This window comes from Mustela erminea, chromosome 10 (assembly GCF_009829155.1).
Source record: "Mustela erminea isolate mMusErm1 chromosome 10, mMusErm1.Pri, whole genome shotgun sequence".
Lineage (NCBI taxonomy): Eukaryota > Metazoa > Chordata > Mammalia > Carnivora > Mustelidae > Mustela > Mustela erminea.
The window spans coordinates 69,926,180-70,188,773 of NC_045623.1; the positions used below are offsets into that span (position 1 = coordinate 69,926,180).

Below are 262,594 nucleotides of genomic sequence, written 5' to 3' on the forward strand. Positions count from 1 at the left end.
ACCTTACAACCTATAGGAGCTCTATAACCTTACAACCTAGAGGATTCCAAAAGCTGCAAGAGTCATTTTCCCCTAAACTGGCCTCATCCTTTCTTGAATCCGTGTCTTCATAATGATCCTTCCTCTTCTCTCTGAGGGGTTGCATGATGAAGGTGACATTTAAGTTGGACTGTGAAAGATGAGGAGTTTTCCATGCACAAAAGAGGAGCACAGACATTTTAGATAGAATGAGCTGCCCAAACCCAAGCATGGGAGTGTGAAGTAGCGTTATGTGTTTGTGGAATGTGGAGAGTCAGGATCAACGATGAGGCTTGGAAGGTAGATAGAGGCTGTCAACTTGGCCTTCAATCGTTGGACAACGGGGAGTTGCTGAAGAAAATGGAATAGTGGAGTTACTTGGACATACTGGTGTTTTAGGCATACCATAGAGGGGAGTTTCCTAGGGAGGGAGTGGTGATGGGGCAGCCAGGAAGAAGGCTGAAGCCACAGTCATTGTATAATAATGACCTAAATTAAGATGCTGGGAAAGAGAATTGAGCAGCCAAGAAATACTTTTGAGGATTTAGAACTATTGATTGTGGGGTGAAGGCAGGGAGGAGTTGGGGCTGATATTCAGGATCCTGGTTTGGGTGACCGGGAGATGGTACCAAGAGGAAGAGTGCATTTGTGTGGAAGGTAGTGAGATCTGTTTCAGATTCTGATTCAGGTAGGGCCCACGTGTTGATGTGCCTTGGACCGTCGCCTATACAACTGAGCTCAGGAGTAGGCTCTGGTCTAGAGATAAAGATCCAGGGGTCCTCAGAGGAGGGAAGAACCTGAAGCCACAGGAGAGATTAAAATTCCCTAAGGAGAATGTGCTAGTGACACCAGAAAGTAGAAGCAGAGACTGGACCCTGAGGGAGGTCAGTAGTTCAGGGGCAGGCTGCACGTGGCTATCTTCAAACTATAAGGTATAATTCAGTCATTCAGCACACTGATCACTTCCTATCTGCCAGGCCTGTTTTTTATGCTATGAGTTCATCAGGGAACAAGACAGAAAACTGCTGCTTGGAGGTGCATTCTAGGGGGGAGAAGCCAACATAAACAAAAGAAAAGCATGGAGCAAGACAAGTGGTGGTAAATGCTCTGGAGACTAATTAAGCAAAAGGGGTAGGGAGAGTCGAGGTGGGGGGCTACAACTATAAATGGTAGGGAGCTCACTGAAAAGGTTATTTTTGAACCAAGGTTTGAAGGAGGTGAGTTCGGTGGATATCTGGGGGAAGACTGTTCTAGGAAGAAGAAACAGCACTATAAAGGCCCTGAGGCCCACATGTGCCTGGCATTTGAGAGGAATACATGGGAGGCCATGTGGTTATCACCAAAAAATTATAACTATTATTATTATATAATTATTTCTTAGGTTTTTTTTTTTTTTTGTATCTACCACTGCTCTGTACTGCTATGATTTTTATAGCAGTGATCTTGGGAAGATCTCTTAACCGCTTTGGACCTCAGTTTCCTTACCAGTAAAATGGGGATAATAATAGTATCTACTTGTTGGTAAAGTGCTTTGCATAGCACCTTCCACCGAGTATTTGCTGTTACTACTGGTATCATTATTATTATTTTTATAACTGTCATCTCCATCTCTCTAGACTGTAAGCCCTTTGAGGACCAGCCCAGGGCAAGACTTCACAGTATAGGCTTTATAAAGGGAGTTTTGGGATAGAACAGACGAAGAAGCAAAAGGTAGGACATGGAAGCAGCCAGGTCCCTGGTGGCCCCCGAACCTAGCTCCACAGGCCCCAAAGAACCAGCCAGGGCCTGAGAGGCTGGGGCTTAAGCAGACCCAGACTCAATGGCGCATGTGGAGCCTCCGGGCCTGACAATCTATTTGTTATTAGGGTAATAAATAAACAAGTTTCTTGTCAGCACGGGGACTGGCACGAGCGCCTTAGAAGATAAATGCTGCCTCTGAAATAGACAAATATTTACCATCCTCCAGACGAAGTTGTCAGCTCTGCTAAAGGCCTCCGGGGCTTGGAATTAAAGTGAACACCAAGACTTTTTTTTACCCTAATGGAGATGTATAGTCTACTTCCTCATAACAAAGATTGTGAAACTGCTTTTCCTTGAGCACCTACTATGTGCTGGGGCTTTCCATCATGCTCATCACAATTCTTTGGGGGTAGGGACTGTGATCATCATGTTTCAGATGAGCAAACTGAGACATGGATGAGTGAAGTGACTCACTAAAGACCACACAGCTGGTAGTGGTAGAGCTGGAGTTTGAATGTGAGCCCTAGCCCAGGCTCTGGGTTGAGGTTTCCTTTGGCCAGTATGTGAAGATCCTTAGCTTAATGGGAGGAGTGGAAAGCAAGCAGACAGGCTCCACTCCCCCTTATGATTCTGAGATCACTTTTGCTTCCTGGAATAGATAAATGGGGCACATAAGGGCGTATGTACCTGAATGAGGTTGTCACAGGAGAATGGCAAGGGTTGTTTGAGTTTTAAGACTGCAGAGCATTAGAAGTGGAAGAGACTATAGGGTTCCTTGTACAGCTGGAGACCAAGATCTAGCTCAGCACTGATATGTTAGCTTCTGCTGTGTGTGCAGGAATCAAGTGACATGATGCCCACTTCACAGACCAGGAAACCAAGGCTTTGAAGAGTAATGACTTGTTTAAGACCTATCACCATGAAATGGCAGCCCTAGGGTTCCAAAGTGGTGCATCTCCAGATTGTGCAGGTAGAGTGAGGGGGCCACCTACAAGCCACACCATCAAGTTTCAGTCCTTGTTATGTTAATTATTGGCTGCATGACTTTGGGCAAGTTACTTAGCTCTTGGTGTTTCTCTTTTTTTATTTGTAAAATGAACATGCTCATAACTTACCTTGTAGGGTTGTTGGTAGGTTGAAAAAGTGTATATTAACTACTTAGACTGTGCCTTACATACAGCAAAATGTTATTAATTATTAATTATTATAAATATTAGTATTATTGTCATTATTCATGTATTTGTGTGTCAGTCATTCATTCAACCAAATTTATAAGTGTCTGAAGCAGATGCTGTCAGTGCTCACACATATGCCCCCAGCATTTGCCATTTCTGAGCACAAGGGGCAGGCCAGAAGTACCAGGGTATTAGAGCAACTTTCAGCCAAAAAGTAATGGTAGCTGGTGGATAAATACCCCAGCTCCCTCACCTCTTGGGTGGGATATTCTGAGACAAGTTCTACATTGGTTCCTTCAGTTAGGTTCTACTTACTCATGGAGGTAGCTTGCTTACAAATGCCCCCTTTAGATACAAACATAGTGATTCAAAGGGGAATGTGTACACCAATGTTTATAGCAGCAATGCCCACAATAACCAAACTATGGAAAGAGCCCAGATGTCCATCAGCAGTTTAATGGATAAAAAAGAGGTGGTATACACACACACACACACACACACACACACACACACACACACACACACAGGAATATTATTCAGGCATCAAAAAGAATGAAATCATTCCATTTACAAGAATGTGTTTGGAGCTGGAGGGTATTATGCTAAGTGAAATAAGTCAGTCGGGGAAAGACAAATACTGTATGATTTCAGTCATATCCGGAATTTAAGAAACAAAACAGATGAGCACAGGGGAAGAGAAGGAAAAATAAAATAACGTGAAAATTGAGAGGGAGAAAAACCATAAAAGCCTTTTTAAAAAAATTTTTTTTAACTTTCCTCAAGTTATTTATTTATTTATATTGTGTTATGTTACTCACCATATAGTACATCATTAGTTTTAAATGAAGTGTTCCAAGATTCATTGTTTATGTATAATGCCCAGTGCTCCATGCAATACATGCCCTCCTTAGTACCCATCACCGGGCTCACCCATCCCCTCATCCCCTGCCCTCCAAAACCCTCAGTTTGTTTCTCAGAGTCCACAGACTCTCAGGCTTCATCATCCTCTCCTATTTCCTCTTCTTCACTTTTTCTTTTCATCTCCTAACGTCTTCCACGTTATTCCATATGTTCTACAAGTAAGTGAAACCATATGATAATTGACTTTCTCTGCTTGACTTATTTCACTCAGCATAATCTCCTCTGGTCCCATCCATGTTGATGCAATAGTTGGGTATTCATTTTTTCTGATGGCTGAGTAATATTCCATAGTATATGTGGACCACATCTTCTTTGTCCACTCATCTGTTGAAGGGCATCTAGGCTCTTTCCACAGTCTGGCTCTTGTGGACATTGCTGCTTTGAACACTGGGGTCCATATGGCCCTTCTTTTCACTACATCGGTATCCTTTTTATTTTATTTATTTTATTTTTAAATTAAATTTAGTTCTTTTCAGCATAACAGTATTCATTATTTTTGCACCACACCCAGTGCTCCATGCAATCCATGCCCTCTCTAATATCCACCACCTGGTACCCCAACCTCCCACCCCCCGCCACTTCAAACCCCTCAGATTGTTTTTCAGAGTCCATAGTCTCTCATGATTCACCTCCCCTTCCAATTTTGCCCAACTCCTTTCTCCTCTCTAACTCCCCTTGTCCTCCATGCTATTTGTTATGCTCCACAAATAAGTGAAACATATGATAATGGACTCTCTCTGCTTGACTTATTTCACTCAGCATAATCTCTTCCAGTCCCATCCATGTTGCTACAAAAGTTGGGAATTCATCCTTTCTGATGGAGGCATAATATTCCATAGTGTATATGGACCACATTTTCCTTATCCATTCGTCCGTTGAAGGGCATCTTGGTTCTTTCCACAGTTTGGTGACCGTGGCCATTGCTGCTATAAACATTGGGGTACAGATGGCTTTCTTTTCACTACATCTGTATCGTTGGGGTAAATACCCACGAGTGCAATGGCAGGGTCATAGGGAAGTTCTATTTTTAATTTCTTGAGGAATCTCCACACTGTTCTCCAAAGAGGCTGCACCAACTTGCATTCCCACCAACAGTGGAAGAGGGTTCCCCTTTCTCCACATCCCCTCCAACACATGTTGTTTCCTGTCTTGTTAATTTTGGCCATTCTAGCTGGTGTAAGGTGATATCTCAATGTGGTTTTAATTTGAATCTCCCTGATGGCTAGTGATGATGAACATTTTTTCATGTGTCTGATAGCCATTTGTATGTCTTCATTGGAGAAGTCTCTGTTCATATCTTCTGCCCATTTTTTAATATGATTGCCTGTTTTGTGTGTGTTGAGTTTGAGGAGTTCATTATAGATCCTGGATATCAACCTTTTGTCTGTATTGTCATTTGCAAATATCTTCTCCCATTCCGTGGGTTGCCTCTTTGTTTTTTTGACTGTTTCCTTTGCTGTGCAGAAGCTTGTTAAAATGTCTATATTGCCTAGAGCAATCTATACTTTTAATGCCATTCCGATCAAAATTCCACCAGTGTTCTTCAAAGAGCTGGAGCAAATAATCCAGAAATTTGTATGGAATCAGAAGAGACCCCGAATCGCTAAGGAAATGTTGAAAAACAAAAATAAAACTGGGGGCATCACGTTACCTGATTTCAAGCTTTATTACAAAGCTGTGGTCACCAAGACAGCATGGTACTGGCATAAAAACAGACACATAGACCAGTGGAACAGAGTAGAGAGCCCAGATATGGACCCTCAACTCTATGGTCAATTAATCTTCGACAAAACAGGAAAAAATATACAGTGGAAAAAAGACAGTGTCTTCAATAAATGGTGCTGGGAAAACTGGGCAGCAATATGTAGAAGAATGAAACTCGACCATTCTCTTACACCGTACACAAAGATAAACTCAAAATGGATAAAAGACCTCAACGTGAGACAGGAATCCATCAGAATCCTAGAGAGGGGCGCCTGGGTGGCTCAGTGGGTTAAGCCGCTGCCTTTGGCTCAGGTCATGATCTCAGGGTCCTGGGATCGAGTCCCGCATCGGGCTCTCTGCTCAGCGGGGAGCCTGTTTCCTCCTCTCTCTCTCTCTGCCTGCCTCTCTGCCTACTTGTGATCTCTCTCTGTCAAATAAATAAATAAAATCTTTAAAAAAAAAAAAAAAAGAATCCTAGAGGAGAACATAGGCAGTAATCTCTTCGATATTAGCCACAGCAACTTCTTTCAAGATATGTCTCCAAAGGCAAAGGAAACAAATGCGAAAATAAACTTTTGGGATTTCATCAAAATCAAAAGCTTCTGCACAGCAAAAAAAATTTAAATTTTTTTTAAAAGATTTTACTTATTTATTTGACAGACAGAGATTACAAGTAGGCAGACAGGCAGGCAGAGAGAGGCGGGAAGCAGGCTCCCGAGCAGAGAGCCCGATGCGGGGCTTGATCCCAGGACCCTGAGATCTCGACCTGAGCTGAAGGCAGAGGCTTAACCCACTGAGCCACCCAGGCGCCCCCAAATTTTAATTTTTTTATAAACATATAATGTATTTTTAGCCCCAGGGGTACAGGTCTGTGAATTGCCAGGTTTACACACTTCACAGCTCTCACCACAGCATATACCCTTCCCAATGTCTATAACACCGCCATCCTCTCCCGACCCCTCTCCCTCCAGCAACCCTCTGTTTTGTGAGATTAAGAGTCTCTTATGGTTTGTCTCCCTCCTGATCCCATCTTATTTCATTTATTCTCATAAGAGACTTTTAACTATAGGAAAAAAAATTGAGGATTGCTAGAAGGGATGTGGGTAGGGGATGGGGTAACTTGTTGAGGGGCATTAAAGAGGGCACTTGTAATGAACACTGAGTGTTATATGAAGCTGATGAATCACTGAATTCTACCTCTGAAACTAATAGAAAATGCACCCTTTATTGGTGCTTTCCCTTCCCTATCTCACTTCCCAGGAACCCTTCTAGTGATCCTTGAAACCATTTTCCAAATACCACTACCTGCACTTGAATCCTTGTTTTAGAATCTGTTTCTGGGGAAACCCAAACTGTGACAGTTTCTAATGTGTATCAGATCTTATGTTTGGAACTGATTAAGCAGATGAAGTGGAGTTTGGAGAAAGGGGAGAGAATTTCTGTCAGAGAAGACAGCATCTACAAAGGCATAGAGATATGAACTGTGTTTAGTGAAGGGTGAGGAGAGGAGTATGGCTGGGACAGAGGGCTTACCACCTTATAATCTGACTTTCAGTTTTGCCATGATATGGACTGGCTTGGGAAAGATGCCTCAGGTGGCCATAAGGAACACTCTGCCCAGATAGTAGTCTCAATTTAATATTTAAGGACCTCTCTGCAAAAGGTGGGGGTGTTCATCTGCATTTTTTGTACAAGTTTCCAAAGGTGTTCATCAGCTGAAGGTTTTTAAATAGTTGTATTTCATTAGAAAAACAGTAATTGCTGATGGACTCTGTTAGGGAAGGTTCAATCTAGAGGCTGTGAGGCAGATGAACATTCTTTGAATATTCTCTGATATAGGTAAGAGGCTCAGCTCAGTCCTAGAAATGACCTCTTCTTCCCTCAAAGGGCAGGGGCAGGGTCTGGCCTCTTCCTCTTCCTGAATCCCTGAACAAGGCTTTCCTTTCCTCTTTTTCCTCCTCCAGGAAGTACCGTTTCTACACATACATCACTACTCTTCTCATGTCCCTGTAGTTCTTTTTGAGTGTTCACTCTTTGTTATCAGGTTTAGGAAACAGTTTATGAGCTTATACTTGAGCAGGACTCCTTGCCAGGCTCTGAGGACAGAAGGATGCCTCAGATGTGGGTCTGTGCCTTCAGAGAATCTCTCTCTCTGGAAGAGGAGATGGACATGTAAACTGATAGTGGCTTATATGGTGAGGAAGATGTCACAATAGAAAGGCAGAGGGAAGGATTAATCAAATCTAGGGAACAGGTCATGGAAATCTCAAAGCAAATGAAATCTAAGCATGGTTTTGAAGGATGTGGAAGAGTTGGGTACTGTTCTTCCAATGATAAGTTACGTGCCCTCTTAAGAGGTTGAGCATCAGATTCTGCCAAACGTTCAGCTTCTTCTGCTAACTCAGACCCCTCAAAGATAGATACTCTCAGGTTCCACCCTGACCCTAGCCACACCTTGAGTCTCACCCCATCCTGGTAGGGAACAGGAAGTCACTGAGAGCCTGGGACCAGCACTGCCTCCCGTTCCCCACTTTGCTTTTGAATTCCTTAGCTGGAGCTCCTCTCCTGACCGTGTGTACCCTGGAGTTCTTTTAGTTTTCCCAAATGAGACCCTTGTATTCATTGTATGATATATTATATCCTTACAATACTGTATGGGCCCACAGAAGTAGAGCAAAAGCCTCATGGTCACAAAGCCAGACAATGTTTGAGTGGGTCCTCGGACACGGGACTAGCTGAGCCCATGCTGCCATTCTAATAAATCAACTTGTTAAAGCCTGGGAAATGCTGAAACATTCTGATAGAACATTCTAAAGTTGTGGAATATCCCCCAAATCACCCAGGCTCCAAGCTCATCTTCTTTCTACTAACAAACTCATAATTTGTGATAATTCAGAATTTATAAACTGGCCTGAAATTTACCTTTGCCTTTTCCATGAAAAGTCTTAGTAAATGTACATATTTTTTAAGAAAAAATTGCTATGTGGATATTTAATTGGCACTAAATATATCAACATGGTGTGCCCATGGCAAATATTTATATTCATTTATAAGAGTTAGCTATTCTAAGCATGACTTTGATGGGCAGTAGAATATGCCACTTGTAGAGGTGTGGGGAAGAACATATTTCCTAGTTTTCATCCCCTAATTCACATTTTTCTTTGTCAGAGACTCTGAGTCCCTGCCCCACAGCCAGTCTCACCAATTCTGATTAGTTATTTATCATTTTCAGGACAGTCCCCTGCTCCTGCCAATTGCTGTGCCATTACTTGTGTTGAAGACAAAGTAGTAAAGGGGAAGAGTCCTGGAGTCCAATCATAGATCCCCCACTGACTTTGTATGTCCTTGGATAAATTCTTTAACTTCTTGAATGGCATTAAGTCTCTATTTACTTTGGCCCAACTTCCTTTTATAGCTCTAGCTCCCACTTTTATTGCATATATTCCCTAAACCCTCCAGTCAGACATGCTTACTTCCCATTCCAGATACATGCTCCGTCATCCTCTATTTCCTTCTTTACTAGGAATATTCTTTCTTTTTTTGCCCTTAAAATCCTCAGATTCAGATGAAATGCCATTTTCGCCATAAAGCTTTCTTCCCAATTGGCTGTGAGCCTCCATATCATCTCTTTTGGAGCTTTTAATCTCATTCTGCCTGGCATTAGAATTCTTATAGATATGTCTTTTTTCTATAACTAGATTATAAGCTCCTTGAAGGCAAAGCTTATGTCTTCTATATCCTCGTAAATCCACACTGTAGACTTGGGATATATGGATGTAAGTGGAGAAGCTGGTATTAATACTTGGGGTTCTGACTGCAAAGCCCCTATTTCTGCATCCTTATGGAATGGATGAAAGAACTTCATTTTCCTTGGCTTTCAAATGCAGATAATATTTTGTGCTTTGTGTTACCTGTGAAGATGAATAATAAACTCTGAAGTTCTGTTAATCTCAGAAGATTATGGCTCTGGTTTTCTTGGATAAGCAGACTAGAAATTTAGGAGGAACTCAGTTACAGATCTATATCATGGAGCCCAAGTCTGGATTTGGGGAACATCCAGGCCTGAGACTGACCATCCCTCATTCCTGAGCTGTTGAGCTGGTGGGGCTCTGAGGCTGTGTGGGAATCTGAGCTGGTTCCTAGTCAACCTTCTTATACCTCAACACTCACTCTTTCAATTTTCCACTATCCAGTGTTTATTCAAGAAACATTGGTTTATTCATGAACCTCCTTCTATGTATCATGTATTGAACTAGGTCCTGAAAATATAAATATTAACCAGACATTATCTTTACCCTCTAGGGGGAGAAAAACATGCGGACAGACAATGACAACCTATGGAGAATATGGGGGGCCATGGACACTCTAGAGCAGAAGGCCCAGGGGATCTGAAAGATCACACTTCCTATCTTTTGCTCTTCCTGGACTGTGGAGTACGTGACTCACTTTGAGATCTTAGATCATGTTTACTTTCTGGCCTTGGTTTTCATTCTCTACACAGCATAGCATCTGGGCCCAATGATCCCTCCAGATCTTATCCCACAATACTTACCTCTTTATGACTCTGTACTCATGATGCTGGGCACCTTGCCAGTCATCATCATACCCTCCATGTTTCTCAAGAGGGTGGAAGCCTCCTCAGAACCCCAGGGCCCATCAGGTGGGAGCTCTGGCATTGATGGGTTGACTCAAGGACTTAACAGAGAGGTTCCAGGCTATCTGTTGGTGTCTTAGTCAGTGCTGGAATGGTCAGGTCTCCTCTGGGCACATTGCCTTCCCTCCTGCTATTTCCTGGGTGAAGTTGCTTTGCATAAACATCATGTCAGGACCTGGGAGTGCAGAGTTGAGCAAAAATAGATGCAGTTCCTAACCTCATGGAGTTTATAATCTAGTTGGGGAGTGAATATTAATAAAAAAGTCCAAAAATGAATGTATAACTACATCATAAATAAGTGTTTAAAAGTAAGAAGGGTGGTCCTAAGAGAGCAAGTATAGTAAGGATTGGAAGATGTCAGTGGGTTTAGCAGCATGAGGTCATTATTGAGAGATGTCTTGTCAGATGGGTCCAGAAGCCACACAGGAGTGGCCTGAGGAGAAAATTGGAGATAAGGAAGTGGCGATGGTCAGTGTAGGTAACTCTCAATCAGTGAGCACTGAATGACTTGGAAGGAACATCAGAGGTCTTTTATGGAAGGCACTTTAAGAAAAATGACAAAGAGATTCACAGACATATTTTTGAAATCCTTTGAACAATTTTTGAGATGGGAATGTCAAATTCCCATTTGACAGATGAGAAAAATGGAGACCCAGAAAGGTTTTGTGCCTTGAGCAGAGTATTCACAGTACAGCCAGGACTGGAACTTAACTTCCCAGAATCCCTGCCCCCCTTCTGCTATGCAAACATTGTTTAGAGGTTATCTGAACGAATGTGTATTGTTTTCACCACACTCGAGTTTCCTTTATTACGTCTTTCTTCTCTCCTCAGCGCTTAAGGATTCAGGACCACGGCCAGCATCCAAACAGCCTACAAACTCTGAAATAAGCGTAGAGTCTTAGCCAAAGAGATCAACACTGCCTTTGTAAGTTGGTTTTGTCAACAAACATCAGCCAAACATCTACTAAGTATCAGGAGCTGTGAGAGGTAACGAAGACACAGAACTAGAAAACTGCCTTTAGGGAACCTACCATCTAGGATGGAGAAGACATGGACACAGATAATCACAATAGAGTGTGAGAGGTGCACAAAGGTTGTGGGATCAAGGAAGTCTTCCTGGAGGAGGCCCAGCCTGAACTGAATCTTGGAGAGAGCAGAAAGATCCCTCTGGTGCAAGGTGAGAATAAAGGAGGGGGGTGAGAGGGAGAGGCAGGGGCTGACTCAGAAGACTGAATAAGAGAAAGGAGTCTCCCCAGGCTCATTCTAAAAGGCATAGTCAGGTTTTCATCTTGCAAAAGTTGATGGAAATATCCTGGGTTTTGCATGTTTCCTTTTGGCACTGAAAAGTTTACCACCTCGCTAGCTGAAGCTGACACTGTGAGAACAGTGTTGCTGGTGGATGGGAAATTGAAATTTGGGGATAGAGAGAGGGAGGAGAATTAGATTTGCTGAATAGTGAGTATGCATCAGCACCATGCTTGGTGCTTTTTACATATTCTCATTCAATTCTCCTGACAACCTGTAAAGTAATGGGGTCCCCATATAAGTTTCCATAAAGAGAAACTTTACAAAAGAGGATCAGAGATGTCAGTTAATTGTGGCTCATGGCCACACACCAAATAGAAGGGAGAGAGCTAGGATTTGAATTCAGATCTGCATGGCCCCAAACTCCTCACATTCCCTCCTCATGCACATGCTGCTTTGGTGGAGACCCAGCTGACAAAGGAGAAGAATAATGGCCCCTGGGCACCCACTCCTGCAACCTCCTGTTCACACATGAAGAGTAATCACATTAAGTATTGTTTCCTCAGCTCCTAAATCCCAGAGCTTTGGAAGGTCATAAATGGACTCAGAATTTGTGACGCGGCCCCTCCTGGGCTGGGTGTGTTTTTCTTGTTCCTTACCATTCCCCTGTCTACCGTCTTTCAGAAAAGAGTGCTTCTGTGTCCAGGAATGAGAAATTGAGGGGTTTCATATTGGTGCCAATTACCTGCTCTGACACCCCTGAGGTGCCCTTGGCCCCCAAGTTTTGGAGGCTGCACCATTCTCTCTGGGCTTTTTGCCACGGCTGTGGTGGTGTCTGCCGCAGAGCCCGAGGAAGCTTTATGGAGATGGTCACACTCCAGCGCCCAGCCTACTTGTTGGAACTTTCCAGAAATATTGCACTGCAGACATTTTCCACGCCGTTATGCTAATGGAATCAGGAAAAATCAATTGTCCTTAAGGAACAGGGGAATGAGACGTGCTGTAAATGCCACGGGATGAGTGATTGGTTGATTGCTTGCCGGCGATCGGAGTGCGTCTCATCCCTACATTATTCTGATGAATTTTTATGGCGTGCCTCCTCTCTTGCTTGCTCCCTCCCCCCACCCCACCCCCCTAGCTGGGGAAGAAGGTTTATGGCTTACAGCTTCTCAGTTGATTGAATGCAGCTGGCATTGTTGCAGCAGAGGACAAATAGGTACATTTGCTTTACAGGCTGAGAAAAGTGGGTTTGGAGAAATTGCACTACCACGTCCCTCTGCAACAAAGGCGCCCTTAAAAATGCAGATATTTTTTATGAAATGACTTTACTCTCCTTCCTGGCTGTCCGTAATCTTCCTATCAGAGGAAAGGGCAAAAAAAAAAAATGTTGGAGGAAAGAAATATATGGCTTGCAATTCTGCGGAAATCCGATTTTTCATTCTTATCACAAAGGAAGCTAACGAAGGCATTTCATTAGTATTCATTTTAGGCCGATGTGATTTTCTCCTCTTTGCTAACACAAAAATAAATAAATAAACAGTCGAGCCATGTCTGGGAAACTGCCGACAAGGCGGCCTGGAGCAGAGGTCAGCATTTTCTGGAATGAATGTACACCGCATTCATCAAGGTGGCCAAGAAAATGGATCCAGCTCAAGTAAGGATCATCTGGGACAGAGAAGAGATAAGGTCTAGGTGGAGACAGTTCCCTGGGGTCTCAAAACTGGTGTCCAACTTGGCTATGGCATTTTATGGACTGGGGAAAGCAAACGGGCTGTGACTATTGTTTTCCATGGGGAGTTTGCTGCTATTCTTTCTGCTGGTCTGGAGGTAGGGGATGTTTCACATCTGGTCAGGGCACTAGGGAGCTCCTTCTATTGTTTCTTCTTTCCTGTTTCTTTCTTAAGGGCAACTCAACCCTGTTGCGTGTTGGTAGATCATATTGTGAAAATCTGGGCATTTTTGGCTGGGAAGTAGAGATCTGGGGACACAGCTGTTATCCTCATCCATCCAAAGGGGCATTGTGGGCAGACTTATTGCACTGGGTGCCAGAGGGCTAAACTAGGACCTGTGGGTAGAAGAGACAGTAGGCAGAGGAATCTACCAGATATGAGATCAAATTTCAGATCAAGCATTTTCTGGGTATGTCCATAGGAAGGTTATTAATGCCCAAGCCTTGGCATCCACATTTGTATAATCAAGTAAGTTAGAATAAAATCTAATCTTTTTATTATTTTCAAATTATTATCAGGTACAGTAATGTGCAGTGCTGGGAAGTCAATATTAGTGGCTGGTTTGTAGAGAGGTTCCCCATCTGAGATTCAGAGAGGTGGTAGGTTGCACAGCCTCTGGAAAACAGGCTCCTGGTCTCTGAGGCCAAAGCTCTTACCCTAACCCAGTGCCCAGCCCTCTTCTTCAGCTGCTTTTAGGTCTACTGTAAGAAGAAGTTGAGACACAGAAGCAGAAATCTCTTTGTTCTTAGATAAAATTCTTACCCAGTTTGCCTCAAATGCTAAGTCATTTGACACATTTCCATCTCTCTCCTGGGTTGCACACCCACAGAGGGCAGAGTCCCTTTGTACTCTCTGTGCTCTATTCCAATGGCCCAGCAATTCCTGACTTGCCTTAATGTGCCATATCCTTTGATGGTTACTGGCCTGGCCTGTGCTCTTGCCTCCTCATGGGACTTTCTCCTCTGCCCTTTCCATCTTGACAAGGCTCGTTCATCCTTCAACTCAGATGCCACCACTTCTAGAAAACCCTCCTGGAGACCCACCTAGGCCCCTTTTCTCTCTGTGCTCTTGTGGGGTCATGGTGCACTTGTTTGTAGAACTGTAACTATAATGGTAACAAAAAAGCCACAAAAAGCAGGGATTCAGGTTGCCTTAGGTTCAGATTTTGTCACTGATGTATGATCATGAGTGAGTTACCCAAACTCCATGGGCCTCACTTTCCTAGTATTACCTACCTCCAAGACTGTTTGGAGGAGTCAGTGAGTACATTTTGTAAAGTACTTTGCTCAGGGCCTGGCACATAGGTGACTGTAAGCAATTCAAAGTGAAGGAAAGAAGGGAGGAAGGAAGGAAGGCAGAGGGAAGGAAGTTTGTTTCTTTTTGGTTGGTTAGAAATCTTGATCAAGAGGCCCGAGGATACATTTTCTTCAGTTCCTCACTCCTGTATTTCTCAGAATAATAATTAACCACACAACGTGTCAGGCAGTTAATGACAGGTCCAGGATAGAACTCTGAGTCTCTAGTACAGGCTCTTTCTCATGGCTCCCCTCCGAGTCAGGACTTCGGCTGGTCAAGGGCTCAGTCCCATCTTCTTCACCTGTCTCTGGGCAGTGCCTCAGGGCAGAACCCACTGTGGGTGTTCCATGACATGTTGTGATAGGAGGGTCATGGAGCTCAGGTGGGGAGATTGGAAGCCCAGTTCAACCCCACCTGCCTGTGACCCCGAAGCCATCAGCTTTCTCATCCATCATGGGGTGATAATACTCCCTGCCAGCCGTACTACGCCAGGCTATTGTTGAAGAGGGAGAGGAAGAGGAGGAAGAGGAGGAAGAGGAGGGGGCTTTCATCAGCTCTGTGTGCGCATTTAGGAGTTGAAAGGATTGCAGTAGTTGGTGTGTGGTTATTGTCATTGTCTCTCAAAAAGTCGCCACAGTCAGGGTCTTGGAGCCAGTCTCTTAGAGGAGATGGTTCTGCCCTTGAAAGCCACTCTCTCAGTCTGGCGTTTCCTGTGGGTAATTTGAAACTGGGGCTCAGAGAACTGAACTCCAGTTAATGGTTTTCAATAAAGAATTAAGTGCTGCTCGTCAGGCTGGCGCTGCAGCCGGCTTCCCGGAAGGGGGAGAGGGTTGGGGGGTTGGGCAGTTGCACGCGTTTAGGGATGCGTTTGCATTTTCCGGTCAGTTAGGCAGCCTGATGAAAAAGGGATAAGATCAGACCACAGCAGCCAGAGGGTGGAGTGGAGGGGGGAGCAAGAGAGAGCCAGACCTGCACTATGCAGGCTGCAGGGAGGGAGTAGTGGTCACTGCCATTGGAGTTGGATGACTTATTCCCACAGAGAGCACTTTTGTCAGGGACTTGGCTTGTGGCCCTTCCCCTCGGGGCAGCCCCTATAGGAAGGAATGCTGAATGAAGCCTTTTCAGCTAGGGCATCCTCCTACATCAGACATCACCTTTATAACCACCACAGCTTTCACTGTGCTTTCTGCACAAAACCACTCCTTAAAGCTTCATCTATAACCCAAAGGGGCTGCTATTATTTTCATAACTCTTGCTTTGCAGATGAGGACATTTAAGTACAGGGAGGTTAAGTGACTTGCCCAAGGTCACATAGCTTCTGAGTGGCAGTTCTGGACTTCAGAGCTGTGAAGTCTGGTATTAAAGGTCATGCTGAACAACCACGATGCTCTATATCCTGCTAATCTCTACTAGGGTCCCCAAATCATTTTACCTCCAGCTCATGAGGTTAGCAGGGGAGGGTCATTAGCTCCATCTTATGAATAAGGAAGGACTGAGGGTCAGGGAGGTGTTGTGTTTGGGAAAGGGGACATGAGAGAGAGGCAAAGAAGGGCATCCAGACGTGGGGAATAAAGTAGAAAGACCCCATGGAAAAGTTATTTACAGCAGATGCCAAAAGACTTAAAAACATTCAAATCCTCTGAACTGGTATTTCTGTTTCTGGGAGTCTGCCCTACAGAAAGAATACTGCTACTAGAAGACAATCTAAATAAAAGAAAAGATTGATTATAATATCAAGTGATTGGAAACAATTTAAGTACCCAACCACGGGAAGTGGTTAAATGAAATCTGGCGTTTGCACCTGACTTGACAGTTGGCAGCCATGAAAAATAGAGCTTCTGAAGGTGACATAGTAACCTGGAAAAATACTTATGTTGCAATGTTAAGTAAGGAAAGAAGTAACACAAAACTTTATGAATAATAAAATCTCCAGTATGTACCAAGTATACAGAGCTGTGGAAAATAATAATAGCTGTTTTGTTAGGATGATAAAGTTGTAAGTATTTTTCCTCTGTTTTTCCAACTTTCTGTAATGCTATTTAATTCTCTAATTATAGATAGGTTGATGGACTTGGTCCAGGATATTATTTGACGGCCTAAGAAAGATTACTTTCTCTCTCTATGCCTCAGTTTCCTAATCTGTAAAATGTCGAAAGAACTCCCTTTTTTTTTTTAAGAATGCTATATTTAACAAGATAAAAGGTATAAAGTTTCTTGCACAGTTGCCTGTGCATCATATGACCATGGGGTGTCAATTTCTTCCATTTCTCATAGGTTGTTTTCTGACTTATTAAGGTTTTCACAGTGAGGATGAGACAACCAAGTCTAAACCTGAATTCCAGAGATGGAGGCTCCTCAGGGTCAGGTGTAGACCTGTCACTCCTCCATCACTTGATACCAGACAAAAGAAGGAAAGCTAGAGAGGGTCAGCTGGACCTCAAGTCCCAAGGCAGCCCTGAAATTTTTCTTCTGCCCCTCCTCCACATACACACCTCCCTAAGCAACTCATAGCACTAAGCTAGCTTCTTGGATAGCACCTCCCCAGCACTTCTGGCAAGATCTAGAGACTTGTTTCATTCTGATGTTGCCTTCTGGGGGCCTACAGGTCACCAATTCCTCCCTCCATTTGTTCACTCATTACTCATTCATTTGAGTCATGTAGAGAGTCAGCTACAACAAATCCTCACTGAGTGTTGACTTCATGTCTACTGGGTGTGGGGGCGGGAGTGTGTGAACCAGAGGCTCTCACTTACCCTATCTTATTGAACACTCATATATGCCCAGCAGAAAGGGTTCACTTAGCAGAGCCTGGCAATTGAAAAGAACAAGATACAGGCTACCTGGGTGACTCAGTAGGTTAAGCATCTGACTCTTGATCTCAGCTCAGGTCTCAATCTCAGGGTCATGAGTTTAAGCCCTGTGGGGAGCCTACTTAAAAAAACCAATAAATAAATAAATAAATAAATAAATAAATAAATAAATAACAAGATACAAATGAATCTTTCCTTTTGCAGTCAATCATTCAGTCCCCTGGCCTTGCTGGTTCTGTCTCGGTACTGTCTTTTGGATCTGAACCTTCTCCTCCAGCCCTCAGCTTCAGCCACTCCCGTCTCCATCAGAGTCACCTTTATAAAACTCAAATCTGACCTAGAAGAGCGTCCCAACTCGTCAGCCTGGCCAAACCAGTTTCTCTTGGTCTGGCCAGGCAGCTCATCACATAGCCACCCCCTGCTTTCTTCCTGCTTCTCCCTGTTCCTCAATGCCCCTTTATGATTTTATGCTTTACACACTATTCCTGCTTCCTAGGATGCCCTTTCCTGCATGGAAAATACCTACCCATCCTCTAAAACCTACCTCAAATCCCCTGTCTTCTTTGGCTCCCATACAAGATTTGCTGTTCCCCCTCTGTGCCCATCTCCTACTGTACTGTGATAATTTCTCAGTCTGTTCCCCTCTGGCTCCTTTTCCCACAGGACCATGCATCCCTCAAGGGCAGGAACCATGTGTTTTTATTTCTGTGCCCCGGGAGCTTAGCTCAGAGTCTGGCATAGACAGGAGGCCCAGTGAGTGTTTGTTGACTGAATTATGGATGACAGTGTGATCTCAGGGCTTCCACTAGGGAGGAACAACAGGGCCTCTTGACCTCTTGGGAATGGGAAGTGTTTGCAGCTGAATTCTCCTGGCAGACACTTTTCAGCATCACCAGCTGCTCACTCCCCAGAGGCCCTGTCTCTGCTCAGCTCCCTGATGGGTATAAGAACATTTGGCCATAAACCCACCTAGCTGTGGGATTGCAGCCACCACCTCACAGGGGGCGCACTCTGACAAAGCCTTGACCTGTGCAGCTGGGCATATGGGGAGCCTCATGGTCTGACCCTGCTGAATCTCAGCCCCATGCCATGCCTCTCTGTACGCTCTTTGCTCCAAGCTACAGCCAGATTGAAACGTTTCCTGAAGACATCTTGTGACTTGTCTTTTTAAAAAATGGTTTCTTTCATGCTATTTGTTATGCTCCACAAATAAGTGAAACCATATGATAATTGACTCTCTCTGCTTGACTTATTTCACTCAGCATAATCTCTTCCAGTCCTGTCCATGTTGCTACAAAAGTTGGGTATTCATCCTTTCTGATGGAGGCATAATACTCTATCCCCAGGGGTACAGGTCTGTGAATCACCAGGTTTACACACTTCACAGCACTCACCAAAGCACATACCCTCCCCAATGTCCATAATCCCACCCCCTTCTCCCAAACCCCCTCCCCCCAGCAACCCTCAGTTTGTTTTGTGAGATTAAAAGTCACTTATGGTTTGTCTCCCTCCCAATCCCATCTTGTTTCCTTTATTCTTCTCCTACCCACTTAAGCCCCCATGTTGCGTCACCACTTCCTCATATCAAGGAGATCATATGATAGTTGTCTTTCTCTGCTTGACTTATTTCGCTAAGCATGATACGCTCTAGTTCCATCCATGTTGTCGCAAATGGCAAGATTTCATTTCTTTTGATGGCTGCATAGTATTCCATTGTGTATATATACCACATCTTCTTTATCCATTCATCTGTTGATGGACATCTAGGTTCTTTCCATTGTTTGGCTATTGTGGACATTGCTGCTATAAACATTCGGGTGCATGTGCCCCTTTGGATCACTACGTTTGTATCCTTAGGGTAAATACCCAATAGTGCAATTGCTGGGTCATAGGGCAGTTCTATTTTCAACATTTTGAGGAACCTCCATGCTGTTTTCCAGAGTGGCTGCACCAGCTTGCATTCCCACCAACAGTGTAGGAGGGTTCCCCTTTCTCCGCATCCTCGCCAGCATCTGTCATTTCCTGACTTGTTGATTTTAGCCATTCTGACTGGTGTGAGGTGATATCTCATTGTGGTTTTGATTTGTATTTCCCTGATGCCGAGTGATATGGAGCACTTTTTCATGTGTCTGTTGGCCATCTGGATGTCTTCTTTGCAGAAATGTCTGTTCATGTCCTCTGCGCATTTCTTGATTGGATTATTTGTTCTTTGGGTGTTGAGTTTGCTAAGTTCTTTATAGATTCTGGACACTAGTCCTTTATCTGATATGTCATTTGCAAATATGAACCATGAGAGACTATGGACTCTGAAAAACAATCTGAGGGTTTTGAAGGGACGGGGGGTGGGAGGTTGGGGTACCAGGTGGTGGGTATTATAGAGGGCACGGATTGCATGGAGCATGGGGTGTGGTGCAAAAATAATGAATACTGTTATGCTGGAAATAAATAAAAAAAATAATAAAATAAAAAAAAATGGTTTCTTTCGTCTGATATATTCTCCACCTGCCCACCCCTCCACCTTTTCCTGGTGAAGTCCTGCAGGCTCACTTGGCTGGTTCAGGTGTCCCCTCTCCTCTGGGTCAGGGGCCTGACCAGTGCACGTCCTGGCCTCTGCGGCAACTCCACATAGCACTGACATTACCTGTTTATTTTCTCAGCAAGCCTGTGGGCCCCCTGAGAACTGGGATTGGACTAATTCACTTTGGAGTCCCTAGTACCTGGAACAGGCACTTCCAAGTACCTATAGGCTGGCTGGTTGGTAGGATGGCTCGGTGGGTACCCGGTGTTAGGACCCCTTCCCCATCGCTTAGAGTCTAACTGCAGTGTGCACGAGGTGTAAGGGTGAGGGGTCCAGTCTATAGGAAGGGCCCACCCAACCCTCAGGCAGGGAAAATGAAACACACTATTAGTGAAATGGAGCTGAGAGCGCTCCCAGTACAGCCGTGGGTTAGTGAGACACCTGGGCTTTGGGAGCAATCCTGCTTCCCACTGGCTCTGAGCTTCCTCCTCATCTGTCCACACTTGTTTCCTGATCTCTGAAATGGGAACCACAAAGCTGGCTCAGCATACTTGACAGAGACATTGTGAGGACCAAGTGCGACAATGTCTCCGGACAGTACTGCTTCAACTGTGAAGTGTCCGGCCTGTTTTTTCACTCAGAGCGGGGAGAGCTCGGCACTGTGATGTGGCAATGCCCACTAGAGGGAGTAGCAGAGCAGGACAGGCCCTCCTTTTTGGAGCCATGTGGCTGGCCCAGAAAGGGAACACAGGATCCAAGACACATCACGATCAGGTCTCAGGCTCCCCTCACCTCAGGTTTCTCTCCAAATTCAAATGACATCTGGGAAGTCTCTGAAGTACTAGAAAACAAAGAAATAGAAAAGCCCAGTGATGGCACATGGGGAGCCCTAGCTCGCCATATTATTACAGGGGCTGGCTAGGAGCCGGGTGAAAGTATCGGACCTAGGGTTCTTTCTCTTGAGCATTGTTTTATCTGTTTCACTCAGAAACCTGGATTTCAGGGGTCTGAACCCATTATCTGGTTGGTATAGGGCACATCTACTCGGCTATGGAAAGCCACCTTAGTGGGACAGGGCTGAGGTCTTCACAGATCTCCCTCCATGGATGCCTGAAAACAACAGGCTTGGCCTCACAGCTGATTAGCTCCCTCTTTGCTGGGGCGAGTGGGACCAGACAAGGAGGCCAGCTGGAGGAGAGCTCTGTAACCCAATTTGCTGTGTAGAGAAGCCAGTCTGTCTGGCAAGAGCTAATTGGAAAGCTGCTTCCTCTAAGCCTGGACCCAGGAGGGCGCTAGGCCTGGCTGGGCGGGGGGGGGGGGGGGGCCCTCAGCTAGGCCCACATCACTTAGTGCTTTGTGGGAGCCGCTCCCAGCAGGAGAGCACTTAGCCCTGGTAATTGGCCAGGCAGGCTCATCATTAATTCATGCCAAATTGTATTTCTTCTTTTGAGGGAGAGAGAGAGAGAGACGAGTGGGGGTAGATGGGAATAAATGAGTTTCTGAAGGGAGGAGTCTGTTTTAGGGCTGGGTTAAAACAGCTTTGACTTGGGACGAAGGAAGCTGGTGATGCATTCACTAACTTGCTGTTGACCTGAGCAAGTTATTTTCCCAGAGGAGGTCTCAGTTTCCTAATCTGTGGTAAGAGACAATAACAGTGTTCTATTTACTTCAGAGATGGCTTCGAAGATTGAATCCAGATATGAGAGATAGTACTCTTCCAATGATCATGTCAGCAGGCCCAGGGAGGCAGAGAGCCATTTACATTTCATGTAATTATTGACGTGGAGCGGGGTTACATCTGTCATCTTTTGGATGGACACTACTTTTTCATGACTCCATCTTATCTTTTCTTTGGCTTATTAACTCTTTGGTATGTTAGTTTAGTGGTTGCTTTTGAGGTTTATAGTATATGTCTTTAACATTGTATTACCTTCAAGTGAGATTATAACACTTCAAATAGAGTATAAGACTCTTAAAATAGTGTATGCTTCCATTTCTCCTCTCCTGACATTTATGCTATACATTTGCCATACATTTGACTTGTAAATTCCACAATACAGTATTATTATTTTTGTTTAAACAATGATTTTTAAAAATGTCTTTTATCATGGTAAAATACACGTAACATAAAATTAGCCATCTTAACTATTTTTAAATGTACAGCTCAGTGGTATTAAGCATGTTCATAATACCATGCAACCATCCCCATCCCTCTCTATAACTCATTTCATCTTGTAAAACTGAAACTCTGTACCCACTAAAGTCAATTACTTTTTAAAGAGATTTAAACAATAATTTAAAAATCTGTGTACATTTACCTCACGTAGTTGCCGTTTCTGGTATTTTTTATTCCATTGTGAGGATTTCTATTGTCATCTGGTTTCATTTTCCTTCCGCCTAAAGTTCTTCCTGTAATATTTCTTTTTTTTTAAATAATTTTTTATTTTTTATAAACATATATTTTTATCCCCAGGGGTACAGGTCTGTGAATCGCCAGGTTTACATACTTCACAGCACTCACCAAAGCACATACCCTCCCGAATGTCCATAACCCCACCCCCCTTCTCTGAACCCCCCTCCCCCCAAGCAACCCTCAGTTTGTTTTGTGAGATTGAGTCACTTATGGTTTGTCTCCCTCCCAATCCTATCTTGTTTCATTTATTCTTCTCCTACCCACTTAAGCCCCCATGTTGCGTCACCACTTCCTCATATCAGGGAGATCATATGATAGTTGTCTTTTTCCACTTGACTTATTTCACTAAGCATGATACACTCTAGTACCATCCACGTCGTCACAAATGGCAAGATTTCATTTCTTTTGATGGCTGCATAGTATTCCATTGTGTATATATACCACATCTTCTTTATCCATTCATCTGTTGATGGACATCTAGGTTCTTTCCATAGTTTGGCTATTGTGGACATTGCTGCTATAAACATTCGGGTGCACGTGCCCCTTGGAACACTACGTTTGTATCTTTAGGGTAAATACCCAGTAGTGCAATGGCTGGGTCATAGGGCAGTTCTATTTTCAACATTTTGAGGAACCTCCATGCTGTTTTCCAGAGTGGCTGCACCACCTTGCATTCCCACCAACAGTGGAGGAGGGTTTCCCTTTCTCCGCATCCTCGCCAGCATCTGTCATTTCCTGACTTGTTGATTTTAGCCATTCTGACTGGTGTGAGGTGATATCTCATTGTGGTTTTGATTTGTATTTCCCTGATGCCGAGTGATATGGAGCACTTTTTCATGTGTCTGTTGGCCATCTGGATGTCTTCTTTGCAGAAATGTCTGTTCATGTCCTCTGCGCATTTCTTGATTGGATTATTTGTTCTTTGGGTGTTGAGTTTGCTAAGTTCTTTATAGATTCTGGACACTAGTCCTTTATCTGATATGTCGTTTGCAAATATCTTCTCCCATTCTGTCAGTTGTCTTTTGATTTTGTTAACTGTTTCCTTTGCTGTGCAAAAGCTTTTGATCTTGATGAAATCCCAATACTTCATTTTTGCCCTTGCTTCCCTTGCCTTTGGCGTTGTTCCTAGGAATATGTTGCTGCGGCTGAGGTCGAAGAGGTTGCTGCCTGTGTTCTCTTCAAGGATTTTGATGGATTCCTTTCGCACATTGAGGTCCTTCATCCATTTTGAGTCTATTTTTGTGTGTGGTGTAAGGAAATGGTCCAATTTCATTTTTCTGCATGTGGCTGTCCAATTTTCCCAGCACCATTTATTGAAGAGGCTGTCTTTTTTCCATTGGACATTCTTTCCTGCTTTGTCGAAGATTAGTTGACTGTAGAGTTGAGGGTCTATTTCTGGGCTCTCTGTTCTGTTCCATTGATCTATGTGTCTGTTTTTGTGCCAGTACCATGTTGTCTTGATGATGACAGCTTTGTAATAGAGCTTGAAGTCTGGAATTGTGATGCCACCAACGTTGGCTTTCTTTTTCAATATCCCTTTGGCTATTCGAGGTCTTTTCTGGTTCCATATAAATTTTAGAATTATTTGTTCCATTTCTTTGAAAAAGATGGATGGTACTTTGATAGGAATTGCATTAAATGTGTAGATTGCTTTAGGTAGCATATACATTTTCACAATATTTATTCTTCCAATCCAGGAGCATGGAACACTTTTCCATTTCTTTGTGTCTTCCTCAATTTCTTTCATGAATACTTTATAGTTTTCTGAGTATAGATTCTGTGCCTCTTTGGTTAGGTTTATTCCTAGGTATCTTATGGTTTTGGGTGCAATTGTAAATGGGATTGACTCCTTAATTTCTCTTTCTTCTGTCTTGCTGTTGGTGTGGAGAAATGCAACTGATTTCTGTGCATTGATTTTATATCCTGACTCTTTACTGAATTCCTGTACAAGTTCTAGCAGTTTTGGAGTGGAGTCTTTTGGGTTTTCCACATATAGTATCATATCATCTGCGAAGAGTGATAATTTGACTTCTTCTTTGCCGATTTGGATGCCTTTAATTTCCTTTTGTTGTCTGATTGCTGAGGCTAGGACCTCTAGTACTATGTTGAATAGCAGTGGTGATAATGGACATCCCTGCTGTGTTCCTGACCTTAGCGGAAAAGCTTTCAATTTTTCTCCATTGAGAATGATATTTGAGGTGGGTTTTTCATAAATGGCTTTGATAATATTGAGGTATGTGCCCTCTATACCTACACTTTGAAGAGTTTTGATCAGGAAGGGATGCTGTACTTTGTCAAATGCTTTTTCAGCTTCTATTGAGAGTATCATATGGTTCTTGTTCTTTCTTTTATTGATGTATTGTATCACATTGACTGATTTGTGGATGTTGAACCAACCTTGCAGCCCTGGAACAAATCCCACTTGGTCGTGGTAAATAATCCTTTTAATGTACTGTTGAATCCTATTGGCTAGTATTTTGGTGAGAATTTTCGCATCTGTGTTCATCAAGGATATTGGTCTATAGCTCTCTTTTTGATGGGATCTTTGTCTGGTTTTGGGATCAAGGTGATGCTGGCCTCCTAAAATGAGTTTGGAAGTTTTCCTTCCATTTCTATTTTTTGGAACAGTTTCAGGAGAATAGGTATTGGTTCTTCTTTAAATCTTTGGTAGAATTCCCCCGGGAAGCCATCTGGCCCTGGGCTTTTGTTTGTTTGGAGATTTTTGATGACACTTTCAATCTCCTTACTGGTTATGGGTGTGTTCAGGCTTTCTATTTCTTCCTGGTTCAGTTGTTGTAGTTTATATGTTTCTAGGAATGCATCCATTTCTTCTAGATTGTCAGATTTGTTGGCGTAGAGTTGCTCATAGTATGTTCTTATAATAGTTTGTATTTCGTTGGTGTTAGTTGTGATCTCTCCTCTTTCATTCATGATTTTATTTATTTGGGTCCTTTCTCTTTTCTTTTTGATAAGTCTGGCCAGGGGTTTATCAATTTTATTAATTCTTTCAAAGAACCAGCTCCTAGTTTCATTGATTTGTTCTATTGTATTACTGTTGATTTGTTTCTTTGATTTTGTTATTAATTGGTTTATATAGTTGGCTGCTCCCACATTGGGGGCATAGATATTTAAAATTGTTAGATCTTCTTGTTGGACAGACCCTTTGAGTATGATATAGTGTCCTTCCTCATCTCTTATTATAGTCTTTGGCTTAAAATCTAATTGATCTGATATAAGGATTGCCACTCCTGCTTTCTTCTGATGTCCATTAGCATGGTAAATTCTTTTCCACCCCCTCACTTTAAATCTGGAGGTGTCTTCGGGCTTAAAATGAGTTTCTTGGAGGCAACATATAGATGGGTTTTGTTTTTCTGTCCATTCTGATACCCTGTGTCTTTTGATTGGGGCATTTAGCCCATTAATATTCAGGGTGACTATTGAGAGATATGAATTTAGTGCCATTGTATTGCCTGTAAGGTGATTGTTTCTGTATATTGTCTCTGTTCCTTTCTGATCTACCACTTGTAGGCTCTCTCTTTGCTTAGAGGACCCCTTTCAATATTTCCTGTAGAGCTGGTTTGGTGTTTTCAAATTCTTTCTGTTTGTTTTTGTCATGAAAGCTTTTAATCTCTCCTTCTATTTTCAATGATAGCCTAGCTGGATATAGTATTCTTGGCTGCATGTTTTTCTCGTTTAGTGCTCTGAATATATCATGCCAGCTCTTTCTGGCCTGCCAGGTCTATGTTGATAAGTCTGCTGCCAGTTTAATATTTTTACCATTGTATGTTACAGACTTCTTTTCCCGGGCTGCTTTCAGGATTTTCTCTTTGTCACTAAGGCTTGTAAATTTTACTATTAGGTGACGGGGTGTGGGCCTATTCTTATTGATTTTGAGGGGCGTTCTCTGAACCTCCTGAATTTTGGTGCTTGCTCCCTTTGCCATATTGAGGAAATTCTCTCCAATAATTCTCTCCAGTATACCTTCTGCTCCCCTCTCTCTTTCTTCTTCTTCTGGAATCCCAATTATTCTAATGTTGTTTCATCTTATGGTGTCACTTATCTCTCGAATTCTCCCCTCATGGTCCAGTAGCTGTTTGTCCCTCTTTTGCTCAGTTTCTTTATTCTCTGTCATTTGGTCTTCTATATCGCCAATTCTTTCTTCTGCCTCATTTATCCTAGCAGTGAGAGCCTCCATTTTTGATTGCACCTCATTAATAGCTTTTTTGATTTCAACTTGGTTAGATTTTAGTTCTTTTATTTCTCCAGAAAGGGCTCTTATATCTCCCGAGAGGGTTTCTCTAATATTGTCCATGCCTTTTTCAAGCCCGGCTAGAACCTTGAGAATTGTCATTCTGAATTCTAGATCTGACATATTACCAATGTCTATTGATTAGGTCCCTAGCCTTCGGTACTGCCTCTTGTTCTTTTTTTTGTGGTGAATTTTTCTACCTTGTCATTTTGTCCAGATAAGAGTATATGAAGGAGCAATTAAAATACTAAAAGGGTGGCAACAACCCCAGGAACATATGCTTTAACCAAATCAGAAGATATCCCAAATCGTGAGGGGGGAGAAAGGGGATAAAAAGAGGTTCATAAAGAAAGAAAGAAAAAGGGGGAAAAAAGAATTAAAAAAAGAAAATGAATAAAGAAAAGTATAAAAAAGAAAAAATATATATATTAGATATGCTAGTTAAAAAACGTTAAAAAAGAAAAGGGTAAAAATTAAAAAAAATCTTTTAGCAGAAGAAGAGAAAAAAAATGAAAAAGAAAAAAAATTAAATTAACTGTAAGACTAAAAAAATCACAGGGAGAAAGCCATGAGTTCCGTGCTTTGCTTTCTCCTCCTCTGGAGTTCTGCTGCTCTCCTTGGTATTGAAACTGCACTCCTTGGTAGGTGAACTTGGTCTTCGCTGGAGTTCTTGTTGATCTTCTGGGGGAGGGGCCTGTTGTAGTGATTCTCAAGTGTCTTTGCCCCACGCGGAATTGCACCACCCTTACCAGGGGCCTTTCTGAGTAATCCGCTCGGGTTTGCTTTCAGGAGCTTTTGTTCCCTGAGCGCTTTCCGTAGAGTTCAGGAGGACGGGAATGCAAATGGCGGCCTCCTGGTCTCCGGCCCAGAGGAGCCGAGAGCCCGGGGCCCCACTCCTCAGTGCGCCCTCAGAGAACAGCGCCCAGTAACTCCCGTCTGCCTGACCTCTGGCCAAGCTCAGAGCTCACCAAGCCTGCAACTGGTTCAAGGAAACCCCGAGCTGTCAGCTCTGTCTCTGTAGCCGGTTTCCCCGTTCCAATACCCGCAAGCTCTGTGACACTCAGACACCCTCGATCCTTCTGCCCTGCGGGATCTGAGGCCACGTTGACCCCGCGTGGGCTTCGCCCCGGTTTAGCCTCTGGAGCGATGTCCCTCAACGGAACAGACTTTTAAAAGTCCTGATTTTGTGCTCCATTGCTCCGCCGCTTGCCGGGAGCTGGCCCCTCCCTCCGGGGTCTATCTTCCCGTCACTTTGGATTCACTTCTCCGCCAGTCCTACCTTTCAGAAAGTGGTTGTTTTTCTGTTTCTAGAATTGCTATTCTTCTCTTCGATCTGCCAATGGATTTTCAGGTGTTTGCAATCTTTAGCTAAGCTATCTAGCTGATCTCCTGCTAGCTGAAGTAGTCTCAGCCTGCTACTTCTCTGCCATCTTGACTCTTCCCCCCCTTCCTGTAATATTTCTTATAGGGCTGTTTTGTTAGTGGTGAAGTCTTTCAGCTTCTGTGTGTCTGAAAAAGAAATTTCTTTTGCTTTCTCCTTTGAAAGACATTTTCACTATGTGTAGATTTCTAGGTTGACAGCTTGCTTTCTAACTTTAAAGATGCTGCTCAACTGTCTTTTGGCTTACATTGTTTCTAATGAGAAATCTGTTTTTACTTTATCTTTGTTCTGCTGTATATAATTTTGTTCTATCATTGTTTTAAATATTTTCTTTTACTACTAGTTTTGAAAAATCTGACTATGATGTGTCTTGGTGTAGGTTTTTTTCATTTTTCTTGTGTTTGGGGTTCATTGAGCTTCCTAGATCTGTGAGTTTATAGTTTTTATCAGATTTGGAAAAAGTTTCAGCCATCATTTCTTCACAAATTTTTTCTGTCCTCTCCTTCTCCTTCATGGACTCTAATTATTATTAATTGTTACTATATTAGGTTGAATGAAGTTGTCTCACAGGTAACAGATGATCTTCTCATTTTAAAATTCCTTTTGTTTCCTGTGTTTCAATCTAAATAGTTTCTATTTTGAGTTCTTCAGGTTCACGAATATATTTTTCTGCAGAGTCTAATCTGCCTTTAATCCATCTCAGACATTATAGTTTTTGCCTCTAGAAGTTAAAAATTTGAGCCTTTTAAAAAATCTCCCATGACTTAAAACTTTTTGAACATCAGGAATATAATCATAGTATATATTTAATGTCTTTGTTCCCTAATTCTAATATCTGTGTCAGTTCTGATTGAATGGTATTTCTCTTCAGTGTGGGCCATATTGTCTTGCCTCTCTGCATGCCTGGATAATCTTTGATTGGATTCTAGACACTGAATTTTATGTTGTTGGGAGCTGGATTTTTTTTTTTTTTCATTTTGTAATATTTTTTTGAACTTTGTTCTGGAATGCAGTTAAGTTACTTGGAAACAGTTGATCCTTTTGGGTTTTGATTTGAAGACTTTTAAGGCAGGACCAGAGTATCTTCTAGTCTAGAACTAATTAATCTTCATTATTGAGGTAAGACCATTACAAATGTTCTACCCATGCCTTGTGAATTATATGTTTTGTTTTGTTTTTCAAATTTCCCGGGGAAAACAGGTACTATTTTTGATGCTGTGTGAGTGCTGGACACTGATGGATCTTTCCTGGGCCTTGTGTAGTTTTGTCATATATATGTATTCAAGACTTGAGGGGAACCTCCATAGATCTCTGGATTTCTCTCTGTTCAATGCTCTTTCTTTCCAGCACTTTGTCTCATGAACTCTCACTGTCTTTCTCTCCTTGGACTGCCAGCTCCAACTCTGCAACTAAGGGACTCCATCAGATTCTCCTTGGGTTCTCCCTGTTCTGAAGCCTAGAATCTCTCTCAATGCAGTAAGCTGGGGAAATTGTCAGCTCTGCTTGTCTGTATCTTGTTCTCAGGGGTCTTTGTCTTTTTTTGCCTGACATAAACTCTCTTGAAAACCATTATTTCATCTTTGGTCTGGGTTTTTTGTTTTTTGTTTTTGTTGTTGTTTTTGTTTCAGACAACAAGGTAAGCCCAATCCCTACTACTCCATCTTGCCCACAAGTGGAAGTTCCCAGGAATCCAGGAAATGGGGACCTTTTTAAGAAAATGTGGGTTTAGCTCCAGGCCTTGGTAGTGTGAGATTTGTAAGGCAGGCTACAGCAGGTTTGGTAGACAGAGTGGAGGACAGTAATGAAGAGGCCAATATTTTTGGAATCTGTCCTGGACTCTTTTACTCCTCACGATCTTTAAAACAAAATAAAAAATTCCTGTCATATTATTCCAGATCCTTCCTAATGCAGGCATCTCCAGAAGGGCTTCTTAAAGAAGAGAAAGGAGCCCAGGAAAGGAGAGGGTTAATAGGTGATAATTTAAAATTGTGTAGAATTCCATTCTACACAAAGGAAGAGGGACTGATTTATTAAGGATCTCACCAAATAAGATTGAGTACTGGTATATATCATTTGTATATATCATTTAATTTAATGGCTTAATTGATTTAGAGCCACTTACAAACTTTTCCAGACACAAACTTAAACCCTGTTATCAGACTGAGATTTTCTCTGCAGACACTACATCCTAAGTGTGATTTCAGATTGAGCTCTGATGCCAGGATGCACTGAGTCTCATGAATGACAATAGAACTCATTCAATGCATCCTATTCCCACCATAGTAAACTCCTTTAAAGATTTTGTGATTAACGAGTTAGGGTCTTTTCACTTCTTGTTTTCAGTTCTCCTTTTCATTTTTAAAAGCTGGGAGCTCAATGGTCTCAATGCTGAAGACTATATATTCTTCTTGAGATTTACTTGTGAGGTGAACAATGGCCCATCATTCTCCCAAACCCTTGTAACCAGCTCTGATCTCTATATCCAGGTTGACTCTGACAGTTCACTCAGTGCCCACTATGAGTTTGGACCTGGAGTAGACAAGAAACACCTAGGAGAAGTCATTTTGCCCAAGCCCTTATACATGAAATGCAATCACAATGCTCTCTTAATGTTGTATTCTTGTCTGTCTATAACTTAGTAATTCATTTACTCACTCAGCAATTATTTACTGCCCACTTGGTATGTGCCAGGCACTTTTCTAGTTGCTAGGAATAAATCAGTGAGCAGACAATAATCCTTGCCCTTGTGAGGCTTGTAGTGGAAGACAGACAATAAATAATAAATACAATATGTAAGTAAGCCACATAGCATGTTAGTATGTAATAAGAGATATTGCCTATAAAAATCATCACCACAGTGTCTGATATGTAATAGGTATCCAAGAACCCTTTCTGAAAAGCTATGTGGTAACTTCACTTTGGAAAGCCAGTGGGAACCAAGTATTGAAGAATGATGAGAAATTCACCAGATATGTGAGAGGGGAGCATCTAACATAGGGAAAAACAAAGTTAGAAGTTGGAGATGGGGGATACACTTGAGAAATGCCTGACTACCATCCTTAACAAACCTACATAGTGTCTATGGGGAGAATGTTTCAGGCTTTTAGGGCTGGCAGAGGTAAGTCATGTCAGTACCATGGAGAGCTCCAACAGAGTGCATGTCAGTGCCTCTGGAGACCTCCCGAGGCAAGGGAGAGCCCTGGCAGGTGATCAGCTGATTTGTCTGGGAAATTCAATCCCAAGACAGAGTAACTCTGTCCTAAATTCAGACCAGACTACTATCTGAGTCCAAAGTTAGTGGAAGTTAGTGTACCCCTTCTTTACATTTTCTGCTATTGTAGCAGTTGGCAGAATCTTGTAGCAATAATATCTCTGGAATTGTTATCCAAAGACCTAAGTTTGAATCATAGTTACACCATGAACCATCTGCATGGCTTTAGACAGGTTAGTTAGTTTTTCATATGTAAAGTGAAGATAATGATACATACACTGGTGTTGTGAGAACTAAGTAGGACGGTGTTAGCAAAGCATCTTGTGCAGTGCCTGGAGTATAAAATCTACCTTACTTTCCAACACTTTGTTGAAGGGTGAGTGAAATCTCTGGCAATGTTAGGGATTCTATGGAGGTGAAGCATGGGATCTCACTGGCAGATAAAGTGAAGAGGACATTTTAGGCAGAGAGAATAGCAGCAACAAAGGTAGGGAGACATGAGAGTGGATGGCTTGGCCCGGAAATGGAGAGTTGTTTAATAAGATTGAAGCTATTCAGTTGCCAATTTTATTCTGAGGTCTCCTAAACCACTATTTTCAGCACAGAGCACTCTGTTGAACCTTCAGACTTTATTTCCAGCTAGCCTATTGTGCATCTCAGTTGGAAGATCTACATACAACTCTGACCCACCTTCCCAAAACAGAATTTGCCACTTTCTTCCAATGTGCTGTCTTCAGATGACATGTTAGAAGGAAGATGAGTGTCTTATGAATGGTCTTAAGTTGGCTGGCAGTTTTCAGAAAAGATATGGGGACCTTATTCTCCTTTCCAAGTGAGAGCAGAAAATGTGAATGGCTTAACCTAAAGCATGAGAAAATTGGGTTAGAGAAGGAAGAACAATCATAGATTGTAAGAAACTCAGGAGAGGTGATCAAGAAAAGCCATGCAATTCTCTTCCCTGAAAGAGACATTATCATCTAGCTGGAATATTCTCCTTCTTCATCACTACTTAGTCACTATTATAATAATTGAATTATTAATATCCTTTTAACAGCAGTTTACATTTGTATAGAGCTTTACAGCTTGTAAAAGGTCTAATTTGATCTTAATCGCCACCCTGTGAGGTTATCAAGACAAGGATTATTAACTCATTCCCCCTCTGCCCTCGTTTTATACATGGAGAAACAGAAACTGCAAACCACAAAAGTGATGCAATTGGCAAGAAATCAAGTAGTGCAGTCAGGAGCAAAGCTATGTCTCCCAGCTCCCACTGAGAACCCTCCCCCTTCTTTTTCCCAACACAGCACTCTGGATGTCAACTGAAAACAGCAAGAACAACAGTTGAATATATGATTAAAGATCCTGATGCTGATTGCAAGGAGTGGGAGAACAGAGACTTTTCCTCAAGGATTTCAGGAGTTTCAGTTCCAAGTCCTAGAGCTAACTTATTAGGAGGGAGGAGGCCTGATGCCATGTTGGCTTTAGCCAAGAAAATTGGTGGTAATCTACTTCTCAGATGGCCTAGGACCATGTTTACACCCTATTTCATTTGCCATGCTGCCCCCACACTGTGAGGGATGAAGGATGTGTCCTCGTTATCTCCCAATTTTCAGATGCAAATGAGGAGCCTCAGAGATGTGAACGGATGAGCCTGATGTCCCTGGTCAGTGACTGAACTGGGCTCTGAATCACCTTCTCTGGCCTCTTGGTTCAAACTTGTTCTCTCTCTCTTTCTGCCGCATCCCAGCTGCCTCTGGCCAGACCCGAAAAACAAATCCTGTAATTGAGTTGGAATGTGGGTGCTGGGGCTCGAGAGACAATGTTTCCTGCTTTTCAATCTGTTCTTAATTTATTAAAGTGATGAAATAAGGAAGAGGCCCAGAAGGGGTGGATGTTTTCCATCAGTGAGTCACGGGAACCTGCAGAGGCAGAAGGTCAAGAGGAAGGCGTTGTTGCTCTGGCAGCTCCCTTTCCCTGGCAAAGCCCACACAGTGCTGGGGTGGGGGTCTTCTCAGAGTTGTCCCTAGGAGTGAAATAACCTGAAAAAGAGCAGACTCCACAGAGAACTCTCTCCTTCCCCATAGTGTTACCTCTGACCACCAGAGTGCCTTCCCTTTCAACTGACAACCACCTAGGCTCCTAGGAGAGACATCCAGGGAAGACAGGAGGAGGCCTGTCCCAGCCCGCTGGCCCCTGAGGGGCATCAGAAAGGCTTTCTGGAGGAGGTGACATAGAAGCTGAGACTTGAAAGGTGAAGAGATGTTTTCTGAAAAAAGGGGAGGTAAGGAGGAAAGGGCACCAGAAGGAGGTTGGCAATCAGGGGAGCCTCCCTAGAAATGGTGAGTGCTGAACCAGTTCTTTAATGACTGGGTAAGAGTTAGCTGACTGACTGAAGGACAGATTATTATGAGGATGGAAAGGGGGTTGTGAGAGAGCATGATGTGTGTAGGGATGTCTGTGGTTAGAACTAGTTTTGGGGAGATGGACACAGGCAGGGCTGGGCTTTTGTGTCCTGGCTTTCTGTGCACTCTGCTCTTTCAAATGATCACACTTTTTTTTTTTTTTGGCCCAGTTCACACCACCCTTGAAGATCCATTTTAAATTCAAACTCTTTAAGTCTTCCTTGATCCCCTTCTTGGTCTCAGGTAATTTATGAGCATGACTGATCTCTCTATATGCTTTATTTCACTTATTCATTACAATATCTCTGTGAACTAAACAGTTCAGTTCAACATCTATCTAGTCCCTATTATGTGCCACACTCTAAAAATACAGAGATAAATCAGACATTGACCCTGCCCTCATATAGTTCACATTTTAGTGGGAAGACACACCTATTACAGATACTTTCAATAGAGATGGTGTTGAGAACTATTATCTCTGTTTTGCAGATGAGGAAGTAGACTCATATTTATTTATTTACTGACTTTTCCCAGGGTCCTAAGGATAGTAAAAGGAACCCTTCTCTGGGTGGCATTGAAGTCAGTGTTTCATCTCCTGCTCTCATCAGCTCCCATGATACTTATCATGGTATGTCTATCTTGAGGATATATAAAAAAGAAATGCTGATAGATTTGACTTACCCCCATACTTTGTTTTTAGTTCATTGAAAGCAGAATACAGTGTTATGAAGTTGTCTTATAGAGCAAGATCTTGTAAAGAGATGGGAATTAACATTTGGGATGTACTTACTAAGTGCCAGCCTGGTATTCTGGTGCCAGACCCATTTTCCATCCATATGCCTCTTTCTCCATGCTTCCAGAACCCTCCCAACCTCATCTGCTCTGGTTCTTCTTATCATGGTCAATGACTCTTGGTGACTGCCCATTTGTCTATCTCTATCTTCCCTACTTGATCATTGAGAAAATTGAGAGCCCTGCATAGCATGTGGGCTATTGTCAGAGTTTGGTAATCCTGAATTGGATTGGCTTGAATTTTCCTTATTGATTTCCACATGCTTTCATAGACTTTGCATGTGTCTTTCTATATTTGTGCATATTGAGCCTGGGTTTCTATATGGGCTAACTCATAGCTTGTGTTGTGCATGTACAGCTCCTGAGTGGGGTCTTGCATTGACTGTGTTTCCTACAAGGGCATCCTCAGTCCCTTCTAAATCCTATGTATGCCTCCTCACCTCATTAGCATCTTAGTCTGACCCAAATGTCCTTCTCTTCTAGAAATACATTTCAGGGTAACTCATGTCTCCTAGGCTCAATTGAAATACTTCAACATTCTGGGGTCTGGAGTCTGGCCTCTTGGTACATATCAAGAACTTGCATTGCCAGCTGAACTCTCCAGCTGTGTGACTGCTGAAAATGTAAGAGGACTTCTTGGTTCTGAGGGAAGATGGGCAGTAAGTCATGACTACATTTAGCCAACATCCCCCACCCCCTGGTACTGTCCACAGTTCTGAAAACACCCCAGCTGGTTTGTAGCTTCTCTAAGAGGCTGCACCTCTGGGGGCAGGGGGAAAAGGTAGAAATTTGGAAGTTGTTGTCTTCAGACAGATTATGTTTCTGGGTAAATGAGAGAAACAGCCCCCTCCCTGCTGATCATGGTGTTTTAATGACTCAAAATCATGAATATTAAACCAAGGGAAAGTTGACAGTATTTAAATGAGCATCATTAAGAGACACATAAATTAACAGGGTTTTTAGTTCTTGTGGAACTGCCGTTTCAATGTTAATTAAACAACCGGAGTGCTCGGGCGCTTTTGCAGCAAACTGTCCCCAAAGTGTGCTGCAGAATATCATTATGGGTGGCTGCCTCACTGTTTAATTATTTCCAAGTTGATTTTTTTTTCTGTTCATTGCTGCAGTAGTTTTATGCTTGTCTTGCATTTGGAAAAGGTGGTGGGGCTGAACCTCCAAGGAAACAGCAGTCTGATCAGTGGGCCCGTGGGGAAGATCTGAGTGGAGCAATGTTTGTCCCTTCATGCTGGCCTCTGTGAGGGAAGCCCCAGCTGACATTTTGGGTTTCCTAATAGACTGGTCCGTGCTGAGTCTAGGAGGCACCTGGATTCTTAGGTGTAGACAATTTCACTCTTAGAAAGTTGAGGACCTGAGTAGGAATGGAGCCCTGAGTTGAGGAAACAAAGATATGGGGTGATGGTGAGGGAGGGGGTAACTATGGCTTCCATGGGTATGTTTGAGGCAGTGTAGAGTGGAGGATCAGGGGCCCTGGGATATGCTTTGGATTCCACGGGTATAAACTAAGTGATCTTGAGGTGATCCTTTCACCTGACTGGCACTAGTCTTTTCAACTGTGAAATGAAAATTGTCTCAAAGGAGTGATATTGTCCACAAGAGGGTGAAAAGTAGTTCTTGGGGGTTAAAAAAGATTACTCTCTCTTTTTTTTAAGTATATGAAACATAGAAATACATGGAATATAAAAGCAGATACATAGTATAACTGGTGTTAAAATTTATGGAGGTGGTGATTAAGGAAAAATGTTTAGAAAGATTGTATAGGTAGGCAATAATGGAAAAAGATCAACAAGTAGTAGACTGGATGAAACTTAGGAGCTTCATCTGTAAAGAAAAGGAAGTCCAGTGTGAGGTGGCCAGATGGCCACATACCCTAGGATACAGAAATGGTCATTTAGAAGAGAGCCCCGCCTATAGGAGACAGTATTTATTGAACAGATAGATGAATGAAGAAGACCTCCTTATAGCATTCCATGAAATGCTATGAAATCCCATTAAAATATTTATTTATTCATTCTATATCCCTCAGCATAGAATTAATAAACAGCACAAGATAATTTTCTTAAAACATTGTTAACTGGGAAAACAACTATATGGTCAACTAATCTTTGAAAATGCAGGAAAGACTATCCAATGGAAAAAAAATAGTCTCTTTAACAAATGGTGTTGGGGCAACTGGATAGCAACATGCAGAGGAATGAAACTAGACCACTTTCTTACACATTACACAAAAATAAGTTCAAAATGCATGAAAGTTCTATATGTGATATCAGAAACCCTCAAAGTCCTAGAGGAGAACACGGGCAGCAACCTCTTTGATATCAGCTAGCAATTTCTTTCTAGACATGTCTCCAGAGGCAAGGGAAACGAAAGCGAAAATGAACTACTTGGGCTTTGTCAAGATAAAAACCTTCCGTGTAGTGAAGGAAACAATCAACAAAACTAAAAGGCAACCTACAGAATGGGAGAAGACATTTGCAAATGACATATCTGATAAAGGGTTAGTATCCAAAGTCTCTAAAAAACTTATCAAACTCAACACCCAAAAAACAAATAATCCAGTTAAGAAATGGTCAGAAGACATGAATTGACATTTTTCCAAAGAAGACATACAAATGGCTAACAGACGCATGAAAAGATGCTCAGCATCACTCATAATTAGGGAAATACAAATCAAAACACAGTGACATACCACCTCATACCTATCAGAATGGCTAAAATTAACAACACAGGAAACAACAGATGTTGATGAGGTTGTGGAGAAAGGGAACCCTCTTGCAGTGTTGGTGGGAATGCAAACTGGTACAGCCACTCTGTAAAACAGTATGGATATTCCTCAAAAAGTTAACAATAGAACTACCCTATAACCCAGCAATTGCACTACAAGGTATTTACCCAAAGGATATGAAAATACTGATTCAAAGGGGCATATGTATCCTTATGTTTATAGCAGCATTATCAACAAAAGCCAAATTATGGAAAGAGCCCAAATGTCCATCGATGGATGAATGGATAAAGAAGATGTGGTATATATATACAATGGAATATTACTCCTCCATCAGAAAGAATGAAATCTTGTCACTTGCTACAACGTCAGTCAGTAGAGCTTGAGCGTATTATGCTAAGCAAAGACAAATATGGGTTTTAAGAAACAAAACAGATGAACATAGGAGAAGGGGAAAAAAGAAGAGAGGGAAGCAAATAATAAGAGGCTCTTAACTATAGAGAACAAACTGAGGGTTGATGGAGGGAGGAGGGTGGGTGATGGGCTAAATGGGTGAGAGGTATTAAGGAGGGCACTTGTTGTGATGAGCACTGGGTGTTATATGCAACTGATGGATCACTAAATTCTACTCTTTTTTTTTTTAAAGATTTTATTTATTCATTTGACACAGAGAGATCACAAGTAGGCAGAGAGGCAGGCAGAGAGAGAGAGAGGAGGAAGCAGGCTCCCCGCGGAGCAGAGAACCCGATGCGGGACTCGATCCCAGGACCCTGAGATCATGACCTGAGCCGAAGGCAGCGGCTTAACCCACTGAGCCACCCAGGTGCCCACTAAATTCTACTCTTGAAATGAATATTACACTATATGTTAACTAGAATTTAAATAAAAACTTAAAACATTGTTAGATGGAAAAAAGGAAAAAATAAGCAAAACTACCCTCTGTAGTTATTGTGGGTTTGTAAGTATGTATGTATACATTTGAATGAAATCTAGTAAAACGCTTCTGAGTGGTCCAGTTTTCAATCAGTGTGTGCATTAAAACACCTGTGAGAGAAGCCCAACAGGCCATCTGGTAACAGAAAACAGCCAGGAGCTGAGTTGGCATCATGTCTAGGCTGATTGAAGTAGAGCGTCTATTCTCCCTCTAATGGTGTCCACCTGGGAAGGCAACACAATGTGAAAGGAGCATAGCACCAGTCTCTTTCAGGGGGGGCCAAGACCTGGGCCTAGAGATGAATTGGGGGCTCCCCTCTTTTGGTCTTAGCTTTCTGGCTGGGCTCAGGTTTGCTCACTGACGACCCAAGTTAAGAGGGCCTCCAGGCAGAAGTGCAACTTCCTTCTTTCAAAAGGCCATTTGGACAAGTAAATATTTATCAATTTGAGTGTTGTAGAAGGCTTTAAAAATCAAGACTCCAGGGTGCCTGGGTGGCTCAGTGGGTTAAGCCGCTGCCTTCGGCTCAGGTCATGATCTCAGGGTCCTGGGATCGAGTCCCGCATCGGGCTCTCTGCTCAGCAGGGAGCCTGCTTCCTCCTCTCTCTCTCTCTGCCTGCCTCTCTGCCTACTTGTGATGTCTCTCTGTCAAATAAATAAATAAAATCTTTAAAAAAAAAATCAAGACTCCAATGACATAAATTATAAAGGAAAAGATTAATAAAGCTATAAAACTTTTAGACATAATACTTTTCAAACTATTATAATTACTTGTTTTAAGATGTTTTCTATAGTGGACTGTGAACTCCATGGGAACAGGTGCTATGTGTACATCTTCCACTGTTTTTTGAGTGTCCTGGCACGTAGGAAGTGCTCAAATAATAGATATCCTCTAGCTTTTTCAAAAGTTTGCATTAGGCCACTTTGCTTTTAGGCCTGTTTTGCCTGTTTTGGTAACCAAAAAAAAAAAAAAAAAAAAAAAATCCGAAGATGATTTTTGCTGCCATGAATAAAGGCAAAAAATGAAGATAGTTTTTGGCATTTGTTTTGTAGCAGGACATCATACAAGCAGCATGCATTGAGCAGTTGGAGTGGCAATGCCAAACTCTTTCCCGGGAACTACACTCAGCATCTTGCTGCCATACTTTGAACTGTATGAGTATCTGTGCTTTATCTCAATTTATTTTCCACATCCTTTATCAAGATGTGTTAAGTTATCAGAAAAGCCTAAGAGAGGTTATTTTTTGGGGTCTGGAAATGCTAAAAAAAATTTTCCATATAAATTAATGGTAATTGTTTCTTTGCTTTATGCCATATTGGCTTGCAAAAGTTTTCATAAAGATAGGTCTACTTTTGGATCATGGGGGGAGACCTGTAATAATAATACATAATAATAATAAATAATAGATTTTACCATGCTTTCAGGATGCTATGGTTATAAGGAATAATTTAATTAATAGAAAGAACAAAAGCTTTCTTCAGAAATGTTCATTCCTTCTTCCTTGCACATGCCAGGTTCATAGAAAAAAAGTTCATAAACCATAGGGGAGATTGCAAAAATGGCCACAATACTTTGAGAATTCTTCCATTGAGAGAGAGAGTGCATTTCAGGCTGGGTTGTGTCTTGCTTTGGTCAACAGAACAAGTAATGTTGGGTGATTTCTAAGTCAAGGCTTCAGGAGGCCTTGTACTTTCTCTCTTGCTATTCTTAAAACACTGAGACTACCACCACTGTAACCTAACCCAGGTTAGCCTGCTAGATGATGAAAAACATGTGGTGCAGTTGACCCCCTTACCCTCAGCTGACAGCCAGCTAAACCCCAGATACAGAGCTTCTTAGCTGACCTGCAGCTATACACAAATGAATGAGCCCAGTCAAGACCAGCAGGAGAATTGCCCACCTGAAGATAGCTTAAATTGCCAACCAACAGGATCATGAACTAAATAAATGGTTGTGTTAAGACACTAAGTTTTGGATGGTTTGTTACACAGCAATGGATAACTGGTAAAGACCTTTTCAGGGGGATACTTAGGACTAATTAGAAGGTGTTTCATCTTATACCCTGCCAATAGAAACACAATTAAAATAACCAAACAAAGCTTATCAGGAGATGGTGTGTAATGACTCTCATGATGTAGGAGCAACGTTTTCAAAAAGAACCATACTGAGCAGGTATTTCCAAAATGGATGGCTGTCTAAAGGAGAGATTGCTGGAGCTTGGTGGTGGTGGTGGTGGTGGTGGTGGTGGTGGTGGTAATGACTGTGAAGGTCCAAAAGTTTCTCCATTTCTTAAGGTATGGGTTACCACAGTTATTCTTCCTGGGACCCAGACAGTCTTTGCTCACCTATTCCTCTCATCTTAATGCCAATGCAACTCTCATACCAGAGAAGTATTCAAATGCCCCCTATATTACTTAACCTCTAAGGACTTAACTCTTCCCGTTTATGTCTCAACACCATCCTGTATACATAGGATATAGAAGACTTGTCCTGATGGCCTAAACACACTTATCTTTCATGCCTGTGTCTTCATATATGTTCTCTCTACCCTGACCTCTTCTTTATCTGGCAGGGTACAATTATACAAATTTACCTTTTTTGGGAAAAATTCCTCAGTCAAGCTATCTCTGAATTTTCAGATCTTGATTACAGCACATTGATTCATTATGAGCTAAACTTGTCTTCTCTCTTTGTTTCCTTGTTTCCTCCCCTGAACTGTCTCCTCCTCACCTGTAAGTAGAGTCCCAATCTAATTCCTGTTTGTGTACGTTGATTGTTAGCATATGGTCTGGCATAGTGTAGGAACTCAAAAATATTCTTTGAGTGAATGAATGAATAATATTAATTTGGGGGCAGGGTTTTCCAGCAGGCAAAGTATTTTTTACTTTATCCATTTTTAATTTATCCATAAAGTATTTTTTAATTTATCCATTGTCCTGGATATTCTCATTAGCCCCATTTTCTAAATGAAAAAAACTGAGGTTCAGTGTGGTTACATGACTCGTTGGAGATTTCTCAGTGAGTAAGAAGAGGAGATAGGAATCAACACTTTAGAGCTCTAAAGCCCAAGCTGTGTAATTCCTGTGTTATCATTCATTCATTTATTCATGCCACAAATATTTAATTTGTGACCACTCTCTGGCAGATCTCTTGCACATCTTCTCACCTTCTACCCATGCTGCAATCCTATTAGGGTCACTCTTTTCTACTTCCCCATCTATATCCTTCATGTTTATCTCTCTGGGAAGTCTTCATTGAATTTGGATTGAGTTATGTATATATCTCTATTCCCACAAACTAGTTAATTTTCCTGTCATATCTGTCTTTCCCCTATTGGGCTATAACAAGGAGTGTAAGGGCTCTCCGGAACCCCATTATGATTCCCATACCCAGAAAGTTCTTGGCTGGGTTAGAGTAAGGGGGCTGTGTGAATGATGAGGCTTGGGGGTGGTCGCAGAGGACGGATCATGAAGGGGTTTCTTAGTCATTTGGAGACTTGGACTTTATTGGAGACTTGGCCGAAAGCTGTCAGGATCTAGGAATGGGTTAAGTAGGTGAAATGCTATCATTTAAGGAATAGAAAAAGTGGAGCTCTTACGGAAAATGAGAAGGGATAGTCAGAGAGGCTGAGAAACCAATACACAGGCCTGAGGAAACCAACACAAATGGAAACCTTGCAGATATTATTGGTGTTCTACTCCCATTTCCTTGGATTCCCTCCCCCCTACCCTGCCACACTTCTTTTGCTTTCAATAGCACTTGTGGCTTTTCTTCAGTGGACTGCCCTTGGGCTATTGGACTAGCATTAGCCCACTTTCACAGACAGCTAGAGTTGGGCAATGGCTTTTGTCTTATTGCAAGGGAGAGAATGAAAGCCCAGTCCCACTCTTGAGTTGGGAGGAATTACACTCCAGAGTTCCCCTGCAAGATCAGGCTAAAATCTACTTTCTATAGGACTTTTACCTAGATCACACCTTTATCCCCTTTCTTTGCTGTCCTGCTTTTCCTAATCCCTTACTGGTTTTTTTTTTGTTGTTTTTTTTTTTTTTTTTTTTTTTTTTTGTTTTTTCAGGAAGCCATTACCTTGATCACTTGTACATAAACCCCCATCACAGAGTCTGCTTTGAAGAAGCATACCAGCCCTGGCAGAGGCCAGTCCTGGAACTCAGGTCTCATTTGAGCCCTATGCGTGGCCACAGACTGAAATCTAATCCTGTTCATAGTCTAAGCCTTAATCTTGGTCACAATCTGAGCCCTGACCTTGATCCCAGCCTGAGGTACGATCTTGGCCATATAGTGAACTCTAAATTCGTTCTACACTGAGTCTTGATCTTGGTCATAGACTAGATCGTGGATCCATCCAATATGTATGTTATTTCACAAGGGGCTCAACCCAGCCAACCCTCTTGGTGTTTAAACAACTCCATATAAACATGTTTGCCCCTTATGTTTCACCTGTCCCAGCCTCATACCTCTATTAGATTTTGAGCACTCCTAGGGCATGTCTGCCCCACCAGCTGGCACAGGGTGGAGATACTACGGACTGTCTACCAGGGCAGGTTCACTGAGTGACCAAGCTCTGATGAAGATGTGTTCACCATGGCTGCACTGTGGGAGGAACAAGAATCAATATGGTCAGATCATAAAGGAACTTGACTTCTTCTGCCCTGGCCATCTCTGCGACCAAAGAATATTTGAGAAAAGATTTATCTTTTTACATGCAGCAGAGTCCCAGATAACAGAATCTGCTTTTTCTGAATCAAGAGTCTGCCAGAAGTGGAAGAATAGTCAGGAACTTGAGGGCAAAGACAGCGAGAAGCAGAACTTTTGCCTTCCCAGGCAGAAAATTAATTATAAAATCAGATCGTGTTACCAGAATTGTTTATATCTGTGTTTTAAGAAATTTGCCATCTTCTTAATCTAATAGATGAAGCAGTTAGAGCTTGACTGTTACAACAGTTTTTAATTTGTTTGGAAATTAGTCCAGATGATGAAGAAATGCTTTTCAATACAACACAAAGGCAATATAATTGACATGTCTCCTTTTAAACAACAATGACAACACAGTTCTCAACATTGAATAATTAAAGAAATGCATATGTCATATAAGTTCTATACCCTTGGTTCTGAGAAATGTCACTTCTAAGGGGATACTAACATTTAGCAAGACCTCATAGTTTAGCACTTTGGGGTCTGTATCATTTTACCCTTTGGAATGGAACTGGGAGAAGGGTAGGTAACCTTACCTTCTATTTCAGAGAGAGGAAATTTGGGCTCAAGGAATGGCACGATCTGCCCAGGGGAACATGACAAGGTCAGTGCTCTCTGCACCTCCCATGCTGCCTCTTTCTGGATGCACTGAAGACTCTGCCCTTATAAAAAATAGATAAATGACTTTGCCCAGTCACTTATGGATTTTTAAAATAGAGCACTCTGAAATGTTAACTAGATTGATAATATAGACAAAATCCTTACATTATAGCCTCTTGGCCCATTTTCATGTTGAATTGCAGAATTCCTGCTCCAGTTTTGTCATCATCAACCCACAGTGTTACCTTGTGTGTGTCACTTTTCCTTTCTAAGATTCAGTTTCCTCCTCAGCAAGTGGGGGTAATATCTACCTTACTGATTTGTATGAAAATGAATGCTATTGTTAGTATGTTAGTTCATCAATAGCTATGAAGTGTTAAACACTGGTCAAGACCAAGATGTTATGACACCTAGAACCATGCTTGGTGTTCAGTAAATCACTGAGCTATGCCTTTTCAGGTGTCCCCCATACCCATCCTCAGGATGAAATGGAGCCCTGAGACTTCAGGAGCCACAGAACAGCATTTCTCAAAAGATGAGTGAGCTTCGAGACATCTCGTCATAAAGTCTGAGAAAGCTTCTCAGACTCTCCACTGAAGAAGGGAGGATCCCTTCTTGGTTTTATGGTATTCCTCCACTAGGAAATGTCAATAGATTAAGGAATGGTCTGATGGGACAGGTTTCCCTATTGGAGCTTATAAAATTGGAATTTTATTTTCTTTTTTTCTTGGTCCTATGAGGTACACAAGATTTCAAAATGCAAACAGTTAAAGGAAGGGTTTGCTGGGAAGAATCAGCAATCCAAGCAAATGCACAGAGGTGCAGGTAGGTGACACTGGGGAGGTAGGTAGGGGCCAGGTGGTCCTAATGAAGCAGGCTTCTCTGATGACTCAGAGTCACTGAAGAGTTTGGGAGAGAAGAGTGGCATTTACTGATTTTCTATTGGGAGCTTTACATACGTCAGTCATTTACCTCTGTGATGTAGAGATCATCATGCCCATTTTACAGATTGAAAAATAGAAATTCAAAAGACAGAAGTAACTTGCTGCAGTCCCTTAGTTTGGAAAGGTGTGAGTCAGGATTTGAGGATTTGAGGCTTGCTCTAATCAATTCTAACACCCTTACTCTCTCCAGCACAACTTGCTACATCTCCCACCACCATCAGTGCAAAATGATATATACTCAAGTGGCAAATTGTAAGGTCAAGTTCCTGGGGGTGGGAGCCATGAGGGGCTGAGCAGAAAGGGAGACCAGAACATCTAGCTTCTAATTTCCTCTGCTCCTCCCAACAGGAGGCTCAGACGCCTTCAATATTAAGTGTGCAAGGAAATCTGCTGCCCTCCTTCCTTTCTCTCAACTTCTCACTCCTGCTGTTCTACTGGCCTTCCTCCTCCAGCCCATTATCTAGCCTTTTATTGCTTTCCAAGGTCTCAGTCCCAATAAATGATTTGCATGCACAACACACAGCTGAGAAATGGTGGAGCTGGCCTGGAATCTAGGAAGTTATAGCTTTATGCATTGTACTGTCTTCACCGTGCCTAGTATATAGTAAATGCTCAATGAGGAGGAATCCTCTTTTCTATTCCTGCAGGAGCCAATGTCCATCCCACCAGAGGTTCAGAATTTTAGAACCTGAAAACAGGTTGACCCTTCCTTTCCCTTTGGAGGTGACTCTTGTCACTGGTCAGGGTTCAGCTTTTTCTGGAGGCAAAGGACAGTCATTGTCTGCAGCTTAGGCTGTTGAGGCTGTGGTCCAGGGGTCTGGGTCTGGATAGAAGGAGGGTGACTTGGGAAGGCCCTGGCTGCTTTGCATGCAGGATGAGGACTCCTCTGGTCAATTTGCTTTCACTAATGTCAGGCCCCTACGGCGCCGTTGTCGGTTGCGTAGCAACTGGCCTAGCAGCACGGCAGAGGTGGCCATGCATAAAAGATGACACATGATGGTGGGGTGCGAGGTGACGATTTGCAAATTTAGATACAGTCACAGCAGGAATATGAACTGGGCACTCGAAAGGCACTGGGGGTGGGTGGCTCTCTTTGTCTCCTCCCACCTCATTCAAAAAGACAGGTTCCCGCTATATTTACAGAGGTCTGGGGAAAGGGAGCAGAAGGCAGAAAGGGTGGCTTGACTTCAGCCTCCAAAAAGCAGAGGAAAAGGAAAGGAAACAAGGTGGGAAGCTATGCCAGCATGGACAGAGGCTCCTGAGTACCTTTCTCAGGTAGTCAGGCTCCTGGAAACCAACTCTGCCCCAGGCCTTCCCCTGCCTAGGGGAAGGATGGTGAAAGCAGCTCTCTGGACACCCCTCATCTCCCAGTGGGTCTCTGTGCCACTCCTGGTCACTTGCAAGGAGATGAGGTATGCTGCACTTGGCATCCCCAGATCCGGGTTCCAGTCCTAGCCCTGCCATTTCTTGATACAGGAAACCTCAGCAGGTGGCTTTAAATCACATTCAATTCAATCCTTCCAATAGCAACTGAGCACCTGCTATGAGCCTCATGCTGACCTAGGGCCTGAAAACACGGTATCATAAAACACAGCCCCTGCCCTTGAGGAACTCTCAGTGTGGTGAGAGAACAGATGTTCAAATCAATAAATTATATTCTAGTGCATTGACTGCAAAAATAGACAGGTTAAGGAGGAGGCGGTTTCTATTCTGAGTTTTAGCGGTAATATAAGGACTGGCCAGAAAGCAAGGAATGGAGGGGAATACCCAGCTAAAGGAAGGTGTAGTCTTAGCAGAAGGTAAAGGGAACTTGAAGGTGTTTGATGTGTCCAGAGAGTAAAACTTACTGAAGTCTCAATGAAGACATGTCTGATAAACTCCGAAGGTCCTCTTGGATGTGGGGGCTCATCTTTCTGCCTACCCTGGACTTCAGCATGCAAGGGAAAGTTCCACTCAGTGAAAGAGTAACAAACCATACAATCATTGATGGTATCTGTAAGGGCCTGGAAATCCACCTGAACCCAGCTTCTTATTTTAGGAAAGTTGTGGGGGGGGGGCACTGGCATGGGCCACCACTTGGCCTAGGTGGGGGCAGAGGAGAGAGGAGAGAGGACAGCAGTGAGTAGGTGGGTGGGTACCTGTCAGTGAAGGTCCCGAGGTCCTGGCTTGACAAGGAGTGTGGTGGTTTCATAAGTACAGACAGACTCCTTCAGGAAGAGCTGGTCTAGGAAATAACTCCAGTGCAAATGTCACCCCCGAATGCAAACTCTGAGAGGGCAAGTCTTTCTTTGTCTTGCTCAATAGCCGCAGTGCCTGGCACAGGTAAGTTCTTGCTGAGCAGCTGTTGACTGAGTTACTCTTTGCTTGCCTGGGGCTTTGATGCGCACTATTTTATTTGACCCTCTCTAAATCTCTGAGATAGGTATTATATCTCTGTTTTTCAGGTGAGGAACTAGCTCAGATTGTTAACAGGAACCAGTCAAAAAATCACACATCGTGTCAGATGTTGACCCTGAGTTTTCTGATCACTCTACCATGCCCTTGTATCACTGAACACTCTTGCTCTGGAGTGAATTGTGGGTTATTCCAACAATGGCAATGGAGGGAAAAATTATAAGGTCAGGAGTTCTGCCCAGAAGGATAGATTGGGGGTCATCATTGAGGAATAAGATGGTTTGGAAAAAAAAATGCAATTTGGCTAAAAACTTTGCATGGGTCTCCCTGAATAAGATCATGTATCAAATCAGAAAGTGGGCAAGGCAGCTCTCCTCATGTCTCATCATACCTTTTCATCACTCATGAGAACCAAGCAGGAGTTCAAATCCGAGCTCTGACACTTATTTGCCAAGTTTAAGCTTAAGGTGTGTTCTGTTTGTTCCTGGGAGTTGAGTCATGTTGGCTAAGGTGAGTGGTAGCTCCTTAGGGATAAATGTTGCAGTCTAGAGAAATGCACCCAGGCTTCAAATCTCTGCTCTACCCTGATTTTTGAGCTTGGCTAAGTTATTTATCTTTTCTCCCTTTCCTCATCCATAAAGTGGGGATAATAATAACACCAACCTCAGGACTATTCAGAAGATTACCTAAGGCTGTGCGTCTAACACACTTGGCAAATGAATGGCCTGACACAAAGAAAGTGCTCAGCCAATGTTAATTATCATAGTTGGTTTCAGGTTTAATTTGTGGTCTAACCTGAATCTGCAACAAGATTGCATTATTTTTTCAATTGATGACCTAGCCTTCCTTTTGAGCCTCCCTTCTCTCTGCCTCCGCTAAGTTACTGGGGGAAAAATATAGCTTTGAGTTCCAGCCAGGATAAAATTTTGGCTTTTTTTTTTTTTTAAGTGTCAGTATCTACATATTACCTCATCTTTCTCTTGGAATTCCTTCTGGAAGATTCTCAACTTCACATTAGTCAGACTGGGCAAGGCTCACGTATTTGGAGAAGCAAAAGAGAATAATACATTGAACGTTTCCAATTGAACGTTTATTATCCTAATAATGATGCAGGGCTCCTGTCACCCACTCCAGGGTGTGGTTAGTGTTGCAGCCCATCTTACACCTTTGGGCCAAACAAGGCATGGACTCTCCAGGGTGGAGAGGCTGCAGTGGGCCTGTTGAGGGTACCTGGCTGCCCTTGCAGAGGGAGCCGGTCACAAAAGCCCTCACCGGACAGCCCCACATCTCTGCACAGGTCCCATCTGCCTCCACCGCTGCTCCTTGTGCCAAGGGAACCTGCTGCCCCCTCAGACCTAGCCACCGGTTCTCCAACTGCAGCCCTGGTTTGGTTCTCACAGTGCTGTTCAGAGATTTCTTTCAAGAATATTTGCAGAGAGAAGCAGCAGCTCCAGGGGTTTTTGTTATATTTCTCTCTATATATGTTTAATATATATATGTATATGTGTGTATATATATATATATGTATATGTGTATATATATGTACATATGTGTGTGTATATATACACATGCATTTGCACATACATAATATATAAACAACCAAAAACCAAGAACTACCACCAAGAAAAAAACCTCCCTCCCTTCTTTCCACCTGGAAGCTCTTCTCTGGATCAGCATCCAAATGTCACTCTCCAGCCATAGAATCCAGACTCACACTTAGATGGAGGACACAGAGGGGCTTTGGAGGCATGGCCTGATGGGGGCCACCTACAGATGTCATGGCTGGCTGGGCCAAGGCTGAAGAATTGGTCTGCAGCCACCTAGTCCTCTGGGTCTGAACACGGCCCCTTGCCGTGGGCCTGCAGCTCTGTCCTCCACAGTGGCTGGAGCAGCTCTGGGACACTCTGACTCACCAAGGTGCACCTGACTTTAGGTGATACTAAGATGGTTTGATGTGACCTTTAGCAAGTTATGGAACCTCTCTGTGCTTTGGTTTCCTCTCTCTAAAATGGGAATGATGTTATACCACACAAGATTATTATAAAATTAAATGGAAAATGAGCTAATTTTTAAAAGAACTTTTAAGATGGCTTCTGCCACATAGTACATGCTCTGTAAATGTTTGTTAAATACACTGCAAAGATCATAGCATTAAATAGCACTGGTTCAAGGTACCTGGGTGGCTCAGTCGGTTAAGCATCTGCCCTCAGCTCAGGTTATGATCCCAGGGTCCTGGGCTTGAGCCCCACATCGGGCGCCCCTCTCACTAGGGAGTCTGCTTCTCTCTCTCCCTCTGCCTCCCCTCGTTTGTGGTCTCTCTGTCTCTCAATATCAAATAAATATATAAAATCTTTTAATAAATAAAGAATAGGACTGGCTCATACACTGAGAAAGTGGATTCCAAGAGGTACATACACCTTGACTGCACTACTATGTCTTTAGCACCTTTCTAATACTTGCTTTTTCCAAAATGGGGTGAGGCTTCAGACTCAGAACCTCTGGCAGGCAAGGGCCTCTCCAGAATTTAAGAGCTAAAATTTTGTTTTCAATGTGATGAATTTTACATTTAATTTCTCTTCGTGGTATGTAATGTTATATTGTTTACATATTATATATGATATTTGTTTATACATTATAATTCTATTTCTATAGATTATATTTTATTTATATATTATATTTTCTATTTATGATAGTGACATTAAATTTATTTAAGATGAAAAGTGAATAAATTTAAAGAAAAATGTAAAAGAAATATTAGGATTTGTTACTAATGGACCTGGCAGAAGTAGTGATACTGGCAAGTAAATCCCGTGCGCAATACAAGTCTGTCTCTCTACCTCTATCTCTATCTATCATCATCATGATCACTTATTGATCTAATCAATCATCTTCCTATCATCCCTAAGGAGAAGAGGACCTGGGATGTTGACTTGCGGGTCTGCTCTGAGGAGTGCCTTTCTCTTCCTGTGTACTATGTGCCTGCTCTTCCTGTGTGTGTACACCCCCGGCTGGTGCCTCTTAATGCTCTGCCCCTGCCCGTCTCACTCCCTCCCTCTCTTTCTCCCTCTCTTTTAATCTTCTTGCCTGGGAGAGTGGCTGTAAATTACCACATTAATTTCCAAATCAAGCCAAGTTCCATAGTAACAGAACAGCTTCCATCCAGACCTGAAAAGATTCATTAGGAAGTTGATTCGATAAGTGCCCTCAACTTACTCCTTCAAAAGAACAGCTGCATTTACCCAATTCCGATAGCTCTCCAGGGGCTGGGGCTCCAAGTAGCTGTGAGCCTGACACTCTGGCTGCCAGAGTCAGTCCTGCAGCCAGTGGAGCAGGATAGTCAGGGGTTTGGGAGCAGTGGAATATGGGCCTCAGATGGACATCGGAAATTTGGGCGCAATTTTGAGGGTCACAATGAGGGGGATGCTGATCTGCTTGACCCCTCTGAGAACTCCTGGATGTCTCCAAGTTCTAGTTGGTAAACTTGTGGGGAGAGGTGCCAGGGGAATGTGTTAGACTTACAGTCATCCCCAGGATGCTGGGATTGGGACTTTGAGACAAAGTGGGGGCACAAGACACCCCAACCTCTTTTTGTCAGGAGGAGGGACTGTGTAGCCAGGGCGCATATTTTGTGGTTCAAAAGGGCTCATAAAATGTTTACTTTATATGATTTGAGTCATTTTCAATGTAAACTGTCCCAAATAGGTCATCTGGAGCCTAATGGAAGCCTCCATATTCTCCTCTATAAAAGAGGAAGAGTAATAATACCTTCTCCCAAGGTTGCTGTGAGTCCCGAGTGGCATCGTATACTTAGTATCTTCCCTGGCGTGAACTTCGGTCCACGTACGGTGATGACAATGATGCAGGTGATGACCCACAGTCTATGTTTCTGATGACAGTACCACCATCCACCCACACATCCCTTCTCTCAGCATTCCCTCACTCAGCAAGGGAACAGATCCTGGGCTGCCGTTCCTTAAGCATCTCTCCATTCTACCACCTGCTCTCCTTCCCCTCACCCTGCTGAGACTCTTGTCGCCCTTTATTTGCATGCTGGGAACACTTTTCCAACCAATGTCCCTGCCCCAGTCAAAGTTGAGGGGGGAAAGTGAGGCAATTTCTCCTCCTCCCTCCTGCATCCCTTCTAAACAGGAGTGGTTAAGGTTAGGCTCTGGCATGGTTAAAGCTCTGGAAAAGACAGACACATAGTCGATCAGGATTCCCCCACTCACTGGAGGTATGATTTTGGGCAAAGGACTTGATTTCCCTGAGCCTATATAAAACTTAACTTCTTACCTTATGAAGTGTTGCGAGATTTGGTGAGACTGGGTTTGGGAATTGGTTAGCCCAGAGCAAGGCCCAAAGCAATGTTAGTTACTCTGTTCATTTTCCTGGACGGGGCCTGATCACTCAGCCCTGGGGCCCAGAGTTGGGAAAGGCTCAGGTGCGGCCTTCCCAGCCTTCACTCTCAGGTGGGGGAGATGGACACCTGCTATAACTCATGGTACTGAGGTGGGTGTAGGAGCCTCTCCAAGAAACTTCCTGGAGAGGGCCACACGGTGATGGGCAGGGATTTGCCAGGAGGTATTGCAGGGCGAGAGCTGCACACGTGAGCGGAGATACTGAAACCTGTTTCAAACACCCTGATGCTAAGGCCCCAAAGTCAAGTTTCCTGCAGGAGTCTGAAGTTGGGGGGAACCTCAGAAGGCATGTGGCTCAGCCAAAAATGCAAGGAGTGACTTCAGAGCCAGTTTCTTTTTATTTGAGAAAATGTTTTGAGGAGATAATGTGTTTATTGCTTTTGCATACTCGATGTGATTTTATTTAACTGTAAAAGACAATAATAACAATAACACCAGACAAATTATTGAAGATCTACCATGTAACCAAGCTCTGACTAAGTGTTTTTCATGTGTTTCCTTATTTGATCCTCAGACAAGTCCCCTGGGGTCATATGAGTGCTGTTTCCCTGTCTACCTGAAAGAAACAGGGCTCAGAAAGGATACACAGCTCAGGACCACATAGTTAGTACCTGGCATCCTACACTGACTTTGGATTGTCAGCTCTTCACCATCATTTTGGGTGAATCCAGGGAATCCAGTTTGCAGATGGGACAACTGAGGCTCAGAGGAACGGCGATAATTTTGGACTGGAGTTTGGCAGTGGTGCCGTGGGCAGGATGCAAGGACTGGTCCTGGGAAAGTGAGGGCATGTGGGGAGGGTCATCCTTCCAGGAACAGAACCAAGTTCCACCCTCCTGGCAGAGATCCCCTGCTGACAGGGCCCAGTTCCAGGCCTGCAGTATCCTGTCTGTGCTGAAACAACTTCAGGCCGGTGTACAGGTGCCCTGGTTAGAGTCTTCCTAGTGGCATTCATATTGGCATTCCACATTCCTGTGGCCTCCGGTGGGGAGGGAGCCCTTGTTTTAATTTGGCAGAAATTAATAAGTCTGAGTGGAGAGACATCACACATCGGGCTGAACATGGCATTGTCACCCCCTCTAATTTGTTAGACAATACAGCCCTACTGCAGCTTCCAGTGTAGACAAGGAAAAATAAACACATGTATATTAATGAATTTAAAAGATTTCCGTTTATCCAAGCGTGTCTCTTTCTTTTTTATTCAGCATATCATCAGATCAATAATTAGTCCCCATACATTTTAATAACTGGAATTTTCACTTATGATTGTTTTTCATCCTTTTGCATTTATGTTTGACAATTTGGGGAACATGTTTAGTCTGAAAAGGGAGGAAGGAAGTCAGGGTTGGTTTCTTCTTGAGTTGTGTTGTCCCAAATTTAAAAAGCAGTGGAGGTGTGAGCTGAGAGGGGCCTCGCTGAAATCCTGTGAGTCTCCTGGCCTGCCTGTGTTCTGGGTAGTTCTAAGCTCAGAGATGTGTGTGCTGGAATGGGGACAGGGACTGGATTCGTCATTATCCACTGCCTTTTGTTTGTAATAAGCCCTGCTCAGAAGGGAGACACGCTGGGGAATGTAGGGAAACATTTCATGTACAGAAGCCAGCAAATAGTCCTCAAGATGTATCTTGGTCCCACACGCTTCTAACTTTGAGCTCCTTTCCCTTCAGGAAAGGCCCTTGTCATGGTAATGGTGGGTAATGGTCAGTGATACCCACTGACACCCACTTCACAATAAGTCTTTTCTGTGTTACCATCAAACCCATGACAACCTTGTCCAGCAGATATTATTATTCCACTTTACAGAAGAGGAAACTGAATTCCATAGAGGGTGTGTCAGTTACCAGGGGGCACACAGAGGAGAAGTCTCTGAACTGCATTTGGCCTGACCCCTTTACTGCGTCTTCCCGTTTCTGCACTTGTGAGTCGTCCTTTCCACTTTGCCATTAGGACAAATACAGAACAGTATTCTTCCAGGGAGCGTCCTCTGTGGCCCCCTCCCCATTGTGCTTTCCTTTGTCATGGTGCTGGTCTCTGCTGTGGGCCTGGATACCAATGCCCCATATATGTATCCGTGGGTTTACATCTGTTTACAGGATGTCTCTCACCTTAGAATCTAGACTTCTTGGGGTAATGACTATAACCTATTTATCTTCATCTCCAGGTTTGGAAAATAAGTATTTGTGAGGGAAAAAGGAAGGGAGGGGGGAAAGCAGAAAGGTGGGGAAAGAGGAATGAATTAAGCAGATTCTAAAATGAAAGTCTTTCTCAATGCCCCATACGCAGGCCAAACAGAGGAGCCTCATTTCTATTCTCTCATCTTCTTTTTATTTTTTATGAACGTGAAGCTTTATTTATTATTAAAAGCACATTATTATTTTTAAATGAACTAGGTGCTCTGAGTAAGGCAAAGAAGGCTATGACATGATCTTTACTTTCCCAGAACTTATAATGGAGCTTGAGAGACACACATAGAGGATATGTTAAATAGCTAAATAAGGGAGCTTATGATTCAGAAGGAGGGGAAGTGGGAATGCAAAGTTATTAAGCATCTGCAATTATCCAAGAGCTGGGCTAGGTACTTTACATACATTATGTTATTCAATCCTTACACTTGTGCAGTGGGCACGACAGCCCCCCTTTTATAAACAAAAATTGAGTGGATTGAGTGGAAGGGCTAAGTGACTAACAGAACTAGCTGGTAAAGAATGGGTCCCGCATTTGTCAAATTTCCAAAGTTAATTCTCAGTTAAGCTCCCAAATAAAGAGAATAGTCAACACAAAGTACTTGGGTTTCTAGGGGTAAGGGAAGTGGGCAGAAGATGTGCTATTGTCTTTGCATCTTCTAGCCTGCTCAGCTGCCAGTCCCAAGGTTCTCTCGAATCACTCAAGTCCTGAATCATCCTGATGCTGATGGGATGACCTTTGGTCTCAGTCTTAAGAGTGGGCAGATTCTGGAATTAGGCCCAGAGCCTGAACCTAGCATGTTGGATACCTCCTGGGAACACTCTGACCCACATCCTCCTTTGTTGTTTTTGGCCCAATAGATGCTTGCCTCAGTTTCCCTGATAGATCTCCAGTGTCTAGCAGAGGCCTTGGCCTTGTCCTCAGTCTGCTTGGGAGACCTTGATCCTATTACTGGCTATTCCCTTTGATTAAAGGAGTAGAAAAAACAATATTATGTCAGGCAGTGTCTGGTCGAGAAGCAAACCCCTCTACGTATGTCAAGCAGAGAGACTTTGTTATAAAGCTATTGGATAGGCTGGAGACCAAAAGAAGAGATAAAAGTGCCCCCCCCCCGAAATCAGTACTGTAAGAAAGCCATCACTGCTCTTACTCTAGAGAATTAAAAGGGTGAGAGTGGAGGCTTCAACCTCTGACATTCCTAGAACTGATATTGATGCAGCTCCTACAACCCCAAATTCCACATCTTCTGGAAAACAGAAGCCAAAAAAGATGGCATTTTCTTCTGGCCTTCTGATGGCCCATGTGTGCCTTCCAAGTTGCAGACCCAGTCTAGAACCCAGCAGGCAGGAGAGAGCCTGAGAAATGTAGTTCACAGGTTTCTCTAGGGGTGCCCAGAAGAGTTGAGGACAGCAGGTATAGAGCTGAAGACCAACAACAACATCCCGAACAGGATGGAAAGAACAAGGGTTTGGGAATAGGATGGGTCGGGGTTCATATCCTGGGTCTGCATTAACAGGTCCTTGGGCAAATTGCTTAATTTTCTCTGACTTAGTTTTCTCATAGGTGAAGTGAGAATAATAATAATTATACCTTCCTCATAGGGCTATTGTGAGGCATAAATAAGATTACACATACAAAACACTTAATATAGTTCCTGTCCATAATGAGTATTCTCTATAAATGTTAGCTATTGTTGGCAGTTAGATATTTCAGTTTACTTCCCTTTCATATCCACACAATCCTATGTTTCTTGAACTGCTTATCTCTGCTTACAAATCAGTGCCAAGGTTAACCTCCAAGAGGGGTTTTTAAAAATGAGCCAGATCCTTGGAAGTTATCATATATTTGCAGAGAACCTTCCTATCTATGTTGCACCGAAGTGGGATCCCACTTGAAGTTGTGCTTTTCCTCACTCTCTTCACCTCAATTTCCCTGGTGATGTCAAGACAGTTAACAGGGGTCAAACAGGAGTTAAAAAAAAAATCACTCACTATATGCCCACATTTGTGATCTCATTGACTCCCCATGACAACCATTAAGGTAGGGGTTATTGACTCCATTTCACAGAGAAGAATGAGGCCCAGAGATATTGTAGATTCAGGTAACCCACCTTCTGCTTACCATCTACGCCTGTCTCTGAGGCCCCATGGCAGGAATTGCAGGGCTGGACTGCTTGGTGGTGTTCAGCATCTTTCAGCAAGTGTTTCCTGGGCGCCCACGGGTGGTGGGCATATAGCCAGGCAGCCACTGCCAAGCCCATCCCATCTGGAGTCAACTCACGAGACTCACGCGGCTAGGAGGGGGTTGGCAGCAGGAAGAGGACGGTGTGAGAAAAGAACATCTCATGCTCCCTTTGCCCACGCATGAGCCTCTCCCAGAGAAGTTGGATCTAGCCACTTTATTCTGCTTTCTGGCTCTTAAAATGCAGTATTGGGCTAGTTCCAATTCAATCCCATTTCACATGGTTTTATCCAGCATCTACACAGATGGGTTAGGCCCAAGGTCTGCCTTGGAGGAGCTCACAGTTGGGGGAGGCAGATATGTAACAGCAAAGACAATACTGTGTGGTCAGTGCTACGTTGATGAAGTACCAGGCTTGTGGGAACACAGAACATGAGCTCCTGATTCTGCCTGGGAAATCAGGAATGGTGTCTCAGAAAGTGCAACTACTGAGCTGAGCCTTGAAAGAGGAAGAGGAGCTGGTTTGATGAAGGAGTTGGGGGCACTGGCCCAAGAAGAGGGAACAGAATATGCAAGGACCATCTGGGGAGCACAGAAAGGCTCATGAGGCTGACACATGGAGGGTGAAGGCCTTAGTGGCGAAGGTCCTGGTAGCATAGACTAAGGCTGTGAGGGGCTGGAAAGAGCTGAATCATGGAGGGCACTAGGAATTATGTCTGTGAGCATGGTCCTCATTCCGGGGACGATGGGCAGCCACTGATGTGTTTTAAGCTGGAGGTGACATGGCCAGATTCATTGTTCAAAACAACATTCTTTGACCAGAGCGGAGTAGGGGGCGACCCAAAGCCAGGCAGGGAGGCCACTGAGGAGGAGGTTCTTGCTCTGTCTGTGGCCTAGACTGGGTAGCGGTATAAGGATGGAGAGAGAGGCAGATTTGTGCAGGAGATCGTTTGGAAGTAGAAGCAACCAACATAGTAACAGGAACCATAGAGTGAACGCATAGAACTCTTGCCTTATGTCAAGCACCAGTCTAAAAGCTTGACAAGTAACTCATTTAGTTCTCACAATAATCCGAAGAAAGGGGTCTGGGAGGTATATATCGTATTCCAGGATTATAGGTTATATACCTAGTAAGTAGTGGAGTCAGGATTCAGTCTCGGGCAGTCTGGTTCCAGAGTCCTTACTCTCAGCCCCACCCTATATTACTCTTAAGATCCCAGTGCTTATTGGTTGATTAAACATGGGGTGTGAAGGGCAGGGAAGAGTTCACCATGACTCTCAGTTTTCACAAAAACTCATGCTTTGTAGAGGAAGTCAGAGCTGGAGGAAAGTGAAGGAAGCACAGCTGGCTCCTCTGGGGTTCATGGCCGGATCCCATGTTCTTTTTGGACCCAGTTTTTTGTCTTCACTTTTTACTATAGTGAATGTTTATATTCTCGTAGTTTAAAAACTAAACACAATGTGATGATATGGTGATGGGGCCTTTAGGAGGACTCTGCAATCATGATGGGGATTAGTGCCCTTATTAAAGAGATCTCAGAGATCTCTCAGCCCTTTCCTCCATTAAAGGACACAGCAAGGAGACAGCTCTTTGTGAAGCAGGAAGCAAGGTCTCATCAGACACCAAATCTGCCAATACCTTGATCTTGGACTTACAGCATCCAGAACTGTGAGAAATACCTTTTTGTTCATTTGTTTAAGCCACCCAGTCTACGGGATTTTGTTACAGCAGCCTGAGTGGACTAAGTTACCATTCCTATAATTCTGTGGGAACCTTGACATTGTTTAGCACCATCAGCTCCTGATGAACCCTAGGAGTTCCAAGCCTTTCCTCCCAAAGAGGTCCTAAGGACACAGAGATGTTTCAGACATGGTCTATGTCATTGAAAATCTTGCTGGGAGCACCCCTGCTTCCAATCACCTCCCCTCACCAGCATATCCCATTCGTTAGCAGGTCCTCTAAACTATCGGACGGAGGACCTTTTTTCATTTCCAATATGTTCTGGACCAATACTTTTGTAAAATACAATAAAAACATCTCAGCAATGTCAAATCACTGTAAAAGTTTCTAAGTTTTTACTCTCACCTTTTCCTTGATGTACTTCTCTTATTATGGACTGGTAATAGCTCATTGATTAGCCCTAGTTCAAAAATCACGCTTTGTTGAGCACTGCTCAAGTCTCTGGCTCCAATTACACTGCCACCACTCTGGACTAAGGCACACTCACAACTTGCCTAGATTTCTGCAGTCTTCTAAATGGTCCACCCTTATCCATCCTGGTTGAGTCCATCCATTTTGCACCAAGAAGCTAGAGGAATCATTCTGGACCATAAATCAGACCATGCCATGCCCTTGCTTAAACCCTTACAAGGTTTCTCATTGTCTTCAGGGCGGTTTCTGATGGGCCCATTTCTACTTCTTGCTTTCTGTTTAAACTCTTACTTTCTTCCTCATTCACCCACATTAGGCTTCAGGTCATACCAAACTGCTATAGTTTTAAAAAATGAATATACTGTCTCATGCTTTTATACTGTCTCAGGGTTTTTGCATAGCTTGTTCTCTCTACATGGAATGCTTTTTATTAAAAGTTCATTCATTCTTTTAAGCAACACTTATGGGACACCCACTATAAGGTAAACATCATGCTAAGCACTGACACTGCAAAGGTGAAGACAATATAACCTCTGCCCTTAGGAGCCCATGATAGTAGGGAGAAAGACAAGTTGATTAACTATGACTACATAGTGGGGCAAGGCAGGGACAAAAGAAAGCACAGGGCAGTGGGAGTCCAGAGGAGGGTTTTGTAACCCGGACTGGGGTAGAGAAAGGCTGCCTGGAAGATAATGCTTGGAAAGATTGTCAACAGATCTATCAGAGTTAACCTGGCAATAGCAAAGGCCAGGATGAGGAAAGGTGATCTGGGCTAAGGAACAGCCTATGCAAAGGCTCAGAGGTGCCAGACATGGAAGGGGGTGGAGGAACAGCAAAATAAGTTTTCCTCATTGCTCAGCTATTCTCTGTCAGGTGGGGTTATAGCACTAGTGGCAACTATCCCACATGTAAATACACACCTAAGACTTAAGTACCCACAAATGTAAAAACATATATGGAGAACCTTGAAAATACTATGTTAAGTGAAAGGAGCCAGACACAGAAGGTCACACAATGTATGATTCCATTTATATACAATATAAAAAATACATAAATCCAGAGAGATAGAAAGCAGGTAAGTGGTTGCCAGGGACCTGAGGGAGGGGAAATGTGGAATGACTGGTTAATGGGTACAGGGTTTCTTTTGGGGTCAATGAAAATGTTTTGGAACCAGATGGATGTGATAGTTGCACAACACTGTGAATATACTAAGTGCCACCAAGCTTGTACACTTAAAATGGTTAGCTTAATGTTATGTAAGTTTTACCTCAATTTAAAAAAATGTATGGAAGCCCATAGACATATTCATTCTACAAACATTTACTGAATGTCTTCCATGTGCCAGGCACTGTACAAAGCACTAGAGATTCTGGGATAATCCCTGCCCTGAAGGTCCCATACATGTAAGTAGAAACACAGATAGGAAACCACGCAGACAAAAACACATGCCTCATGAAGACATGCAGGCATATTCACTTAACGTTCATTTAACAAATATTTATTGAGTGCCTACCACATGTCAGGCAATAGGCCAGATGCTGGGCCTACAGTGGGGAACAAATAGACATAATTACTGTCCTCACGGCTTAAGGACACAAACACATAATCATCTACAGAGGCACACCCAGACTGAAGTACACAAACACACACATACCTCAACAAGGACACAACCAATTTCTACCAGTCACATATGTTTTGGCTGGAGGAAATGCACCGTAACACACAGACAGGCGAGCGTAACCCCCCACGCTCTCTGACATGCACACACATCCCTCATGCAATCAACGAGAGTTCCATGAAAAGTCAGATTAAAACTGGTTTGGGATTTCAGAGCCTTCTCAGGAGAGGGGAATAAACAGGCTTCAGTAGAAGGGCCTGGAGCACTGAGGAAAAAAAAATCCCCAAGTCTCACTTAAGTGATTTTTGGCAGAAATCAAATTAACGGCGAGACTATGGACCGCTGACAAGGTGCTCCATCATGCTCTGCTGTGTGAATATGTTTCTTATACATGTTGTTTTCATTAGCACTTCATTTGATAATGATAAATGGCATTTTCATTTGAAAGGAAAATATTAAAAAGTTCTGATTTGCAAGAGCAAGTTAGAATAAATGATATTATTATGTCCTGTCACTTGTTTGGCTCAGAGAAAAATAATAATAATGATAACAAAAAACCCCAACAGCCTTCCCGGCTGAAGAAACAAGCATTTTCTTTCTCTAGCGGGCCATTTGCTCACCATCAAATCTGTCCTTGGTGCAGAATCTGTTGAAAGGTGATGGTTTAGGAAGCGGGGGGAGAAATGCTAGAGACAGCAAAGGCCGTCAGGGTGACCTTGGGAAGTCCTCGGCTCCTTGTGGGCTCAGGGGTGCAGGGATTGCTCATTGGCTGAAGCTCTATTGGGACCTGGAATACACTTTCTTGGATTTGGGTCAGATTTCAGCTTTCTCTCTACCAGGTTATAGAAGCCTGGCTTCCTCTGAACTTACTTCAAGGACCCCAAAGTCAAGATGGTTGACCATGTCACTACCCAGCTACAACCAATGAAGGGCTCCCCATCACCCAAAGGATAAAGTCCTAACTTCTTAGCCTGGCATCCAAGACCTTTACCACCTTGTCCCTGCCCCAGCCTCAATTCCCACATTCCTCCATTCTTACCTTTTGCTCTAGTTACACTAAACTCCATACTATCACTTGCATATACTTTCCTTTCTACCCACATGCCACGCAGAGTCCGTGGACATTTCCTCAAATGAATTCCTAGTCATTTTAATATTGTCCTGTGAGCCTTTGTCTAAATTGCCTTCCAGGAAGGGGCTTCACTTACAGGTTCCCAAGCCTTATTTTTACATACTTCATCATAGGTGTTAATACATAAAATGGCCTGGTGCAGACAAAAAGCTGTAAGTCACCGGCATGGTGGTGCAGTTATTGTGAACAGGTGTGGTGAAAAGGAGCCCTGAGGCTGTAGCTGGACCTGGCCTGTACAGGGCCTGGTGTCTTCAAAACCTCTCTGGCCTTTCCTACTTGAGTACTCTCTTGTCTGGCTCCCACAGCACTCTAGACTACATCCACCACATCTTAATGTCTGCAGTTGTCTGGGTCCATGGTTTTGCTCATTTCTTACCCCTAGATCGGGAGTTTCTTTAACATATGGTTTGTTCCATGTTCTCTTGGTGCTCCCAGGGTCTGGCTCGGGGTCTGCTCAAAGTGAGCGTTGTTGATCAGGTGATGAGATGATGGCATGATGGCCTCTCTAAGAAGGGCCTTTCACTTCAACCTAAGCAGAAGTTGTGAAAGTTGAAGCCTGAGGAGAACTGTTGTTGTTTGCGTGACTTTGTTCCCAGTATTTCTTCATATCAATAATGTAACCTTTCTTTTCTCCAGAGATGAATTGGAGTCAGATAAGCTTATTTGAAAACCTTGCACATCTCAGCAATGTCAATGACATTAGCATGCATTGGGAGATTTCCAACGTCTGGCTCAGCCCAGGCGATAGATGAGTTTCCCTTCTGTCTCCTTTGCAGCAGAGGGAGCTTGGCATGACGGGAGTGGGCAGAGTCTGCTGCCTCTGGATGGCGTGAGAGCTGCTCAAGGTCAGTGACTACAATAACACAGGACTTTGGTCTTTCTTCCTAATCATTTGACCATCTACTACTTCCTTTGATGTCCTCCAAGAGCCCAGTTCAAAAAACATAAAGTGAGCTCCCACTAAGTGCCAAGTACCCTAGGGAGTACTATTGGCAGAAGTATGACTATTTCCATTTTATACGTAAAAAGCCGGAGGTTCAGAGAGGGGAAGAGTCTTGCCCCAGGTCACATAGTTGGACAGTAGCTGAATCAGTACTAGACTCCAGGTCAGTCTTGTTCTTACCTAGGTTAAACGTCTCCCTCTCCCAACATATCATAGGTATTCAGCCCTGGAAAGGATGCTGAGGGAGAGAAAGGGCTGAAATAGTTGTGGACATTGAGACGGAGCTTGTGGCCTGGCTGACACTGAAGATCTCCATAGCTGGCCTCTACTTCTGTTTCCTTCCTGCACATTCCCCATCTTGGTCAGTACTCCAGTCACACCTAGTTTTCTAATCTGGGCTGGCCACTTCTTCACTCCACGTCTTTGCTCAAGACATCTGGCAGGCTTTTCTATCATTTTCACCTGTTAAGGTTCTTAGTATCCTTTAGGATCCAGTTCATAGCCCATCCCCTCCAGGAGACTTGCCAGTTACATATGGTTTGTTATCCCCACAGCTCTATGAGCCTTGTGGGCATGAATTTCTCTAATTCACTCTTGAATTAAATCTTACACATAATAGGTGCTCAAAAATGTATATGTAATGACAGTGACCACAGTATGTTCATTATTAACATTGTAATACTTGCAAAATTTGTCTAGAATGCTGTTTCTCAAACAATTTTGGGTCACCTTCTCCTTTGAGAATCTGTTACTGGGACACAGACCCTCCTGCCACAAATACTCAGAGGAGTCACATCTTATGCAGGGGTTGGATTCTAAAGATGGTGTGTGAGGCAAAAATCACACAGAATCAAAATTATTCTTGAAAATCCTTGAATTGCTCCTAAAGTTCAGAGTACATTGCCTACATAGTAGTTAGTTGGTTCACTTTGGGAGCCATGTAGTATAGAAAAGCCTTACTTTAAATAATAGAATCACCCTCCACACAGCAAGATGCTTACCTATAAAAGGAGCACAAGGAAAGTCACACTTTTTGCAGGATCAACAGATCTATGCCTGTACATACAAATATTAGCACCACCTTCAAGGGATTCATGGACCTCAAAGCTTAGGCATGAAACTCAGCTAAGAATTTTTGATATAGAGCTTTTGGGGCACCTGGGTGGCTTAGTGAGTTAAGCCTCTGCCTTTGGCTTAGGTCATGACCTCAGGGTCCTGGGATCAAACCCCTCATCAGGCTCTCTACTCAGCAGGGAGCCTACTTCTCCCTCTCTCTCTGCCTGCCTCTCTGCCTACTTGTGATTTCTCTCTCTGTCAAACAAATAAATAAATAAAATCTTAAAAAAAAAAAGAATTTTTGATATAGAGCTTTAAATGTGTATAGTTCTTATCACATGGTAGCTTATTTTAACCCTCAAAGCCATCCTTTGAAATGGATTCCATTGAAATTGTTCCTACTTTATAGATGAGGAAATTGAGATTCTTAGAGGCAAATTGAATTTTTTATTATTTAAACAAATTTTTTAAATTTATTTTTTATTTTCAGCATAACAGTATTCATTATTTTTGCACCACACTCAGTGCTCCATGCAATCCGTGCCCTCTATAATATCCACCACCTGGTACCCCGACCTCCCACCCCCCGCCCCTTCAAAACCCTCAGATTGTTTTTCAGAGTCCATAGTCTCTCATGGTTCATCTCCCCTTCCAATTTCCCTCGACTCCCTTCTCCTCTCTAACTCCCCATGTCCTCCATGCTATTTGTTATGCTCCACAAATAAGTGAAACCCTATGATAATTGACTCTCTCTGCTCGACTTATTTCACTCAGCATAATCTCTTCCAGTCCTGTCCATGTTGCTACAAAAGTTGGGTATTCATCCTTTTTGATGGAGGCATAGTATTCCATAGTGTATATGGACCACATCTTCCTTATCCATTCGTCCATTGAAGGGCATCTTGGTTCTTTCCACAGTTTGGCGACCGTGGCCATTGCTGCTATAAACATTGGGGTACAAATGGCCCTTCTTTTCACGACATCTGTATCTTAGGGGTAAATACCCAGGAGTGCAATGGCAGGGTCATAGGGAAGTTCTATTTTTAACTTCTTGAGGAATCTCCACACTATTCTCCAAAGAGGCTGCACCAACGTGCATTCCCACCAACAGTGGAAGAGGGTTCCCCTTTCTCCACATCCCCTCCAACACATGTCGTTTCTTGTCTTGTTAATTTTGGCCATTCTAACTGGTGTAAGGTGATATCTCAATGTGGTTTTAATTTGAATCTCCCTGATGGCTAGTGATGATGAACATTTTTTCATGTGTCTGATAGCCATTTGTATGTCTTTATTGGTGAAGTGTCTGTCCATATCTTCTGCCCATTTTTTGATATGATTGTCTGTTTTGTGTGTGTTGAGTTTGAGGAGTTCATTATAGATCCTGGATATCAACCTTTGTCTGTACTGTCATTTGCAAATATCTTCTCCCACTCCGTGGGTTGCCTCTTTGTTTTGTTGACTGTTTCCTTTGCTGTGCAGAAGCTTTTGATCTTGACAAAGTCCCAAAAGTTCATCTTTGCTTTTGTTTCCTTTGCCTTTGGAGACATATCTTGAAAGAAGTTGCTGTGGCTGATATTGAAGAGATTACTGCCTATGTTCTCTAGGATTCTGATGGATTCCTGTCTCACATTGAGGTCTTTTATCCATTTAGAGTTTATCTTTGTGTACGGTGTAAGAGAATGATCGAGTTTCATTCTTCTACATATAGCTGTCCAGTTTTCCCAGCACCATTTATTGGAGAGACTGTCTTTTTTCCACTGTATATTTTTTCCTGTTTTGTCGAAGGTTATTTGACCATAGAGTTGAGGGTCCATATCTGGGCTCTACTCTGTTCCACTGGTCTATGTGTCTGTTTTTATGCCAGTACCATGCTGTCTTGGTGATCACAGCTTTGTAGTAAAGCTTGAAATCAGGTAACGTGATGCCCCCAGTTTTATTTTTGTTTTTCAACATTTCCTTAGCGATTCAGGGTCTCTTCTGATTCCATACAAATTTTTGGATTATTTGCTCCAGCTCTTTGAAGAATACTGGTGCAATTTTGATCAAAATAGCATTAAAAGTATAGATTGCTCTAGGCAGTATAGACATTTTAACAATGTTTATTCTTCTGAATTTTTAAAAATTTTAATAAACATATAATGTGTTTTTATCCCCAGGGGTACAGGTCTGTGACTCACCAGGTTTACACATTTCACAGCACTCATCATAGCACATACCCTTTCCCCACCACCCTCTCCCGTCCCCACTCCCCCCAGCAACCCTCAGTTTGTTTTTTGAGATCAAGTCTTTTATGGTTTGTCTCCCTCCTGATCCCATCTTCTTTCATTTTTTCTTTTCCTACCCCCCAACGCCCCCCCCATGTTGCATCTCCACTTCCTCATATCAGGGAGATCATATGATAGTTGTCTTTCTCTGACTGACTCATTTCGCTAAGCATAACACCCTCTAGTTCCATCCACGTCGTCGCAAATGGTAAGATTTCATTTCTTTTGATGGTTGCATAGTATTCCACTGTATATCTATACCACATCTTCTTTATCCATTCATCTGTTGATGGACATCTAGGTTCTTTCCATAGTTTGGTTATTGTGGACACTGCTGCCATAAACATTCGGGTGCACGTGCCCCTTTGGAGCACCACGTTTGTATCTTTAGGATATATATCTAGCAGTACAATCGCTGGGTCATAGGGTAGCTCTATTTTCAGTTTTTTGAGGAACCTCCACACTGTTTTCCAGAGTGGCTGCACCAGCTTGCATTCCCACCAACAGTGTAGGAGGGTTCCTCTTTCTCCACATCCTCACCAGCATCTGTCATTTCCTGACTTGTTAATTTTAGTCATTCTGACTGGTGTCAGGTGGTATCTCCTTGTGGTTTTGATTTGTATTTCCCTGATGCCGAGAGACGTGGAGCATTTTTTCATGTGCCTGTTGGCCATCTGGATGTCTTCTTTGCAGAAATGTCTGTTCATGTCCTCTGCCCATTTCTTGATTGGATTATTTGTTCTTTGGGTGTTGAGATTGCTAAGCTCTTTATAGATTTTGGATACTAGCCCTTTATCTGATATGTCATTGAGGCAAAATGAATTTTAGTCCAAAAACTTGTCTCTTGTCCAGTGATTTTGCCCAAAGATTCCCCATTTCATTGCCTTGATGGCCACCTTGAAGGGTTGGATTGATCCTTGATCCATTTGTCAATAGAAAAGGAAGATGTGTGACCTTAAATTTGTTACCTAACCACTCTGAAACTCAAAAGCTGTTTGTAAAATAAAGATAATAATATCCACTGAGTAGTGTCCTTGTAGGATTAAATGAGCCATTAGATGTGAAATTGTCTGGCAGGGTGCCTAGGATACTGCAAGGGCTTCCTAAGGGTTAGCTTTTCTTTTCCATCTCTGCTGGTGCTGCTGGGAAATCAAACAGATAAAAGCCTTCCTCTGCACAGTGCCATCTCCCCTCCTGACCCTCAAAGTTCTTCAAAGAGTTGGAGTCCTGTGCAAAACTGTTTAAGAATATGCAAATGCTTTTCCTTGTCTTTGAAATTTCTGGATTCCTAATGCCATTTATTGAGCACTGAGTGGAGCAGAGAAGCAGGCGCCAGGGGTCTGTTCCATCACATATTTTGTGTGACTTTGGTCAAATGTCTTCAATCCAAGAAACGTTTATAGAAACACAAATGCCTCATCCAGGCTTTCAAGACCTTTCATGAACCTCTGCTTGAACCCTCCAATGGCTGCCCATTTCACTTAGAGTAAAAGTTCAAGTTTTACAGAGGCTTATGGAGTCTGTATCAGTCAAGGTACAGATGGCAAAACACAATTCACTCCAGGTAATCTAGTAGAGATCATTTAGTGAAAGGAGTTTGTTACAAAGGTGTTAGAAGTGCTGAAAGAGTAACTGAAAAGCTGAGGCAACTCTGAGATTAGAAATGCAGCGCTAGGGCTGCTACTTCCCTAAGAGATGGAGGAATAAAGGGAAGAGGCCATGTTATTAGAGCCCAAGGGTTGGAGCCCAAAGCTTGGCTGGCATGTCTGACAGGATCTGGAACCATGAGGAGTTGTGGCTCCAGCTAGACAGTCCTCTTGAAACAGAGAGTGAGAGATATACTTAGCTTGTATTCCCTCCCTCTTTAATCTCCTACTAGTGCCTCCCATTGGCCAAACCTAACCAGAACCCAGAGGGCAAGGAAGCAATATGGAGAAGGATAAATATGAGATGAAACCAGCTTTTGATGGCACAGGACTTTTACTATAAGGCACACCCCTCCCCACTCCCCTATTATGTCTCTGGACTCATGTTCAAAATCTTACACTTCACTCACCATGCTCCAGGCACATTGGCCTCCTCAGGATTCCTTGGGCACTGTAGCCCTTTGCATTTGCTATTCCTTCCATCTGGATTTTGACAATGGGATAGTTGCTTGGCTCCCTTCCTTGCTTCTATCTCTTTCTAAGTGAGGCCTTCTTTGACCATCCTGATTAAGTTTCCATCCTCCTCCCCTTCTGGTCCTCCTTATCTCCTTGTAATATTCTTCTCTCTAGCTTTTATGACCATTTAACAGTCAGTGTGATGTATGTATGTATGTATGTATGTATGTATGTATTTTTAGTATTCACCTCCTCTCTTTAGAATGTGAACTCCACGAGAGTAGAGATTTTTGTCTGTTTTGTCTACTGTTAGAGCCCCAGTACCTAAAACAGTGCCTGACAAATAGTAAATACTCAGTATTCGTTGAGTTAATGAACAAATGAACCAAAATTCAAAAATCCCCTCAATGTATTCATTTGTTCATTCAATAAACTCTCCTGTAGTGGAGGGATTGGAGCAGGAAAAGTAAAGAAGCTGTCTGAACAATTAGGATGCACTTCTGTTTCCCCATTCATAAAGCATAGGGGTGGAGTGGGAGACCTCAAAGGACATGTCCAGCCTCACCATTCTACAAATCTTATAGTATTTCCCTGGCAGAAATACTTGGAAGATAAAATTAATCCTTTCCTTAATCAGCGGTTCCCATCTCTGCACGTGACTTGTCAGGGGAACTTTTCTCTGATGCTCACACGATGTGGGAACTTGTCACATCTTCCATCTCTGAGAACATCCTTACCTGAAATTGAAAGGTAAATATTTCAGTTGTGAGTCTCTCTGTCATGACTCAAATAATTTTAAAATTGCTTAGATGTCTTTGCCTAACAATGTTCAGATTGTTCTAATGCCGGGGAAAACGGTAGTTTTAGACATAGTAATATTGATAGCAGCTAGCAATTTCCATGTATTTCTCACAGTTATTGGCACTGGGAGGATTACGAAGGAGAACGTTTTACTTATTAAAAAGATATTCTATGTCAAGGGCCTAGCATGGCACCTGGCAGTAGAAGGTGCTCACTAGATGATGATGTTTGCAATCATTATTTTCATGGAGGTGGGCTAGGAAATGCTGTTTATTTCTGGGATATATATATATATATACACACACACACACACACACACACACACACACACACACACACACAAACATATATATATATATTCTCAGCTCAAGGGGATGTTATCACCAGTGGACCACTTTAGAGACCAGAACAGGCCCACTGCAAGAATAGCAGAATGTTTGTAGAAAAGAATTGAAGGTTTATGACTAGGGGTCAGTGGATGGACAGCTCAGAGTTGGCACAATCTTTCTCTTATTCATTCAGCAGATGGTCTAGAGTGCCTTTTTGTGAGACTCAACCACCACCCTTGCCCAACAGCTCCCTATCTAGTCCAAAGGACAATATAGCACACTGTTAGTATCAGTTAATGGGTCTCAGTGCAACGGTAAAAGAGGGTCCAGGGTATTTTCATGAGTCTTTAGGACATCAAAGATGTTTCAAAAGTTACACATTGGACGAAGCCCAAATTTTGTTTTGCCACTTCCACTTACCAGTTCTAGCAAAAAGGGAAGAGGAACTAACACAGTAAGCAATTATCATAGCATTTAAAAGATTATATTGTTTATTTACATGGATTGTAGTCATTTTTATTGTCTGTCTCTTCCTGGAGGGCAGGGAATTTTACCTCTTCTGTTAACTGCTTTCTCCCCAGCATCTGAAACAATGATGGGTGCATAGCAAGCCCCTGATAAATATTTATTCACTGATAGACTAGACCACATTAGGCTACTGTATAGGAAGAAGGAATAAAACAGGGCCCTAGTCAAGAGAAAGAAGCTGGAGGAGCCCTGAAGTCTTTAAAGTCAATGGGGCACATGGTGTTTGGGGGTTGGGTGGTGGGGTATACGGTGGCAGTGACTGGAGATGTGGCCAGATCCGAGAAGTCTTGAATGTCAGGCCAAGCATCTTGTCCTGTGTTCTAGGGCCTTAGGGAGACACTGAAGGATTTTTAGCTGGAGTGAGGCCTTCTCAGACTCCGGCTCCATGACCTTCTCTTTCTTTCCAAAGAGCTCTCCAAGTTTCTTCCGTGTCACTGGTTTTATTGACTGGCCTAATCTTCATCAGGAGTTCTCGGGCCAGCAAAAGTTCTTGAGCAAGGGAAAGAGATACAGTTATCTGCTCCCTCCTTCCCTAAATCCAACTCAACCTAACCCAAGCCCACATTCTTCCTGTAATTAAACCCAAACTCCAGCTAAAATAGGCAAATGTTTTAAAATAGTAACTCAAGAAGGATGTTTTAGTAATTGTGTGATGAAGATGTCAGAACTCTGTCATCTCTCATTGCAGCCTGAAGGACAGCTGGGAAGGAAGTCACTTTGAGGGATTTTAAAGATGTGTCCAATTCTTGGTGTGTATGAGGATGATGACAACTGGATGCCAGTTTCGGGGAGTAGGGGGTCAAATTTTGTTTGGTGTGTCTGTGCTACCCGCCTTGTTTATCAGGATCTTTTAAAAAATTAATATTTATTATTTTTAAAGATTTTACTTATTTGAGAGAGAGAGACAAAGATAGCAATAGAGACAGTGAGAGAGAGAGCACAAATGGGGAAGAGAGGGAGAAGCAGGTTGTCCACTGAGCAGAGAGCCTAATTCAGGGCTTGATTATCCCAGGACCCTGAGATCATGACCTGGGCTAAAGGCAGACGCTTAACTGACTGAGCCACCCAGGCGCCCCAAGGTAACTATTCTTAAATTTCCACTTGTGAGGGGAAAAGTTGCCTTAGATGTCCCTTCCTGTGGGCTTGTGACAGGAGGGATGAGGCAGATATCCCTGGAATAGGCAGTGACACTTAGAAGAAAGAGGTCATGAACTTTGGAGTCAAACAGACTGGGGTAGAATCCCACCCTCCCCACATCCAAGCGTAGATGCTGCAAAGGTTATGGGACTCCTCTGTACCTCTGATTTCTTACCTGGAAAGTGTAAAAATACTATGTACTTTAAAGAGGTGTTGGGAGGATCATAGAAAATGTATAAAGCCTTGGGCTTCTAGTTCGTCCTCACAAAAAAGCAGTCATTTTTATTACCTCTGCTCTGAGATCCCAGAACCCATGCCTGGGGCAGGCCTGGCCATATTAGCATGTAGAAGTCTCTCTTTTTCCCTGACCTGCTTCAGCTTCCCTTGAGCAGCCCTGGGCAACTTTCTGAAAATGATGGAGGAGATGTTGCCACTGCCCAGCCCTGCAGACCTGGAACTCCAGCCTGGCTTTCAGGTCACCGAGGTACATGGGACTGGTCAGCCTGATTCAGATATCATACTCCTTCCACAATTCCTCTTGGGGATGTCCTGACCTCAAGGCAGGAGTGGCTACAGTTGTGTTCGGTTTATATTAACTCTCCCTGAGCAGAGAAATGAGATGCTCAAGCCTTGGCAGAAGAAGGAGGGGGAGAGTTAATGGCCATGGCAGGAGTAGGCAAAGCAGATCCTGGCTTGGGGGCCTCAACAGGACAGAGTTCCCATGTCCAGGCACTTTTTGGTCAGCAGGTCACTTAACATCTTGTCTTATCAGATGTCAGCAACTTGGCTGGCATCTTGGTTGGGAAGCCTCAAGCCCTGCTAGGAAATACCTTTTAACTTACACCATAGCAAAATAGCCCTTGCTGATTTTAACCATATTTAACATCTTTAAATACAAACCATTCCTAGCTTTCCCTTTTGCTTAGTCCATATCTTTAACAATCCTGTTTAAATGTTCCCTGAGCTCTGACAGTGACACTTCTGTAGGTCCCTGGCTAATCTCACTTGAATCTGAAGACAATGGTACAAGGTAAACAGGTCAGAAAGGGTTATCTCTAGATTATAGATGTGGAGTTCAGAGAGGGAGAGATGCTTGCTAGAGGTCACATACCTAAGCCTGGCAGAACAAGGAGCCAAATCCTCAAGTCTTAACATTACTCCACATTTTTTATTTAGAAAGTTGACAAGACTGGTGAACTCAGTGGCCTTGGAATAAAACCCACATTCCTTACTAGGGGCTGCAAAAGCCTGCAAAAAGTCTTATAAGGTCTGGCCTCATTCAGTAATCCACAGCCCAGAGCCCAGTAGCACTTCTGTTTCTCCCCTGTTCTTCTGCCCCTCTGGCCATCTGTTTATTTCCCAGATCCCCTTAAACTCATCAGACCTTTGTACTGATGTTCTTTGCCTGGCTTTTCTTCTATAATGACCCCTTCTCATCCTTCAGATCCCATTTCAAAGTCTGTGGGAAAAGACCTCTACCAAAGTACTACCCAAAATACCTTCTGTTATTTACTTCCAGGGCACCTTCCTTCCTAGCCTTTATACACTCTAATTATTTATTAAATGAGCATATGGATGAATAGCTAGGTACCCAAGATGTTTAATTAAGTTAACTTATTATTCATTCATTAAAGAAATATTTTTTGAACACTTACTAAGGGTCATTCTTTCAGGAGCTGAAGTTATAATAGTGACCAAAACATTTACCAATCTTAGGATGATGGGGAAACTTTCTAAAGGACAGAAGAAAAGCAAATGGAGTTAGGGTCACTGCAAGGGTTTGGCTTGAGTAACTGGTAGGACAGTGCTGCCATTTGCTAAAATGGAGAAGAGAGCAGGTTCGGTGGGTGGGAAGGTCAAAAGCTATTTTTTTTTAAATTAGGTTAAGTACAAGATGCACTTTAGACAGTCAGGTGGAGATGTCAGCTTGACAATGGTGTATATGGCTCCCAAGTTCAGGGCAGAGATCTGGGCTGAAAATACATTTGGGAGCCATCTGAACATCAATCATACTAAAAGCCAAGATCCCGGATGAATGATACTGACGAGTGAATGTAGTTAGAGAAAAGGTCCAAGAACACAGCTTTAAACATTCAGAGGTCAAAGGGATGAGGAAACAACTGAGAGGTGGCCAGAAAGGTAGGTTAGGAAGCAGAGTCTTTGCTTGAGAATGAAGATGGGGAGGGGTACTGGAAGTTTAAGGAATGAGGAGAGAGCAGGAAAGCACCATCTAGGAGAGAGGGAGTGAAAAGGAACTAGAGAAAGGCTGCTCCTTCCGGCAGTTTGTGGTGTGAGGCTGGTGGTTTCTAATTTAGAGGAAGCCTGATCAGCATTAATATGTACTTTCCTCTTATCTGCTCAGCTGTGAAGGCGCAGGTGAAGAGAAGATGGAGAGCTAATGAGTACAGGGGAATGAGGGCTGGTGAGGACAGCGAGAATGCCTGCAAGGCGGGGTTCGTTGTTCGATCATAGAGTTTACACTGGATAGGAAGGAAAGGGAGGACAGTGAGGTGGGGGAGGGGAAAAGGGACAGTAAAAGGCAGTTGAAGATCCCAGGAGGTTGAGTCCGTTGACTAGAGGGAGTGGGAGAGGAAGTAGACATTGACGGAGATGCTTGAAATTGACATTAAGGTGTTAAGGCCTGAGGTCTGATCAGGAAGGGAGTAATGAGGTGGAAGGAGAAGCAAAGGCTGAGGAACTGAGAAGCAGGATATCGGAGGGATCATCTGTATTCATGTTGAAATCATCAAAGCTTATGATGGACTAGTTCTGGAGAGATTCAGTGTGGCTTGGGGGAGTACAGGAGATGAGGTACGTGGCTGGTGCACAGTTGGTTCTCAGTCAATGTCCTTTAGTCATTTTATTTGCTTGGTATTTGTTCAGGGCGCTGGGGCTTCTCCCTCAGTTGCTTCCAGATCAGAACTTCCTGCCAGGTCGTGGCATAGCTTGGTGGGTGGGGATGGGGGTTGGGAGACACACTTGGGGCCTGAGCTGGCCCTGAGGGAATGTGCCGGTTCCTGTGCTGCGGCTACCCCACAGCCTAGGGTCCAGGCCCTCTGCTGGCTGCAGGCTGGACTCCCACCAGAGCTGCATGCCTTCGGCTGGGCGGCAGCAGCAGCAGATGGTGAGAAGTGGGTGGGCTGGGGGGATCTGCAACTGATCCCACAGTTGCCGGATTAATGAGGCCTCGTGCCCGCCTTCTTTTCTGCAGTGTGCCAGCCGACAGTAGCTTCCTTTGCTGGGGTGGGTTTGTTTGTGGGAAATTTTTTGGCAGTGAAAGCTCAGCACCTGATGAAAACTTCCTCTCCCCCTCATTTCTCCCTCTCCTCTTGCTCCTAGACTGGTTCTATGTATTTTGGGGCCTCCAGGCTTCTCCTGGGGTTCCTTTGGGAGTCAGCTTGGTGGAGCTGAGATCACATAGACCTGCTGCTGCATTTACAAATGGGGAAACTGAGGCCTAGAGAATGTAATCATTCATTCTTAGCATGAGGCTCAGGAATTCAGATACATTCTGTGCCCTTCCAGTGTCTAGCTACATAGACTCCATGAGTGAGAACTTGAATGGTTCATATTTGAGATTCAGACATATAGAAGTATATCTGATGGGCATCGAGGCCATGGGGGTAGGGGCATTGGTAGACAGTTACAACAAGGACAACAGGGTTTCAAGAGGAAACATCACTGATCACTGAAAGTGAGGAGGGTGTCTGGCTAGCTAACAGGCTCAAAGACAAAAGGCACTAGTCGTGGGCCTTCTTAGCCCACTCTGACCTCCCTCACCCCTGGCAAATCCAAAGTACTATTTTACTAAGTCACTAGGGGTCTAAGCAATTCTGTGATAGGACCATTCCCAGCCAAGTAAAATAAGAGAAAGGGAGGGTGCATCCTTAATGAGGAAGGAGAGTGAGAGTGAGCAAGTGAGAGAGAAATGTGTCCAGCAGATCTGGAGGTGAGCAAAGACACTGAGATATTCCAGTCAGTGGTGTGGCAGGAACTGAGGCCACAAGGAGCATCGGAGGTAAAAAACAGGTCAGTGCCGCTGGGTGGGGAGCCCTTCGATGCGGGGCAGACTGATATAGGTAGAAATAAAGCAAGGACACTATGGAGGCAGGTGGAGATAGAACTCCTAGAAGTGGGGATACAAGCTTTTGTAGGGGCATTGAACATCTGGGGTGGGTCTGAAGACCAACAGGGTCTCGTCAATGCGAGAGGCACAGGCAACGCCCACGCTGGACAGAGTTATAGTCAAATTTAAATCAGTGAGACAAAGGTGTCTAATCTGTTTCACATAGTGACATACATAGAAAAATATTTGTTTGTCCCAACAGGGTAGGGGGACAGGCTGTTTTGGACCAGAGATAAATGGCTTGAGAGCTCTAATGGCCCGGGGCCTCACCCGGCTGCTCAGAATGTTGAGGAAATAGAATTAGTACCTCAATAAGAATGTGTTTACTTGTCGGGAAGCTCTGCAGTAAGGTATGTATTTTTTCTTGTGTAATAAGAAGCACAGGGAAGATAATGCAGGACAGCTATAGCAGCTTAGAGATGCCACTGAGGACCTAGGTGCCTCATATGTTTCTAATCTGCCATCCATTGGCAGATGCCTTGGATGTTGCCTTCAGAGCTGCAATACGGCACCTGTAGCTCCAGACATCACATCAGCATTCCACGGTGGAAGAAAGAAGACATGGAGGAGGAGGATGGAGAAGAGAAAACAGAATGTCAGCTGAGTTTGCTCCCTTTTAAAGAGCTTTCCTGGAAGCCTCACCAAGGACTTGTTACATCTCGTTGGCCAGGGCTGTATGATGTGGCCACCTTGAACTGCAAGGAAGACCAAAAGACATGTTAAAGCTAGGCAGTTTGTTGTCTAATAAAATAAGGGTACTGTTAGAAAGAAAGAAGAGAATTAATGTTCGATGATCATGGACTATATACTCCAGCCTCAATCCTTTGGAGCCTGGAAAAACAGTCCACTGATGTCTTTGGACCTGCTGACTTTTCTCCCTATTTCTTTACCCAACCAGCTTATGAGATCCCAGGGATGAAATTAAAACAGTGGTGGCATCTTTTTTCTAGGTGGCCTTGTTTGATGAGGGTATACTAAGTGGGTGGGCAGAGGGGTCACCATACAGAACTCGTGCTCTCACTGATGCAAGGGGGTCAGGATCTGCCTGGACCGGGCATTGGCTTCTCTCACAAGTATTCTTTCTCTGGTCCCTGCTTTGTGCTTGGCTGTACATTAATTTCCTAGTGCTGTTGTAAGAAATTACTACAAACTGAGTGGGTTAAAGCAACACCAATATATTCTTTTAGAATTCTGGAGGTCCTTATATTTTTCAGCTTGTAGAAACCACTTGCAACCACCTTCCTTGGCTCCTGGGCCCAACTTTTGCTTCTGTCATCACATCTACAATTGACTGATCCTCCTGCTTCCTTCTTGGTGCCCTTGTGATCATATTGGGTTCACCTAGATAATTCAGGATAATGTCTCCATCTTAGGATACTCAACCTTTGCACACATTTGCAAAGTCATGTTTATCATGTAATAAGGTAACGTAATCTCAAGTTCCAAAGATTAGGACGTGGATATGTTGAGGGGCTTTATTCAGCCCACCACAGTTGAACACCTTCACTGACATTCTTTTTGTGCCCAATCTTGTGCTGCAAATAGGTCACAGTCCTTGCCTTTAATGAGCTTATTGTTAAGGGGTTAAGGCAGAGATGTCAATAGCAAATTACTCTGCATGCTGAGGGAGGCAAGCACAGGGACTTTGGGGGCCCAGGGGAGTGGTACATAATCTAATTTGGGAAGTCAGGGAAGGAACTCCAGAAGAGATGGCTTCCATGCTGAATTTTGAGGAATGTGTGAGAATTAGTCAGATGAATAATGATGAGATGATGAGGATGATAGCAAACATTTGTATTGTTTTTACTGTTTGCCAGGTTGTGTTTTAATCACTTAACAGATATTAATGCATTTGATTCTTTCAATACCACATAAAGTGGGTACTTCATCATTGCTATTTTATAGAGAAGTAAACTGAGGCTGAGAAAAGATGATCCATTGGCTGGAATGTGGGTCCTTCCCACCATTCTTAAGGTAAAGATCAACGTCCTTTCCATGACTTGCAAGGCCACAGCCCAGCCCAGCCCTGTCACTGGGTTCCTTCAGACCTCAGCTCATCCTTCAGACCTCAGCTCAGATGCTCCAGAAACAGAGCTCTCCTTGTCCTCAGATGAGCAGTTATCCTTATTACTTTCAAAGCGGCCTGTACTTGACTTTAACAGCATTCATCCCTAGCTGTATACAAACATCTCTTTTATCCCCTTGTCCTCTCTTTGTATCCTCAGTGCCACAGTGCAGGTAGTCAATAAATATTTGCTCAATCAATGAAAAACACCACGGAAAATGAAAATCTAGCAGAAAGCAGGAGCAAGACCATCAGAGACGATCTAGTCCAACACCTTCTCTTAGCTTCTGGGAATCTGAGGCCCAGTGAGGTGCAGTGACTTGCCAATGTCACACTGTGAGTCAGGGGAAGGGCTGAGGATTCTGACTCCTGGGCCTGGGTCACTTTCATGGTTCCCAGTGTGATGCTCCTGATCTTGCCCCAGTACCCATCTGTCTGAGTCTGATTCATCCTTCCAGGTAAAGCTGATTCCTAACCATCTCTAGGATGTCTTTCTTATTACACCTCAATCTCACCCTTCCGTGTCAAAGTCACACTCGACTGTCTTTTTCTCTGTGCTCCCCAGACACCGTCTAGCTTTGCTCTTTTCTTCAGTGCTCTGCTTGCATTTGAGCCTTCCAGTGCAGGCACTGCATCTGATTCCTCCCTCCCCAGGGAGGCATGCACACAGCAGTACAAATGTGGTGTGTGAAGTGTGAAGTGTGTTCTGAGATGGCAAAGGAGAGGGATATGGGATTGTCCAGGAATCCTTCACCCAGCCTGAGGGTCAGGGAAAGTTCTCAGGAGGCGGTGAATCATGAGCTGAACAAGCAGGAGTAGCCACGTGGATGATGCATGTGTTTGTGTGTGTTTTGTGTGAAATGGGGTCTGTGGTGGAGTGTGGGAGGGAGGGCATTTTAAGGAGAGGAATCCTAACGTTTGTAGGATGGGATAAGGAGCTAATTACTTGGGATGGGGTTGGGCAACCCAAAGTCCTTTTTTCTCCCAAGGATTCAAATGAGGAGGTGGAACTGACTTCCGAGGGCTTTCCATAGCTAACTAAGCAGGCAATGACAGGCCACCTGTGACAAGTGGGGGAAGGCTGCCCTTTACAAAAGGTCTAATTGGATCACTTTCTCATCTTGAGACAGAACTTATGAGTTGTTCTTACGTCTACAGTAAAGACGAGTAGGGCTTGGGGGTGGCAGTTTCTTCTGCTATCCTCCCACTGTTGCCTACCTGAGCTCCTAAGCACCTGTCTCTGTCCCTTCACCAACCCCAGGAAGGCCTGCCTCAGCTCCATCTTGCCTAGCCACTTCTCACTGTACTCCTGAGCGGCTCAAGCTGCCTACCTTGCCCCAAGCCCTTGCTCGGGGCAGCTCCCCCAACCTAACTTTGCCAGTGGGCCATGGTGCATAGCCATGACCTCAGCCCTGGCTTTAGCTATTAGGACTGGGTTGGTCCGTAAGAAGGAGAATTAATGGTGCCAGCAGCCTGTGAATGCCAGCTAACCAGGGCCAACACGGTCCTTCTCTCTGGAATTGGAACTGTTTGTTTACGGAGAATTGGACTGTTGGTAAAGGGACAACATGGAAGATTTACAGCGAGGAGTTGAAATGGCAGAGTCACTGGAATGGCCAGGCACCAGAGGAGACACCAACAGGGTCTATGGTTTCCGGAGGGCATTTAGAGCCCCTGATAGCACGTGGTTGGAGTTACTGTGGTATTTTAAGAGAAGGTCAAATTCCACGAGACTGAGTGAGATTTCCAAGTGCTTTTTCTCACATGCATCCTACTACTGCCTCCTTCCTTGAGGTTTCTTTGTTCTTTATATCCACCAGCACCTGCCAAACCCACTTCCCCTGGCAAAGGGTCTGGCCTAAGATCCTTACCTTTGGGAATCTTTCTGGCTACAGTTTTTTCCCTACTCCTGTTGACCCTTGAACAGCATAAGTTAGAACTGTGAGTGTCCACTTATACATGGGTTTGTTTGTTTTATAGCACCATGTTTTCTTTTCCTTATAATTTTCTTAACATTTTCCTTTCTCTGGTTCATTTTATTGTAATAATACAGTAGATAACACATGTAATATATAAAATATGTGTTAATTGACTGTGTGTTGTCATTAAGACTTCTGGTTAACACAGGCTATTAGTACTTAAGTTCTTGGGAAGTCAGAAATTATATATGGATTTTTGACCGTGGTGGTTGGTGCCCCAGGACCCATGTTGTTCAAGGGTCAACTACTCTTCATCAAGGGCCAGGAACTTGACATGTTTTATCACTCATACTTATCGGACCAGAAATCTCAGAGACATGAAATGATTTACCTAGGGGTCCAAACCTAGAACTTTCTTTCACTAGACTTGTTGTCCTTCTAACAGGCCATGCTCTTCTTCTGTTCTGGGTACCAAAAATTATTTCACTCCCTACAGATTTTCAAAATTTCCTGTAATTCTCTTCCCAGCACAGAAACTACCTGGCATGGCTAAAAAGTTGTTTCATGTACCTTGTCTTTGTTACAAAAGTCTAAATTTCCTTTCTTTTGCTTGTTTGTTTCCTATCATTATCCATGCACAGTGCCATGCACTAAGTAGGCTGAAGAAAAAAAGTGCTGAATATGTGTATTTATCACCATGTCCCCGAACTCAGTGCCTGGCATGTGGCAGGTGTCCAGAGTACAGATTCTAATACAGACAAGGCTTAGGCTGGGTTTCCCACCCCGGGCCTGCCACCTCAGAGGTTTGTGGGTGTGCAACAAATGGTAGTATCACACTGAAAGGCCATTGGTGTGGTTTAGTGGAAAGACAATGCATTGGAGTCAGACAACATGGGTATAAATTCCAATTTTGTGACATGCTGTTAACACCTTGGGTAAGATATTTAATGTCTCTGAGCCTGTTTTGTCAGATGTATAGCAGGGATTATACTATGTGCCTCCTAGGAATGTTCTAAGGATTTGGAGGCAATATAGATAGTAATAGGAGGTCTCATCATGGTGATACTCTTCATACAATGCCTTCGTCTTGTAGGGAGACTTGGGGGGTCAGTTACAAAGGCGTCTGAGTTGGCTTGTAAATGTTTCTTACCTTATGGTCCTATCCTCAACTCCTTTCTACCTTACTGACTTTTTGTGGTTTAAATAGACTTGTTCATGAAATCTTCATTTTTAAACAGGGTTTAAAAAAACCCTGTTAAAACCCTGTTTAAAAATGCTCATCAGTATTTAAAAACTCTCATTTTTAGTTTTTCCTTGCCAGTCTGTTTGTAAACTAACATTGTTGGATCTGTTTTTCCATGAAAGATTCGGGGATTAGCCCCAGGCACAATGCATTAATGTTGTTTCCCTTGTTCCTTACATAACAGGACTCATCTCTACCTTTAATTGAAGGAAGGACAATTTGGTAATTGTTTTGGCTCTAATTATGATAGAACTGGCTTATAGCCAGGGTGGTATAACTAGGAGCTTTGGGGTCAGGCAGACCTGGGTTTGAATTCTATTTTTACCCCTACCTGCTTGTACAAGATAACAAATTTCTCTGAGTCTCTTTTTGCTCTATGTAAAAGGAGACTGATACTCCTGAGTTGGTAGAAGGACCAGATGCTAAATGTATAGTGCCTGGCATATTGGATAGATAATAAATGCTAGTGCTTTTTCTAGAAATAATCTCTTAAACCTCAAGACTTTGGTGGAAACTGTTTAAAATAATTACATGGTTTTCTGGAGGGGCATGTGAGTCTACTTTGCATTTGAACCGCTAGCAGATTAAGCCGGACTTGCATAGGGAAACCTTCCTGTAATTAACCTGGGGTTGGGTGATTTTAAGGCAGTTTTCATTCTGCTGCAGAAACAAAAAAGATGAGACCAAAGAAATGCTATTCCTTTAATTGAAGGAACACTTTTATGTTCTCAGGTCTATTTTAATCTTAAGTGCCGATTATGCATCATTCTCTCCTGTTAACAGACACTTCTGTAAGTGATCTGCACAGAGAGAAATATGATTCTTACATAAATACTGTACCATGAGAAATTATCTTATTACTTAATATGCCAAAAAGCTAATAAGATAAAGGAATGGTACGAGTCATTTTTGGACAATATTAAAACTTGATTTTAGCTCATGGAAATAAAATGTAATTTCCTTTTATTATTCTCCAGGAGAACAAAGGCAGTGGAGGGTGGAGGGATATTATACAGCTGTGTTCCATGAGCTCTTCTTAAGGCTGTGGAATGGATCCAGGCAGGATGGCCGCAAATTAAGATTTTAATGACTCTTCCATTTAGAAAACACAGGTATGATTTTTGAATATGCAAGTGAAAGTAAAACACCCCATTTCCTATTCAGTGGTACAAATGCTCACCTCTATATGTTTGCATGTGTATGTCTGTTAAAGAACAGAACACACAGAGCCTACAGAAGGTAAGGGCAAAACAGTCTGAAGAACAGTTTCCAGGGCGATTAAGTGCCAAATTTTGACAAGGTTAAAGTAGCCAGACACAAATACTGACTGCCTAGGGGCCCCATGAGACTTTGTGAGTTTCAAATGTACTCTTAAATGTTGTTCTCTGGGATTTAAATGTTTTATTTATAAATGAACAAATAATGACTGATCTTGATGAAAGAAATTTAAACAGGAGCCAAGTTGATACAATCTTCTTGGCTGCAACTAACATTTGGTCACTCTTTGATCTTCTCTGTCAGATGCAGGTCATTTTGATGCTGGTGGTGATGATGTGGGATGGTTACAGACACAAGCACTTTTTTGTACTCTTTTCTTCCTATCAGTTTGACAGAAATAACACTAAGTAAATGCCTTCAGCCTTCCCTGGCATGCAATTTTTCATCCAAGCAAAACATAATGTACCTATACCTTAAAGAAATGTAATAGTCTCTGTATTCTTGTGATTTGTTAAAACTTTTCCACAAACACCTACAGAAACTATATACTGTTTGCCTGGAGATTTAAGGTAACAGGCTTATACTCACAGCAAGATGAATTTTTTATTGGATATTAGGCAGACATGTTATGCTGATGTTGGAAAGTGTTACCGAGAGAGTGTATGTAGAATGGACTGTTAGGAATATTCTACAGATTTATTTAAACACCTACAGCCATTTACGAAACTTTCAGGCTATATCTGTTGGAAGCTGAGGAATGACTCTATGAACTGGTAAGATTCCACCAGCTTCTAATAGTCCAAAAAATAATGTATCCATTTGTTTAAACTGCACTGAAACACCACCTTTAAGGATCAGGGGTGGTGATGATTAGTGATAACTCTTGTAGGTTTAGTGGTAATATTTTTAGACCCTTATATACTCGTTGGTGAAGCTCTGTTAGTCCTGGAGGCAGCTATAAGTTTATCCTTTTTTTTTTTTTCTCCCCCCAGAAAAGGAACATAGGGGCTTGTCTTCAAATAAAACTAAAATAAGAACCTTTAAGTTCAACTATGTGAAGTTCAGATTGACTTAGTTTTAATATTTAGCTTGGTTAATTAAATTCCATTCTTTGCCCTGAATTTAATTATCCCAACCATTGAGGTAATTTAATATAAGAATAAAAAAGGGGGCTAATGAGAAATGGGAGAGAATCTGACCATTCCTTCATCTGGCTCAGTGGGAGCATTTCTTCTGCAAGTGTCAGTTTATGGATGGTGATGGTTTATGGGGTAATATGAATTTTCAATTAGAGAGAAAATGGAAACGAAAGACAGAGAGTAGATCATCAATGAGTGATCGTATCAGGAAATCACTAAATAGCTCATCTGTAAAGTTCAGGGCATATTTTAATATGACTTCATGATACCTTAGGCATTTTGTCGCCCCTCTCAGTTGAGCTTAAAATCCGTGTTTTTTAATACACTGCATAAGTCCTTTACTTAGGGTTCCTATTCAAAGGTAAGAAAGTCAAATATTTGCTAACTTCTATGCAAGAATGAATGCTAAAATAAAAAGGTGACCTTTCTGTTTAGCTGTCATTTCCAAGGCAAATGGTCTGTTCCTTAATACTGCTCAAAACCACTCTCAAGGCTGAGGTGCTGGGTAGTAGAATCAGACTGGGATTCAAATCCCAGCTGGAAACTCGCTATCTGTTTCAAGTTACTTAATCTCATTGTGCCTCAGTCTTGCATCTGTGAAATGAGGATAGTGCCATCCACTTCTCCCAGATTGCTGGAGAAGAAAGTGAGAGAATGTAGAGGACACCACACAGCCTGGCAATAGATGCTTTGCAAATAGTGACTTCCTTTCTTCGGAATAAGTCACAGATATGTTCATAAATGAATAACAGACACTAATGTATCCTAAGGCCAAACATAATGTCAAATGTGCCAGCTTGTTATCAATCAGGGTAGTGTTCCTCACTTTAAAGTACCAGTGATTCACCTGGGGATCTGGTTAAATATAGATTTGCATTTAGCCTGAGATTCTGCATTTTAACAAGCTCCCAGATGATGTAGATACTGGTGGTTGAAGCTCAACTTTTTGTTGTATGGGACTAGGGCAATGACTTTTGAATACTGAATTGACTTTGAGAGAATGGTCTAAGTTGCAAAACACAATTTTACACTACCTTTTTTTTTTTTGCATTTGTTTAATGATAAAATTATTGGGGAAATCTGAAGATGCTACAAAAAAAAAGTTTGAATGAACACATTTAAAAATCTGGGAAGCTCAAATCCATTCTACACACTTTCATTTATTGTCTGGACAGATAAAGTACAAATAATTCAAACACAACAAGATTATGAAAAAAAAAACATTTACAATACTTTCCCTCAGAAATCATCTAAACTAGCAAGATTAACATGAAGTCATTCATTATAACTAAAGTATACAACTGCCTGGTCCTAAGATTTTTTTTCCTTTTTTTTTCCCCCAAGAGTGAACACATTATAGAGAAGAGATTTTGGCATGCCTTTCCCACTAATGCTTAGCAAATGCATCAAAACTTTGCCAGCAAACTGCGTTCATTCATAGCAGGTGATGTAAAAAGTTTTCCCTGAATGTTGAACGAGTGTTCTCTGAACTGAAATCTGGTGGTTTATTTTTATTTTTTCAAAACCGAAAAGAGGAAAAAAAAAACAGAAAAAAAATTTAAAGGAGGAGTCTATGATGCAGCCTTGGTTTTCGTTACCTGTCTACCACTACGACTACTACTACAAAGTTTGCCTCTTCAGTGTGAAAACAACAGTTCTGTCTACATGCACTTAGTGGGTTCAGCATGGGAAAAAACGCACAAAATAAGCACAAGTTATAAATAACCATAACGTTTTATTACCATTAAGACTAAACTTGTATTGAAAAGATTTTATATAACAAGACAAGAAAAGCAATAGCAAATTTAACTATCAACTAGATTATGCATAGCGAGTAACTGTTTCTATTACCCAGGGAAGAGCATGAACCCTTGTATTTTTTTGTTTTGTTTTTGTTTTAAATATATAACCGTACAAAGCACAAACATACTAAAATGATCAGTGCACTGGACGCGGGAGAATGCTCCCTCAGTCATTTTGTTCCCTTAGCTCTGTTTTGTTTTCCCCAATCTGAATTACATTAAAATAAAGACCCAGTTGTTTTTATTTTTCTACTGTGCAGTAAGAAAAAATATTCACAACAAACATGACAATATATCAAACAATAGTTCTACACAAGTTACCTTGATACCTCTTTAACTGTCACTTAAATATCATAAGAAAACATTTTAAGACATATACAAACAAAACTAGCCAAGTGTTACAACTTATAATAAATTAACCCAAAGAAAAAATAACTTTATATATATATATTTATATTGTATATACACATACACACACAACAGAATGACACAATAATATGCTTCTTCCCATAGTTTAAGTAAACAAATAAGTAGTCTAGCCAATCTAGCTATATTTGATCTCGGCCATAGGCATCATCACATCGGCGATTAAATAAATAAGTGTTTCAAGCAACATAAACAGTGTTTCAAATGTACCAACACAGCCCAGTTCTATCAGCATGGGCTACAAAGTGAATTTGAAAATTCCTTAATGAATTTAAAGCAAATGTATCTTTTGTTTTCCTCTCCTAAACACATTACATTTAACTATGATACTAAGATATGTAAATAATTTCGTAGCACCTACTGCTCAAACTAAGGAAGTTTTAGATCAAAAGGAAAATTAATCTTTTTAATTTTTGTTCTGCTGACATCCCATACTGATGACTTAAAGAAAAACTGTCTTTCAACTCATCTCCTTGCTTTTGGGTTTTGACTGTGGGGAACTGTGGTACCCTGGGTAGAACGAACACTCCTTTCCCCTAGTAATTAATAATTTTTTTATTATTATTACATGCTATGAAAAGATATGAAGATCATCTGTTTATAGCCCATCCTTCAAAAAACAGTCTACGAATCCAGTTTAAAACACACATCTTGATCTCTAAAAAGTTACCAGTGCAGTATGAACGTGACAAAGTTGTCAATTTCCCCTAAATTAGCCAGTCAAAATATTTTTTTCTCAAATCCAGATTCTCTTGTAAAAATTCTTTATATTTTATAAAAATAGATTTTTCTTGAAACCCATTTTCAGCAAAGAGACCACCTCTTTGGCAACAATGTTAATGTTATTAAATTGTTAATGTCATCAGGTATCCCCCTTTACCCCCATCCCCTAACAGAAGACTGTTTTTAGTTCACATGATATAAAAGAAAAAAGGAAAAATAAAAAAATTTGCAAAAGTTTTTTTTTTCATTTTTGCAATTTTTATTATTCCTCTTTAATTTGTGTGGGGGGTTTTTACCAATCGGATTGGATCAACTTTTTTGACAAAAAAGAAAAATCTTTTTTTTCTTTCTTTGAATCCCATTACTTTGTAAAAATTGTTTTATTTTTATTATTATTATTTTTTTTTTGTTTTTTGTTTTTCTTCTTCAAATGAGCGAATGGTCATCTTAAAAAGACCCACCTTCAAGGAAGGTAGTAAAGTTAGCTGGCTGGGTTAAAATCCCTGCACATCGCTATCTATGTATATTATATTCAACAACGACAGCTATGAAAGAACATTCAATGCATCAAAGGTATTTTTTTTTTGTATTTTTTTTTCTTTTTTTCTAAGCATTATAAAATCCTTTCCTGGTACACCTCAGGATAATCCAATGTTTTAATACTTAGGCAACACTGGCTTATAAAGTCCATGGTTGAATATAAGCCTCAAAAAGTTTGTTTCTCTCTCTTTTGTGTGTGTGTGCGTGTGTATGTGTGTGTGTGCGCGCGTGTGTTTTGTTCGTATATATTTATATATATATTTTAATAAGTAAGGATGGGAAATTCAGGACTTGTGGGCTTTGTTGGTTTTAAAGGAAACTTGCAACACTCGGTCTCCTAGGCGGTACCCGTTGAGGCTGGCAATGGCCATGGCTGCCTCATCATAGTTGGTCATGGTGACAAAGCCGAATCCCTTGCACTTGTTGGTGTTGAAGTCGCGGATGACCTTGACGTTGTTCACTGCGCCGAAGGGACCAAAGAGCTGCCAGAGGACACTCTCGTCGGAATCAGGGGACAGGTTGTAGACAAAGATGCACCAACCTGTTCCCGTGTGACCAGGGATGTTCATTCCCACAAGGCTTGTCATCCCGTCAATGGTGATTGGGGAGAACCTGGGGGGACAGGCAGAAGGGGGGACTGGTCCAGACATCAGTCTGACCACGGATAACACACAGATGCACAGACACAGACATGGGGGCAGAGGGCTGAGTGAGTGTGTTTGCAGGAGAGTCTTCAGGGTTTAAAAACCAAAATGCAAAAACTAATGTCTCTGGTATTTTTTCTGAATGGAATGGCTAAACTGGCTAAGGCCCATATATGCCAAGAAAAAGGCTAGATCAATTCCTAATAACTGTAAGGAAATCCCAGAGCAAGGCTCTATCACACTTCTACCACAGGATACTTCTACCATAGGATATCCCACCCTGACCCTTAACCTCCCACCCCACCACAGCAGACAGTAACCTCTTGGGAGGAGCGGCTCTATATTATTCATCCTGTTGCTCTACTTATTTATTCAGTGAGGCACGTATGGGACTATCACAGGCAGTGACACATAGAAAATACTCAATAAATACTCATTGACTGCATAAGTGAATAACATTGGTGTGTATCAATGCTTGGGAGATTTTATTTATTCTTGAAGGCAGATTAGGGGATGGGATGGCCCTAAGAGTGCTCAAGTCTACCATCTTTGCAGTCCCCTGACTTATTGTTGCCAAAATCTCTTGATATTTTGAGGAGAGAAACACATGAGAATGAACAGACATACCTTGTTATTAATCAGATGGATGCCTCATGTTTCATTTAGCATCTATTCAAAGGAGTTCCCCCCAAAATCCCCAAGCAAGAATATTAAAGACATATCACTCCTTGATGCTATATTATCTGGAATTTCTAAGCATCATTATAAAGCTTATAATAATATATATAATTATATAATGTGATATATAAAATATACTATCTTTATTTCTAAGCATCACAGGAGTGAGATTTCAAGTCATTTGTGCATTTATATGTCTTAAATTAGAAAAGCTGAAAACTGTTATTTACCCTATTACAACTACTTTTGTATTTGGCTTTGAAATCTCAGTTTTCCTGTTATCTTGAAAAAAAAAAAAAACCACAAAACAACTCTTCAGAGTCTATTCACGGTCTGATAAAATATATCTACGTGTGATTCATAATGGATGCATTGGGTTAGGTTACCAGTGCCGATAGCAGAAAAATATTTGTTAACATTTTGTTTTATACCAAATATATACAGGCATTTGGGCCCTATCCATTGACTACTGTCTTGGTTTTCACGTGGTTGGGCTTCGGTTTTTATTTCTCAAAAAAGGGAGGAGGAGAGGAAGCAAAAACTGGAGAGAGGATGGGATAAAGTGTTACCTAGGACTTTTGGTTGTCATTTTGGTTTGGTTTTTGGTTTCAGAGGTGGGGAGGGAGAGAGAGAATCCCAAGCAGGCTCCACGCCCAGAGTGTAGCCCAATGCGGGGCTCAATTTCACAACCCTGAGGTTATGACCTGGGCCAAAATCAAGAGTCAGACGCTTCACTGACTGACCCGACCAGGAGTCCTTAGGACATTTTAAAAATCAGCAACTATTCTTGGAGATTTGAAAGTCCTAGGAAAGAACAGTTCTGCATCTAACTAGAATTTAGATAATCAAAGGGCGGGTAAAGGTATGCTAACCATAACAGCTCAATAGGTACTAATTTTGGCATTATTCACTAAGTCAAATTTCTCTCTTGCTTAAAAACAAATAATAGAACCAAAACACATGGTGGTAAGGATTCTTAGGAGGGCAAATCCATGTCTATGATTCGCATTATTTCTCAAGACTGTCTTCTCAACCTTCTCTCCTCCAACTGAGTGAACTGACTCCTTTCATTTAAAGGTAGAGAACAGCGAGGTATTTATCTGAAGGCCAAAGTCAGGAGCCAGCAAAGAGGTTTCAAACAGAGTCTCAACTCTAGTCAGTCATTATTACCTGGAGGGCTTTGGTAGGAAGGAGTCTGGACCCAAATCTGGGTCTAATAGGAATAGAAAATGCTCTTATCAACTAGTGATGTTTGCTCTGAGGCTGCACCTGTGCCTTCCGTGGCCTCAGCGCATGTAAGCATCACTCCACACGTGGAGCTGCCTCCCTGAAGTTAGATGGGACCAGAGGCCAGAGGTGGGAAAAATGGAAGAGCGGGAGTGGGAAGAGGCAAGCAGTATGCCCAACACATGGAAGTAATTCCCAATTATCCTCACTGGTGCCAGGCTGGAGACTGGGGAGGCTGGCGTTCGGCTAGCAAAGCCAGCAGGCCAGCAACTTCTGCCACTGTGTGTGGGTTTCCAGACTTGGGGTACTTACCATGCGTGGCAAGTGCTGAGAGCACTGCCTCGTACGGGGAGTGTGACTGGGACTATTAAAAACCACATCTCTTTGCCTGACTGTGGGAAGGGGAATTAAAGCGTGCAGCTCTACTGAGCAGGATGATGAAGATGCTGTGTCCCTAGCAGCTCAGTGGAGCTTATCAAAAGCACATATGGGAATCTCATGGACACAGTGACAGAACACACTCAACTTCCCAAGATTCAGCTTTCACACTAGGTCTGGATCACTCTTGTGACTGCATTCAGAGAGCCCCACAAACCTTGATTCTCTGAGCCCCCAATCCCCCAGAAAGGCTTTCCATGAAAGAAACCACAAGTTTAAAACACAATACGTGTATAACCAAGGGAGGATTTATAATAACTGCTAAAACCTGTAACAAAAGAAACCCCTGGTTGAGGTGCACACAGATACACTTCGTTCTCAGGCTGTGCCCTGAAATGCACACGGAGGTGGGGGTGGGGTCAGCAGGTCATCCACACGTTTACTCATGCTGTGGGCAGTCCAAAATCTAATTTATCCACTGACAATCATAAGATTGTTAACCACGATTAGCAAAATGTTCTAATTTTGATTTGCTGGAATCTGCCCTCTTAACTGAATCTTGGCATTGCTAATGCAAAACAGTTGCTCTGCAAGTTTGCAAAATCAGCTGGCAAAGAGTAGGAGCCTTCTCCCTTACGGGGAGCTGTCCAGGGAACCAGATTATCAAGGGCTTGGTAGCTGTGGCACCTGAACCATAGGAGAAGCCCACCTGTAAATAAAAGAAAAAGTGAAACACACAAACACACTTTGTGTGCCCTAAAAGAAACAAAACCAACTGAGGTCTGAAATTAAAATTAAGAATTTGACATGCTGGTGGAGGAAAAAGGAAGAATTAAAAAAAAAAAAAAAAGTAAAGTTAGTGAATTAAAAAAAAAAAATTTCTAGCCCCAGTCTGTGCCAACACGGACATCTGGCAATCTGTGGAGTTTTAATTACCTCTTTACGCCATAGGCCATATTAAGCAAATTGTCCAGCCTGCAAAGAGAAGGAGGGTCTCTGGGTTAATGCCTCACAGATGGCAAGATTGCTCAATGGAACTATTAATAAGAATGCTCCATTTTCAAAGAAGAAAAGCTCAACAACTTTCCCCAATGCTTAGGAGTCTATCCACTGGTAGTTTCCCCCTTTTCTGCCTCCAACCATGAGTAATTCATGTTCAGGTCAATGCTAGAGTTTAAAGCAAGTGTCTAATGAAGCTCCCTTTCTTTCAAGGTCTCAATTAATCCCACTCCCCCCTCCTCTGAGAACATGTGTGTGGATTTCATTTTATATTGTGTGTGAAGTTGTTAAAAGGGGGCAGCTTCTTAAGTTGTTCACCTTTTATTACAATTCACCTTTTAGTGCAATTAAACTTGAGAATGAAAGGAACACACGTGCATGTACAATGCATATCAGAATGGATCTTTTCTCTTAGTCTAGCTACATTAACTAAATCTTACCACACACATTTTTTGGGGAAGGAGGAGTTTGGGGGTTAAGATTTTTTTTTTTACAATTAGCTTATTATTTACAACCTGAAAGCTCCGCCTCGTAAACTGCCATTATGTTATAATCTCCCTCATGTTCAGTATTTTACTTGGGGACAAGCTATTCACACCATGGGGCAGTAGTAACCATAGTTTCCACCATTAGAAGCCTGCTGGAAAGGCTTTTTACATAAATACTGCATGTGCGCTCACACAAAATAAAAATTAGATGACTTGGACTCTTCATGAAATCATTAACCCGTTCAAATTCCCAGGATATGGGAGGACACTACTGAAGCTGATTTTCCTCCTCTTCATGGCCAGATGGAGAGCCTACTATCTTTCCATGTGATGTTTGAAAAGAAGAAAAAAAAAAACCCTTTCATTAAAGGGCATATGGATGGAATAAAAGAATTATTTAGAATTCTTATGGGTAGGTCAAGAATGTTCTTATCTCTCCTACAATAAAGGCAATCAGCTTTGGACTGCCCTCACAGAGTGAAACCTGCCTTTCAGAAATGTCCCAGGAGAAGGGAAGTGCCCATTGTACTGAGAGGGTTGGGTGCCTGAAGGAAACACTAATAAGGCTTAGGAAAATCTTCCTTCTTATTTCCCAGAATCTGGTCAGAGTGAAGTTAACACAAAAGAGAGTACCTATGCAGAAGAAAGGAGGACAGGCCAGACCACTCTCCCTGGCAAGGATCTGCCTCCTGGGCTACACATGCCTTTGACTTTAGTAAAAGCCACTCCCTCAGCCTTAAGTCTAAGCTGTTGAATGTGCCTACTATTGGGGATGAACAGAACCTTCTGGTTTGGTTAAATATAGGAATTTTCTTTTATCTGGATTGATTGAGGTTAACCACACTCACATTGGTAAGTTGAAAGGGGGTTTGGAAGAGCATCTGGTCCAACCATTTCATGTTACAGCAGTGGAAACTGAGGCCCAGTGGGGTGTGTGAACCTGCGGGCCGAGGTTCTTACTCTTGCCCCATCTTTCAGGGTTATGGGTTTTCCTGGCCCTCGCCCAGCTCTGTACTCCTGTAGCAGGGTCCTTTCCCTGTGGGTGTGCCTACCTGAACCTCTGGGCTTGGTGGTGAAGCGGGCCAGGGTAGCGCCGGTTGGGGGACTGGTAGAGCTGGGACAGCAGGGCCTGGCTGGACTTCTGGCTGGGGTTGTTGGCAAACTTCACAGTAATCGGTTCCGTAGCACCGCTGGGCTTCTGGCCATTCAGCCCTTTGATGGCTTCTTCTGCCTCGATTCTCTTATCAAATCGGATGAATCCCACCCCTCTGGACACTCCTGAGGAAAGAGAAAGGGCCTTTGTAAAGAGTGAACAAACCAAACTGGTAAACACCCCTGGGAAGAGATGGGCTGGGCCCCAGAGAGATTCTGTGGGGAGTCAGCCCACTGAGGGGGCCAGGGCTGAGCCTGGCTCCCTGTATCTCTCTCATCCATCAAAACCCATTTGCCTGTGTTTCTGCCATCATGGCTCTGGACAGGTGACTCCCACCCACAGAACACAGGCACCTCTCACATTCATTCTAGCCTCTACCACCGGCCTGCTCAGTCCCTGTCTCCCTCTAGTTGCTGTAGCCCATCACCCACTGCCCAGTTTCTAGTCCTATAATGTGCCCCCCACACCTAGCGACTACATAATTTGTTTGCCAAGCAGACTCTGACTACTAAAAGGGCACCTTTTAAAAATACTCTTTATCCATTTTTCATAACTTTTCAATTTTTTATCTTGTGTATGGTTCCTGTTCCTCATGGTCCCACATTCCACACACAGAGTAACAAAGCCCACACACCAAACACCCCTTCCGTGGCTCCATGTTGCACACAGATGAAGTCAGACTTCTTAGCCTGGCTTTCAGTGCCCCTGATGAGGTGGCTCCAAGTTCCCCGTTGAGCCTCAGGCCAGCCATACTTGAACTGCCACATATTCCTTGAACAGGCTGTGTTCTTCCTCAGCTCCATGCCTTACGATATATCCTCTCCACCTATTCTATAGGATACATCATACCCATCTAGAATTCTCTATCCCTCCTTTGTGCCAGATAACTGCAAGTCATCCTCCCAAACCCTGCTCAAACATCACCTCCTTGATGCAGCCCTCACACCAATCCCCTCCCAGGCACAGCACACCTCCTCCTGAGCTCCTGGGGCACACAGGAGAGCCCCTTGCAGGCGCGCATCACACTGGAGTCCTGCAAGGGCAGGACTGTATCTCCTTCATCCCTGGGCCCCAGTATCCCTCTGAACAGTGTCTGGGGGCAGAGCTGGCTTCAGCAAGGGTTTGTCACACGAGCTGGATGATAAACAGACACTAAACTGCTCTGGGGGGTGGGGTGGTGTTTTAAATTGGATCTAATGTGGAATAGGTGAAAACATGTTATCATTAAAAATGCAACCCAGGGTAGCTTACATTTCTTACTAAGAGGTGGTGGTTGCCTTTCTTTATGATGGACAAAGTACCACAGTCCTGGGCCCTGGCTTCATGTCCCTGCACTGCTACTAACTACCTGGGCAGAAGTCGGATCCCTCACTTTGGAACACTCTTTTCTCATGTGGGGAATGAGGCAGCGTGAGATTCCCTCTAGCTCTCTAACGCTATCATTGGAACCGGAGCTCTAAGATGGGTTCTTTCCACATACAAAAGTAATGTTACTTGGTTGAGGGTTGAAAGAGACTTTGAAGGTCATTCAGTCCCACTCACAACCTGATGCCCAAATCCTCTCTACAGCCCTGCCAAGCAGGTTAGCTGCTGCTGGAACTGTTCCCATGATGGAGATCTACCTCCTAAGGCGGCCCATTTTAAATGTGGGCATTTGATTGATCAGAGTCTTTCTCCTAAGTCAAAACCCTGTCTATGCATGACCCATATCTTTTACCCTAAGCAACCATTATCTCTCTGCTCCTATGGGTCACAGGGCACTGGCTGTGGCATTGAGACACAAGGAAAGAAATGACAAAGAAACACTTAACCTGTGACTTGATCAACCAGGATTCGAGAGGTGATGATACGGCCATACTGCGAGAAAAGCTGCTCCAGTTCCTTCTGGGTCATGGTTTTGGGAAGGCCGCTAACGTAGAGGTTAGCATCCCTGATTGAGGCAGAGCTTGGACGGGCATATGAGACCTAGGAAAAGGCAAGAGGAGCTAAATCCATTATAGCAACACCCTCCAAGTAGAGGCTGAGTCAACAACTGAGATGGCAGTCCCTCGTCTATCATTCTAACTCATGGTGTCAGTTTAAATAACTCAGTAGTTCAGAGTCTTAGCTCCTCTTGTACTAGTAGTGAGAATCAGGAGAACAGCAATAGAGGAACAAAAGGAGAGTTGACTATAACTTAAAACAAATGCACGGATAAGGGTCTCTAAGTGCAGAACAAAATAGCTACTGTATGGCAGCTGTTAAATGCAGAACTACCCACGCATGGAGTTCTGAAGATTTACCTCCTGGATGTGGGTGTATAGATGATTTACTGTATCCAACACATAATAATCTTTGAATAAACCAAAAAAAAAAAAACCTCCAAGAAATTCTGCTCTGCAGATTTCTCTCCTTGCCACCGTCCCCCCCACCCCCCAGCCCTTCGTTTTCAACACATTAAAGTGATCAGGTTCTCTGCAAGATTTTTTTATGTCCCCTCCTTTGTGTTGTTCCAATCTGCTCCCACAAGGTCTGCTCTCGCTGAATGACAAAGTGCTGGTGAAACGGGGCTTCATGAACATCTGCTTGTGAAACTGGATCTGTGACCTTGTCATAACATCTGCAAGAACCAGTTGCCGTCTAACTTGGAGCAGGAGCAGATAAAACCACAATCAACAAAATGGGGGCGGGGGGGGAAAGGAGAGCAGGAGAGGGCAGGGGGAGAAAGAAGCGAGCCTCACGAATGGTTATAATAAGTTCGACTTTGTAAATTTGTCCTCCCAGATCTCTCAACTGCTTTTTTTCCCCCAAAAAGCTAACACAGAAGTGTAAACAGATCTGAAATTCCATCTGCAAGAAGCCAAATCTGTAGCAGTACACATAAGCAAAGCAAACCCCAGCAGTCATTAATTTTAGACTTTCATTTACTTATTTATTTATTTTTTTAAGAAAACAACATCAGACATTTGAAATATAATTTACAGCTAGTCTAACAAAAGCACTTTCCTGCTAAAGCTATTTCTGGGGCAGTTATGGCTCAGAATAGATGATGAAAACAGTCATTTCAGAGCACATCTGACAATGTTGGACAGGAAGGGACCTATATGGCTTAGCATTTTTCAGTTGGGAGTTTTATTTAATCCATATAACCAATTTACAAGTCCTGCTATGACTACAGGGGTGTGTGCATGTGTTCTGCACACACACACAAACGTGTGTACATAAGAAAGCGTACGTGTTAAACTAGACCCTTGGCATTAAGAACTAAACCTTGAGCAGTGAAGCTGACCTTGCATCTGAGAATGGGTCTGGTGGTGGATCTAGCAAAGGGGACTGAATGCTGAGCAGACACCTCACCCTTGGCACTCTTTCCCTCTCAAGGACAGAGATGCCGAGTCCCTTTATGGATTCCACGCTGAAAAATAGATGTTGACTCAACAGATAAAATGATGTGAATGACAAATCTGGCTCATTGGTCCCCTCCTGCTGATGGAGTGAGTCGGCCTATCTGCAGTATCTACCTCTTCCAGGAACTCAGGGGTGGCCTCTGTAAGCTCCTTCCCAGCACAGGGCTGACATGCAAAGGGACCTTTACGTGGCTGGTAGCTGGGGAGTGGGGGCTGAGTTTCATGTGACTGCGTGGACAGAGCACCACTCCACACAAGGCTCTCCTACCCCATCCTTTCAGGAACAAAGTCTTTCAGGTTATAACCCAGCAGAACTGTTTTTCAGGCATGAGAAGGGAGCAGTAGGGGGAAGGAAATAAGAACGTTGTAGTGATATGTTCATGGTAATGAGAGTTACCCCTATATCACCAGTGCCAATTATTAGACAAATTAATTATCTGAATGACATTTGCGCTGCCCTAAAACATACCCTCCTACTTCTATGTCCTTGCTTGGGGGGAAAATTTTTCCACTTACTTTCTCAGGCCCTGATCCTATTCTCCTTTAAGGCCCAGCTCCAATCCATCTTCTCTAGGCAGCTTTCCCTGATCCTACCTCCTCCTAAAAACTCCCCTAGTAGGGCTCTCAGTGAACTGCACCCATGGTACTTGCTTAACCTGTTTGGACCTTGAGTCACCATCTTTCTATCTAGTCTCCTGATCATCTAATTTGCTGATCTCCTTGTGGTCATGGTGTGTGTGTGTGTGTGTGTATGTGTGTGTCTTGTTCATTTTTGTGGCTCTAGCTCCGAGCACAGAGCCTGATACCTGCAGGATGTTCAACACCTACGGAAAGAATAAATGAACACACCCACAGAAGATAATGAATGATGTGGGCCTTAATGACTCTTTGGGGCTAACTGCAACTTGGATTCCTCCACTTAGGGGGATCAACAAGAGTTAATCATAGAATCATAGACTCATGCATCCAGAATCATAGCTGGGTTTCCCTATTAAACTAAGAGCTAAGGGACAGTTTTCCTATTCCCCAGTGTCTGAGATTGGAAGGACTGAGAGAAGACTGTTCTATGACTAGACATCACCCAGAGGCCTTCTCTAAGCAAACATTTCCCGAGGATCTACTATCAACCAGGCGCAGTGCTGTGTGCTGGGGATGCATAATAAGCAAGAAAAAAGAGTGGTCTCTTGCCCTAAAGGATTTCCAAGTCCAATGGGGACAAGAGACAACACACAGGAGGCACCAAATAAACATGAGTCAAATACAAGAAATACTCTTATGGGCCAATTATCACAATGCCCCAAGATGTGTTCTCTTTCAGGGCTATATCACTGGGACTGGAACACTGAGAAGGGGAGACTAATATCCCTTTTAATTAAGGGTTAAAAGGGCCAGGAAGAAGACAGAGCTGAGATGAGATTGGTGGTGAGACAGGTGTAGGTTGGGGTCAGGTAATGGTGGCCTAGTGATAGCTCTCCAAGGACAAATAAGATGATGAAGGTCAAGAGCTTAGTGCAGTGCCTCTTTGACACCCAATAAATGCGCAATGGAGAGTAATGACCTTGACAGCCAATGATCTGGGCAGCCAGAGCTGGGAGAGGGGGCGGGCTGGAGACAGACCTGCTAGGAAAAGGAGCTGGCACTGGAGAGTCAATGACAGAACAAAACCATTTCCCCAAACCTCATCCAGGGAGAATTACTGCCACAGATCACAGTCACAGAGCAATAACAAGTCCCAAAGGTGAACAGCAGCACTTTGAACATTCACCAAACCTAACTCCCGCTTACTTTTTCTCCTTGACTTGGAGTCTTAAGTCACTTAGTCCCCTGCCCTGTCCAGGAAATCTGTAGAAGTGGGTGTGGGCAAAAATGACAGAAAAGGGATCTTTCTACATTTATTATCCAAATGCTCATCCTGGTATTTGCACACCTCAAGTGTCCTCATTCATTTATGAAATTCCAAGTGACTACAGGTGTCACGCATGTCATTGTGCTGAAACATTTCTCAAAAATGGTGCACTGCTAGCACCGGCAGCCAGCCAGCCAGGCTTTGCTGGTTTGTTCACTCCACTAAACTAGTGGCCTGGAGCCCAGGGCTTCCAATGCTGAAGGCAGAGCCCTAGAGAATCCCAGGCCTCAGACCATCAGGATCCTGCTCAATTCATTGATCCAGGATTTCTGAAGACAAGACTGGCATTTCTAGGCCGGCACTGATCTTGCTCTGGAGCTCAGAAAGAGCTGGGAGTGGGGAAGCTACTCCTCTCTCTCTAGGTAAGTATGGTCCAGAGGCAGGTGACTTTACAAATGATCTTGATAAAAGATAGGTAGTCTCAGGGTGCCTGGGTGGCTCAGTGGGTTAAGCCTCTGCCTTCAGCTCAGGTCATGATCTCAGGGTCCTGGGATAGAGCACCGCATTGGGCTCTCTGCTTGGCAGGGAGCCTGCTCCCCCCCCCCCCCCACCCTCTGCCTGCCTCTCTGCCTACTTGTGAACTCTGTCCAATAAATAAATCTTAAAAAATATATATTATATATATTAAAAAAAATATGTAGTCTCTTCAAACTCTCCATCTCCGCAGGCTTACCCTAACCTCGACTCTCTGCAAGAGTGACAGTACAGTGTGGAGTTTATGAGCCCTGACTGTGGGCTGGCTCTGGCACTCATTAGCTGTGACCTTGGGCAAGTAATTTGATCTTAATAAATCTCAGTTTCTTTACTCGTATAAAGGGGGATGATTTTCTTTCGGTGAGTTATTGTAAAGAATTGAGATGATAGATTTAATGTGTATAGTGCATTCCTAGAATTTAGCAGCTATTTAGTACATATTATTATGTGGTATGTACTATGGGCTTTCATGGGGCAGTGTGGGACTCTAGCCCCCATTGGGACACACCTTACAATTTTACCACACAAGCAAACATCTGGGATACCACCAGTGAGCAGCTATAGAGGCACCACTGTCCTCTTCCATCAGCCTGGTGGAGTTTGGGTCATCCTTTACTACTTCACTGTCATGAATTTCTTCGAGCACATTCCTACAGATTCCACTGTACTTCCCAGTTTCCACGAAGTACTTTCCATTTTCCAAAGTGACTTCATAAGGCTGCTGTCGGTGATTCTCACCAAGGTGGCATTGGCATTCGTCACTAACGGGGCAGCAGAAACAGGGCTGGGGATGCCCCTCCCCCACACCCCAGCTCACAGCCAGGGGTCGGCCTGGGCAGGGTGGGAGGAACAGCACAGCCTAGGGAAAAGCGTTTCCCAAGTCCTCTGGCAACCCTTTACCTCCTGTCTTACCTGCCACGGTACAGAAAAGGGAAAGGGCTTGGAAAGCACGGTAAAGGCTTGGTTTTGGGTGCTGGGAGGCTGGTAAGATAAGAAAAGGCATCCTTCTTTGCTTGGGAAGGTGTTTCATTAGTCAAATACTGGCACTAGAAGACAAGAGTTCATTCATTCCTCCCCTTCCAGGACACTTCCTGGGGGCAGGTCCCCTGCTGGGTACTTCTGCTTCAACCATGGTCCAGTGAGGAAGGGAGCAATTAAATGAGTACAGTACAGAGGGCTGTTCCTGGCAAGGAACACTCCAGCTCCCAGTGTTAGCTTCCACGTGCAGGGAGCCCTTGGAGCAGTACCCTAGGCCTCTCTGTGCCCCGTCACCACCTCCTCTCTAGGGGAAGACATTTGGCCAGGCTTTGGTAAGGGCGATGGGCACAGGAGCCTCAGCTGCTGCCTGCCTCCTCCCTTCTGGCAGCCACTTTCTGTTTCAGGCTCTGTACTATGTGAGTAGGTTCTGCTCCCATATGGGGAGGACTGTGGTGTCCATAGCACCTGTGACAGGGGCTGTCAATCTGACAAAGTGTGGGGTTCTGTGTCAGGAAGCCCATTGTGTTCAGGAAATCCATCTTGGGTTTAATCCGTAATAAAGGTGACCTTAGGATTTAATATGCTCTTCTTTTTTGTCTTACCTCTCAACTGGTTTATAGCTAGGATGTAGAAGACAAGGCCATCACTTGTTAGACCCCTTCGAATTATAAGAAGGATCTCATTGACTGGATGTTTTCATGGGCTAGGCATTCTATTCACAAAACTGCTAATCTCTACAACCGTGGCTCATGGTAAGCAGAAATATAGGTGACAGGTGCCATTGGTGATCCCAGCAGAAAGCACTCTCCTTGAAATCCACTTTACAGAAACTCGGTGCCAAAAGTGGCCTCAAAATTTCTAGGTGAGATCCTAGGCAGCTGGCCACCTGCCTTCTATGTTACACAGGAAGCTTACTGCTTCATGAGGTGTCCTGCCCCATCACTGGCCATCCCTGATTATGGGTAAGCTCATCCGTCTACTGAATTCAAATGTGTCTCTTCTACAGCTTCCATCCTTCTCCAATTTCTATTCTAGCTGCACACACTAGGGGCACCCTTCTGTCTGAATCACCCTTTATCCCGTGGGTTTCTCTCACTGATAGGTGCTAGTTAGAGCATCAGGCAACTGTATTTTGAGACAGGCCACTCCAAGGAAGTTCTTGGTTATGTTACTTTAACTGACACTGAGCATCTATTCTGGAATTCTGAAAAGAGACAAAGGTCAAGAGCGAGGGCTGTGGGGCTAGAAAGATAGGAATTTAAATCCTGACTGCTTACTAGCGGTGTAATCTTGGGGAAAGTAACTTAACTTTTCCGAGATGTATCACCTGAGTAACATAGTTTAGAAGATTTCTAACAGAGCACTTGGAGCATTAAACAAGTTAATGCAAATATGTTATACGCAAGCAATGAATCATGGACCACTACATCAAAACTAATGATGTATTGTATGGTGACTAACATAATAAGAAAATTATAAAAACACAAAATAAACAAGCTAAAGCATATAAAATTTCTAGGCACTATGGGGAGCCTGGGTGGCTCAGTCAGTTAAGCACTTGATACTTAATTTCAGGGTCATGATATCAAGCCCTGTGTCCAGGCTCTGTGCTCAGCAGGGAGTCTGCTTGAGATTCTCTCTCTCCCCCCATCTCTGCCCCTCAACCCCCTCTCTCTGTCTCTGTCTCTCAAATAAATAAACAAATCTTAAAAAAAAAAAAAAAGGTTTCTAGGCATTATGCCTGGCACACAGATAGTGCTCAATAAGTAGAAGCTTTGCTGTAACTGCTATGGTCTTACATGAGATTCTGGGAGTATAGAGATGAATACAACAGTCCTTGACATGTAGAACTATGAGTCTAGAAGAGGAGACAGACACAGAGACCGATCATTTCAGAAGATCAGGCTGCAGATTTTCCCCAATGTGTTGTAACACCTTCCTCTCCGACTGAGCACAAACTCCCCAGAGCATATGAATCCCAGGGGGGATAGTCATTCCAAAGAGCCCAGGAGAATGGCAGCAGAGAACAGACTCTGGCGCTGCCAGGGCCTTCGAGGAGCAAACCCTTGCAGGTACCTCTGATCCCACCTCCAGGAGCAGGGAGAGAAGAAAGAAGCCAGCTGCTTCCTAGAAACGACAGCTTTGATTGTGAGGATCAGCTTACCCCTGTGCCTATGGCTGCTGCCCTGCCCACAGGCAGAACAGGTGTCTGCTTATGTGGCCCCATTCCTCATACTTTCCTCCACCTGTCACCTGATACATGATATTCTTTTACCAGGGGCAAGACCCGACGGTAATATTTCTAATGAGCCCCGATGGTACCACTTCTTCCTGCTCAAAACCTTCAGTGGTTCTCTAGCACCTTGTGATAATGATCGAATGCTTCATTTGAGCATTCAAGGCCCTCCGAGATCTGGACTTCTCACCACCTGCTAATGCTCCGTGCACTCTGCACCACAGTTCAAATTAAAAAGGTCAGTCTTATGAATATGCACTTCACGTCTCTACTTCTGTCTTTGTTTTTGCTATTTGCTCACCATCATATCAAAGCGAACCCCTGCCCATCCATACAGACCCTGTCTGAATACCGCCTCCTCCAAGAGGACTGCTGTCTCCTTGAACTCTATAGATGGTATACATTTCCATGGCCGCAGCTATCACAATACCTCCATCATGGAGTTTAAGAGTATCCAAGAGTATTAGGAGGGTATCTGGCATACAGTAGGCTGGAAAAACACTTCTTTTAAAAAAATGGTGTAGTGATCTGTTCATATGCCTACAGCTTTAATGAAGTCCATCAAATTACCAAGCGGTCTTACTTAGTAGAAGGATCTCGCCGTCTGTCTAGTGGCCCCCAGAAAGTAGAGATGTGTTAAAGGTTTCATGGGCTGATTGGTGGAAGAGCTGGTCTCAGAGATGAAGACACTCAGTCTTCTCACTAAACTGCACCTCCTGACTCTTGCTCTCTGTTAGACTGATAAGGTGACTGAAGCCACCTGGGAGGTGCATTATACTTCCCACTATACAAGCCTCTATATATGGTGCCTGAGGCTTAACAAGACTCAAAGCTCTTTCCTTACATTTTTAAAAAGCATCTTTGAAGCATGTACATCTCTGAAACATGCAGATAGGAAACAGACTTCCCCTCTCATGTAACTTTCACCCAGGGATAACCCTATTCACTTTTGCCTTCATTCTGGGGAGCATTACTTGGGCAACCGACTATAAACTTTAAACTATGAGGACCCGAAGTGAGACATTATTTGTTCCATTTTCTAGATGACATACTCTGGCTCAGTGAGATGAAGTACTTGTCCAAGGTCACATAGCCGAACTAAGACAAAGCTGGATATTACTCCAAGATCTGGGATCTTTCCACTATGTCAGGCTAATGTGGACAGTGAAATAAAAGCTGTGTGCTTGGCACAAATGGCTACTTTCCCTGGAAAGTTACCAAGCTGACAAGATCACGCTATAATATTTTATTAGTTAGATTGTTAGAGCTGGAAGACACCATTTTGCAGATGAGGAAATGCATCCAGAGAAGTAAAAGTAAGTCACCCAAGGTCATCCTGGTGGTTTTTGACAGAGCTAGGACTTGACTGATTCTTCATCGTAACTCAGTGCTCTTTCAAATGGACAACAAAGGGGAAGGGAAGTGGGATTGGCTCTATGATCTTTGACAGGCCAGCTGATTTGCCCTGGGGCTTCATGATAGTCACGGAGAAGAGATTCTTTATTCCCCACAGCCACTGATGTTTCAGGCCAGCGCTGTGCAGTAGAACTTTCTGGGATCACGAAAATGTTCTAGATCTGAGGTGTTTGATGGTGGCCACTAGCTACACGTGGCTACTGAAACACTTCCAATATACCCAGCATGACTGAGGAACAGAACTTTTCATTTTACTTAATTTCAATTAATTTAAATTCAAATTTAAAAAGTCATATGTAGCTGGTGGCTGCTTTACTGGACAGAAGAGTCTGAAGCCCAGAAATCACACAAAAATACAGAATCTCAGAGCTCAAGGGTCAGAGCCCCGTGTGGTATAGGAATCTCTCCTACATCATCCCCAATTACTCCATCCGAATGTCTCTGACAATCAGAGACTCACTACCACCCAAGGCAAATGTTCTATCCTGAGAGCTGCACGGGCTCTCTTTCCGGATTCTTGAAATACAGGATTGCACTTCAGAGTCCCTGCAGACTTCTTTTCCCGTAGGAACAGAGAAGCAACCACGGTGGATGAACCTGGGAGTGCAGCATCATCTTTGCCATCTTCCCCGTTTGCCTCTGCACAACCCTTAGAGTGTCTCTTTAAAACGTAAAGCTGAGAATGGGGCACAGACACGAAGGACAGTTGACCAGAGTGGATTCCTGGAATCTGGAATCCACAATTCTCCTAACACAGCCAAGGTGAGCTGGCTTTTCTAAGGCAGTTCACACCCCCCTGATGGTTTCTTTCACACTTGTAGACAACTCAAGCCCCCAAGCCCCATTCCACACACTTCTGAAAACCTACGTGTCCTCTCAACCCACACCTGATTTGCTTTTGTAATCCAGACCCAGGACACAGTGGACGACCTTTAAGATACTGGAATTATAACAACCTCACTGGGCAGAGAGAACAGGGATGCGCTAGGTCAATCCTTCAAGCTCCTACACCGGTATCTGAAATTATTCACCCAGATGAAGTTAGCAGAGCGCTGAGAAGCAGAGCAGGCAAACAAGCTCTCACAGGAGAGAATGAGCAGCCCGGTACAATGGGGGGTAAACGGGTGTCCAGTTTCCACTGCGGTGGATGTGTGCCCTCTCTTGGCTCCTTGGGGATTCAGTGATCCAGTCTCCCCTGCTGACCTTGGCAGGGCAGTGCTCCCACACTGTTCTGACTATAGCTGTCATGGGGGAGGAGAGAAAAGTGCCTTTTTATTATTAATAAGACTGAGGGAGGCAGTCTATCATTTCTGGGTGGGGTGTTACCCGTCAGCAAAAAATGATCTGCTAACTCTCCGGGAAGCATTAAGAGCAGTGATAGGAGAAATAATTGCTTATGCCGAGTGCAAAGAAAAGATGCTTCAGCGGAACAAAGGCCTTTAGCAAGGCAGGTGGATGGCAGGGTGAGGGAGGGGCAGTGCCCTGATGACCCTTGGCAAGACGAAGAGGTGGGAGGGGCAGACTGGACCCTGCAAAACTCCAGTGTGGAGAGATCCCCTGGAGGCACCGGAAGCACTTATTAGAAGAATAAAGCGAGGATGGAGAAATGGCTAAGAGGCATTATGGCACAGAGATGCCAGAATACAGGAACTCAGTTTGTTCTCCTTCCCAGAGAAGGAAGTTTTTTCCTTCCGAAAAAGCCCTCACTCACACCTTCCCCTTCTCCAGTCCTGCTCCCTCTGGAGCTGGGCTGTGGCCTTGTGATCAAGCCCCCTTCCTACTCTGACGGCGCCTCTCCTGACTGCCTGCCAACCCTCCTGGGTTCACGCTGCATGGCAGAGGCAGCCTTTTGTCCCCTCATCCCTGCTCCAGTCCTGAACTCACCCACACCCCCAGTCTGCACAAGAGTTGTGCTCTGGGAATGCTTTCTTTAAAGTCACATTTTTATAAATTGAAGAATAGCTTAATGCAATTATTAGAAAAAGACATGACACAAAATCATTTGTAAACCTGTAATGCAATGACAAAAGGAAGGACATAGATAAAAACATTGTTTACAGGATTGAGTTGGGAATGGCTGATACTGCCTTCATTATATGATAATGCATTCTCCAAATTATTTATAAATAAGCATGCCTTGCTTTTAAAATGAGTAAAAAAGTTCCTAAAAATCTCATGAAAACCAGTGTCTAAGGATGACAACAAACACCTTCAGCCTGCAAACCGCTGGTTTCATCTGTCAAACACCCCAAGTGACACACCACTGCCAGATGAGCCTTCTTGGAACTTTACTTTGTCCAGGTCCTTCTCCTGCTCAAACCCCACACAGCTTCCTTCTTCCCACCCCTCCACCCCAAACCAGTGGGAGCCCCTGCATCTCTAAGACTGCCCTATCCCATTGCATTAGAGTTGGTCCATTGCATGTCTGTTACCCCCACAAGACAGGAGCCCCCATGGAGGCAGAGCAGTGAACACTTCTTTATTCCTGCTCCTTGAACTTAAGTTAAAATCCAAACTGGAATCCCATTACTCTGAAAGGTTTATTGGGAGTGATTCCAAACCCTCATATCCGCTTCAGATCACTTTTTACTCAGTGTAACTTGAATATCAACCCAAACTTTTTGTAAAGATATCCCTTTTGAAGGTATTACAGACCATCTAATTTTTTGTTACTAATTAATACAGCAAAGAGCTGGACCACTACCGCTGGATTCAATGGAATGCTTCCCATCAAGAGGCTGAAATTACAGTGTGAATTCAGAAGCTGCTGTTTTAGAATGCATGGAGAGAGGAGAGAGCCCAGGACTGGGACATCTGGTGTGCGGTTAAGGAGAGCCGAGAATCATTTCCCAGAACCCACAGCCATTTCACCCAACGGTTCCCAGAGTCTAAAGTGATCTCTATTAGAGTGAAGTGAGGAAAGAAGCTGAACAATTAGCACTCTCAGAGCTCTAAACAGGGCAAATCATCTCCACTGGGTCCAGAGTTGAAATCCTGAGAAAAGACCCAATTTCCCAAGTGGAGCTCCAGGCTGGTCTCGCGACTAGACATGTAAGCCCATGGTCCATGCCCCATGCCTCTCTGACACACATGGATAGGAGAATCCCCAGGGCACTGCCACCCCTGGGTCATCCAAATCCCAGGACCTGGCACAGAGTCTGGAAATCTGGGGCTCAAGAAGAAACGACCTGAAGTCAGGTCTATCCCCTATGGCCCTAACCACAGGTCTGTTTACTGAAGAACCTGGAGGGACCACACAATTTGTTTGCTTTTTATATCTCCTTCCCATGCCAGGGAGTATATCCTATGTGTGGGCAGAGCCAATACACACCCAGACAATCTTACAGAACACATGTGCTGCTGAACAAACAGTGTGACCTTCCAACACTTACGGCCCGTTGCCAGAGTTATTTCTGAAGAATACTTGCTGACTCCAAATCTCACTTGCCAACTGTGTGATCTTGGGTAAGTCTCCTAACCTCTCTGGGCCTTCCTTTCCTCAACTGTATGAAGGAGTGAATAGAACCTTCTTATAGGGCTATCTTAAGAAGTAGAGTTAATGCATGTAAAGCATCCACTCCAAGAGATGTTTCAAGGATTAAATCCTATCAAGCATGTAAACGGGCTAGAATACTGTTGGACACAGAGTAAATATTCAATATAAGGTAGCATTACTATTATTCATTGTTAGTATAATATAATAAGTAATCATTATTATTTCCTTCTTGGGGCAGAACGCTTCATAGGACCTTCAGATGCTAACTCAGCTCAGTTGCTGGTCACTTGTTTGCCTTTGGACAAATCATTTCATCTTTCAGCCTGGCCGCTCTTCCCCACGAAACAAGTTATAAACCAGAGAATAATCCCTCTGTAGTCACATGTCTGCAAACATGTACTAGATGTTCCTAGGAGATCACTGTAACACACGCTTCTGAAGAATGTACTTTTTTCTTCCAGATAGGCACATTATCTGGTCATCCATACTACTTGTTGGGGCTTAATGAACAAGTCACACTCTTTCTCTGTTTTGATGCTGTGTCTGTGCCAAGATTGTATTCTCCTTGAGGACAGAGGCCTGGTCTTGCCCTCCACGTGCCCTTGGCATTGGCACACAGTCACATTCCATCCCTCTTACTAAAGGAGCAATGAAAATTTGTTAACAGGGAACCATCATTTGTGGGCACCTTCCCCTAGCAACCCAGTAACGAGCCACCCACTTCCAATAGGCAAAACAGTGTTTGTGTTTTCAAAGTGGACTCCAGAGGCTACAAACTGTTTGTCCACGGGTCAACTACCAAATTTTGTTTGCCCCGACCACCTATGCTTTAAAATTTTTAAGTTGGTTTCCAGCTTTTAAAAATTGAAAGGTATGGCAAGAAAAAAATATCTAGATTTCAGCTTTTATTGAATAATTGGAAGATCTGGCAATAATCCGGGCTTAAACAATCAGCAGTCGCTGAAGAGTAGCTGCCCTCTTTATTGCTCTCTACCTCACTACATTCTCTACCACTCCCTCAGGGCTTTCCAGATCTATCCCAAGCTGTTAATCACTGATTGTCAAAACTTAGGAATTAAAAAACAAACAAACAAAAAAACAAAAAAAACCCCAAACCCTTAGGAATTAACTCTTGGTGTGCCTGCATCTGTGTTGTGCATTATATTTAAAGCAGGGTGTTTTACACAAAGCAGTCCAGAAATGCATCACAAATGCGAGAAGGAGGGACACACTTGACCTCATCTTGCAAACATGTGCTAAATAGTTCTGGGGAGATCTCTGTAAAGCATGCTTCCAGGGGGATACTTAGGTTTTCCAGATAGGCAAGTAATCTATTCCTTCATGGGTGCCAGAGCAAAGACATAAATCTCATGTCACTTATCAAAGCAAACTGAAGCAGAAGTAAACAGTGGCCTGAAAGGCAGAAAAGCAATTTTAAAAAATTAATAAATGATGAGACTATTAACAGTACATGAAAAGGGTTTGCTTTTTTCCCCTCCCCTTTAATATGATTTTTTACCTTAAACATTGTGTCCCTTTAGGAAAGGGAAGAAAAGTTAATAAAGGAACCTATCACTCAAACTTAATTTTGAGTATGGCAAATAAACTGCTTTAATGAAAGGGCTGAAATCCCTAGGTTTGCACATTAAATTTTCATTCGTAGTAGAGAATGGAAATTATTGATTCAGCCGTGGCATCATGCATTTTGAATCCTACAGTGCCTCGGAAGCCCACGTTACTGCTGGGTGCAAATGTGTTGGCAGTGTTTTGATGCAGGGTGAGCGCAGGGTAGGTGAGGGGGTGGGGCAGACTGTCTCTTCACAGAATGAAAATAATCAATGTTCCTCGTCTGTAAGATCCACCTAGACAAAGCACTGCTTCCAAAGGCACGATGGATCAGGATGCATTCTGAGATCGGAAAAGCCAGGTTCAGTCAGTCTTTCAGGAAGCCCAAACAGTTTCATGGGAGATTTTATATATGGCAGAATGGGTGGCTGATGATTTGATCCTAAACTTTTGGGAAGGTTTGGGTTTCAAGAAAACTGCAGAGGAATGAAAAGGACTTTCTCGGTTCAAGGTCAGGGTGTCCATCAAGGGAAGAGTAAGTGTCTGACATTCTAACGCTGAACGGGATAGCACAGAAAAATCAATCAAAACCACAAATACAGCCTCAACTCGGTGTGGCCTCAACAAACAGAGATGCGAGCCTCCCATCTTCACTTAAAGCATAAAAATAGGTATGTTTTTCCTTTGAAAGAAATTAATCCTCCTGCCTCTCAGAGGATTACCTCATAATTAAACAACTCTTAATTATTTCTCCATTAGATAACTCAAGGGATTGAGTTTAAGATGAGAAAGAGGCAGCCTGAGTCAGGCCCATTTTGGGGTCTGCGTGTACCACAGACCGTAAATATCAGGAAAGCAATCATCTTTAGAAATAAAATTAAACTCAACTGCAGAGGTAAAGCTGCTTAAAGGAAGGAAGGAGCAAGGGAGGACAGACAATCATGTAATATATTCCAAAAAAGAAGGTTTTGGTTTTGGCTTTGGTTTTGCTTTGATTGCCTCCTAGCTAAGATTATCTGATGCCAATCGTCTCCTCTGTCAGTCTCGATGTTGGAGAAGTAGGTGTGTTGAACCAAAAGGTTCTGCTTTTGTGTTTTCATGCGCTGAGAGCTGGTGCCATCTATAGATCTCCATTCTGGGAGAGGTTTCTCTTTTGTCCTACTTTGCGTCAGACCTGCTGTCGTGAGGATAAGAGCGCCCAGGAGACACCTCCCTGTGGTTTAATAGGCTATGAAGGATGGGACTCATTAATGGGCTGGCAGCTGCCCCCAAGCAGGATGCTGCCTGGAGGTGGAGGAAGAAGGGGAAGGGAGGCTGAGGAGGAGGAGTCTCCATCCAGGAGATCACCACTGGCTGTGGGAGGGGCCCTCAAAGCAAACAGCGCCACTTCCTGAAGGCTCCCCACGAGATGAAGTCTGAACCGAGTGTGACACACAGTCACAGAAACCTCTGGAGGAGCAGGCTCTGGGTAATTGCTTCTCTTTTTCGACTCAAAACAATCCCACCTGAGATATTATCTACAGCCCTGATTATTTTGGTTCGAATGTCACTTTTTCTGTCATTCCTTTACTATGTTCCTAACAATTTTATAGTACCCATCCTTATTACACTAGAGTTTATTTATAACTGATTTTGTCTTTTCTAGTCTCAGTTAGGAGATGAACGGTCCACCCTTTGGTAAAGTCGAACTGTTCAGCCTGGCCCATGAGGCCCCTGCCCACCTCCCATCCAAACTTAGGCCATGCTAGTCTATATGCTGTTCCCCACTCATAATGTTTACATTCATTTTCACAGCTTCTCATGTGCTGTTCCCTGTGTCTGGAAGAGCTTTCAAGCCCCAGCTTCCTCCTATGGCTCAGTTCTGGCCATCTTTGCAGACTTGGGCTCACAGGCCTTCTTGGTGGGCCCTGACACCCCATCTGCCCTCTGTCTCCTCCCTCTACTCAGCCCGCTTCTCATTCTTTGTAATGATCTGCATCCCCCACTTAGTACAGTGGGTGATAAATGTCCTTTGCATGAATAAAGAACACCACTTCCAGCTCCCTCATAGCCTGGATTTATTAGATCAAAGGGATGAAATTTAACCAGTGCTGCTCAGTCAGGAGCCAGCAAATCACTTCTTACCTTTATGGTTTTGGTCTGGAGTCTGAGTCCATTTAAAGTGTTGATGGCTTTCTCTGCATCCTTTGGATCAATATAGTTAACGAATCCATACCCTAAACTCTGTCCTGTGGAAACATTTAAAAAAAGAGAGAGAGAGAGAGAAAGAAAGAGAGAGAGAGAGAGAGCGAGCTCAGTATCTTTATAGCAGTAACAGCTCCCACTGCAGCAAGGAGTCAAAACTTTCCTCTAGTATATGGTTCGTTTTACAGCAGGGTTTACCCCAGGTGGCAAAGTTTCCAGTTCTTCCATCTCTCACTTTGGTCAGCCTATGAACTCACAGGAGCCGCCCAAGTTAGGAATGGGTGAGTGCCCCTGCCCATCCACATACATACATAAGTGTCCGCTCAATCAGAAAGAAGTGAGAAGGTCGTGGAAAGAGAGCAGGTGTGGTTTGTTAGATTTGAACTGGAGTCATGGGACTTTTCCTATCAGCTGTGGGACAGTGGAGAGAAGTCATTTAATGTCCCGTTTCTTCTCCTACATGTTTTCTCTGGAGATAATAGCACTTGCCACAGACAAGTTTAAAAGCGTTAATGAGATCTTGTGCATAAAATGCCTACCAAATACGTTGCCTACAATATAGTAGCTGCTCAACGAAAGGCAGCTATGCTACGCTGAGTCCTGTGAAACTGGGGCGAGCTGAATGCAGTAGCTGTGTCTGCTGCCTCAGTCATGCCAGCCACGCCCACACGCGGAGGAATGTAGCAGGATCTGAGCAGCAAAGACAGAGACATTTATAGTGAAGGCATGACCAGAATTTAAAACAGTTGCTACAAATCATTGGTTGCCCTCATCATCTCCCCAGCCCAAGAACAATTAAAAAAAAAAAAAAAAAAAAAGGAGGGTTCTATTGGAAAGGACTGGGGAGCTCCTAACACAAAGGAGAGAGTGCAAACACATTCTGCAAAGACGGTTTAGCTCCTTTAGGTGGAGATGGCATCAACTTGTCTGCAAAGAGAGGTAGCAAGTGACAGGGCTCCCCCCTAAGTGAAATAAAAATAATGTGCTTGCGATCGTGCCACTGATTATAAATAGTCCATCAGCTCTGCCATGTGTCATCAGCCAGAAATATCATTAGGAAACTTTACATTTTCTGACATACCCTTTAAGAAACACAGAGCTTAGGGTGGCTGCAAAACCAGCTTGAACTTCCCAGGCAATGTTATTGATTTGTGGGCGGCAGCAGAGCCGAAGGGGAGGAAAATGACAGGACGTCACATGTCAGGGAAGACTGATTACATAAAGCTCTTTTTGGAGTACCCGGGCCAGGTCTGGGAGACAATACAGCAAAAAGCCTGCCATGTCCTGGTGACAGGAGCCCATTTCAGCAGCCAAAAAATCTTTCCAACAGCTTCTGTTTTGCTGGTAAATGTCTGTGTTTGTGTTGGTTGTAGGAGGGAACCTGGGAAAACAAGTTGGGTTCTGGATTAGAAAATGGGTGACTTTGTCATCCTTTATAGGACGCAAGCAAAGAGCATCACGAGGAATGGCTAAGTGCCCATTTTTGTCCCCCAAATGAGAATACTTTCCATTAGAATATTCCTTTGTGTTTTGGAATAACAGGGCTAGAACAGGAAAGACAGGAGCAAACTTTGCCAGATATACCATTTATAGGCAGAATTAGTAACTGAAGAAGGAGGAGAGAATGTTGAACACCCCCTCCAGCTGCCAGGCCCCTCTGTGCGCATGCGTGCGCGTGTGTGCAGGAGAGTAAAAGTGTGACAGAAAGAGAGAGAGAGAGAGGTGTGTGTGAATTACAAGACCCTGCCACATGTTCTGGGAAACTTCTGCAAATCCAAAAATATATGAGACATTAGTTTAAAAATACCATTTATCCTAAATTTGGCTCCACCTCATCAAGCCTAACTAAATTCACCTAATTAAATCCATTTTCATCATTCAAATTTATCAGTTCCATTTTCCTTGTAAATAAGAGAAGTCTTAAAAATTGCAATACTAAAATATTCTTATAATTATTCATTTTAAACAGTCATGCACCAAGTTGAGATGCTTTAAAGGGCATTTTTAAAGCAATAATCTCAACGATAAACCTTAGTTATGAGTTCTAGGAAACAAGTCAGACAGTCAATCTACCCAGCTAAATTGAATTTGTATGAAATTAAAATGAAATATGAAAAAACACAGACAAAACACTCACCACTTAACTGCAAACATTAAACCTAAACCCAAATAGTTCATGAGTCATCATACTGATGGAATGTATGTGGAAGAAATTATTATGCTTACCAGTGGTGCATGTTCCCCAATATACTATACCTTTTTTTCTAATTATTCATGTATTTATGGAAATCTAAAGTAAATATAGTGGCTATGATTTTACATTCTATATTTTATCTTTATTTTAGACGCTTCAGGTCCTAGGAAGGTTCTGAAGGTCAAGTGAAAGAAAGAACTCTTTTTTTTCTTCTTTAAGACTTATTTATTTTACAGAGAGAGAGAGAGAGAGTGAGGGTAGGGGAGTGGCAGAGGGACAGAATCTCCAAGAAGACACCCTGTTGAGCGCAGAGTCCAGTGATGGGGAGAAGGGGGCTTGATCCCAAGACCCATGAGATCATGACCTGTGCTGAGATCAAGAGTCGGATGCTCAACCGACTGAGCCACCCAGGTACCCCAAAAGAGGACTCCTGCCCAGCAAGCTGTGTCATATCTACTCACCTGCCTGTATCAGTCCCAAACCATCACCTCAGGTTGAAGGCAATTAGCACAACTGTGCTATTATCACCTGCTCTAGGCTTAGAGAGAGACTGCACTTAACATCAGGAATGAGGGTGCTTTTGAGAAAAACTAAAAACCAGATGAACATCGTTTCAGAAAGGAAGAGGGGGAAAGACTGGAGGTTCTCTTTGATATGATATAATGAGGTGCAAACTCTGAAACAGAACACTGCATTGAACAAGAGGGGAACAGAGATGGAAAGCATTGCCTGTGAACTGAAAGATATGAGATAAACTGCCACACAATGATACTACCTGTGGTTAGCCTAGTTCGAGAACAGCTTCCTCACGTGCTTCTTGCCAACATAGGAGGAGTCCAGCTAAGTCTAATAAAAAATACTTGATGGAACTAAGCAATCTCTTTTACAACACTCTAGAGATGATTAAATCCTGAGGTAGAAAATATAAAACCCAAGCCTCATTTCTTTCAAAAATTATTAGTAGCGGGGGAGAGTGAAACGAAGAATTCCGTTTTAACTTGTCTGTATGGTGGGCATACATTGGTGATGAGTTTTGGGTTTGCAGTTCTATATTTAAATGCACATAGAAAACTATAGATGAAACACATTCACAAAATATACCAACACTATTTCCATGGGGACCCAGAGAGCTACCATGCTGGAAAGGCCCCAGGGGACCCAGTCTGGAGCCTACAGCGAAGTGTGTGTGTATCTGCATCCCAGAAATAGATAAGGGACTCTTATTATTCCTTTTTCCCAAAATAACTACATCTTCCTTTATCAGAAGTAGCAAGATTTGACCATATAAGTATAGTGACAAGATTTTCAGAACAGAAAATCTTTTTGAATTTTATTTTTGTTCTCAACTTATGAATTTATTTTGATACCAAGTTGGTCAAATAAAACAATCAAACCATTGAGGTTATGGCTACTGAATCATCAATAAAAAATAAAATCAATAAAGAAAAGATGATATTATGAAATGAAGATTGCCTCCAAAATTTAGAAATTATCCTGAATACCTGGCTCCTTGATACTCAGGTGATCCACAGCCCTTACATGTGACCACTCCTTAATAGTCCTGTCCAGCAGGCACAGATGAGGGATCCCCAGTGATGACGCATGGGCAGGAAATGCATTCTTGGCAGTTTGGGATGGAAACTTAAAATTAGAATGTAGTTTCCGAGGGGAAACATTTATACATAATGGCTACATTTTAAGGCACTTCAGTGTATTTTGGATTAAAGAGGTTCATGTTTTTAACAAGCTTGTCTTAAATCTGAACATGAATATCTCTGTTTTGAAAAATTGCACAAATGCACACTCACACACACACGAACACAGGATGTGTCCTCCTACTCTGACATAGCAACATCTCCATTCTGCTGTAATAATTTGTATACCAACTTCTCCCCCCTGGAAACCAAACACTTATCACAAGAACTAGCTTATAAAAGTTTGCTTCCTCGAACATAGTAGGTGTTCAACAAACAGATCAAAGAGTGGATATACCTGTCTGTACCAACCCTCCATTTCTGGCAGAAGGCTTTATGCTTGGGGGAAAGGTGGGGGATCTGGGGAATTCTTTTTGCATTTGTGAGAAAGGGAGAGCATGACAAGCTGACACCAAGGATTGGAAAAGAAAACGCAATGAATGTCTGGGTGGGCTCTCCGCCAGCACAGATCAGGTGCTGCCCACCCTCGGAGTTTCTAAAGTGCTTTGCCACCTGTTCTGTCACATCTGACTCCCACAACAACCCCGTGGGAGAAATAATCGTCATTTTATAGATATGGAAACTGAAGATTAGAGAAAATAGTGATATGCCCTCCATTAGAGAGCTGGATCTCAGTCTAGATCAGTGGTTGGCAAACTTTTTTTTTTTAACGTACCGGGTGAGACAGTAAGTAGTTTAGGATTGGCGGGTCCTCTGGTCTCTGTCATGACAACTTTGCCATTACATCATGAAAGCAGCCATAGACAATATGTGTTCCAATAAAACACATTCAGAAAAATAGGCAGTGGGCTCAATTTGGCCTTTGAGCCAGAGTTTGCTGACCCCTGGTTTAGATCTTTTGAGTCCAAATCCAGTACCCTTTGCCATACTCACAGCTACCCCATTTGAACTAAAAATCACTGACAATGATACCAAAGCCCTGAAATACTTCTGAGGCTTTTTTGAATCATCTAAGAAAAACTCAACTATCTTCAATAATCTGCTCTAATAAACATTTTCATTGTATTCAAATTCTAGGAATCACCATCATAGCTGATTATAACCCATCATTTTCCCGGTCATTCTGGATAGATGTTGTTTTCCCTTTGCCTTTGCAGACCTGGAGGTTATGACAGGAGGACCCCAAATGTGACATCCTCATGGTTGATGGCAGCAACAGAGAAGCCATCCCTTTGCAGGGCTGGCTGGAAGGGACCTCAGCATTTCTGCACTGCCAACCTGCACACTTTGCTCTTTCTTTCTTCAAAAATCGTCATTCTCCAGAAAGCTAACTGCTACTCTCCTCATCTGTGAAGCCCCAAAGGGGACAGCCAGATGGGTAGCTGCTGTTGATAAAAACTTCTGAGTTGAGTAAGGAATTTTTGTGAATGTTAGAACCCCTAGCTCAGGCTGAAATTCTGTTCTCAAAGCACATGATAAAATCCCCAGTCACCTTAACATCACCTGCATAGCGGTAATCCGCATGCTGGGTTAACACCAGCCAACTCTAAATCCCTGGACTCCCTCCCTGCCAGTCCTGAGATGACTTTCCCTGTTGTTGGATGCCTCAAAATCTACCTGAACACACCCAAAGGGTCAGATAGGCCCGCAGCTATTACTACACACACTGATATGTGGTGTGTGTGTGTGTGTAAACTATACTTGCCCTATAACATTGGTTAAGTCATTTAAACTCTATCAGCCTCTTCTTTCATCTGAAAACCCTGGGTAATCCCTTATCCTCACAATCTTAGCATCACTGTGACGGCTAACAACGTTAACACACAGACCAATAGCAGCTACCATCTATTCAGGGTTCACCTTGTGCCAGGCACCGTGCTAAGTGGCCTAATAATGCTTCCTAATTTAATCCTGTGTGAAATGGGTGCCATGGGGCCCAACGTGCAGATAAGGAAAATGGGCTAAGACATGTGAAGTAACCAGCAAGTAGGGTCCGTGGCTAGGATTTGAATAAGCCCAGTTCTGTGTGACTTAGCTCTTGCTTTTTTCCCCCCGGGGAAAAAAGGCATGTGAAAAGGCACGGCAGTGTCCAGGATCAGGTAAGCACTCAGGGGGATGAATACACCCTACGCTGGAGTCTCTTCCCGTTCTTAGCACTGACTGGGGATATTCTGAGATGCTGGAGCATTCACAGCTCTGTTCCCACCCATCCCACCTCTGCGGTGTTTACACAGTGCTGGGCAACCGGAGTCCTGGCTTTTCTTCTGCAAGTTCAGAGTTAGGGGAGACAACAAGTCAGAGGATTTTTCTTTTGGTAGTTCACACAAATGCCTCAAACTAAGTATGGTTTAAAGTCCTGGTACTCTAAGTGTGGTCCCTCTACCAGCATCGTTGGCAACATCTGGGGACTTGATACAGAACTGTAATGATGTAAGAAATGTAGTTTCAGCTTTTTGCTCTGTGGCCTTGGCTAACTCACTTAAATTAACCTCCCTACACCTTGGTTTCTGAGAAAGCTACACATCCTAATCCATAGTAACAGGGAAGGGAAACTCTGATAGGAAAGTTCTTAGAATTCCTTTGTATACACTATTTCTTTCCTTCCTCCAAATCAGCATTCCTACTTTGTCCCTTTCTGCTGCAGTCATCTCATTTGTAAAATAAACTTAATATTACTTTTTCATGGAGTTACTGGGAAGATTAAAAGTGATAATGCATGCAAAGTGCCTGGCATATAAAAGATGCTCAATAGATGTTGGTTCCTTATCTTTTTGCTCCCACACTCCCATTAAATACTGCCTTCTACTATTGTCTATGAGAATGCTATCCCCTCAGTGAAGCCCCAAACTTCTTAAAGGTAGAGAATGTTTCTGATGCTTTACTTTTTATTGGACCACATGATACACAGCAGGCACACAAATTCCATATATAACAGGCACCTACAACATGCTGGGTACTATGAGTGGGCCCCCAAATGACCAAGAAATTGTTCCTGACTTCAGGGGACTTAATATGTAGAATGCAAAGATGGATATAAGAATTAATTTTAGTTCAGCAAAAATAATAAATATATCAGAGATACTTCTTTTAAAATTATATACAGAGGCTCCTGGGTGGCTCAGTCAGTTAAGTGACTGCCTTTGGCTCAGGTCATGATCCCAGGGTCCTGGGATTGAGCCCCACATCAGGCTCCTTGCTCAGCAGGGAGTCTGCTTCTCCCTCTCCCTCTGCCTCTTCCCCCTGCTCATGCTCTCTCTCTTTCTCTCTCATGCTCTCTCTCTCTCTCAAATAAATATGTAAAATATTTTTAAAAATTTAAAAAAGAACTATATACAGGAACAGAGAGGAAATGCAGACTGATTCTGACTGAGGAGAATACAGAAGGCTTTCTGCGGGGAGGTGGGGGTGGGTATTTGAGTTCAGCTTTGAAAAAAAAAAAACCCAGGAGATTTTGATAGGATTTTCCCATCAAGGGATGAGCTTCCAATCTGAGGGCTGAATCCAAGCACTGCATATTACCCTACAGGTATTTATTGAGCACCTATTATGTGCCAGACATAGTTCCATTTACTGAGATTACAGCAGAGAACAAAAATACTTGTTTTCTGCCATTACAGAATGTATATTCTGATTGGGGGTGATGGAGAAAGACAAGAAACATAAATAAAATATAAAGTTTGTCAGATGATGGTGAGTTCTTGGGAGGAAATAAAGCACAGAAGGGGGAAGACAGTATAGGGGATGGGATTGCAACTTTTTAATAGAAGGTCAAGTAAGGATAAGGTGACATGAGAGCAGAGACCTGAGGGAGAAGAATCAGCTAGTCCCCCCATCTGAGGGAAGGGCATCCCAGGCAGAGGAAATCTGTGCAAAGGCCCTGAGGCAGGAGCGTGCATGGCATGATGGAGCAATGAAACAAGTGAACGTGAAGGTAACATACCACTCCACTTGTTAAAGGCCTAAAAAGAGGAAAAGAGTAGCCCTGATTCTTTCAGACTGGTTCTATGATGCTGTCGAATAATACATGTATGAAAACACTCAACCCCCACTCCATAGCTTTGCAGATCAGGTAAATACTCTTACTAAAACATCTTTTTGAAACCATCTCTTTATGTGACTCTATTCCTTACTAGATTGGAGGCTACTTGAGGTCAAGACGATATTTTATTCATCTCTGTGCCCCCAGGACCTATCAAAGGGTCCATGACATTCTTGGATACCCAGTAAATGTCTGTTGGCTGAATGAATGAATATTATCTCTCCATTCACATTTACAACCTCTTAACCAATTCAAACTCTCATATACCAAGCAGAAAGCAACCAGAAAGAGCAACAAACCCTTTACCCGACTCTTATCCATGTCCATAGGAACCAAGCCCATGAGACACATCTGAATGACCTTCAGTCTTTAGTTTGAAGGAGAGAAGACTCTAGAGGTGCTCAGAGCCAATTCTAATATTGGAAGGGCTGTCATGGGACGGCAGGGGTAAATTTGCCATGTGGTGCCCCATGGGAGAGAACAAAGATCAGAAAAGAAAGTTAGGGAGTAGATTTCTGCCTTGATAAAAGGAAGAACTTTTTTAAAAATTTAATTTATTTTTTCAGTGTTCCAAGATTTATTGTTTATGCACCATAGCCAGTGCTCCATGCATGTATTGGTGGTATTAAGGAAGAACTTTCTAATGCTGATTTATAAGGTGTGGTTGCCTTGGGAGCTGGTAAGGGCCCCATGACTAGAGGTATGCAAAGAGAGAGCAGATCAATGTTCTATCAGGGGATGTGGCAGCAGTCAGCAAGATCGACTGATCCCTTCCAATGGTAAGATTGAAAGATTCTAAGTTATATCTTACTTATTTATTTGAGGAACAAGAACCAAGTTTCTCATTTGTTCATTTCTTGAAGTATTCCTTAGTGATATCCTTGGCCTGAAACTCTTCACCATAGTTCTTAACCACCAAACAACTGCAACCAAACACTTTTCAGGGTTTTTCCATCAGTTTCCCAGAGGTCTACCCATTCCCCTACTTTCTTGTTTCCATCAACCTTCATTAGGTGGATTTAGTATTCAGGACAAGGGGCTACACCAACTTGACAGACATAGGCTCATCACAGTTGGATGCAAGGCCACCAAGATGGGCTTGGAGCTTGTCTAAAGCTTTGGCAGCTTTGTGAATTCCATCTGCTAGGCCATCATGGATGAAGGCAGTCTTCAACAGCTCTTGGAAAGCAGTATTACCACAACACTTCCAGCAGCAATGCCTTCCTTGGCCATGGCAGTGGGTTATGGGTGGGGCCAAATCTTGAGGTCTCTGCCTCTGTGCTACTTGGTGTCAGCCGGGAAAGAGCTAAATTATATTTATTTTAGACCCAACACTCCAAACTGGTTTCAGTTTATCCTGATTTCTAACTGAGGAAATAAAAAGAATAGAGAATAATTATTAGGCACCTAGTATAGGCTAAACACTTTACATACATCATTATTTAAATCTTCACAAACTGTGAAGCAGGTATTTTTATCCTTACTTTATAGAAGGGGAAACTGAGCCCCGCAAAATAGAAATAACATACCCAAAGTTATTTGGCCACAGAATAGCAGCCAGACCCATTTGATTCCAGAGCCTGTGTACTTTTTTGCTGTGCCCTGGCTTCTTGAATATGTGCTCATCTGTATGCTAATCACACCAGCTGGACATGCATGGCACAGTGTGCCTGAGACTTTGAGAGCATCTGAGTTTTCTAGTATTATCTCCAAGTCCTCATTCTTTCCATTTAATTCCAATATATACCTTCAAAGTATCCCATTCCCACTTCTAACCTGGTTGTGCCTAGATCTGGTACATCACAGAATGACAATCTTAGAAAGGACTTTAGTATCAATCATCTTCACGTCTGTACGATAGATTCTAAAACTGAAGACCAAGGAAGAAGCAAGGTGTTTGTGGTCTAGTAGGAAAGTCAGACCTATGAATCAATAATGACAGTAGGGTATGGTTCAGTGTTATGTCAGTTAGAAGGAGAGAGGGCTTTTTGAGATGAATTCAAAAAGATTGATAAGAGATAGCCTCACAATAGACAGAGAGGGGCATTATAGCAGGAGAGGACAGCATGAACATCTGTTCCTCAAGGAGAGAGACCTGCCCCTTGGTTTACAGCCATTACTTGCAGGAGGCTGCTGATTGTTGATACCAACCTGAATTGTCAATACTGCTTCCAAGTTGAATCTGTGCTCAGATGTATATATGACATCCCCCCCTAGACCTCTGGCACAGATTCAGGAATCATTTAGGCATCTGAAATTTTGAGTGTGTCTGCTTTCTGCCAATGACAAACACTATTGAAAACTACAGGACCCAGAAGTCCTTATTTTGAATTCCCAAAGTATTTAAAATTACGCTGAACCAGTACTAGGTTATCTCTAGAGGTTACATTCTGGCTTCCTAAGTAGATGTAATTTACCCAGAAGCTGAGAGCTCATCATGGGGCATCAAAATGGCAACGAACAAAGCACTTGTCCCATAGTGGGCATTCAATATAAGCTTGCTGAACTGAATGCATTTCTTAGTGGACCCTAAATCCCTTAAGGGCAGGAACGTGAATCTTACTAATCTTGGTATGACTAATGTGTGGCACATAGTAGGCTTTCAATAAATCTATGTAGAATGGATGAATAAGTCAACAAATTCAAAAAGTGAATAAATAGGAACAAAAATAGTTATTTTGGGGGGCAAATGAATGGCTCAGTTAATTAAGTGTCTGACTCTGGATTTTGGCTCAGGTCATGATCTCAGGGTCATGGTTTGAGCCCTGCATCGACTCTGCTCTGGGTATGGAACCTGCTTGAGATTCTCTCTCCCTCTCCCTCCGCCCCTCCCCACTCTCTCTCTTAAAAAAAGAATTTTTTTTCAATTTATTTTTTGAGTGTTTACCATGTGCCAATCAATGTACTGAGTGCTTTGTTTCCCCCACCCCCCGCTTTATTGAGGTATAATTGACAAATAAGATTGTAGGATATTTAAAGTATACATTATGATGATTTGATACATGTATACTTTTATTTACTTACTCATATTTTTGATGAGAACATTCAAGTTCTAGCTGAGTACTTCATGTCTAACATCTCATCTACCCCCAAAACAATCCTACAAGTTGGCATTATGACTGCCATTTACAATAAAAAAGACCAATGTCCAGAGGCCTCAGATCCCAAGACACAAGTTCTTCTGGCTCCAAAGTCCATAGAGACTTTTAATAGAGTTTCCCGATTTCAGAGACAACACAAACCAAACTGTTTAAGTAAAGGTGAAACAAAGCCTCTATTACTGGGGTAGGCACATGCAAATGCACAAGTATATACAGAACCAAACTGTTAAAGTAAAGGTGAAACAAAGCCTCTGTTACCAGGGTAAGGCACATGGAAACGCACAAAGTATATACAATGATTCCCAGCAGTTCCCAAAACAAGAAGGACCGGTTACAAAATTACATTATTCCAAAAAGAAAGCCAACCAACAAATTCTCAAAGGATTTTTTTTTTTTAAAGATTTTATTTATTTATTTGACAGAGAGAGATCACAAGTAGGCAGAGAGGCAGTCAGAGAGAGAGAGAGAGGAGGAAGCAGGCTCCCTGCCGAGCAGAGAGCCTGATGCGGGACTTGATCCCAGGACCCTGAGATCATGACCTGAGCCGAAGGCAGCGGCTTAACACACTGAGCCACCCAGGCGCCCCTCAAAGGATTTTTTTTAACCTCTTTTGGTTTGTCCTATAAAATAAGTTGCTCCAAGTGACAGATCTTCAAATATATATATTTCAATAATAAACCTCAATAAATAACAAAATGAAACTAATCTGAACCTATTTTTCTTCTGTCTGTTCAGGAAAGAAAGGCAATTCATAAGATAAAAAGCCAGTATCAAGTACTTCATTTAAAAAAAAAAAGCTGAAAGGAAAAAATAGGGAATGTGCCAGGGATAATAGAAACCTCAGTGACAACCACCTCACACTCAGCATCTATCACACAAAGAGAAGTGTTCAGACTGATGACCCTGGGGCAGTGAAAAGTTCTTAATCGAAGCAGCATTCAATTACATTATGTGCAGAATATTCTTACAGACAGGAAAGAATAGTCAAACATTTAAACATATTTTTAATGAGGGTTGAAACAAAAAGAGGAGGATTTTGGCAAACTCCCAGCTAGCCAGAGAAATGAACCAGAATTCTTAATTTTTCGTTGGCTTGCTCTCACATAAAACAAAAGGTCTGGATGTCAGACAGACAAGACTTGCCACCCAGAAGGGACGTGCACCCACAGGTGATTCCAGAAATGCAGCCAATGTTAGACAACGGTCTAGCAACAAAGAAAGAAGAGATAGAAAAAGTTATCAGGTTAGTACTAATTACATACTCTATAATTAGCCTTTGGGCAAAATGAGACTGTCTGTGGGTGAAACGTCTGTGGGTGAAAGGAAGTGCTGTTTAACACTAAAGACAACAGCTTCCAAAACTCCCATCAGACACTATTTGTATAAAGCATGTGTGGAGGCTCCTGATATCATGTTGGGATTTAGATTACATGAGATAAAGTATGTGAGAGGGCCTGGCACAGGTAGATGCTTCATAAATATTAACTGAATATAAATTTATTAAAACTGCCTCTATCCAAAGTAAAAGAAAATTCATGGCTCTCGATGAAGGAGATAAATAACTTGTCTGTGCAGAGAGAAGCCAGTATGTCAAATGTGAGCTGGAGAAGGACTTTGAGGATCTTTATTGGTATGTCATTTCTGAAATGGGCTTGGGGCTCTCTGGCCTTGGACTTACCATTAAGAGCTTGTGAAATGCAGAGATGAGTACCCCATCCCTATTATCAAGGAGTTCACTGATAGTAAAGTGCCAGACAGGAAGCTCATGACCGTGTTCAGTTCCAACAAATGTTAAAAGAGAAATTCCCCAGATCCATGAATAAGAAAAGAAACAAGAAAGAAAAGCGCATTTTCCCTTTTCCTTACTATTCAGTTTTCAGATAAATAATAAGACCAAAATCAAGAAATAAAAACCAAAAACAAAGGACTCATGCAGAAATGGGCCTGTAAAGTAAGAATTAAGGAGCGAAGTCATCTTCTTTGATTTTTTTTTTTTTCTTTTTAAAGCTCAAGGCTCATCAGGGAATGACTATACTGTGCCAGTGTGACCAGTCTCCTTATGCTGAGTCGAGTACCTGAGAGAGGTGAAAATGAAGGCATGCCCAGGAATGTGTGTGAGAATTACAAAAGGTAAACACCTTCTATGGCTCAGCTCTTTTGGGCAATGGAAAATGAAATGTCACCCTGACAGTCAGAAAACCAAATGAACTCAAGATTTAAATCGTGCCCAGAACATGCTCAGTATTCAGTGACTTTCGCAAAAAATGCCTAATGCGTGATGGGGCTGCGTTGGTGCTGAAGAGATGGATCCATCTGGCACCACCTTCGGTTTCTCTTGGGAGCTAGTAAGACTTTTCTAGGACACCAAGGCCTCCATTTGCCCACCCATGTACAGAAGAGGACCCCAGCTCTTTCTTAACAAAAGAAATGAGGTCATCATGTAGAACTGTCCCAAATTGCCCCCTTCCCTCCTACCTGCAAACTTATCCCTAATGGAACTCCATCCCTCCCTCCTGGCTTAGAACAAAAGTCCATAAAATGCTGGAGAGTAAATGTTCCAAGGGAAAGGTTATATGTTATACCATTCCTTTTAAGATTTATAATGCACATTAGCACAGACTCAAAGAAGTAGTGATAAAAAGAAACCCCGTTTTAACTTGGTTCACTTCCATTCCCCCAATCTCATTTGGTCACGAAACCTCTTCAAAAAAAAAAAAAAAATCTTATGGGGGTGCCTGGGTGGCTCAATCATTAAGTATCTGCCTTTAGCTCAGGTCATGATCTCAGGGTCCTGGGATGGAGCCCCGCATCTGGCTCCCTGCTCAGAGGGGAGCCAGCTTCTCCCTCTTCCACTCCCCCCGCTTGTGTTCCCTCTCTTGTCATGTCTTTCTCTGTAAAAAAATCATCTATTAAACATCTTTGGGAAAGACTTTCAGAAGAGATTCCCAAATGACCATTACTCTTTGAAACAGGAATGAATACTGCCTCAGGATATAATTACCCTGAGTTGGGGGTTCTGGGCCCATGGTCTGAGCTATAGTTCCTGAGATACCAGAGGGGCTCACAGAAAAAAAGGAAACCAAGCCAGAGAGCACTTCTAAAGTCTCTTTTCGCTGTAACAGCTTATGATTTCGTTTCTTAGAAGACATCACACAGACTCGACTCTGGGATAATCTAGACACAGGACAGAGACACATAGCGGGGAGGTGATCAGACATTTGAAGACGTAGTTTCATGTTGGTACAAGTCATACAGGTCTGATCTCTAGCTCATGATGTATCAGTGGTCAGCACGAAGTCACTCAAGGAGTTTCATGCAGAGAACCAAAGACCCAAGGATAAAACAAAACATAATTGCATGTGGCTCATGGACACCCAAGCAGGAGCACACATGTATGGGTGTACACATACAGGAGCACACCTGCATGTTATCTATGCTTAACTAACTAGGCACATGACCCTGAGAGCCGATATAGTACTGCAGATGAGGAGACAGACCAACAAATATGGGTTCAATCTTGCTCGGACACTTGGAAGTTGTGTGACCTTGGACAAGTTACATAACTTTTCTAAGCCTGTTCCCTCACCTGTAAAATAGGGTTAATTATTATTACACCTTACAGCACAGCTGTATGAATTAAATCACCACACACCAGGTGCTGTTCTAAGTATTTTGTATGTACTGATAATCAAAATAATCCTATCAATCTCCCTATTTTACAAATGAGAAAACTGAAGCACAGAGAGGGTAAGAATTTGCCTATTACACAGCTAGTAAGTAGTAAGGCTGGGATGCTAACACAAGCAGTGTCGCTCTTCATTACTGGGCTATCCTGCCTAGCACAGTTCCAGATTACAGTAGGTGGATGACATTCCCTGGGAAGACATACACACACACACGCACAAATACACAAGTACACAAATACCCTACACCTCCTTTTCCTCTCTGGGATTTAAAATGGGCTGTTTTTGTTATTAGTTTATTACACGGGCAGTTCAAGTGGGCAGCATGCAGACACCAGCTTCCTAAACACAAGGATCCTATGTGGCTGTTCAAGGAACAGAAGAACAAATTCAGTCCTGAGAAATGTTAGTTCATTCTGAGTGATGACTCACAACCACTATTTTCACAAACAGCCTGCTAATTAAACTTTCTTATGAACCCTGCTAACCAATTTTTCCAATGCACGGAGGAAAAATCATTCATTATAGACCGGAATCCAAAATCTAATATTAACAGCACAAGTAGGATCTGTGGCATTGTAATTTGATCAGCTTGAGCATTAATAACAGTTAGACACTGATGTCTGAGAGAGTTAATCAGCTTTTGTTGAGATGCATGTAGATAACAGAACAAAACATCTGGAAAGCAGACTAGAGAGCAAAACTAGCTTATCCCAAGGGGCTTAGTATTTGCTTTACCCTCCTAAATCCCCTGCTTACAACATCCTATCTTCTAGGTGACCATAGTAATATCCTGAATTGGTATAGCATTTTAAAGGCTTACCAACACATTAGCAGCTCATCTCGTGTCGACACACAGTAAGGTGGAAAGTGCCAGTGTTATTATCTCCATTTTATGCGCAACAATCTTAGGCACGGAACGATTCGATCCACCGAAAGTCATATAGCTAGAATGAGAACTTGGTGGAATCTTCCATTTTATCATGTTGCCACTCAGAAAGGTGGCTTGATTTTAAAAAGAATCTTAGAAATCATCCTGGCATTTTCAAAATATTGAACTGAAGGCTTTCATATACAATCTTCCAGAACCAGAAAGCTGTTGTTCATTATTACTGCAGCTATTTCGGAGGTTTGCTGGAATACATCCTACACAGCCACAAGCAAAATTCAGGATGAAACAGCAAGAACTCGAGGAGCCCTCTCTGTGAAGGTCTCCTGATCCCACTGGCAGCAGCATGTGGTCAGATAGACATGGGTACACAGGCAGTGTGGTCAGTCACTTCAAACAACATGAGCTTTGGTTTCTTCATCTCTAGAACAGGGCTGCTCTTACCTCTTGGGATTGTGGTCAGGATTAAATGAGCTAACAAACATAAAGCAACTGGCATCCAGCGGTGCTTAATAAATGTGAGGTCCCATTCCACTCTGCTGCCTTCTCATATGGTATCTCCTACTTCCTCCTTGGAATTACATAACTGAGAACTGAACCAGGAATATATCTACTTTTCCTTCCTTCTCTCCTTCTCCATCTGTTGGCCCTGGGGTAGGCACTTGGTGAGAAGACGGAGGGCTTGTGAGACACAAGTGTCCCCTCCCATTTATAGACTGCTTCAGTTTATAAGTACCCCCACCTGTGTCAGATGGTTTGAATGCCAAGTACCATGCAAAGAAGGTAAGGAAAGGATCTGTCTTCTTACTGTGTGGTGAGAAAATGGAGGTCCACAGGGACAGAGTGACTAACTCAAAGCCAGGCACATACCTATTCAGCGTGTGCATGAGCGACCTGTGGGATGGTGTAGGACTTCCACTGATGTCTGTCTGCTGGTTAGTTCACTGTACTATGTCTGGTATTTCTGACAAGGAAGCATTTGTGGTGTGTGTGTGTGTTTTGGGGAGTGTGGCACACTGGGGTAGTGTTTGCTTTCTTTTGTACTTAGAGTGTGGTCTGTCTCATTGGGAAGGTTCCACTGATGAGCAAGTGGCACTGGGAAGAGAAAAGGGCTGAGGACCACTTCCAGTTTGCAAGATCAGGACCTGGGAAGTGAAAGGAATGTTTGATTCTCCTGTTTGCTATCCAGCTCAGAGTCCAGGGCAATGGGGAACCTGCCAGAAATGACTGTACCAACCCTTACCAGGGAGATGGAAGCAGAGCACTGAAGTGCCTATGTGTCTAGACTCAGGGTTTGACCCAACGGGGAAGACTGAAGAAAACCAGAAGCTGGTTATACCTCAGTTCAGGGCAGCAAGAACGGAAGCCCAATTCAGAACACCCCCTTTGGCGCATAATTTATGAAAACAGTGAAAACAGGTACTCCACTCAGACAACTTCTCTCTGTCATTGCCTGCCCTGGTCAGAAAAAAAGAAAATGTCAATCAATCCAACATGGGTTCAAGCAAGAAAGATGAGGAAGGGAAAACTATGTATGTGATTTCAGACTTCATATCCCACCCTGTATTATATACAGCTGGCAAGTGTCTCCACAGAGGTTTCTGTGGGCTAACTGTGAGTGTGGGGGAAAGAGGGCGCGGCTGGGATCTGGGTAGGGGAGGCGAGGGCTGGGATCCTGCTTACCCTTAACAATGGGATCAAGGTTGTCACCATCTATATTTCCTTGATGTCAAGAAAACTTGGGTTAGGTGGTATGTTACTTCTCGGACAAGTACCCTAGCCATGTTTAATTTAATTTTCCTTCTGGTTCTCTTTTTACCATTCATTCTACACATATTTCGCTCTACCTTGCTTTAAAAAAAAAAATCCATGGCTATTTTAATTCTAGCTCTTTTCCATATTATCTTATAAAGCCAATTCAAATTCTTTTACAATCAAATGGCATGTAAGTAAATAAAAAGGCAAAAAGAGGGGGCAGGACAGGCACTAAGCAAAGAAAAGAAAAAAGGAAAAAGAAAGAGAGAGGAAAATAAGAAGCCAAGTGCTCTTGACTCAAGTCTTCCTTGGGCTGCATTGGCCTTGTAAAGTATAGACATTATCCATATTGGCTATTTCAAAAGGGTCAGAGAAGTACTAAAAGTAAAAGCCTTTGAAAACAAACACAAATGGCAAAAATCGGGGATTATTAAGTGTACATTTTATGCCATACCACCAATAAAATGACCTAATCTGATTCAAGATGTTTGTGATAAGAAATTCCATTAGCAGCCACAGGAATTAGAGTGATTACCCTAAGTAGCTGTATCCACTTAATGGTAATGGGACCTCACAGATCACCGGACATACAACCACAAAACAAGGGCCAAGCAGAAATCCAAACTCAGAGGTCAGCTAGAAACTGAAGGAGGTGAAAACAGTCACTGAGAGAACATGTACCTGACCTCAGCAAGATAAACGGTGGTTCTCAAATCATAGACACCATGGGGAGTCTGCAAATTGTCCACCTCCTTCTGTGTTAGGTCAGCTTATTTATTAGTAAAGTAGAAAAACACAGACTTTGGAGTCTGACAAACTTGGGTTCAAATCTCAGCTCCACCACTTATTAGCTGTGACCTTGGATAACTTACTTAACATACTTAAACCCTATGTGAGCTTCAGTTATTTCATCAGCACAAAAGGGGCACTAACACTTACCCACAGAATAGTCCTGGCTGTTCTATTCACTACCCCTTTAAGAGGTCTCTGAAACTTGGCTCAGCTGCTTCCTCTTCATGGACTGGTCTCCCACAACCTACTCTCTACCAAGATCAAGGCTCACTCCTACTTGACACTTATTCCGAGATCCCCAGCCCACTGTCATTTTTTTTTCTTCTTTGAACACTCATAGCTGATGTCTTCATATTCATTCACCAGAGGCAGAGTGATAAGATAAAAGACCATAGACTTTCAGTCAGACAGATCTAACCCCACTCTCCAGCTAACAGATTCTAAGTCTTGGCTTCCTTATCTATAAAATGGGGATAATACCACTGATCATCTATAACTAACATAAAGCTTCAAAAGACATAGAATAATATGCCTAACCCTGTAGCTGACACATAGCAGGCATTCCATCAAAACTTCAACTTCCCTGTATTGTTATGAGTCTTCCTGTGCTAATGAAATTAATAGCCAAGTTCAGGGAGGGTGAGTTTGGACCTTGGTGAAAAACAAAACAAAACAAAACAAAACCCTCCATAAAACAGCAAAGGTGGATGTGCAGTGATGTGCATCCCAGCCCCTTCCAGAGCTGTAGGCTGCCGCAGGGCCCCATAATTTGTCCTGACTTCCCCCATCACTGCCCTGCTAGCAGCAACATTTGGGCACAAACTAGGCCTTATCCTCTCTGGCTTCCTCACAGACCCTGATACAGAATTTAAGAGAAGAGAGGGAAAGGGAATAACATTTATTTGGTCTGAGAGCACAGACACTAAATAAATACTGTTGGCTGATTGAAAATGTTTTACAAATGTAAAAGCCTTATATAAATATATGGTCTCCATCTGAATTTTATCTTCTCTCCAAACTAGAAATATCTTCTTCCATCAAAGCTCAATTTGGGGACGGTAGAAAAAATAAAAAGGCAACTTAAAGATCTTTAGTTCTTACAAGGAATAAAGACAGATACAGAGTTCATCAGTTAAGAGCAGTAAGGGAGATGTGGAATGGGGTGGGGGAAGGCAGACTGAAAAGAGAAATCACCCTGCCACACCTCCCAGAAGACAAGAAAAAAAATGAATTTCCCATTAACACATTTCAGAAAGCACTTTCCTCCTACCCTGAAGCTGATGAATTACATTTTTAGATAATGTGTGGAAATTTCAGCTTGACATTACCTTCTTCCTTAGTTCCTAGTCTCAATCAGTCAGGTCACACAGAGAAGGGGGGAAAGGATGGAGGGAGGGAATGTGTGTGGGGTGTGTCTATGTATGTACTGGGGGAAGGAGAGGAGGCTGGATGAACAGGGAATTGGTCCTACGAACCAAATAGTCAGCTAAAGTACAGAAATAGAAAATTCTTAAAATACCCAGGCCTGATTCACATCCTAGGTAAAAAGTCCTTTGAGACAACTCTCCTGGGATATGAGAATACTTTCCTACGGTTATCTGAGTTTGGAAGGAGGGCAGAACCATCTGATATGGAAAGGAAGATGAAGGGGAAGACAGCCAGGGGGCAAAAGGAAACCATACCTGGTCCGTAATCCTGACTACTGCCACCCTGGGAAAAGAATTATGTAGAAAGAAGCAGAATGTACCTGTACAAATTCTAAACCTCACAGTTCCACTTTGCCAACTTATCCTAATTAGAAAGGATGGGAGGTCTCTGATTGCCTCTGACGGGTGTGTAAGAGCCACAATAATTACATGGTTTACTGTCTGCGCTTAACATTCTGACATTTTCCAAGTTCCCCTTACTAAGAGAGACCCCTATTCTCCCATTGTGTAACCCCACAAGGCTGCCAAATCTTCTCCATAACTGTCTTCCATTCACCCCAACAATAATCCATTTCCTTCCCCAAGTCATCAAATCAAAATTCTTTCGTTCTTCTTTGTGGAATACATATAAGATGACTGCAGTGAGATGATAAATAAAATGACAGATGTAAATCTGCCTGATCTTCCTCTGAATTCAAGAGACACATTGCACTGTACCAAGCACATTTTCCAAGTCAGCAACAAAATGTGCTGATAAATGCTACTATTTCCTCTACCCTTCCCATCACTAATGGATATCCCTCTGATGTGTGTATAAAAAAGTTCATTTAGCTAATCAATATCTTGGGATTTTCTTGGATTATGCATAATTGAGGTTGGGTTTTAACTATGCTTAACTTTAAGGCAGCATCCATTTTAATACAGGGCTTGCAAAAGAAAGAAAAGGCGAACACAGTGAAGAGTATTTTGTGAAGAAAGAAAATCTGAAGTTAAAAGCCACTCTAAGTCTGTTCTTCCTCGTTCAGGTAAGCAGTGACCTGCTTAATTAAAAAAAAACACTGGTACTTATTATTTTTTTAATGCATAGAATACTCTTTTCCAAAACAAAAGATTTTGAACTCTAATTAGGTTTTCCCTGAACTAAAAGTTTTCATTCCCTAAGTAACAAAAGCTGAGTTGGTCTGTAAAGGGGAGAAGTCAGTTGAGTAATTTCAGAGAAAATGCCAGAGATAAACTATAAATTAGACATCTCATAATTTGTCAGACAGACCTGGGTTCTAGTCCCAACTCCTCTTCTTAGAAGCTAAGTCACCTTGGACTAATTACTTAATCATTCCTAAATCCAAGTTTTTTCATCTGTGAAATAACTGTCTTGAGGACTATGGAAATTCCATCTACTGATCTCAGCACAATGCTTAGCATATAGTAAGTGCACAATAAACACCAGCTATTATCATGAGTCTCCAAGAAATTTCAATTTACTATTTAAATGAGCCACTATGCGTAAAGCATCGAATATAGTGCCCAGAATACACATAAGGCACACATGAACATAAAAAAGCTGCTTCCAAATGCAAATTTTTATTTGTCTTTGCTAGGTGATGTAAGAAAGTATGCCAAAATCCACTTTAGGGTTGAATTCAAATTTTAGGAGAGAATGAAAAGAACTTCCATATTTTAGAATTTTCACGGTTTTTTATTGTTTTATAAAGTTACCTCAGAAGTAAATCAAGTCAATCAAAAAAGTAAATAAGTCAATCAAATTCCCATACTGTCCTATAAGTCTGTCAGTTCCTTGAAATTATATGAGGTAACCTAAAGCAATCCGCAGCCCTCACTCTCCTTTCCATCTTCAACCCAAGAGAATGTATTCCATGCAATGCACTGCGTGTGTTGGTGCCCTAACACACCTTCCCACCCCTCACTGCTGTAGTCCATGTTCTACGTGTCACCTACTGAGAGGGACACATGGGATTAATAGCATTTTCACAAATCTGAGAAAGAACAGAAGTTACCCCGTGTCACAAATCAAAACTGAATTGATTCCTTTAACCAGAGTTGTGATTCCAGATATAAAAGTGGTGGCAAAGCATTATTCACCCTGATGTCCACAGTAGTGAAGGGTCTTTTTGCTTTGTTCTGCTTTTTCCACTGAATGATAACATTAATTAAGCCAAAGACATGTGTTAGAAAGAAAAGAAAAATAAAAGAATGGGCTAAAGGTGAGGTTTAGGAAATGTTCTTTGCCTGTTGGGATGCAACTTTAACTGGCTTCATTCTTTGGTATGCTTAACTTCATCTGGCAATGCTGCTTTATCTTAGATTGCTGTTTCCAAAGAGGTATGTCCCAGCTCTATTTCCTGCGTCCAAAGCATGAAAAAATAAAAAGTTTTTTGTTCTTAGACTGGAATTTTAGCGCTATACCTCTGGTTTCCTTGCCTCTACCTAAATCCCAACCCTATCTTTCAAACCTCTCCCAGTAGCTCCAGCTAACACAGAAACCTCACCTTTTATCAACCACCTACAGTCCTTACAGTCTGTTCCATACCCAGGTCGCTCCATATATTCAGCTTTATCGTGGATAACATTCAGTTTGAACAACTCTGTCTTTAAAACCCTCCCTTCAGAGCTCTCACTTGCCTGAAATGGATTAAAAACTACACTGCATGGGCACATGAAGAGTAACATCAAGTAAAAAAATATAATTCTTTTTGATCGCTATGAGGCAAATAATCATACAATCTAGATAGGCAGATCAAACCGTTTGTTGTTGTACACTGATTAATATCTGTTTTTTTTTTTTTTAAAGATTTTATTTATTTATTTGACAGAGAGAAATCACAAGTAGATGGAGAGGCAGGCAGAGAGAGAGAGAGGGAAGCAGTCTCTCTGCCGAGCCGAGAGCCCGATGCGGGACCCGATCCCAGGACCCTTAGATCATGACCTGAGCCGAAGGCAGCGGCTTAAACCACTGAGCCACCCAGGCGTCCCTGTTTTTTTTTTTTTTTTTTTTTTTGGTTACTTTTTTCCTTCTTATTCTATTCCTTGTGGAGAGGGTGATGGCAAATTATTAAAAATTATTATCATTAAAATGTAATTTAGCATTCCAGCTCTGCTGGCTTTAAAACATTCCCTGAGCCACCTAACTATAACTTGCCTGAGCCATGTTTCCTCCCCTAAAATACTGAGCATCTGTAATGCAATCTCCAGGCTTAAAAAAAAAAAAAAAAAAAAAAAAACCAAAAAGGCAACAGGATTAAAAATTAGAAACTAATTCAATTCTCTACAGTTCATGGGAATAACATAATTTCTACCAGGAGTTTGACGTTTTCTGCCTGAGTTTCTAGGTTGCACAGAAGCTTGTGGACTACATACCACACTTCCCTTTCTCTCCAGTAGCAGAGCCTGCAGGTGGATGCGGGAGAAAAAGGAAGAACATAGCTTCCGGTGTCACCACATGTCCGCAGCTGCACACAAAAGCAACTTGGGAGATATGTTTTCTCTCCCTGATGCCTAGATTATCCTGATAAGTGTCCTTTCCCAATTGGAAAAAGAAAATCTAATATTTCTGAGAAGATAAGTAACAGAGATGTCCAAAAGCACTATAACAGAATCTCAAACCTGGCACTTTCAGTAAATTTGGTTCTACTCTGAAGGCTGAGTTGTATCCCCAGAGGATGATAAATATTGTTATCTTTGCCTCCTGTTATACACAGGAGTCTAGTTGAAAGCCATGGTGCATTAGGTAGAATCTCCAGAGGGTGGCCAGCAACTGCTACTCAGATGCTCACAGTGTTTCACTGGGTTATGGGGTGAGGCTTAGGCAGGGGTCTTCCCTCAACACCCGCAGGGGCATCCTGCTCATACCTCCCCATAAGATCATGCTTTTGCAGTCTGGGGGTGAACCCCAGCTCCACCACCTGGTAATACCTGTGCTGCTGGGAGAAGTTACTTGACCTCACACAGTTTCAGCGTCCTCATCTAAGAAGATGGAGGTTGTTCTCAGTGTTACATCAAATAAGGTAAGTTCAGCGCTTAGCAAGTATCTAGCATAGACTAACTACTTTATAAATGATAGCAATCATGTCCTCAGCACCAAACATTTAGGTCCATGCCCAAATTCCCTCTATGTGTTCTCAAATGGACCATTCATTGATAACCCACAGCCAGGCGGGAACCTAGTCTACACGCAACACCATCCACAACAAGTCTCTCTCTCCTCTTCCTCTCAGTGTCTCTCTTTCTCTTAATTTGACAAGCCGGTACCTTCTAAGGGAATCCATTCTCTTGGGGAGTGTCTGGGGCTGGAAAATCTTAATCTTGAATTCTTATCTCTTCGCCACTTCCCACCCCCCAATCCTCCCACTAGATATTTAGAACTCCTTGTAAACTTCACAGGATCGAGATGTATTGAGATCTGTAGGAGGTGTTGGAGGAAAAGTGGGGACTGGGATGTTAAAAATCAGGGCAACAAAAATACCTATGATGTCATTCACCCTGACTTCTGAACCACCAGCAGCAGCCTTTCAACTTGGCTGGCGTTACACCTCACCTCTCCCAGCCTGTGTTATCCCTTACCACCAAATGTAGGCCTCAGAGGGTCTTCCATTAGAGCAATTCTCACTCCTTCCCCACCTCCCCACAGCCCTATCTCTCCCTCCTTCTCTGACTTTTAGCGTAGTCAATTAAACCTGAACAACTGGTGGATGGAGGAAATATGCTGCATCTATGGAATGGTACAGCAGGGACCAGTTTCACTGTTAATTTAAAATGCTAGAATTAATTAGGTAGTGTAAATGAAGAATTTAATAAGCGCTCTTTACAACCACAAGTTCTACTTTTATTAAACACTGCTACCAAATGAGGGCAAATATCTCTGGTCTCTCTATATTTCCTTGCCTCGTTCCCATAAGTTCTCTGCAAATAAAAAAAAAATTTTTTTGCCTGAAATTTTAAAAATGCATAATTATAAATTTATGCCTGAATTATCGTTCTGCTTTCAACCCATAAGCTTCTTCTTTAAGCTCAGATGCTACTGTATGTCTCTGCTTGTGCTGGAGAGGGTGCTAAACAAACCAAAGTTGACAATTTTGGTTTTGTATACCAAATTAAAGGCTGTCTTCGAAGCTGTCACTCCTATTCAAATCCACTCGGTGAACTACCAAATTAGCATTCTTTCAGTAAAGGAATCTGCTTGTTTAAACATGTGTCTTTAGAAAACAAGGAACAACACCATGAATCAGTACTTTTCAAAAATCTCACTACAGTTCTAAGGGAATTCTTTTGAAAAGGTGATTAATAACATTCACTAATATAGCTGGCAGAGTCCCTATTTAGGAGGTAAGGCTCCACCAAAAATACATTTTCTATACAGGAGTGGGAGGAAGAATCATATGGTTAACTGGTTTTAATTTTGTTTGAATTATCATCCTATTATATAAAGATTATTCAGAAATCTAAACATTGGCTTTCTGAGAGTGCAGGCAATTCTGTTAAAGGATGGATGATCCAGCGTACTCAGATAAGATCCTCTAAGCCCTGGCCCTATTTGGAAACCTTGGTAAAACGTCTCTGTTCAGCCGCTCTCCTTGTAACCTACTACCTGTATCTGTAATAATAACGTCTCCCATTTACCGAGGGACCACTGGGCACGAGGAACCATGCTAGGTGGTCCTATATATATCTAGTCTCTCATTTCAGCCTCACAATTAAGCCTTTTGAGATCAATATTCTTTTCCAACTTTATAGATGAGGAAATTATATTTGGAGGGTTATGTGACTTTTATTTCCTACAGTCATTTTAGTTTTATGATTTTGCAAAGTAATTTAATTTATTTGGGAGACAGATTTGCACGTGAAGCAGAAGAACTGGAGGACACATAGAGCAACACACACAGATTCCCCTACTGAAAATGAAGGCGATGTATCTTCCTATTTTAATGACAGAATTTCTTTTTTCTAAGATAGGCCAGTTACTTGTCACCTAATCTGTCCAGCAAAAGGGATACAAAAGTCAGTCCTGGAAAACGCCAAATACTCAGCTGAGGGCGAATGATTTTGGGAGCAGAGCGCCATGGCGCAGCGGTTGCATTGCTGTTGTGATGTAGCTGTCAGTCATCTGAGGAAATATTCTCACTTCCAAAAAGATTACACGGAAACGTTACCACAAAGAATTATAGTGTCTGGCGAACATGAGGTCCTCAACAAATAGTTGTCGATTTGGAAAAAAATCAGAAGCTAAAAATTTCAAGTACTGAAGTTGATCAGGTATTGTTTTACTTTCCAGTAAAAAGTCTCTGCCTTCTCCAAGAGTATCTTCAAAACCAAACCAAACGATATGAAATAAAATACCTCAACTGCAGATCCTCATTAAGCTTTTCCTTCTTCCTGTGGAGTAGTTTTATTCCAGAATAATCTGCTCTCCTTAGAGACTATCTCTCCCCAGGGACAACGGATTGTTGTGATCTCCTTCCAAAGCTCACCATGGCCCCCCTTTAAAACACTGTCTCAGACACATGGGAGAACACTGGACACACACAAACCAAATGCTTGAGAAGAAAGGAAGAGATAAAAACTAGTGTGGAGGACAGCGAGGGCAGAGGGCAGAGCGGAGAACTATAGAACAAAGGGAAGGGGTGGCTGATTCAGAATAAAAGGGGATAAAACCAAAGGGTTATTTCACAAAAAGGAAAGCTCAAGGAAGTTCCAACATCCTCATTTGCTTCCCAGTCCTCCCAATCTGCAATCTGGTTTTATGTAGAGTACACGCATGGGTGAGTTTATGACTGTGTACCCATGCCATCCTTGAATGCAGGATACACACTGCAGACACTCAGATGCATTCACCATCTGTGTGCATTTCTGCTAAGTTCTGAACATCTAATGGAACAATGCAGCTACTAAGCCTAAGCCTTGAATATTGAAGAAGAGCATACCTGTAATTTTGTCTCTCACGAGTTTGCAGGATTCTATTTCACCAATGCTCCCAAAGAGACTCCTGAATTCCTCCTGGGTCATGTTCTGGGGTAAATAGTTGACTATGAGGTTGGTTTTGCTGTCATCTGTGGCTGCTCCTGTCTGCATGGGAGAAGGACAGTTTCTATTGTTGCTGGAGGGTCCATTGCTTGTATTGGATGTCGGGCCATTTGACACCTGTGGCTCCATGGTGCTAATTATCTAAATAAAAATAAAAATAATAAAAATAAGCCTCATGAAATTTAAAGACACAAGTAAAGTCTCTTTCAAGATTTTATTTTATTTTATGTTTTGAAAAGAAAGAGAACAAGATAAAGCAAGATGGAGCAAAAGAGACTGGGTTGTGAACACAGCCAATTTAGAAGCATGTTTTTAACCAAAATGTTAAACTCCCCTTGCTATTTTTAGGCCAGCCCATGGATTTTGAACACAGACTAGAATGCAGTGGGAACTCTCCCATTATTTTGTTAATGAAAAGCTAATTCCTGTTTTCATTACACAATCACTCTCAGAAATGTATACTTAAGCCACACCAAATTATAATTAAAATGTAAAGTAATAATCATGATTAAAATTATAGTTCCATTAAAGCTGAAAAACTAAATATAGAGGGCTACGCTCACAAGATCAAATACAGTACCTGTTTATTAACTATCTCATAAAGTAAAATGACATTAAATTAAGTGGGGCCGTTCCATATGGGAAGGGTTTAGATTTTCACCGATGCTTAAGCACTGATCAAACTTCAGATTTCATAAGCACATGCTGGGGAGCTACAAAGTCATCTAATGATTTTTCTCCTTAGCCACTCTGTGACTGCTTCTCCTGGACCTCAAATAAAATGAAAGATATAAAGGTAGAGCTCTCTCTAGGTCCTACCTTAGGTCCAGCACAGCCCAAGGCTATCCTCTCACACTTTACTGGAAAAGTAAACAGTTTAAATTTAAATTAAATTTGGATTCAAATAGTTAATTAAACAAAGATTTCCACAAATGTGTGAACTGTTCTAGGCAGCATGCATGGGAAGAAAAAAGAGATGAATAAATCTCAGTCTCTACCCTCAAGGAGCTTACAGCCTACTGAGGACAAAGATAGGTAAATGGCTCCCAGGAGGACTGTGGGCATACAGGAGAGGAGCAATTAGCCCTGCTTTACAGGATGGGATTCAGGGAAAGTACTGAGAAGATGAAGCTAGAATACATAATACATAATACATTCTATATGGAAAACGGATGTAAGCTCATGGGGCCTGGTTATAAAGAGGTCCTGTGTGGCATGACAAACATAGAGAATTATAAAACTGCAGAGCCAGGAGGCACTTAAGGAAATAAAATCTAGTTCAAAACTCTCATGTTTGAGATGAATTCCAGAGACATCCAGTGAATTCTGTCATCATGGGAAACTGGGGCAGAGTCTGGGCCTGTACCCAGGTTCCCTGGCCCCAAATGTAGCCCAGGATCCCACTTTTGCACTCTATCCTATCACATTTCTTATTTGTCCTTCATGATAGGACTTCTGTCGCCTCTGACCTTGACCAGTTCTTTGGAAATGGAATCATGCTCTGCCATTCACCAGCTGTATGACCTTGGGGGAAGTGACTGAAACTCTAGAAGCCTTAGTTTTCCTCATTTGAAAAATGGGAACAATGCCACCTGTCTTGCAAGGTGGTGACATGAGGCATAGAAAGCACCTGAATAGTGGCGGGAATGTAATTCGTCATTACTGATATTTATTAAAGTCACTCCACCAATTGTCTGACGTGACTTCTCTCACTGAGTCCTCACAAAAAGGCAATGAGGCATATCGTAATATTCTCTACATCTCATAGACGTGGAAAGCAAGGTTTAGCAGACATCTGACAACTAGCAACTTCCATTATTATCACCATTTGGCTGCTGAGAGAATTTTGGGGGGACAAGCACTTTAATATATACATGTAGTTAAGCATGTAAACCTTAAAGGTACAACTCAAAGAATATTTACAAAGAGAACACGATTCACACCTGAGTGTTCACCTTCAGACCATGATCTAGAACATGACTAGCATCCCAGAAGCCTTTCTTGTGTCCCTACCGCCATCATTCTCACCACCGCAACCCAACCCCCAAGGTAACTGACTTACAATCCATAGATTAGTTTTATTTGCTTTTGAACTTTATATACATGGAATCACACAATATGTACTCTTTTATGTCTTTTCACACATTATGTCTGGGTGTCATCCGTGTCATTAGATATAGTGGTAGGTTTTACTTCTCCACTGCTGTAGAGAATTCCTTTGTGAAATTATGAAACTATCTCATTTTATTTACCACTTCTGTTGATAAACATTTCAGTCGTTTTTGGTTTTTAACTATTATAGATAAAGCTGCTCTGAGCATTACACATGTCTCATGATTTACATAAACACACATTTCTGTTGGGAGTATTCCTGGGAACCTATTTTCAGGTCAGAGTATATGTCCGTTCTGCGCAGTAGACACTGTCAGTATCTCTTTTAAATGGTGGCACCAACTTACACTCCCACCAGCAGCGTATCAAAGTTCCAGTTGCTGCACGACCTCATCAATACTCAGAGATTTTGGGGGGTTTATTTTGGTGGGTTTTTTGCTTATTTTCTCACTGAAGTAGAAGTAATAAAGTAAAAAGGGAGTAGGTTTTTAGTCATGGCAGCAGCTGACTTAAGACTAGCCCTACCACTTCTTAGCTATGTAATCTCAGGCAGGTGACTTGAATATTCTACCTCAGTTTCCTCTTTGTAATTGGAATAAAGCCTCACATGCAGGTTTCTCTTCAGAATGAATGCCTGGAGGCATCACAACTATTATTCTTCATCATGCCCTATGTAGGTGTTCCTCTAATTGTTTCCTTTTCTGAATGATCACGAATGGGAAATGAAACAAACAAAACAAAAAGAAGTCTCAAGAGGAGTCAGGGGAATAAGGCAGACTGAGGAAGGTGAGAAGCTTCTAAGATTCTTTATCATCATGTAAGTAACTTAAGTGGCTCTGCTTACCACATCATCAGAACTTCTTGGATTCAGGTCAACTGTGAGATTCTGGAAGGCTGGTCCAGACAGCAAGGAGAAAACAAAGGTTTTCTGAGAAGAATCTTAGATCAAGCTCTTCTCAGCATTGATAGAAGCTGTATCCAAACAAAGCCTATTCTGCTGCTCTGTCCAGGAAAACACGAGGGAGATGTGCCCAAGGGAGGCACATGCTAATGGAGATGATGTCGTAGAGCATCATCACAACTCCTAGTGGGGAGGCAGGTTTCTGCTCTGCCCCACCGTTGGGCCTCCTGGGTCTGAGCTGCGTCTCCATTTGCAGTGTTGTCTCACTGCTTCACTCAGTCAGGTGTCCAGGCAACAAACACAAGGAGCACTGCCAACTTGATAAGGAACTTAAAAACAGACTTTATTCAGTTCAGGAGGCGGGCTGGCAGAACCACAGGGCTACACACTGCCTCCTTTTGACGTGGTGGCAAACAAGCCAGCCCCACAATCTTGAGAACACATTCCTGGCTCTTCATCTTTCTCAGGTTACCCTTGTTAAGGCTGCCCCACAAACACCTAGAAAATATCCTGCACTGAGGCAGCTTTGGGGGCATTAATGATGGAGTATGAAGAAGACTGTAAATCATACCTAAGCATGCTGAGATTTTATGGGACCAAGACAACTAAAGATCACCTGAGAGCCGGGTTCATCTTTTTCGTTCACTGGATGCCTGCCTCACAGACGTGTGTTGCGAAAGCCAGACCTCATCCATGTGAACATCTCACAGGTCTCCCTGCTCCAGAGAAGCCTAGGAAGTACCAAGTCTGCAGCAAGGTAATTTCAGTTCCCCAACCAGCTTTCATCTCCTTACATCTTATGTGGACTTCCTAAATTATGCTGACTCCTGGAGTTGAGCCCCATCTGTAGCCCCATCTGAACCCTAATTGGGCCCAAACCTCTGAAAAGAATGATCCACGAGATGCAGCGTTCGGTACTGAGCTACTTCAACCAACCAAACCCATAAATTAGGTCAAGTCATTCTTGGCTTATGGGAGGGGAGCTCTCTTCACCTTGAACACATTCTACAGTTATTGTTTTGTGTATTCAGAAAGAACTGATGAAAATACACACATGCACACTGAGTTTGCTCAATAAAAATGTACTAAATCGGGGCACCTGGGTGGCTCAGTGGGTTAAAGCCTCTGCCTTCGGCTCAGGTCATGATTCCAGGGTTCTGGGATAGAGCCCCACATCAGGCTCTCTGCTCAGCAGGGAGCCTGCTTCCCTCTCTTTCTCTCTGCCTGCCTCTCTGCCTACTTGTGATCTCTGTCAAATAAATAAATAAAATGTTTAAAAAAATGTACTAAAGCTGAGAAACACTTGCAAATGTGTTAATATACATCATGTAATGAGACCCCTCATTGGTCTTAATGGTGCATCCCTGGATACAAGACAGGCTTAAAGAAAGAATCACAAATGTAAAATGTCAGAATGTAATGTGACACACAAGTGAATCAAGAGGATTTTAAAACATACTGGGAAAATAAGAGAAATTGCCAAGATCTAACTATATCAAACTCAAGAAAATGAAACTATAATATTTTAAGGTTACATGATACATCGTAAAGAAAGGACACCTGTAATCTCAACATAGGAAGCAAACCAGAGGTAATCCATACCCTCCAATAAGCACAGAGGCTGGCTCAGCAAGATCAGAACACTTCCTTCTCCAGGCTTTTGATATTCTAACAGCACAATTTTCACTGCAAATAAATATATCAGTTACTCAAGTGTGCCTATGTACTTTCATGAAACAGTCTGTGTGGGTCACATGGCCGACTTTGCAGCTGACCAGGTTCCAAACCCCTGACTTGCCCTCCTTCTCTCTTCTGAATGGCATAATTAAGAACAGAATTACAGTGAGCATCCAGGATAGAGCACTGAGGAGGTTCAGTTGACGTCAAACTCTAATGGTTGTACAAAGCACTGCATTAAATCTTTTATGTTTCTGTGATATATTTTAAGAAACATTATACAGGCAGAAAATTTCAGGGATAAACTATTAGAGCAGTGCACAATAACGTAGGCACTCAAATCCTGTCATTGTAAATGTCAATGGTTTGAATGACTAATTACTCACACTCAACGCATTAACCTCACCCCTCCCACCAATTTTTTTTTCCCCCAGCAAAATATACAACAAAAGCAAGAGGGAAGGCCTCACACATGCAGCTGCTGGATCACCACTTAGGGTCATTAATCTCTGTGAAGGGAGGTAAGAAGCAGGGGCTGGGCTTAGCATCTTTCTCAGAGTGCTACTGAAAAAAACAGCCCTTGATAGCATCTCCATCACCACAATCCTGGGTCCTTCCTGATATCCCTAATTATCTGCTCAATCCCACCTCTTGTTATTGTCCACCCAAGGCATCTGCTACACTATTTCCTGGACTTGTCAGGTCAAATGCACATTAAAAAATAGGTTTATTTATATTCTGGCTAGATCTGGGAACGTTAGATGAATAGAGATAGAGCCCCAGAATGCCAAGCACTTGTGTTGGGCCCTCAGGATATGGAGACAACAAAGATAAGGAGCTGGCCCTCACTGAGTTCATGATGTAGATGCAAGACAGATATCAGAGAACATTAGGGACCACAGAGCCTAATGCCATAATTTTAATGATGAGGCAACTGAGGAAAAGAAAGGGGAAATGACTTGCTCAGGGTGACACTGCCAGTTAGAGCAGGAAGTGGGAACTTAAGCCTAGCTCCACGCAAGAGTACACAAGAGTATAGGGACAGCGTACAATGTGACAGAGCAGACAGGGACATTTAGATGAGGGTTTACTTTTCCTTTTCTGGAAGGAGACAGTAAGGGGTGGCCATATCATAAAAATGTACTTGAACAGACATGCAGAGACATGTTTATCTCCATAAATTACTGAATCTGGCATTTTACAGGTCACAAAAAGGGTGACCTGAACTCTGAGCTCCATAGCACAGAGACCACATCTGTTTTGTTTATTATAGCATCTCCTGCATGTAGAACAGGGCCTGACGATTGGTAGGTTTGGATTAAAAACTATTGAATGAATGAAGGCCCTTGCATGCTCAATAGTTCACTACATCCTTCAAACAACCCTGTAAAGTACAAGCCAAAAAGGTGCGAAAGTTATCCCAATTTTACATATAACAAAAGAGGACAGAACACTTACTGAGTACCTATTATATGCCAGGCATACATTTAGATATTATTTCAAATATAGATTTTAAGAGGCATTCATTCAAGAGGAGGGGCTGAATCTTCAGCTGACAAGGACCCCCTTGAGAACCTGTTGAATGTCTTTGCTCATTCTCACCAGAAAAATGCACACACATATTTTACGTACATGAACGGCAATCCTTCGTCTCCAGATTGAAATCCTCCAGTTGATTCTAAGAGTAGCAATATAATCAAAGAGCCAAACTTCTCCTCCTCCCTAAATCATTCTTTTCATATAATTTCTTGTTCTCAGAATTCATTAATTCATTAACCAAACAAATACTGACTGCTGAAGTTTCTACACGTCAGAGCAGAGCGCAAGCATGTCCTGCGGCCAAAAGGCCCTTTAAGTGTCTTAGGCAAGACCACTATAAAATTCCGAAAATGTATTTAAAGCCTCCTTTAATATTTTTTTCCCCATGAATTTCTCATGGTGAAATGAATTTCTCATGAATTTCTCGCAGGTCCCTCTGTCCTTCAGTCTTGACAAGGTTTTCATTTGCTCAAATTTGGGGAGAGTCAGGCTAGAGTTAGAGAGCTGGTCCTCCTCCTCACAACTAAGGACAGTCACTGTCCCAGGCACCAGAGAACAACATCGGAGGTCCTCCTGCAGCCCCCTCACCAATCCTGTCAGCCATACTGCGTGGCCTTGCTCTAATATTTTCCACAAAAATGGCAGTCCAATAATATACTGCACAGTCTTGCATTTACACATCTTAACCTACTTTACACTCTCAGGATTTACTTTGTGACTACATATAAGGTTCCGACTTTATGTTACAGGAACCCGTGCCACTCTAGAATTCACTACTGACATTCATCATCCACAAGCTCAGGGCAGGGCCCTTCTACCCCCATCACGGCCAACCTCAACTTCTGGTTTTCTGGCAGAGGGGTGGCCATGATGCTTGATTCAAGCAAAAGGATCAAGAGAAAAGAACCTAAGAAGGTCACAGGAGTATGATGCTTCTTTCCTAAGCACTCTCCCTTCTACCTCCAGTGCCCTCTAAATGTCAGCATCCCCAGAAACAAGAATGGTGTTAATAGAATGTTCTGATTGCAAACATGTCTCAGGTGTGTGCATCTGAGACACACACACATACTTTGTTCAATATTTTAATGAGTATTTAAAGGTGTTTTCTTTCACCATGTTGGAAGGACTTTTGAAAATTTATGTATAAAGGCTAACCCTTATGTAATAGAACAAGCACTCCCGAGAGCATGAAGAATAATGTTTACCAAGGGCAGTCACTGAATCGAACCATTAAAGAAATAGATTTAAATTATTCATGAGGACAAAAATAAAAGTCCTAATTCTCTTTGTAGGCATTTCCCACTTAACCCTTATAAAATCCTGACACGCAGTATGTCAGACACTGGTGGTGCAGCCCAGACTAGTGCAACTCGCCCGCCTTTCGAAAGCCTGAAAAACAAATCCCCAAAGTTAGAAAATTACATAGCAGGCTCTGTGTTCCTGAAGACAGATATTATTTTTAGGAATAATTCCTCACTTCTCTTCTTGCTCCTTGAAAGATACTAAAAATGTCATTACAACCCCCCAATTTCATATTTTTTAAGTTTCGTCCATCAGCTCATAAAATCCGTACTCTCCCCTCCTTCTCTTCAAGAGGCTTTAATTCACTCAAATCCCTTCAGATTAATATTTTTTTCTAAATGCAATGCTTTCCTGGTTATGATTCAACTGGGAAGGAGACACATGTTATTAATAGGGCCCAGGAGCAGGGGCTGAGATTGATGACCTGATCACTCTAGGAAGAGGGAACCTGGGAATATACCCACACCCACACCCCCAAACCAGATTACAGGTGATGATTCACAAAGGTCCCTGGAGCAGTAGAATCTGGCTGAAGACTGCACTCGTGTCTCTCAAAACCATTTGTACCAAGTTTCTGTAATTCTGCTGGAGAGTAACTAGAAAGCTCTAGAAAAAATATTTAATTCTAACTGGGGAAAACATGCTGACAGTTTAATAGTACCTTTGGGTAGATGCACAAATAACCTGAAAGACCTATTTACTCTAGGAAGTTACGCGGTAATAAATTCCCGGCATATCCTTAAACCAGTGTGTTCCATTCAACACAAGTTTATTGAATGCTATTACAGACCAAGGCATTGTTCTAGGAATCCAGGAAAAAAAAATAATTTTGTCCCTGCTCTTAGAGGGTTCAAGTTAGGAGGATGGGAGAGGAGGGAAGATAAACAATTAACTAAAATCAATTGCATATACCCCTTTCATTAAGCAGTTCCCTTCAGAGTTTCTCTAATGACTCTCCCTCCTTACCAAAAAGCACATACATGAAATACATGCAGACTTGTCCTGGTATCTGATGGACATGTCCTGTTTCAGATCTAAATGCTTACACCCTAGACCAATGACTTTATAACAGGGAGGTAAGCTTGAGGCATTACTTCTTTGAAACAGCATCTTCTTCACTGGAGAGGAATACCAGGCATGCCAAAAGTATTTTCAGTGGAGGTATTCAGGATTTTTTAAAAATCAGCAGCCGCTGGAGAGAACAAGAGGCATCAATACTTAAAATAGCAGGGCCAGCATGGATATGAAAAGCATAATCAAAATTTAATTTCTCTTAGACATTCTTTTCAAATTCACAGAAATCTGAGTTCTTAATATACCTCCCCAAATACATCACACACATTTCCCCTCCCAAATAAATATTGGCCTCCTTTATATCTTTAGGGCTTCTGTTTGGGCCTAAAATGATTTCCGGTATGCCCAGTCCTAGTCAAACCCCTGGGTATTTTGGTTTTAACAGACTTTTCCAGCAAACTCTCCAGAGCTGAGGGATGGCATGACCACTCAGTTCATTATGAAGACGAGGAGACCTTTCTCTCATGACCTCCCGAGCCCTAAATTTAGTTCTCTTTTCCAAAATGGCCAATAAAGATGCTTTCAAACTTTTGATAAGCTTTCCTTTTAAAAGACATTATCTGAAAAGTGCAAATGTATTCATTTCAATATAAATGCAATTTCATGGCCAAGCTCTTAGGCTTCCTGCAAAAATATTAGACCTAATTAGAAATTCAATTGGAAAACAATTCCTTTCCTATCCAACCGTCCAAGCTTCCAAACTCTGAATGTTTATTGTGGATAAAATAACCAAAATGTCTCATCATAAACTATGAGCACCTGCTGCGGCGGGAACCAGTTGTGACGGTAGATGGGTTACCCACATCTTCCATACAAAGAACGTTAATGAGTCATTTGTAAAACTGTCCCCAGACTGACTAAGTTGAGCTTATCTTCTGATGCATAATGAATAGCCAATGACACAATTCATGTAAACATAAATATTATATTTTTATTTATAAAATGCCTGGTTCCCAGACGCAGAGTGTGGGCAAACTCACATAGATCCAGCTGTACAAAGCAATGTGTTATTCCATATCTACATCATGATACAGATATTATGGGTCACATCTCCGAATTTGTCTTATGCACACTCAGATTAAATTCTTCAGAAATGTAAATAAAATATTTTTTATTGTGAAATTTTATATTTGTTTTCTTAACAAAGCTGGGTGGAGATGGGGATGATAGTAAAAGGGATTAGAGGGAGTTAGTATCTAGAAAAATCTGCACAAGGCAACCTTCTCTTTGTTAAGAATTGTATAATGCCAATGGCTCTTCCAATTGTGGAATTTAAAGGAGAGAGATTATTTGGGGTCATTTTGAAGCTAAAGATATTGAGTGAAATAAAACGGTTTTCAGTAATTCAATGTTATGTATAAGTGGCCATGATAAATTAGACCCATGGATAATTCACACAACCTCATGTTATATCCATATGTTCATTACTGAAAAAATCCTGAACATCATTATGATAGGGCAGTTTTAAATTTGAAAATTACTTTATCACACTTGACTTTTATTTTTAATTTCTTCTTTCTCTGAATTTCTTTCTTCTTTCTTCCTTTTCTTTTGTTTCCTTTCTTCTTCTTCTTTTTCTTAATAAGAAGGATACATTTGAAAAAAGGACTTTTTGATCTAATAGGAGAATGTTATCCCTCATCTAATTCAGTGAGGTGTTTGGGGCTACCATTCATCCTCGACACCCCCTGGGAAGGCAGGTGGGTATGCGTAAAATTGGACTCGATCATATCAGTTTTGGTGAGAATGCAGGCCTGGGCTGGGAGAAGTGTATCTTTGAATTATTTGCGGACACCTTGTTTACAGAGAACATAGAAATCCAAGGTTCGCAACTGGCAAGCTTTCAGGTGCAGTAAAACAGTCTCTCTTATCATCCTTGGTGGAAATGTAATTGGACACAATCTTTCTGAACCTTATGTTCAGATTCTTGGACCCAAGAATTCATTCTGAAGCTCAGAAAAGAATCTGGAATTCTGAAGACCGAAATTACGCAAAATAAGATACATTATAAAAAGTGTATCTAAAAGAGTGAAAAAACAGAAACAACCTAAGGGCCCAACAAGGGAGAATGACTAAGTAAGTTATTATATAGTTTTATGATCCAGTATTTTCAGCTGTTAAAATGATGTGTATAATGGGTTTGACAGCTTGAGAAAATGCATATGATAAATGTAGAATAAAGTGAAATTAAAAAATTGATTATCTTGATTATATAAACATGCACAGTATAGGAGGGAAAAATAAAAATGCTAACAATAAAGTGTGGGATTATACTTGTCTCTATCTTTATCTTCCAAGCTTTTTATTTTATGTTGAAAATACAGCACTTTTATAATTTGAAAGGAAGTTATTTTTAAAAGTGACAGAAAATGTCGAATCCTTCAAACCAGTTTGGAGTCACAGTATTAAATATTATTCCATCTCCTTCCCAGAGCTGTCCTGCTGGATCTCTCCTTGGCCACACTCTTATCCTACATTAGAGGACACATAGGAGCCCAAACGAATAAAAATCGCATTTCTTGAAACGGACTGTGATTCGGGCTCTCCTTCACCTAAATCACTGTGTATTAGCAAGGTTACAATCTAAGTCTGCCTTATCGCCTGGCAGCAACCTTCAGGAGGACAGCAAGGAGAGAAGATGATTTATAAGAAAACCGTTCCCTGGATCAGGGAGTGAAAAGTACTGATCCGTTCTAAAAGCTCCTGCTGACAAACTCTGATATTATGAACATTCTGCACTTGGACAAAAGCTCCCACTTTTCTTAATTACATGGTTTGAGCAGGAGCCTGCTTTTAGGATCTGCCCAATCACACAACAGCCATTTATTTTCCCAACTGCAGCTGCCAAAATTTCCCTGATCTCTGTTCTGTGCTCCATCTTCAAGGACATCTTATGAATGTATGACACTGGCAAGCAGCATTCCATGCCACGCTTCTTAAGCGTCTCCCTCTCTCTTTCCTACCTACGGAGATCTTCTTAATACATATTTATTAAAAATCTCACGAGCAAGAAGAAATGTGGAGAGGTAAAAAAAAAAAATCACAAATACCACATATCAGAATATTTGTCTACTTTAAGACAAACACTTTGTTATGACAATGAACCATTAAGATTCTTTGTCCTCTGTATGACAGGTTTGCTTTAGTTTTATGAACTCTGAATCTTGTAATTCATTGGGTCTCCTTTTTGCAATATTGTTAGAAAAACAAGTGGTAAATCTGTAGCCCTCTGTATTTAAAGAACGAGCATAGAATCTCGCTGAAAAGTTTTAATTCTTTTTAGACACAAACTTTCCTTCTGAATTCATGTTATTTTTTTCTTCTCCTAATTTTCCTTCACCTCAATTTCTTCATTGTTCTATAATTTAAAAGAGAAATATAGATGTATTTCTCTGGATTTTTGTGATTTGCCTTATAACAACAGAGAATTTTGGATTAGAACAAAGAACAAATAAGTTAATAGTTATGTCTTCATAAATAATCTTTTGCCTTTCAAGATATGCTTTTAAAATCTCACTAATTCATACTAATTGGGCATGAGTAAAATTGGCATTTTAAAAATTCAGAAATGGTAAGACTTTTTAAAACACATGGTAAGATTTCAAAATTATACTAAAATTATACTAAAATTCAAACTGCATGATATATAATTCTCAGATAAGAACCTTTTAGGACTAATTTAATAAGTCCCTAAGAATAATTTGAATAGATACATATATACACTCAGGTACTGAAAAGAGTGTGTTGTGTTGTGGTGGTGTGGTGAGCTCTGTGTGTTGTGTAAGACTGATGAATCACAGACCTGCACCCCTGAAACAAATAATACATTATATATTAATAATAACAATAATAATAAAAAGAGTTTACTTCTTTGTGTTAGGTAACCATGTCCTTTAAAATCACAGATACAAAGTAAATTTGCTTAGTAATCTCCTCCTAATCTTGATACAGTCTTTCTATCCCAGAAATTTGTTTTTTAAAAAAATGAAAGGCTGACTAATATTCAGAATCAGCTGTTATGAAATTAGGGCAAACAATTTCTTTTTTTTTTTTTTTTTTTTTTTTTTTTAGTTACAGGCATATTTTAAAGCAAGTCACAATTTAATAATGACAATACTGTCCGTCATTAGAATAGCTCCTCCCCACAACTGAAGTTAGTTCTTAAAAGAAGAGGAAAGGCAGTACAAAGGGACAAAAGTCAAGCTGTGAATTGTGTAAGACTGATGAATCACAGACCTGTATCCCTGAAACAAATAATACATTATATGTTAAAAAAAAAAAAAAACAGTCAAGCTAACTTCCTTAACATTAATGAGTTCCTTCAATGGGCCAGAACCCATTATGATAAATGCCTGAGATACAGGAGAAAAAAGGGGTTCCTGCCTGCAAGGAAGTAAATAAATCAGTAAATAAGTAATTACTCTATAATGTCATAAATGTGGTAATGGAGTATATACAAAGTGCCTAGCAAAGTCCCTGCCAGGAACATGGCAAAGGCCCAACAAATGGAGATCCTGTGATAACACTGATTAAAAAATGCTTAGGTTACATGGAAAAAGGTTTAGGGAAGCAATTACAATTAACTCCTTCCAATACTACCCCAGTTAGCACATAATAAATGGTGATAGCTGTCATCAGGTACATTACTTCACTTAATTCTCCCACAACTTTGCAAAGTAGGTAACTGTCATTCCCCCCACTTAGAGTTGGGGAAACCAAGGCTTGAAGAACTGAAATCACTCTGTACAGAATGAAGAAGTGAGGCCTGGGGCAGGCAGTACCCATTCTCACTCAGCCAGAACCAAAACCCGAACTCAAGTGTGAAACCAAACCCTGTGCCCTTTCTGAAACCTCCAAGTCAGAGGAAAGAGTTCCTATCACCGTAAAATGTAACCCAATAGTCTTGGAGAAAGGAAACGATCTAATCTGATTAATACCATTCTGGACTATGTATCTGCTGTTAGTCACTAAAACTGCCAAATAAATGACCATTATAGGAAAGATCTTAATTCAAAATTCTACATGGTTTAGAGTTTGGGTTTGAAAAGTGTCTCTAGCCTTGACCTGGGTTGAGACACTTAAAACTCTCAGAGGTGCAATTTAATTTACTCATCTGAAAAATACGCACAATTCTGTCTGCCTTGCAGGGTTGCTGTGAAGACGAAAAATAACCAATTTAAGGCACCTGGCTCAGAGCTGGGCCCACAGTAAGGACTGAATACCTCTTCATTTCCCTTATCAAAAATGTAACATTCTGAAAATATATTCCCATTAAAATGAGGTGGCAAAGTCAACTAAGAGCTGGTAACATTTATCCTTGGAATTTAATTTCTGAAATGGAAAAGAACACTTAAAAATGTTACTACTCATCACCTACCTATGTCAATAGCTATTTCCTTCATCTTCAAAATGTTTCACAAACATTAACTAGTAAGTTCTCAGAATAATACCAGCCAGAAAAATACAGAGCAAAGGGGAAGAGATTAAGTGAACTTTAAAAAGTGAATAATGAAAACACCATTTTTAACACTTACAAACATAATTTCTGGTACACTTTGCCTTTTTAAAAAACCCTCTACTGTGAATGGCCTAAAGTTAGATACTTCACATATAATAAGTGCAGTCTTTCAGGTTTCTGATTTCCCAAGAGGGTAAGCCTCTTGTTTTCATGGGAAATTTTGGGAAATTGCCATAGATTGCTCTGGGTACAGATAGCAGAAGGCATTTCTGGCTTTCCACATGGAACTGCTCAGGTTGGGCAGGTCCATGTTCCTGGTCCACCCTCCACTTGGACTGCTCCTTCCTTCCTGTGGACCCTAAGGAACAGCTGCATTGACATCAAATGCACTTCAAGAGGATCTTCCAGGGCATGGTTGGAAAGGTATTGTGGGAAGTGCAGAGAAAACACAGAAAGTGTGACCTCCCCACAGAAGCGAGATGAACCCTTTACAAAGCCACCAGAAAGAATCCTTTCAGTCACATGCTAGACTCAGGAGATTTTGTGAGCACATTCACACCCAACAGCCCATTCCGTCCTCATGAAGACTCTGGGAGATAAATAGGATTTGCCCCCTACCCTGTCATTTGCATTTTATAGGTGAGCAGACCAAGGGTCAAGGAGTAAACAGAAAGTAGAGTGACTAGACCTGGTTCACAGGGCGCAGAGCAGGGATGTGAACCAAGGTCTTACTGTTACTGACTCCATCGTCCTCCTTTACCCACCACAACCTCCTGGAAAGCACATTCCTGGCAATATCCTTCTGCAGACAGCAATGGCCAACTAGTACAAGCTGTGGTCTCTCCCGTGCCACACTCTGCTTGTCGGCCTAGACAGCTCTCCTCTCCCACCATCAGGCTAACAAGCTCTTCCCCAGCTCCCCATCTCTCCCCAGCTCCCATGTATATGCTTCCCTCACAGACATTTACCACACAGCCCCGAGACTCTCCATCTTCCTGTCTCTGTCACTGGACTGTGAGCATCTTGAGGACAGGGACTGTGTTTGATTCATCTATAATCTCAGGGGCCAGTGCAGAGCTCTAGGCTTTGTTGGTAGAATAAATGAATAAATGGAAGGCTCTCTAGGTGCTCACCTGCTCTCCATAGTTAAATCTGCTCTCCTTGCTCTATTCCCTACCACCCTGCTCTCATCACAAACCTCTCTCATATCTCTCTCACCTCTTCAAAATCAATTTAAAAATAGGAGCACTTTTATCTTTTAAAGCTATATTGCCCTCATCACTCTTGTCTTCAACTTCTTTCAAACTGTCCCTAAAGACTGTATTTTTAAGGTCAATTTCATAGCCTCTGTTTCTTTACCCCCACATTCCTTCCAACACAGATTGCCACTGCTTCAAGCCTAAACTCCTCTTTCATTTTCACTTTGGGTCGGAATCTACCTAAAGTCTCCAGGTTAAGAGTCCCACAGAACATGTCCACCTTTGAGAGTTCCCACAAGGCACACAAGCCAAAGTCGAAGTCAATGGGGACTCAGTATGTTGCAACAACTATCAGGGTGAGGAATGCCTTACATGTTATTTTTTTAAACCAATGCGTGAATAAACTATCACACAATTACTTCTACTTCCATTCATTTCAAATCAATTTAAGCATGTATCCAATATTAATTGCGGAGTGTAATTATTAGGAACACAGGTACCAGGGCTTAAATGTCTAGGTTTGAATCCAGGTTCCACTGTGTGATTTTGGGCATATTACTTAACAATTCCGCATCTAAGTTTTCTCAGTGTTGATAGTGTTCATAGGTATGTGGCAAAGATAAAATGTATTATTACGGTTCAAGCAACTGAGTTCCATGGCATTTAATCCTTGCTCTCTAGGAATGTAGTTCTGGAAGCGAGGGGCAGCAGTGGTTAGTAGACAGATCTATGAACAGAGCTCCAAACTTCAACAAGGCAAGTGCCATATTCTGAATGCCTTCTGTGGCAAGTATGACTCTTGCATGTCTTTATACGTGTGCTTCCTCTCCTCCCCCTACTAAAATGCTGCTCCCACCACTGTCTAAATAACCAGGCCATTTTGCAAAGTGCGGTGCCTGCCTCCTTGACCCACATGGCATAGGCACCTCCCCTCTCTCCTTCGTCATGGTACTCACTGCTTTCTATTCAGTCACAGTTTACCTGCCTGTCTCCCCACTGACTGGGAGCTCTTTGAGAAAAGGGCCTGAATTTTCCTTGACTTCTTGCTCCAGGCATGTAGTATTACAGGAAGAATGTAACCAAAGGCTGCTGACTGAATCAGTGCTCAGAGGCAAGTGCAGGGTGCTAGGAGAGTTTAGAGGGAGAAAACTGGGGAACACTGCAGGACACTTCCTTTTTCCCCTACCCACCAGGCTCTGCAGTGTGCTGAAAAAACCGTAAGAGAAATGTGTGGTTCTCTATTTTTAAATCCTTTTCTTAAGCCTTTTCTTCACTCTACCTGCACTGTTTATTTTAGATGAGTGCAGGCATCAAGATCAAAACAAATGTGAACTAGTGGCCAAGTGTGGGGCAAATAAATTTTGGGAGAATCACAATCCGAACATGCCACTAAACAAAAAAGGAAGAAAATATTTAGGGCTTCATCCAATGCTGTGCACAAAAGATGTACTGCCAAATGTTCAGTTATTCTTCTACTCTTAAAAGTATTTGATGGAGAGTTTTGCTTTCTTTCTTTCTTTCTTTTTTTTTTTTAAAGTAATTTAAGTCCACACATTGCAAGTGAAAACAAAAGAGCTTTCGCACAAGAATAAACTATGTCTCTCTTTTAATCTTGAGATTTCAATCTAATTTTATGCAATAGTATAAAAGAGAGAGGAGATAAAAAATACATAAAATACACATATTTATATTTTAAAACTAATGCTTTCTAGTTCTTCACACTGGAGCATCAGGTAAGCTTATTTGCAATTCCAGTTAATACAGGAGTCTTGACCTGAATATTTTTTGACCTATGAAGATACAAATTCAAAAGTAACCACTTTAACTTAATACTGGAAAGTAGCAGACTCAAGAACTGAACTCAGGATTTCACACACCAGAGCTCTTTTACCCAGCTCTTTTATCTTCCTCTGGCATCCAAGATCCTTTCTGGGATGATATAGCCTCAGTTTTGAAGTTATCTGTTCTTCTTTTTGAAGGTTATGAAATGGGAAGGAGCTTGTATATTTTATTCTAAATCTTCTCTCCCTATGAACCCTGCAAAAAATGGCCAATATCTAAAATACACACCCTGGAGAGACTGAACTATTTTCTAAAATATTCCTTTATTAAATGCCTACTATGTGCCAGGCTCTGAACCAGACTCTTTACATATGCTAACTATCCTTTAAACAAACCTCTGCAGTAGGTATTATTAACTCCATTTTACAGACAATGAAACGGAGGCTAGAACAGGTTAGTGACTTTACCAAGACCCCACCACAAGTAAGTGGGAGAGGGAAAAAAATCCTCTTTCTCTGACTCCAAGGCCCATGCTCTTAACCAGTAGGATACTTTTAATGGAGAAGAAGAATCCTATGATAACGCTAATGACTACTGTACTTCGGAATGGCTGGCCTAACCTTCCTTCTGACCTTCTTGGAACAGCCTCAACTCTAGGGAAATAGAGTGGAGCCTCTCCCTCATAGACTGGAGACCCATGGCCGATTTAGGAGTTCTTTTTGTTATGTTTTCCCCAACAAATCTCTTAATCTCCTGCTACTCCAGGCTGACCACCCCACACTGAGTGCAGGTAGGGCAAGCGTTTTACCCCAAGAGCCAGCAGCTGGACATAAAAAACCCAGCCTTTCAAAACAAAGCAATGACTGCTCCAGCTTATCAAGTAGAAGCAAGACGCTGGCTGAACTGCTGTGGCCTCATTACGTGTTCACAAATTCTCATTAGTATCACTCTCCCACCTATTATCTCATTGTATTTTTTAAATAGCATTTCATCACATGAAATTATAAAATATCACATAATATATACACTAATTCTAATTATTTACTTACTCTATTGCCTGTCTTCTCCCTCTAAAGTGAAAACTCCACGAGGGCAGGGACTTATCTTAGCTACCACTGTAACTCCCAGTACCCAGAACAGTGTCTAATTACAGGAAGCACTCAGCAACTATTTGAAGAGTGGGACACAAATTAATATTATATGATAATAATAATGGTGATGATCACTAGCACTTTATATGCCAAGCACTGTTTCAAGTTCTTAATACACATTGGTCCATCAATCCTTACAACCTTAGAGTACAGATAAAGAAACTGAGGCATAGGGAGAGTAAGGGATCTGCTCAAGGTCAAAATTGGTAAAGACAGGATTTGAACCTTGGCAATCTTGATTTAAAGTCACTATCAATAACCACTAGGCTAAATGTCTCTCATTAGTCTCTTCCTTTAAGAAGTGAGTAATACAAAATGGGAGACAGAAAATGGATTCTGGAATCAAACAGACTAAGCTTGGAATTCCAAGTCTGACACTCCCTAGGCATGTGACCTTTGTGCAAGTTATGTAAACCACGTGGTGCCTCATCTCCAAAACAGGAACACGAATACCTGTTCCTAGAGTTGTGAGGTTCAATGAGATAACCTAAGTCTCTTCTTTCCAAAAAGCCTGAAATGAGTCCTTATTATTGTGATGTATCATTGTTAACTGTATGGTAGAGACCAAGTAACAAAAGGGGTCTGAAAGAAAGAATTTATTTATTTGTGCCTAGCATTGGATCTTTACAATCTGAATTACTTAGGCAGTATAGATGAGCCATGGTAGTCTGAAAAAGTGATAGAAAAATCTATCACTCAGTTAACAATTCATTACTGAGCACCTGCTAGGGACCAGTCACCGAGAGGAGCCCGGGTCTGACTGCTGACATGGTGATGAGATGGACAAATCAACAAGTGACAATACAGTGGGGAAGACCAACAGCAGAAGGACACTGGCTGTGCTCATGGATGAGGCCCTTACCCAGCACAAGCCAGCAGCACTTTCTTAGTTGGGAAGTCACCTTCTATTTGTCTCCTGAAGCCAGGTGAAGAAGAGCAGAAGGATGTTTGAGACCAAGGGATCTGTTTGAGCATAGGTACAGATGGAACAGCAAGGGGAAGTTCCACAGCAGAGAATGAATGGAAGGTAGAGAGCTTCAGGGTGAGGAGCAGGAAAGAAGGGCAGGGGCTGGGCCACAGAGGGTCTCCTGGGCACTGTGAAGGCAGCTTGACTTGATCCTGAACCATAAGGATGGCCATTTAATGGCCATCATTAGATGGCCATTTTCTATTAAATGGCCATCTCCGAGATCACATCTCAACTGTGTGCCTGTAGCAAATACACTGGTTCCCACAAAATACAAACAAAACAGCACTGGGAAAAAGAAAGAATATATTAATTTTTTTATTTTCACCACTGAATTTTCTTTGGGGCCTTCCTTTCTTCCTGAATAGGTCACAGGCATTTTTAGCACTAGTGGAGTATCACCAACTCATGATACTGTTCCTCCTTTGCACTCTAAAGTGATTTTAAACTCAACCCTGTTCAGCGAATGAACAGCATAGCACCTTGAACAACTTGGTAAATATTTGCTGAACTGGGCTGGATTCATTGAGTGAGAACTCTACAAGGTAATGCTGCACCAATGGGTAAGCAGGGGCCATAGGGTAGTGGAAGATAAGAAGATGACTATAATGGCACACTTATCCTCAATAAACCTGAACTTCCAATGATGTAAATGAGACATGCATGACAATAATATACACATCCCAAAGCAGACTGCAAGGGTTGCATTCTTTCAGTAGTGGGCTACTCTGAATCTCACACTCACAGCAGTTTCACCGGACACTCAGCTCCCTGAGGGCAGGAGGCTATGTTTCCTTTATACTAAATCCTCAGAGATCACTAAATAGGAAGTACTTAGGAAGGCTTTATCAAATGGATCTACTTAACCTTCACAACAACGCCAAGATGTATAAATCATTTTACATCCGTGGAAATGGAGGCTCACAGAGGTAATGTGACTTGCTTGAGGTTATGAGGTTAGTATAGTAAAAATAGCTATAACAACAATAATAACTACTATTTTTCATTCTAAGGAAGCCTGCTGTCTATTTATCATTTTTTAAATGTTTCTGCCACAGGAGTCTCTTTTCATACTAAGATGGCAAATGTTTTCCCTGCCTGAATGAAACTTGGAGTTTGTAACTTGAGTTCTTGAGCTCTGATTGGCTTTTTGCTGTTGCCAGTTTTAGGAGTTCCAAAGGGGCACTAAAGGGTTTTAGGGCAGATGGATTTGCCACCTTCCAGGTAAGGATATTCTTCAGCACAAAGGTTCCCCAATACTCTCCCACTCCCTTCCAAATTTCCAGGTGAGAATTAATCTAATTTCAATTCAATAAATCTTTATTGAATACCTAAACCATGTGACAGGTGCTTTTCTCACTACTTCCAAAATTAAACACTTAGTATGAAAGTCTTTGTGCCTGTCCTCCTGTGATTAAATCACATCTCACCCACTTTCATACACAGTAAACCCTCGAGGGCAGACACCAACTGAACCCACCAAGCTCTAAAACATTTTCACGGAACTGAATAAATCTTTGACATTTTGTTCTAGAATTAGACACACTTGGGTTGAAATCAAATCTGGCCCAATTGCTGGCTGTGTAACCTTAACTTGCCTTTCAAAATCTCAGTTCATCCATAAAACAGGAAAATTAACATTTACCTTTTAAGGTTGTTTTAAGGGTTAAAAGGAATGGTATGTAAGGCATAGTGCCTGACTCATAGTAAAGGCTCAAGAAATGAAAGCTAATCTGATTATTTTAGTCCCACCTCCAGAGTACCTCCACTACTTAGTACTATCATTATTATTATTATTACTTTGAAGGTTCAGCTAGGTAGCATGACCAAGTTGTAAGACTTGCTAGTTAATGAGTACTTTGATTAATAGAGAGTCCCAACATATGCCATGTAAATATCTTAACTTTCCAAGATTTAAGATACATTTTCCACATTAAATCTAAAATAATCAGATGCTATCCTTTCTTTAATAATTTGGAAGTTACTAGAGATCTTGCATTGCATAGCTCTGAAGGAAAAAAAAAGGTGGCTTTTTTTTCCTTTGGGATAATGCAGAGCTCAATATCATCTAGAACAGTGTTTTTCGAAATTTACTGACAAGGATCCAACAAAGCAAAAAAAGTAAGAAATATATTGAACACACAGCAACTTCATATCACAACTCAAAACATAGGTAACTGAACCAAATTTTCATGAAATAATATGCTTACTAAGCACTAGCCACTGATCTTTTCTATTTTACTTTTTTTTAGTTTATGTAAAAATTTATTTGACAAAATGTAGAAAAAGTGATACTATACATACGATACAGTTATAAGAATCTAAATGAAAAGTGTGGGTTTTATTCAACTGCACAATTTGCTAATGTACCTTCTGAGAAGTGTGATGCTTAATAAATAGAAGTGAGGGACAGAGGATTTGGATAAGCTAGAATCAGGGTGATTTTGTCAGAATTTTAAACTTAAGTTGCCCCCCCCCCCCCCATACTGCTGGGAAATGTAGAGTGTTTCATCTCTGAGATGTTAACCAAGAAAGCAGAAATATAACAAAGTCAAAGTGTCTATTTCACTTATTGTTTTAATTTTTTTAAATTCTGGTCAAGACCCAATAAAATAATTATTGGCAAAACTAGATTAGTTATTTACTAATATTTTTATTCTGTCTATTGGGGTGTGTCAAGGATACAGTTTAACTGATCCTCCCATCAAGATATGAAGTTGTATTAATTCTATTTTACATTAAGAACCTGAAACTCAGCCAGGTTAGGTGACTTGGATGAATAAACTAAATGACGGACCCAAAACTTGCAAGTCTTCTAATTCTGTAGTTCAGACTCTAAAAAAAAAAAAAATTATAACTCAATTCAATAAACATTTATTGAGTATTTACTGTGTGCCTAACATTGAAATAAGAGAGCATTTGACAAGAAATCTGCCCTTCTGGGCTCGCAGACTACCAGGGAAGACATGTATACCATGGTACATGGAAGTCTGAAGTGGGTACTTTTCTATTCTGGAGGAAGTAAGCTGTTTCCCAGACTGCCATCATCCTTTCTCTGGCCGCACACTTTCCCACGACTTGAGCACTGGTACCTGCTAGTGAGAGAACGCAGTGTGGTCCTCTAATGGCACACTTCTTTACAATCTGGAATAAAGTCGATATTCTTCCTCCTACTGCTTTTTGGCACTGTAACCCTAAAAGCAATCCTTGATGGGTGTGAGCAGCAGCTGTATCATCATCATCATCATCATCATCATCATCATCTTCGTCATTGTCATCATTATCACATCACACTCTCATCAGAAGAGTGCTTTAATGTCAATTCTCTTTAAATAACCAATGTCCAATATAGTGACTTCAACTTCTGAGAAATCATGACCCAATAAAGGCAAGTCCTGACCCTGAAAAACAATCAGGAAACCATAATCCTCTGATCTAAGACATCCCATAGCTACTAATTCAAATAAAGTTAAAACCAAGTTAAAACACCTTAATCTTCCTAAACGATAGCTTTTACCTATCTCTCTAGCTTTATCTTTACACATCTTATGCTGCATTTCCACCAGACTACTAGTCATTGCTTAAGCAAGTGCCTAACTCTGTGCCTTTACTCATACTCTTCCTTCCACATGGAATGCCCCCTTTTCCTAATTTCTCTGCCTATCCATCTTTCCTGGCTCCACCCAAATGGCATTTCCTCTGTGAAGGCTGTCTCCTTCCCCCAACAGCAACAAATGTCTTCTCTTCTGTCTATTGTACCTCTTCTGCCGAGACACTTTTCACATTCTGCCTGTCACTGTCCTTACCCACTATATCAGAATATGTTTTAAATACTGTGACATTCCAGGAGGCACCTAGAATGTGGTTTATAGGGACAGACATGCAATTGTATTTGCTGATTCTGCACCGAAAATCTTGATCTAAAAAAGGAATTGCTTTTTGTTTTGGTGTTTGTTTTTGTTTCCCCCCTATAGAGAAGTAAGCTTTGGCTAAGCTGGATGTATTCCTAAACACTGTGGAGCTAAGACTTCTGATATTGTTAAACATGTATCCTAAGGCAGGCAGCTAAATTTTATTTTCTAGGGGCACCTGGGTGGCTCAGTGGGTTAAGCCGCTGCCTTCAGCTCAGGTCATGATCTCAGGGTCCTGGGATCGAGTCCCGCATCGGGCTCCTGCTTGGCAGGCAGCCTGCTTCTCTCTCTCTCTCTCTCTCTCTCTCTGCCTTCCTCTCTGCCTACTTGTAATCTCTCTGTGTCAAATAAAAAAAAAAAAATTTTATTTTCTATAAAAAGGGGTTAACAACACCTGCCCTAACTGCATTAAGGAGATCAACCTGACAACAAAGGCCAAAAATTACACAATGTTAAATGAATATGAGAAATGATCTCCCTAGTCACAGATCCATTACAGCAGAACTGTGCTGGGAATAGCTGAGGTTCTACAAACACATTTCTTCTCTGTTCTTGGAAAAGTGACGTGACGATAGTTCAGGAAGAATACTGTTATGATTACAGCAACTGCAAGCCCATGTCTCCAAAATTCACCAACTAGAGACCACCTCAAGAGTTTTTTAAAACTCTTCCAAGATAAAAGTCTTTTCTTCTTGCTGATAACTTTAAGCCAAAGGTGTAAAGCAAGAAGGAATTGAGATTCAAGTACTGGCTTAAATAGGAATCAATTTTTTAATAACATGAACATGTATCTACCAAAGAGGTTCTAAGAATACCCACCTGCCCCTCCCCTGCCCAGTTACCTGCTCAAATCACTCACCCAATCATCTCTTTTTGGTCTTTCATTAATAGGTGTGAGATTTTTCTAGGATAAACTATGCAAAAACCTCTACCGCTCTCCACATTCAAGCCCCTTTCTTCCACTGGTGTATTTCTGCCTATACAAAACACACTGTAAAAATCAACCAAATTCTTCCAGAGAGCTTGAGTACCACATACAAGGCTTAGAATCCTGAGAATAACCTGGGTGAAGGCTTGAAATAGATACACGTGGAAAGAGAAAAATTCTATTGTCTGCTTCACAGTAAAGGGGTTTTTTGTTTGTTTGTTTTTACACAAAAGCATAGGGTCTGCAAAATAGTGCTTGGGGGAATCCCATCAATTTATAATCTGTCCCCTGATTTTAAGGATTAAATTGAAGGAAAGAAAATGACTCCCTTTCACATCCTTCCCCTGATTATATAAAGTGGAATCCCAAATCCGTGACATTAAAATACTGTTTGAACCAAGGAGGTTATGTTTTCAGTTTCAATCTCGAACCCTTCCAAGTACTACTTGTATTTTTTTTTTTTTTTTTGTCCTCACTGGTGACAGCAACAGGTCCCGATTTAGAACAGCTTGTGAATTTTATTTAATATGGCTGTTTATTTCCCCTTTCAGAGCCTTGGGAAAAAGGCACAAAATTAGGCTCGGCCTAACGCTGGTCCTGACACGCCCCCTCTACCCTTTCCCAAGTGCGTGTGATCAACAGCTACATCAGGCCTTTACGGTGGGTGACTCTCGTCCTGTCTCTTTCTTTCCTGCAAATGGGAGGGTCATAAATTGAGGGCCAGCATTCTGCTCACATCTCCCACACCTCTTCAGTCAATGCGATCGCTTCTAGAGCTGTTTGCGCTGCCAAAGCCATCCATCATCCTGCCTCACCAAGCAGGAGAAAGAAAACTGATGGCAAGTTAGAAAAATCTCATTAAGCCACTTTTTGCCTCAACCTCTTCACCATTCCTTGAAAAATAGAACTTCAAAATTCAGTCTGTTGGGGAAATAAGAGGGATAGAAGAAAAAAGCTGATGTGGTGAAGAGGAAAAAAAAATAGCTCCAAAGAGGCTGGTTTCTGGGCCAAAGTCAAATAACTCACAGGTTATAATAATATATTTTAGACAGCAAAGATGAGACCATATTCATTAGCTTAACCTGATTTTTTTTCTGCTTGACTTCTGAAATTCCTAACAGACTCTTTCACGAAATTAAAAAAAGAAAAAACAGCACCGATTAAAATTAATTTTATGTTCACCTTTTTTCTCATTTAACAACTAAATCCCAAGTTAATTCTAATTCCAAAGGGGGCCATGAATGTACCTTGCAAAAGCCTATGAGAATGCCGAAAACTTAATAAAGCCTCATAATTCCAGGGTGTAACTGAGGGCTTGTCTGTGTTTAAAAATTACTGTATGTCACCCCCACCCTCCTTGAGTTCTCTGTCCTTGAGAGAACAGAGACTATGAGGGTAGCATTCAGTGTCACTTCTCCCCAGGACATCTGGCACGGGCAGACTGAAAGAGACCTAACATCCTCTACGCACCTTTAATATTCAGGCCTATGACTGGTACCTTCCCATATTGTTTCTCATCTGATCCACACAAAACCCTGTGAGTCAGGCCTTATCATCCCCATCTTGGAGATGAGGAAATTGAAGCTCGAGAACTAAAGGACCTCATCCAATATCACCCAGTTACTAATAGGGAAAGGCAGGACTCTAGCCCCCAATCCACCTGACTTCAAAGTCCTTGGCACTTTCTGGTTTCGTAAGACAAAGAGCAATCTTTCCAGATGGTTGACTGAATAGGCAGCCCATGAAGGTCTGTGAATCCAGAGGCAGACCTGGGGTTCCATAGCCTCTGAGCGGGCCTGCCGGTGAAGACACGGGTACAGTGCTATCTAGCAGAAACAAATCTGATTTTTCTACATATATACTAGTTGATGTAATATGTTTTTAGCCCCATCTGCACACTGGCCCTCTGGGTCCTAATCACAATAACCAGGTTGATTTCAGGATTTGGAACCCTTTCTACTATAGAGGTGATTAAAATATAATCAAGCTAGAAAGTTATCCTCCCCCAAAGCCACCTAAAACAGAGCAACTCCAAAATAAAACCAATTTACATATTTTAACCCAAATTAAAAACTAAAAGCTAAGGATTCCCTTTTAATATCCTGAATAATAAATGCACATTTATGTAAAGTTTCCTTTGGGGAATGGTTACTATGAGGACAACTTTCCCAATATTATTCATAAATACCACTTTTGTTTTGGTGTTACAGTAAGAATCTGGACTTGTGGGAATTGTACTGTCTGTACCCAGTACATCAACAGAGATAATTAATATTGAAGACAAGTACAATATCCAGAATTTTAGATATGTGGTTGGCTGCATTACAAAAAGTAACATAAGAGAGGATGATGAGTCAAATCTGGTCAAAATCACACATTACAGGGACTTGGTCGTTTACTCCATTTTAAGTGAGCACTCTCCTAATAAAAGTTTCATTAGTAAAGATTGAAAGTTCCCAGGCTTTCCACGACAGACTTTTAAATAGCACTTAAAGTTTATCATTAAAGCTGTTTTTACTACTGCTGCATCTTCAAAGGGGGCACTCGAAAAAAAAAAAAAAGTTCAACTCAGCCTGTTATTTTTCACGTACAAATTAGAAAGGAAAACTCTAAAGGTTTAGACTGGCAGCTTAGGAGAAACACAGGCTACTTGAGAAGCCATTACTGGCACATCCCAGTGCACACCAGGAGTCATGGCTGTCTATCTATACCACTGCCACACACCATCCCCCCCCACCACACACACACAAAGTACAGGCAGTATCTAAGTGTGTATCACAACATTATGACATCTGCTCTATGTGCAAACTTTAAAGTTTGCATAGAAGCATGCCAAGAGGGTCACTATATTCTCAGGTCCTCCCTGGAGGGTGACATGGGGAAAGGTACTCAGAGTCATCTCTGTTAGAAGAACAGCATTCGTATTTCTGTAAAATTAACAGGATCTAGCCAAGCTCCACGGGTAGCTGACAGAAAGACAAGTTCCTCCGAACTGTCTAAACTTTCCTTTTCCTGAAAGCAAACATCTGCATACATGGAGCCTTATAGACAAAAATGTCCAGAAGATCTCTGATTTCTCTCTTTTGGAGTCATGCCCAGGCTCTTACAAATACAAAAAGAAAAACATTTGTGTACTTGAATATTCCGACAGATGTCTTCTCATAACTTGACACAAACTGTGTTATGTGACATCCAACCTTAAAATCCCTCACCTCAACTTTAGCTCCAATCACAGGGACTTAGACTTTTATTGTTTGTTTTGATCAGTGTCAGAAGAAAAAGAAAGGGTGACCTTGAATTCCACCTTCCAGGGAAATGCACACAGTAAGTCCTCGACAAACACATCTTCATCCAACAACAAATGATAGCTCGCCTCTACTGTGAACACAGTTGGCAAAATCACTTCAAGGGCTAGTCGCTCCAAGGCAGGAGACGATAGAAGGTAAATGATTCGCAGAATAAGCAGGAGTGGATTCAATGCCACAAAGTGCAGAGAGGAGGCAACCTCCACGTTGTGGTGTGTTTTTCAGAATTCGCCATCTTGCTAGAATTGTTTCTGTTTCCTTATATCCTGAAAATAGAACTAAACCTCCTATAGAAAAAGTATTTATGAATTACATTTTTATAGCTTCAGCATGAATAATTAAAAAATTAAATTCGAGTTTAAATGTTATTTTTCAAACCAAGAGTCCCAAGTGAGTTATTTTTAATGGAGACCTACGACTTGTAATCTTTTTCCATTTTTAAAAAATCACATATGCTAGTTTTGCACTTTACTTTTGTGGTCAAAAATAAGGCTTTCCAAAAACAACAAAAAACAAAACGCAAGCACAACAATTACATTGACCTTATTTCTTCAACATTTTCACTGCTTCCTCAACAAAAATTATTTAGAGATTCCTTTATGGTGTTCAGCATTTTGTGATCCTTATGGAGAAAGACCCATATCGAAGGGAAAATATCTCTGGTATTAAATACAATGAGGGACTGAATACCGATCTTCCCCATAGCAAAAATGGTCAGTCCTAAAATGGTCAAGTAAAAGGCAAAATCTTGGGGGTGGAGGGTCGGGTGAGAGAGAAAAGAGATAGAGTGAGGGTAGTAGGGGGAGCCACCAGCGTATTAGGAGCACTGACACTGCATAATGTAATTATTAATGAATGTACAAGGAACAACATAAATATTACCATTAAGCAGAGTGAACATCCAAAGCAAGCTACCTGGCCGATTGCTTTATTTTTTATCCTTTTGTAACAATTCCATTTCCAAAGTGCTTGATTCCTAACACTGATGCTCCAAAGCTATTGTGAGCACACTGCCTGAATACTTAATGAAGTAAACAACAAACAAAATGGCTCATCGTTGGTGCCCCTAGCTAGCATCCCAAACTGGATATAATTAAAGGTGTGAACAAGCAAGCAAGGAAGTAATGAACCTGCAAAGTCAAGGTTCTGAGAAATTATCGGGCATCCCGCACTGCACCAGTTCAAATTTATCACTCATTATCTCTTATATCGGCAAGTGCAGACCCACATGTTGGTACCCCTCTCCACTCTTGTCCTTCAGCCTTTTTTTCTTTCTACTTCTAGATGAGTAATTTATGACAATTACTGTTTGTGACAACTTCCACACATCCACAGATCACCTATCTTTTTACCCTTAAGAAGTCACTGATCTATAATAGCCCTCCACCCTTAAAATACATGGAGATTTAAAAAAAATAGGAGGATGTTTCTAAAGCACACGCATCTACACACAAATTCACAAACCAACGCACACACTGCTAACACAGCCATGCTACCTCCTGCTTGTTTTTACCAATGGTTAAAGATTAGGTTCAAATGCTCCCAAAGAAAAAAACAACTCTCCTTCCACATATACACACATTTTATTTTGAGCCTAACCCTTTGCTTGAGAGAGCAGCTTCGAACTCATAATTACTGTGATAGAGCTGTACATTTATAGTTTCTCAAGTGGCAACTAAAGAAAGGTGTTTGGTTATGAATGCAGGTCTTGCAGGGTCTGGATCTATCTTTTTCTTTTTTTTTATTAAGTTTTGTATTTTTCTAATAAGAAAATTCTTGGAGTTTATGAGGAGGAGAAGCCACTTCTTATGGGAAGCCAGCTCAGTTTGGTTTTCTTTCCCTTTTCAGATGCACATATACTTGCAAGTATGTATACACATTTGGTAATACCAAATAAGGAAAACCTAAGACAGGTGCAGGGTACCAGAAACACACATGCTTACACAGATACACACACACACACACACACACACACACACACAGAGTCTCCCTCTCTCACAAACACATACTTTCCACATATCCATCAAATGGATGGAAGAACAGACAGCGGACAATAAAAGGTTGACTTCACTTTTAAAAGAATTGGTGAATTCTGAACAACATGGTCCATCTACTGGAAGATAGTAAGATAAAAGCTTGAGAATGTTTGTGTCCTTCATACCCCCCCAAATTCCTAATGACATTGGGAAAAAATACTGCATTGCAGCATTCGCCAGCGCACACTCATGTGTCTAGCATCCGCTGGCCAGTTCACCAACAAATGTACATATTAAGTGTCCAGGCATATAAATTAAGAGCCTGGTGCCCACAGATCACTGGAACTGATGAAGAAATTTGTCAAGGCCAAAGTACTTCTGTCCACATACAATGACCTCTATCAAGACCGCCATTCCTTATTTGCGGTACACACAATTTGTTTCGTTGGTCTTTTTTTATTATTATTAAAATAGGGCATTAAGATGCCAACGGCTAAGTGAAGCAGCATATATCCTCATGGAAGGAATAGTATTTGGTCTACATATAGGAAAAGAATCGACCCACAAAAAGGAAATAAGTGCAAAGGGGAGAAATCAAACCAAAGAAAGGACTTGCCCTGAGGAAACCCTTTCATTGTTAGTGGTAATTCTTACTTGAGAAAAACACCTTGATTCACCCACAAATTCTTTTAGAGATACTGAACACACACACAAAGCGCTATTCAGGCAAAGATTTCTGATTCGAAATGTCAAATAGATTATTCCCAACAGGAATACTAAGTTTCAAATACCTGAAGTCTACCACGTCTCAAACCCTTTTTTAAGACTGAGTTAAGAACTAAAATGCAAATGCGGAGCTCATTTTCTTTCTCTTTCCTTAAAAAAAATTCTATTGTTATTAGCTCACAACAATCTGGCCTTCTTCTCATGACAATATCTTTGAATATTCAAAGGACCCAGGAAGGGCTATTGGGAGAGAAAAAAGTTTTAAGTCTTCGGAAAACTATCAAACAGAAGGAAGCTCATCTATATCTGGCCAGGAGGATGACCTGAATGAATGGCAGTTAAAAAAATGAATGGGACTACAAAAATGAGTGGTTTAGTTGCTTCTTAAGCTTTTTTCTTTTTTTTTCTGAGATATTAAAATTATCTTATAAGTCAGTGATTCTCAAAGTAATTTCTCAGTCATTTCTCTATCTATGTCCATTTTATCTTTTTAAAAAATGTAAATATTAAACGATGTGGCCATGATGTTACAATGACATATACAGACATTCGGATCATTAAATCTGTGATGTAGTGAGGTGATCTTTGCAGAAATATTTCCAATCAGATTTTCATTTCTTAATAAATGCACATTCAGCCTTGTGCTTCCATAAAGGCACACCTCCACATACAGGTAGTAGGCATTAATATTTTTAAGACAAAGAAGCAAAGAAAGGTCAGCAGTAGAACTACGTGTCTTTTTTACAATCCAAGACAAGGTGACAGTTCTTATGGAAATTATTTCCCCCTAACTAAATAATGCTAGAAATTTCTTAGAAAAAAAAAACTATCCTAATTTTTAAGAGCTATATGGTTATGCAAAAATTCAGGTGTATGACCTATGACAAAAAAATAAGTTTATTTATTTTTACCTCAAGAGTCAAAACAAATTTTAAAAATCCCCCCAAAAGAAGAGAAAACAAAAAGAAACCCCTTGCAAGAAAAAAAGAAGGTGGGGGAGGTAAGTGCAGAGATTTGCAATGGAGAGAGTAAAAATTAAGAGTACTTTCTGTAAAGCCAATATATATTTCCTAACTTTTTAACATATTTCAGTATTTTTTAAATCTCTCATTTTGGGGGTTAATATTAGCTATCTGATCAAAAATGCAATTTGGAACAAGTCATAACAGATCATGGTTTTTATGTTACTGCCTATTCGCCTAAGCACTATACCTTTCAGTCCTTCTGGTACCCACCATCATGAGAAAAAGAGACTACTTGTAAAGCACACTCAGAAAAAGGGAAAGATGCCTGTCACCCAGCACATGCATGGGTCTTAGATGTTCAGAGACACACAAAAAAAAAAAAAGAAAGAAAGAAAGAAAGAAAGAAAGAAAGAAAGAAAGAAAGAAGGAAAGAAATCAGCTTTTCACTCAGTTTATGCTAAGACCAGATCCAGGACCAAATGCCTTGCAGTTCCTGCAAGGGTACAGCCTGATGGACCTTGGGGTTGGAGGTACAGAGAGGAAAACGAAGATAAAGGCCAGAATACAGTTTTTCATTTATTATTTTTAAAAGTAATTTCTACTTGGGATATAAAATGAGATACAATGAACTCCCTAGAATTGTAGTATCAACATCTGATTTAGTAAAAACACCAATATCACCTGGCACAAAATCATTGCTTTAGGGTAAATCTATTCTACCTACATTTCTCCAATGGATATTTGCTAGAAATTTCTAAGAAATCATTTGCAGAACCTATCAGCTGTGGGAGTTCACTATTATGCTTCCGTCAACTTCATTCAATATAATTTACATTTTTTTTCAAATGGCCTCACAGGATTCTTTGCGATTTTTCGCACGTACAATTTCACAGCAGGGTAAAGGGGGAAAGAGAGAGAGAGAGAGGGGGGAAAAAAAAGCAAGATTCCCTACCCTCCCTTCCCCCTCTTCTTCTTTTCTCTCTCTCCCTCTCTCTGTTTTTTAAACCAAAAAAAAAAAAAAAGAGAGACAGAACAGATGCTTAAAAATAGATTTCTAAAAATCACTGTAAACCAGAGTTAGAAATGTAATTAACACCTATTTATAAAGAATAATTAAAGTTGGGCCGGCCACAAAGAACAGCAAAGATAATCGAGGTCCCGTCCCCCCCCCCCCCTTTTTTACACTGTTTGCAGTGTGTTCTCATGATAGCCACCTGCTCCCTACTCGGCTTTTCCTCTGTTCGTTTCCCCGGCAACCTTTCATTGGGTTTTCCTCCCAGCTATCGCTTTCAGTTGGGCTGCTCGGTCTAATCTTATTTGTTTTACACCCATCAAAACAAGCAGCCAGACAAAGGCAATCCTCTAAGAATGGGAAAAAGACCACAGCTTTGTTATAACATCTATGCAGAGCAAAAAGTCCTCCCCAGGCTTTTCTAGCAAAAAATAAGTGAGATGGATATGAATTTACAGCCTCCCCACATACCCGGCTTTGAAACCCCGTGAAAGCTATTGCTGGTGAAATTCAAAGTCAAAGTGGGCACTCGTGGCATCTGATTGTGCCATTTTGTGCCATATCTTCAGGGTCAACACCAGGCAACAGGAGCGGCACTCAAGGAGTTTCCCTGCTTCTTTTTTTTTCCGAAAAGATGATGCTAAAAATAGATTTACTACTTTGGCAGAAAGGTTTTCCACTTCCCCTTCCACATCCCGAAGTCCTGTTTCACAATTGCATCTGCTGATACTGAACCTCACCTCCTCCACCCCTCGTACCCAGCCTTCCCCATCACTCCTAGCAGGAGACTGAAAAAGAAATGTGCCTTTAACTTTAACAGTCATGTAATTCTGTTGAAAGCTCACAGAGGCGGTGGACACGCCAGCCAACAGCAACGGTGACATTGTGATTGTCAAAAAAGACACCAACCTTGCTTGGCTAAATGTGTGTTCGATGGAAGAGGCAGTGTGTGTGCCTTGTGTGCATGCAGTGCCATTACACTTGGAGATGGATTCTGGCTTTCAGAAGAGAGAAATACTAATAAACACACACATACACACACACATGATCTGTACAGTGATTTACGATGCACAGTCCATCATCCTTCACACACACACACACACACACACACACACACACACACACACACACGGCTGGAATCTCTAAGCTGCCTTCCTCTGAATTTTCACTTACCATCTTCAAGCCATTCCACTCCATCTGTGATCAGAAGAAGATGGACCCTCACACAGTGTGTCAAAAGCGGAAAGGAACGTTATGTAAAAGCTGACATTCCTTCTTACAGAGCTGCTGCCCAGAGAAGGAAGCAACAACTCAACACGCCAGGCACCGCTACACATACAAGCCGCCTCCTCTTTTTTATGAGGTCATGACAGGAAACTCTTTGAAATACAAGATGCAGCATTTACTGAAGCCCAAATAAATCACTCTCTTTGCCGTTTTGACTGCGCAGTCCCCCGAAACACAACTGCCCATCTCAACGTTCAGTATCCAGGAACTGCTTCTCGAGCTTTAAATTTCCAGCACGGAAATGGAGATTCCTAACCCCGCTGCATCCACCTCCAGCCCCACGAAACCCAGGCACATAGACAAACCCCCTCTCCCTTACAAAACAAAACAAAACAAAACAAAAAAACAAAAAACAAAAAACAAAAAAAATCTTTTCTGCCAATATGGTCTCATGTAATATAACCTCTTTCAACAAACCAGCAATTATTTCAGCCCACCTCCCCTCTTTACCACCCCCTCCTTTATGTTGAAGGGAAAACTGACAATGACCTGTTAAAAATGACAATCTATTTCCCCACTGCTTTTCAATAAAAGGACCTACCGGCACTCTCTACACAAAAGAGATAGTAAATGTAGGAACCAAACAGCAGCAGAGAACTAAACTCTTGTGCAAGCATAAGACTGGTCAAGGTGTAGATGCTTTTCTTCCCTCCAGCAACACAAACAACAGATTATAAATCTAGTCATACCTACCATAACCATTCTTATTGGCAAATATTGGGTCTCGCAGAGCTTCGACTCTTCTCTTAAAATTTGCAAAGCTTTCAGGATATATTTTTTAAATGACTACTATTGTTATATATATTTAAAGATCCACAAAACACAGTGTGGATGATTGTAAAGTAAATCAATTATTTGGGGGGAGGGGACGGGGGGAGAGAAAGAAAAAAAAAAGAAAGAAAAGGAGCAGTGAGCTGAAACCCCCGATTCTAGGATGTAGATAAGAACAACTGAACAGAGCCTTGCTGAAATTGGCTCGAAGCTTCCCCTTTTTACATCCATTTATGGGACCATCTGTCAGCCGAAGCCAGGATCTGATTGGCTGGGGAAACGAAGGGAGGCGTTGCAACATCAGGTGCTATTTAAATTAGCTACTGCCAGATTGACGATGTTAATGATTTGGTGACCTCTACAACAACAGAGACCAGATTTCTGAACTGCTTCTTGTGTCTGGTAATTAAGGCCAGGCTGAAGCAACAACAGCCATGCTTGTATTTTTACCTTTTCCCTCCTCCTAGCTCAAAAGTAATGTAACAACTGCAGGTCACCGGCGGGCCGCTTGCAAACCTTACCAGTGGGAGTGTCCTCTCTTTCCCCTGTCCTGAAGGCTGCACCACCAAACCTCTTTGACAGTATAGCATATTTCCAACCACCTTATCTTTCTCGACAGTTGCTTTCTAGCGAAATGCATATTTAATGATCTGCCTCTAGGCTTAAAGATACAACAAAAGCACTTTAAGGTGCTAATACATCTACATTTTAACTTTATTTCCTAATACTGCTGATTTTTAGTAAGCAATGCTCCTTCTGTAGCTACCATGGCCAGCGTTTCAAGAGACAGCAAGTTTGAGATTGTGTGTGCTCTGCGAACTGGGTTCCTACAAGTTTGCTTCAGAAAACTACTTCTTAATAAACAACAACAACAACAAAAAACCCAGAGGGATATGGGGGCAGCTGTCAGCCTCTACCTTTCTGCCTTCTGTCTGAGCTTTTCAAAACAAAGAATGATGAATGATTTATTTAAATGAATTTATTTCTCAACTTGGATAGGGGCATGATCTGAATTTTTAAAAATCCACTAAAACATATTTTTTTTCTTTGTTTCCCCACTGCTATAAAGAATGGTAAAGCATGCTTTTGACAATATCATCATTTCATGACCAGTGCAGAGTGCTCATCTTGCTGGACTGAACACGTGATTTTGCTTCTGTCTTTCAAAAGATGTCTTTTTTCTTTGGCATCTTAAAAGACTTGAAAAGAGACATTTAGCAAGGGTGCGGTGATGTATGGTTTGTCCACCTATGTTATACATTTCATAACCTCCACGATATCAGTCTTCAGTAGTATAGTAATTTGTCCTGGTTTGGGTTTTAAAGTGGCTTACCTGAGGAGTTTTTGCTTTACTTCTATCCAAAAAGCTAACTTATTGCTATTTTTTTTAACTCATAATTGAGTCAGTTTGTTCTTCAATGAAATACACAGAGGTAACAAATACTACTAAAGAAATATTTCAACGTAATTTTAAGTCTTTGGCTGGAGTTGTCAGTGAGATGGGACTGGGCAGTATAGAAATACAGACTGAAAATCATGCCACACTCTGGACTTCAAGTCCAAGGATATATGTATCTGTGAAAAATGATTAGGAAAGAAAATGACCTTTACGTTAAAAAAAAAAAATTAAAACTATTCTCTCCCAGCTACTATTTCACGAACACACACACACAAATATACATAGATATGCATGCTTTTAAAAATACAGATATATCACAAAACAATATGTGTTGAGTACACTATGTGGAGAATTAGACTTGAATATAAATACATTCAGCTGTTAGAAATAACAATCCATGAAATAGAAAAGTAGAAATGTTAAAATTATAACCCCTTCAAGTGGAACAAGACTGAATTAAGTAAACTTTTAAAATAATTTCTCCAGCAAATATGTAAAAGTCCTATGAATCACAATAATACAACAATACTGTTGAACTGTGTTCTAGGGACGAATTCAGAGGTTAAGTGTTCTAAAGAGCTCAGCATACAGACACAGGGCAGGTACAGGTGCCCCAAATCAGTGACAGAAACTCTGAGTGTGAGCTTCCCATTACAGAAATATTGTGAGAAGAAAACCATGAATACAATGCTGACAAACACATAAATGAAAACAGCTCACTCCAGAAGAAAATATTTACTTTGTACTTCTCTGGAGGTTAGAAATGTCAGAATTTCTTAAAACCATTCTCCCCCACCCACACTAATCTCAGCATACTTAGCGAGCCATTAATTACCATTAGGTATATCAAAAGATGTTCTGGCCACTCTTCTGAAACAGAAACTATATATTACAGTATAAATAATTAGCTAGTTTTGCCAGGTTAAAAAAAATCCATGCTCACTTCTCCAAAAAACCACTCTAAAGTCTTTCAACGGAATCCTCAAACAAATGCACAAATGTCCTCAGAGGCCTTTTCTCTAAAGACAAAGGCAGAATCCTATTGTTGGGAAAAGTCAACCTTATTATTGCATTTCCAATAGTACCATTCATCTTTCAGAGTGAGGGGCTGACCGCTCCATCAGTGGTGTGACATTTGTAAAGCAACAGATTCTCAATATATTATCTCAAGAATCAGGCAGGCGAGTCTCCCAGTCATGCATGATTTTTTTTTTTTTCTTTCTGCCACAATCCTCCACCACCACAGAAAGAAACTTGTCTCACTCAGGCAGCTCAGGCAACCTAAAAATGATATCCCAGAGCTGTGGGGCTGCTAGCGCCGCTGTATCCCTCTTACCATAAATGAGCAGTTTCTTGACTCATTAATAACAATTTCCCTTAAAAAAAGGAATCTCATATCACTCAGCCCCTTGCCACCATGCACACATCCCAAAGGTTGCGGACATGTCAGCATCAGTCGCCGGCAGCCAGCTTTCCCACACAGAGTCCAGATGGACTGTACCAGAAGCCAATTCAGCGTTAATAACTACCTACTCCGCGCAGAGGAGAAGCCTTACGTGGCACAATGGGCTAGGAAACAGCAGCCGGCTGAAACTGCAAATAAAGAAGACAAACCAAATTCTCCAAAAACACCAAAAGGAAGGAACAGAAAGGGAAGCGTGAACTGTATTCCTTGACTTCCTTGAGAAGAAAAAGAAAAAAAAAGAAAAAAAAAGGAAAAAAAGAAAAAGAAAAAGAATCCTTCATAAACATAGGGGGAAAGAATGGGGGGGGGGGTGGAAAACAGATGCTGCCCAGAAAAAAGTGACAAAATATTACCTCATTATTTAACAAAGCAGCATTAAGCGTCCTGCTGATTTCAAACATCTTGCTACAGATTTTGTTTTAAGAGAAACAGATAGAATCCTTTGCAAAGCACTCCGTCTGCAAAGGGTTCTTCAATTTTCTTGCGCGCCACGGAACAGTCAATATATTATTTCCCTAGAGTTCGCACATTAAAACCTCTAGTCAGTGAGCTGAATTTTCCCCTTATCTCACACACAGTAGACTCCTGTTATATGTACTGCTCTCTTTGCAAGAGCAGCCTGCCCCAAACATGGCTGGTGTTTAAACTACTCTTTAAAGTAACAGTTCACTATATAACCACCAGGTGGGTAGAGTGCACAGATTCAAATGAACCATCTTAAAGGACTGTGTTGTTGTTTTTCTCTCCCCCCCCCCCCACCTTTTAGGTGTAGAATGTAACACGGGAAACGCCAGCATCCTAACAGGCATCGTGTCTTGTATCTCTCTGTATCTTGTCAAAATAAATAAATAAAATTCCTTCTCCTGACTTATAGCGAGGAAACAAAAACACCATCACCAATTCTAATAAGAACTGTGAAGAATGAAACACAAACACGCTTTGTTTCATTCAGCAAAGGATGAACAAGGAAAATACAATCAACACAGAGCAAGGCGGGGGGGTGGGGGTACCAAAAACTCCATGGAAATATTTTCCTTTAGCAAAAAGAGAAAAATACCGACTCACGTGATAAAAACCCAATTCAAAAGTAAACATATAGCCGAAGCACATTCAAAATGGAGGCAAGAGTTTAAGGGTGTAACTTTTCTCCTGAGTAAAGCGTTAGGTTTATTTGATAGGGTCTTTCATGATAGGAAATAACTCAACAGCTTTTTAAAAATAAAGATACTGAAAACAAAAACAAAAGCAAAATCTTAAGCATCTCTTTTAAAAATACAATTATATGAATAGCTATAAACAACCACAAGAGCAAAGTAATCATATATCTCTCCCCAGTCCTGTTCTTTTTCCTTAAGATCTGCCTCAAAGTGGAACATTTCTGTCCTGTGTTATTTTGGGTATAAAGCTAACTTAGTGTCTCCTTTGTACAATTCTATTCCAATTAATCTGCCTCTTGCTAGGAATAAATAGAATGTCCCAAGCTGAAAGCCCCAAGTGATGGAGGGTGGATGTTCAAAGATAAAAAACCACCTGGACAAAAATAAATCTCATCACTTACATTGTTCTATGGCCTGATTTTAAGGAGGATTTTTATTACAGAGCGTGCATCCACTATTCTATGTTCCTTCGTATCTAAAAGAGAAACCAACACACACAGATACCTGGGATTTTGTTTTCTTGGCTGGACAAAATTAAAGCCCTGGAACTTCTACATCCTCTTGCAAACACAGAGATGTTGATACTAGTATTTTTCCAGCCCATCCAGGCAATATTTAGCCACACACAACAGTGACTGTCTCCTTCATCTTTAAGTCAAGGCTGCATCACTTAATACCATTTAACCTCCTTGCATATATTAAGTTTCAAGTGACAATTTTTAACTGGGGAATGAGAAGGAGGAGTTGCTCTCATCAAATTCTGGTTGTATGAAATAAGCTAATTTGTACACTCACCATATGTCTTAAACACTAATTAAAAAATGTCACTTTCTTCAAACATTAAAATGTAATCAGCCTAGTAAATAAAATATTCTTGAGTTTTCTTGCCTTGGTGATAATTTAAAGAGCGTTTATTTCAAGGTAACCTCTCTATTTTGATTATCAAGAAAGGTTTTTTATTCGAAAAGGGAAAAAAAAAAACCCAAGATATTGGGGGCTTGGGGAGCGAGAAGAGAAAACCACAACTGTATGTAGCTGCACAAAGGAGAATAAGATGAAGCAGGGTTTTAAGGACCATAGTCTTGTTACCCTAAGGCAAATCCAGCCAATCAATACCACCCATTGACGGTCTACCATCTGCCATGCTACCCAGCGATGTGGCTAAACAGACCTGTTCCATATGACCGTAGCCGGCTCATTTTCAGTCGATTAGGGTAGTTCCAGAGCATTCACATGCAATAGCACAAAACTCAAGTCTGACTGAGCCTCTCCCTTCACACCAGTCCCTCCTCAGCACAGCTGCAGACATTTTCCTCCTGTTCTGGGTGTCTGGTTCATCTCTTCTTGCCCCTCAATGGAATTAGCAAAATAGGGTAGGAAGGTAAAGCAAACACACACACACACACACACACACACACACACACGGAGATAATTGCTGGCCCTTCTTCAATGTCATGCAGAAATCGGGAATTTCATGTGCTCTGCCCTAATATGATTATGGCACACCATTTAAATAGCGTCATCAGTATCTATGACCTGACATTTTCCTGTAGTGCTATTTCTTTTTATCTTCTCCCTCTTCCCTTGAAAACTAAACTGAAACTGCTGGTATTTCTTCCTTTAGAGAAAATATAATCAGTATGCCCATACATTGGCATACTCATTTAAGGGCTTTTGATAAAACTTAAAGTCTAATTTTCCTTTGACAAATTGTGGTATTGTTTTTTTTTTTCTATGAAAAACATTAAATCAAATTTTATAGGAAAATGCCTCATTTTTTTAGAGGCAAAAAAGATGCACCATACTGACACAGAGCCTATCAGAAGGATCAGGAATTCACTGTCGAGGTCCTCTTAGAGATATATGACCTGACCATATGATGCTTTTCTCTTTCCTAAGTAGTTTCATCTACTATGGATTGTGGGAAAGAGCTATAAGAATGCTACCGTGTGGGAAAATGTGACAAATGGATGTCTAGTCCACTTAAATTGCCAAAAGTTCACCTGTGCAGGTAAAATAACCGCCAGGTTGATTCATACTTGATCTTCCTGTTTTCTTTCCATGCTCCTAAGCCTTACACTAAAATAGCAGCTGAAAGCAGAAGGTTTCTTTCCTGAATCAATGTACATTTTGTCAAAAGTGCCTTTGACTATACCCTTAAAACACTAGGATGTCTTTCTGGGAAAGGAAATTTAAAGGACAGGAAAACTGCCTGACTTACAAAATTCTGAAAAAAGTAAATACACATTTATAAAAAAAAAAAAAATCTAATTTAGGTGGAGTCCCTGTCTGGATTTTCACTGTTATATTCTTCAACACAGCATAAGAAAATTCAGTAGGGTCAATGTGTAAACACATAGAGATTTCTGAAGATCCCTGCATTAAAGGATTGAGGCCTTTCCATTTCAGTTCAGATAAGCTTCACAAAAATTAAAAAAAGAAAGAAACAAACAAAAAACCTAAGTATAAATATAAATCTTTACAAATCAAATGCCACTGAGCAGATAAATACACAGTAGCCATACCATCAACGGATATAGTGTTTATCCAGATTAATACAGTCTTGAAAATAATTCATTGTAGAGTTTTTTTTATCTTTTTTATTTTTATTTATTTATTTATTTATTTTTTAAGATTTTATTTATTTATTTGACAGAGAGAGATCACAAGTAGGCAGAGAGGCAGGCAGAGAGAGAGAGAGGGAAGCAGGCTCTCTGCTGAGCAGGGAGCCCGATGCGGGACTCGATCCCAGGACCCTGAGATCATGACCTGAGCCGAAGGCAGCGGCTTAACCCACTGAGCCACCCAGGCGCCCTGTAGAGTTTTTTTTTAAAAGATTTTATTTATTTATTAGAGAGAGAGGCAGCATGAGAGAGAGACAGACAGAGAGAGAACAACAAGTGGGGAGGCAGTGGGGAAGGACAGATGGAGAGGGAGAAGAGGCTCCTTGCTGAGCAAGGAGCCCAATTATGTGGAGCTTGATCCCAGGATTCCAGGATCATGACCTGAGCCTAAGACAGACACTTAACCGACTGAGCCACCCAGGCACCCCTCAACACAGAGTTTAAAAAAAAAGACAAACAAACTCTTGTACTCATTTATAATTCTGTAACTATAAATAAAGAAATAGATGTATAGTATTGTAAAAAGCAAGGAATTTGTAGAAGGAGGAGGAGGAGAAGGAAGGAAAGATAAAAGGGAGGGGAGGAGAGTGAGGAGAAAAAGAAATAAACAATAGGACTTATAACAAAGTACAAATAAAAACTGCTATTTTTTTTTAACCAAGAGTCTATTGTATGCTGAACACTACAGTAGGCAGTTGACAGGCACAATCTCACACAACATCATAGTGGTGACAAAGGTTATAACGGAAGCATTCTTCTAGAAAGATGGTTTCCTCATCTAAAAGTAAGATCTCCCCTCCATCATTTCATAGAAGAATATGCTTAGAAAATATTTGCTGAACAAATGAGGAAGATGGGTACAGACTAGAAGAGAAAGAAAAAGATTTTTTTTTTCCTCATCTAAAAAGTGACCAAGAGTTTTCTTTGTGAGGTGCTTCTAACTAAGCATGTCCTCAAAATGTATTCCATTTAATCTATCATTTCAACTAGGCTATACATTTGAAGTGAGAGAGACACAAAGGATTAAAGCTGGAAAGCAAAAAACTCTTAGTGAGTAGTATGAGTACCTGGCTAAGTCTTCATTTCCTACTTTTTCCCAAATCTGGCAAAACTCCTTACATAGAGTAGCTCAGCAAACAATGGTTGGATGAACTTCTATGTCTTTAGCCCCTTATAGGACACAGCCTGGCTCCAGACAACACTCAATTATGAGCAAGGAATAAAGATCAACAATTCCATTTAAATCGCCTCAAGAACTATCCTAAGGCCTAGTTCATGTGATGCAACTAGGGGGCGCTGAACCCATTTTAAGGGAAAAGATATGTTGGCTCCCTAAGTCTCAGTTTCCTCATCTGTAAAAGGGGCACAATAATACATCCCTCAAGGTTTGTTGCCAGGATTAAAACAGATACAGGCTTGATGGAGGCAGTGCTCTAAATGGTATCTATTATTATTAATATGGAGAATAGGGGAAAACTGTATGACTTAGTACCTAGCTATAAAGCAATTCAATTTTTTTTTTTAAAGATTTATTTATTTATTTATTTGACAGATCACAAGTAGACAGAGAGGCAGGCAGAGAGAGAGAGAGAGAGAGAGAGAGAGAGAAGCAGGCTCCCTGCTGAGCAGAAAGCCCGATGCGGGACTCGATCCCAGGACCCCGAGATCATGACCTGAGCCGAAGGCAGTGGCTTAACCCACTGAGCCACCCAGGCGCCCCAATATAAAGCAATTCAATCTTGATGAGGACAATACAATCCATTGACTCTCAAAACAACTAGAGAATAATCACTAAGAAACCTGAGTGGTCTGTTCCAGTTCCAATGAAAATGACTGCTGCAGATTAGGACTTAGCCAATAAGCAAAGTTCAGTGCTAAATTCTGAGTGTGAAGAACAAAAAGAAATACAAGTCACAGATCTCATTTTCAAGGAGCTTAGAGTCTGGTTTGTAAAGGAACCTTCCTTCTTATGTATGAATCTTGATAGCGTAGGGAAATAAAAAGAATAGTATCAAAATGAAATACTGAGGGGCACCTGGGTGGCTTAGTGGGTGGAGCCTCTGCCTTCCGGTAGGGTCATGATCTCAGAATCGTGAGATCGAGCCCCGCATCGGGCTCTCTGCTCAGCAGGGGAGCCTGCTTCCCCCTCTGCCTGCCTCTCTGCCTACTTGTGATCTCTCTCTCTCTCTCTGTCAAACAAATAAATAAATAAATAAAATAGTGAAAAAAAAAAAAAAGAAAGAAATACCAAAGGGCAGTTGATGGTGAGGATACCATCTGAATTGACGGGGGGAAGGTTTCATGGAAGAAGCTGGAATTAACGCTAGGCTTAAAGAATGATAGGATTTGTCTAGGAAAATTCCGGGTACTTCATATAAGAACAAAGGTGGGGGAGGAGGGTAGGAGGGGGATAGTGGCAGCCAGCTCATTTTAGTTAGAGGTTTCCTCTAACTTCTGAGGTTTTCTCTGAACCTATTCCAACCTGTTCCATTTTTTAAAAGTTATATATAGAGGAATATTATGATATGATGACTGTGGGAGAACAGACCTTTTATTCAGTAAGTACGTTCATAAAAGGAGCAGGAATTAATATTTATTGTACATCTGTTATACGTCCAACACTGCACTAGGTACTTTGCCTATAAATCTCATTTAATCTCATAACTCTGAGATTTCCAACAGGGAAACTAAAGATGAGACAATTTGCTCAAGATCACAGAACTAGTAAGAGGCAAATTTACCCATGTCCAACCTCAGTTCACACTCTTTACTACAAATACTACCTTACATAGAAGAGTGTAGATCTGGAGAAATTTAAATCTTATTCTCTTTGTTATTATATACTCAGAAACTAACATTCAAAATAATGTCATTTATGGGGAGCCTAGGTGGTTCAGTCGGTTAAGCAGCCGACTCTTGATTTCAGCTCAAGTCATGATCTTGAGGTCCTGGGATGGAGCCCTGTCTCCATGCTCAGCAGAGAGTCTGCTTGAGAATTCTCTCTTTTCCTCTCTCTTTGCCCCTCCCCCAAATTCACATGTGCACTCATTCTCTCTCTAAACTATATAAGTAAATCTCTTAAAAAAAGAAAAAAAAGTAATGTCAGGGTGCCTGGGTGGCTCAGTCGGTTAAGCATCTGACTCTGGATATTGGCTTAGGTCATGATCCGGGGGTCATGGGATCAAGCCCTGCATGGAGCGGAGTTGGGGGGTGTCCATGCTCAGCAGGAAGTCCGCTTGAGATTCCCTCTCTCCTTCTGCTCCTCCCCACTCGTGTGTGTATGCTCTCTCTCTAAAATAAATAAATAAATAAATAAATTTTTAAGACGTAATGTCATTGACATCTGCTGACATTGTAGGAAGAACAGTAAAAAACAAAACAAAACCCAAGAACAAAAAAACCTAACCTATGCTTGCAATTTCAGTATTCTGCCACCAGGTGATGATAGAATCTTGAACCTATGAGAATTACAAGCATCTCCTTTTGGCCTGCTATCATTTTGTGTGTGTGCCTCTGCCTCTGGAAGGAAAGAAAAGAGTGCCTGATCTTCCGACAGAACTGTCTACTAAAACCCCAAGACATTAATCTTTCCAAATATTTTCCAGATTTTATTTATCAAAAATTCAACTCTGAGTATATAATTCTAAACTTCAACAATTTTCAAACAATTCTATCACAGATTGTATTCAATGAATTATAGTTCTTTGTTACTTTCACACTGTAGTATGAGCATGCAGGGTAGAAATTGTATGTTGTTTGCCTTATCATCCCAGCATGAAGAATGCCAGCACCTAGAACATAGTGGGCACTCACTAAAAGAACATAAATAACTGATTCCAAATATTTTAGAAAAACTTTGGAACCAAATGCTTAGGGCACAGTTTTTTGGCACTTTATTCATTAACACACAGCTTTCCTTCTCCTGTCACCCCTAATGCAGGGTTATTATAAAAAGCCTTTTCCTGAGGCTGGTCATCAGCAGAAGCATTTCTTTCAGTGGTCAGGTGCTTCCTTCTGCCTTAGCCAGGGACAGTCTACATTCATTATAAGCCCTGTCCTGCACAGTCCAGTTTACCTTTTCACCCTTCCTATGCCCAGGAAGATTGCTTCCTTTCTCTGTGGGAGATAAGGAAAAACCATCAAAAACAAGAGAGGCATGCTATATACCTGTCAGAAAGAGGAAACTCTCCACTTGACCCTTTTTAGTTCTCTTCTCTGACTCTGAAGCTGGGGGAATGATTTAACTACTTTTAAGCAGAAGAGTAAAGTTACACATTAGTGCTGAGTAGCTCATTTCCCTTAGCAACCCCTTAGCAACGGCAGCTTCAAGTTCAAAATACCTCCTTGAAAAGGATCACATCTTTAACGAAGATGAGTATTTTTTTTTAATGTAAGGTTTTTTAGCAGATGTTTTAACATTACAACCCCCAAAGCCTTGTAGACTACAAATACCTATTCCATGCTAACTTTACTTTATGATATTATGCAGTAACCATAAGGGTGCTGGGCTCCTGCGAAATTTCAGTCCCTAGAAAAGCCCTGGTCCTACTCTGAAATTATTCACAAATACATAACTTTTATTTTATCAAGTCACCATTAATCCTAGGCTATTATAGAAATTACACTTAAGTTCTTTAAAAAGGGTTATTGATATTGACTTCACTATTCAGTTTGCTCCCTTACTGAGAAGAGTGAATAAGTAAAATCACAGTTTTTAAAACCTACATCAGGGTTTTACAAACTATATTTATTACATGTAACCTAAGGCTCTGTGGACAGTTTAAGGAAAAATATAAAAAGAAATTCCAGGGATGCCTGGGTGGCTCAGTTTGTCAAGCTGCTGCCTTTGGCTCAGATCATGATCCCGGGTCCTGGGATTGAATTCCTCATTGGGCTCCTTGCTCAGTGGGGAGCCTGCTTCTTTCTCTGCCTCTGCCTGCAACTCTGTCTGCTTGTGCGCTCTCTCTCTCTCTCTCTCTCTCTCTCTCAGTCTCTTGCTCTCTCTTTCTCTCTAATAAAAAAAAAAAATTCCAACTTTACCCCAAACTGATTTTACTATTTAATACTTACTATTTAATACTTACCTTGCTCACTTCATTACCAAGGGATAATCAAATAATCATCACATTTAATTGTTGTTACATTGCTGGTTAAGTGAGGGTGCTTGCAAAAGATTTTGCTAGCCTTCAAAAAATCTTAGGAATGTAAAATGTGCATATCATATATGTTACGCCTCTCATTAAAACTTTAATCTTGCTCAAAAATTTTGAAGTTCTTTTGTCATCTTAAAGGTTTTGCAACCCAGATAATATATAACCTTCTGCTTGAAATGTGTTCTTTATTATCTATCAGCACATGGATACATTGGAGCACAAAACGCACAAGGGCTTAGAACAATGAACATCTTTACTGGTTGATTTAGGTTTGCCAATTCCAAGATGTGGGAGATGAAAAGGTATGTTTTCACTTGGTACAAGTAGATAGCTTAACTGTGCCATACACCTGACATGGAGTTTTATACATTTCCGTGTGTGAGGGTATTACTGATGAACATGCCTAGAGCAAAGATCCTTATACACACTAGGTGCTGGATGCCTGCTCCTATAAGTAAGATCCATTTTAAATCACTAGGAAACATACAAAGAGGAGCCAGAAGACTTCAAGGCCAGTTCCATCTCTACCACTAATAACTCCATGACCTTGGGCAAATCACCCTCCTCTTTGGACCAGTATCTTTTTGATTAAATAAGAACTGAAACTAGGCGATTTCTGAAGTCCCTGCCATCCTAATATGTCAGAGTCTATAAATAAGTGGTTTTTAATTAGCAAACAAAATTTTCAGTAAGGTTAACTCAGATTTTCAACTGACATTACTGTGTTAGATGCTGGCTAAGGGGGAGTCAAGCTTTTGAGGATTTTAAGATCTCCCTCAAATGAAGATCCAGTTTAGTATCATGTTCCCCCAATATCCAGCCTGGTCACCAAAGTTATCTTAATAAAACAGAACTAGAGATAGCTGGTTAACCTCATTAAAAACAATGGCTTTGTTATGCTCCACAAATAAGTGAAACCATATGATAATAGCATGGAGGACATGGGGAGTTAGAGAGGAGAAGGGAGTTGGGGGAAATTGGAAGGGGAGGTGAATCATGAGAGACTACGGACTCTGAAAAACAATCTGAGTGGTTTGAAGTAGCGGGGAGGTGGGAGGTTGGGGTACCAGGTGGTGGGTATTATAGAGCGCACCGAATGCATGGAGCACTGGGTGTGGTGAAAAAATAATGAATACTGTTATGCTGAAAATAAATAAATTTAATTTAAAACAAACAAACAAACAAACAAGCAAACAAAAAAACAATGGCTTTGACCAGGACCTTCATCAAGTTCAAAGATTCTCTTAGAGCTTTAGTGTCATCATATTCAAAATGGGGACAATAATAATGCCTGAGGTTGTGAGGCTTAAAGGAGATAATGTGAGATAATACATGCATGGTATGTATTATAGGGTATAGTAACATGCAGAGATGTTAAATATTTTTCAATATTAGGGTGAAATACGTGAAATTGTTTTTATACGTTAAACAGAATCAAATACTGTCACTTTTTATGGTTTAAGCTATGTTGTTAGTCTCCTGCCTAAAATATCTTCCATTATCCTCACTGCTTATATCAAGTCCAATTACTCAGCATGGCATTCAAGGCTCTTTGCAGTCTGGTCTTCATTTAGGGTTCCTGAGTCCTTTGGGACATTCCCTTCCATATATACAGCCCTACACATGCAAGTCTATTCTCCCATGTCCCTTGGCCCTTCTACCTCATGCCTTTGCTCCTGTTGTTTCTTTCATTTGAAATGCCTTCTCTCCCTGGAGAATCATACTCATCCTTCACGGCTTTAGGCTCACTCAGCAAAACGAGCTGATTCGTTATCTGAGCATTTATGGTAGCTTCTTCTTCCTGCCTCTACCACCGTTGTTTACAGGTCTGTCTCCCTGAGCTGCTTTCAAGATACGCCACAGCATGGGCTGCTGTTCTTATTTGGCTTTGTTCTCCTCCAGTTGAGCACATGGGCTGTCTCGTAGTTGGTGCTCAGTAAATATTCGCTAAAGGAAAATGAACATATTCACATGGCAGGTTAAGATATGGCTTCTCTTAGAAATAAGTAGTAAACAGATAAATACCAAAGATGACTCCAAAAATGGCACTTTTGGAACCTACCCCCGACCGAGCCTTTTTTTTTTTTTTTTTTGAGGTGAGAAATCTCTGCCAAAGTAAGGTCTTTCTCCCTCTGAAAATGCTCAAATGACTAAAATCAGAAACTCGACAGTGGAAGTCGCTCTTCAAGACAAATCCATTGAGCTGAAGCCATGAGCTTTCAACCAAGACTTATTTTAGGACTAGAGATGGCAATGGTCTGGCTGCGACCTCATTTATAGTGGCTATAATGTGACAGTTTGCAAACCGAATGTGTGCTTCCATTGCTGGAGAAGTAACAGTCACAGAGAACTCCAGTAAGTCCAGTAACTCCATGTGGAAGGCATGGAACAGAAGAGGAGGATGTTGATGCTGCAGCCCAGGGCATGAATTCATCATTTGCCCACATTCCCATGCTCTATGCAACCAGGACTCTGGAAGAACTGTGGGACGTGCACCTGCTTAAGAGAATTGATGGTGTACCCTAAATATTCTTTAACTAATGTTACTGCCTATGTAAACAATGACACTTAATGTATGTATGTTTGTGTGTATAAAATTATGTCATTTTATATGATATAAATATAATTAGTTTAAAAAGGAGAGTCAATAGTTCTGTACTATAGGAATAGCAGGCTATTTAGCCAGCTTGTAACTCCAGAGGAATTGCTCTCAAGGATTTTTCCAGGTAGGGCTTTTTATTTAGGTAAACTCTATTAGAACTCCTAACATATAAACAAATAAAATACTCCTCTCCTGGTTGGGAAGAGTGGGTCCCACTAAACCAATCTAGTGTAGTCTAGTCTAGTCTGGTCTGTACTGCAGTGGGAAAAAAGAGAATTGGGAATCAAGAACTTGGGTTCCAGTACCAATGCTAGCACCTTGGGCCTAAGCCTCTTCATCCAGTACATCTAATTCAAAACCTTTGGTATTTGCTCTCCAAGATTCCAAATGCAATGCCTCAGTTTCTGCGGCTTCTCAGGAACACAGGATAACGACAGCAGTACTTACTCTTCTTCTACTTTCTACCTACCTTAAAGCTCCATAGTTAGTCTATTTCCCAATCATTCTTCAATTGCACAAACACAAATTTCAACAATTGCTTAGAACATACTGGAGTGTCTTGAGCTCATTTGGAGAGATATACTGCTCTCCAGTCAAGAAAAATTAACTGGAAGCTTCTGAAGAGTCCTGCCAACCACTTAGTTTTGTAGATTCTATCTCCCTAACTTTTCTTCTACCCAGTGATACTCACTTGATTCAAGTCTCTGTATCTCTCTCCTAGACTATTATCATCAACATACCCTTACCTCCAATTCTGACTGAACCCCTTTAGCCAGACACTGCCACCTTTCTAAAATTCCAATCTAACCACATTGCTTCCTTGATAAATATTAATGTATGTTCATCCCTCTTCTGCTGAGATTTCCAGTGAAATTCATCCAGCAGGCCTCTCTCCACCAGCTAACAGGACATTGTCTCATGACACCAATGCATATAAATAAATGTATATAAGCTCATAGTCTTCTTTTGCATGTTTATTTCTCCTATTAAGCTTGAACTCCTTAAAGGGCGGGGCACATATATGATTTGTAATAAATGATGGTGAATAGATTAATAAACCCAACTTTCTCTAAATTAAGTTTCCAAATAGTTGTTTTTCTCATTTTTAGGCTACAGAGAGCTATAGGTAGCTCTCTTCCATTTGCAAAGTGGTTTCACACAACTACTATCTATTGAGCATTTACTATATTGGGTGCTCGTATTAGCTCTTTACATGTATTAACTCACTTAGTGTCACAATAATCCTGTAAGGTAGGTACTATTACTGTTATCCCTTCATTGACAGATGAGGACAACTAATGAGGACAGAGAGAGTTTAAATAATATACACTGACTCACTGTAATCATTCAGCAAACATTCACAGAGTGTTTACTGTGCTATTTTCACAACCAACTACAAGCAAGAAAGGATATGTACAATCATCACTTTAAAATAAGGGCCAAGGAGAAAGCATGTCTAGTTCATCACTGGGGGTCTCTAGGGCATCCAGAATAGAATCACATTTAATAAATATCTGTGGAATAAGTACTGAATTAGGGCTCCTGAAATCTGTTAGTGGGCCTTTCTATATCATCCACTTTTTTTGACTGATACTTGAGAGAAGGGATCCCTCCTTCTTTTGATCAAATCCAGACACATTGGAGAGTGCAAGGAGACTCTTTTAATAATTTCACCAAGACAACAAGCATAAATCAGCACTATCCAAGCAAACCAGAAATCCCACTGATGTCCAAACCCTCCAAGAATACCTTCTGGAATTATATTTAGGGAAATAGCACAGGTAAATAAAAATGCACACTTATGTATGTATCTTTGTATGAGCTATTCTCTCTGTCTGGAACATGATACCTCCCTTCTGCTGCTTAGTGAACACCTACTCATACTCCAAAATAAAGTTCAAGTATTAATTCCTACAAACTCATTCAGCAAATATTTACTGAGAACCTACTATGTGCTGGATTGTAAAGATTCAACATTAAACAAGGCACATGAATCCTCTGCCTTGAGAGTTTACACTGAACTCAGAGCAGACAATAAAGCTTCCCAAATTTCCCAGATGCTATTAGCAGTTTCTTATCTGACTTCTCATAGAACTTGTTCTCCAGATTACTCTGTTTCTCATGGAATTGCAATAACTGCCTTCCATATCTACCTTCCACTCAAGACTGAGCTTTTTGAGGGCAACAACACACCTTCATCTATGTTTCCCAAGGCTGGCACAGTACTGGATTACCTAATTGAACTGAAGTCCACATGCTTTCCTTCCCACAATGTCATAGCCCACTAACATTCCCTTAAGCTCACTGCTTGATTTCTGAACATTTAAAAATCACCAAGAAATTTCTTGGCACCCACAATCTACTGTTCTTTGCATGGGGATGGTGATGTGGCAAGAATGTGATATGGTTCAGGATCTTTGAGCATTTATAATCAGACTCGGGAGGCCATGTTTATTGATGAGAACAGGGATGGAACAAAACAAGATAGTACATGATCAAGAACTTGATAGGTTATGCGGATCAGATTCAAAACATTCCTTAAGTCTTGAGAACTGGGATGTGACCATGGGCCCAGAAATGAGGGTGAATACAAGTATTAAAGATCATCATCCTTCACTTTAGCCCAGCAATGCTTCCAGGCTGCCCCCCTGGGGTTCACCACTCTCTAAAACCATCCCTAAATGTGCCAGGATATCCTTACATGGGCCACGTTCTCTCAAGCTTCTATGCTTTTGCCCAATATGGGATGCCTCTATACCCCTTGTGTATCTGATGGTCATTAAGATTCAGCTCAAATGTAGCCTGTTCTGTGATACCATCCATGAACCTCCTAGGAAAAACTGACTATGCTTTCACTGTGTATCCAAACCTGTTCCTTCCTCACATATACCCACTGTACTCTGTCCATACATTTAGCTGTAATCATCATTTATTTATCTATAGGTCCATCTCCCTTACTAAACTACAAACTTGTTGAAGGCAAAGACCCTCATTCAACTTTGCGTCTCAAGCGCAATGCTTGGTACAGAGTTTGTGGATGGACATACAGATGAATGTATCAACATACAGATAGACTCAATTATGAGCTGGAGTGTCCCCTCTCTCAACCAAACAAAAAAAAGCATCAGCTGATATAACCTGTTGTGGTCTAGTGAAAGAGTTTGGAACTATAGAGATTTGGGTACCAATCCTGAAGTCATCACTTGCGATAAAGCATGAAATCCCTACTTCACACAACAATGATTGGGAGTTTTAAATGAGATGAAAGAAGTGAAAATGTTTAGAATAAAATGTTTCAATATAACATGATTTTGGGGGGATGTATTAGCTACAGTAATGCTATCTGGAGATATTTTTAATCTAGACAAATACTTCTTTCCTTCTAAATTGACACATGGCTGTGGTTTTTCTAGGTCTGCTAATGGACAAATTAGGTTTCAAACCTCTGTGTTAGGAGTCTCTGGGGTGAGTTTCTTTTTCTCTTGCTAGATAGGAGAAATAGAATTTGTCCTCTTTATGGGTCTGGGGTTTCAACTCTCGAGGTCTAAACATTTTTGATGGCCTTGAACTAATTTCGGCCTCCATCGACAGAATGGGAGTGGAAAAATCCCCACCACATCTGCCTTGTCAGGGGGTGGAGGAAAGAACTTTCTAAATAGCCTCATTATTGGTCCCAGCTGAATTCTGCTCCTGTTCCATGATGCCAGCAAAAGCATTTTAGTAAGATGCTGCCAGCATCAAAAGCAGATCCACTTACGGTTTCCTGTAAGCGTATCTGCAATGGCAGAAGGTGGCGGGTAGCCAGGTGTGAGTGTGCGTGCTAAAAATCTCCAATACGTCAAGCTGGAAGAACAATTTATGAAATGAAATTCAGTGTTCTATTTCTACTCCAAGAACTCAGTTTAAGGCACCGGAAATTCGGCTGGGTAAATCGGCTCCAATTCTCTGCTGCTTTACTAAATCAGAGAATCTCAGAGAGAGAAATGTCCTCTGTATTCTAGCTTGAATGTGTCCCACTCCACCCCAATAGTACATTCCAAAGAAAGGGTCATCAGACTCTGCTTACATGGTTTCAGTGAAAGGGAGCTCATTCACTACTTTTCTAATAATTTGCCCAATTTGGGGTTAGCTCTGGTCATAGGGCAGGGACTGCCATGTGTCCACCAAATCCTGTTTCGTTTTCTGCCTGGCCAGCTAGCTAGACCACAGAGGGGCTGAGTAACTGAGTTCTGGTCATTGGAATATGGACGGAAGTGATGTGCATCCTTCCAAGCCTGGTACCCCAACAACTTCTGTATGATGCTCCATTTTCTCTTTCTTCCCTTGCTTTGAGTAGATACAATGCTGAACTCTAAGGCCCAAAAGGAGAGCAGAGCCCCTGGATGGCGGGGTCCTGGGGCCATGTGGAGCACATGCCTCCTGCAGACCCATTTGAACTGTGATTTGAGTAAAAAGTACCTTCCCTGCATTAAGACACTGACATTTGAGGGCTGCTTGCTAAATAATTTATATTCTGACATAGGGATCATTCATCCAATTTTTTAAAGTGGCAATACCGGACTAAATATCTTAGGAGTTCCTGTATTACCATCTCTCCTAGAAGCCTTAGTGGCACACTTGTATAGGATATATGCATAGTATGTCTCTATGTACCATTAGTTCCTGAAAAGTGGAAAGGAGTAGTGCAGGAAGGTAGGGGAAGAGGGTGTGGGAAAGAAGGAGATGTGGGGAAGGCCACATTTTCTCAAGGACCAGCCTCCTTATGCATGTAAATTTCATTGATCTCTTATGATAACCCTATGTGATAGAGTCACCACCATTTTAAACAGGAGGAAACAGATACTCAGGCAGGATCATTTACATAACATGAGTATGCTTGGGCACAGTCATTTTCCAGTGATTTCAGCACCAGAACCTACCCGCTGGCTTCTATGGACAGACCTTCTCACAACTTCTACCTGTCTGTCTGATGCCCAGACACCAACCTCAGAATCTCCGTTGCTATGCTTTCCATGCTAGGACCCCAAATACCAGGTGTTTTTAAGACTCTTAAAACAAACAACTGAGTCCCTTGGACAATGGGTTTCCCAATCTGGCTGGTCTTCTGCAGGTGGCCGTAGCAAACAGCTGTGTTCTCTGCATCTGGCCTCATCCTTTCAATCTTGGTGGTATCTGCTGAGAAAATGCACCCCTACCACCCATTTTAACTACAGGAAGGGTGTGAAAGAAAGATGTTTTTTAAAAGCCAACACCCGATAGAATGTTGAAATTAAAAAAAATTTTCAAAATGTTTCAAAGTTTAAGCCTCTCATCTGCTCCACTGCATAGCTGGTGCCCTTGCACTGACAGATCAAGCTGATGTCAAATTGGAAATAAATATTTAACAGTGCAACTTTTGACAAAGTATGAGATCTAAAAATGTATGGCCCTATGTCTAATAAAGTTCTTAAAATACAGGAAAGCCAACATATATCAAAAGTTTGTGTTTGTTTGGCTTTTTATTTTTTAATTGCATTGGAAGCTATGAAGATCACCTCGGGACTAAAAGAAAAACCTTTCAAAGTTAAGATACTTTATCTCTTTAACTGAATTTGATCAGTGTTTAAGAATCTGCGTTAGGAATCCTCCTCTCTGCCCTCACAGCCTCCTCTGCTTTCTTTCCAAAACTGCAGCACTTTTCCCGCTGTAATGATCAGTTTATGGGGCTTTCTTTCCCACTACATTTAGAGTTCTGCAAGACCAGGCAGGGACCATGTCTGATTCTCTTCTTTATCCCAGTGCCTGGCAGTGTGCCAGATAATCCTTGAGGAGCTGGTTAAGTTTTAGTGTAGTTCACAGTAACAGAACTGTTCAATTCCTCTGCTCTGGAGCCCTCAAGCCTTGCTTTGGATCAGCATCATCAGCTGTGAAATGGGGCTCTGGTTGCACCCAGCCTACTTTACAGAGTAACTGCCAACTCTGAGTAGGAACCAAACATAGTCATTTGAATGGATCTCAAGTAACACTGACAGTCACCAAGGTTTTAACTGATTATTCTGCTCTCTAACATTTGGAGAACAGGGTCTCTGGGAGGATGTAAGAGGTCCTGGGTTGCCATCTGAGTGGGTGTCCTTTCTTGTTTCCTGGTTTCTAGTGCCCTGAGTGATCCAAGGAGCCTGACCATCCTGGGGGGTGGAGGGCATTTGGTGGTTAACATTAGTAAGTAGCATTACTATCCAGTTAAGACATAAAGAGCAGCAGGTGGCTTTCTCTTATTTCAAGAGCTTTATGAGGCATAAGGGCATACATTTTTAGATCTCATACTTTGTCCAAGGTTGCATTGTTAAATATTTGTTTCCAATTTTGACATTAGCTGAATCTGTCAATGCAAGGGCACCAACTCTGCAGTGGGGAAGATGAGAGGCTCAGAATTTTGTTAGAGATGCTTGTGGAAGTGTTGGTCTACAGAGAAAAGAATGAGCTAGATGACCTCCTAAAAGGATTCTATGATTCAGGTGTTTTACACAAATGTCATTGAATAACTCAGCATGGCAGGGAAGACAAAAACCAGCACAGTAATGCTGTTCAGGTATTATGTGCTTTCGCCTTTAATTAAGTGATTTCCGGAACCAAGGACCGAGTTCCCAGCCTAGCAAAGACCTCTGGCTGCAGTGACATCACAATGTTAATGCATTCCTAATTCCTGGTTCAGTGGAGGACAGGCCAACTTCCATCCACAAATTCAATCTGTGAACGAGGATATTTCCAGTCAACAGTAAGCTAGTTGTTACAGGTAAAGCAAGTCCTCTAAAGTGCTCACCATCATATACCATAAAAGGTATCCAGAGTATCAAAGATCTAGGTGTACTGAGTCTAGGAACCAAAATTTAATAAGACCACAAAACTTTTATCTTAGTCCACGTATATTGTCATAACCAAATACCACAGACTGCATGGCTTTAACAACAGAAATTTATTTTCTCACAGTTCTGGAGGCTGTAAGTGCAAGATCAGAGCACCATGGGTTCTGAACAGGAAGCTCTTCCTGGCTTGCAGATGTGATTGCCTCGTGTTGGCTGTGTGCTCACATGGCAGAGAGAAAGATCTCCCTCTCTTATAAGGCCACCAATCCTACTGAAATACAACCCCACCCTTATGAGCTCATTTAACCTTAACTACCTCCTGAAAGCTCTATCTCCAAATAAAGTCACATTGGAGGGTGAGAGCTTCAACATATAGATTTTGGAGGGACATAATTCAGGCCATAACAACTTTCACACAGAAAGTTCAGTGTCTACTCAGGTGGTTATAGTTTAAGCCATATCACTAAGGTGAAAATCACAAAAATAAAATTATATTTATCCTCAACAGGGTATATAAAAATTTTTTTTTAATTAAGTAATTTCTATATCCAACATGGGGCTCGAATTCACAACCCTGAGATTAAAAGTTGTGTGCTTTACCAATTGAGCCACCAGGGGTCCCCATCAATGGATTATTTTAGATCTTTTAAAGATACAATCCAGAAGATGTATGCTGTTTGCTGTTCATAACCAGAGTTGTAAGATATATTTCTCTGTAGATTGTAAGAAAAGAGACAATGGGAAGTACTGGAATGGAAGAATGAACACCAAGCGTCTTTATTCTGTAATTAACTAGCTGGGCCACCTTCGCTAAATTCTCGGCCATTTCTGTGCCTCTGTTTCCTTGTTATACCAAGCTGGTTTAAACAAGAAAACACTTCATTTAAAATAAACTACGGGGTGCCTGGGTGGCTCAGTTGGTTAAGCAACTGCCTTCAGCTCAGGTCATGATCCCAGAGTCTCGGGATCAAGTCCCACACCGGGCTCCCAGCTCCACAGGGAGTCTGCTTCTCCCTCTGACCTTCTCCCCTCTCATGCTCTCTCTCAAATAAATAAATAAAATTTTTAAAAAATAAAATAAAATAAAAACTATGTTTCAGAATGTCATTTCTGGTCAGTTATCGGGAAGATCCAAATCAATACAGTGATTAGGAAAATAATCCCTTGCTCCAAAGGGGTCTATAAAAGGTAAATAATGGATGCTAAAATAAATATCCTTAATCTATTTGGTCTTTTCATTTTGCTTAATTTCAAGCCCATAAGATAACTGATCGCTCCTTTACACCCACCCTCTTCCTGGTACTAGCATTCTCCCTTTGGAAAAATAGATAAGAACAATCAGTAGTAACATGTGGGAATCTTCCCCAATAGTTGAAGAACAGCCGAGGCCAGGAAGTGACATCAGGAACAGAGAATGAAGGACTGGCCTTGGATCTGGAGAACCCCTGAGACAATGCACTGACACTACCGCAGCCCCCATTCCTTTGGGAATGTAATACACAACCTCCCTTCTCTGAACAGCAAACAACCAAGGAACGCTGGCCATAATCCAGTTATTGGAGTTGGGGGGTGTGCACCACTCCCAGGATAGCCAGCAGGAAGGAGGGGTTGGGAGACCTTGCAGCAAGAAGAGCTCTGAAAATGTATCTCTAATATAGAATGCAGGCTTTTGGCTTAAAAGCATTAATTCCATTGCAGAGAGTCACTGAACAATTTCCCAAGGATTCCCAAGATCTCTTAAGCCATAAAAAGCATCCTTATTATATTAGTATGCTAAAGAGTTCCTCTGTGTACTATTCCAGGAGATAGAAGGGAGAGCATAAAAAAAAAAAAAAAGCTGAATGATTCCAAGGAACTAAACAAAGAAACATCTTTAAAGCTTATCTAGTTACACCTAATTTTGAAATCTATTTTTTTTCAAAGCCAAATTGGAAAAAAAGTTCACAACAATTTTAGGGAAGGTACTACAGAACAAGTTATTTACAACTCAAACAATTTCAGTGTTCCTTTATACAATTAAAAAGCACCTTCTTAAACAAGACATGCTTATCAAACTCTAAAATAAGAAAAAACTAACCATTTATCTAATCCTAGACTTCTCTAAGCTTAAAAGTAATTAACAAAGAAAAATATTTATAGACTTGACTACATGTAAATTCAAAACTTCCGTTAAGTCTAAAACAATAAAAATTATAAAGAAGATGAGCTGGAAAAATATTTAGCATAGGTATAAAAAAGGACTGCTGCTTTTTAAAGCACTCACATAAATTACCAAAGACGTCAGTATAGACTCAGGCAAAACACACGAACAGTTATTCAAAAGAGGACTTACAACTGGTTAACAGTTGGAGAATATATAACCTCACAACTAGTTTTAAAAAGTATGTACATTAAAGCAACACTGATAAGAGGAGGTCTCAGTATCTGTGTCTGTCTTCACTGCCCACTTAAGGAAGATGAGTGTGAGAATAAATCCAGTCAGGTTCAAGAGACTTTTATTGGATCATGATCTCAGGGTAAAGTTTTAATCATGCCATGCATTAAATACTATCAATTTTTAAAGGCTTTGTCAATGTGATATATCTGAATAAAAATGGTAACTCATCTGTCAAGGAGATGAAACTGAAATGGCATGTGGATAGGTCTGTATTAGCCATGATAAAGCAAATAGTATTCCTTTGCTTTAAATAGGACTTTCCTCACCATTCCAGTGAAGATGGGGAAAAGGAACAAAGGGCAACCCCATTTTTAGTCTCTGGCCATATCTAGACCCCGCAAAAGGAATATTTTGCAAGGTCCAGCCCAGATTACAAAGACTGCAGATGAATCTCATCTGTGCACCTCTGCTTGTTCTCTGCACTTACATTTCTCTGTGACCTGACAGGAGAATGAGAAAAGGATTTGAGTCCAGAAAAAGGATTTGAGTGTTCTTGAAACTCTGACTAAATGCAACCCTATATCACCCCCTTATCAAATGAGATTCCCCTATACCTTAAACACAAATTTCCTGAGCACCTACAATGTGCGGGCTTCATTTGAGTCACTTATCAAAATAGCCAAAGCTGCTTTTTTCCTGTCTATTTTACTTTATTTATTTATTTTTAAACCACTTTATGAAGGTGATGGTTGCATGGATATATACTTAACCAAGACTTTAAAACTGATCACACTGGCAAAGGTACAATCCTCACACAGAGCTTGCAGTCATACACATTTTGAGCTGCTGGGATGAATTTTTTTTCTTCCCTTTTATTGCGGGGCCAAGAGGGAGAGAGAGAATCTTAAGCAGGTTCCACTTGCAGTGTGGAGCCCGATGTAGGACTTGATCTCATGACCCTGAGATCATGACTTGAGCTGAAATCAAAAGTCAGACACTTAACCAACTGAGCCACTCAGGTGCCTGGGATGAAATTTTTGCAGTAATATGAAGCAAGAGCCTTAAAAATGTTCCTATAATTTGATCCAATAGGTGAACTGCCACGAAACTACCATAATAATAAAGAAAGCATATTATAGACAAAAATGTCCAGTATAAAATCATGTGTAAGCCCATATTAGGCTAGACCTAAAAAGATTAAGTTGACATAAGGATATAGTGAAAAGGCAAATAAAATAATGGTAAGTTGTAACAAGTGCTATGAAGGAAACCCACAAGGGGCTAAGAAAGAGAACAGAACCTATTTGAGACAAACATCCAGGGAAAGCCTACCTACACATTTAACTTGGGGCCTGAAGGCTGAGAAAAAAAAAACGAAGCATTTGAGGACTGAGACAAGAGCTGTTGAGCCAGGCCAGTGCAAATGTCCCGAGGCAAGAACATTCTTGGCTTGTTCCCAGAACGGACAGAAGGCCAGTGTGGCTGGAGTGTGACTTGCAAGGTAGAAGGTGGTATGAGATGAAGTCAGATAGGAAGGCAGAGCCATATCGTATAAGGAAAATGCTTATGCCATTATGTTAAGTGAAACGGGAGGGTCGAAAATTATCTTCACAGTATGATCTCAGCCATGAAAAAATACGCATAAAAAAAGACTTGGAAGAAACATACTAGAATGTTAACAGTGGTTATGTGGGAGAAGCACAAAAAGCGTACTTGCCTTGGAACTAGAAAAAGACCCGAATGTTATATCCAGGCTTCACTACTTACACTTAGGAGGATAGATATTTAACCTTTCCAAGTCTTAGTTACCAAATATATAAAATTAGAATTATGTCACCTCACAACAGTGAGCTGACACACAGTAAGCATGGCTGATCCAAAAAGCACTTTTTTTATTATTATTACCATTACTCTTGGATAAAAGGATTATGGGTGATTTATCTTCCTTATACCACTTTATATTTTCCTAATTTTTAACATTCAAACATGATTTATAATCAGAAAAACACAAATTTTATTTTTTAAAATGTTCTGGTAGCTAAAGGAAAATGAACTACATTGTGTTAAATCAAATGCCTTTCCACTGCAACAAATGCATTTTCATTGGCATAGAAGGCATTCAAGGCAGCCCCAAACATTGAGGGCAATGCAACATTTATAAGGGACCTTTAGCAATAAAGGTTCAGCTATGCAAACATGCAGAGACTCACAATTAACTTGAAATATCAAACAAGTTGTTATTGACCTTTTAGGAGTGTCAACAATGCTGCGGGTTCTCTACAAAGTACAAAATTAAGATACATGGCTGCCCAGTTTGGTCCTAAAACAACTTTCAGAAACCTCTAAAAAAAAAAAAAAATCACAGCAAGCATTCTTCTTTTTGCTTCAGTACAGCTGATTTTCAGATTTCCCAGAAACTGGGAAGATGTTAGTAGCAGTGCCCTGGAGAAATTCTTGATTTGCTAGCTTTGTTGAAAATGGAGATTCCCCAGATGCCTGGGTAGCTCAGTCAGTTAAGCATCTGCCTCCGGCTCAGGTCATAGAATCCAGTCCTGCACAGGCTCCTTGCTCAGCAGAGATCCTCCTTCTCCCTTTGCCCGCCGCTCCCCCTGCTTGTGCTTGCTTTCTTTCTCGCTAACAAATAAATAAATAAAATCTTAAAAAAAAAAAAGGGACAAAGAAAATGGAATTTCCCCCTAAAATTCTATCTTTAATGAGAACAAAAATGACTGGTGGATCTAGAAAAGACTAATGAGCTTTGGTGCCCATCTATGGGTACCCAGACACACAAATTCATCAAGAGAAGAGGAACAGGGAGATTTGGGATTCAAGTTATAGTTCAACCTATAGAGGTTGACTCCATAAGACTTGAGTGGTTACACAATCTCTTTAAGTTTCTGGCTTCCTTGCCTATGAGCTACCCTCTTCTGGGGTAGTAATGATGTACCTAAGAAGACCTGTAGAGTACTTGGTACCTCACAGGTACTCAAGAAATGACCATTGGTATTTTTCTCAGGGGAGGTTAGTTCCTAGCCAGTACATTTCACCTTTATCCATCAAAAATGTCAAAATTGTAGGGGAACCCCAGTCTCAAAAGGCTGGCTCTTCCTGTGGTTCATGTTGGTTTACCAGACACACAACACATAAATATGATCCATAAATATAAGTGAGTAGGTACAAAGGTACATAGGTACACAGATAGACAGGTAGATGGGTATAAAGAAAGACAGGGATGGGGGAAAGGAGAAAGTCTGTTCGAAAGTTAGAGATCAAATGCTAATTCTAACTAGCAATCCCATGTACAGAAATGAAGACTATGTCTTTCAAGCCAAAAATCATGGCATGAGGTCTAAAAGAGTGCTATCAAGGAACAACAGTTCAGAATATCTAAAAACATGACTTCTATAGAAAGTTGCCTAGTCATGGAAAAGTGTGCAAATGGCTCTCTAAAACCTATCCACACTGCAAGATGTGTGTGGGTCACGTCCATTAGAATCACTGGAGGGTGTTTATCAAAATGTATATTCCTGGTCTCCAGCTCAGATCCACTGAAACAGAATCTGGATGAGAGGTCCAGAAATCAGTACTTTAACATAGCTCCTCAGGTGATTCTTGGACATGGCAAGAGTCACTAATCTAAGAGAAACAGAGCTGACAGTGTTCTTAATAGTGCTCTAGATGTGCATGTGAAAGCTGGTGTGCATCTAGCACTTCATCTGCCAGAGACCTCTCTTAACCACACATGACCTTTCCCCCTGTGCTGTTCATAGTTTCCTTTCTCTTTGGGTATTCTAACATTTCTGAAGAACCATTTGATTCACCAGAGGAAAACTGAGTTCATCTTGGGGAATGGCTTGTAATACCCTAATTCTTTAACAATCTATAATTATCTACATAAGGTAGCTTGACTAATGGACAATCCAGAATATATTACACTCAACCTGCAGAACAAGGTTTAGGTTTTTAATCTGTCATCTCTGGGCTCTTTCAGCACCTCCACAAGAGGGCAGTCAGGGGAAAGTTTTCTTCTGTTAGAAAACCTCTCCTTCCTTAGAAGCTCTCCTAATCCTAGGGTCAAAAGGTGGTTCTTCCATCCACGTCCTCACGGCTCTTCTTAAAACCAAAACCAAGATTGACGGGTGGGTGGGAGGTTGGGGTACCAGGTGGTGGGTATTATAGAGGGCACAGATTGCATGGAGCACTGGGTGTGGTGAAAAAATAATTAATACTGTTATGCCGAAAATAAATAAAAAATAAATTAAAAAAAACAACAAAATCAAGGATAAGATATATTAAGTCACACTTAAAATTGAATGTCGACTCTACAGGACACAAGTTTTAAATAAAAGGGTTTTGCATATAACTTCTCCCATTCTTTCTCCACCCTGACCCTGCCACCCTTCCTACAGATCCGTAAATTCATTTTCCTCCCATCCGGTGGCTCAGTGGGAGGAAAGAAAGTACACAGCAGCAAGTGGCACTGTGGTGAGGGCAGGAGTGGGGTGACATTTGACCCGAGAACTGAAGGATGCATAGGCAAAGAGAAGGCTTTGGGGGGAAAGGAGATGGCATGCACAAGGATGCAGCAGCAAACAAGATCCTGACATATTCAGGGACTAAAAGAGCTTTGCTGAGACTTTAGATTTTATGGTGGAGATGTTAGGGGCAACAGGAGATATTTTGGCAGACAAGTGACATGATGCAATTTGTGAGTTAGAAATACATACAGACACACACACACATACACATATGTTTAAGGGAAATCATATGATGATGGAACTCACAATGTTATTGCCTGAATATATAGTGTGTGTCTGTGTCTGTGTGTGAAATCAACAATATATTACACCTTTGAACTCCCAAACATAGTTCCTTCTATAAGCAGCAGGTCCCTGGAATTGACTCCGAGTTGCTCAGTACTCTTGATCTCTGGAACATTCATCTTTCACGTTGACGTCTTTTGCCGTGCTGTTCTCATGTGTGAGCTCTACAAGCTGACAGAACTGACTCCGGGGTCAGTACAGAGTTGGGAATGCTAGGGATGGCACTCAATTATGTTTAATTAACCTCACTGATAATAGGAATAGTTAATGTTAGCAATGTCTGAAAACTGCACTCAGACTTAAATTTCTCTGAGCCTATATGGAATATGAAGTGTGAAGACAGATAGATAGTCGAGAAAGTGCTTCCAGCTGCTCTAACCACCCAGGATTAAGGTCAGAGTTCAGAACAGTCATTTTAGTGGAAAGGAAATCAAATCAAACCAACCCTAGAGGTTTTAAAATAGGATGGCATAAGCACTTTTAAGATGAGATTAATAACAAAAGAGAGAGGGGAAAGGGTGTCTTTGGGGAAGTGAGAGGAATAAAAACAAGGGTATATACCAACTTCATGATTCTTACTGGGAACCTATTCTAAAAATATACACCCAACTTAGCTGAAATATTGCCTGAGCCCCAAATATATTGCTGTTCATATTAACAATTAAAATGGTACGTTTGTTTAGCACTTCCCAGTACACTTTTACATGAATCAGCTTTCCAAACACCCTGCAAAGTTGCTACAGTGGAAGCTGCCAGGACCTGCCCAGATTCTCTTTCAGGACTGAAGGACTTCGTGCTCTAGACAGTCCTCAGCTGACGGAACAGACTTGTCTTTCCCAAAGTCATGCCTCCTTCTTGGGGCACCACATATCTAGTGACTGGTCAACAGAGGGTCGAAAGACCTGGCACACTTAATCTGACCCAGAAAATTTGGAAGGGCTACCTCAGCTTTACAGCTCCTCATGGGCTTGGCTGAGGCTTTCACAGGGACCTTGCTGCAGGCCCACTTCTCCCTTTGCCTGATCCTGCTTCCTTCCCCTTCCCTTTCCCTTCTCTTTCCTTCCTTGGTGGTGATCCCAAGAGCACTTGCTAATAAGCCTCCTTCCTGCAAGCTAGTCTGCATCTCAGAGTCCGTTTCCCTTCCCAGGGAATACAACCAGTGAGAATTATCCCAATCTTGAAGATGGAGAAACTGAACATCTTAGACAATACACTGATTGCCCAGTTTACCACTTGATGAGGGATGGACAATGACCAGAATTTAGACCCAGCAGATGTTACTTAATGGATACCAGTGTGCTAGGGAAGCAGGGAATACAAAGATGAATAAAGCCCCAACCATTCTGAGCTCAGGAAGGAGTAAGCAACACAAATGCAAACACAGCCACAACCTCCGTGGCCACTAACAGAGGGTCCAATATTAGACATGAGAATGGCCAAAGAGAAAGTGAGGTAATAGGGGGTGGGATTTGCTTAGGGAGGGCCCTTTATTTGTCCCAATTCCCTCTGGTGCTTACCACCTGGGGAGTGAACTTTGATTCTGACACCAGTAAAATGGACCACCCTGCTGGCAGGATTGTTAAGGGAACTATTGGTAAAACACATATTACAGGAACTTGGCGTGGTGGTGGTGGTGGGGCCTTCAAAAATTGATCTTGGTCTGAGCATGATTTGTAAACTCCCAAATTTCAATGCCTTTAAGTGAAGGGGGCACTTTCTAGTTGTCCTCTTACTCTACCACTCCTTACTGACTTATTCTTGGTTCCTTCACACACTGATGTTACCTAACTGGCCCTTGAAGGCAAGTAAGTTTGTCTCTGTACAATCACTGTCACCACTGCAACATGCACATATTCACAATGACATGCCACCTTTACATGCAGATGCACCTAGCATATATTTACATACTAAATGCCAGGCTCTGTTCTAAGCATCTTATAATTATTATCCCATTTCATAGAGGAGGAAATTGAGGCACAGAGAAAGAGCCAGAATTCAAAACATGGCAGGCTGGTTCCAGGGCTTATGCTCCCGCTCACCAGGTCATAGGGCAGGCGGTCTATGTGCAGTAATGGTTATAGACATGGAACCCTCTGAGGGTAAAAGGAGAGAGAAGGTTATTGAGAGAATTGAATGAGATAAGGCAAGTAAAACAGAACACTAACTGGCATGGGGGAAGCATGAGGTAAGTGTACGCTATTATCGTTGAGGAATAAATACCTCTTCCTTTGAATAAATGGCAGTACTCTCTTACATTTATATGTATTTTTAAACTCCTCCAGCATTTCTACAACAAGCACGGGATTTGTGATGGTTAATTTATATGTCAACTTGATTGGGCCACAGGGTGCCCAAGTATTTGGTCAAATATTATTCTGGGTGTGTTTGAGGGTATTTTGGAAGAGATTAGCATTTGAATGAGTGTATCCAGTAAAGCAGATTGCCCTCCCCAGTGTGGGTGGGCTCATTTAATCAGTTGAAGACCAGAATAGAACAAAAAGATTGACCTTCCTGTGAGTTAAAGGGAACTTCTGCTTGACTGCACTGAGCTGGGACATCAGTTCTTTTATGCCTTCCAACTCTAACTGAAACATCAGCTCTTCCTAGGCCTCGAGCTTGCAGGCATCCAGACTGGAACTACACCATCAGCTCTCCTGGCTCTCAGGCCTTTGGACTCAGAATGGAATGACACCATTGGCTCTCCTGGGTTGCTGGCTTGCTGACTGCAGATCTTGTGTCTTGTCAGCCTCCATAATCACATGAGCCAATTCCTTATAATAAATCTCTCTATACATACATACACCTTCTGGAAAACCCTGACTAATCAATGAATACGGGAAGTCTTCTCACCTTTCCCCTCTTATAGATGAGGCTAGAGGTTGAATGACTTGCACAGTTTACAGCTCTTCCCTTTGTCCTTCGTCAGCAGGACTCTAAGTCCTGCTGATTCTACTTTTACTCTTTTGGGAAACATCAAACAACTGTTATGGGCCAGGCATTTCACTCCTATATAATTTTCAAATCTACCCCCTTCCCTCTCTATTCCTAGTCCTCTTGGCTCTACACTGCACAGCCTGCCTTGCAGCCATGACTAGCCAAATACCAGATCACAGTCTTACCCACATGGTCCATGGAAAATGTCCAAAAGGCAATGGAGGCACAGGAGTCTTACCTGGAAGTCCAGAGTTTGGACCCATGCTAGATCTCTACTTTTCTAAGCACCACAGGCCTTTGGAATCTGTGGCCTGCCCAGTTTGTTTATGGCTACCATTATATTTCAGGCAGGATTCTTGGTATTTTCCTCATCTACAAAGTCACTAGATCTCAAACCCCGGCAGATAACCAAAAGTCAACATTGTGTATTAATGTTTCATACGTGCATGTGTATTCACTAAAAGGTAAGGAGTTGTTTTATCCTTAATTCATCTTTTCATAAATTTTTCATGTATGTTATTGATTTTGCATTGAAATAGTTTTGCAAAGCATTTTAGCTAGAATCCTTATTTAGCATCTTGCAGACCACAATACCTAGTAATAATGATTTTTCACAAAAAGAAGGACATGGGTTTTTGTTACTTTGCTTTAAAAAAAATCAATAGAGCATTTGTGCTTGTATTAGAGATTAAAATAGCTTTACCACACAATTACACTAGGCTTTTAAAAAAAACTATAAGAGACTTTGTCAAATATCTTTGCCCCATCCAGAAAGTGTCTAAGTCTCTTTAAAGTTTAAAGATGCAGAGGAGGGTAATGACCAAATATGAAATTAAGGAACCTGAGTTTATATCCCAACTTCACTGCCTACTAAAAAGGACTGGGAGAATATTTCTTCCTCTGTAAAATGGAGTAATACCCTCACCACTTCCCCAGGTGCTATGAGGCTTGAGGAGACTGTGTGTCTGAGCAAAGGGCTGAGTAGATTGCAAGGTACAGGCACTTTCTATCTTGCAGCTTGAGATATAGACTAGGGCATCATCCACACAGAGGGGATTTTTTTTTTTTTTACTTTTTATTGTTTTTCTTTTTTTTTCAAAGTTTTATTTAAATTCTGGTTAGTTAACGTACAGTGCAATGTTTGTTTCAGGAGTAGAATTCAGTAATTCATCACTTGCACACAATGCCCAGGGCTCATCATAACAAGTACCCTCCTTAATACCCATCACAATCTAGCCCATCTTCCACCCCCCTCCCTCCATCAACCCTCATTTTGCTCCCTATCGGTAAGAGTCTCTTATGTTTTTTTCCCTCTCTCTTTTTCCCTCCTCCCACATGTTCATCTGTTTTGTTTCTTAAATTCCACATACAAGTGAAATCAAATGGTATTTGTTTTTCTCTGACTGGCTTATTTTGTTTAGCATAATACTCTCTAGCTCCATCCATGTCACTGCAAATGGCAAGATTTCATTCTTTTTGATGGTTGAATAATATTCCTCTGTGTGTGTGTGTGTGTGTGTACCACATCTTCTTTATCTATTCACCAGTTCATGGACATTTGGGCTCTTTCCATAGTTTGGCTATTGTTGATAATGTTGCTATAAACATTGGGGTGCATATATCCCTTCAATTCCACATAGAGGGGATTTAAAATTTCATCTTAATAACAACTGACTGAGCAGGGCATTGGGGACAAATGGTGATTAAGGTGAATAAGATCTATCCCAAAGACTTCACTGTTTGGCAAAGGTGACAGACCACCTTAGACTGTGACAACCCAGCACAGGCTCCAAAGTCAGATGATTTTGACTGACCTCTGAACTCCTCCACTTTCTAGCTGGTATACTTTGTGGAAGTTATTTCATCTCTTAAAACTTCAGTTTCCCAATCTGAAAAAAATGGGATCAACAATAGTACCTATACCTTCTTGTGTTGTGGAAGGATTCAGATGAAGAACCGAGTAGTGTGTTTGATACTAGCAAGTATTCAACCCATCTTTGTATCAAGATTATTATTTATTCTTTCCCAGAAATTGCAAAGATCACAGATTTGAAGACCCCTCAAAGTTAGCTGGAGTCCAATTACCAAGAAAAGGAGGATCCATGTATACCCCTTGATAAGCTAGAGGAAAAGATGACTTGTCTAAACCTCTTTCTTTTCCAGGATTCTTGTCATTCACCAGTGATGGTGACAGCGAGTGGCTGATACTCAGTGGGTCTTGGCATCTGTCTCATAAAATGGGGGGGAGGCCCAGTAGGGTTCTGTGGACCAAGCATGCCACTGCCTCTTGTCAGGGAGGAAATACAGGGCACTCACATTTGTGCAGGGGTAGAAAAGGTATCTTTGCATTATCTAGGCCACACTTTATTTCTCTTGCTTCTGGCATTTTGGCCATAGTGTTTCCTTTAAACAGTAGACAGCAATTTGAGAGGTAAAGGAAATTGAAACTTGCATAGGTTAAGATTAGGTTTGGGCAATAGTCTGTTTGCCTACTTACTCATTCACTTCAGGATTTGCACTCATTTCTGCCTGATTCCAAATCCAGATTCTTACTATGCTCAAGGGCCATCTTATGCTTACTAAATGCAAACAGGGAGTGGAAGACAATCCAACAATTTGTTTAAAGTTTTCTGAAATTCAAGAAAAGCTAATTATTAATGCCAAGACACCCAAATCTTTACAAGTGTTTCAAATAATTCTCCAAGTGTTTTAATAATTTTAATACAAATATCAGGTGCCATTTGTTGAGTATTTACTGGATGCCAAGCACTTTATATGCATTTATGTCAATTTATATGAGTGCTACTTGATATAAACAATGATCACATACATTCTCTCAACCGTTCTACAACAACCCTTATATGATAGGCAGCCCCCCCATCTCCCTTCTCCAGTTATGAGCCTCATTTTACAGACAAGGAATCTGAAGTGAAGAGGAGGTCAAAGGACTTGAACAAAGTCACACCATCAGTAAGTATAAGGCCTTCAGCACTCCTTCCCTGTCCAGTTTGGTTACAGCTCTGTCATGTTCAAACAAAACTCTTAGTGTTCTCTTCACCTACTCAACTCCAGTTCTTCCAAACATATCTTGGCTACCTCTCTAAAGATCAGCTGCCAGAGAAAACCCTGCACCTAACAATTCCTAGCCCATAAGGCAGCCACCTAATCCTTAGGAAGCTGTATCCATGGTAGACCTCAATTTGACCTTGATTCTCTGTAACCAAATTGTTCAATAAATTTTTACTGGTTAAACTAGTAAAAGAAAAAAAATTTATAACCCAGGAAAAAAGTTGTTACACAGCTGTAATTAGGAAGTCTATCCATGCCACAAGGAATGGATCGTGTCAGGCACATTTACATCCATGACCAGAAACACTGTTTGACTACTTACCATGTGCCAGACAGCGCTAGAGGGGCTGAGGAGATAAGGAAACTTGATAGACAAAACCCTTCCCCTTATGGAACTTACATTTAAGTGAGGGGAGAACAAATAAGTAATAAAAAATAAAATAGTTTAAGATAACTATAAGTAGTATAAGGAAAAGAATGCAAGGTAAGGGGGATTAGATAAAACAGGAGAGGAAGGAGAGGTCTTCCGGACTGGGGGTAGGAAGGCTTTCTGAGGTGGGCTTATTTGAGCAGAGGCCTGAGCCAAGAGAAGGAGGAAGCCAGCCAGCCACCTGTAGATCAAATTTATTGAACAGTTTGGTTGCAGTGGGTAGAGCAGGCTTGGAGTCAGGAGTCAGCTGGGCATCCTGGAAAAAGACAAGAGGGCCAGTGAGGCTGGAGTGGGATGATCTGAGAAAATGTGAGAGGCAGGCTGAGATCAGCTAATACTGGCTGTTGTGGACCACAGTTCAGAATTGGATCTCATTTATTCCACCAACAGTTCTATGGAGTACATGGTATTTACAGAGGAAAATATTGATGTCTTAAGTGATTATACAACTTTCTCTGCCCTTATGAATTCTCACCTTTTAGCTGTGGAAGTTTCATATTCTATATTCTTGCTATCAAATGAAAACACAGGTCAGTTAAGAGGAAAATGAAAACGATGGGGAAGAAGAGTCCATGCTTCCCCCTCCCCCCTATCCCTCACAAGGAACAGCTCTTAAATAGTGCTAAATGAGTAGAAATCTGAATGAGGGCTCAGGAAAATAAACACAGTGTTCAACCTTCTCTGGCCATTGCAGTTCCTTTGCACCTCCCCAAAACTAGAAATACCATCCCCAAAACTGCTATCTCCTCCATCCCAGTGACCACTATTTACATCACAGATATCCTTCTATGTCCAACCACATTAACAGTGCCAAGAAAGCTTCAGAAAACAGGGAATCTTGTTGCCTGGCAAAGCCAGGGGCGGTAAATACGTCAATTCCAGTCTAGTCTAGATAGTCCTTGTAATAATCCTGTACTTAGCAAATACAGCTAGGAAGAAAAAGAAACCACAGAATTTCATAGAAGATATTAATAACAGTCCTGACACTAAAATAAAAAGGACTTAGAAATGTGTAAAATACTTAGGCAATGCTTTCAATCAGCCTTCTCCAGGAATTCATGAGGGCTGACCCCCTGTGAGTTACCAAGCACAGACAGGGTCTACAAAGGCAATGTAGTACCAAGGTTAGGAGTTTGGGCTCTGAAGACTGCCTGGCTTCAGAAGGTGTCAGAAAGGCTTAATAGGGTAATTCATGTAAAACACTTAGTATAATGCCCAGCATATACGAATAACTAAAAACCAAACTGTTATTATTATTACCGTTATTGCACAGATAAATAAACCCCAGACCCTGCATCAAAGACGTGAAATAAATAACATGACTAAGAAGACTATTGCCAAGAACAAACTGCAAGGGTATAGGGAAGTCAGGGCCGCATATCTGAAACATATTTATTGAGCACCTACTCTGGACTCAATTCCAGTGGCTTGGAATATAAATGAGGTTGACAATATGACCTATGTCTTGGAGGAATTCACTATAACTTTCCTTGCACCCATGGATGGTTCCAAATCAAACAGGTAGTTCATAAGCACCCATGTCTAGTGTCACACAAAACACAAATGAAGTTTCTGGTTTAAAAGATAGCTCATAACCCTCCGGTTGTTTTTCAGAGTCCATAGTCTCTCATGGTGGGAGGTTGGTGGAGCCAGGTGGTGGGTATTAAGGAGGGCATGTATTGCATAGAGCACTGGGTGTGGTGCAAAAACAAGGAATACTGTTACACTGAAAAGAAATTAAAAAAAAAAAGAAATTAAAAAGAAATATGAAAAAAAGAAATAAAAAAAAAGATAGCTCATACTGCATGGACCACCGGGTGTGGTGCATAAACAGTGAATCTTGGAACACTGAAAAAATTAAATTAAATTAAAAATAAGTAATAAATAAAAGATAGCTCTGGGATTAAAACATACAACACATCAAGGGAGATAAGACCCAACCAGATGAAAGAGTAGGAAAACAAGCTAAATGTGAGAAGGTGTGAGGGCAGGGTATAAATGTTGCAGAAACCAGAGACAAGAGAGAATAATGGGGGCCAGAGAGATCCAGAAGGGCTTTATCAAACAGGTGACAGAAAGTAAGGTGTCCTCCTCAGTACAGTGACTAGGTCTCCGTCCAAAGCAGGCAGTCTTCTTAGCTAGTAAAAATGGTGCTGCTGTTAAAGAAATTGAAACATGACACAGAGGTACATAAACAGAACTTGCATGAAATGAAATCAGTTTCATATAAGACAGCAGGATAGAGTAGAAAGAGCATGGACTTAGAGCCAAAAGGCCTCAGTGATTACTGTCTGTGAAATCCTGGATAAAATTACTCTTTCTGAAATAAATAAATGTTTGTGAATAAGCGAAATAAATAGAAATTAAATTACCATACCCGGTTTAAATCGGGTACAGCTCTATGGACAACAGAACCACTCTACGATCCTAGCAGAGAAAATGTCTATGAAATGAAAAAGGGATTACTTATAATTCATTTCATCCCAGGGAGGATTTCATCCTTTTGGGGAAAACTTAGCTGTAGACCTCCATTTAAATCCATAGCCCTTTCAAATGAATACCTGCAAGAAGATCCATGGATTTCACACAACCACACATGTGATGTTCAGAAATACAACTCAAAACTCACCTCTTGATCACCTATTATGTGTCAGACACTGGGATAGGCACCATGTAAAAGATGAAAAAGATACCATTTCTGTTCCTGCGCCCCTTTGGAGTTCCATGCTATTCTAACATGATGCCAGAATCCCTTCCACTACCCACTATTAGCACAGACTTTAACCCCTGAAACTCCAGCCATTGGTTCTAGGTCAGTCTTGACTTCTCCCACTAGAGAGCCTTTCAAAAGTGTAGAAGATGAGGTTTGCCAACTCGTCTGCACTGCCTTACCCCATCTCAACCATCCCCAAACCAGTCCAACTAGACTGTTTCCCAAACAGTTTCCTTTCCCAAACACATTCCTTGTCCTCTCATGTTTACTCATGTCTAGTTTTTTTTTTTTTAAAAGATTTTACTTATTTTTTTGCGAGAGAGATAATGAGAGAGAGCATAAGCAGGGACAGGGGAGAGGTAGAAGCAGGCCCCCTGCCAAGCAGGAAGCCCCCCCCATGCAGGGCTCTACCTAGGATCTTGAGATCATGACCTGAGCCAAAGGAAGACACTTAACCAGCTGAGCCACCCAGGCCCCCTGCATGTCTAGATTTTATTTCAGAAATTTAATTCAGAAATTCATTTTCCCACCCTCATTTCTACACAATCCTAACCACCTGATTAAAAATAACACTCCCAGGTCTTTCTCTGCTAACCTGTGTTATATTATTTAATAGTTCATTAGCTTGTTATTTATATGTCCCACTGGAGTATAAGCTGTATTCTCAGTACCTACCACAGTGCCTGCAGAAATAGGTATTCAATCAATTTTTTCAGAATAAATGATAAAACCTACAAATTCCATATCACTTTATACCTTTCTGACAATACCTTTCTCTTTTGACATGGTAATATTTTTATGCATACTTATATGTATAAATATGTCTTCCCTATATGGCAAGAAATTTCTTGAGGAGTTTGTCTGTTTCACCTTTGTATCCTCTGATACCCAGGATAAAGCATTTCTTTGGTTAATGCCTGTTGAATGAATAAATGATGCTGTCCCTTGGTTAAGACCTGCGGAATAAATAAATAATATGATCCCTTCCTTCTCAGGTTTCTTAGTCTTGACTTTGTCACACCTCTATCTTAATCCTCAGAAATATGAACGTATTTGGTTGGTAACATGGAAAGGTTTAGGACCCTTTTAACCACATTTCTGCTGCTTATTTTTAAGAACGACACTTGACCACCAAGTTTGAAGGTTATTTTTCCCCCATTTAAAAAACCATTACTTGGTACAGCTTTAGCAAACAACTATCAATTTCTCGGGGGTAAAAAAGTGAACCAAACCTTTAAAAAGCATGCACGCTTCTAGAGTGCACCAATCTCTGCTTCCTGTGGGTATAAGCTATTTTTATCAGGTGATACTGCGATATTCCTTTTCAACACATGATATTCACTCTTTCAAGCTGTTCGGCACTGTTCTATTTGGTTTCATGTTACATCAATGAGACAGTTTGAGGGAAAAGGAAAAATGGGACATGCTATATTTAGTAGCACCACTAAAACCCTAAATAAAAACTACCCAATCTACAACCAGGACCCCACCTTCCAACCCAAAATTAAGGCCAATTAGAAAATGCCTTTATCCAAAGAGTATTTTTCCTAAGAATGTTAATTACAGAAATTCATTTGCAGTGTCTCTCAAAGTTTAAGGATTTAAAAGTCATACATAAAAGTCATAGAAGAGCCAAAAGATTATGATATGTATTTTTTATTTTCATAGCATTTTTACTCTGGGAAGTATCACCCTAATTATATTTTAAAATGATAACACATCTGGTTACACATCTGGGCATGCTGAGTTTGAGGTGGTCATGTGACAGCTATGAAGCACTGATTAACAAGCACTAAGAAGAACAAAATTCTGGAAGATCTGGGTTGGAGTATCAGTGTCTCTCCATAAAGGTAGGACATGAAACCATGAGAGTAAATAAAATGACCCTGGAAGGGTGAGGAGAGCAGTAGGTAGAGGAGGAAACCTCACTGTCCAAATGTTAGCAATCAATGTATGTTGGAAGGGTAAGAAAAAGATTTCTTTCTTTTTTTTCTTTTATTAACATATAATGTATTATTTGCATGAGGGGTACAGGTCTATGAATCATCAGTCTTACAGAATCTTACAGCACTCACAGTTTTACACAGTCTTACACCACTCACCATAGCACATACCCTCCCTAATGTCCATCACCCTGACGCCCTATCCCTCCCCCCTTCCCACACACTTCCCAGCAACCTTCAGTTTGTTTCCTGAGATTAAGAGTCTCTTATGGTTTGTCTCCCTCCCAGGGCCCATCTTGTTTCACTTTTTTCCCTCCGTTCCCCCCAGGACCACCCTGCCCACCTCTAAATTCCTCATATCATAGAGATCATATGATAATTGTCTTTCTCTGATTGTCTTATTTCGCTTAGCATAATACCCTCTAGTTCCATCCATGTCATTGCAAACTGCAATATTTTGTTTTAAGAAAAAGATTTCAATAGAAGTATGTGCCTAGCTCCTAGTAAAGGCTCAAAAATACTTAACTCACAGTCTCATTATAAGACTCAGGACTTTCAGGCAAAAAGTCTTTGCAAGTTGCAAACCATGGTACAAATATTTGTTTTTATTATTTCTAGAAGGAATGTAAAGGTAGTGTGGTAGAGCAACTGTAAAACTGGCCACAACTTTCAACCATCCTTGTATCCATGCCCTATGCAATGTGACTTTGTAGATCTGACTACCAGGAGATGTAATCTATTTCCCTATACCTGGATCTGGGCTGGCCTTGTGATTTGGTTTGGCCAACAGGATGAAGCAAACATCCACTGTGTCAGTTCTTGCTTACTTTCACTCTGTCTTGGATTCATGCCCAGCTGTCATGTGAACAAGCCCTTACTGTCCTTCCAGAGAAAGAAAGACTACATGGAAAACGGCCCAGTGAGCCCCATCAAGGCCATCCTGGAACAACAGCCTATAGCCCACTGACCCCACTTGTGAGAGACTCAGCCAAGATCACAGAGCTACCTACCTGCCCTAGAGCTGACTGCAGAGGTATGAATGAGCACAGGTGACATCAAAAGAACTGCCCAGCTGATCTGTGTACCCATGAGCAATAATAAACACTCACAGTTTTAAACCACTTAGTTTTAGAGTAGTTAATTTTACAGTAATAGGTAACTGGTATAAGTAACAGTAAAAAAACTAGCCTATCAGGAGCCTTACTATGTGCCTGGCATTGTGCTAATAAGCACCTTAGAGGGGTTGTTTCATTTGCTTCTCACAATAACTTTATGCAGTAAATATTGTTATTCCCATTTTATAGATTGTAAAATTATGGTACACAGAGTTTAAGTTAACTTGTCCACTGCTGCACAGCCAGCAGACAATGGGGCCAAAATTCATATCAGGCAGTCCAACTTCAGAGCAGCACTCAATCCCAGAAAGAGGATCTTCTACTTAATCCAACAAATAAGTAATTTTTCCAGTCTTTTCTATGATAATTTGCTCTACCCTTTTCCTGTCCTTCTGATTTTTCCCACAAAGAGCCAATTCTATGAAGAATAACAACAACAGCAGTGATTTCATTTGCTGATACTTTATCTCATTTGATCCTTAAACAAACCTGTGAAGTTTGTGTCATCAACTCTGTTTTAAAAAGAAGAGAGAATAAAAAGGTATAGGGGTCAGCTCAGAGAAATTAACCTATCCCCTACATCACACAGCCTGTGAGAAGTCTAGCAGAGCTGTAACTCCAAGTCTGATAGCTCCAGAGCCCAGGCCCATGCCGCTCTTCTGAACCATCCTGGGATTCTCCAAGAAGTTCAATCTTTCCTGCAGTTCATTTGCCTGTGGCCCCACTATTTGTTTAGCAAGTACGTACCAAATACCTCCTATGTCTCCAGCCGCAAGACTGGCTCTTGAGGAGGCTTCAAAGCAGTTAACTCCATATTCTCTGCCTTCGAGGAACTCACAGTTAGTTGGGGATGCAAGACTGAAATTTACAAAAAGTTATATGGTATAGTAAGAAATTGAAGAGATATTAGTGATTATCAAATGAATGGAATAAATAGATTCCAGAGTTGAAAGGAAAGTGAGAGAAACATGGACTGACAAGGCCTCACATGGGAGGGACCATGAAGGACGCCCAGGATGGGAGTTTCCTGTGGGACCACAGTCTTCTGTTGCTATAGGTATGTGGTTTTTGTCACAGGATTGTCATGGTGATTATATCTTCAAGATATCCATGTGGTGACTCTTCAAATCTGGTGGGTTTGGACAAGGGAAATTCTTTGTAAGGGAGTAAGAAAGACTCATCTGAGGCGTGCCTGGTGGTCTCAGTCATAGAGTATGTGACTCATGATCTCAGGCTGTAAGTTGGAGTCCCTGTTGGGTATAGCGATTACTTAAAAAGAAAGTCTTTTTAAAAAAGAAGAGAAAAGACTAATCTGAGAGTCCTAACATCCAAAACTTGGAAGGGCTGATAACTGGATTCTGGAAGCTTGAGGCAACTATCAGGTCATGACAATTAACAGATCCAGAAAACAAAAAAGAAGTATATACATTGTCTAGACCAGTCCCACTGGGTAATAAAAGTGATGGAGAAAAGGACCAAGAAGAAACACAAGCCTTGCTTAATACATACGAAAGGTCAGCAGCTTATGTCAGCTTTTGGGGGCCAGGAAAAAATTAGCTACCAACAAAACACCTGCACATGGGAAAACTCAACCTGTTTCACTTCCAGATAATTTTTTCTGTTCTCAGTATCTAGGAGAGGCCCTCCTGGTTCCGACACAAAGTTCCCAGGATTTCCTCTTGCCATCTAAGACCTTGAACTCTAGAGTACGCTGGTTATATCACGACGCTTGCATTATCTCAGCACACCTTGCTTTGTCACACACCCATGATGGTCCTGACCTCTGGAGCTTTGCAGAGGGCCCTTCCTTCTACTGTGTCTCGCATCTCCTCTCTGCAGTTTACCTAATCCTCTTTCCATTCTTCCATTAGCTAATCCCTATTTTTTCTTCATCCTTGGTTTGAACCTTCAAGGTTGGAACAGAGGTAAAACAGAAAGCTCTGTGGGAAAAAACCCACCATAAATGAGAAAATAGGCTGGATGGGATCATTGGTTCCTGCTACAGTTGGAGGTTCTAACTGAAAGCTACATTTAACAGTGCAAATAAAGGAAAGATGTCTGATAACAAAATAACTCTTACTAGAAGCCCAAGCTACAATATCATGGGATCCCTACAAAAGTAGATAGACATAAAAAAAGGAAAGTGCGGGGTGACTGGGTGGCTCAGTGGGTTTAAAGCCTCTGCCTTCAGCTTGGGTCATGATCCCAAGGTCCTGGGATCGAACCCCGCATTGGGCTCTCTACTTGGCCAGGAGCCTACTTCCCTTACCCTCTCTCTACCTGTCTTTCTGCCTACTTGTGATCTCTGTCTGTCAAATAAATAAATAAAATCTTAAAAAAAAAAGGAGGAAAGAGTTTCACTACTGACCAGAGAGAGGGGAGCACCTGAGATCCAGAGACAATGGAAAATGGCAACAAACTCAAACTGGCAGGAGAAAGAACAGATGCTCCAAGAGGGAGGTGAACAGTGGTTAGATGATGAGATGAGTGTAGCAAGTCTTAGTAGTAGATGATTGAAGATGCTGACAAAGGAACAGAAATCTAGAGACAGTGGCCATAGAGGAAGATGATAAACCAGAAGGTCTTATCATGCAGGTGTTTCCAGTAGTGGTGGTAGCATAGTGGAAAGGTATGGGCAGCTTTATAGCAACAAATAGAACAGCACACGGTGGTCAGGAAAAATGGTGAGAAGGAGGGGAAGAGTCAAGATGGCGGAGAAGTAGCAGGCTGAGACTACTTCAGCTAGCCGGAGATCAGCTAGATAGCTTATCTAAAGATTGCAAACACCTGAAAATCCACCGGCAGATCGAAGAGAAGAAGAACAGCAATTCTGGAAACAGAAAAACAACCACTTTCTGAAAGGTAGGACCGGCGGAGAAGTGAATCCAAAGCGACGGGAAGATAGACCCCGGGGGGAGGGGCCGGCTCCCAGCAAGCGGCAGAGCAACGCAGCACAAAATCAGGACTTTTAAAAGTCTGTTCTGCTGAGGGACATTGCTCCAGAGGCTAAACCGGGGCGAAGCCCATGCGGGGTCAGCGTGGCCTCAGGTCCCGCAGGGTCACAGAAGGATCGGGGGTGTCTGAGTGTCGCAGAGCTTGCGGGTATTGGAACGGGAAAGCCGGCTACAGAGACAGAGCCGACAGTAAGCTCACAGCTCAGTGTTACCTTGAACCGGTCGCAGGCTCGGTGAGCTCGGAGCGCGGCTGGAGGTCAGGCAGACGGGAGTAACTGGGCGCTGTTCTCTGAGGGCGCACTGAGGAGTGGGGCCCATGGCTCTCGGCTCCGGAGACCAGGAGGCCGCCATTTGTGTTCCCGTCCTCCGGAACTCTACGGAAAGCGCTCAGGGAACAAAAGCTCCTGAAAGCAAACCCGAGCGGATTACTCACCCCGGCCCCTGATAAGGGCGGTGCAATTCCACCTGGGGCAAAGACACTTGAGAATCATTACAACAGGCCCCTCCCCCAGAAGATCAACAAGAAATCCAGCCGAGACCAAGTTCACCTACCAAGGAGTGCGGTTTCAATACCAAGGAGAGCAGCAGAATTCCAGAGGAGGAGAAAGCAAAGCACGGAACTCATGGCTTTTTCCCTGTGATTTTTTTAGTCTTGCAGTTATTTTAATTTTTTTTCTTTTTCATTTTTTGTTTTTTTTCTCGCCTTCTGGTAAAATTTATTTTTTTAAACTTTTACCTTTTTCTTTTTTAACATTTTTTAACTAGTTTATCTAATATATATATTTTTTCTTTTTTATATTTTTCTCATTTGTTTTCTTTTTTTTTAAATTCTTTTCTTTTCTTTTTTTTTCTTTTTTCTTTTTCTTTCTTTCTTCCTTTTTGAACCTCTTTTTATCCCCTTTCTCCCCCCTCACGATTTGGGATCTCTTCTAATTTGGTTAAAGCATATTTTCCTGGGGTTGTTGCCACCCTTTTAGTATTTTAATTGCTCCTTCGTATACTCTTATCTGGACAAAATGACAAGACGGAAAAATTCACCACAAAAAAAAGAACAAGAGGCAGTACCGAAGGCTAGGGACCTAATCAATACAGACAGTGGTAATATGTCAGATCTAGAGTTCAGAATGACAATTCTCAAGGTTATAGCCAGGCTCGAAAAAGGCATGGAAGATATTAGAGAAACCCTCTCGAGAGATATAAAAGCCCTTTCTGGAGAAATAAAAGAACTAAAATCTAACCAAGTTGAAATCAAAAAAGCTATTAATGAGGTGCAATCAAATATGGAGGCTCTCACTGCTAGGATAAATGAGGCAGAAGAAAGAATTAGTGATATAGAAGACCAAATGACAGAGAATAAAGAAGCTGAGCAAAAGAGGGACAAACAGTTACTGGACCACGAGGGGAGAATTCGAGAGATAAGTGACACCATAAGACGAAACAACATCAGAATAATTGGGATTCCAGAAGAAGAAGAAAGAGAGAGGGGAGCAGAAGGTATACTGGAGAGAATTATTGGGGAGAATTTCCCCAATATGGCAAAGGGAACGAGTATCAAAATTCAGGAGGTTCAGAGAACGCCCCTCAAAATCAATAAGAATAGGCCCACACCCCGTCACCTAATAGTAAAATTTACAAGTCTCAGTGACAAAGAGAAAATCCTGAAAGCAGCCCAGGAAAAGAAGTCTGTAACATACAATGGTAAAAATATTAGATTGGCAGCTGACTTATCCACAGAGACCTGGCAGGCCAGAAAGAGCTGGCATGATATTTTCAGAGCACTAAACGAGAAAAACATGCAGCCAAGAATACTATATCCAGCTAGGCTATCATTGAAAATAGAAGGAGAGATTAAAAGCTTCCAGGACAAACAAAAACTGAAAGAATTTGCAAACACCAAACCACCTCTACAGGAAATCTTGAAAGGGGTCCTCTAAGCAAAGAGAGAGCCTACAAGTGGTAGATCAGAAAGGAACAGAGACCATATACAGTAACAGTCACCTTATAGGCAATACAATGACACTAAATTCATATCTCTCAATAGTTACCCTGAATGTGAATGGGCTAAATGCCCCTGTCAAAAGGCACAGGGTATCAGAATGGATAAAAAAACAAAACCCATCTATATGTTGCCTCCAAGAAACTCATTTTAAGCCCGAAGACACCTCCAGATTTAAAGTGAGGGGGTGGAAAAGAATCTACCATGCTAATGGACATCAGAAGAAAGCAGGAGTGGCAATCCTTATATCAGATCAATTAGATTTTAAGCCAAAGACTATAATAAGAGATGAGGAAGGACACTATATCATACTCAAAGGGTCTGTCCAACAAGAAGATTTAACTATTTTAAATATCTATGTCCCCAACATGGGAGCAGCCAAGTATATAAACCAATTAATAACAAAATCAAAGAAACACATCAACAATAATACAATAATAGTAGGGGACTTTAACACTCCCCTCACTGAAATGGACAGATCATCCAAGGAAAAGATCAGCAAGGAAATAAAGGCCTTAAACGACACACTGGACCAGACGGACATCACAGATATATTCAGAACATTTCATCCCAAAGCAACAGAATACACATTCTTCTCTAGTGCACATGGAACATTCTCCAGAATAGATCACATCCTCGGTCCTAAATCAGGACTCAACCGGTATCAAAAGATTGGGATCATTCCCTGCATATTTTCAGACCACAATGCTCTAAAGCTAGAACTCAACCATAAAAGGAAGTTTGAAAAGAACCCAAATACATGGAGACTAAACAGCATCCTTCTAAAGAATGAATGGGTCAACCAGGAAATTAAAGAAGAATTGAAAAAAATCATGGAAACAAATGATAATGAAAATACAACGGTTCAAAATCTGTGGGACACAACAAAGGCAGTCCTGAGAGGAAAATAGATAGCGGCACAAGCCTTTCTCAAGAAACAAGAAAGGTCTCAGGTACACAACCTAACCCTACACCTAAAAGAGCTGGAGAAAGAACAAGAAAGAAACCCTAAGCCCAGCAGGAGAAGAGAAATCATAAAGATCAGAGCAGAAATCAATGAAATAGAAACCAAAAAAACAATAGAACAAATCAACGAAACTAGGAGCTGGTTCTTTGAAAGAATTAATAAAATTGATAAACCCCTGGCCCGACTTATCAAAAAGAAAAGAGAAAGGACCCAAAATAAATAAAATCATGAATGAAAGAGGAGAGATCACAACTAACACCAAAGAAATACAAACTATTATAAGAACATACTATGAGCAACTCTACGCCAATAAATTTGACAATCTGGAAGAAATGGATGCATTCCTAGAAACATATAAACTACCACAACTGAACCAGGAAGAAATAGAAAGCCTGAACAGACCCATAACCAGTAAGGAGATTGAAACAGTCATTAAAAATCTCCAAACAAACAACCCAGGGCCAGACGGCTTCCCGGGGGAATTCTACCAAACATTTAAAGAAGAACTAATTCCTATTCTCCTGAAACTGTTCCAAAAAATGGAAATGGAAGGAAAACTTCCAAACTCATTTTATGAGGCCAGCATCACCTTGATCCCAAAACCAGACAAGGATCCTATCAAAAAAGAGAGCTATAGACCAATATCCTTGATGAACACAGATGCAAAAATACTCAACAAAATACTAGCCAATAGGATTCAACAGTACATTAAAAGGATTATTCACCACGACCAAGGGGGATTTGTTCCAGGGCTGCAAGGTTGGTTCAACATCCGCAAATCAGTCAATGTGATACAACACATCAATAAAAGAAAGAACAAGAACCATATGATACTCTCAGTAGAAGCTGAAAAAGCATTTGACAAAGTACAGCATCCCTTCCTGATCAAAACTCTTCAAAGTGTAGGGATAGAGGGCACATACCTCAATATCATCAAAGCCATTTATGAAAAACCCACTGCAAATATCATTCTCAATGGAGAAAAACTGAAAGCTTTTCCGCTAAGGTCAGGAACACGGCAGGGATGTCCATTATCACCACTGCTATTCAACATAGTACTAGAGGTCCTAGCCTCAGCAATCAGACAACAAAAGGAAATTAAAGGCATCCAAATCGGCAAAGAAGAAGTCAAATTATCACTCTTCGCAGATGATACGATACTATATGTGGAAAACCCAAAAGACTCCACTCCAAAACTGCTAGAACTTCTACAGGAATTCAGTAAAGTGTCAGGATATAAAATCAATGCACAGAAATCAGTTGCATTTCTCTACACCAACAGCAAGACAGAAGAAAGAGAAATTAAGGAGTCAATCCCATTTACAATTGCACCCAAAATCATAAGATACCTAGGAATAAACCTAACCAAAGAGGCACAGAATCTATACTCAGAAAACTATAAAGTATTCATGAAAGAAATTGAGGAAGACACAAAGAAATGGAAAAATGTTCCATGCTCCTGGATTGGAAGAATAAATATTGTGAAAATGTCTATGCTACCTAAAGCAATCTACACATTTAATGCAATTCCTATCAAAGTACCATCCATCTTTTTCAAAGAAATGGAACAAATAATTTTAAAATTTATATGGAACCAGAAAAGACCTCGAATAGCCAAAGGGATATTGAAAAAGAAAGCCAACGTTGGTGGCATCACAATTCCAGACTTCAAGCTCTATTACAAAGTTGTCATCATCAAGACAGCATGGTACTGGCACAAAATCAGACACATAGATCAATGGAACAGAATAGAGAGCCCAGAAATAGACCCTCAACTCTACAGTCAACTAATCTTCGACAAAGCAGGAAAGAATGTCCAATGGAAAAAAGACAGCCTCTTCAATAAATGGTGCTGGGAAAACTGGACAGCCACATGCAGAAAAATGAAATTGGACCATTTCCTTACACCACACACGAAAATAGACTCAAAATGGATGAAGGACCTCAATGTGCGAAAGGAATCCATCAAAATCCTTGAGGAGAACACAGGCAGCAACCTCTTCGACCTCAGCCGCAGCAACATCTTCCTAGGAACAACGCCAAAGGCAAGGGAAGCAAGGGCAAAAATGAACTATTGGGATTTCATCAAGATCAAAAGCTTTTGCACAGCAAAGGAAACAGTTAACAAAATCAAAAGACAACTGACAGAATGGGAGAAGATATTTGCAAACGACATATCAGATAAAGGACTAGTGTCCAGAATCTATAAAGAACTTAGCAAACTCAACACCCAAAGAACAAATAATCCAATCAAGAAATGGGCAGAGGACATGAGCAGACATTTCTGCAAAGAAGACATCCAGATGGCCAACAGACACATGAAAAAGTGCTCCATATCACTCGGCATCAGGGAAATACAAATCAAAACCACAATGAGATATCACCTCACACCAGTCAGAATGGCTAAAATAAACAAGTCAGGAAATGGCAGATGCTGGAGAGGATGCGGAGAAAGGGGAACCCTCCTACACTGTTGGTGGGAGTGCAAGCTGGTGCAGCCACTCTGGAAAATAGCATGGAGGTTCCTCAAAATGTTGAAAATAGAACTGCCCTATGACCCAGCAATTGCCCTAAAGATACAAACGTAGTGATCCAAAGGGGCACGTGCACCCGAATGTTTATAGCAGCAATGTCCACAATAGCCAACTGTGGAAAGAACCTAGATGTCCATCAACAGATGAATGGATCAAGAAGATGTGTTATATATACACAATGGAATACTATGCAGCCATCAAAAGAAATGAAATCTTGCCATTTGCGACAACATGGATGGAACTAGAGCGTATCATGCTTAGCGAAATAAGTCAAGCAGAGAAAGACAACTTTCATATGATCTCCTTGATATGAGGAAGTGGTGATGCAACATGGGGGCTTAAGTGGGTAGGAGAAGAATAAAGGAAACAAGATGGGATTGGGAGGGAGACAAACCATAAGTGACTTTTAATCTCACAAAACAAACTGAGGGTTGCTGGGGGGAGGGGGTTTGGGAGAAGGGGGTGGGATTATGGACATTGGGGAGGGTATGTGCTTTGGTGAGTGCTGTGAAGTGTGTAAACCTGGTGATTCACAGACCTGTACCCCTGGGGATAAAAACATATGTTTATAAAAAATAAAAAATTTAAAAAAATAAATAAATAAATAAATAAATAACTACAGGGAAAAAAAATGGTGAGAAGGAGGCATCAGAGGAGTAGAAATGTAGAAATGTAGATAGCAGGATATATTATATGATCATATTAGTAATAATGATTAAAATATTGAATTTGTGCAACACTTATTCAACTATCAAGCAACTATCAATGGTAGGTGTTATTTCGTTTAGAAGAAAAAGGCAGCTTTTGAGGATGCCCACAGAGACTTAAGAGAGGGACAGAACTGACAGCATGTCATCCGGTACATAAATACACTGGACTTATTGACAAAGATTTAAAGTGACCTCATCTAAGATCCATGAATTAGAGGGACCTGGGGGACATTCAGGTTGTATTTGTTTAGATCCCAATTATCCTGCCAGAATGAAAATTCCTTGAGGTCAGAGACTGTGCCTCTCAATCACCTCTATGAACAGTACCGAGCACTGTGCCTGACACACAGAGGGCACTCCATAAATATGTGTTGACAGACTGAATAAACAAATGGAAGGATGGATGGATGCATGGATGGATGGATGAGTGGATGAATGGATAAAAATATCAGCCCAACATATCTATATCATAAACAAGATAGGAAGTATTTGTCCATGTTTGAGACCAAATTTTAAAGGAGCAGAAGTGCCTCCTGTGCATTCTCTTCCAACATCTCTTTTCTACTCACACGTTGAAAGGTTCAAGGTTTGGGAGTTAATCGTCCAAGCAAACAAATGATTCTCCTCATTCATTGATTCAACAAAGACTTCTGAGCTAGTCATGCCACTAGGCAACACACACATGGACAAGCAGAAGGCAAGTAGTAAACATCAGCTAAGGCAGGTATGAGATGGTAAGACAGATGGTTCCCATAAGAATACAGAGCAATGGGCACCTGGGTGGCTCAGTAGGTTAAGCCTCTATCTTCGGCTCAGGTCATGATCTCAGGGTCCTGGGATTGAGCCCCGCATCAGGCTCTCTGCTCAACAGAGAGTCTGCTTCCCCCTCTCTCTCTGCCTGCCTCTCCACCTACTTGTGATCTCTCTGTCTGTCTGTCTGTCTCTCTCTCTGTGTCAATTAAATAAATAAAATCTTTAAAAAAAGAATACAGAACAATCATGCCCAACTCAGTTTTGGGAGGTCAGAGAACATGATATACATCCCAGATGAGTCTAGTGGCATGGGCTAGAGGAATAAGAGGAAGGGGATGTCCATACCGGGGTAGAGGAAGTGAGAAATGACACAAATTAGGTTCCCCCCTTCTATACTCTCAGGACACCCTGCACACGTCTCATCATTGCACTGAGAGCAAAGACTGAAACTGCCTGCTTATTTTCCTTGTTTTCTCTACTAGACTATGGGCTTCTTGAGATAGGGGTCTATATTACACAGTTCTTTATCTCTAGAACCCAGCAGAGTTTCTGCCATACAAAGAATACTTAATTGGATAGATAAGAACTTTAGAATGGGGAGGTAACATACCATAATGGGTGAAGAACAAGATTAAAGACATTGAAAGCCATTTAGCTATGAGACCTTGAGCCACTTCTCTGTGACTTGGCTACCTTATCTGTAAAATAAGGACAGTAATAGTACCTACCTGTATCTCTTCTATCCTCCCAGAAGCTGACATTAAACAGGGTCAGGCATGCAGGAGATTTATCAGTTTATTGCAAAAATATAGGGAGAGGAAGTAGAATTTGAGAGGAGAGTCAGACCACGATAAAGATCAGACAAATGCTTGGCCATCCCCTAAGAGAGTTCTGGAACAAAGATTTCCAACAAGAGAAGTACCACATTAGGCAAAAATGGTCAGGCTCTAGATCTCCACCATGCTCAGTCAAGGGCTGGGGCATGCCCTAAAGGTGCTGCCTTTAGAGGCTGTCATCTAACTTCACTCCTCTTGAGAGAAGTGAGTTCTCTCTTGAACAGAGGTCTGAATGGCACACCTCCACAGTGGCCACAGTGCTGTGAGATTCCATTGGTTAGTTAATACAGATAAAACACTTAGAACGGTGCCGAGAAACTCAGTGTGTAGTATTAAAATATTTGATTTTACTGTAAATTCTTTGCACAATTACATGCAACTGAAAAACTTCAATCTTTTTTGGGAATTATAAATTCAGGTGACTGTAGGGGCTAGTTAGGAAACATGTATACGTTGGTCTGAGTGAAATAAAAGAGAGAAAGGGGCCCATGGTCTCTATAGTGTACCTGGAGTGTACACACCCTGCTTAATGGTATTAAGATTAAACATGATATCAAAGAAAATAGCAACTATTAAATCCTGGCTAAGATTCAAACTTTGAAAACTAAATTTGTATATAATTTTATGAATAAACAGAAGCTATTATACAAAGATATTATCCATCATTTTTGGCCATAGATAGCTAAGCAGAGCATCACAGGGATTCTGCTTTTCATAGTCCATGTTGGTGAACGTGGCCTCTTTGAGTTATGAGGGATATTACAATCTCAAAAAGCATTAGGGAATATTGGGGTTTCTTCTGCATTTGGTTATTACAAGTTCTGATACTTTTTACTTATGGAGATGCTCTGCTGGATATTAAACGTGTTTATTTATATTTTTCCCCAATAAGAGAAAAAGAAGAAAAATCACCTTGAATGTATAAATCATGCTTAAGTACTACAAGGCATTCAAGGTACCTTTAAGAAGTAACCAGACAGCTTTGTCCAGCCAGACTTCAAGAGATGGAATAGGTCAGAGTTCTGGGCCTGTAAAGGCATAGAAATATGAGCTCACAGGTCACAGGGTTTTGAGGGCTGTCTGAGACTTGACAAATGACAGGGGGAATACTACTGCTGTAAATGGGATCATGCTGGTAGCAGTGCCATAGTTAGAAGAAGACCAAGTCTAGCATATCCTCAGCTACAGCCTGCCTCGCCCCTCCTCAACATGGTAATAGCAAGAGACTGCTTCACAAACTCCTTTGTCACTGCTTCTGGATCTTGGTTCTGACCCACCTGTCGAGGCAAGTTGCAATTCTGCCACCAGTGCTCACTCATGACAACTACAAAAAAGGCAAAATCATTTATGAGTCCCAACTGGGGTTTACTGATGAGCTCTGAGAGGCTGAGGAGAAAAGGAATGTGGATACCCCAGTTATACCTATATCATACAGCTTCTACTGGAAGTCAAGTTTCTGACATGTAGATTGCAGATGCCTATATGATAGTCCTTTATGACACATGAAAAGTTCCTAACAATTTCTGAACTCTGAAAATTCTAGGATCTTCAGAAAGAGATTTGACCAGGGCACCTGGCTGGTTCAGTGGGTTAAAGCCTCTGCCTTTGGCTCAGGTCATGATCCCAGGGTTCTGGGATCAAGCCCTGCTTTGGGCTCTCTCTGCTCAGCAGGGAGGCTGCTTCCTCCTCTCTCTCTGCCTGTCTCTCTGCCTACTTGTGATCTCTGTCTGTCAAATAAATAAATAAAATCTTAAAAAAAAAAGAGAGATTTGACCACTTATTGTTCTTTTTTTTTTAAATTAACATATAACGTATTATTAGTTTCAGAGATAGAGGTCAGTGATTCATCAGTTACATATAACACCCAGTGCTCATTACATCATGTGCCCTCCTTAATGCCCATCACCCAGTGATTCCCATCCCCCCATCCATCTCCCATCCAACAATCCTGTTTGTTTCCTATAGTTAAGAGTCTTTCATGGTTTGTCTCCCTCTCTGATTTTGTCTTATTTTTTTTTCCCTCCCGTCCCCTATGATCCTCAGTTTTGTTTCTTAAATGCCACAAATGAGCGAAATCATATGATAATTGTCTTTCTCTGATTGACTTATTTCACTCAGCGTAATACTCTCTAGTTCCAACTGTCTAGTTGCAACCATCATTGCAAATGATAAGATTTCATTTTTTTTAAATTTATAATTCTTTTAATTTTTATTTGTTTTTTTAAATTTATTTTCAGTGTTCTGGAATTCATTGTTTATGCAAAACACCCAGTTCTCCATGCAATACGTGCCCTCCGTAACACCCAAGAGCTGGCTCACCCAACCTCCCACCCCCCACCCCTCCAAAACTCTCAGATTGTTTTTCAGAGTCCATAGTTTCTCATGGTTTGTCTCCGCCTCCAATTTCCCTCAACTCCTTCTCCTCTCCATCTCCCCATGTCCTCCGTGTTATTTCTTATGCTCCACAAATAAGCTTATAATTGCACTGAATAGTATATGACCGGCAAACTTGAGGGCACATGATAACTTTTATTTCCATTATGGATCACAGTATAATATTTTTAAAAAATAATTTATCAAGGTGAAATTTACGTAATATAAAATTAATCATTTTAAAGCGAACAATTCAGAGGCATTTATCACACTTGCCATGTTGTGCAACCACCACCTCTGTCTAGTTCTAAAACATTCCAATCACTTCAAAGTAAAACCCCCTTACTTGTTAGGCAGTTTCTCCTTGTTCCCACCGCCACCTCTAGTCCCCAGCAACCACCAATCTTCCTTCTCATTCTTTGGACCTATCTATTCTGGATATTTCATATAAGTAGAATCATGAGTCACCTTTTGTGTCTGGCTTCTGTCACTTTTTTCCGTGTACTGTGGAGGTTCATTCATGTTGTAGCCTGCAACAGAACTTCTTTCCCTCTTGTAGTTGAAGAATATCCCACTGTATGTGTATACAGAATTTGTTTATCTCCTCATCCATTGATGGACATCTGGGCTGGTTCCACCTTATGGCTATTGTGAAGACTGCTACTATGAACATGTGTGTACATGTATCTGAATGACTGCTTTCAATTCTCGTGGGTATCCACGTAGGAGCAGACCTGTGGAGTCATATATTTATTCTATATCTAACATTCTGAGGAACTGGCTAACTTTCCCACAGTTGCTGCATCATTTTACAATCCTACCAGTAACGTACGAGGGTTCCAATTTCTCCACGTCTTCGTCAACACTTCTTCTTATTATTATTTTGTTATGGCCATGCTAATAGATATGAGGTGATATCTCATTGTGGTTTTGATTTGCATTTCACTAATGACTAATAATGTGGGACATCTTTTCACATGCTTTTTGACTATTTTGAATTTAAGTGACAGTCAGGGATATAAATTATTAATTTATATTATAAATTATAAGTTAAAATTCAATTGTGTATGGGACTTGCAAATGCAAAAAATACAACCAACTTGATGGTTGAAAAGATACCTCCTATGAGCCTCACTAAGTTCGTCCATGTACAGGTAATGATAACCACACCACAACCTACTGTCTTAGTTTAGTGTTTTGTTTTTTTTTTCCAAACATTGATTGTTAAAATGAGTTTCCATTTCAGAAATCTTATCTTCAAATCAGAAAAATACAATGCTTAAGAAAATATAAGTTTCACATCGGCGGTAATTTTTATCTATATCGTTCTCCCTATCTGAACAAGGCATATACTAGGCACTTAACTAATTAAAGAAATCAAATTGGCTATCTGGACCCAGAGACTGAAACTAAATGTGGACAGTAAGGTAGAAGGACAGATCTATAGTAATTCTTCAGCATTCTTCTGCACAGGTCCACTAGGTAGATGATGATGCCATAAATCAGGATAATAAATACAGGAACAGGAACACTTGTGATAGAGACATTATCTCAGAATTCTTACCATTAGTTCAGAGTTCTGTTTTTACTCTTTATTCTTCAATTTTCATGTTCCTTTTATACCACTCTTTCAATGCAGAAAAATGTAAGAGAAAAGTGAAAGGGTTCTCTACAAACACTGCTACTCATAAACATTTCTCACCTTAATTTTTTGTGGTTTGTTTTTTTCCCCCATATGTCCATTCCTGTCCTCATCCCTACTGAATGCCAATCCATCCCATATATGTGCAATTTTCCATAGAGAAAGACTTTTATGATAGTCTTTATAGCACTGGTTATCCCAATTTGGTTTGGCAAATTTATTAAGTCTCTTCACTATCTTATGAATTAAAAAATGTCTCCTATTGAACACAACCTATCTAGAAAAGCAGAATAGCAGGCCCATTGTGGTTCCATACAACAACATTTTATAAGTAGAGGACAAATCACTAAATTTTTGTTTACTCTGATCACCTCTCCCTTATAAAGTGTGATTCTCCCATTTCAAAGATTGGAAAAGACAATTCACTTTTTAAAATTTGATAAAAATGTTTTGATGCCACTTGTATTTTGAAATTATTTTATTATTTCTTATTTATTTATTTCTTATTTCTTATTTATCATATTTTATTATGACAATATTCTAACCCTTGTATAATTTATACCTCAAAAGAATAGATCACATCCTCAGAGGACAGAGAAATTTTATTTCAACCCAAAATAAGGGTGTCCCATGTATACTAAAGTTTCTTGAGCTCTGTCCTTCTGCCATATGTCTCCAAACAACATAGTAATTAGACTTCAAATTACAGTATAGTATTACAGTTAGTATCATTTTCCCCTCATCAAGTGATTGTATGAGTGGAGAGGGAGAGTTTGTAGTACAAAACACTCACTTGTAATACAAACTTGGGATCTGACTTCTATTATTACAGTTATGCACTAGGCACTTTCAAGAACACTAGTTCCAATGACCTGAGTAAGATCCTCAAAACTGCTGCTTCCCAGATGACTCTTTGTTCAGAAACTCATGCTGTGAGAATTAAAAGATCTTTAATATCAGAGATGTAGGGAAAAGATGGCCAACTAATCTTCAGGGGGAAAAGAAAAAAAAGAAGAATCCCTTCTATAATAGCAGCAGAACAGGCTAACACAGGTCAACTACAGGTGTCCGAATATTGGGTAAGAGAGCAAAGTTGTATGGAGTCCTATTCGGGCCTTTAGCAGCAAAAACACAACTTCATGGCAAGGACTCCCTGTATAGAAACTCCCTGTATAGAAACCTAGAATTTTTGCTTTTTATTTCTTCCTTACTACCACCCTCACCTTATCTTTCTGACATTTTAATTCAAATCACTAAAAACAACTTTCCTTATAAAAATGTTGGTCGAAAGAACCTTACACTGAGTCATTTGCTCAATAAATACTTGTTGATCGTCCACTAAGTACAAGGCTCCAGAACTCAGGGGATACAGTGATGAATAAAGTCTAGTTTCTGTCCTCAAGGACTTTGGCTTTTTTCCTCAGATGTGGCAGCTCTGCCTGAGGGGTCCACAAGGTTTCACATGATGATTTCCAACAGAATTCTGATGTGTAAATGATTCTCTTGGCAGATGCTAGGGCTCAGGGGCAAGGATGGTTGATATTGTAGGCGGAGAGGACAACAAATGCAAGTCAGCAAAAGCAAATATGAAGCATGTTTGGTTAACTGCAAATAATTTAATATTGAAGCAAGTAGAGGATTTAAATTGGAGAAATGGATGGCCATGAGGTTAGATATAAGGGTAAAGATAGTTGGAGAAAGACAAACTAATGAGCTTGGGCCTCATCCTGTGGACAGTGGGAGACAGGGAATGACAGGGTCAGATCTACAACTCAGAGACAATGTTTGGTGTTGGTGAACAGTTGGAAGGGAAGAGACAGGAAAGTTGGACAAAGAGTAAAGGGGATTTTATGGCAGACCAACAGAGAGATGAAAGGGAAAATCACAGATTATTAACTATACACACTCTCCCTATTTTTCATCACCATGAATAACCAAAGGCAAACAGTTTAATTGCTTTCTTTCTTTTTTTTTTAAGATTTTATTTATTTGAGAGAGGGAGAAAGCATGAGCAGGAGGAGGGGGAGAGGGAAAAGGAGAAGAAGACTCCGGACTGAGCAGGGAGCCTGAAGCCAGGCTCAATTCCAGGACCCTGAGCTAAAGGCAGCCGCTTAAGCTTAACGGACTGAGCCACCCAGGTGCCCCTATTTCCAAGCTTTTCTTATGAAGATATGACATGCTACAGGTTATGTCTATTTGTTTGGGGGCAAAAACGAGAACAGTATTTCTTCCTAAAGAGTCCTAGTTTTTACAAAAGCCTTTCCACATTTAAGGAAATACCAATACATAATATCCCATATAATACACTTTTAAATGGAGACCAAAATAGAAAGGTTTCTCAACAGTATACAGTATACAGTATACAGTTGGAATATATTTACAGAGATATGTTTAAAATTAATTGCACCAGAATCACAAAACAAGAATTCAAGTCCCTACTCTGTCATTTACCAGATTTCTATCATTGGGCAAGTCAACTTCCCTAGGTTGTCATCTTGAAAGCTATGCCTCAGTCAGGGCCCCAGTCAGGAAACAGAAGGCATACACAAAGAGTAAAATTAAACATCAAGGGAGATGAAGCACCCTGGGCCAGCAGGTTTGGAGACCTTTTGCTATCCCTTAGACTTTAGAGAACCCAGAGAGAGAACTATAGCTGTAGGATGGGTAGGGGCTATGACCTTCACACACCACTGCTAACCAATAGCCTAGCAGAGTGGCACCTGCGGGAATAAATACCCGGACCTCTCCTTCTGCCCTCAGATATGCTGCTCTACTAGCTGAGTTCTTCCCAAAGGATCTTACCACTAGCTGAATCCTTCCCAAAGCAAGAGGGCAGTGGACCCCAGTGATGCAATCTATGAAGGTCAGCCTCCAAGGCCACAGAAAGGTTGTGGAAAAGGATAGAAAGTAGATCTAGAGGACAAATGGAAGACACCTAGTCCAAAATGTAATAAGGGCTACCACAGTGGACTACACATATATTGTTGTGAGGGACAAATATATAAAAATACTTTGTAAACTGTGAACAAAATATCCAAATATGATAACTATGAGATCTAGCCAATAAGAAGTAAACAAGAAAGATTAATGCTATGGTATGGGAATCCCGAGGTTGACACATCTCAAGCTTTCAAATCAAGAAAAACCTCTACACTAGAATTTTTTCTTTCTGGTTAATGGTTCAAATCATGAGGACAAAAACCAAACTGAAAAGGAATTTTTCAGTACCAAACCTTTAAGTCTGAGTGAAAAACTGACTCCCTAGTGAAGTCAGTGTGACAACAGTCTGGCAAGACTCAGTCAACTGCATGCTGGCATCTCCATGTTAGTTTCCTGCCTTCCCTTTTCCCAGCTCCAATTCTAACTTTTGCTGGCACCAGAATCAGCAACAATTCTAGAAGCCTATTCCCTTTTCTACTGAGGTTCAGGACCAGTTCTTAGAAGCACCAATTCATTTACCAAAGAAACATTCAGCAGGCATTTGCTGTTGTGCTTAATATATAAGTTAATCATCTATTTGCTTATTAGTGTATGATGAACTGTAATGCTATTTATTCAACATACAAACATTATAATCCAATTTATAATCTTTTTTCCTTCTCATTCACTCTTCTCTAGCCTACAATGTCTTCCTTGAAGTTCCTTGAAGCCTTCTAGGTACACCCCTGCATTAGGGCCTTTGCTCTGGCTAATCCCTCTGCTTATTCTCCACATAGTCATGTGGCTAACTTCCTTTATTGCCATTAAGTTTGTTCAGGTACCACCTTCTCAGTGAGGCCAACCCTATTCAAGATCACAATCCCCCACCCAAGCTCCTGATACCCTTTATCCTAATCTACTTCTCCCCTCCCAAACCCACCCCTCATAGCACTTATAACCTTCTAACATGCAATATAAAGTACTTCTTTATTATGGCTGTTTTAATGCCTATATCCCCTTGCACTCTTGCTGACAGAGATATTTGAATTTTGTTCCCTGTTATATCCCAAACACCTACAACTGGGCCTTGCCCATACTGGACACTCAACAAATGTTCATTGAATGAATGAGTCAGTCAATCATCAGATCAGTCTTGTGAAATGAGGCTCAGTGATATCAGCAAGTTTTTGTTAATGGAAAATTTAAAAGTAAAAAAAAAAAAAAGCTTTGTTGGCATTGAATTTTAAATCTAATAGCCTCATCTCAATTATAATTTGTTCCAAGATTTTTGCTCATAGGTGAAAACTGATATAAGTGATGATTAATCCCCATTATAATTAAATGTAAAAGCTGTAATGTTTCTAGTAAAAGAAATACAAGATCAAGCATCAAACTGGTACTATAGATAATAAATGTTTATAATTAACACACTGTGGATAACTGTAAACTCTGTCATTACACGAATAAAATGTAAAAATTCCTAAAGCAACTGGGAACTCCTTGGAAGCTGCAATGTCAACACTAGCCACTTTGCCAGTTGTTCAGAGGCTGTGCAAATTAGTAACACACATAATGCATTTGAGAGCCATTTTTGCCAACATGAGTTTAGAGAATTTTTTTCTTTAGATAAAATATCACATCCTGATGCATGAACATAAGGAGCCAAGATGAACCTCAAACTGGTAAGAGAAATAAATCATGAAGTGGGCAGGTTAGGTAGCTCTAAGTAAACTATCTCTAGGCTCTGATTTGAGAAATAAAGGTTGCTTGTGCATTAAATTTGGGTCCATAAATTCATGACTTGAATATGCAAAAAGGGATTAGTATAATTATTTTGTTGCAAAGATAACCTGGAAAGTCAAACAAAGGGCTCAGAAGACAGAACTAGGTATTAAAGTATAAAAGGGGTAAATGATTTCTTTCCAGAAAGCCAAAACTTCTACCTTCATCACCCAAGTGTTATAAAGCCAGAAAGATTAGGAAGACACTGTATAGCTATCTTTCTCAATCAACGAAGGACATGATTTTTAGTGGACCCAGTCACAGATTAAACCCAGCTTAGACAATGACCTTAACTCTGCCTCAGTTGTAATTGACCTTACATGTAAAATGTGTGTGTGTGTGTGTGTGTGTGTGTGTGTGTGTGTGTGTGTACCTGATGGATATGTTTGGGTTTCTCACTGCAGCAGGTAACTACAACATTTAAATCTAAATTGAACTGTTCTATAACAAGAGTCAAAATCTGACTTGTTTCATATTCTCTGTGCTAAGCTATTTTGAAAGAACCAATAAAGCTTTTTACTACATACCATGTGATGTGGGCTGAATTGTGAACCCCTTGTCCCCACTGCATTCATATGTTAAGGTCTTGAAATACCCAGTACCTCAGAATATGACTATTTGGAGATAGGGCCTTTAAAGAGATAGTAATTAAGGTAAAATGAAGTCATATGAGTGGACCTAATTCAGATGACTATTGTTTTTATATGAAGAGATGATTAGGACACAGACACACAGAAAAGACCATGTGAAGACAGAAAGAGAAGGTCATCTACTAGCCAAGGAGAGAAGCTTCGGAAAAATAACTATTTTTCACAGCATTTTATAGTGAATTGTCATTAAAACATGCATAATGTTGATTTCTGACATCCAAAAAATAAGAATATGGATATATCAATTTTTAAAAAATGATTTTATTTATTTATCTGAGAGAGACAGAGAGATAGAGACCACAAACAGGGGGAAGGGGCAGAGGGAGAAGCCAACTCCCCACTGAGCAGGGAGCCTGACACACTGACTCATCCTGGGTACCCTGTATGTATTAATTTTAATAATAACAGCTAGAAAATTAGCATTTACTATGTGCCTGGTACCTTGCTAAAAGCACATTAGGTATCTCATTTAACTCCAAGCAATATAAAGAATGTACTGAAAGCAAAGAAAGGGATACAAAGTGACTATGACCTTTCAGAAACTGTGTTTACTGAATGGGTATATTATACAAACAAGCACCACTGGATCAAATAAAACATTTTAATCAGGTTTTTAAACAGCTATTTAGTGGGGCGCCTGGGTGGCTCAGTGGGTTAAAACCTCTGCCTTCGGCTCAGGTCATGATCTCAGAGTCCTGGGATGGAGTCCGACGTCAGGCTCTCTGCTCGGCGGGGAGCCTGCCCCCACCCCGCCTCCCGCCTGCCTCGCTGTCTACTAGTGATCTCTGTCAGTCAAATAAATAAATTAAAATCTTTTTTTTTTAAGTAAAAAGCTATTTAGTAAAAACTAATACTAAATGTAAGTTTAAATATCATCTCAGAATGAGCCAATCATTCTTCTCCATAGACCATCACTCCTGACAACAACCCGAAAAATGAGAACAACTTCTTTCTCTTTCCTAAGACCCAATATGAACTTAGGAAGGAAATATGCTCATATGCAGAGGGGTCTCTGGAAATGAATTCCTAGATTACGCAGAATTAGGCTGGTATGTCAACTGCCACCTCCCAAAAGATATGTACTTAACACATTTGGAGGTTAAATTTTTAAATTATCTTAATTGAGATGTAATGTACATACAATCAAATGCACAGATCTTAATGGCTCAATTTGATGGGTTTTAAAAAATGGATATACCCTCTTAATCAACACCCCAGTCAAGATATAGCATATTTCAGTCACCCCAGAGAGATTCCTCCTGCCCCTTTACAGTCAGTTTCTCTCTCCAACCATAGATAGGTAGGTAGGTATTTTTAAGTAAATACAGTAGTAGTGCTGGTAATAGCTACTGCTTATGGATAGTTAACAATAGGAGTATTTATTTACTAAGTGCCTACATGCCAGGTACTGTACTTAGTGTTTCTTTTTTTATATACAGAGTATTTAGTTTAATTCCCATGTTAAAGGTTGGTATTATTCTCCTTGGTCTATTGGGAATAAAGGGGGAGGGGATGGTAGGACCAAGAAATTAATTATGCAAGGTCAAAACTAGGAGTGATGGGATCAGACCTGAACCAAGAATATCTGAATTAGAATCCCTTATGCTAAATTATATTTCCTCTACACAAACAGTAAGTTGTCTGTTAATTCAAGACACACACTATGTAGCAGAATTAGTGAAGTCACCAGCTCTAAATCACAGCTCCACCTCTATTACAATCACATTCAGGCACTGCATCTTAACAAGCAAGCAACGGTTTCAGGGTCTAGCACTAATGATAAGTAAAGAGGATTACTTACAAGTTCTTTAACTGAAAATCTGCATTAAATCCCTTATATATTTCTAAAGTAGTTGGGAAAGGGGGAAAATCCTCTACATAGGTGGGTGCGTCACAACCCCATCAGCCCCAAGGAATGGTTAGTGCCTTAGAAAATGAATGGAAGGAATCCAACCATCCACTTGTTCTTAGTCAACCACAGTGCCACAGCCCACTCCACCCAGGAGCCACAAGGAAAGGCACTGTGCAGCGCTGCACTGTCACTTTATTAGGGATGCAGGCAAACATCTGGATTGAACCTTTTGATTCCTCATTATATTAATTTTATTCAGTTTAAAATTCTACCCACTCACATTTACAAAACACTTCACACAGACTACTTCCCTCATGAATGAAGCTCCATTCACATTTCACTTCTATTCTGAAATGACTGAGGTTAAAGCTTGTTCAGTGTCAATTTGCAAGTATTATAAAATATGAAAAAGACTAGGCACACAAACGCAGGGGAGTAAAGTGAGGCAGCCTCTTTAAAGGGGTTCTAGTAAAATAAAGCAGTACAGGTAGGCTTTCAGGATCCCACAAAGATCCTGCGGAACAGCGTTATAGAGGCAGGTATTTGAAACCCCAGGGGAAAGATTTTACCAGAATTACCACCCTTGAGAGGTACAGGCTAACACCTTGGGAATCAATATGACTCACCCCCCCCCGCCAAACCTACAGTTGTTTTCTAGAAGCCCCTCCCCTCGGTTTCCCTGGGGTCTACCTAAGTCCCTTAACATATGCTGCGGGGGGAGAGCTTCGGTCCCTTTTAGCAACGAATTCGACTCCGGCAAGTTCAAAACCTGAGGACGTGTGTTCACTAAATCCTGAACGTTTGACAACCCCTAGCCCAAAGAGAAACAAAACCCACAAAACACAGACAGACCCTACCCAACACCCGAGTCTCCGTTTTCGTCGGTTAACCAAGAGCACTGCTTAGGGCAACAGACGCGTCCTCTCATCTCAACTAGAAATATCTCAAGCCCAGGTCCACAGCGCGCAGTAATGGGGCGGGGGGGAGGATCGGAGAGTGCGGCTTCTCAACAATTAGCGGGAGTCACACAGACAGAGGGGCCCCCAGAGGATCCGCGGCCGCTCGCCCAGCACCCTGGGGCCCTGCAGGCTCGAAGCCGCCCGGACTTTTTGGCGCCACCAGCTAGTTCAGCAAAACCACTCCGAGGACAGCTCGGGAAAGGCGCAGAGGGGAGTGGCACAGGGCGGTGGCTTCTCCGCGCGGCAGGGTCCACAGTCGCAGGAGAGGGGGCGCGCGCCCACCCAACTTTCGGTTGTCTTCTCTGAAGCCAAGGGAGTTTCGGGAGGCCAGAGGTGTATTGACCGGAGCCCAGCCGGAAAAGAGCCTCCAGATGGGAGGGGGAAGGGTCGCCGGGAGTCCTCCAGCCATAGGTGCGCCGAGCGATTCCCAGCTACAGGGGCTCTCACTCCCTCCCTGGGAATCGGGGCGGCCGGGGTGAGCGCCCGGAACGATGGAGTCGCGGCCACGTGGCCGCGCGGCCGCGGGCGACCGTGACAGCGGGTGGGCGGGGCGTCAGGGGCACTGGGCAGACCAGAGGCGCGGCTACCTGGTTCTTGAGGCGCATCTTCCTGGCGGTGTAGTCCGGCGGGAGGCGATGCAGGCAGGACGCGATGCGGGGAGCAGCGCGCGGGGGACGTCCGCGGAGTCGCACCCGGCTGGCTGGCTAGCTCGCTCGCCAGCCGAGCGCCGCTTGGTCGCTTTGCCACCCCCGCCGCCGTCTCTGCCGTCAACCCCACGGTGGCCTCCAGGGGGCGCCCCGCGGGAGAGCCGGAGGACAGACCATTGCCAGTCAGGCTTCCATCCTGGCCCTGGCGCTTGACCTAGAGTCTATGCTGAAAAGGTGAATGAGTAAAACTTCTCCCTTTACTCCAGTACTGTTATCTGTGCTTAAATTTTAAGTGAGGTAGCTGCTTTGCGGTTCATGTCCACCGACACCATTGGGACCACTGTTATTAGCAAAACACTGTGCTGAGCCCCGAGGGTTTAAAAACTTACTCAATTTGGAATCCTTAGGATAAATCTTACCCTTTGCGTGAAGGCACACTAGGAAAGTGGCCTGCTCTGGCAGGCAGTGTGGACACTTTAAGTTGGTCCCTCAAGCCATGTTTGGCCAGTTGATTAGTGTGCCCAAGATAGGTCCAAAGAGAACTGAGAAATGGAGACAGTGAATGACATCACTAAACCCCAAACAACCACTGCTGTAACTTGTTACTAGAGTCATCCCAGGAGGCAAGGGAAACAAAACCAAAAATGAACTACTGGAACTTCATCAAAATAAAAAGCTTCTGGACAGCAAAGGAAACAATCAACAAAACTAAAAGGCAGCCTGTGGAATGGAAGAAGATATTTGCAAACAGCATATCTGATAAAGAATTAGTATCTTGACACCCAAAAACCAAATAATTCAGTTAAGAAATGAAGAGACAGTTTGCCAAACAAGACATCCAGATGGCTAACAGACACATGAAAAGATGCTCAACATCACTCAGCGTCAGGGAAATATAAATCAAAACTATGATGAGATACCACCTCACACCTGTCAGAATGGCTAAAATTAAGAACACAAGAAACAACAGGTGTTGGCGGGGATGTGGAGAAAGGGGAACCCTCTTGCACTGTTGGTAGGAATGCAAACTGGTATAGCCATTCTGGAAAACAGTATGGAGTTTCCTCAAAAAGTTAAGAATAGATCTACCCTATGATCCAGAAATTGCACTACTAGGTATTCACCCAAAGGATAAAAACACACAGATTTGAAAGGGTATATGCACCTCGATGTCTATAGCAGCATTATCAGCAACAGCCAAGCTATGGAGAAAGCCCAAATGTCCATCAACTGATGAATGGATAAAGAAGATGTGGTATATATATCTACAGTGGAGTATTACTCAGCTATCAAAAAATGAAATTTTGTCATGTGCAATGATAAAGTTGGAGCTAAATGTATTGTACTAAGCAAAATAAGTCAGAGAAAGACAAACACCGTATCATCTCACTCATATGTGGAATTTAAGAAACAAAACAGATGAACATAGGGAAGGGGGGGAAGTAAAGAAAGGAGAGAGGGACAAGCCAGAAGAGGCTCTTAACAATATAGAACAAACTGGGGGTTGATGGAGGGCAGGTAGGTGAGGGATGGGCTAGATGAATGATAGGTATTAAGGAGGGCATTTGTGATGAACACTGGTGTTGAATTTAAGTTATGAATCACTGAATTCTACTCCAGAAACCAGTATTTCACTGTATGTTAACTAAAATTTAAATTTAAAAAACTGGCCAAGAGGTTTGTGTACTATAATTTAAAATAAGTATGTTAATGATAATTTAAGGTAAAAATGTTTGTTGGCCTGAATGATTTGGGAGAGACCTTCAGATACTCTCTGACCTCCTAAATCACATGAGATGTTTGAATGTTACAGTGTTAGTCCAGTGCTGGGTAATGTGCTGATAATTAAAGATGGGAAGACTAAAAAAAAAAAGGAGGGAGTGACTTCTTTGGCACTCCCTGATCTTTATAAAATTTCTGTATTCGGAGCTCAGAACTCACAGATCTTTGGGTGTTGAGAATGTCCATTATTGCCCAGAGAAAATCTACGTTGATTCAAAGTACAGGAAATACAGGTATGAATAAGAATTACTGGGTTGGAGTAAACATCCTAGTATTAGAGTGGAAATCTTAAACAGGTCTTTTTATCCAATGCCTCTTTATAGGTGAAGGCTCTAAGGTCCAGAAAAGACCTACCCAAGGTCACAAAGGAAGTGGGAGGAAAAACTATAAAAGTTCTCCTGACCCCTGGTCTAATGATTTACTTCATAATTCTCAGGATATGAAGTTTTTCCTGGTTTTAGGGCTTGATCCATTCAGACCTTCAAATACATCCAAATAAACTAAAGAGGAGGCCTAGGTAATAAAAGGACTTGGAAGGCCAAATGAAACAAATTTGTTGTTGTTTTCATTATGATAATAGCAATTAGTTGTTGACCACTTATCATATTTACATTCCATGGATTATCTCACTTAATACAAGTTTTAAAAGAATTCATTCTTAGTATGGCCTTAAAATGGAATAATCCCTGATGGTTCTAAGAGTTGTTTTCCCAGTCTCCTTTTGACTATGTGCTACAAAAAAGTTTTGTTCCTGAGCAGATAGGACAAACCAACTCAAAATTCTAACTGGTATCTTTTGATCTGGCTTCTCCATTTCTATAAATTTATTTAAGGAAGTAATCATTATTATGTTCAAAGATGAAGTTCTATGATTGTTTACTGTAGCATTCTTTGGAATATGGAAAAATTGGTAATAGTCCTTAGTGGTCCACAAATGGGACTGATCATGCAATACAATATTCTGTAGACATTAAGAATGATACAATAGATAAATCTTTATCCACATGGAGAGATGTTCACAATATATTTCAAAGAGGAAAAAAAAGCAAATCACAAAATGTATGCTTAGAATGATCTTGTTTGTGAAAGGGTAACAGTGCTACTTTGGAAGGTGGGATTATGTGTGATTTTTAGTTCTTTTTCTTATCTGCATTTAAAAAAAATATCAGCAGTAAATTTTTATTATTTTGGAATTAAAATAAATTTTGTTTTAATCACTCTCTGATTATTATCAAAGTGCCAAGATGAGCACACAAGAATTAACTACAATTTAGCACAGTAAAGAACAGTCTTAGCCACTATAGTTAGGTATCAATCAGACCTAGCTTTTAAGTTGCAGCTCTGCCTTCTTTAAGGCGTGTCATCTTGAACAAGTTACTTGGCTGTTCTAAGCCTAAGACCAGTAATGATAATAATAGCTAACTGATAGAGAGTTTGCCTTGTACTAGGCACTAAGCAGAGCACTCAGTATATAATTTCATCCTCACATGAGGATGAGGAAATTGAGGCTTAAATTAAGAGAAGCCAAATAACTTGCCCTAGTTTCCATAGTTAGATAAATACATCACAGTATGGTTGTGAGAATTAAATGCAAAGAGATACTTAAAGTACTTAGCCTAGCACACTGCCAGGTAGATACAGATAAACTTGAAACCTGTCATTTTCAATACTTTAGATACAATTCTTGTAGCAAAATTCTGCTCTTTGTAATCATCTTATTACTCAAATCACCACTCCAGGGAATCTAATTTATCTATTCAGTGTGATGGGTAAGAGGGTGGGCTCTGCAACCTGCCTTGTTTTGAATCCTAGCTCTACCACTTACTAGCCCTGGTATCTTGGGTAAATTACTTAGCCTCTTTTTTCCTCAGTTTTCTTGGTTGTAAGATGGGCTAATAGAACTGACTTCATGGGGTTTGTTTTAAGTATTAAAGAGTTAACAGACAGAAAGCAATGAGAACAGTGCCTGGTGTACTCAGCGTTCTTTAAGTGATTACGCATTTTATGAATTGCATGTTCTTTTTACACTGATATAAAGATTTTAGTACATTCCTTATATTGATAACTGAAGATATTTTTATTTAACACTAAAAGCTTGTGTAAATGTACAACCTGTCAGAATTCATAGGAGGAAGCTGTCCCCATTTAAAAGAAACTCCTGCAGCATTTACGTGTGCTTGTAGTACTAAAACAGACTTCAAACCCAGACATGAAATATACAAAAAAATACCAATTCTTTCAGTCTTAACTTTTCCAAAATCAGTTCAGCCATGAATTCTTCAAAGAAAAGATTCTGGCATATTTAGAACTTCACTCTGTCATACATTTTATTTACTATATTCAAAGATTTGATCTATTCTCTGGATTTATGATGTCTTTTGAAAACAATTGAAAAATTCTACACATAAATAAAAATCACACATCTTCAATTTTATATTCAAATATGTTAAGATAATACTACTTATGAAAAATCTCGAAAAAATAAATCATCATAGAATTAAGAACGATAGTACAGGAAAATGAAACTATTTCTCATCAACTGAAAATATCTCTTTGGCTAAGTTTTATATATATATATATACACACACATATGTATGTATATATGTATACATATATACACACTATACATATGTACATATTATAACATATTAAAATATTGATTTTATCAGCATGATGCTAACTATTTAAAACAAGTGTCTTGTAATTATGTTAAATTCTCCAAAGTATAATCTTAATTTACATCCCATCCCAATATAAGCCATAAAGGCAATCTGTTAAAATTTTAAAATTTTAAGTCTTTTTTGATTCTAGAAGAGTCAACTTCATGTAACAAAGTAATTAGTAAGAGAATGGAAACTTACTTTCTTCCTCTGAAAGGCAATTCCTGTATTAACGGCAATGCTATTTTTCTTTAAAAGTCTCAAATCTTCACACAAAGGCATCACAAGCTCATTGTGAACCTTAATTATAAGGGCACCTGTGTTTCTTTGTTTATCTGGTTGGTTGGACCTCAGGATTTGATTTGCCACACTCCTCCTCTGTCCCGCCCTATTTCTCTCTTAATGAGAACAACTTAACAATAGCATGTGTACACCCTCCAAGGCTCAAATAATGACTTGGGAGGAACACGGGTATTAGTTATGATAGAGGAGCATTTGCTGCTTAACCTTCATGTAAAGGGGTAAATTTCAGGGTAGTAAGAATACACTTGTGGGATAGATTACTTTTAAACACAGGAGAGATTTCAGAACCTGAGGCCCAACCCTTACCCTTCCACTCCTACCTCCTTCTCCCCACCCGCCCCTCCTCCCTTGAGAGGCAGTGTGAAATTAGATGGAGACCGATTAATCCCACCTCCATCATTCAGGAGCTCTGTGATCTTTGGCGAGCTTTTTTCCTTTCCTTTTTTTAAATCTCTCTGAGCCTCAGTGTCTGTATAACAGAGATAATAAATAGAGATAAACTAAACTCATAAGTTTTATGAAGATTATATTTAATGTTAATGGGAAAAGTGTATATGGTAACCATTAGTACAAGTTGCTTCTTTCTCCTCTTTCTCCTCTGCATGGTAAACATTCACAAAAGAGTCCAGCTATGCCCATTCATAAGAGAATAAGCATGCGTGAAGGCATGGATTAATCACTATGTTACATTGCACTATCACAGTCTGTTATTTAATCTTAATCAAATTCCTGAATCCCTCAAATATTTGGTTAAGATAAAAAGTGGATCTAATTGTTTTCTTCATCAACATCTCCTGAAAGAGAAGAAAGAACTCCATTCATTTAGCAAGTATTCACTGAGCACCTACTAGGTCTAGGCCTCCTGTTAACCACTGGCAATGGAATTGTCTTCTGTCCTCAGGATCACGGCTGGAGGGGATAACAGACAAGGAAATGACAGACTGTGATAGTACAATGTAACACAGTGTTAACAGGTGCTAAAACAGAAGTACCAGGGATTTGAGAGTGTAGAGTGGGGCATCCAAAGCAGTCTAGGAGAGAGGGAGTTAGGTGGGAGTGGGACCAGGGAAGATTCTTGGATTCCAGAATTGAGGTTTTTTTGTTTTGTTTTGTTTTGTTTTTGTTTTTTAAGATTTTATTTATTTATTTGACAGAGATCACAAGTAGGCAGAGAGGCAGGCAGGGGGTGGGGCTGGGGAGCAGGCTCCCTGCCAAGAAGAGAGCCCGATGTGGGGCTCGATCCCAGGACCCTGGAAGCATGACCCGAGCTGAAGGCAGAGGCTTTAACCCATTGAGCCACCCAGGCGCCCCCAGAATTGAATTTTAAAGAACAAGTAGGATTTAGAAGGTGAAAGACTGAAAGAACATTGAAGCTTGATAGAGGTAAGGTGCTTTTTAAAAAAGACCTGCTCTACATAGCTGTGAAATATATGGTATATTCCATTGTCAGAATAAGGCTACATAGTGATGTTATTATTATGGATATAATGGAATTTGTGCATTCTTGAGTGTTTCATCATGTGAGATTTCAATGGAACAATGAGTAAGCTTTTCAAGTAAGGCCATGAGCATATGTTCAGAAACATTTTATTAGAACCTTTGATCTAAGAGTTTTAACTGTTTTTAGTTGCTCCTTAACTGTTGCAGTTTGCACGTAATAGATTAGGTAATTAATTGCTTAGTAGTAGAAAAGAGCTTGGCCAAGCATGACATATAGGAAATGATAAGAAGAAGAGCACTCAGTCTTCATATAGGTTTTAGCGATGGAAGGGACCTTAGAGATCATTGATATCATCTTTCTCATTTTATAGGGAAGGAAAGGCAGGTCCAGAGAAGTTCTGTGATCTGCCCAAGTTCACACAGCTGGTGAGAAGCAGAGTCAGAAATAAAATCCAGTTCCCTCAGCTCTCCACAAAGTGCTCTCACCAATGGCAATGACTACAATTTACTGGACATTTCCAGTGTGCTAACGTGATTAACTGAAATCTGTAAGTATTATTTCATCTTATTGACATTGTGAGTCTAATATCTGTGCCCTGAATTCTTTTAGAATGGAACAAAGAATAAGTGATTTTAAAAAGTTAAATATTCGTTGTGTGTATATCAGTGAATGAAGGAACGGTATTCACTTAGAGCTTGTTTTATTAGCTGGTTAATGTATTTTCTTCAATGCTAACGTTAGTTTTATGAACATCTTTCCAAATTTTGTTTCTAAGATTCTCTTCTAGGAGTTTGATTTAACTCCGTTCAGTTTGGCAAATATTTATTGAATCCTTGTGATAGCGAAGAAATCTGTCTTTTCTATTGCATTTTCTTTGGATGTCAGGCATCATGAGAGGCTCTGTCATGCCAGGAAGGATCACAAGCTTGGTAGCCAAATGCCAGCTCCACAACTAGCCGTCTTAAGTATCTTGGCAAATTACCCATTTTCTTTATATGTAAAGTGAGGGTATGAACTAAATCTACCTTAAAGAGTTGTTCTATGGATTCAAATGAATGAAATAAGTAAGTGGAATCCACTTTGTTCATGGCCATTTTGTCTGCCATGAATGTCCTAACGTTCATTAAGCTGAGCAGCATTCTGTTAAAGGTCATTTGTTAAAATGTGTGGCAGATTGTATTTTCCAAATGTGGCTACAGCAGTATATCCCAAACCCACCTGTTCTTTTGCAATGTGACCTTGCTTCTCCCTCACCAAGAGGAGAATCTAATCTTCTTCCCCTTGAATCTTGGTCACTGTTAGTGACTCTGGGTCACATTATCCACTATCCCTTCTTTCCAGAGGATAGGAATGCAGATGTCATGGTGGGAGTTGAGATACAAGTTGGCAGGACAACAAAACAGACAGACTCTGGAATCTTGATGATTATGTGGGTTGTCCTAATAGCCATGGTTGACATAGCCAGACTTTCATTTGACAGAGGAACAAACTCCCATCTTGTTTAGGCCACTTATTTTGGACATTTCTGTTGCAGCAAACCAACCAATATTCTAACCAACACAATTAGAGATATTATAATGAATCTAAGCACCTGGCAGAATGCAACTTTTCCATAGGAAGTAGCTTGTACATTTCAAACGCCAAACTTACTGCCCTCCAGGACATAATCTTACCTTTCGGGGTGAGGTTTATACCTAGTTCATTGACCTCTTCCACATAGCCTTCCTTCTATTTCTGCCCTCTGGGCCATCAACAGACAACAATAATCTTGATCACTTAATTCCATTACTCCTTGAACTCCTCATTTCTAATGACTCATTTTCCGTCACTTCAGCTACTCAGCCCCACTGTTGATTGACCCTAGGCTCCATTATGGCATTAAATGTCTCCATCGGCCATATTTTCTCTCCTAGCCATAGTCCAAATGGGCCTCTGCTAGATTCCAACAGCCCCTGTGCAGTCTTCTTTCACAGCTGGTGTTACTCTGCTTTGTCTACTTCAGTTCTACTTGTATCTGTCTCCCCAGTAGATTATGAGCTTTTTGAGGTTGGAGACAGACTTATTCATTTATGTAACTACAATTCCCAGCAAAAACACGTCTACTGGTTGGAAGGCCCAAGTTTTTACTGATTCATGTCTCTGCTTATGTGCTTCCTCCCTAGGAATGTTTTCCCCCTACTTCATTGCCTTCTTTTAATGTCAGACAAACCTATAAGGTTTATCTCAGATGTCACCTCTAAGAAGTTTTTCCTGAAATGACACTTTCCTCCTTTGAAATTCCAAAGCATTTCAGTGTTATGTCTTTGCAGGCACTTTGATTTTGCAGTCACCTCAATTATTGAATATCTACCATTCACTCAAGATATGCTGCCCATTTCACTCATGGCTATCTTTTACTCCACATAAAAACTCATCATCCTACTTTTGCACATAACGAAACTGAAGCTCTGAAAGGTTAGATGACTTGAGTCCAAGAGTCACACAGATAGAAAGCGGTGGGATTGTGATCCACTCCAAGGTCAGTGTTCTTGTTCTTGTGCTGATCCATGTTGCTCCATATGTATTTTGGGCTTTTGTCCCTTGTGTAAATGTCTTGTCCCTCTGTTTGATTTCTTTGTGTGTAAAGATTGTATCTCTTACCTTTATGTTTCCTTTGCCATCTAGCCTAATCTCTTGCACATGTGAATGCAGCAAACAGAAAATAAAATACTGATTCAGAGACTTTCTGAAAACACCTACAAGGCAGTACATAGACTCCTTCTTCCACTCCCATTTTTCTCTTACTGACTCAAGGGGCCAGGCTGCCAATGGGCTCACACCTTCCAGGAGCAGGTGCTAATTCAAACAGCCTTATTAGCAGTCTGTGGGGCTCCCGCAATAATTACAGTGAGGTTTTAACTATATCTGGTTTCAACAATTCAGCATCTCCTCTCTTTAACACATTTTAATGATAGGATCTGGAGGAGAAGGAGTGGACAGGATCTAATATTCTCCCATTCCACTCCATGTCCCCTCTCAAATGTTCCAAAAGAAAAGTACCTGTCAGAAAGCAAGAAAATTTATTAAATCAGCTATATAAATAGTGATTCATATCTCACAGTTTATCTGTTCCTTAGCTGTGTAAATGTTGTAACTTTTTAATCAAGGTTAATCCAAAATCAAAGAAAATTTACCAAGCTACAAGTGACCTTGACAGAATAAGCACCCCTTCCCCAGCCATGTGGTTCCCATGATACCTCCTCACTCTTCTCCTAGGAAGGAAGGCCTAGGCTCCATGAAGTGCAGTTTGGTTTTGTTTAGTGTCTGTTTTTCCCAATTTGCTTCGAATTTCCTGAAGTTAAAACTCTGTTAATTATTTCTTGTGAACCTAGCCCTTGGCAGAATGCGTAGCACAAATTACACATAGTGAATGTGTGTTGAATGAATAGATAATCTAGCTCAGTGTTACTGAAACTTTTTTAACTGTGCAAAGTAAAGAATAAAATTTATGTTCTCCCCTCTCTCATTTCATGAAATAATACTTACCTTTATTAATTGCAATGCACTCTGATGTTTGTTATCATTTACACCATCCTTTCATTTCTCTTAAATGCTGGTTATGACCCAATAAATTGACTTAGGACCCTAAGGAGTTCCAAACCTAATTCAAATCATATTAGATTAGGTATAGGAGCTACATTTTATTTTGTACATAGGTTATTTTATTTTATTTTTTTTAAAGATTTTATTTATTTATTTGACAGAGAGAGATCACAAGGAGGCAGAGAGGCAGGCAGAGAGAGAGTGAGGAGGAAGCAGGCTCCCTGCCGAGCAGAGAGCCCGATGCGGGACTCGATTCCAGAACCCTGAGATCATGACCTGAGCCGAAGGCAGCGGCCTAACCCACTGAGGCACCCAGGCACCCGATTATTTTATTTATAGTCACCACATTTTAAAAATTTCAAGCATTAAGGGAAGGTATACCTTAAAAATAAACATGTGGGGAGAAATTCTTTCCACAGAACAAACAATAGCTCTCCTCTGCAAGGTCTCATAGTTTTTAAAGTTTGCCTCTTGGTCTTGGAAACACCAGGAAAGCTTAGGGAAAGAATAAGTCATTCTTTTTTCTTTTTTTTTTTAAGATTTTATTTATTTATTTGACAGAGAGCAAGATCACAAGTAGGCAGAGAGGCAGGCAGAGAGAGAGGAGGAAGCAGGCTCCCCGCTGAACAGAGAACCGGATGCAGGGCTCAATCCCAGGACCCTGAGATCATGACCTGAGCCAAAGGCAGAGGCTTAACCCACTGAGCCACCCAGGTGCCCCAAGAATAAGTCATTCTTGCCACTGTTTCCCACAATGTTCAAATAATAATAACACCTAACATTTACTGAGCACTTACTAAGTCCTAGGCAACGGTCTTCTACTCACTTTATATGTATATCCTTAATTAATCCCCATGAAAACACTTTCAGGTAAAAACTATTATTATTTCCATTTTGTAGATGAGAAAATTGAGTCATAACAGGACTCACGTTATTCGAAAATAGCTGAGCTAGCATTTGAACCCAGACATCCTTAAGAGGATATATATGTTATAGCTAGGCTATGACATTGAAATCTTGTCTCTGCCTTTTAGTAATTGTGAGATCTTGAACAAGTAACTTAACATCTCTGTGCCTATGTTTTCTTAACTATAAAATGAAGCTAATGATAATAATAATAGTTCTTACCCATTAGATTTGTTGGGAAGATTAAGGCAGTTTATATGTAATACTTAGAAGAATTCCTGGCACATGATAAGGACTTAGTAAGTGTTTTCTCTTCCTATGGTGGCTTCAGAACCTGCACACTATCCCACTGTACTAAACAACTGTCTTTATTGTTTATGGATATATCTTCTGCAGTGAGAAAACATTTGTCCTGAAAGGGAGTCTAGAGATCAGCTAGCTCTACTTGGTCCTATGACAGAAGGGGGTGGTATGAAGAGGAGAAGTGACTTGTTTGTCCAAATATATGTCACAGAATTGGAACTAGAAGTTCAGAATCCAGTTTCCTCATCTAGGGCCCTTTCCACTACCCTGTCTCTCCCGCCCTCATGTATTTAGTTCCTCAGTTGCTTTGAACCCTGCTATTCTGTGCACTCCATTTTCTCCATGTAATTATGTTGCTGGGAATAAATCTAGATGCTGGATGCTAGGGTAATTCTTTAACTCAACAGCTTATTCCACAAGCATCCTTCTTTCTATGTGTGTTCGTTGTGGGTGTTTAGTATTTTAACATAAGGTTAGAAAGCAAAAAAAAAAAAAAAAAAAAAAAAAAAAAGGTTAGAAAGCAAACTTTGGAGGAAAAATGGACCTGCCAATTCTGGCTCTATCATTTGCTAATTTCTCTGTGCCTACACTTCCTCTTCTAGGTCCTCCATCAGCTCCTGCTTCGCCTGCTACTTTGGTCTCCTCAGGCCTTCCTGTCTCTTCTCATGCCCCTACAGTCCTGTGCCTTCTTAAAAACGTGATTATGTTCCTGCTCAAAACTTTTCAAAGGTTTTTCATTATTGGTAGGGTAAGGACTAAAGTCCTTAAGGTGGTCTACAAGGCCCTGCTAATCTTGGCTCCTTCCACCTCTCCCATATATAGTTCCTGGAGCCTGCATCCTTTCACTCCCTGAAAGCACCATGGTGTGCCCTACCACGGAAGTTTTGCACATACTGTTCCCTTTGTCTGCATTGCTCTTCCTCAGGATTTGATTTAGTTAATGCTTACCTTTCTTTTAGCTCTTTCAGTGATTTATTTTAACTCAAAAATTACTTTGTTAGGGAAGCCTACCTGTTTCTAAGTCACTCAGTAGAATGTATTATTTTGATAATTTTACCTTTAAAAAAAGCATTTCTTGATTCATCTCCATTTCTTCCACTAGATTTGAAACTCTGTGGGGATCAGAATAGTAACTTCTTTCTCTTTTTCTTTCTATTTTTTTTAAAGACTGATTGACTGGTTGCTTGATTTATGAGAGAGAGAGAGAGAGAGGGAGAGAGAGAACACAAAGGAAGAGGGAGAGCAGACTCTCCACTGAGCAGAGAGCTGTATATGGGGCTCCATCCCTGGACCCTGAGATCATGACCTGAGCTGAAGGCAGATGCTTAAACAACTGAGCTACCCAAGCATGCCTCTCTGTCTCTTGAAATTCAGAACCTGGTTATATTAATTAGGGCTCTTTGCTCTGCATCTAACCTTGTTATATAGAATTGTCATAACAACTTGTAAGGTCAGGCTAGTGTGTCTTTCATAGATGAGGAAAGTGAGATTCAGGAACGTTAACATATGTGAGATCATATTATTAGTAAATGGTGAGGTTAGAATTTGATATGAGGTCTTTCCAGTTCCAAAACTCATATTTTTTCCTTTATACTATATTGTACTATAACCAGGAATATTTTAATCTTTGTTACCTTTTTGTCAAAAAATAAATTCCCTTAATAGGTATGTTAGCCAAATGAGCCATCTTTTCTTGATATGTGCATATTTTTGATAGGGAAAATGGCAAAAATTGTATATCTACATGACTATCATTAGAAAAAGGTTACCTCTATATGACTTTCTTTTTTTTTTTTAAGATTTTATTTATTTATCTGACAGAGATCACAGGTAGGCAGAGAGAGAGGGGGCGGGAGCAGGCTCCCTGCTGAGCAGAGAGCCTGATGTGGGCTCGATCCCAGGACTCTGGGATCATGACCCGAGCCGAAGGCAGAGGCTTTAACCCACTGAGCCACCCAGGCACCCCATGACTTTCTTTTAAAACAAATATTAATGACTTGGTTTAACCTATCTAAATTTCCTTTGTCAGATTTCAATTTGTGTATTTTTAAAAGATTTATTTATTTATTTTAGAGAGAAAGAAGGAGCATGAGCTGGGAGAAGGGCAGAGGGAGAGAATCTCAAGCAGACTCCCCACTGAGTGTGAGTTGGAACCTGAGGTAGGATGTAGGGTTCCATCTTATGACCCTGAGATCACAACCTGAGCTGAAACCAAAAGTCAGATGCTGAACCCACTGAGCCACACAGGTACCCTATCACTTTGTGTATTTGTATGTGTATGGTGTTTTTATTCTGCCATAAAGACTAGTATTTGAGAAATGAATTTTGTCCTGGAAAGGGTGAATCAGAAGTTTGAGATTTAGATACTTTGGCTGGTCCACGCTGCTGAGTTTAGGGAAATGCAATTATTGTAAACCAAGTGCCTTTTATTCACGACTTTCTATTTTTTCTTAATTTTTCCTCATACAGCATCTTTATTATCATTAAAACTGATTTTTCCTTTTGTATATTTTTAGTTTTATCTTCCCAGAATTTGTTATAAGGGGGCAAGTTGTAGATTTCACTTTGATTCTGATGCTTCCCTGAACTTCAAAGGTAATATTTCCTCAGAGAGAAGCTTGGATTCTAAATTTTATCTCAGAAAATTATACAGGCAATATATTTGAAGTAGCATGGTGGAAAAATCTAAAAGAAGAAATGAATGCATGAGCGCTCCTTTTAAAGAAGATGCAGATAAGAAGGTAGAATAAGGAAGGAAAAAACAGCACTATATGAAGAGGACAGGCCCCCTGAAGCATTCAATGTCAAATCTAAAAAGTAAACATGTTTTTCTCTAAGGTAAAAATTATCTTGAAGGAAAAATGGGAACTGACCATGATTTTCAAAGAAAGGAACAGAAAATTACTCTCACTAGCTTTCCTTCTAAAACACAGTGAGCTCATATCAGGTCTTTGGAAAGTAGTCCCAACCTTCCCCTACTGCAAGTGGCCACGCTCTGTCCCATGGAAATGCTGCTTTTATTTGGCAAAACCAAACTGAGACAGGGAGTAAAACTCCCTATCCCTTAAGCATGAGCCTCACATCACAACTTCCTCCAAAGAATATAGTACAGAAAGGGGGATAAAGAGTAACTTTACAGTGGAGAAACCCAGCAAACACTATCTCAGCCAGGTGATCAAGATCAACATCAATGTCATAAATCATACTCATAGAACATACCCTTGATATGATGTGATGAAGATGGCACTTTTCCTCTGTGGTCATCCTCCCTCAAACCCATAACTGCAATCTAATCATGAAAAAACATCAGATAAATTGCTATCAAGGGGCATCCTACAAAATAGTTGAACAATATTCTAAACTGTCAAGGTCATTAAAAATAAGGAAAGTCTGAGAACATGTCACAATCACAACTAGTCTAAGGAAATATGTCAACTAAATGTAATGTGATATTTTGCATGGGATCTTGGAAAAGAAAATGGACATTAAATAAAACTAAGACATTAAATAAAACTAAGGAAATAAAACTAAGGAAATAACTCTAAACTTTAGTTAATAAAGTGTGTCAATATTTGTTCATTAATTGTAAAACATACTTTACTAATATAAGATGTTAATAATAGAGGAAACTGAGTATAGGGTATATGGGAACTCTGTATACTAGTTTCTCAATTTTTCTCTAAGTCTAAAAGCATTCTAGGAAAGCCTGGCTGCCTCAGTCAGTGGAACATGTGACTCTTGAGCTCAGGGTCGTGCGTGCGAGTTTAAGCCCCATGTTAGGTGTTAGAGATTATAAGTAAATAAACTTAAAAAAAAAAGTGTTCTTAAAAGTCAAACCTATTTAAAAAATAACTAACATAATTCTTGTAGGGTCATTCAAAGAGCTTTCATGGAGACTGAAGAGAACACAATGAATATTACATAATAAGCTCTAACATTTGTATTCTGCTTTCTAATTTGGGAAACGAGTTAATATATACTATTTCATTTAATTTTTAAACAGTCTAGTGAAGTAGATGCAATTAATTACTCCCATTTTGCAGTTAGAAAGAGTAGAGCTTGGAAAGATGAGGTGACTTGCAGGGAATCAAAACCTGATCTGGGGCACCTGGGTGTCTCAGTGAGTTGAGCCTCTGTCTTCGGCTCAGGTCATGGTCTCAGGGCCCTGGGATCAAGCCCTGCATTGGGCTCTCTGCTCAGCAAGGACCTCGCTTCCCCCCTCTCTCTCTGCCTGCCTCTCTGCCTACTTGTGATCTCTGTCTGTCAAATAAATAAAATCTTAAAAACAAAAACAAAAACAAAAACCTGATCTGACTCTAGTACCAATGATCTTTCCACCACATTCCAGTTACATGTCTATCTATTATTCCCAAATTTTAGCAACAATATAGGCACTAACAGCACTAGGGTTTTGGTAGTTGATGAATGTAAGCCAAGAGAATAATTCCTGAACTCTTTCTTATTTGCCCTTAAAAGACATTTATCTAAGATCCTTATTTTAGTGTTGATTAGTGGCATCTTATCAGGAAGAGTCAATGAATTGTATCTGCCTCTGAGAACAAGGATACAGAGTATTTTACCACTAAAAGTGGGCAGCAGTTCACTTCTCATCAGAAAGCTTTATTTTTCAGGTCTACACACTTTAGGAATATGACCTTGACTCAAGGCTACTTTAAATGTCTCATTTGGCTTTTCAGAGTTTGCTGATAATAGATGGTGTTTTGTACCTTGAACTGGGGAAGTGCTCAAAGACCAGCGATGGTTTGGGGATCATTTACAAAGCATTCCAGCTGTGGTGGCCATATGCCACTCCATCTGCCTGTATTGTGTGCGTATTGTTCCGTAGTGTTCCATAGCATGCCCACTCTTGCTTTTGGATTACAAACTCCTTGGGGTATGGATGTGGTTTTGTGTTTGGACCATTTTACCTGCTGCAAAGCAACATGTACTCTTTTTCTCTCCAACTACATAGGATGTGTGCCTCTTAAACTGACAATTGTACCAACCATAAAAATATACATGTGTCTTTTGCAATCAGTTTATTGTGGGAAAGTTGTTGGGAAGACTACTATTTAAAACATCAGCTAAGACACATATAGCAACAGCTGCAATTACTAAGTATTATTAAATACAGCTATGTGAGATGCACTTACCATAATCTGTCTCTAATCCTACCTGAAGATGGCTTATGATTATAGATCTTGTTGGATGTCCTCAAGGGCAGCTTGCCCATGTCTCTGCTAGATCTTAGTTGGAGAGTAGGTATAGGAGGGAGATGGACAGAGCATACACAGAGAATTTTAAAGATCGACCTAAATATCCAATAAATGTTTTAACTTCCCATACCACTGGAAACTCTACTGAAAGGAAAATCCATATTATTTTGATCACCTTTGTGGGCATTTAAACAGAGGACACTTTTAGCACCTTTAGGGTTCAAATTATTTACAAATTATATTCAGAGACTATACTCAACTCCTGCAAGCAATCACACAGTAGCCATTTTTCTCTTGAATTTACCTTATTGTGGAATCACCCCACATTACCTGCATTTCCTGAGTATTCAAGCTATGTTCTCTGTGACCCCCTGTTCTTTATATCCTTTACCTAGGATCCTTCCCTTCTTCCCTACTTGTCCATCAAAACTCAATTTATATTTTACCATTCTCTGGGAAATCTCCTTCCATTATTCCCCATTTTAATTGCAAGTTTAGATTAGACGCACCTTCTTTGTATACCCCAAATATCTGTACATAAAGCTATCACAGCTTTTGTTTGTTTGTTCATTTATTTAATCATTCATTCAAAATTACTAAGTAACCACTCTGTGTCAGAAACTGTTCTAGCTGCTGGAGATACAGCAGGGCCCAAACAGTTAGGTTCCTACTTCCACAGAGCTTACAGTGGGGATGATAGTCAATAAATAAGTAGGCAAATAATTAAATAGAATTTGTGATTTTAGATGGTGAAGAAAAAAAGAACAATATATTAATGTAATAGTGATTGAAGGTGGAGCTATTTTGATTGAATGGTTAGGGAAGGTTTTTCTGAGGAGATGACATTTGAAAAGAGATCTGAATGATGAGAGAGCAAATAATGTGAAGATATGGGGGGGAAAGCAGTCTAAGCAGAGGGAACAAGGGAAAAATGAAGGATGTGAAAGGTAACAATCTTGAGGTGTTTGAAGAACAGCAAGGAGCCTGTGTGGCTGCAGCATCGTAAGTGAGGAGCAATGTTGTAGGAGGTGAGATTGGAAAGGCAAGCCTAGACAACTGGATGTTAAAAACCTCGGAGAGAACTATATGGGTTGATGGAGCCAAGATTTGGGACTAGACTTGTCACACTCCAAAGCTTGTGCCTATCATAGTATATTACCAATACATTTCACATTCTATAATACAATGATAGGAAGTGAAACCTTTAGGCTGTTCAAAAATATCACTTAAGATGCACTAAAATGTAATGAAAGTGTTTCAGAAAAAATTAATCATATTTATTAACTAGGAAAGAAATACCCAGTTTTAGGCCTACTATTAACATTGACCTATTTTGATCAACTCAGTGAAGATACAGGTTTTTATCAGACCAGACTATTTTGAAAACTGCTGTGTTAGGAATCAGAGAACATCTGAATTCTAATTCTAGACTTATGTCACTTGTGATGATCAGCTTTCTTTTCACATATTTTCTTAAAAAGAGTCATAGCTTAGTGTTTCATTACATTGGCATAAATTTTCAAATAGTTTTGAGATTTACATAGATGCACACACCATTTTAGGGGTACTGTCACTCTTTATTGGACATAGTTAAATTTTATATTAATCACTTCCTCTGAAAACTAATAAAGCTTGGGCACATCCTGAAATTTGCACTTCAAAACTGACTCTGGATATTTAGGTTCATTGGTATCATAATCTGTGAATCTCTTCTGAAACTCTCACTCTATTTCTACATCTCGACTCTAGAATTGTAAAATTTGTTATTCCTCTGAGTAGTGGAGAATGAAGTTCCAGGCCTCATGCTTAATCTAAATGTCTTCATTTTCTTGAGCAGGTCAGCAACTGCCTTGTTTCATTTCCTACAGTTTCAGGCTTGACCTGTTTAGGTATTTGCCATAGCATTAAGAAAATCTAATCTTAATGTCAGTGGGAGACCTACCAAAATGGAGTCCTTTAACTTAAAGTCATTTAGCATGATGTCTTTTATTCTAGTTCTTTAATAAGTTTAAACAATCAAGTAATCTGATGTCATTAAAATGAACTGGTTTCCCTACCTTACTTTGTCTTCTTCCAAATAGACCATAAATAAGTACTGGTTAAGGGCATAAGCATGAGTAAAATTGGAGATCTTGATCTGTTCCTCCATTAAACCACAGAGGGCTCAGCACAACTAGTTCATATCGAGAACCCTCTTTCTGAAAGAGGCATGAAAGTCTGGGGTGCAAACTCTTCTCTCCTGATGCAAATAAAACACTGAGAACAATTTTCCCCTTTTTTTGCAGTGCCCCATCTGTGACAAGTGCAATCAGCTTATCCATGTTTAAACCAAACTTCTCAAATTTCTTCTCGGCAGATGGTTAAGTTCTATCAGTTCATATGTCCTGGCTAATGGGGTGAAACATTTCTTTCCCATAAATATCACAGCCAGAATGTTGGCAACTTATCGTGTGACAGGTACTCACATGCTCTGCTACTGGAAGCATAAAGGGTTGAGTTGTAAGGGGATGACAAGTTTCAAAATGTTTCAACAGACTGGAAAAGATCATCCCCTTTGAGCCAGTGACCTGATATCTAGAAATCCAAACAAGGAAGTGATCAGAGATGATGCAAGGATGTTCACTGTGGCATTATTTATAACAGAAAAAAAAGTAGGACTTGATTCACCTAAATATTCAAGAAGTGAACAGTTTAATTAGTTATGATGGATCCCTAAGATGGATTTTTTCCAACAATAGGAATAATGTTTGCAAAGAATACTTTATTACATGAAAAATTATGAATTAACATTAAGTGATGAAACTAAGGCGTACATGATACATAGTGTGTGATCTCAGTTTTTAAAAAGTAAGTTTATATGTGGATATAATGCACTTTAAAAAATATATTTTATTGGGGCACCTGGGTGGTTCAGTGGGTTAAGCTTCTGCCTTTGGCTCAGGTCATGATCTCAGGGTCCTGGGATCGGGCCCTGCATCGGGCTCTCTGCTCGGCAGGGAGCCTATTTCCCCCTTCTCTCTGTCTGCCTCTCTGCCTACTTGTGATCTCTCACTCTCTGTCAAATAAATAGATAAGTAAATAAATTTATTTATTTATTTGACATATAAATTGACAAATTGACATACAAATTGACAAATAAATAATACAAAAAAAATACAAATAAATTATATATGTATATATATATATTTATTTATTTATTTGAGAGAGAGTGTGTGCACAAGCACAAGCAAGGGAAGGGCAGAGGGAAAGGGAGAAGCAGACTCTTGGCTGATGCAGGGTTGAATCCCAGGCCCCTGGGATCAGGACCTGAGCCAAAGGCAGATGCTTAAATGCTAAGCCCCAAGTCACCCTGGGTATAATGCATTCTATAGTCCCACTCCACTAGCGTTACAAAGTACTGGGGGGTTCATGGAGTCTGACGCTTCTTTGACTAGCCTGTCCTGCTAATCTCACTCCCATGAAGAACCACATAAACTATACAAAATTCTTTATGGAGGCAGCTCTTAGCAAGGAGTGGGAGAAATAGAGACTGGAACCCATCTTTCTTTAGCACTTTTAATGGAAAAGTGAAGCTTTTCATATTGGGCATTCAAAAAAAGAGGGTGGCCTCTGTGGGAATTTCTATCTTTCAGACCTCCTTCCCTTCTCAGTTTCCTGAACTTTCCCTTTTAACCCAATCTTCTTCCAAATCCCTGAGGCCCATGCTCTCATTCCCTCCTTTGGGAATTCTATTCCTCGTCTGAAGGAAGATAATCTGCTCTTCTGATCTTTTGTATATTTCTGGTTTGGACCAGTTTCCCCTCAACTCCTGCCCTTCTGGTCACTTCCTGTTCCTAAGAGAAAGACAATCACTGTTGATTTTCTCATTAGTTTACCCGATAAGTTATTTCACAAAGCCGTGGGGTGTGTGTGGCATTATTTCTTAGAGACAAACAAGATTTAACAAGGAGAGCGGTTCTCTTCTTTTACCAAGTATTTATCCATGTTCCCTCAAAACATAAGCCTCTGGCATTACTGTGCTAAGAAGCCACTGGCACTCTCCTGAGCCTGGTTTGTATTTTAAATCCACCAAACTAGCTGTTAATGGCTCTCCTTTTTGCTACACAGAATTGTGTTACTGTCAATTACATATTCTTCAATGACATGATTTACCATGATTTAGAAGTAGAAGTGGTAAGGGGATAGATATTTCAGTTTAAATTGCCACAATGTCTCTTCTACTAGTTAGTTTCCTTAAGCCAATACCAAGTCTGACTCTTCTAGAGACAGCCTTACCTCTACTGTCATTGATACAATACTCTGTCCTTCAAACTGAGCTGCCTTTATATTATCAATATTATTTGAGTGTTTGTTATGGAAAAGGCTAGGAGCTAACGGAATGTATTAATGAAAAGCATAATCTTTGGATTCATGCCTGGCTTCAAATCTTCATTGTAACGTTTAGTAGCTTTGTTACATCAAGCAATTTATTGAACCTCTCTCTCTGTTTCTTGGTTAGTAAAATGGGAATAAAACCTATATCGTGCATAGAAAGGGAAACCCTCTTACACTGTTGATGAGATTGTAAGCTGGTACAGCTACTCTGGAAAACAGTATGGAGCTTCCTCAAAAAGTTAAAAATAGAGCTATGTTACCACCCAGCATTTGCACACTAAGTATTTACCCAAAGGATACAAAAATATTGATTTGAAGGGATACATGCACCCCAATGTTTATAGCAGCTTTATCAACAGTAGCTAAATTATGGAAAAAGCCCAAATGTCCTTCAACTGATGAATGGATAAAGATATTTTATATGCGTGTGTGTGTATATATGTATACATATATACATATAAGTGTATGTATGTATGTGTGAATATTTACAGAGGAATATTACTCAGTCACCAAAAAAGTGAAATCTTGCCATTTGCAATGATGTGGATGGAGCTAGAACTACTATGTTAAGCAGAATAGGTCAGTCAGAGAAAGATGTCAGTCAAATGTCATATGATTTCAATCATATGTGAAATTTAAGAAACAAAATAGATGTGGGGCATCTGGGTGGCTGAGTTGGTTAAGCATCCAACTGACTCTTGATTTCAGCTTGCAAGATCAAGTCCCACGTTGGGCTCCATGCTGGGCATGGAGTCTGCCTAAGACTCTCTTACCCTCTTCCTCTGCCACTCCCATTCCCCACTCCAAAGGAAAAAAAAGAAACAAAACAGATGAACACTATTGGGGTGGGGGGAGAGACAAGACAGAAAACAGACTCTTAGCTATAGAGAACAAACTGAGGGTTATTAGAGTGGAGGTGGCCAGGGAGATGGGTTAAGGAGGGCACTTAAAAATATATATATATATATTTATTTATTTTGAGAGAAATAAAGTACAAGCAGGGGGAGCTGCCGAAGGAGAGAAAGAGCAGGTTTCCCAAAGAGCAGGGACCCTGCTGCAGGGCTCAATCTCAGGACTCTGGGATTATGACTTGAACTAAAGACAGATGCTCATTGACTGAGCCACCCAGGCACCCCAAAAGGGCATTTGTCGTAATGAGCACTGGGTGTTGTATATAAGTGATGAATCACTAAATTCTACACCTGAAACTAACTTTACACTGTATGTTAACCAATTGGAATTTAAATAAAAACTTGGGGGACAGAAAGTCACTAATACCTGACTTGTTGGATCGCTTTTTCTATTGTGTATTAGTTCCCAAAATATAGTTTGGTTGTGGTGGTTGCTAACATTTACATACATGGAATCATAAATTATGGGCTCTGGTGGGTCTTATTATCATCTTCAAAATAAACGTAGGATTCACCTATGTTAAAAGCAAAAACATGGGGTGCCTAGGTAGCTCAGTAGGTTAAACATCCGACTCTTGATCTCAGCTCGGGTCTTGATTTCAGGGTTATGAGTTCATGCACTGTGTTGGGCTCCATGCTGGACAGGGAGTCTACTTAAAAAATAAACAGAACAAAAGCAAAAACAAACCTTTATCATGGAGCTATGTGAGAATGAAATTAGAGCATGTGTCAGGTACTTGGCACATACTAGCACTTATTAAGTGATAACAATTATTATAGTGAATGGTAGCCAGTCTTAAACAATGTAATATTAATCTGGAGAAAAATGGTTGGGATGGAAATGTACTCTTGAACTGAAAGAACATATATGTTTTAAAAATATTTAATTGTTAAATAAAACAAAAATGCAAAAATGTGTAGCTTCTTGAGTTCTTAGAAGGCAAACAACCTTGTAACCACCAACCAGATCTGAAAGAATTTTTCTAGCACCTGTGCATGTCCTGTCCTAATCACAGTTTCTGTCCTACCTGATATTTTAATGATCACTTCTATGTGCTTCTTTATGGTTGTATTATTCAAGTGCATATCCTTAAACACTTTAATTTGGACTTGCACATTTTTTTTTAAGTTTTAAAGCAACATTTATTTTCTTCGTGAATGTGCATTTAAGCAAAGCTTAGAGGGCACAGTTTGTCAATATTCTACTCAATAGGAGTTGTGGTGTCTTTTAAAATTTAATTATTTTTTCAGTGTTCCAAGATTCACTGTTTATGCATCACACCAAGTCCTCCATGCAATATGTGCCCTCCTTATTACTCACCACCAGGCTCACCCAACCGCCACCCTCCTCCCCTCCAAAACCCTCAGTTTGTTTCCCAGAGTCCACAGTCTCTCATGGTTCATCTCCCCACTCCGATTTCCCGCAATTCACTTTTCCTTTCCTTCTCCTAATGTCCTCCATGTTATTCCTTATGCTCCACAAGTACATGAAACCATATGATAACTGACTCTCTTTGCTTGGCTTATTTCACTCAGCATAATCTCCTGTAGTTCCATCCATGTTGATAAAAAAGTTGGGTATTCATCTTTTCTGATGGAGGCATAATATTCCATTGTATATATGGACCATCTCTTCTTTATCCATTCATCTGTTGAAGGGCATCTTGGCCCTTTCCACAGTTTGGAGATTGTGGCCATTGGTGCTATGAACATTGGGGTACAGATGGCCCTTCTTTTTACTACATCTGTATCTTAGGGGTAAATACCCAGTAGTGCAATTACAGAGTCATAGGGTATCTCTATTTTTAATTTCTTAAGGAATATCCACACTGTTTTCCAAAGTGGCTATACCAACTTGCATTCCCACCAACAGTGCAAGAGGGTTCCCCTTTCTCCACATCCTCTCCAACACTTGTTGTTTACAATCTTGTTAATTTTTGCCATTCTAACTGGTGTAAGGTGGTATTGCAATGTGTTTTTTTTTTTTTAAGATTTTATTTATTTATTTGACAGAGAGAGATCACAAGTAGACAGAGAGCCAGGCAGAGCGAGAGAGGGAAAGCGGCTCCCTGCTCAGCAGAGAGCCGGATGTGGGGCTTGATCCCAGGACCCTGAGACATGACCTGAGCTGAAGGTAGAGACTTAGCCCACTGAGCCATTTAGGTACCCCTCGCAATGTGGTTTTTTTGATTTGAATCTCCCTGAGTGCTAATGATGATGAATATTTTTTCATGTGTCTGTTAGCCATTTGCATATCTTCTTTGGAGAAGTGTCTGTTCATGTCTTCTGCCCATTTATTGACGTGATTATCTGTTTTTTGGATGCACTGAGTTTGAGGAGTTCTTTATAGATGTTGGATAGAAGCCCTCAGTCTATAATGTCATTTGCGAACATCTTCTCCCATTCCGTGGGTTGCCTCTTTGTTTTGTTAACTGTTTCCTTTGCTGTGCAAAAGCTTTTGATCTTGATGAGATCCCAGAAGTTCCTTTTCGCTTTTGTTTCCTTTGCCTTTGGAGACATGTCTTGAAAGAAATTGCTGTGGCCGATGTCGAAGAGGTTACTGCCTATGTTCTCCTCTAGGATTTTGATAGATTCCTGCCTCATGTTGAGGACTTTCATCCATTTTGAGTTTATCTTTGTGTATGAAGTGGAAGAATAAACATTGTTAAAAAGTGTATACTGCTTAGTAGCAATCTATACTTTCAATGCCATCCTGATCAAAATTCCACTGGCATTTTTTTTCAAAGTGCTAGAACAAACTATCCTAAAATTTGTATGGAACCAGAAGAAACCCTGAATTGCTCAGGAAATGTTGAAAAAGAAAAAAAAAACTGAGGGTATCATGTTGCCTGATTTCAAGCTTTATTACAAAGCTGTGATCACCAAGGCATCATGGTACCGGTGTATAAATAGACATACAGACCAGTGCAACAGAGTAGAGAGGTCAGATATGGACCCGCAACTCTATGGTCAACTAATATTCATCAGCTAATCTTCGACAGAGCAAGAAATAATATGCAGTGGTAAAAGGACAGTCTCTTCAATAAATGGTGCTGGAAAAATTGGACAGCTATGTATAGAAGAATGAAACTCTACCATTCTCCTATATGATATACAAAGATAAACTCGAAATGGACAAAAGACCTCAATGTGAGGCAGGAATCTATCAAAATCCTAGAGGAAAACATAGGCAATAACCTCTTAGACTTGCATATTTTTATTTAATAAGTCCCACAACTGGAAAGAGTGATAGAAGAAAATAAGTTATAACTCAAGTGATAGACATAATTAAAATGTACGTACAATGTAGAATGGTAGTACAGTGTCTTAGTTAAAAGCGTGGAATCCAGAGACAAGATGCCTGGGTTCATATTCCACCTCTGCCAATTACTAGCTCTTTAAGCTTAACCATTCAAGTTCTCTGTGCTCATTCTTCTCATTTGTAAAATTGATTCAATAATAATACCAATCTAAGTACATGGAAGGAAATATACAATCTATTTTTCAGAAAATAAGAAACAAATTAGTTAAACGTTCAATTGAAGATCTAAAAAAGAGGGACAGAGGAAACCCTAAGAAACAAGGAGAAAAAAATAAAGGCATAAAAGATTAAATCAAGTAATGAAGCATAGACTTTGAGTTGTCCCTCAATATTTGTTTTCATCCTCTTCTTCATTAAATAGAATATCCCAATTTTTAGAGAAACCAGGTCAGAATCAGTTTTATGGCATGTGACCTGTGCAGTATCCCAGGGTGCAGTGCTCAGAGGGTCCCAAGATTAATTTAATGCTCTGCTATTGCCATATTGAAATTCTTAATACTTTTTGAATAAGGAGCCGTCACATTTTCCTTTTGCACAGAGCCGTACCAATTGTGTAGCTCATCTTGATCTGGGCATACAACTGTCTATGGTAGAAACTCACTTCCCATTCTTTCTTCAGCTAGGAGTGTTTCTTTGAGCAAATTCTGCTCAATGGGATGTAAGTAGAATTGTATGTGCAACACCTGGAATATGTCCTTAAGAGCCATTCCTCCTTCTTGCTGGCAGAAATATTATCTTAATAGCTGGAATTCCAGTAGTCATCTTGGACCAAGGTGGAAGCCATACGAGGTGGAGCAGCAAGATACATATAATTTTTTTTTTTAATTTCCAGCATAACAGTATTCATTATACATATAATTTGATCCTTGACATTTAGAGCACCACAATAACCCTGAACTATCTGTAGACTTCTTCAACTTAAGAAAGAAGAAACATTTTACCTTAGGCCAGTGACATTTTGAGTTTTCCTGTAACTTGTACCTGAACCTAACCCTGATTAACTAAAAGAGTGGCAGATGGGAGTGAGGGAGAGAGGAGTGAGAGAAAAAACACAAAACTAAAAGTTTTGACTTGGTCAATAAGATAGATATATCTCTGGTAATATCAATCAAGAAAAGAAACTGAAATGACAAAATTCATAATAAAAAATATATATATAGCCACAAGAAAGATTTTTAAAATAAAAAAATTTGAGAACTTAAACATAATGAAATTTATATATTTCTGAAAAATATAAAATGCCAAAATTGGCTGAAGAACAATGCAAAATAACAACCACTGAAGAATTTGATATCACAATAAAAAATGTTCCTCCCTAAATTCTCTAGGCTCAGATGGCCCATTTTATTTTCTAACATAGATATAAACATTTTAAATAAAATAGTTAACTGAATCCAACAATGCATTAAGAAATTAAGCTATGATCAAATAGTATTTATCCCAGAAATGCAAAGATGTTTTAAAATTAGAGTATCTATCAATTTATTTAACCAAATTAAAGAAGAAAGGCCATGTGATTATCTTAATGGATGCAAACAAAGTTTTTGTTTTAAAATTTAATACCTATTTGTAATTTAAAAACTCCTTGTAAACCTCCTCAACTTGACAAAGACTTTGTGTTGAACTCTATATTTAATGACGAAAATTTAGATGCAGTTCTTTTAATATCAGGAAAAGACAAGAATGCCAACTATACAGTACTTTTAAACACAATACTAAAAGCTCTGGATAAAGCAGTAATAAAGGAAAAATAAATACACTAAATAATGGGAAGGGAAAAGGCAACTGCTATTTTGCTGTTGATTTTTCCTACAGGCTAAGAAAAATCTGAAATAGTCAACAAGCTATTAGACATAATATGAGATTTCACAGAATTTTTTTTTAAGATTTTATTTATTACTTGACAGGCTGAGATCACAAGTAGGCAGAGAGAGAGGAGGAAGCAGGCTCCCTGCTGAACAGAGAGCCTGATGTGGGGGCTCGATCCCAGGACCCTGGATCATGACCTGAGCTGAAGGCAGAGGCTTTAACCCACTGAGCCACCCAGGTGCCCCGAGATTTCACAGAATTTTACAATTGTAGTGTTAACTTACAAAATCAGTAGCACTTGTCTAAGTGAGCAAAGAAATAGAAAAAAATTAGAAAACCCAAGATACCACTTGGAATACTATAAAAAACTCTGAATTATCTAGGAAGTACACTTTAAATAGTGTTGTCAGGGAAGATTTCTCCAATAGTGTAATGTTTGAGATGAGATCTAAACGAAGTGAGAGTCAGTCAGGCAGATTCTGAAAAAAGAGCATTCTGGGGCAAGGAAACTGCAAGGACAAATAACTTCACACCTTTGATTTTTCTCTTCCTTTCAACATCAGAATATTTTTCTTTCTGTTAAATTCGCTCATATTTTAACATTTAAATAGTTTATTCAGGTTAAAAAGAAATCCTCAAATAATTCTTCTATAGCTTTGGTGTAGGACCAGTTGTTTTTTTAAGCAAAACTTAGAAGACAAGAATAGAATGGTAACTTTTCTAGAAGGCCAAACCAGCAATAAACAGAGTAGAAATACAAATTATAAGTTGAATTAAAAAATATTTTCATTTCTCTTCTTTCTACCCTGTATTTCATCTGGCTGACCCCCTTCATCCTTAGTACTCAGTTCCAGGGTCATTTCCCGAGAAAACCTTCTTTGATGCCCACCAAGGGCATCCCTCTTTAATGCTTTGACACTTTTTCGGAGTGTGCTTTATTACTGCTCTTACTATATTTGGAAATTGTGAACTGGATTTTTGTTTGTTCATCTTTTTTTCCCCAGTTAGTGTGTATGATTTTTGATATGAGATTTCTTGGGAGAACATAGGTAAATTTCTTAGCAGCATTCCAGTCTTCCCTGGGGCTACTGCTGTCTGACTGTGTGACTTATCATAAGTCACTTCAATTCTCTGAATCTCAACGTGATCTTCTGTACAGGTTGATGACATTAATACCAATTTGACAATGTTACTCTGAGAATTAAATGAGTTGGTATATGTGAGAAATATGATTGTAACTTGAATATTTCTCTCCCATCCTGTATCTAACTCAGTGATAAGCACATGGAAGGCATCATTTTAATAAAAGTTTACAGAAGTTGGTAAATCCTACAGGGAATATTTTGTTAAAAGGAAGGAACCTGGCTCTAGGGTGGGTGGGTGGCTGTCTGTGGAGATAAGAAACCTCTGGAAATCCCTGGGGAAGGCAGACCTCCTGGGCACACCTTGAATGACAGCATGGGAAAACTGACTCCAAGGAGTCCACGTGGCGGGGCACGTATAACTCTCTCCTCATGCTGTTGTGATGTTTATACTAGAAGGAAGTCTCTGAGGACTTCAGCAGGTGTGACCCTCCTTCCTGCCCCGCTTCTTAAAGAGAAGCTGACACACAGGAGAGAACTGAACCTGGTCCTTTTAAGTGCTGAATTTTTCTAGGCATTTTATTTTCTCTGCCCGGTTGGAATATGTCTATCAATGTTGTCTGACAGAACTCTCTGCCTTGATGGGACTATTCTCTATATATGTTGTCAATATAGGGTGGCTACTTAGCACTTGAAATGTGGCTCGTCTGACTAGTTGATTTTTAATTTTACTTAAAATTTAAATTAAACAGTGCAGTGTATGTAGCACATAAAAGTTCTCATCAAATGAAAATTTGAAATGTCAACAAACACATTTGTATAGAACAGCATCATCCAATTCTTCTTTTCCGGGCTCTAATCAACACTGCACAGCAACCAGAGGAGCTGACCAGGGCCCTGACCTTCTTAGAAATATGTTAATGGATTTCTGTCACTTTCAGAATCAAGTTCCCCGTATAGGAGTTCTACAGAATCTGTCTTTATTTATTGATGCAGCCTTGCTGTCTACCCCAGACACACTATCCCTTGCTTTGCCCAAGCTGTTCCTGTTGCCTCAACCACCCTTTCCCCATGTACCACTATTTTCTTTGTCCAGCTTATTCCTACTTGCCCTTTAAAAGTTAGATTAGAAACTCTCCTCTAGGAAGTTTTTCCTAAATATACCTTTACCTATCCCCTCTGCTCCAGGCTGGGTTGTGTGCCTCTTTCTGGGCTCCCACCACCTCTCATACTTTCTTTATTAAAACCCTGATCATGCAGACTTATAATTATGGATTAAATCTCTTTTCCCTTCTGGATTGTGAGCTCCTAGAAACCATAGACAGTGTTATATTCATCTCTATCTTCAGTGTGAAAATTAAATCAAGGAAAATTCATTTAGAAAGGAGTCAGGAAGTGGGCTGGGGAAGCTCTCAAGCCCAGCACTCCTTGACAATTGCATACCTACAGGATGTGAGGAGCTTCCCAGGTGCATACTATTTTACTAACCCCATAGGGGTTAGTAAGAAAGGCTTTCCTTCAGTCCTGGCAACTGTTCAGCCAATGAGAAACAGTCACAACACAGCCAATGAGAAGCCACTATACTTGAGACTCCTAGTTTACTCCAATGGACTTTATGTTTATAACAGCCTTCCCAACTTCCTTCCTTTTCTATATAAGAGAGTGTATCTCTCCTTTTCTCTGGGCCTTGTCCTTTCTATGGTTTTGCTACAGTTCATTTGTCTCAGATTGCAATTCTCTGCTATTTCTGGATAAACTTGTTTTTATTGGTAAAATAACTGGAAGATTTTTTAAGGTTAAAGCTAGTATCTGCACAGAGAATGGCTCAGAAAATGTAATCAAGGTTTGTTTAATTGTTCTAAAACATGCCAGGGTTTTTATTTACTGTAACTATACTTATTAAATGCATTTTAACCTGTCCCATCACTTGTGACTTAGAGCACTCTGTGTGGTAGGAAGGGCTGTTCAGGATTGTTGGAAAAGGAAACTGATGCTCAATTTCTATATGAGTGATTTGCCCCAGATTATAAAGCTATAAAGTCAGAATTTGAGTAGAACCTGGGTCCTCAACTCCCCCCCCCCCCAATTTTCCTATACCTAATGAAGCTCTTTTGTGGTCTTTAGCCCTCAGTAACCCCCCTGCCCCCATACTGAAATTCCTATAGTCCTCACAGCCTTTATTAGTCAGTCATTAGGATTGATTTGTGAAAGCTTGTCTATTTTCATCTTGATGGTTGTGGTG

At 41.1% G+C, this 262,594-nt stretch overlaps 1 protein-coding gene and 1 pseudogene across 7 annotated transcripts; both read right to left on the bottom strand.

The window, feature by feature from the left end:
• Nucleotides 1-82,843: 82,843 nt before the first annotated feature.
• On the bottom strand, nt 82,844-232,747 carry ELAVL4 (ELAV like RNA binding protein 4). Of its 7 annotated transcripts, none has more exons than XM_032302773.1 (8): nt 168,364-168,655; nt 137,355-137,404; nt 134,299-134,539; nt 107,769-107,872; nt 91,998-92,151; nt 90,086-90,311; nt 88,483-88,521; nt 82,844-85,273 (listed from the first exon to the last, which is right to left on the bottom strand). In XM_032302773.1, exons 3-8 carry the CDS (start codon nt 134,525-134,527, stop codon nt 84,904-84,906), a joined length of 1,122 nt encoding a protein of 373 aa, XP_032158664.1. In that variant the 5' UTR covers nt 134,528-134,539; nt 137,355-137,404; nt 168,364-168,655; the 3' UTR covers nt 82,844-84,903. The 7 variants fall into 7 exon arrangements, with proteins under 7 accessions (XP_032158664.1, XP_032158663.1, XP_032158660.1 ...); XM_032302772.1 differs by lacking the exon at nt 168,364-168,655 and adding an exon at nt 167,557-167,884; XM_032302769.1 differs by lacking the exons at nt 137,355-137,404; nt 168,364-168,655 and adding an exon at nt 232,602-232,747.
• Nucleotides 116,567-116,949, bottom strand: LOC116567612 (annotated as a pseudogene).
• Nucleotides 232,748-262,594: the final 29,847 nt, after the last annotated feature.

Coding starts and splice junctions, on each gene's coding strand:
- ELAVL4 (XM_032302766.1), bottom strand. CDS start 171,706: ATGTTTGAAATCAGCAGGACGCTTAATGCTGCTTTGTTAAATAATGAG. Junction 107,873..134,298: donor CGTGAGAGACAAAATTACAG/GTATGCTCTTCT, acceptor ATGTTTCCACAG/GACAGAGTTTAGGGTATGGA. Junction 90,312..91,997: donor CCTGGTTGATCAAGTCACAG/GTTAAGTGTTTC, acceptor CTCTTTCCTCAG/GAGTGTCCAGAGGGGTGGGA.